This window comes from Maniola jurtina, chromosome 16, assembly GCF_905333055.1.
Source record: "Maniola jurtina chromosome 16, ilManJurt1.1, whole genome shotgun sequence".
Classification (NCBI taxonomy): Eukaryota; Metazoa; Arthropoda; class Insecta; order Lepidoptera; family Nymphalidae; genus Maniola; species Maniola jurtina.
The window spans coordinates 13,633,236-13,897,628 of NC_060044.1; the positions used below are offsets into that span (position 1 = coordinate 13,633,236).

Below are 264,393 nucleotides of genomic sequence, written 5' to 3' on the forward strand. Positions count from 1 at the left end.
TAGTTGAACACATCAAAATGATTTAAGTATGACAACTTTTTCGATTTTTGATGCTAATTGTGATTGCCTTTTACGGCATTAAGGCCTAGGGAACTGTGTTAAGCTTTAAAGTTGGTTTTCGCTAGCAGAGACCAAATTTTCGATTTGAAGGACTTTCTCTACTTATACTTTTATAAAATAACGAAGGTCTAGCACGCGCTTGCTCTTAGTCCATTAATTTTTTTTGTTTGGCACTCAATTACCCTCTGACATTTTGCTGTGGCAACTCACGATCTTCTATATTCTATACCAAAGTCCCAATAGATCTATCGAAACAATAATATTGTTCGATAGATAAATCATTTTCACCGTCACATAACAAGCGTGGTGCCATATTGGAGCTTGTCTATCGCGATCTGACGCAAATCCCTTCTCGTCCACTCATAGATGGATGTAAGATACTCAACGTCAATCAGCTCAGACCAATGAGCTGACCAAATCGGGAAACTGGATCTTTGTTGGTTGATCGCTGTGACGAGTTACTCGCCCAGGAGACGACTTGAGCCACAAGCCAGCCATAATTAATATCAAGAGGTAATTTTACTAATTGACCTACCTCAGAGGTAATACCTATACACCTTCCAATTCAGTCAGAAACCAAAGGATTGTCTAGAAAGCCACAAATGGTTGCTCCTTTAATTTTAAAAATTAGTAAGAAGTTAATAGTTTTTGATGCAAACTGTAAAGATTCAATTTTTAATGAAAGTGCCTAATATTAACATAAAAAGAAATATCTTGTGGTAAATTTTTAGCTCTGAACTGAATAAATGATTGTTTTTTTTTAATGGACTATGGCTGGTTTCGTGCTTTACAAAAACATTTTAGTGGTAGAAGTTTTAAGACTGCGAGGAGTTGGGTTGATTAGATTTTATTCTGGGCTTGGTTAGGAGTTATCTACTACAGCTAGCAACATAGAACAGCACGACCAATGAGAACACTGCACAGACATTTCCATATTATTTTCGTGACCAAAGGGTCCATTATTTTGGCAGAGGAAAGAAAATGCAGATTTTTATTTTGTTTGAGAACATTTTACACCCATAGCATCTCTCCATCGAGGGGAGAGGCCAAGTTGCAGGTTTTTTAATCGCAGTCTTCCTTAGCTATCCACAGTTCAATCGTTCGACTTTCTCTCACTCAATGTTAGCCATCGATTACGGTATGAGAAATGATAGTTTTTGCTACGTTTTTCTCTGGGTTTATTGATGATTAAAAGTCATTATGATTATGGAGTTTATTAAAAGAAGAGCTAATAACGACATATTTCTAATTAAATACGAGTATGTAACTCTCTCTTCGTCCTAGTATGTTGCCGGTATTTTGATTACTCTGATATTTTATTCCACACACATTTTTAAAACGGGTACCTAACTTTTTGTTTCTTACTCATGGACGCCAATATCCTCAATAGCTTTACAGACAGTAAATACTGTAAACTTATTATTAGATAATGTAAATTGCCTGTATAAATCTTAATAAAAATAATTATCATTCGCGTAGGTATTCCAATCTTTTATCCCTAAGTAAATAATGGTTTACGACTACTTATCGACAAATCCTAGGCTATTGATTGGCTAAAAGTTTATAACGGTTTAAAAAGATAAAATTAGGGAACATAGTTCCTGTGCTTACCTACTAGGTCAATTAGTCTAAATTTAAGTCAAATGATTTATTCTAAGTAGGTAGGTACCTACTATTGTACACTTTTTGATTGTTAATTGTTGGATTTTTAACATGATGTACCTAATGGTGATAATTAATTAATTACGTAGGTAAACGTATTCGCTCCGGTACACAATGGCCTACCGTGTTCGGCATCCTGTTCTTTGATGTTTTGTATGAAAAATACACATGTGCAATTTTCACTTAATAGTCCTATTGAGTATGCACGTGCTTTAGGCGAATGTGTATAATCATCATCATGATCACCGCCTAACCACAAAGCGTGGGTCTCCTGTCAGAGTGAGAAGGGTTTTGGCAATAGTTTACCAGCCAAGTGTGGATTGGCATACTTCACATGCCTTTGACACACAGCCTTGCAGGTTTAATCACAATGTTTTTCTTCACTGTTTAAAGAAAGTGATACTTATTCAATTGCTTAAAACGTACTTCAAAAATTTAGATGTCCCCAGATCTCCGAATAGGATGCTGACCTCTTAGCCACTAGGTTATCATAGCTTTTTTGTCTGTTAACCATACATAGTTTACTAATTATAATTATTTTTGCCGAGAGCGTTGGGCGAATGTGCACCATGCTCATTATACAAATGAAACAACAACAAACAATAATAATTGAGGTTTATTACTAGGGCTTATCAAGTGATATAACTTCTATCGTGCTCATCATGGTGAGAGCCCCCGGGTCGGCTGTACAGCAGCAACCAATGCAGGACCTTGCTCAGCGCTTGAGGGTCATGGCACTGGATTTTGTAGCAGTGCTTTGGTCTTCGGCGTGATCTGTAGCAAACAAAAATAATATATTTAAGCTGTATTAAAGTTCTTTGGTAGACAAGTTTAGTGTAAATTAAAAAATTATAACACCTCCGACAAGTGAGGGTTACAGTAATTACAAAAGAGCTGATAACTTTCAAACGGCTGAACCGATTTTCTAGGATTATAGCTAAGAACAATCTAAATTAAACAATCTAAACAAACTAAATTAAAATCGGTTCATTTGTTTAGGAGCTACGATACGACAGACAGATACACAGATAAACACGTCAAATTTATAACACCCCTCTTTTTGGGTCGGGGGTTAAAAAATGAGAAACTCAAAAAATCTAAATCAATTTTTTTTATGTAGGACAAGCATCGATGTAAGGACAAGACTAGTCTCTTATGCTACGTCTGTGACTCTACCACTGGTTCGGAAATCAGTTCCACTGAATAGAGGCGGCATGAAACTCGGAAGTTGCTCTTTTCGAATCTCAAAAATCTTAGTTACCGTTATACGTACGTGAGTTTTTTTATTCCAACATAACTTCTGACTGACTGACTAATAAATCTTTCGAAAAAAAAAAATTTTCCAAATCGGTCCAGGGGTCTTTGAGTAATCGGGGAACATACATAAAAAAAAAAAGATCCCGACGAATTGAAAACCTCCTCCTTTTTTGGAAGTCGGTTAAAAAAGAATATGGCGGTTATATGGCACTATTTCAAATGTGTTTTTATTTTTAATTTAAAGAAACGTGTTTTTAGATTTATTTTAAAAAGTGTTTTTGAATCGTCAAAATAATTTACCACTAGTTTGGAATGTCGTTCCCACCGTCGAGAAGAACCGGCAAGAAACTCGGCGGTTGCTCTTTTAATCAAAAAAATGAAAGTGTTCAATTTACTTACTGTATGTTATAGTTGGAATCGGAATGCAGTTCACACAGTAGCCTTCGCTTGCAGTTCTCGCTTATTGCAGGTAGAGCAGCCACGTCGCCTGACCGCCGGGAAAATCGGTTTGGGTAACTGGAAATTTGGTAACTGGAGTTAGGTACAACTATCTAAATACATACTAAAAAGGAAAAGCAGACTGACTGACTGATCTATCAACGCACAGCTTTCGCACAGCCCAAACTGTGCTAATGGACAGATTGATCTGTTTGGCATGTAGATACAGTAGAACGCCGATTATCCGAATTAATTGGGACCGGGGTCGATTCGGATAGTCGGACATAGACTGGTAATAAAGAAAAACGAACTGTCACACATAGAATAAACTTTATTAAATTTAACAAACTCAATTCTACAATATGTAAGTAGTGCACTAGAGTTTCAACTTGTGACAACAAAACAAAACAAAACAAAAATTACATTACATAGCTATTACGGCGAATACGTCCACTAAGATATAAAATTGATTAATTAATATTAAAATTAGTTAATGTTATGTTTAATCAATGTTTTTTCCGTTACTTCAGTTTTCTGTTGTTTCTGTTATTTTATTTTTCTGCTGTTTCTGTTATTTTATTTTTTGTTATTTCTGTCATTTTATTTTTGTAAACACTTCTTTAAATATGGTAATAATGAGATAATAAATAAATGAGAGATAAATAAATAATAATAAAAATAAGCATAAGTATAGTATACATGAATAATCCATTCATCAAGTTGATCGTAAACAAAGAAGACAAGTCACAAACTCAAAACCAGTATCTCTTTGACCGATACAAGAACAACAAACGGAGAAAACATTTTATTTGTCGCGTGCTCATACGATATTGAGCGCTTTCACAATAGTTTTCTACAATGTTTTACAATGCAAAACCATGTTTTACGATGCTTGTATTATAGAGTAGAAAGATACTTATTTTGTTCAACTAAACTTTTACAAGTGGCTTTGAAGCTACCACTGTTTCGGAATATCCTTCCCAGACTATCCTTACCAGAAAGAACTAGAAAGAAACTAGGTGGTTGCTCTTTTCAAAAATTTAACGATGTTAAAATGTAATGATGCAATTTCGCGCATCGCTGGAGCGATCTTCGATTTTAAACATAATAAATATTAGACCTCTTCAGGAGCATACTTTAAATTAAGATTTTGCATGTAGGTTTTTTAAATAAAATCGACTCTTAGTCAGGAAGAAAGTATTTTTAGCAATTCCAGGCAATCAAAGCCGGGGCAAGTGACCTGTTTAGTATTTAATACAGTGCATGGCGAAGTTTCAAGAAATAGATTTTTCTATATCAGAATATCTCTCACCAGTTTTTGTTGTAATTCGATTCTGAAAACTAAATTGAATGAGACTGATTTTGAAGGTTTGACCGCGCGGTTGCATCAGCAGTGTGGAAGGGCTCTAAACCATTTAATATGGCTTTCACACTTGTGTAACTCACGGATGCGTGTCCTTCCGCCTCGTGCTCTCTACATAACCTGCTTGTAACTCGAATAAGCACATTTAACTTTATAAACCGGGTTCTGAATATTCACAACCAGTTGGGTAATAGGTAAATACTTGAAATAGCATGGTAATAACAAAAATATAAGAAGTTACAGTGTCAGATGAATTCTTAAAAACTAGCCTCAGGATGAGTAAGGAAACTTTTAAGTAAGTACGAAACTAAATGAAAGTTAGTCAATTTTATTTCAAAGTAACTTCCGTCTAAATTATTTTTAAGTATCCTATAGCAGGTATTTTTAACCCCCGAGCCAAAAAGAGGAGTGTTATAAGTTTGACGTGTGTATCTGTCTGTGGCTTCGTATCTCCTAAACTAATGAACCGATTTTAATTTAGTTTTTTTTGTTTGAAAGGTGGGTTAATCGAGAGTATTCTTAGCTATAATCCAAGAAAATCGGTTGAGCCGTTTGAAAGTTATCAGCTCTTTTCTATTATTGTAAACTTCACTTGTCACGGGTGTTATAAATTTTTTATTTACACTTGTAATTTTTTACAAGTAAAAGGAAGTGCGATTTTTGTGTAGCAGGTAAGTGAATAAGTAAGTAATTTATAGACGTACGCGGATTCCAAAAGCACGATACAATCGATGAAATTGGATTTAGTGCAATAATAATTATCTACTCTTGAAAATAAAGCACATTAAATCAAAGGGTTTTCTTTTTAAATTAATCCTACTTATTAGCAAAGGCTAATTAAAAATTGTGGATTGAATAATATAAGTAAGTGAGAAATCTACGTCTGGAATCTGGATTTAAGACTAATCTAGAAAATCACGGTATTCGTGATTCGCGCGTACATACAATAAAAAAAAATGTTTCTGGTAGGTAGTTTCTAGTCAAAGTAAAATTCTAATGATGAGTAAGTATTAAAACAAATAAAACAGATAGTTTTTTGAAGAAGGGAATGAGTTCGCTTTTTTGTCTCGAAATCGCCACACTCTCTTCTCAGATTAATTACTTACGAAATTGAATAACCACTAGTTTTGGTTTCACTCGTGGGTAATTGGGACAGATTATATACACTCGGTCATTTAAACTTCTTTTTGTGATGGAGAATTAGATTAATGGGTACTTCTCTGATTTGGCGCAAATCGGAGAAAATAAGAGAATTTTTTAAATTGTGAAAATTGCTGAACTAAACTAAAATATAGGTGAAATCAAAAAGAATGACCGAGTTATATCAAATTGCACCCATGAATTTCAGAGATATATGCATTTGAAGTTTTCAGTTACTGAAGGTAATGAGTTCTAGTGTGCTGGTAATGATTTTGGTAGAGAAGGCGTTGATGTTTATGCGATGGTAATGAAGCAATATTTCATTTTCAAAAAAGAACGTATTTCTTCATCTCATTAATCAAGTAAACAGAATTAATAACGGGAATATTGCAAATTTTAACAAAAATATTATTCCAGACATATCATCACCTATAAATTTTACTTGAAATGTATAAAATAATCGTGCTGCGAGAGCATATTATCACGAAAACAAATGTTTGGTGATAGAACAGTATGAGCGAAAACATGATTATTTTAATTTGCATAGAAATGGCAGACCTGCGAAGAGTGTCGTATATAAACAGTTTAGTTGATGATAAAGTTAAACCAATTTTGGCACCCTGAAGTCAAAAAGAATTTGTAAAACTATATAGTTATACAAAACAATATGTTCGCAGACACATGTCAAGGAATCATTGCAACATCTTGGGAATGTTAAGAAATGCAATGAATACCGCACTATCAGCCTCATGAGTCATGTTCCAAAGATGTTTCTACTTATCAGCTCTTAAGGGATTAGAAATAAATGTGACAACTACTTCAATGAGAGTCAGTTTGGATTTAGATTTGGTGTTGGAACATGAGAAACATTATTTGCTATAAACGTACTAGTCCAAAAATATAGAGACATGCAAACTGATGTATGAATTTCCTTCATTGATTATGAGAAAGTCTTTGACCGTGTGCAACAAGTGGTACTTATTCGTCGTTTGCAGGATGTTGAACTCGTTTGCACGAAAGGGTTCTTTATATAATCCCATCCTCGTCGCCACTGAAATATACAAGAAGTAAATAACCATGGTCATTTCGATACGCCATTTTATTCGAAGACACGTCAAACCGTCGAAACAAAGGCCTAATATAATTATTGACATACACCATCGACAATTTATATTATACAAAGCTAGCCCTTGACGTCAATTATTGAGGTTTTGACGAATACATAACATCTTTTATTACTATAGGAGTAGTAAGTTCACAAGGAGCACATTCTTTTTCCTGTGGATGATTTTCTTCTAAATCCCTTGTTATCTTAAACAGTATTTCTCAATCGGCTTACTTCTTTTTATTTTTTCTATATGTTTTTTTTTAATTTTCAAGTAACTTTTTTCGCTGTACTCTTTGTTGTCTTGGAGTCAAAAATAATCCGTAGAGTTAAGCAAGGATGTCTTCCTCACCACTGTTATTTATCTTGCTTATCGACGAAGTTATGCGTCGTGTCACCAATAGTCCGAGAGGGATATCATGGAGCAGTAGGCAACTTGAAGACCTTGACTATGTGGATGACCTGGTTCTCATATCAGATCGACTTGAATACATTAAGGGGCATGAGACAGGTCTGCCCGCGAAATTCAAATTTAATTTGGTTTTTCCGCAATTTGTAAACTAATACGACAACGTAGGCTTATGATATTTTAATTGTGACAATAGCAGTAACATCCTCACAGGTTTATATAAAAATCTTTACTTGAAAGGGTCCAGGGTAGTCTGCCGATTACCACAAAGAAAACAGTGGAGATGAGGATAAGTTCTACTGCTTCAGAACCGTTTTATTTAGAATACAAACCAATTAACCGAGTGGAGGAGTTCTGTAACCTCAGTAGCATCATTTCTCCTAGCGGCGGTGCCGAGGCTGATGTCGATAACTGGATTATAAAAGCTAAAGCTCTCTCTGTTTGAATCGTTTGTAAATTCAGTCTTCTTATACAGGTGTGAAACGTGGAAATAACTATATCGCTAATCCACAGAATTCAGGTTTTCCACAATAAGTGTTTCAGTGTTATTCCCCGCATTTTCTAGGCTAACACGATCAGAAATGAGGACTTGTGGTACAAATGCCAGCAACTCAAAGAAATAGCTTTGAATGCGATCGCGATTGGCCGGGCATATTTTGCGAAGAGAGGAAGAAAACGCTGCTCAAGCAGCGTTTATTGAAACCTGTCTGCCTGACAGCCTGGCGGTCAAATAAGACCTGATCGACCAACCAACTCCTAGGAGTTGGTTGGTCGATCAGGTCTTATTAGACCTCTAGACCAACCAACTCCTAGGAGTTGGTTGGTCTAGAGGTCTGCTTCAATGGGCCTCCTCTAGAGGAGGATAACTGGATTATAAAAGCTAAAGCTCTCTCTGTTTGAATCGTTTGTAAATTCAGTCTTCTTATACAGGTGTGAAACGTGGAAATAACTATATCGCTAATCCACAGAATTCAGGTTTTCCACAATAAGTGTTTCAGTGTTATTTCCCGCATTTTCTGGCCTAACACGATCAGAAATGAGGACTTGTGGTACAAATGCCAGCAACTCAAAGAAATAGCTTTGAATGCGATTGCGATTGGCCGGGCATATTTTGCGAAGAGAGGAAGAAAACGCTGCTCAAGCGGCGTTTATTGAAACCTGTCTGCCTGACAACCTGGTGGTCAAATAAGACCTGGTCGACCAACCAACCAACTCCTAGGAGTTGGTTGGTCTAGTGGAATTCTCGTGGAACTATGTCAAAGCAGCAACCAAAGGTAGGGAGACATAGAAAATAACTGCTGCAGCCCTAATATCCAAGAAGGAATGATAGGACTCCATCATTCTTCTTTACGTTTCGCATATTTTTCTAGATCTTTCTTTAGTTCTTCGTTTTTTGTGTTTTTAGCCTGCGCTAAATTTTTTTCGCGCGTTTTTGACTATTTCTTTTCACTATGGTAGTTTCTAAAATCGATATATGATGGTTATTTTTAATATTGAAATACCACGAGGTGCAATAATTTTGAATAGTTATTTCTAAATTTCTTGGAACAATATGGGCTACTAATTCAACTGATTAGTTAAAGAATTACTGAAGATTAATATTTTGTCACGTGATTTAATGTCAAAGGATATGAAGAAAATTACACAATTTTGGTATAACAATATTTCCTGAAAAAATCATCACCTCCTTCAATTCAACATCATTACCTTCAATTTTAAAACGGAAGGTAAATTACGGTAATGATAGTAACGGTAGGGAGGTTTTGGCAGTTTTAATTTTCTAACGTCGTATTTTAAAATGCAATATATATGAACATCAAACTACAAACTTATGTTGTTATTAGTACATGAAAGAAAATAAAATTATTAAGAAAAACTAATTATTTGTCCTAAAATGATGTTGAAGGTAAAGAGTGAAAAGTCGTGCCAAACACCAGTTTTGGCACCAAAAGCGTAAATATTTTTTTTTCTACAAGTGCACGGCCACTTTCCGCAACATGCCTAGATAGACTGATTATGGCTTAGTACGGGGCAGGAGAGAACGGAAGGCAATATGTATACTAGAAGGATATTTTGGAGGTGCCATCTCAGTTGCAGGTAATGACTTTTTTTCTGTGCCAAACATTTGTTATTTTTTTATGACGTATTTAAATGATTCGTACGTGTAAAAATGCATTTTAATTGCTTCTCAGGATGTATATAATAATATGTGAAAAACTCGAGCTCGTTTAAAATCGTCTTCTTTGAAAATCATAGCGATTTTTCCTGAGACTCCTGTTTTACCCGCAGAAGGAGGTGAGTTTTTAATATCAAAAATATTATTTCTGAAGTAACCTTTGTAGTTACAATTTTGAATTTTGGGGCACCCGTAGCTGAATATACAAGAGTTCTTTTGTAATACAATTCTCATCTGTAACTTCATTCATTATTTTTTTATTTGACCTGACATGCGATTTGCGCCAAATCTGAGAATCACCGTAATAAGAGCCTTTCAAAATATCAAACATGCGAAAATAAAATAATAGTAAAAGTGCTGAAATATTTATGTGAAAGGAGTACAGTATACAGTACATGTAAACTGTCTGAAATTGCTGGGTCAACCAGGCTAGACACTTGGGATTTGTCGTGTGTGATTTCTCTTTGACGTAGATCATACAATAAGATTTTCAGAAATACCAGCATAGCGAAGCCTAGTAGCCCCAGCCACCATCATCAACCGATAGATGTTAACTGCTAGTATACGAGTACGTATCTGCCTGAATCCAAAGGCTCCCTGCGAGTCGTTTGATGTCGTCTGCCTACGAAACCCTAAAAACAGAGATCGTTGACATCGATATAAAAATCCTACATTCTCCCATTATACCAGTTTGATGGATACGTTGCACTGGGCCATTAATAATATCAATTAGTTATCATTCCGACCGGCTGCGCATTGCGTAACAGCGTGACGCGGGTTGCGTGCTCGAGCTAGTCATGTTTGAATATATCCGTCTATTCATTAAAGACGAATTAAGTACGTGGTTTTAAGGAAAAAGTGCAACGTGTGGTTGTAACGCACAATGCGTGTATGGTAGAGATAGACCATATTTCACATTGCCCATAACACATAGACAATTTCACATTATTAAAACTGACACGCCTTTTTCAACTAAGTCCGGTTTCATTTGACTGCATTATCACTTAATACCACGTAAGATCGCAATCAATTTCTAACTTGTTATTAAATAAAAGCTTTGTATGTAACATTATGGTGCGAGCTAAAACTGCATAGCGCCATCTATTGCTACATTCATAATTTATAAATGAACTAATAAAATCAATGGCATGTGGGAGGCCTTACCTATGCTTAGCGGACGTCTAACAGTTGTTGTTGATGATGATGATGAATAAAATCTTGCAGTAATGAAAGGTATGCTTATGAATGGTATGCACGTGAGATGGCCTATCTCTAACAATGGATAAATAAGGGCTAATAAAGGAGAAGAAGTTGGTTATGAAGGCTTACTGGTGATTGTTGTCCACAGTTTCCAGGGTGATGATGTTGGGAGTCAGCGCCGACAGGATGATGCCCACAGGAATCAATGCCGTGACCAGGTGCAGGAAGCTTTTCCAGGGATTTCCACTGAAAAAGATTAGATATTACGCGAACTGGGTGGGTCAGCCTAGTGAGCAGTGGCGTGCACAGAATTTAGAGACTAAGTAAACATTAGTTTAATAGTGGCGATCACAATAAATTGACAACGGTAACGTAATCCAAGATCTGATGATTAATCGCTATCCCGATCGGTAGCAAATTCTACCTACGTCCGTTTGATTGGCTGTAAACAATTGAAAACAGCGAATCAACCAATCAACGGCAGAATTTGTTGCGATTACGATAGCGATGCATTTGTCTTACACAATCAGAGGGCTGATCGTTCACTACAGGGAAAAGAGGATATACAGAACAGTTTGTCACAGAATATAGCACTTATCTAGGTACTGTAATGGTGAAATCCTCACCTGATACAATCTGAAAAAAAAAACATAGGTACCTAAGTATGATCATTTCTAATCGGAATCGGAATTGCGGCCAAGCGCAAAAACAAAGGGCAAAGAAAGCCTGGTAATAAGTAGAGATACCTACGTCTCAAGAATGTAAGCTAAGATATGCCTAGTCGTTTGTGTAAAACGGTAACATGCTTTTGATGATGATGATTACTAAACAGAGAAAGATTAGAAATCGAAACAAATCGAAACTGTTCTCGCGTTTAGTTCAATATAATTTATCCACGAAGCAAATGAAAATGCCAAAGTAAATTGTAATAAAAACACGACTGCCCTTCCAAAAAACGAAATGAATAGCAAAAATGTTCGCATTGGAAAATGGCACCATACAGTCGGTATATTGAATTTTTTTGCCAGTGTCACTATTTATTTATTTATTTATTTATTTATTATTATAAGGTACGCCCACAGCATGTTCACAAAACACTTAAAAATACAATAGTATAATAGTCTTATTCAGTGTGACACACCACTTACGGGCACACACAACTCATGCAGGTAACAAAAAACATGACCGATCGCATAATATTAGTATATAATAAATTTGGAAAAATTATATAGCTCCGAAGGATAATAAAATAAAAACAAGATAATATTAACAAATATTACCTAAAAATAATGACTGAATTTACTTATTTCTAAATATTTGTTATCAGTTTATAATTATTAACTACACAATTAAATGTGATTGAATTAACTACAAAATTAATAACTGGCCGATTAATTTCTCAAAAACAGAGACAGCCGCCGCAATACGTTTTTTAAAAGTAATCAAACCCTGCCGAAAAATGTCGACTTCCTCTTGAGCGCTGGTAAGCTCATTGTAGATACGGCTTAAGCGATTTAAGGCAGAGTTGCTACCCAAGTTAGTTTTATACACGCTAATCCTAAAAGTTTTCCTAGAAGGTGTTCTTTTAGACTTCTTTGGAATAATGAAGTAAAGAATTTGAAGTAGGTCGGGAGCATCTACTATACCATTTACAAGTTTATGCAAGAAAGACATGTCGGCAACACAGCGACGATCACTAAGAGAGAGCATGTGGAAGTGCTCAAGCCTAGCTTCATATCCAGAACGATAAGGACAGGTGCGATCTCGGTAGGCTAAAAATTTTGTAAAATTTCGCTGTACTTTCTCGATTCTTGCGACGTGAACTTTATACATAGGGTTCCATATTGACGACGCGTACTCGAGCTGACTACGTACCATTGTGTTGAAAAGTAATTTCATAGTGCTAATATTATTAAATGTACTACATTGTCGCTTAATAAAGCCGCATGTCTTGGATGATTTTTTAACTATGCTATCCACACTACTAGGGACGATATAAGAATTCTAACGATACCTCATAATATTACATACAAATCTTTCAGGCATTTAGAAGTTAATGGTGGAATAAAGAATCTCAATACATACATGAACCCCGAAATCATTACATGTTTTTTTTGGGCTGTCATGTAAAAAGGCTTTCACATTAGAATTCAGTTTTAGGAAACGTACGAGTAGTCACACGTCGCAATTCATGATAGAACAATTTATCAGGTACGCGTAATTGCAATGCAAGCTTACATAAAGCAAGAAAGCGTTGGAGCACTTAAAACCTCGTCATCACTTAAAACATATGATTAATTCTGCTCGATTGGTGAAAGGACACAGTTTGCGTGCGTTGCTGAATAATTATGGCCTCTGCCATCTCGATGGATGAGAGCTTTCCTCGGCTTCGAATGAGGAGCTAATTTATTTGATACCGTCATTGGCCATTCGGCGTAATCTATTGTAGGTAAGGCATTGGTCCCACCGCCGACGAGGAAAGACTAGCTATCGACTATTTTCTCGCTCAAGAAACGAACAAACGATGCATTGTGACAATTTGATCTATCAATGTGATTGATGTGTCAATAAAAGGGAAAAATAAAATTATGTAGGTATTAATTAGGTAGGTGTTGATCACTGACTTTTCGGACATTCTCGGATAGACCTGTCTCACCACTTGATGCTTTGTCGGCCGTCAAAACACTCGTATAATTTGCCCAGGAATCAAAATATGATTGCCTCGGCGACCCACGGTGAGGGTGATTGCTCCCCAAAATTGTGCACTACACTACCCGTCCCAGCGGCAAAGTTATTCCAACTCACTTTAGCAAATTACTAGCTTCGGCGGTCGGACTAGTGCCTTACTATTTGTTATACAAGACCCGATCTCGGGATGGTGTTGGGTCTAACTGTAGCAGCCTAATCACTAATTAGGCAGAAGCTGACAGCTGTTTTGATTTGATTTGATTTATTTATTCAACAAGTGTAAATTAAAAAATTATAACACCCCCGACAAGTGAAGGTTACAGTAACTAGAAAAGAGCTGATAACTTTCAAACGGCTGAACCGATTTTCTTGGATTAAGTATAGCTAAGAACACTCTCGATCAAGCCACCTTTCAAACAAAAAAAACTAAATTAAAATCGGTTCATTAGTTTAGGAGCTACGATGCCACAGACAGATACACAGATACACACGTCAAACTTATATAACACCCTTCTTTTTGGGCCGGAGGTTAATAAATTGTAGGTAGAATATGTATGTTGAAATAATGTCTGATGAGTACATACCTATACATTTTACCAAGTTTTATTATTCGTTGTTTCTGTTATTTTATTTTATGTTATTTCTATTATTGTATTTTTGTAAACATTTTTTTAAAATATGGTAATAATGTAATAGATAAGTAAATGAAAGTTTAAAAATAAGCCAGGATTAAAATTATTAAGTTAAGACATTTACATAGTTTTGCAACACTTTTGTTTATGTAGATTACTTTTGATCTTATAATTTTGCTTCTTACACTTTCTTTATTGTGTTATATTAAATTCAAGTCATAGGATAGTACTTGGAGGTAGATTCTAATCTACAAGAACTTATAAGGAAGGAAGTCTTAATAAAATGATTTGCATTCTTATTCGAACATGAATATTTATTGGATCACTTTTAGTGAAAGTAATTTAGGATACAGATTTATAAGTTCAAAATTTTATGAGACAGCGGCGTCCTTTATTCATATGTCAAGCTAATCCTTGATTAGGAAGGAAATAATTTGTATAGTTGAGCTCATAATTTTTAGAGCTGATTTTTCAGACGCCAAATAATCTTAAATTGATCAATAATATCTTTACCTATCCGTTTGATAGTTTTTATAGACAAGTGTAAATTAAAAATTTATAACACCCCCGACAAGTGAAGGTTACAGTAACTAGAAAAGAGCTGATAACTTTCAAACGGCCGAACCAATTTTCTTGGATTATAGCTAAGAACACTCTCGATCAACCAACTTTTCAAACAAAAAAAACTAAATTAAAATCGGTTCATTAGTTTAGGAGCTACGATGCCACAGACAGATACACAGATACACACGTCAAACTTATAACGCCCCTTTTTTTGGTCGAGGGTTAAAAAACGCTGTAAAATCTGTCATCGTTTCAAAATTTCTAGATTACACAACATCCATCTTTAGTCGCACATTCCTTATACTCTATAGTATCATCGTGACATTTAAGAGTAAGATATACAAGTGACTTGTTTCATTTCCTACAGTGGACTGGACCTACAAATCCTTTGCCTATTCACCATTGCTTTTTATTGTAAATCCATAATAGTTTACAGAGACTATATTTCTGTAAACGTAACGGGAAAAGATTTCGAATTAAGAAGGATAATAATGCAGTGGTAGATTCATTTGGACGATTCACCGTAAAAGTTCATTTGAATAAAAAATGTTTCTATTTCTATACTTTACCGTTTTTTAATTGGATTCTCCTTAGCATCCTTTTCATCGTCTTTAAAGTCCAATCCAAAATTATCATCATCACCATCTGAACTAGGTTTTTCCTTGAATGGATCACCATATGAATTAGGTTTTTCCTTAAATGGATCAGGAAGCTTGTAAAGTCCTCCTGCCGGGATCTTCATAGGAGCTTGAGCTGTGGGTTTGGCTTCTACTCCGGTGCTGTATTTCCATTCCTCATGTTTTGATGGTACTGTTTTTTCGAATTTATAAGGTGTATCGATTGGGTCCGGGTAACTGGGAGGTTTGTAGTTTAATTTGTAGAAGTCGCCTGGAGAGCTGAAAATAATTTTGAATTTCAATGATTTATGTATTGAAGATGTCTTTAATAAACATTTTTTGAACTCAAGAACTGAAATTCATATTTCACATAATCATGCGCATGTTGGTTAAAAATATCCGCAGATATAAATCCTGGAATTTCAAAAAAATATCAAGAAAAAATAAACGTTTCAAGCGGCGTAAACGTGCATTGCGCCGTACGACTTTATGAACCTTCTTATTCACTCCTCAAAGGTTGCTGGTGGAGATTACTCCGTAAGCAATAAGACCGCCTTTGCATAAGTAATTTCATGCATTTTTCTTTGGTGCTCTAAAATATCTGTCTATCTACTATCTTGTTCTGGTAAGAAATCTTTTCAACAGGAGCAGACCATTACCAGCTGTTACTTTTCCATATCAAATATTTCTAAATTGTTAGGTATATTAAGGTAACTAATTTAAAACTTACCTGAAAAATGTTGGTGGATTTTTATTTACTGGGGAAAATGATCCTATTGTTGGTTGTGTCGGCACCACAAAAGCATCTTCACTATGAAAATGTCCCAATTGAGGACTTGGCTTAAACTCTTTTCCAGCAGCTTGTAGAATTTTATTTTCTGATTCATTTTTGTTACCCTCTGGTTCACTTATATTTGATGGATTAAAAAACGTATCAATTTTCCAATTGTTAGTGTCTAATTTAGGTATTTTAGGTTTTTCTTGTTTATGTTCATTGTTATTTAGATTTGTTTCATTGTCCAAATTATCTTGCTTATTTTTTGTATCATTGGCATCATTTTTACTATCGCGAAATGAGTCAAACTCTTTTGAACTTTCTTTAGCTAAATTATTTTCCCTTAATTGATCTTTAGGTTGTTGTCCACTCGTAGATATAATCTTATCTTCTATATTTCTCTTGGCTTCTGAATTATCACTTTTATTTATATGAATGAAGTCTTGAACTGGATATAAAGTAGTGACATTCAAAGTGGTTCCGTACTCGTCATTTTGGTTTACTTCGTAACACATAACACCAGTGATCAAACAGGCCATGTATAAAATAAGTATCTGAAAAGATAAAATAGCTCTGTTTACATAATCTCTTAATTAAACTAAATGACAGGTACAAGTGTAGTGCTATCTTTTTCTGCAGGGAGTATTATGAAAAGGATAGCAATACAATGGTTCTGGCTGGTGGTGGCTAGGTAGGCTATTAACATCTTTTGTGAAAGTTTTTCTAGACTACACTGTCATTTTAAATCACTTTGAGCAAGGTTTCGGCACTAATAAGCATACTTTACTGGTTACGAAGGTGTTCTCATATTTTACTTTTACGTTTTTTACTTATGTCAAAAAGTGTAAGTTTTCCAATCGTAAATGAACTGATTAGATGTACAAGTGTAAATTAAAAATTTATAACACCCCGACAAGTGAAGGTTACAGTAATTAGAAAAGAGCTGATAACTTTCAAACGGTTGAACCAATTTTCTTGGATTATAGCTAAGAACACTCTAGATCAAACCACCTTTCAAACAAAAAAAAACCAAATTATAATCGGTTCATCAGTTTAGGAGCTACGATGCCACAGACAAATACACACATACACACGTCAAACTTATAACACTCCTCTTTTTGGGTCGGGGATTAAAAACACGTTCATTGATGAAAACGACAGTAACACCATAAAAGGTTCGATAACAGGCCCTGTATCGTGTATCAGACATTGCAGAGTTGTGAGAAAGTTGTGAAAAGGGTCAAAGGTCGAAGGTTCCAGAGGTCGCCTGTTACAATACCTTACAGTACGAATGGGTAGGTAACTACTCCCACGTCAGGACAAGCCGAGACAAGCCGACATTAATCGTGACCGTGGCATCACAATAATATGTGGCATCACATCTTCTTATTGTGCACATGTATTTAATTTTGAATGTATTGATTCCAGTAGGTAGGTACTTGCTGTCTAAAATCTTGATAGGGAACATGTTTTTTATTAATCTGTGATTAATAAAATAAAAGAATGACATAAGAGACTACAGAGTAGTGAAAGTGACTTAGGGTCCTATTGACTTAAAGCACAAGTAATCACAAAGCCACAGCCCTTTTGCAAGAAGGTTGCTAGGATCCATGACCCAAAAGCAATAAGACACAGCCCAAAATCAATCCTTTTTTCCACGCATATGAAAACACGAATAAACTTCTTTCTACGGTGTTCCCATTAGATTACAACATGGGGCTATTCAACGGGCGGACCATCAGATAATATTCCTGAAAGGCTGGCAACGCATTGGTGGTTCCTCTGGTACTGCAAATGTTCATGGGCGGTGGTAATCACTTAACATCAGGTGACCCGCGTGGTCGTTTGATCGCTATTTTTCAATTAAAAAATGTAACGAACTATTATAGAGTAATGAAGAATAATACTATTGACCCAAAAGCAAAATTAATAAGACACAGCCCTTTTGCAAAAGTGACATAACGCAAGTAATGAAGGTGGCTAGCCGCTAGGATCCTATTGACCCAAAAGCGCCGTAATAATAAACACGAGTCGCCTGCGCCTGCGCCGCGCCGGCCGCCGCGTTGCGTCACCGCGATCACTTTCACCCAAATCAGTAAGTCACTGACCGCTGCTGCTGGCGGCTGGGTTACCACTTACCACTTGACGACCTCTCTGGCTTAGCGATAAGCGCTGTGGCCTTATTAGTGGGAGGTCCCAGGTTCGATTCCCGGCAGGAGTTTGGAATTTTATCATTTCTAAATTTCTGGTCTGGTCTGGTGGAAGGCTTCGGCCGTGTCTAGTTACTACCCTACCGGCAAAGCCGTGCCGCCAAGCGATTTAGCATTCCAGTACGATGCCGTGTAGAAACCAAAGGAGTATGGGTATAACGAAAACTTCCGTACCCCTTCCATATTAGACCGTTTTCCATCTTAGACTGCATCATCACTTACCACCAGGTGAGATTGCAGCCAAGAGGTAACTTGTATCTGAATAAAAAAATGTTCAGACTTCGGAGGTCTCAAGATCGCTAGACTTTTGGATTAGATAACCTCTCACAACACTGTCTCAGGTCTGGAATGCGGAATGGCCCGTGTCTAGAAGTCATCTTCAAAATTCATTGACGCCTATCCACTTATATTTATTTTCACTTGTCGATGAGTGCAAGCAATTTCATAATGTAAATATTGAATAAGAAATTCCGGTTGGAAGTCGGTATAGTATAGACATAGTACCTATAATCTACTTCGTTCTTATATAACTTTAACTAGGCTATAGGCATTAGGTATTTATGGGATAAAAAGTTGTTAAAAAGTCTACAGTAACCAATCTCACCTGATAAGTAGTAAAAAAATGATTTGTTTTATTGAAAGGTTAAATACTCAATATATGGTCATGTACGGTCTACCCTATTGAACCTAGTCACGATTTTTAGATTCGTTGATCTATCCATTAAAACCAATAGGATTCTATTAACTATAGTGAATTATATAGATAGTTATACAATATACCTATTAAGTATCATAAGTTAAATCGTGATCATACTTTGTATACTTATCATAGATTTATTATGGCAATTAAAATGTAAGAGCTTTTTAAAATTGATAAAAGTAGGTAGATAATATTAAATTATTATCTTTTACGTTTATTGTAAGTAATAAACCTACGTATACATAGTATTTGATTTTGAGTGGTTAAAGAGGTGTTATCTAAATAACCGAGGTGCTAAAAAATAATATTTGTCTGATGTTGTGAGCTAATCTTTGGACATGTTACAAGTTTACATTACAACTTACAAATTTCTATTATTATACTGGCAGGCGAAATAAAATCTTGAAACTACCTAATCATGAAACTATCCTTAATATTTTTTTTGCGCTCTACAGTAAAATACTTATCAAAATATGTTTTTTTCCTTAATCCGGCTGGTTTTTGGGCTCATTGAATAAGCTCATTACCAAACAAAACCTCCAAAAGTGGTATTGAACTTTTAGTCCAAAATCTATGATTTCGATCAAAAATGAAGTTTCGGAAGCTTTCATTCAGTTTTTTTTATCATAGTGTAAAATTTAATTTCATGCAATTACCTACATCGTTTTCTTCCAGCTCCTCATTATTATGATCTCACTAAGTATAATGAAAGCAATGAACAGAATTTGGCGGCTCGAGACCTTTGTTATGGCTGATGTTTATTAATGTATATTTATATTTATGAAACTCGTATGTAATAAAACTAGCGACCACCGGCAGCGTTGTTTGGTCAAAATATAACTCCTCTTTACAAGTAAAACTTAAGTAACTTTACAAGGAATTTCGAATAACCCGGTCTTATTCCTAAAGCATAGTTTACACGGAGCCAACACTGGCTGCCAATAAGACTGGCAGCCAGTGCTGGCTCGGTATTGGCCTTGTGTAAACAGTTTTTCAAGCCAAGCCAGCGCTGGCTGCCAACGCTGGCGAGAATAGAGCGACCGTCTATTTTTCTAGCCAGTGACCTCCGCCCGCATACCCTTCGACCCCCGCGCCAGCGTTGCGGACCCGTGTAGACGAGTCTCGCCAGTCACTGGCGAACGTCCGTACGGTGTGTGTTCTTTGTTGTTTTTCCAAACGTGTGCACACCAGAAGAAAAAATCCGTGAATGATTGGCCGCGTCTAAACAACAAGGGCCAGGCCAACGCTGGCTTGTCTGCAGACTGGCGCCAGCATTACTGGCTTCGTGTAAACTCTACTTTACTCTACATTATTTGCACAGCCTTGGTGCATTTCAGTTTTCTAAGCTACAAGGGTTTGAACTGGACGTGGTCAGCAAATGAATCAGGATTTTTATTTTATTTATTTAAGTTTCAGAAAACATATCAGTCATTGTCTGGACTATGTGTCTGGTTACATTTTTTAGTTTCTACCAGACGAAAGGTCTAGCCAAGCCTCCATAATCATCATTCGAAATTATACACCGACATAACTGAAATGACCCGTCGATCGAATATCGGCATAATATTAATGATTATGATGATGATCTTCAAGTGGTTGCATAACGCGCCGCCAGGTGGAGAAAGCTTGAGGAATGCGATGATAGTTATAGCTTACTCACTGCTTTATTTCGTAACTAGAGGATTACTATGGATGATTGTATTCTACATGTACAATAGCGTATTATTATCGTTATTGGCTTGTTGACGGGCTATAAAAATTACGCCTTGCTGTCAACTAGGTATATCTGAGCGATCAAAGAATCGATTTGTAATAGAGCAAGATCCTAGGCCCCCAGACGTTTCTTACTTTCTGAGTAGCAAAATGTGCGAGTAGAGCTGGTAAGTATGTACTTTTAAAGTACTCTGCTAGCTTAGGCCAACCATCAATTTATAGGTATCAGGTGACAGAAGGGCTGGCTCATTTTTTGCGCAACGGATCAGCCTGGCTGTCCAACGTGGAAATGCAGCCAGTATTCTTGGCACCATTCCACGCGGGCATGATTTGTATAGTAATTAGATAAGGCTAGCTTTAAGTTTTATTGTAATATTTTCATTAAAAAAGATGTCAGTCAGAAAAAAAAAGGTATCAGGTGAGGTACGTAAAAACCGCCAGGCGCTAAATTGGCCGTCGCGGGCACAAGATATCAGATATGCGTTGGTACGAATACCTCTATCTGACATATTTTGGTACTTAATAAAGTAACGTCTGGCAGCCCTGGGATCTTGGACCATGACGAGAGAAGATTTTACAGCAATCAGCCTTGTGAAAAATCGTGAATAAAAAATCCTGACAAATATTATGATCGAATATGTACTAAAAGTGAAGGCCTCGACATAAAAGCTAATGGTAGGTACCTATAGAGTAAATTTTATATATTTTATTACTAACTGCATGTACCGAGGTTCTAGAATTAATAAGGCTAGGTACCTACCTAGAAGTGGAAACGTTTTTTTAATCCCGGACGCAAAAAAGGTGTAATTATGAGTTTATCGTGTGTATTTTCGTTTCTGTATGCGCCATCAAAGCTTCCAAGCGAATGGACCATGAATGAGGTTTTCTTTATAATAACTAGGAACCCTGTTTAATTCAGATGGTTCTTAGAGCTATTTTTGATGAAAATCTGTTCAGCTGTTTTCCAAGTCGGATCCCTGCAGATTTCAGTCATCCAGTTGTTATTTTAACATCTGCCGAGATTTGACCAAACCCCGGTTTTTAGCATTTTCCTGCGCAGATAATATCGATAGAAGGGTTGAATAAGTTTTTCGAAAACACATGAGTTTTATTTTAGATTTGTTCGAAAATAGTTATAACTAGAAGATGCCCGCGGATTCGCCCGCTTGGATTTCGGTTTTTTTAAATCCCGTAGGAACTCTTCAATTTTCCGGGATAAAAAGTAGCCTATTTCCTTCCCCGGGATGTACCCAAATCTGTACCACTTTAAAATCGGTTTAGTGGTTGGGCCGTGAAAACGTAGCAGACAGACAGACAGAAAGACAGACAGGCACACTTTCGCATTTATAATATTAGTATGGATTGTGTGCAGTCGGGGTCTTTGTACTGAATAGTCAAATTTTATTTTAAATTCTTAAGTGTAGGCTTAGTAATAAAAACAGGTAAAACAGGTAAACACTAACAAAAGTAGATAGGCTAACTAACAAAAAATGTAAGTTTTATTCCACTCACCATGGTCTCTCGCCAACACGTCACATAATGACTAGAGGCGGTGATGTCATGGTGGTGCATTTATAATATCTTGGACTTTTCCCTGCGAAACGTTTGCACCGAATTCACCGGTCTCTATTGTCTTTAAGGAGGAAATCTTAGGGCAGGTATAATGTTAAAATGTCGATGTTTTTCTTTAATAATTTCAAACGCAATTATTTACAAATCTGCTGTAAGAAGTCAAGGAGTTGGATAATATCCCTGATCTTTGGGCAATTTGCAGACCTATCTTGGATGCAGCATCAGGTCCAAACCTAACCCCGATAATTTTGTCAATTATAATTGATGGAGGTACCTATCGTTGTTTTTACTCATACCCAAATTACAATTAATGAAACATATTTTATTTTTGCCAACCAGTTACAATATAGGAACTTTTTATAGCCCTGACTCCCAAACTTGGAGGTCCGTATCATAAGAGCCTCTACCTTAATCTTTTTTTTATTCATTCAAATACAAGTTAGCCCTTGACTGCAAAGTCTCCTGGTAGTAAGGGATGCAGCAGTCTAAGATGGAAGCGGACTAACCTGGAAGGGGTATGGCAGTTTTTTATGAAACCCATTAGGTACGCCTTTGGTTTCTACACCGCAAACGCTAAATCACTTGGTAGCGCGTAGGGCACATAGGGCACATAAAGTTGCCGGTAGGATGGTAACTAGACACGGCCGAAGCCTTCCACTAGACCGGACCAGACAAACTATAAAATTCTAAAAGTCTCCGTCTCGGTTACACTAACAGAATAAAGTTTTCTGTCGCAGATTCAGAAAATCCTTTATTGATTTGAGATCTACGTCATAAAAATATTAGGTACCTACGTAGGACGCACTTTAATAAAATTTCAAATTTCTAGACAGTTGTTATGTCAGTTTATCTTTTTCTAGAAAAACATCGTGAAATTAGTTTTACTCACCGTACATCACTATTAGAGAGCAATTTTCCAGCCATAACGCATTGTTGCCGCGAACACCCTAATTATTTCCCCCTATGTAACATAACTCATCATACATATACATACAAACACATTATTATATGTTTTATTTATTGTTAGCCAACGCTAGGAAGTGTACGCTAATTACAATTTATTTAAATAACTTTTGCTCATTGTTATATTACGAAACGAAGACATTATGTTTTGCATTCGAAAATATAATATCTAAAGATATGGAACCTTTGAAGTGCGAGTTTGACTCGCACTTGACCGGTTTTTGGGGTTCAGTACCTCAAAAGGAAAAATTGTACCCTTATAGGATCACTTCTATGGATATCTACTATTGTCTGTCGTATATGTCAAGAAACCTATATAATACTCCTGTTGACCTAGAATCATGAAAGGCAGTAGGTAGATCTTATTGTACAAATAAGAGGAACAATCCAAAAACCGTGCATTTGTGGTTAAATCACAAAAATAAAAATAAAATAATTAGTATTTCCAACTTTCAAGGTAAGATTACCTACTCTACCAAGTGGGGTATCATAATATGAAAGGGCTAAACCTGTAGGTAGATTTTAAAACAGATTTTTATTTATTTTGATATGTCAAAAAAATACGACATATAGGTACGGAACCCTCGGTGCGCGAGTCTGACTCGCGCTTGGTCGGTTTTTTCGGTGGATCTCGAAATTCGCAGCTTTCACACTTGGTAGTTATTAAAAAATACTTGGTGATTCACGGACAAGAATTGTGTCGCCTTACGTAACTTAGTTCCTTTTCTTGTTGTTTAACTTAACAAGTAAGTAGGTACCTACCTTACTGAATGCAGTACAGTACTAAGTGGTACTTCTATACCTACCCAATACAGGCAACAGTGGCATTCCTGCACTGCTTTTACCAAAAAAGACAGAGTGTTTTATAAATTATTTATTTTTGTGTACTTAAGCCTACTTCTTAGGTATATTTTAGTACTTAATTATTCACTAATGTATAATTTAACGTTTAAACTATCGTGAGTGATTTCCATTATAAGCATAGATTGTTACGGCTATACTTTCGTATTTAGTCGATGTAAGCCCGATTAGTTTCAAACCCATCCGGGTTCCTTTTTCATATAAGAAGCACAGGGACTTATGTAAATCCGTGAGTAACAACCTATACTTATAATGACTAATTTAATTAACTAATTTAAGGGTTGAATCCCGAACATGCACCATAGCTTTTAAATAAATAAAAGTTTATTCAGCTCAACAAAATCACAAAAAATACAACATAAAAATACAATCCCTACAAATTATCAACTAAACTTAAAACTAGAGAACTTTTCGGAGTTATGTGCGTTTTCCTTTGAATATCTTGCTTCAACGTTGAAGGAAAATATCGCGAGAAAACATGCCGGCAGTTGTCTATAAAGTTCTTTAAGATGTTTAGCCGCACTCGGTCAGTGTGGTCGACTATGACCAAAACCATCTTCATTCTGAGACTCATACTCAGTAGGGAGCCGGCAATTGATTTCTTCTGATTTCAGTATTTGACCGTAAACCATATTCACTTCACATTTGTACCGATTTCATGATACATTTCAACTTAAACTTAATGTCAAATTCGGTGTCTACACTGGATACTTGAAGATATCTCTTCTCATCAACCTCTGGGAGGACTCCGTGGAGGAATCTCGAAGCATTTCGTCTCTTCTGCTCTTTATCACTGACGCGAAGTAGTACAACACCACTGGAAATAAAGAAAACAATATAAAATTAATAAGAATAGAGGCGAAGACGGACAGTGCAAGTAGCATCAAGCAGAACACCCAGCTCGTCACCAACCAGCGCAGCCAGAGGTTTCTTCTAGAAGAAGAGAAAGCTACTGACCTCCATCAACACAGTAGACTGAAGCCATGGTGCTGACTTCGGCAGCTGTTCCCTCCCCCCCCACAAGCTTGAGTGCTATGAGTATAGAGCCAAGGATGGGTAGCGGCAGCAGCGTCAAGTAGAATACCCAGCTCATCATCAGCCACGGAAGTATTACCCAGGGTTTCTTCTAGAAGAAGAGAAAGCTACTGACCTCCATAAACACAGTAGACTGAAGCCATGGTGCTGACTTCGGCAGCTGTTTCCTCCTCCCCACAAGCTTGAGTGCTATGAGGATAGAGCCAAAGATGGGTAGCGCCAGCAGCGTCAAGTAGAATACCCAGCTCATCACCAGCCATGGAAGTACTACCCAGGGTTTCTTCTAGAAGGAGAGAAAGCTACTGACCTCCATAAACACAGTAGACTGAAGCCATGGTGCTGACTTCGGTAGCCATGTCCTCCCCCGCCGCGTGCTGGAGGGCTATGAGGATCAAGCCGAAGACCGACAGCGCAAGCAGCGTCAAGCAGAAGACCCAGCTTGACACCAGCCAAGGCAGTATTAGCCAGGGTTTCTTCTGAAAAGTGAGAAAGAGTATGAGAATAATAAAATTACCAAGCTGTAATGGCGTTGGGCAGGTCTAGCATACCTCAGGGGCGATGGTCGTTGTTAACATGGGGGGGGGGGGGCTCACATTAAGAATGGCCTATGTCCAGCTATGGAAGTCCACAGGTTTTTAATTTCTTATGGCTTATGCATTAAAAAGTTCAAGTGTCGAATTAGACGACGATGGAAAGGTTGGACGGAAAGATGGATTACAATGTGCCTTAGTACTTAAGTACCTTCTTTAGAAAGGCATCTTCAAGGCAGTAACGCTCCACCTTAGGCAGCATTATCACTTACCATCAGGTGTCAATACACTCAAGCACAAACCTATCAAATTAATAAAAGATGGAGAAAGCATCCAATAACTACTTGGAACATGTAGTAATGATGTACACATAATGTGATCTCCTGGTTCTCAAGCAGCGAAGCAGAAAGAAGTTTAAAATTAATACTTAGTTATCAATTTTTAATGTCTTTCTGTGCTTATACGATGCAGATGTAGGTCCGTACCCCGAACACGCCATAGATCAAGAGGCAGCCAATGACCAGCTGGAACATGGCGATGCTCGCTATGATGGCGTATACGATCTTCCGGTTTTCAGCCACCGGCGCCGGCAGCATGGCTGCCGTGCCGTACACCATGCCGATCATTACTGAAGACATCTGAAAAATACAAATAAAAACATTTAAAAAAATCATTCATAGATGTTCTAAAATCACATTATCACACTAATATTATAAGGGCGAAAGTCTGTGTGCATTTATGTGTGTAGTGTAAATATTTGTTACTCTTTCACGGAAAAACTACTGAATGGATTTGGCTGAAATTCGGAACGGAGATAGATTATACCCTGGATTAACACAAGGCTACTTTTTATCCAGGAAAATCGAGGAGTTCCTAGGGGATTAGGAAAATCCACGTGGACGAAGTCGCGGGCGTCAGCTAGTACCTATTACAATACAACGTAAAGCTAGCTAATTATCTAATAAAAACTAGATAGAGTTTGTGTCTTCGAGATGTCTTCTCGCCCTCTGTGTCTGAAGAGTTTTTCTACGTGATCAACTCAAAAGTGGGGGGATCCGTAGGAGAACAGTAGGTAACCGACGTAATTCAGAAAGTTGTGAGGCTGAAGTGGTAATTGAAAAGGCTCTTATTTCGAAAAACTGATAGACGTTGGGGCCCCAAGGTACTAGAATAGCGATTTCACCTTCGAAAGAGCAGCGTTGGAAGACCCCATACACGTACTCGGTGGACAGAATAAATATAACATGAAACGAGGAGCCGCTGGATTCAGTCGGCGCAAAAACGCACCGTGGTGTATGAAGCCCCTACAAAAGATCACGTCCAGCTGTGGAGTGTGGACGTCTATCTATTGACGATTACGATACAGAATTAAGTACCTACTTAACAGATCCAGCCGATATAACCGATAGTAAGGTAATCATTAAAAGGATTCGCAATTTTCGTCACAAATCAATCAATTTCTTGAATAGATACTCCTAATATATACCTACATAATATTATTTATCCCAGACCACAATACTAATTACTAAGGGTATGATAGGATGACAAAATATGATCCACATATTTTGATCGACATCATAATGGCGGGCGTGAAGATACCTAAGTGCATGCGCCACCTACCTAGTTAGGGCATGAGTCATAATGACAATACATTTTCCAGGAAAAGTGAATGTAGGTTAGTATTTTATGTATAGTACGCGACAGGTCGAGATGGCAATCAAGATATGAGGCGGGGGGACGCCCCGCACACCCGCACGTCATTCACGCTATCCCGCATCGGGTTAGCGCGGAGGCTGTGCGCGAGTGCGGAGCGTCCCCACCCCGATTGCCATGACGACCTGTCGCGTATTATACGTTCTCTACATCATGATCAACCCATCAACAACAACCTACTGGGTGTCTCTACACGGGTCTCCTCTCAAAATGAGAAGGGTTTCTAGGCCATAGTCCGCCGTGCTAGCCCAGCGCGGATTAGCAGACTTCACACGCGCTTGAGAACAATATGGAGAACTCTCAGGTATTCTTCAAGCACTGAGGTAGATGTAGTATTATTAGTTCAATGTCTTCAAGCTCAACGTTTAGTTCTTAATACTATTTCATTTAACTTACCAAGTTAATAATAGAAATAACCTTCGAGCCGACATCTAAGCTCATACAAAAACAACATCTTGATAACGGAACACACATTTTGAATCACTAGTTTATGCCTTTTACAAATTACAAAACTTTAATTTTAATACAAAATTAAAATTGTATCTAAATACTTAGTAATTATTGTGAAATTAACTTTTCTCAAATTGCACAATATTATAAATAATTGATTATAAAGTATTAATTGTTTATTGTAAACAATAAATAATTATTGGGTAGGTAAGTAGTTCGATAAAGGGGCAACGTGAGTAACTGAGTGATTTATTAAATTCCATAGATATCGCCAACGTAGATTATCTTTATAGTATGTATTATCTTATTTGATAACGTTTTATATACCTACGTACTAGATACCATGTAGGTGGGTACTTGGTAAGTAGATACTTTGATAAAGACTTATTACTTGTACGTAGAAAATCCATAGTTACTAATGTCATAAATGCGAAAGTGTGTCTGTCTGTCTGCTAGCTTTTCATGACCCATCTGTTAAACTGATTTTCACGAGGTACAGAGATAACTTATACATCCCGATTCCCGATGAAGGAGGGTATATTATGGTAACGGATCGGATCGGATGATTTTTTGAAAAGTTGTGGGCATCATTTCTTTGGTAAGAGATAGCTCGTATCCTGGAGATGGGCATAGGCTATTATTTTTTATTCCGGCAAATTAAAGAGTTCCCACGGGATTTTTAAAAAACCGTAACTTACGCGGACATCATCAGTATTTATTAATATAAACAAAATCCTGCAATAAAAGATAGAGCAAATGTTTACATTGAGTACAAGGCATAATAATACTTAAGGCGACGTAGGTATACCGAGATCGTAAAACAGAAACTTCCATTTTGATTATTTTCTGTTGAATAAGCCTTTTCTTTTTCCCCAATTCTTTTAAGACTAAAACTATTAAGTATGAGAGCTTTTAAGGGGTCAACGCAAAATAACAACGCAAAAAGACCGTTGGCTATATGTAACTAGTCGATGCCCACGATTTCGTCCGCGTGGTTTTAGGTTTTCAAAATTCTCGTGGGGACAGTTCTTTTTCGGAACAAAAAGTAGCCTAGTAATTAATAATAATGTCACTCAGCACTCTCCAGTTCTTTTTGGGACGTGATTGAAGGAAAGAAACACACTTTTGCATTTATAATATGGATAGTACCTAATAGCACCTAACAATTCGCTTTGCTGTACAAATTACATCAGAAATTAATTAGGACAAAAAAATTAGTGAAACGAAAACTTGAAAATTTGTAGAAGTATTTTCCAACCATTGCAGGTAGCTAGAACTCCACGCTTTGTCACAACTCACAACTCTTAGGGAGGTTACCCACGGTGAGTTTTCGCAGCGATTTAGTCGCAAAAAGACGCGATTCCTGCCGCTGATCGTATACTTTCGCCCACGTAACTTTGCATCTTTACTGTCGCGATACTGACTCGATAAAGTCGACTTTATCGGTGTACCTACTTAGTATCGCCCGCCGACGCGCTCCCCGTTCTTCCTTTACACGATGTAGAGAAACGATGGTGAATCGATACTATGCGATTTTGTCACTACTGAATCCCTAATGTCGCGCGATGCTAATGCGACTAACGGCCCAAAGACGCAACGCAGACGCGCGTTAATCAAATGTGCTACTGCAAAAAGGAATCACTGAAAACCGTGGGTGACCTACTTTAGCATTTTGATAAGGTTGCAAGGTGCAAGTACTTCTATTACCTATTCATTTGCAGTTTTATCGTAAACGTAGAGATTAGAGAAGCGATTCGTTTTGCACTTTGCAGTTAGCTAGTTAGTGATAACGCGGACTCCGAACAAATCACACGCTAAAACTATTTTACGATTAACCTTTGCTTGATTAGATATTTTCAAAATAAATAAACATAGCGGCTTCTCAAAGAAATTTCATGTGTTAAAGATCAAATGAATTGATCTGAAGCTGAAGTGAAATGTGTTCTGATAACTTTTAAAAGTAAACGTTTTAAAAGTTTAGTTTAACTTTCAAAAAGGCCCAAAATCGTCAATCAAGAGCCGTAAAGGCAGTTTAAAAAATTACGCTGAAGCGTTTAAAAAGATTTCCTTGCTGTAAAAATCAAGTTCCGTGTGCTAAATACTAAGTGCTGCTGTGTGAAAAATGAATTGGGGAACAGTGAATTTGTTTTTGTCATGAAAAGTATGCAGGCTTATGCAGGAGTAATTCATAAGTGAATCATGAAAATTTCGAAGAAAATTCTATTAAGATTACTTTACATAAGCCATGTGACCTTTTTTTACAGATTAGACTAGATAGATATATTATTATCTGCCGTGGTCCGTTCCTATACGTACCTAGACAGTATTGATGGCATATTTTTTCTGGGAATTTAGACCTCAAAGAGGTTAAAATAGAAGCCATGAGTGTGCCTATGGTAAATAAATGCTGTTTTCGAGCCAGTCTGCACACTGGGACCTTAATCATTGCTTATATTTATACGGTGAGTATAACTTTTTTAATCATAATCAGGCATTTAGATGTAGGTACCTAGTAAAGATGGCTAACATTGTCGGCTCTGCCACCTATGACATGAAGAGTTAGGAGCTATTTCCTATCTTTTACAACTCGAATTTAAAATATGTTTGATCCTGTGTTATTGTTCGTTTTATCGAAAGATGATATTGCTGATAATAGGCTGATAAGGCTGTTTTTTTAGGGATCCGTAGTATATAACGTGATAATTTCTTCACGTCATTTGAAAGATAAGTTTTCTTGCCATCTATTAAAGGTAGAGTTCGCTGACTTTTAAAACGGCCGATTTTTATCGAATAACCGGCCGATTAAATGTGTTTTAGTGCTCACCAAAATCTAACCTACACCCCTTAAACGGCCGTTTTACCAAAAACTTTTTGGCTCGACCGGCTCTCAGTGAGGCAGTCAGATATAGTGACAGTTTAGTAGGTAAAGTAATTTGATACGTGAGTTAGTGACGTCATCGTGTCACAGCCTTGAATAGAAGCCACTGTTTGTTTATCTGGCGATAACGACGCGCGCGCACGGCGCACGCTGCCGTATTGTAATTTGTACCTAGGTAAGTACACAATAGTGATGTTTACCTTCCTAACTAAATAAACATAGACGAAAAAAATCGACTCGACTCTGAACGATAATAATATTTTAAAGAAAGAAAAAAGAAAAAACGAAATTCATGTCGACCGAATCTAAATAATAATCTGCTGTATCTAACAAATCTGGTCTCCATGATTGTCATAATGGCTAAAATTTCCGTTAGGTAAGTAGACCTACATGGTGCCTTTTTCGCTTCAGGAGTTATGACTAGACTGTATCACTAGTAGTAGTATGACATCACTAGTAGGTAGATACGACAAATAGGTACCTGCCTACAATTCAAGATTAGATAGCTATCTACCTAGGTACCTATAGGTACAAACAATATTTCAAGATCACATTGAAGTTAAATTGCTTTAAAGATGTTTCTAAAAATAATATTATGTTTGTCCGATACCTATCTACCTAGACAAAAATGTTCCATATGAAATTCAAGGCACGCTCTACAATGACGCTAATAAATCTATTCTAGTATGATTCTAGTGCAGAACAAGATTAAAATAGCCAACACATGATAGCGTCAGTTTAATGTAGGAAACTATTTATAAGTTTTTTTTATGTGTTTGACTTTGAAGATTCAGAAGACTTCGGCTCGGCCTTGATGCATGTGCGAATATTCAATATACTTATATTAAAGTAGGTAGGTAGGTACCTACAGTTGGTATAGGTTGACTATGAAAGAGTATTTGATAGGATAATCTCTACGTTTCGGAAAGAAAATCGAGTCACAATAGGGCGAAGCGAACGTAAGATTTTTTTATTCGCTGAAATTGCTGAGGTCGTGTCTGTGAACTCACTTGCGGGATTATTCGCTAACTTAGTGATATTAAGTGAACTTTGCCATCAAACTAATTGTGACATTGCATTGGTTGGTTCTACATTGCTGCTTTACTGAGCGATATAAAAATAATTTAACGTAGAGAACTTTCGATGGATTAAAAATAATTATGTCAAAAGAGCAGAAGGCGTGATGTCTTTCACTCAGTAAATCACTGAGTTAGCGAATCAGCCCATCTGGTGAAAAGTAATGATGCAGTAGGTAGTAGACCTTGTAATTCATCCAAGTGCAGTAGCTACAAACAGAGTCATCCGTAAAATATTGTTTTAATCTATTTTTTTTTAACTTTACATGTCTAGACAAGGGTCTTTTTGGGCAAGAACTCAACCTAGGTACTCTTTTTACAGTCTGCTATCTAATCCGTTGACTTATTGAGGTTTACATCTAAGCCATTCGATATCAACATTCGAGTCCTATAATATTACTAGCCGATGCCCGCGACTTCGCCCGCGTGGATTTAGGTTTTTCGAAATCCCGTGGGAACTCTTTGATTTTCCGGGATAAAAAGTAACCTATGTGCTAATTCAGGATATTATCTATCTCCATTCCAAATTTCAGCCAAATCCGTCCAGTAGTTTTTGCGTGAAGGAGTAACAAACATACACACACACACACACACACACACACACACACACATACAAACTTTCGCTTTTATAATATTATATAGTGTGATCTCAAACAGGCGAAATGATCAAAATTTTTATGGAATTCCAGGTGTGGTCTCTTCTGGAGCTGCTAGGCTACTCGCTGCTAGTGACGCTAGTACCAATCGGTCGCAATGGCACCATCTCCGGCCACAAATACGCTCTGTACATCACCGCGGCGGCTGTCAGCGGAGTCACCCTGCTGTGCTCCATCCTGCTCATCGTTGCGTCTCACAAGGTTACATGACATAAAGAGCTACTGAAAGCTAGGCTAGTGATACATATAGACTACTCACGCAAGTAATGCTAAGCCCAATCGTCGCAATGGCACCATCATATAGGTGTCCTTCTCATCGTGAGGGCTCACATACTTAGATCCTCGTCAAGGTCAGAATATTGTATCTTCTCTCACTTAGGGGAATTGAATATATGAATATGCTAAACTGCTAGATTTTCACTGCTAAACATAGGACCTCCACAGTAGATACATGGTTTTAAGTCGCTTCTGTCCACGACTCCCAGAAGATGGAATAAGACACTACAATCGATTCCTTTGGAAGAGGTAGCAAGAAACACAGATTGTAGCACGTGGGTATTAATCTTTTCAAGGTACAAATGTTACAATATGAGCAATAGTATCAATGTAACAAGTTATTACACTATCTTGTGGACAGTTATATACCCAGCCGACTGCTTCTATGCAAGTTTGTCTTCAGAAATTCATCAGTATTATAACTACTACTCGTAACCTCTAAAATTCCAATGTTCCAGAAGCTCGCATCTCTCACGCTGCCGTGGACGATAGTGACGGGCATCCTGACGGCGGTATTCTTCACCATGTGCCTGACCGGCATCAGCCTCATCCTGCAGGACTCGGGCGAGATGCTGGAGGTGGAAGCCATCGTCATCGTTGTGCATCTCACGAGGGCTTGTTAGTACTCACCTATTATGCTATTCAAGCGCTAACACGCATAGCTTGACACCTCCTGCTAGCTTCACACACAAGCTTCACGCTGACTGACTGATCTATCAACGCACAGCTCAAACTACTGGATCGGGCTGAAATTTATCATGCAGATAGCTATTATGACTTAGACATCCGCTAAGAAAGGATTTTTGAAAATGTAACCTCTAAGGGAGTAAAATAGGGGTTTCAAATTTGTGTAATCAACGCGAATGAACTCATTAAAAAATTAAGAGGCTGGGACGGATAGTAAAAAAAAAATTGCTTTACGAAAGTAGACTAAGGCTGAATCTATAGAGCGCACTTTGACTTTGCTCAGACTTAAGACACTGTTAAAACGAGACAGCGCACGGATAAAGTCTCATTTTAACTGAAACTTAAGTCTAAGTAAATTCAAAGTGGGCTCTATAGATTTCAACCTAAGGTACCTTATTTCATTTGGTGAACAATATTGGTCTGCTCCAGGTATATCGGTGTACTGCATAGTGGTGGTGCACAGCCGGCACAAGCAGATGATGTACGAGGACGACGAGCGCCGCTTCCAGCGCTCCGGCCGCGTGTACCAGCCCGTGCGGACCAAGGACCTGGCCTTATAGCATGCTTCATGGTGCACCTACTGTGACGAACTGAGGGCCGCTCCTTATAGCATACTACTTCATGGTGTATCTACTGTGGCGGACCAAAGACCTGGCCTTATTGCGCACTACTTCATGGTTCACCTACTGGCGGACCTAAATGGTAGCCACCAAGCTCATGACATTAATCCTTTGAAGGTTTGCTACGAAATGTTACTTTTACATCGCTCAGCAATGTAGAACGAACCAATGTCAAGTTAAATGAGTTTGGTGGCTGTCATTTAGTGACGAGTTGGCGAATGACCCGCAGGGCGCGCCAAACTTTTAAATTCGGTGTTTGCTTTTCGCGCCAATTGTGAAGTTAAAGTATACCTGATGTCCACCATAGTTGTAAATAATTGTAATAAAATGCGCGTGCCCTCTATTGTAATTTGTACCTTAGGTACCTACCTAGTTATAACTGTGTCGGAAACCATTCCACAAGTTACATTTTTCTGAACTTCAATAGGTACCTAGGTAGTAGGTAGTTCCCTAACTATCGGACGAACTCGACGAAAACTATTCAAGAACGCATAGCACGCAACCTACTCGTAACTAACGAACGGATAGACAAAAGTTAATTAAGATTTATTTAATAAGTTTGATTATGGCAGCACTCGAAGTGTTTCTTAGTAAAAATAAAGCAGTATTTATTTTTTATTTATATCGAATAGGAAAGTAGTGTAAGAAAATAAAGTATAAAACAATGTTTTATATTTTCATTTCACCCATTTCTCAATACTGAGCGAGACCTAAATGGTATACTTACCTACCAACTGCCTAGGCCCTAGACTATAGGCACGAAATCATAAAGAATAGGGACAAAAATCTTAATAGGAACTAGTTACAGTACCTAGCTAGATTAGGAACTACAGTAGTTACCTAGCTAGATTATTAACTAGCTGATGCCCGCGACTTCGTTCGCGTGGATGTGGGTTTTTTGAAATTCCCGTGGGAACTCTTTGATTTTCCGGGATAAAAAGTAGCCTATGTGCTAATCCAGGGTATAATCTATCTCCATTCTAAATTTCATCCCAATCCGTCCAGTAGTTTTTGCGTGAAGGAGTAACAAACATACACACACACACACACACACACACACACACACACATACCTACAAACTTTCTCCTTTATAATATTAGTGTGATGTAAGGTGTCCGTGTAGGTGTCTAGTAAAAATTGGCGGCAAATTAAAAAAAATAGATCGTGTAGGTATATACTTACCCGGTTCAGCAAACAGTAGTTAATAATATTATTATAATGCATAGTGTAATCATAATAAGAGAACGTGTTCCTAGTGATAACTTTATGGATAACTTGCTGTTTGGTATTTACGTAGTGTTGGCTCTAAATAAAATAATAGGTACCTATACATACGAGAGGAAAATGTGTGCTGTGAAAACCCGAACGCAACAGACAAACGTCATAGCAATCCTGCGAAGTCCAATACGTCAACGTCATTATATGTATTGCTTACCTTTTCGCTCGCATAGTTATTAGTAACTACTGCCTCTTTCTATTTTAATTTTTATTGACATTCGGTATTCGCTTCGGAAAGCGAAACTCCTATAATTCGCGTGTAGACTGTAGAGTGCAGTAACTAGATAGAGTAGAAAGTAAAAATTAAAAATATATTCTAGGTTTAGTTAATCGAAAGCGTGGGTGTGAGATTTTACTTTTACATTAAAAAATAAAGTGACCTGGTGTTGTTACAAGTTCCAGCATTATCTTTAACAATATCGGTGATAAGAAATCGGATTTTATCAAGGTAAACAATTTATAATAAGTACAGTAGGTAAATGTTTAAACCATGTGTTTTTTTGGCATATTAAAGACAGCCAGTTTTCGACTATTTCAAATGTTAATTTATTCGCTTTTAAAATAGATTATACTACTTACAACCTAGACTTATGTGCATTAGAATATGTACGAAAGTGGTACATATATGTCTGCTTGCTTGCCAACCTACTTAGTTCCTTGTTTACTTATTTAAACTAACAATCGTTAGCTACCTGCCTGTAACAAGACTTATTGAACTAACTACAACCTATGCTTTAGTTTATTTGAGATATTATTATTGCTAGCATTAAAGAGTTAAAGGGAACTCTTAAATAAGACCACTTGTCTATCTGTCTACTTAGGCCATCTAAGAAAACTCTTATTAGGAACTAGCAGCTTCGCACGGGTAGCTTAAGGGGAGTTTCTACTATACCTAACTTTCCAATGATGTTTTTCCAACTTAATTATTGCCATCATACCTTTGCTTAGATTTGTTGCTGGAGAATGGCATACTAAGGCTGAGATCTATAGCGTGCACTTTGATTTTGCTCAGATTTAAGATACATTTAAAATGAGACAGTGTTATATCTCTGGCATAAACCTATCTCGTTTTAAATGAAACTTAACAGGGCTCTCTCCGTCACTCACTTGATACAATCGTAGTTCCAATTTCATTTGAATATTAAGCAACCAAAGTCCATGAAATTTTGCAGACATATTCTAAAAACTAATATCTGTGCCTGTGGCATTTTAGATTTTTGTAAAAATATGTAGTTTTAAAATTACAGGGGCTCAGAGATTCGTATGTAAATTTTTAAAACCGCGTAACTTTGAAATTGAAACTTCTGAAAATTGTAAATCTGGAAAACCACAAACATAGATATTAGTTTCTAGAACATGTCTGCAAAATTTCATGGACTTTGGTTGCTTAATATTCAAATGAAATTGGAACTATGATTGTATGAAACGTGTGACGGAGAGAGCCCTCTTAAGTCTGAGCAAAGTCAACGTACACTATAGATTTCAGCCTAAGAGTACATAACATACGTACCTAAGCCCTAGTAAATTAATTTAGTTAAGAGACTAGTTGATCTGCCTGGCTTTGCTAGGTCAAAGGAGATCATTATTTTTGGGCCTTTTCTGAAAGTGCCGGCCAACGAAAAAAAATGGTACGGATCGTTAGAACTAGCCATTTGGAGTAATAGTTAATATGGCAGAAAAGTTGTAGGATTGCTCTGAACCAAGTTATACAAGGTCGAAGATTCATCATTTTCATACATTTTATTGATTTCTAAAAGTGCTGGGAAACATAAAATAATGTTAGATATTGCTAGAACTAATGATTTGAAGCAATTGTCATTATGACCCGAAGGCTGTGGGGCCATTATATGTCGTGTTATACAAGTTATACAAAAAATGAATATACTTTGTATAATTAATTGTAACCGATCTTATGATTTTGTTACTGTTCTGATTGTTTTATACGAATTTGAATACACGTACAATTATTTTGACTCCCACGAAGTGCTGGATCAGCTGCAATGTGGACTAAATTCGTTTATACATACCTGGATTGTATGCGGCCTTGTAATACTAGGTGATCTCATCCAGCCATCTCCCAAACTTCTGCCACCTCCGGCGAGCTCTGTGATGAATGCACCATTTGGTTTTAAGTACTGTTCACCATAGTAACTACGAGCTTGCTTCAGTCGATAGCTGCCCAAAGCAACCTGCGTCGATTCTTCTGTGAATCTAGGAAAGTCATTTAACGGAGGATGTCGACTTCCATAGCCTGGAAATGAGCTCTTCTTCTATTATAATTATTGTGTGTGATAACAAGTTCTGCTAAACTGTTTTGCGCATTGACCAGTTCATGGATTTTGTCAAGGAAATCACGTCTGTAGTACACGTTATTGTCTATCAGAACATGATGGCTGTTTAGCGATGTTACCGCGATCCTGAAATAATCGATCACGTTACTTAATGCCCGGTCACTCTGACCAATCCTGAGCAAACGAAAATCTCTTTTAAAGCAATTGTTCATCACTTCCACCATCCAGCGGCAAATGGTAACAAGCTTAGATTTATTGGTTTGGTCAGTAATTAGCTGGGTTTCATTTAAATGTTTTGTTTCTAGCATTTGTGTCACATAACCGCATGCCTCAAGAAAGAAAGGCTATCTATAAAGGGCATGTACAGACAGATACAGGCATGTACAATGTATGTATATCTTCAGAAAAGCACTAATTACTTTTTTTCAGTGAAAATCATACCCTAACCACAAGTTCCGAAACCACTAAAAGCCTTTATATTTGTTGCGATGGAACAATAATCTACACGCTGCAGCAACTTCCAATGCCCAGATTTTAAATTCATTCATCTTCATAAATGATAACTAAATGATATAGAAGATTTTTACTGGATTTTTATCTTAGTCCATGGTTTTAGAGATACCATAAACAATCTTGAGGTAATCTTTCTTTCTTGAGGAGTGCGATTATGTGGCACAAATGCCAGTAACAAAACATCAGTAAATACCCAGCTAACTACTGACCAAGCCAATAAATCTAGACTTTTTACCATTTGCTGCTGGATAATGTAAATGATTAACGACCGTTTTGGAAGAGATTTTTATTTACTCAGGGTTATTCAGGATTTGTAACCGGACATTAAGTAACATGATCGATTATTTCAGGATTTTGTCAGCATTGCTGAACGGCTATCATGTTCTGATAGACAACAACGTGCATGCACGTGATTTTCTTGACGTAATCCATGAACGGTCAATGAGCAAAACAGTTCAGCAGAACTTGTTATCACAAACAATATGTAATTATAATAGAAGGAGAGCTTTTTTCCAGGCTATGGAAGCCAGCATCCTCCGTTCAATGACTTTCCTGGATTCACAGAAGAATCGACGCAGGTTGCTTTGGGCAGCTATCGACTGAAGCAAGTCCGTAGTTACTATGGTGAACAGTACTTATAACCAAATGGTGCATTCATCACAGAGCTCGCCGGAGATATCCCAGTGGTAGAAGTTTGGGAGATGGCTGGATGAGATCACCTAGTATTACAAAGCCGCATACAATCCAGGTATGTATAAACGAATTTAGTCCACATTGCAGCTGATCCAGCACTTCGTGGGAGTCAAAATAATTGTACGCGTATTCAAATTCGTATAAAACAATCAGAACAGTAACAAAATCATAAAATCGGTTGCAATTAATTATACAAAGTATATTCATTTTTTGTATAACTTGTATAACACGACATATAATGGCCCCACAGCCTTCGGTTCATAATGACAATTGCTTCAAATCATTAGTTCTAGCAATATCTAACATTATTTTATGTTTCCCAGCACTTTTAGAAATCAATAAAATGTATGAAAATGACGAATCTTCGACCTTGTATAACTTGGTTCAGAGCAATCCTACAACTTTTCTGCCATATTAACTATTACTCCAAATGGCTAGTTCTAACGATCCGTACCATTTTTTTTCGTTGGCCGGCACTTTCAGAAAAGGCCCAAAAATGTATGAAGCCAGAATGATCTCCTTTAACTTTGGTCATAAAGTGAAAATATAAATCCTCTTTATCCATATCCTGTGAGATTTTCTAAAAATCCAGCTCCTTGTCTACAATATAAAAGGAACTTCTGTGACGCTTTCTAGGTCCAAGAGATGGACGTTGATGACTCAGACAGTTAGTGAGTCAGGATTTTTTCTTAATTTATTATACTGAATATTGGTTTGTCGTTGGTTTGTGACATCCAAATAGACACAAATCTATTGTTTACTTTAATTAAGAAAGTGCTTAGATTGAAAATACATTTAATTAAGTAGTTATATAATATGATAAAAGATGTAAGTTTGTATGTATTTGATGACATAATTTAAGAACCTTATTCAGTTAATATTTTGTTTCGTTCAAGGCGTTCAAGATTTATTTTCAATCAAATATTTATGTGTTAGTTGTTACTTGTTACTTAATAAATCAACCTTAAAGTTTAAAAAATGGAGTGTAGAAATAGAAAGATATTTATTTAAATAAACTTATTAGTGCTTTTCCTGCCGATTCCTAAGACTCTACCACTAAATCGGAATGCTCGTCCTACCAAGAAGAAACAGCAAGAAACTAGGCAGTTGCTGTTTTCAAATATGTATTCCTTTTACAAAACATATTATATTATGCTTTTATTGACTTTAACACGTAATAAGGGCTTCAACTGCATTGGTCTTTTTGCATGATTTTAAAACTAGTTCATTACAAGTCATAAAAATAATTGCACTAGTCCTTACTAAAAAAAGATTTAAAAAATGATGCTTGAAACATCCTGTACATGTGTAGCCATCCATCCAGAGCAACAATTAACAATTAATAAAGAGGAGCAGTGGCCTTGACTGGCAAGTTTTTAAAGGAACAGTGAATAAATATGTGGTACAAGTTATAAGATTCACGACATTAACGCTTATTTTTTTTTAAATTTAATGTATTCATTTTATAGAAACATACAGTACAATACATCATCATACTTTAAGTACTTCATCGTCATCATCATCAACGCATCACCGTTAATTTTTTTTGCTGTAAATTGATATTACCAGATCTACACGCACAAAAAGTTTTGCATCATTATTTCTCATACGCATGGCTGAGGTTAGCAATACTCTTCCGCGATCTATGTTTTAATTACAATCCGGGTATCTTTAAAACAGGAGTGAATAGGCATCTTCTAGGTAAACGCGTCCCACCTTAGGCCACATCGTTACTTTCCATCAGGTATGATTATGTTCAAGCTTCCCTATAGACCCTATAATGAATAAAAAAACCTAAAACTTTCGATTCTTCTGAACTTAGACCTTGGGTAGAACTTTTTGCTTTGTAGGTTTACTTTATTTCTTTGAGCTAAAGTAAATAATTTTCTAGACAATATTCAGCAAGATCAAATTGTGGTGTATCAGTCCTAGTTATCACTTTAAATACTGTCTCAAATATCTACACCCGCTATAAGTTTGAAACTTAAGACTCCAGGTATTTATAACAGTGCCAGTCTGTGGTCGGCAAAAAGTTGCGCTTTTGATTCTTTTGTCCTGCAATCAAGAAACTTGTCCTGGCTCCAACACGTTCCATATTTAAACACAACGTGTGAACCAGAGTACTTAATATATCAGTGCAATGCAAACGGACACTATTGAGTTGGTTAACAAAGTTTATTCATTTAGTGTTAAAAAAATATAGGTATAAAGTATTCCATTTCACTCTCCAGGTACCTATTCAAAATCAATTCAATCTGTTGCTCTGTTGCTGCATGATAGAAGATAAACCAGCAAACAAACACATTTTCGCATTTATATAATAATATATGGGTAGTGATATGTTTGATATAATATTATGTAGGTTGTGATTTTGGTGTGTATAAAACTTTGATAAGTTTTTTTTGCCTTTTCAGAGAGCGGGCAAGAGTTACAAGTGCCAGTAAAATGGGAGTGCCACACATCACTTCTTTCTGCTGGTGCTTCGGCCTCGAAGCCGGAACCAAGATCATTGGGTTTGCTCATTTGGTAAGATATTTACTTCCTCAGCATCGCATTCCTCTTGCTGAGAGTCTTGACCACTTTCAATTTATCACATAATATAGGGGTTTTCTCTAGCGATGGGTGATTCATTCGAATAACAATCGAATTACTCGATTGTTGTTATTATTCAATAACAATCGAATAACAATTAAACAATCGAATAACAACAGAACAATCGGAAAACAATCTATCGTTTTCGACTGGTCAATATACGTACATATTATAGTCTCACATATAGGAAAAAAGGTTTTCCTCCCAGGAGAAAGGGTATGGGTATTGTAAATTTGTTTATGAAAAGCTTATTTCTATAAGTAAAAAACTAATTAGGAACCATCTCCTTTCCAGCTAGTGTCTCTAATCATGATGATAGTATGCTCGGTGTTCGCGGAGGGCGCGCGCGGCTACGCCGGCACGGTGGAGGACGGCGAGGACCACCTGTACAGCACGTGGTACACCATCACCGTGGTGGTGGCCATCATCTCCGTGGTGCATGTGCTGCTGGCCGCCACGCTGCTCTTCGCTACCTACAAGGTGAGTTAGTGTCTCTAATCATGATGATAGTATGCTCGGTGTTCGCGGAGGGCGCGCGCGGCTACGCCGGCACGGTGGAGGACGGCGAGGACCACCTGTACAGCACGTGGTACACCATCACCGTGGTGGTGGCCATCATCTCCGTGGTGCATGTGCTGCTGGCCGCCACGCTGCTCTTCGCTACCTACAAGGTGAGTTAGTGTCTCTAATCATGATGATAGTATGCTCGGTGTTCGCGGAGGGCGCGCGCGGCTACGCCGGCACGGTGGAGGACGGCGAGGACCACCTGTACAGCACGTGGTACACCATCACCGTGGTGGTGGCCATCATCTCCGTGGTGCATGTGCTGCTGGCCGCCACGCTGCTCTTCGCTACCTACAAGGTGAGTTAGTGTCTCTAATCATGATGATAGTATGCTCGGTGTTCGCGGAGGGCGCGCGCGGCTACGCCGGCACGGTGGAGGACGGCGAGGACCACCTGTACAGCACGTGGTACACCATCACCGTGGTGGTGGCCATCATCTCCGTGGTGCATGTGCTGCTGGCCGCCACGCTGCTCTTCGCTACCTACAAGGTGAGTTAGTGTCTCTAATCATGATGATAGTATGCTCGGTGTTCGCGGAGGGCGCGCGCGGCTACGCCGGCACGGTGGAGGACGGCGAGGACCACCTGTACAGCACGTGGTACACCATCACCGTGGTGGTGGCCATCATCTCCGTGGTGCATGTGCTGCTGGCCGCCACGCTGCTCTTCGCTACCTACAAGGTGAGTTAGTGTCTCTAATCATGATGATAGTATGCTCGGTGTTCGCGGAGGGCGCGCGCGGCTACGCCGGCACGGTGGAGGACGGCGAGGACCACCTGTACAGCACGTGGTACACCATCACCGTGGTGGTGGCCATCATCTCCGTGGTGCATGTGCTGCTGGCCGCCACGCTGCTCTTCGCTACCTACAAGGTGAGTTAGTGTCTCTAATCATGATGATAGTATGCTCGGTGTTCGCGGAGGGCGCGCGCGGCTACGCCGGCACGGTGGAGGACGGCGAGGACCACCTGTACAGCACGTGGTACACCATCACCGTGGTGGTGGCCATCATCTCCGTGGTGCATGTGCTGCTGGCCGCCACGCTGCTCTTCGCTACCTACAAGGTGAGTTAGTGTCTCTAATCATGATGATAGTATGCTCGGTGTTCGCGGAGGGCGCGCGCGGCTACGCCGGCACGGTGGAGGACGGCGAGGACCACCTGTACAGCACGTGGTACACCATCACCGTGGTGGTGGCCATCATCTCCGTGGTGCATGTGCTGCTGGCCGCCACGCTGCTCTTCGCTACCTACAAGGTGAGTTAGTGTCTCTAATCATGATGATAGTATGCTCGGTGTTCGCGGAGGGCGCGCGCGGCTACGCCGGCACGGTGGAGGACGGCGAGGACCACCTGTACAGCACGTGGTACACCATCACCGTGGTGGTGGCCATCATCTCCGTGGTGCATGTGCTGCTGGCCGCCACGCTGCTCTTCGCTACCTACAAGGTGAGTTAGTGTCTCTAATCATGATGATAGTATGCTCGGTGTTCGCGGAGGGCGCGCGCGGCTACGCCGGCACGGTGGAGGACGGCGAGGACCACCTGTACAGCACGTGGTACACCATCACCGTGGTGGTGGCCATCATCTCCGTGGTGCATGTGCTGCTGGCCGCCACGCTGCTCTTCGCTACCTACAAGGTGAGTTAGTGTCTCTAATCATGATGATAGTATGCTCGGTGTTCGCGGAGGGCGCGCGCGGCTACGCCGGCACGGTGGAGGACGGCGAGGACCACCTGTACAGCACGTGGTACACCATCACCGTGGTGGTGGCCATCATCTCCGTGGTGCATGTGCTGCTGGCCGCCACGCTGCTCTTCGCTACCTACAAGGTGAGTTAGTGTCTCTAATCATGATGATAGTATGCTCGGTGTTCGCGGAGGGCGCGCGCGGCTACGCCGGCACGGTGGAGGACGGCGAGGACCACCTGTACAGCACGTGGTACACCATCACCGTGGTGGTGGCCATCATCTCCGTGGTGCATGTGCTGCTGGCCGCCACGCTGCTCTTCGCTACCTACAAGGTGAGTTAGTGTCTCTAATCATGATGATAGTATGCTCGGTGTTCGCGGAGGGCGCGCGCGGCTACGCCGGCACGGTGGAGGACGGCGAGGACCACCTGTACAGCACGTGGTACACCATCACCGTGGTGGTGGCCATCATCTCCGTGGTGCATGTGCTGCTGGCCGCCACGCTGCTCTTCGCTACCTACAAGGTGAGTTAGTGTCTCTAATCATGATGATAGTATGCTCGGTGTTCGCGGAGGGCGCGCGCGGCTACGCCGGCACGGTGGAGGACGGCGAGGACCACCTGTACAGCACGTGGTACACCATCACCGTGGTGGTGGCCATCATCTCCGTGGTGCATGTGCTGCTGGCCGCCACGCTGCTCTTCGCTACCTACAAGGTGAGTTAGTGTCTCTAATCATGATGATAGTATGCTCGGTGTTCGCGGAGGGCGCGCGCGGCTACGCCGGCACGGTGGAGGACGGCGAGGACCACCTGTACAGCACGTGGTACACCATCACCGTGGTGGTGGCCATCATCTCCGTGGTGCATGTGCTGCTGGCCGCCACGCTGCTCTTCGCTACCTACAAGGTGAGTTAGTGTCTCTAATCATGATGATAGTATGCTCGGTGTTCGCGGAGGGCGCGCGCGGCTACGCCGGCACGGTGGAGGACGGCGAGGACCACCTGTACAGCACGTGGTACACCATCACCGTGGTGGTGGCCATCATCTCCGTGGTGCATGTGCTGCTGGCCGCCACGCTGCTCTTCGCTACCTACAAGGTGAGTTAGTGTCTCTAATCATGATGATAGTATGCTCGGTGTTCGCGGAGGGCGCGCGCGGCTACGCCGGCACGGTGGAGGACGGCGAGGACCACCTGTACAGCACGTGGTACACCATCACCGTGGTGGTGGCCATCATCTCCGTGGTGCATGTGCTGCTGGCCGCCACGCTGCTCTTCGCTACCTACAAGGTGAGTTAGTGTCTCTAATCATGATGATAGTATGCTCGGTGTTCGCGGAGGGCGCGCGCGGCTACGCCGGCACGGTGGAGGACGGCGAGGACCACCTGTACAGCACGTGGTACACCATCACCGTGGTGGTGGCCATCATCTCCGTGGTGCATGTGCTGCTGGCCGCCACGCTGCTCTTCGCTACCTACAAGGTGAGTTAGTGTCTCTAATCATGATGATAGTATGCTCGGTGTTCGCGGAGGGCGCGCGCGGCTACGCCGGCACGGTGGAGGACGGCGAGGACCACCTGTACAGCACGTGGTACACCATCACCGTGGTGGTGGCCATCATCTCCGTGGTGCATGTGCTGCTGGCCGCCACGCTGCTCTTCGCTACCTACAAGGTGAGTTAGTGTCTCTAATCATGATGATAGTATGCTCGGTGTTCGCGGAGGGCGCGCGCGGCTACGCCGGCACGGTGGAGGACGGCGAGGACCACCTGTACAGCACGTGGTACACCATCACCGTGGTGGTGGCCATCATCTCCGTGGTGCATGTGCTGCTGGCCGCCACGCTGCTCTTCGCTACCTACAAGGTGAGTTAGTGTCTCTAATCATGATGATAGTATACTCGGTGTTCGCGGAGGGCGCGCGCGGCTACGCCGGCACGGTGGAGGACGGCGAGGACCACCTGTACAGCACGTGGTACACCATCACCGTGGTGGTGGCCATCATCTCCGTGGTGCATGTGCTGCTGGCCGCCACGCTGCTCTTCGCTACCTACAAGGTGAGTTAGTGTCTCTAATCATGATGATAGTATGCTCGGTGTTCGCGGAGGGCGCGCGCGGCTACGCCGGCACGGTGGAGGACGGCGAGGACCACCTGTACAGCACGTGGTACACCATCACCGTGGTGGTGGCCATCATCTCCGTGGTGCATGTGCTGCTGGCCGCCACGCTGCTCTTCGCTACCTACAAGGTGAGTTAGTGTCTCTAATCATGATGATAGTATGCTCGGTGTTCGCGGAGGGCGCGCGCGGCTACGCCGGCACGGTGGAGGACGGCGAGGACCACCTGTACAGCACGTGGTACACCATCACCGTGGTGGTGGCCATCATCTCCGTGGTGCATGTGCTGCTGGCCGCCACGCTGCTCTTCGCTACCTACAAGGTGAGTTAGTGTCTCTAATCATGATGATAGTATGCTCGGTGTTCGCGGAGGGCGCGCGCGGCTACGCCGGCACGGTGGAGGACGGCGAGGACCACCTGTACAGCACGTGGTACACCATCACCGTGGTGGTGGCCATCATCTCCGTGGTGCATGTGCTGCTGGCCGCCACGCTGCTCTTCGCTACCTACAAGGTGAGTTAGTGTCTCTAATCATGATGATAGTATGCTCGGTGTTCGCGGAGGGCGCGCGCGGCTACGCCGGCACGGTGGAGGACGGCGAGGACCACCTGTACAGCACGTGGTACACCATCACCGTGGTGGTGGCCATCATCTCCGTGGTGCATGTGCTGCTGGCCGCCACGCTGCTCTTCGCTACCTACAAGGTGAGTTAGTGTCTCTAATCATGATGATAGTATGCTCGGTGTTCGCGGAGGGCGCGCGCGGCTACGCCGGCACGGTGGAGGACGGCGAGGACCACCTGTACAGCACGTGGTACACCATCACCGTGGTGGTGGCCATCATCTCCGTGGTGCATGTGCTGCTGGCCGCCACGCTGCTCTTCGCTACCTACAAGGTGAGATAGTGCCTCTTGATCTCATTTGTTTATTGTTTCCTCGCAAATGTTTGACGACCTCTCTGGTACAACGGTCCCGGGTTCGATTTCCGGCAGGGGGTTGGAAATTTATAATTTCTAAATTTCTGGTTTGGTCTGGTAGTAGGCTCCGGCCGTGGCTAGTTACCACCCTACCGGCAAAGCCATGTCGCCAAGCGATTTAGCGTTCCGATACGATGCCATGTTGAAACCAAAGGGGTATGGGTTTAACAAAACCCCTTCAATTACTACTCGTAATATAATTACGCATAAACTATATCTTGATATCATTTTTTTTCTAGGAACAAAGATAGAACTTTGTAAACATTAAAAGAATTTGTATATAATGAACATTATATATAGATGTAGGAAATGGAATGTGCAATGATTCGAGATGAGCAAGACAGGCAGATTGTTCATTCAGAGTGCATGCATGGTTCAAGTCCCCATACTCCCCACATTCTATTAATTTACACTTGTGTTTTCCCCAGAGGAGCGCGGCCGGGCTGCGCACGTGGGTGTGGGTGATGATCGTGCTGTACGCGGCCTCGCTGCTGTACGTGCTCGTCTCCATGACCTTCGGCTTCACGGCCACCGGCTCCGACATATTCCTGGCCTTCCTGCAGGGGATCGTGTTCTTCGGTGAGTTATCTGTTAATCTGGACTTTAAAAAAAATAGGGAGCAAACGAGCAGGCGAATCACCTGATGTGATTACCGCCGCCCATGAACAATTGCAGTACCAGAGGAACCACCAATGTGCGCCCGGCCTTTCAGGAATTTGTTGGTCCGCCCCTTGAATAAATCCATACTGTACTTGCTGGACTATGGCCAAACCCTTCTCATTCTGAGAGGACACCCGTGCTCAGTAGTGAGCTGAGTCGGTGATGGGCGGTTGATGATGATGGGAGCCATACGTTTTGAGTTAAACTAGACTTTTCCACGTTGATAGTAATTGAGAGTTGAAACACTTTAGCGTTAAAGTAAAATGGCCCCTAACTGCCTTGTTTTAAAGCTCAAGTTTGTACATATATTTACAGCCGGCGCTCCAAGCGGAAACGTTGCAAAATTAAAATCAATGATACTGAATTTTTTACTTTAAATCATGAATCTTTAGATCCATTTTACTTTGACGTTATTTTGTTTCGACTCTCGATAACTATTAAATTTGGTGAGAAGTAAAATGTTATACTGAGGGTACAGATGTATAAGGCAACGTTCCCCATATTGCAGGTATCCTCGCGTACTGCATCCTTTGCGTGAACAGCTACTACATGCTGCTGAAGAGCTCCGAGGACATGGAAGCAGCCAACAAGACCGACTACTAATTTGAAGGCACTACGATATAGCGACGGGCGATTCATTCGAATAACAATCGAACTATTCGATTGTTGTTAATGAATGAATATACTTTTATTGTACACCACAATAACAATCAATTCAATTGTAATTCAATAACAATCGAAAAACAATTGACTGTTTTCATATTCGATTGTTATATAGCAAGCGAGTTTGGGACGAATGAATAGAAAATCGAATAAAATTGCGCAATTGATTAAGATTTTTGATTTATTCGTACCACACCGTGCGCTTCGCATTCTAGACTTAACAATCGTGTTTTGTGAAGACGAACAAATCTGCAATCGATTGTTTAATTGTTCGATTGTTTCATTTATTCGATTGTTTCTTTGTTCCAACAATCGCCCATCGCTACAGTACAAAAGGGAGTAGGGAGTCTTTGATAAATAAAATCAGCTTTATGTCCTTTGACATAACGTTGAAATCTGTATACTGAAAACCACAAGGCGCATGCGCAAAAGAGGAAATTATTTTAAAAGACAGGATTTATCTTTTCTCTGACTGGTTAGTTAAGGAACTCATTTATTTCCCAAGAACAATCTTAAGCTGGAGATTGACTTGTATAGTGTGTTTGTAATGTATCATCATAGCATATTGCATGCTAATAGGCAGAATTTGGCTTTATCCTTTTTGTTTTGGTAATATCTCTACTGTTTACCCATATTCGCAATATAGAAATTATAAAAACTCGATACATTACACCAAAATGTTACAAGTCAATCTCAAGTTTTATAAGAAATCTAGTGATACATGTATAAGTTAAATCGGTCAAGTGCGAGTCGGACTCGCACACAAATGGTTCCGTGCCATCGTACAAGAAATAACATTACAATAATTTGAAATGCGGCTATTTTGAAATGTCTATTACAACACAATATTATGTTGTTATAGCGGCAATAGAAATCCGTTTTACAAATGGTAAAACAGATTGAGTTTTACTTAATTTTTTGATTTCTTTTTGATAATATTGTGTATTAGGTTGGATATTTTATACGAATATTTAATTAAGTTATAGTCATAAAACATCTCTCAATACTAAAGAGCTTAAATAATAAGTGGTTGCTTTTGACAATTTGCTGTAAATGGCAAAGGGGCAAAATCATAAGATGTTATTCAGTAGGTACATACTTTAATCTGTTTTAAATTCATCTTTCTATTCAGAAAAGACGTTATTCATAATTTGACCATAAGTATGTTTTTATATGCCATTAAAACAACCATAGTTTACTATTAGAACATAAAACAGTATTATCGAAATAATATACAATTAGGGCACTATCTCACTAAGACGCCAGGAGTGGCGCAATCAACAAAATGTATTAACTATGGAGGGTACTTCACCTGGTGTCCGCTTGGTTGTGCAACCAATTTGGTGGTGACGACCGGGGTTGGGTGGCGCAACCACTAATATGAATAGAGCTATTTGGTGTCTCATTCACTCAACTACCTGACGCCCCTCCCGCACATTGCTCGAGCTTGACGATGTCATTCAAGTGCACACTGTTGATGTCAGGTGATTGATTATTATTATCTTTTACTCATTTTTGTATTTGCACCAGTAAGTTGTACAGTAATGAGAAAAACAAAAAAAAAATATTCTTATTGAAGTATGACTGATTGTCTTTGGTTGGAAAGTAGGATAACATGTTCTTTGGTAATGTCATTGCCAAATGTCCTTCGACGTCCATTTTGAAACTGACGACCGTGGTGTCTGCTCTGGTGTTTCTAGTTTGGTAGCTCAAGACAGCCGGTGGCGCGACCAGTGGCGCCGCAATAGTGTCGTAGTGAGATATTGGCCTTATTCAGCCATTACTGCCACATATTTATTGATTACCTATCTATGTTAATAATAGAATCAATAAAAAATAAGTATATAGAAATTATAATTTATAAATATGGTAATTCATTTGACAGACTCTATCTATTATTGTTAATAATTTTGTTTAAAAAAATATGGAACACTAAAAATACTTGCAATTTCTAGTTTGGCCTTGGCAGGCTTTGTAACTTGGATTTTGACCCTTATTTTGTTGTTATATAATGATGCCTTAGGCAGCTGAATGAAAATAAAATGAAATAAATGATATTTATGAATTGAATAAAATATTTGATATTTTAAAGCCAAAATTTAAATAATGGTTATACATTAAGAAATTCAGCGTTCGATGTCTATTATATTTGTTGTTGTTTAATATTAAAATAGTATATTTAAGAATTTGGATTGAATTTTTTAAGCTCATGCTGAGTTTTTTCGCGGTATTTCGATAAGTGTAGTTCGCTTTATGTAATGTAATCGTATACTATATATTCATACGATTGTAGTTTATTTCTAGTTGATCGTCGCGGCTTCGCACGGGTGGTCTAACCTATACTATAGACTAAGATACGGTTTACACATATAAACATTCATTAAGAAATTTTCTAAATGTTGATAATTCTTAATAAGGATGGTGTTATGATCCGGGAAGAAAATAAGTTTTAAGTAAATACCTAAGTGATGAAGTGATTGCCATTTAGACCCAATTGAGGAATTAAGCTCAAAATAAAGGCATTAATTATAAAAATTTTCAATATTAAGAAATTATAATAAAATTAGAATTAATTAAATACAATAAAGCCAATTTGTAGAATGTTCTTATTGAATCAAGGTGCCTTTCGGGTGCAAGATGTATAATGGATAATAATTTACACTTAAATTTTAAAATGTACTGTATACCAACTAACATGAACGTTGGGTAATATGAAATTCCCAAAAAAATGCTGTTATATTTTTATATGTGCCTATTTGGTTAACCTAAATTAACAGGTCTATAGGTAGTTTCATCCTTTTCACAATATTCCTTGTGATTAGACACTAAATATTTCATATCGAACTTTAGAAAGAGATTTCTGCCTCGTAGAGCGTCGTCTCTATCACTCTTAACTATGTGACGTTTCGTCGGGTTTTGTCGGTCTGAACGACAGAGACAATTATGCTCTATGAAACCGTTATCTCTTTCTAAAGTTTGATGTGCAATATTTTCTGCCGGGTACTGTATTATGTAGTATCCCTTGATATATTTTATACGATATAATATTTTCCCTAATAAGTGTTAATAATATGGTTTGTTTTAAACAATATTAATATCTATTTTATTGACTACGGTAGGCATTAATTTACGGTAGGCTCTAATAATATGTTTTGCTATAAAATATTAATTATTTATTAATAGGATATATATAAATATTATGAAAAAGATAAAACTCCATTTAGTATGTAGCCAGTAAATTTGATTTAGACTTTAGAGAGTTGTGCAAAACGCCAAACTATGGATGAACAAATATGGATAATTTTAGTCAATATAAAAATATTTTTTCGAATATTTAAAAATATAAATTGCCAAAAATGTTTCCACGTTTCTATATAAGAATATTATTTTTATGTACGTACTTATCTGTATTAATTCATACATTCATTTTTAAGAAAATAATATATTTTTGATTTGTCTTGCGGACTTATTGCGTAAGTGGCTTAGTACCTAATAAGATAAAAAACTCCTATTATTATCTACTCGTATGAATAATTTTAAAATTTTTGGCAGTATGGAAAACCTTAAAGCTGAATGTACATTAAGAAATTCGTTTCACGACATTAATTTCACAATCAATTATTGCACGTGTAAACGTCTAATTTCGTAATGCCATGCATTGCGAGATAAGACGTTTATACGTGCAATCGATAGTGAAATAATGTCGTGAAGTGAAACTAATTTCGTAATGTGAATTTCGCTTAAACCAAAGTTTCTCGGAACATAAAAACACCACAAAAAAACAAATACACAAACCAAAAAAAAAGTATAAACAAAAAATTTATCAAATAAGAGTCGGACTCGCACAAAACGGGTTCCGTCTCATCGTACAAGATATGAAACTACAGACATGTACTTTTTTATTTTCATGGCGGCCATCTTGAAATTTGCCATGTTGATTTTAATTACCTATATTTTGAAGTGCACATTGAAACTATCAACTCTACCTATTACGTTTCATGACATACAGCGCGCTGACAGACAGACAGACGGACAGCGGAGGCTTAGTAATAGGGTTCCGTTGGCACCCTTCGGTTATGGAATCCTAAGTCACCGAATGCACTTAGTAGTCTATAAGTAGATACATACCAATAAAGCAAACGACTGTATACCACCTACAATGAAAACAGACTTTATATTTTCTTTGAGAAGTATTTTCTGCAGATTTTTATATATAATAATATGGAGATGTACTAGTTTTTAAGGCTATAGGTACTTAGTTGTAAGCTATACTATATATGTACAATGCATTTTGTTATACTATATACAATGCATTTTAATGTCTCGTGAAATTGCGCAAATGTTTATTTTGAAGCTAAATATATTATACATGTTCCCGTTTCAAAGGTTGTTTTGTTTTAGTAACCTTTTTTAGGGCCAAAATTAATGAATAACTCAGCATTGTTAGTTTCAAAAAAGACTACAATTTCTGACAAACGGAAAACGTGGAGCGAATGCAATACATAACTTGATAAGTAGGTACTTAAATAAAGAGTGTAATTAACAAAACTCACTACAGTTCATATTATTTTTAACCCCCGACCCAAAAAGAGGGGTGTTATAAGTTTGACGTGCGTATCTGTGTATCTGTCTGTGGCATCGTAGCTCCTAAAATAATGAACCGATTTTAATTTAGTTTTTTTTTTGTTTGAAAGGTTGCTTGATCGAGTGTTCTTAGCTATAATCCAATAAAATTGGTTCAGCCGTTTGAAAGTTATCAGCTCTTTTCTAGTTACTGTAACCTTCACTTGTCGGGAGTGTTATAAATTAATTTACACTTGTGCAATGAAATAACATTGTGACTTAGGTGTCAATCATGCATCAAATATAATATTAGGTTTCTATTGCGTGCGCCACGTTTTTCGTTTTAGATCATAGAAGTACTCTCATAGCTAACTGTAATGATTTTATACTTTTTAGTCCGTACTGAAAACGTGGTGTGTTAAACATTTTTTTTTTCTTAAAAATTATTTGATCACCTAGGTCCTAGAGAAACTCTTAGTATTAGCTCTCTCCATCGCCCGCTGAATGACTCTGAGCTTTCTTATTTTGCTCCCTTAGGGGTTGAATTTTGAAAAATACTTGGCGGATGTCTACGTTATAATAGCTACCTGCATGCCAAATAGCCCGATCGGTCCAGTAGTTTGAGCTGTGCGTTGATAGATAAGTCAGTCATTTTTTCCTTTTATATATTTAGATTTATTTATACTTTTTTTTTCTCTCTCGTCTGGCTTTACAATGATTAGCCAATGTCAAGTTTGTAGTTATTTGTAACAAGTTAGTTAAACTATACAAGTATGGACCCCGTCTGTGCCGGCGCTCGCCGACATACGCACGGCACCCCCTTAGAGCGCTTTCCAGTCAGTTTTAACAAAAAAAAACACTCCAAAAAGGCAGAGCACGACCGCCAGCTAACACCAACACAGACGAAGTCCTTATTTATACTTATACAGTTATCGAAAAGCAGCGATGTATATTGTCGAAAGGTAATAAAACACTGGCATAGTTTTACACAGTTGTTTATTCATCGAAATAATGTTAGGTATTCACGATGATTCACATAACTTAGTTCCGTTCCTTCTCAATTCAATAAATATATTACAATTCTATAGTTAATGTTACGTAAGTACAATTGAATATGGTATTGTATTGGTCTTATTACAGAGGCTAAGGAAAAATACTTTTGAAAATAGGTAATTACATCAGTAAGTCATTTAAGTACATAGTTAAATCAATTCAAATAAGGCTCATATTGCAAAAAGAGCAGCGTGTGAAGATAACTTAATGTCGTGATAATAACTTACGTGTCGCTTACGCGTTTTTGCGAAAAGAAAATTATTGTTTATTCTTAATCTCCGCTGAAGTAGAGTTTCTCTTAGGACTTATCTGGCCCAAGGACCAAAAATATAGTTTGTACATTTTTTGGATCCTTAGACCAGATAAATTAATAGGTATTTTAGTGATTAAAAAAAAAAGGTATTCACAAAAATTCTTCTATTTAAAACAAAGGCATTATTTTTGGAATGTCTAGTAAGAGATAGATAACTACAAATTACTTTTAAATAACAAATTTAGTACACAAGGCAAGACAATTAGTTTCGCTTGATATTTTCGTTGCTTTAATTCGTTAATTAAGGAACATTACAATATAAGTAGTACCAGTTTAAATTTTTAAATTAACATGAAACTTGTTATTAATTTAATTAAAATAATACAGATGTGTAAAAATAAATTCGTGCGACTTTGTTAGCGTTTTAATAACTAAAGTGTTTCTAGAATAATATACTTAAAATCCTTTGGATATAAAATCAATAGAAAAATTATATATTTTAAAAATAACTAAAAATATACAAATATAATACCTACTAAACTAAAATGTACAGTTGATAAATAAAAACTTTCAGCCTGCAATGTAAGTACAATTTACTGACTTAAATATCATAAGTAACGCTTACGGATTTATTAGGTACATTATACAATAATCATAATAATTAATTAATGTCGCTTTAGGCTCCCCGCAGACTACAGATTTTTGATCAGTCGATAGTAACCATCCAGCATAGAAATTTTGGGAAGCGATTGACCTCTTTGATTGATCGAATATAAATCGCAGAAACCTTATCGAAGAAACGGGTAAGCGACACCATTTGCGCGGTGCTTTAGACCTTCTGCTGAAGTTAGATTTTTTACTCATATGTATCATGATTTCACTGTATCGGAACTTACAATGTCAACAAGGTCTTATGTCGTACAGTGCGCCTTTTACACATTTCAGCGAGAAGCTAAGCTGGTTTACCTTTTAATTAGTTAAGGAAAAATAGATTAAATATAAAACTATTGACTGATCCAAAGCGTGTGGTCTGTTGGGTTTGATTTTTAGACGTTTAATTCAAACGATAAGACATCGGACGTTTGTCCAAAGATAAGACACAATATTTGTTTTTCATAGGCATCAAACATTTACAATAGATTTCAATTTAGTACCGATTTCATTAACTACTACGAATTAAAGTCTTCACTTATCTTACAATTTTACGCTAGAGGCGCGTTTTTTGTCGCACTGCCGGGACATTAGAACGTGAGCGACAGACAAGACAGTTTGCTTACTAGTTTCGAAATTCGAATCACGATTATGTCGCACTGATTATGCTTGGCTATTTACTGTTGGGCATGTAGCTATACCTACTTCAGTTTTTCTCAGTTTGCTTAAAAGATAAACAAATCACTGTACCGCCAAAAAGCCACTAACTCAAAAAAGAAAACTTTATTAAATAAATAGGTACAATTTGAAATACATAAAGAAAGGAAAATGGGTGACTTATTACTGGAAATTGAGTCAACATTTACCTGTCTGTCCATCAAGCATCTCTAATGTCGGTAGTGAGACGAAACGCATAATTAAGGGCACTATAAGTACATTAGTTGTCTATACCTTGTTCAGGGATTCGAGCTATTATGGGGCGCTCTCTCTTGCACGATTGTATACAAGTGAAAAGGACGCACTATGATTGTGATTCGTCAGTGGATGTCAAGCTTCACGTCTCAAGTTTAAATAGTGAATGCGCCCTGCCAATGAGTTAGCGAATCACCTCGCAGGTACAACGTAAAATCAAAAACTGAGAGCCTCTGAGCCTACTGAACATTTTGGTCGCAACAATGACGTGCGGTGCCTTCCTATTAGCTCGAGTCCGTGGACAAGGTACAGCGCCAGGGGAACTTTATACAATTCTAACACAACGGCTAAACGGATAAATACTTAACTAAGGGTATTGCACGAAAAACTGGGGTTGAGTTAAATACGACTATGTCTACAATGTACATAATTACACTTAAGTAGCAGTCCTACACCGCGCGCTCACCGACACGTTCGTTCGCTCACACATCTTGAAGACACTCAGAAGCAAAGGTTTCACGTTTAAACTCCATTCATTATTATTATTTGTCAATTAAAAGTGCTCAAGTTTTAAAAGTTTCAAACATTACGATCATATCAATGGATATTTTCAAATGGACTTGAAGTTCTGACGTCTCTCATTGGTAAATTTATTCAACCAATTAAAGTATAACACCGTTTATAGGCATGAATATCGCATCTAAATTTTTCCAGACAGATCCCAGGAATTCCAAAGATCTTTACTATCAGCTTTCCTTATGTAAGGTTATTTTTAAAAATTGATTTGAGTTGTCAAAAATAATATAAAATTATTAATTTATCTAATGCAGGTAGTTTGATAAAATCGATATTTGGCTCATTCGATGTCATACAATCTGTTACTAGGAGGCCGACAAGATTGAACTTGCATAAATACGGGTGTTTCGAAGGTTTTAATTCAGTCTCCTTCCGAGATTCGGAGCGATATCGCATATTTTCGGTATTTGGATTGTGAACTGAATAATTAGATGTTGTGATAGCAATCACGCTCTAATTAAATTATTTATTTTGTCATTAGTTTGTTTAGATTAAAACTCTCGGATAACCTCTACACATTGAACCTGATGTTTTTTGTGTTGGTTTGAGAGGACATTCCAATAATTCGATAAAAATATTTAAATAATACCTGCTTTTCTGAGTGACGCCAATAATTCAGAAGTGGGATGTGTCTCACGTTGTCTTAATTTCGCTTTGGTATCTTTTTGTAAACAACCCACATTTGATTAAAATTTTTATTGAGTTTGATTTGGTGATTAAAATTTTTAGTTTTTTTTTAAGAATTTAGTCTTTTGTGAAGTGGAAAGTAATTTGCAATAAGTGGTTCAGATTTTGTATACATCGAATGAGAAGTTAGTCGTTTGGATTTATTGTTGACTTGATATTAAAACTGAGAGTTCGGCAGTTCAAGGGTAGGTTTTAATGATTTGACGGAGGGCAGGATAGCCCATGATTTGGATTTGACTTAGGGCAAGGAAGCCCGCGACTGACATGACAAGATTGATTAGAAACACGAGGACGTGTTAAATTCAGGACGGCCGAACTGTAAGGTTATTTTTAAAAATTGATTTGAGTTGTCAAAAATAATATAAAATTATTAATTTATCTAATGCAGGTAGTTTGATAAAATCGATATTTGGCTCATTCGATGTCATACAATCTGTTACTAGGAGGCCGACAAGATTGAACTTGCATAAATACGGGTGTTTCGAAGGTTTTAATTCAGTCTCCTTCCGAGATTCGGAGCGATATCGCATATTTTCGGTATTTGGATTGTGAACTGAATAATTAGATGTTGTGATAGCAATCACGCTCTAATTAAATTATTTATTTTGTCATTAGTTTGTTTAGATTAAAACTCTCGGATAACCTCTACACATTGAACCTGATGTTTTTTGTGTTGGTTTGAGAGGACATTCCAATAATTCGATAAAAATATTTAAATAATACCTGCTTTTCTGAGTGACGCCAATACTTACAATTTATTATGATTTTCTTGTAACGTTTTCAAATAATTTTCACTCAGGTCTCGAACTCTTGAATTTGGAATTACACCTAAATTCCCTTTAGACTTCTATCATCATCATAATAACATCAGTGATGATGACTCGATCTTTGAGACGTGTTTTATCAGAATGTGGGCGTGTCAAAGATCAATCTGATCTTCAAGAGCTTCTTAACTGTTCGCCTTTCTTTTTCCCTTAGATTTTTTTATCAATAGACAACTTAAATTCGCTTCAGGATATTTATCATAGTCATCATTAGTATTTAGATTCAAATTCTTTATTTGCATATGTACAATCTTCAATACTTTGTCCTTTTACATCTTCGAAAATCACTAGATCTGAATTGATTTACAAAACTTGTCTTCTGGTTGAAAGTGCAGTGATTAGAGTAATAGCTTTACTTGGTGGTGACCACATGAGAGCCACTGTAAGGCTGCTGGTTTGCACATGGCGTGACGTGTGGCGATGCTTCCCCGTGATGGAGGTCGTGGTTGGGGTGGGCGTAGAGCCCCTGCGCTGGGGGTCAGTAGAGGCGCGCGGCGTCGAGCGGCGGCGGCTCGGTGCCCACGTCGATGTCCGCGGGGCCGTCGTCGTCCACCACGCTGCCGGCACCGCTCGCCCGCTGCAGACCTCGCACCTGGAAGAGGAGGAGAAAAGGATAAGTCGGAGCTGGTAATATATGTCATCTATTCCACCCATTACCGGCAGACGATTGGGCACGGGTGCCCCCTTAGAATGAGAAGGGCTGTTTAAGATTGCTAAAGTTCACTACCGCGCTGGCCAAATGGTGATTTGCCGACTTCAATGTCAAAGTCAGTCATTTATTCAAATTAGGTACCTACTATTCTTATACTATATACTTTCTAACTGTCAAAACCTTGTCAAAACTTCACCTTTGAAAGAATTATGAAAAACTCTCAGGCTTGTGGCAGGTATGCACTTAGTATTTCCCATGATGTATTCCTAAGTACTACGTTAAATCAGATGAATTTAACACACTAGCTTATAGACTAGCAAGCAGCCTAAGATGGAGCGCGTTTGTCTAGATTCTAGAAGATGCCTAGTGACTCTTGACTTGAAGATACCTATATCAAAGGTGAAGGGAAAAACAAGTAAGAGAAGCCCGAAATCGAACCACGGCCCCCCAAATAGGAAGCCGACATCTTAACTATTAATTTTTCTTATATCTATATGTAAAAAAAAGCATGCTAATGGTCTTTGCGGCGGGTAGCATTTCTCCCAGCTATGTACCTCCAGTGAGACTGTACGGTGCAGAGCTGGTTAGGGTGCCCAAATTCACATACCTGGGTCATGTGGTTACAGCAGACATGAAAGATAACTGTGACATAGATAGGGAACGGAGGGCGTTGGCGGTTAGAGGGAATATGATAGCTCGCAGATTTGCACGTTGCTCAAAAGAAGTTAAGGTCACTTTGTTCAAGTCCTTTTGTCAGAGCTTCTACACGTGCAGTCTGTGGGTTGACTATACCCAAAAAACTATAAACGCTCTCCGAGTCCAGTATAATAACATCTTCAGAATAATGTTGGGACTGCCTCGATACTGTAGCGCGTCCGGTATGTTTGCGGAGAACCGTGTAGACGGTTTCTTCGCAATAATGCGGAAACGGATCGCCTCAATTAAAAGCAGGCTGGAGAGAAGTCCCAACATTATCCTGAAGGTGATAGCAGACAGACAGGACAGCGCTCTCAAAGCGCACTGGATGTCTGCATTAGTTAATAAGTATATTAATTATATTAACTAACATAGAATAAGTTTCCTACTAACATACATTACATTATAATTTAGTTACTAACATAGGTTAAGATGTTTACTAACATAATATTGTGGGCCTTTGTTGCTTAAATAATAAATAAATAATATAATATAAATATATCTATGAAAATATTTGGATTTACAGTTAAAATGAACAAATATGTATTTCAGTAGTATTCAAATTCCACCCCTCATTGATTTTCCAAAACTCAGTAGCTCAGTAAGTAGGTAGGTAAGGTAATAAGGCTTTTCGTTTAGACCTAGTAAGTAATGGCCCACTAATCGCTCGCCTGACTTGCATAATACCTACGTTTCCTATTAGAAATGTAGGAATCCTCATTGTTCGACGCTAAATTGCATTGCTTGGAAGGGACCCAGATTGCATCCTAATAATAATATGTGCCACAGATATTTAAAGCTACTATAGACACAGATTCTGTGGCCATACTCCTAATTGACTTCTGACCAACATTGTCGGTATACCGGAATACTAAATCGCTTGGCGGTACGTCCGCGGCCTGTGCTGGTCATATAGTAATAAATCTTTTTTTTAAATAAATCAGTTTTTGTGTGAAAGAGTAACAAACATACATAAACACACATACGCATACAAAGTTTCGCGTTTATAATATTAGTGTGACGTTTACCTGTAGCGATGTAAGGCAATTCTGGTAAATAGAATGTACCTGTAGCAGCAGGTTGTTGGACAGCAGGCGCGCCTGGTGCTCCTGCGCCTTGGCGCGCAGGCACGCGATGCTGTTGTTGCGGAAGGCCTCGGGGTCCTCGTACGGCGCCAGCTCGCGCGCCTCGGGCGACGCGCGCCCCTTGGCCGACGACGACGCCGTGGTGCTGCTGCCGGGGGAACTCTGCGCCTGAGGACAATTCGTTACTACGTTAGTATAGGGATGTTGGTAACATTTGATGTCTGGCCTCAGGCCTGCCAGTGTTACGAGTTACGACAACCTCCCTGGCCCAGTGGCGAGCGCTGTGGTCTTATTAGAGGAAGGTCCCGGGTTCGATTCCCGGCAGAGGTTTGTAATTTTATGTTTCTAAATCTCTGGTTTGGTCTGGTGGGAGCCATCCTATACCAGCAAAGCCGTGCCGCCAAGCGATGCCGTGTACAAACCAAAGGGGTATGTATGGGTTTAATAAAAACTGCCATACCCGTTCCAGGTTACCCCGTTCATCAGGTGAAATGGCAGTCAAGCGCTAACTTGTATCTGAATAAAATGAAAAATTATAAAGTAAGATTTTTTTATTTAGTCATGTAGTGGTACGTAGTATTAACACCTAACATCATCGATCATTAAAATTGAACTTTTCGCGACTTTTCCATTTACAACGCCTTTTATCACACTGATTGTGCTTGGGTTGTTGTCCAGCCTCCAGGCAAGGCAATAGCGAAGTGACTGCGTGTCGCGGGCTGCATTTAATTGCCACGTACGAGTATGCTCCTTTGCATGGAATTACTTCGCAGTGATAAATGTCCCTCGTTAGAATGCAATGCATTACATCATGCCGTGCCATTAAATGCGACTCATATTAGAATACCCTGAAATCTTGAGTTTTCCTCAACTCTCAAGAATATCTTCACTACCTACTTTGAATTTCCATTAGACTTGTAAGTAGACTCAGGTAGGTAGGAATCAGTGGTGATAGCCTAGTGGTTAAAAGACGTCGACCTTTTTCGAAAGATCGACAGGTTCAATTCCGGGCACGCAATCACTTATGGAAGACGCCGTTGACGTATCAACGGCGTCTTCCAACGTAAGCATCAGTGGCAACGAAGAGGATGATGCATCAGACATGACACCCCAATCACTAGATTTAACACCAAACATCAATGTAGAGACTAATCCAGTTGCCTCAAGTGCAATGCCGAACAGGTGAGTTCAAGTAGCCCAAGAAACCTATGAGGGCACGCCCGGACAAAGAGGTTCGAGCTCAAGGCCCAACAGACTTCAATTTCTCAAGAAGACACCACTACAATTATACTCGTATCTGTAGAATATAGATCCTTTGTATATCCTGGTTGGTTGTATATCCTGTGGTCGGAGGAAGATAGTGGATGAAGCCGGAAGCCGTTGCGGGATAAGACCATAGAAACCAGGTGCTCCGCCTCTACCCACTACAGCAGCAGACACGTGCGGGCATGTTACCTGGTTGTCGTGCGCCTCGTGGCGGTGCGGCGAGGCGGAGGGCGCGCGCTCGCCCTCTGCCTCGGAGCCCTCTCGCTCCGACCCCGACTCCTTGAGGTGCTGCGCCGCCTCTATCGACTTGCGGTGCATGCCTGGAACAACACAAACGGTATCCTTTAGCGTTTATATCCGGACTACAGTGATGGTGTCAGCGATGAAGGTACCAGAATCCTGTGCTGATAGGCGATTCATTCGAAGAACAATCGAACTATTCGATAACATTTGAACAATCGGACAGCAATCAATAGTTTTCGATTGTTCAATTATTTCATAACGCGCGGGTTTGGGACGAATTAATCGAAAATCGAATGCAATTGCGTAGTTGATTTTCTACTTATTCGTTCCAGATCATGTGCTTTGCATTCACACAGATTTAACAGTGATCGAAGAATCGAACAATCGTTTTTCGATTTTAATCGATTGTTCGATTCATTCGATGGGTGTTTTGCAACAATCGCCCATAGCTATAGGATTTTTTTAGGTCGGTATTTTCAATTTACTTATGTGCAATTTCTCAACCTATCTGTTAGTTGTAATGATTTTCGTAATCGACCATAAAACACTAAATGTCTCCATTTCAGTACATCGGTTAGATGATTTTCATTCATTGAATTTAAAAAAATACTTAATTTTTAATTTTAATAAGTAAGTAATCTGCCACACTACTGGCCCAATGTGGAGTGGTAGACTTCACACCCCTTTTAGAACATTATGGATAACTCTTACGCATGCAGGTTTCCCCACGATGTTTTCCTTTATCGTTTAAGCAAGTGATAACGATGTTTTCCTTCGCCGTGATGTTTAATTAAACAAGAGACATTTACCTAATTGTATAGAAAGCAGGTTAGAGACGCGTGCTCGGGATTCAACCGCCAACCTTCCGAATAGTAGGGTAACTATCAACTCAATCAACTCAAAACGACGCAAGAAGTTGCAACTCGCGAGACGTGAAGCAATCAGTCAGACAACGCTTTGAATAGGAGTCTATTATCCATTGTGATGTGATTCGCCTTAATGAGAGCACAGACAGACAATGCCACGCACTATTCAATAAACAGGCGTGTCATAACCGAGCCTTTTGCGCCTTTTGGGTTAGTTACTGTTACCGATGTTGTTTCAGAATTGTTTTGAAATGTTTTTGTTTGCTAAGTTTTTCGTCTCAATTTATTTTAACGGGAACAGTATTAGAAAAGACAAGGTTGAGTTGCGATTTGGCAGCAAATCCGTATTTTTAGGGTTCCGTACTTCAAAAGGAAAAATGGAACCCTTATAGGATTACTTTGTTGACTGTCCGTCCGTCCACGTCCGTCGTGCCTCTCAAGAAAATCTATGGGGTACTTCCCGTTGACCTACAATCATGAAATTTGGCAGGTAGGTAGGTCTTATAGTATAAGTAAAGGAATAAATCCGAAAACCGTGAATTTGTCGTTACATCACAGAAATTTTTTTTTTAATGTTTTCAATTTTCAAAGTAACATAACTATTATACCACGTGGGGAATCATATGAAAGAGCTTTACCTGTATATTCTAAAACAGATTTTTGTTTATCTTTATGCAGAGTTTTTGATTTATTGCGCAAAATGTCGGAAAAAATACCTTATACGGAACCCTCAGTGCGCGAGTCTGATTCGCATTTGGTCGGTTTTTAATTTAGCGAAGAAATCCAATTAGTTAAATAAGTACATAGTAAAAGATTATAGCCAAACTTTTGTCATTCTTGGAGGAGACCCGTTATCAGTACTGAGCTGATTTTGATTAACTTTGGTCGGTGAATTGACTTGATTACAGTAAAAATATCGTTATTAATTCCCCAATAAATGATTTTTTAAATTAAAGATCGAAGATTATGTAAATGATAAAAAAGCGTGGATTTGACCTGCAATTCGCTCCAGCAATGCGCAGGACTTCAATTGCTTTTATACATGGCATAATATTGTATATCAAATCTTTGAAAAGAGCAACCGCCGAGTTTCTTGCTGGTTCTTCTCGGTAGGAAAGGCATTCCGAACCAGTGGTAGATGCTTTTGACGATTCAAAAGAACTTGTAAAAGTCTAATTGAATAAAAATATTTTGAATTTGAATTTGAATTTTGAAAGTTTAACCAATATTGATTTTACATTTTCTAAATATACTGAATACAACTTGGTTTGCGAAATACAAAAGCTATAGGTAGTATCTACCATAAATTCACCCAATTGTACGTTGACTCAGGGTGTTTTTTTTAAATGATATTGCAATCTTAGATATTTAAGAGGAATTTGCAATATCCACATAAACTCAAGAGAGTTTTTCAGGATGTCAAGTGGAATTATGTACAACTATTCTTTGGTTCAAATGAAGAGTTAAAAAAAAAAGAACTTTACGATTTAGGAATTTTTTTGACGTGACAACGTCTTATAATTCGATAGAGCCGGCTGCACGCACGAAAAAACATGACTCATGCGGCGTTACCTCGCTCTGAGGCGTTCCATGTAAGGCTTGAAGTGCAAGCGAGAGCGCGGAACGAGCGACAAAGAAGCACAATCGGCCTTTTTGGCACGTTCAACTATCGTCAGTAAACCGACTTTACAGACAACCAATTTTTTTGCGAACACATCATGAATCCCAATGAAGGTATTGCATTCAGGCATTCCAACCACCAGGCCAAGACGACTTCTCAAGTAGATACACGAGTAGAAACCAACAATAAAGTATTATCAAGGGGCGCATTCTGGTTTAATATCGCGAGGAATGGCATTTTACGAGATTTTTACAGCGGGGCAGACGTCCTCACTGAATCTCTAATCAGAAGACATTATTTATGACCACGCTGCATTAGATGGAGCTGCATATAACTGTGGCTACGCTTAGAGACGGTTGCACCACAGAAAGTTAGGTAAGTATTGTAATGCTATGTATAGTTAAACTTGCCCAGCTAAAAATAAGCGAAATTGGTGGCATTACCATTAACTAAGGTTGTATCAGACCGATATAAAATATATCACACTAATATTATAAAGGCGAAAGTTTGTATGTGTGTGTGTGTGTGTGTGTGTGTGTGTATGTTTGTTACTCCTTCACGCAAAAACTACTGGACGGATTTGGCTGAAATTCGGAACGGAGATAGATAATATCCTGGATTAGCACATAGGCTACTTTTTATCCCGGAAAACCAAAGAGTTCCCACGGGATTTCAAAAAACCTAAATCCACGCGGACGAAGTCGCGGGCATCAGCTAGTAAATGTAATAAACCGAAATAATTTGAAGCTCACGATTGTTGGGAAATTGTGCTTAAAGTTTTGCTAATATTGCTACCTCTACATTAAAACAAATAAAAAATAAACACACTAAGGGTGAGATTTATAGGCGATTTCACCAACGTCGAGTACAACACGTACGTTTAATCGAGGAATAAATTGAACGTAATGCCAGTTTTTATATTGAAAACCTAGCAAAATATCAACTCTCGAATAAGACTTATTTTACGTTGGTGAAATCGTTCTTAAGTTATGTTACTGGTAAGTTCAATTAATGGTAAACTTTTAATATTACCAGTGGATAGATTAATCTTTTAATTTTAGTGTAAAGAGTAGGTATAACAACTCAAAAAGTCTTAAGAAACAGCAACGACGATATATAAGGAAAAGCTGCCAATCGACTGGCTGACTGATATATCAACGCACAGTTCATACTACTGACTGACCACGACTCAATGCAACCGAGTCGAAATATCCATAATTTTGTGGTGTACAATAAAAGTAAATTCATAATTTAAAATTATCATATTATTGTTGGTATGTGACCGTTATCACACTAATATTATAAAGGCGAAAGTTTGTGTGTGTGTGTATCTTTGTTACTCCTTCACGCAAAAACTACTTGACGGATTTGGCTGAAAGGAATGAAGATAGATAATATCCTGGATTAGCGCATAGGCTACTTTTTATCCCGGAAAAACAAAGATTTCCCACGGATTTCGAAAAACCTAAATCCACGCGGGCGAAGTCGCGGGCATCGGCTAGTCTAAATATATAAAAGGAAAAGGTGACTAACTGACTGCTCTATCGACGCACAGCTCGAACACTGGGAGGATCGGTTGGGTTGGCATGCAGATAGATATATGACGTACACTTCCGCTAAGCAAGGATTTTTGAAAACTCAACCCCTAAAAGAGTAAAATAGGGGTTTGAATTTGAGTAGTCCATGTGGATGAACTCGCGGGTATAAACTAGTTTACATTAGAACACGAAAAGTCCACTTATCTATAGGTAAGTTGGTAACTGACCAATAGATCGCCAAGGCGGGCGAAGGCGGGCGGCAGGCCAGGCGGGCGGTCATCAGGCCTTAATCGCCAGGAGGGCATTAGACCAACTTCCCCCATTACGCAGAGGTAATAAATCCACTTGATTTACTTGCGGTCACCACTACTCTGCTACAGCTGGGCTACGCTTAGGTGCTACACATATGATACCTAATTTCATACAGCTTATACCTACAGCCTATATCCGCTAGCTGACGTAAAAAGTAGGTAAACCAATAGTAGAGGTAGCTTCTCGCAGGATCACATAAGTGAAGCGTGCACGACTCTTTAGGAACGAACCTTAAGGAATTAATCTATCCTACCTAATATATTATAAAACTAGCTGTGCCCGCGACTTCGTTCGCGTGGAATCAGCGCGCTTTATATAGCCACGGACGCTCAGGCGCGAGGCGTGTAGTACGTACTCTGTACGTTAAAAATGTTCGCCGTGATTCTTTAAATTGACATAATTTTTTTATTTATGAACCGATTGACATGAAATAAACACTAAATGTTAAGTGAAGCTTACTACAATATATTAGTGAAAACCGTATCTAAATCGAATAAGCCGTTTCTGATATTAGCGTGCACAAACACACAGACAAACAGACAAAAAAAAATTAATTACAATTTCGGGTTCGGCATCGATATAATAACAACCCCTGCTACTTTTTTTTTATATATTTTCATTGTACAGACACCACTTTTCTACAATTTTATTATATGTATAGATATATGAAACTTTGGGTTTAAAATCCTTGTGCTGCACAGCCTGCTGTGATTTTTCAGGTTTCAGGTTTACATTCCAGATTTGGAGAGAAAACTTCAATTCAATTCATTTATTATTCGATTTAGGCTTGTGTAAGCTGAATGCAATAATTATTACTTAGGTAGAATCACAAATTGTACGTCTCATTACATTGGAAGCTAAAAGGCCTCCAGGGTGGTTGTTATCGAAGAAAGCTTGTCTCCATGAAGTGCTGTTCATGTTTGCTAGGAGATTATCAAAGTCCTAACTCATTTATTGTCTGATACATCAACGCCTGGTTCAAACCCTTGTAGACTCAGAAAGCTAAAATTTTTCACGGAGGTTCATTATAAGTAAAAATAATAAGGCTGCATGTTTTTGAAATTCTCACGGGTTAGGAAACGGGCTCCAATAGGAAACGATTTTAAAAAAATCTTCACGAGCAGGGCGGATCAGTTACCTAATCTATATTTAAATGTAAAGAGAAAAACTGACTGACTGACATATTTACATACATACAGTTTAAACCACTGGGTCATGGGATAATTTGCTTGTTTTCTCAATAACAAAGACCCCCACTAAGAAGGAAGTTTGAGAACCTAGGTTCATCAGATGAAGTTACAAAATGTAATATTTTTTTGCAGTTCCATGGAACAAAAACACACTATCCCAGAACAAAACTAAAGCACTACAGCACTAAAAGATAAATTAACTACTTAATACTAGGATGTGATATCAAAGGGATGCATCCATTTTGATGCGGTTTCTTCTAAACATCCTTTTAGGGGATGCTTTAGGGGTGTTGTTGCTATGTTGGGGAAGTCTTCAGACGAACAATTCGATTAAGTTTTCACCGAAGAGTACTTGCTGAGATTTTTCACTCGCGGCAATGGTAAGGCTGCTGCCACACCCGGCGAGAAATGCGAACAAAATAGTATTTGCTTTTATAATTATGGTTCAGAAAGAATTTTTAGATTTACCATTACACAAAAAACATTGTGTAAAAACCGGTTCAGCTTTCAGTCGACACAAGATGGTGTACTATATTGTAACAAATTATTGTAACTTTTTTTTTGATTTTACGACTTTCTTGCCAGCTCTTCTCAGTAGAATCTGTATTCCGAACCGATGGTAGAGTCAAAGACGTAACATAAGAGACACACACAGAGAGCTGTTGTCTTACATGAAATAAATAAGTTTTGATTTTTACACGTAAACTTGATCGTTGAAAGATTAACTTGACAGCTACTTCTAATAAAATATCTCTAGTTTCTTTTAGTATTAAAATTAATTAAAATTAAGAATTTAAGTCTAAAATAATTATAATATTGACTTCAATAAGAGATCTATCGATCTAGATTCTAGAAGAATATTATTTAATTATTTTTCTTTCTGTATATTACATATCTTTTACATGTCACTGACTGACTCATCAACACCCAAATCAAATCTTTGGACCTAGAACGCTGAAATTTTGCTCAGAGGTTCCCTAATTATAATGTAGAGTAGGCACAAAGGCAGATTTTTTGAAAATTCTATGGAATGAGGAATAAAGAGGATTTATATTTTCGTCAAGCAAAGCCGCGGGTGGTTGCTATTTATTTATATTTACTAACGACGAGTATTTTATATTTTATTTTTATTAGGTTTTTTCACAATGTAGATTTTTAAAAATAAAATACTACTGGTAATATTAAAAATACTATCGAAAAGAAAATCATAGTTTAATTAATTACTTTAATTATGGTAAAAAATATATACTTAAATTAAAAAAAAAAATATCACTTTATTGCTCTTACTTTATGAACTCATGTTGTTACTATTAAGTGTACCCAAAACATATTTTATTTTAACAATCCAAATTAGTAACTAATCGATGAATTTATTAATTCATTAAAACATTATCAAATCTATAATATTAAATCAAGGTTAAGTACCGTGGCTTAAATGAATATTTTCGAGAAACATTGATTTTAAGGCTAATAAATATTTTCGGTTAAGCCAATTATCGATTGCTATTGAACCGTGACCTATGAGGCGTGCCGTGTAACGTGGAAGGTGAGCGTTTGGTGCGCGCGTTTGGTCTCCTAGTGTGGCGGTAGCACAACGCGGTGGTGTCATTTAGAAAGATAAAAGAGTGATGTACAAAGCAAGTGTATAATAGGCAGATAATTCACTAAGATGCACTTCGCGTGCATTACGGTCCATTTGCTGTGAAGCTCGCACTTTGATGTCTGAGCGAACACTTTCGTTGGCAACGTTCTAGTGGATTGGATAATAGAATTCCTTATTGTTTTCGAATATATTTTAAATTTCACTTTTTATTAAGTGCCCCCGTAAATTAAAATCTTTTGATCGGATAGGTTAGCGAGTCGCGTAATAGGTGTGAAGATCTCTGAAAGTGCACAAATTCAGTGATTTTTAATTGATTGAACAATTTTCCCATACAATTAAAAAGTCGGACGACTAACGTCCGATTACTTAGCTGTAATTACGTGGGTGATGATGATGATTGTTAGGTCAACTTGACACTTTACACTATAGGTCCTCGACTCGACCGTAATTATTAAATTACAGGAACTATATGCATTTAGTGCAGTAAAATTAAAATAGAAGTAAAATTTTCATACGTAACTAGTCAACACCCGCGACTTGGTCTGCTAAATTCGTAATTTCAGAACCTTATATTGAAATAAAACTTAAAAAATACAGCCAATAAAATATTATTAGATATTTTAACCTTACGGACTAAATATTAAGGATTTTTCACATAATTAACTAATTAGCTTAATTTGTTTCCTTGTGATTTAATAGGTACCTACTTAAGATTTTCGTAATCTGATTTTTTTTTGTTTTCATTAATTATGGAATTATTCTTAAATTATGACAAAAATAACTGAAATAATGAAGGAACTACTTTCAAGATACGAAAGTAGGTTATAAATTGCCTTTCATTTAAAACCCCACTTGACTAAAGTCCCGCTCCATTGTGAAAATGGATCCCTCATTTCGAGATTAGTGCGCCTATTTTCATCCCTGAAATAGAAAAGGGATTTTAATTTGTGTATAGTTTTGTATATATAATATAGTTGTTATTTTGTACTAGAATTGATAAAAATTGCAAGTAGGTGTAATACCTACTGTAAGACTTCGTTCCGTATATTTTTACTTATACGGAAATTATTTAAGTACCTACTTTCTAAAATTAATTTAATCACTTAATGGCCGATCTAAAGTACCTACTTAGAATACAATAAAAATCTTTTTGTGTAAAATTTACATCACAAACACTATTTAAAAAGTAAAATATATTTAAGCTTTGGTTCCGTAAATTAAAAAATTGGTGTTATTTGTTTTGTTTTTTTATTGTTTTTTGGTTTATTGTTATGTTATTGGTTTTGTGTTTTGTTTTCCTTTTGGTTAATTTTGTATATTTGCTTTGAAGTCAAGTGGGTAAGTTATACCGAAAATTAGAGTCTTGTTTTTTGAATACAGTAAGTGATCATCATTTGTGATCAAATCATAGCCGGTCCATTACTGAGCACAGGTCTCCTTATAGTCTGCCAGTGCGGAATGGCAGACTTCACACATCTTTGAAAACATTATGGACAACTTTCAGGCATGCAGGATTCCTCATGATGTTTAAACCGAATGATATTTAATTGCTCAAAAACGCACATAACTCCAAAAACAAAAGAGGCGCGGGCCTGGGATCGAACTCTCGACCGCCCGAATAGAAAGCCGACATCTTAACCATTAGGCTATCACCTGCTATCAACTGCAAACCATGCTGGAAACTGATCCATACCAACGTACAGCAGCAGCTTAGACTTAGCAGCAGAATTGCAATATTTCCTACCTATCAGTACCTACGATACGAGTATTAGATATGGACCATTTCACAGATAGCATGTGAAATGGTCCACCTTTTCATATGTAACACTTGCTACCGTACCTTACTTACTTAAAGTAGTCTGTGAAAAATCTCACGAAATCTAAAAATTTTAATCCCTCTTTATGGTTTAAATTTTACGCGCTCACGGTCATCTACCCGAGCTACGGAGCGCGCGAGCGAGAACACTCGCATCGGTGAAAGGGAAAAACATCTAGTTCAATTAATGTACCAACGATCGTTTGCTATGATTTCAAATATATTTTCAATGTAAATTTACAGTAGTACCTATTTCACAAAGAAAAATGACAAAAACCTTTTTGGAACGTTCAGGTCAGGGTGTATCCTGAAAATCTTTATTTTTTTAAACTAAACTAACTACTATCTATTTTAATATGTGTAACGGTAAAAGGTTTCCATAACTGTGCCAACCAATTTTTTAAGTGCTATAGTTTACTAGCGACCCCTCGCGGCTTGGGTCGGCAAAAATCTTCTCTGTTCCCTATTAGGTCCTATGAAAATTTACAAAATCCAGCCTTACTCGTCCTTGTCTACATTATAAAGAAAACCTCTGTAAAGCTTTCTAGGATTGGCGTTGATGAGTTATGGACCTGGAGCCTGTGAGGGCCAGACCTTCGTTATTTTACAAAAACTGAAAGTTTCTCTGCGTCTCTCTCATAGTCCCCAACACTGCCAATGGTCATTGGTAGAGATCTCTTATCTTCTCTCTCTCTCTCTCTTATACACTTTTTGATTTATCGTGCAAAATGTCGGAAAAAATACCCGAGTCGAAACCCTCGCTGCGCGACTCTGACTCGCACTTGGCCGGTTTTTTCTTTCCTTTTCTCTTTATTGTTACAACTTTCTGGTACAAATAAAAAGTTTGAATCATGGTGGCTTTGGCAGATAACAGACACCCAAGATTTAAAAATGTCAGGAGGAGGAGGAGGTTGCCACGTTACTGGATCTGACAATACATGACGTGATTTTTTATACTAAGTATACTATTCCGAAGAAAATATAAAAAATTAGTCTTTATACTTTGACGAAAGATTTTGTACGTCTTTTTTACCTGTTCTCTCCCAAAGCTACTCGTATCATGATCCAAACTCTATAGTCGCCGATCGTTCCTGCCTGTGTTGGGGACAATGCGCAGAGAAACTTTCAGCTTTTATAAAATAACGAAGGTCTGGCCATCTAGGCTCTTAGTCCATTAGTCAGTCAGAACTTTTCTTTTTACACGACTACTCAAAAACGAGTGTAATGTCTTCAGGCATTACACCTGTATGGGGTATGTATGGATCACGCTGCGATCGACGTGAATTTTTACATGAAAAATTAAATCTCGGAAAATTAAAGAGTTCTCAAGAAATTTTTAAAAACCTCAACCCACGCGGACGAAGTCACGGGCGCCATCTAGTAAGTTCTATAGTTGTAGTACATAATAAGTGTTAAATTAAAGCTCTGTACGTACCTCAAATTGATATAACATAAACAGTATTACATAAAAACGCGACCCCCATTCTTTAAACCAAAATAAACGAATTCAAGCCCTCCCAGGTAACTCTCAGGTGAAAAACCCATACAGCTAAGTACATAATTAATATGTAAGCGTGGCAGCCCTCGTAATCAGGGCTGAGACAAAGCGGCGGCCATCTTGGAGCCGCCCCCCCCCCCCCTCCTGCCCTTCCTCCCCCCACCACTGCGCACGCCGAAGGCTGTATGCACGCCATGGCAATATGATTGTGCTCTGATTTGCTAGATTCATTTATGTATGCGCTTAAGGTGGAGACACACCAGGTGGAGGCTTTTTCTTCGTTTTTTTTTTTATGGTTAATTCTTAGGTTACATGAAAATATGGTGAACATGGTTCAAGATTTATTTTTTAAACACAACCAACCATGTCCTGACTCGTGACATACCCGTGGACTGGCCGTAATGTATCATGAGATGGTTCTAACGTCATCGCATTTTAATCTGTTTCAAGTTAGTTTCAAAACTTTAGGCCCATACAGGGCTTTGAACCCGTGTAACTTTAAAACTGGTTATTTTTATGGAAAACTGGTAAACCACTGTCATACCTAAGTACTCGTCGTCGTTTCTAAACAACGAAACTATAAGCTACAAAGCGTGCTAGGGAAACTTGTGGTTAAAGAATTTAAGAAGAAACTTAGCAATCGAAGGCTATAATATTATGTACCTACCTATGTTGTATGCATTCCATACAACTAATAACTAATAAACGCTATGATTCGCTTGATTTACAAATAGGTACATAAATGAATTCATATCTGAGGCTATAGTCGTGTGCAGTGGTTTTAAAAATTTTGATTTGGTTCTATGGTTAATTTAAACTTTTTGAGGAAATTTCACTACGTTTTGTTTGAGCCACTCAATAAATTCCAGTTTCAAAATAATACATTTTTTATTGATTAAAATTACAAATTATTATGAGCAGTCCAAATAGTTATTATGATCAACTCCCAGAGCACTACTGAGCACGAGTCTCCTCTCAGAATGAGAAGGCCGTTGTCCGCCTTGGTGGCCCAGTGCGAATTAGCAGACTTCATGCACCTTTCAGAACAGAAGAACTCTCAGGCATGCAGGTTTCCTCATGAGCAAGTGACATTTAATTGCTTAAAACGCAAATAATTCAAAAAGTTAGTGGAAAAAGTTAGTGGTGCGTGCCCGGCATCGAACCTTCGACCTCGCGAATAGAAGGCAGACGTCTTAACCATTAGGCTTTTACGGCTATCGTTTAAATAGTAATGAAATTTAAATAAGTATAAAGCAGTAGCAAGCCTGCAGCCAAAAACCTTAAGTTAACTAGACATTCAAAGTTAAAAAACCGGCTAAGTGCGAATCAGACTCGCGCACTGAGGGTTCCGTTCCTACTCGGGTATTTTTCCAACATTTTTCACGATAAATCAAAAACTATTAGGTATACATAAAAATAAATAAAAATCTGTTTTAGAATGTACAGGTTAAGTCCTTTCATATAATACCCCACTTGGTATAGTTATCTTACTTTGAAAATTGAAACACGTTTTAATTTTTTTTTTTTAATGATGTAACCACAAATTCGCGGTTTTCAGATTACTTCCTGTACTTGTGCTATAAGACCTACCTACCTGCCTTTCATGATTCTAGGTCAACGGGAAGTACCTACCCTATAGGTTTCTTGACAGACACGTCGGACGGACGGACAAACAGACAGACAGATAGACAACGAAGTGATCCTATAAGGGTTCAGTTTTTCCTTTTGAGGTACGGAACCCTAAAAATAGTAAAACTTGGTTAAATAACAAGTGTAAATTAAAAATTTTCAACACCCCCGGCACCCCCACAAATCATTTTGAAATAAATTATTATGTATATCTAGGCAACGTCCATCTTGACAGCTTGACATTTGTCAATTGACACTTGAATATTATGAACCTAAGGGTTATTTGCCCTTCTTTTCTACAAGAAAACTAGAAAATAGCTGATAATTTTTAAACGGCTGAACCAATTTTTTTGGATTATAGCTAAGAACACTCTCGATCAAGCCACCTTTCAAACAAAAAAAAGTAAATTAAAATTGGTTCATTCGTTTAGGCGCTACGATGCCACAGACAGATACACAGATACACAGATACACACGTCAAACTTATAACACCACTCTTTTTGGGTAGGGGGTTAAAAAGCATAAGTAAGTACCTATTAATATCTGTTATTGTTGACACAATATACCTACCTACCATAACCCTAAAACCATTAATTGTCTCCATTACACTTTGCCGCCACCACAAAGACACTCGCACTACACTAACACTAGACTCCACTAGAAAACAAATAAAACTTCGCTTGTAAAGAAGATCGCACATATGTACGCCTCGCACGGTTTTGCCCAAAAGACATTTTCAGGTCAAAGCACGTGAGATGAGACGAGGTGTGCAAGTTACTATACTTGTGAGATCAAGTCGGTGATGATTTGTTACATCGATATAGCTATCTGACAATAAAATGGAAGACCTTTTTACTAACCCCCGACCTAAAAAGAGGGGTGTTATAAGTTTGACGTGTGTATCTGTGTATCTGTCTGTGGCATCGTAGCTCCTAAACTAATGAACCGATTTTAATTTAGTTTTTTTTGTTTGAAAGGTGGCTTGATCGAGAGTGTTCTTAGCTATAATTCAAGAAAATCGGTTTAGTCGTTTGAAAGTTATCAGCTCTTTTCTAGTTACTGTAACCTTCACTTGTCGGGGGTGTTATAAATTTTTAATTTACATTTGTTATAAAAACAGCACAGGTCTAAAAAAACTTCTTTCACGGAAACTTGAAAACTGTAGAAAATCGTCTAATCATTAGGTATAATTATTATCGTACTTATATGAAGCATAATATAATTTTATATGCCCCTATACTTTCAATCCTATATTAGGTACGTACACAATACACATACATAATTACCTAAGTTTTATTTATTTATTCCTACCCATTTACTTATACCTAAGTTCCATTATTTATTTATTATACGTAGTATTTTATTTATTTATTCACATCTAAACCACATCTTCGTTTAAAAACTTACAAATACGGTTTCCAGAAAAGTTTCTTTAAATTTTATCGTGTGAAAAGAGTGACTGCTGAGTTTATTGCTATTGTCTATAGATACAACTTTACAAATAAGCGGTAGAATTTTGATTTGTGAAAAATGAATTTGTCTACAGTAAAATTTAATTTTATAACTAACTTAGAAGTTCGAAATTGGTTGATTACTTTCTAGAACTATTTTATCAATACAAAAGTGTATCTGTCTGTGTGTTTGTCTATCTGTCTTAACTTTTCATAGCTCATTCATATAATCAAAATACTTAAACAAAGTTTTGGTGCAGCAATACATTCTGGAGAAGCATTCGCGGGCATCAGCTAGGTAAGAATAAAGCTTAGACAGACGACAGAACCAAGGCTATTTAAGAATTTGATTGAAAATCAAAAGCAAAGATCTAGTTTTAAATAAGACTGAAAACTGTTACGTGCGGTTAATATTAATATGCGCAAATATGCGATCAACTTTAGCTACACGTAGTCTCAACCACCATATAAAGATGCAGCTCACATGTCCCGTATTACCAGCACGTAGGGTTCATTGTTATAAAACAAGCAGCTCGCGAGTCGAGAGGCTCGGAAGCTGTGAAAAATGAACATCTCTTGGAGCCGAGATTAAAAATTATACGCTTTTGTCTTGAAGCGAGTGTGTTTTCAACCAAGATGCATTTCATATAATCTTACGTTTTATACAAAAATTGTTTTTAAATAATATAGCGAAATGTTTCATATTCATAGAGTAATTTTATCTATAGAGTTGCTAAGATTGCATAAGAACATTTTATAGCGCGATGATAATATTAAAAATCCTACTTACTAAAAAAATTTAAAGAAATTCAAGTTTAATTTTTTTTTGTTTAAATTAGACCAGGTATTAAAGGTACACGTTAGGAGGACCTAGGTAGAGAGAGATCTAGGAGAGAGAGTTCTAGGTAGAGTCGACTGGTGGTCAAGTCATAACAAAGTATACACCTACAAGTAGGTAACAACTTAATAATAAAAAATAAAAAAAATTACTTAGCAAGTAATAACTTGAACATGAAACAAAAAACTTTGAATTTTGAGGCTTTAATTCTTGAAAATGGCCAGAGCTAGTATATTCGAATTATTTATTAAAAATATAAATTGTAGATTAAAAAAACATACTTACAAAAAACAAACTCATGTTTAAATTTACGTTAAAAAACGTAAGTTAAGTTAAAGATTTAAGTTTAATTGAAGTAAAAAAAATGATGTTTGCGTAACTTTAATTTTTTTTTAGGTACCCAGGTAACAACAGGTTATATCTTACTTACGTTAATTAATACGACGAAATTGCCGAAACAATTGAAAAAATAAATCATCGTTTAAGTAATAACTGTTTGTTAAAAAAGAGTACGGACCTAAATCAAAGAACCTAATCAAAATAACCGTGAATTTAGAACACAAGTGCGATTATGCGCGTGTGTGACATGTTGATTTTGTTCAAGCTAATTAGAGCGTGGCTTCGGCCGCTGTATGAGTACGAGGTATTGTACTGAGTTAGTTAGTTAGTAAGTAAGCAGATGCACTCACCGGGCGGCGGCAGTGCTGGACGCTACGGGCCGGGTCTCCCGCTCGACTCTTGAACAAAATCATCAAGTCAGAATTTGACCCACAAAATATTACTAGCCCCTAAGCTAAGTGACCCCAGTTTCAGAAACGCTATTTATTTATTTATTTTACATCTCATCGGAACGGCAGTGCCACTTACAATAGATGATTAATGATTTATTATACAAACACAAAAGAGACAAAATTCGTAAAGATAAAACAAATGACACAATAAGTAAAGGATTTTGAGGATACAATGATTAAATCAGTGAATCAGCTTTATAACTTGAAAAATAATCAAAATAAATTGGTATTCTTAACGGGTGGTTTTTTTAATATCAAATTAGTTAGTATGGACTACAAATTACGGTAGTTAGCATTTCTGAAACCTGATAAAAACTAATCGTCGATCAGATTTGAAAGTTATTTTAGACATCCGATTATTTAATTAGGTACTGGAGGGTTATCTACTGGTAAAGGGATTATATTTTATGTTGAACAAGTACGGTCCTAAGGCCTTATCCATACTATAACATTATAAATGCGAAAGTGTGTCTGTCTGTCTGCTTCGTTTTTATGGCCCAACCGCTGAACCGATTTTAATGAAATTTGATACACTTACCTACTACTTTTGGTACACGTATTTTTATCCCGGAAAATCAAAAAGTTTCTACGGGATTAAAAAAAACCAAAATCCACGCGGGTGAAACCGCGGGCATCCCCTAGATATAAAATAATTATTTTTGTCAACACTATTTTTTGTTTCGAGTTAGAAATAAACTAAAATTAGGTTAGGTTACAGGAGTTGACTTTTTTAAATTCAAAATAATATGTTTAGATAACTAGTTCGTGCCATTATCGTGATCAACGTAGCGCCGGCTCACTACAGAGCACGGACCTTCTTTAAGTACCTATGAAAACAGTTTGCCCATAGTCCACCAAGTGGCCAAGTGCGGATTGGCACAATTCACACACCTCTGAGAACGTTATGGAGAACTTTCAGGCATGCCAGGTTTTGATTTTAGGACACGATTTTTCCTTCGCCGTTAAAGCGTGATTAATTGTCACATCTTTATTTATTATTTTATTTCCACATTTTAAATTTTTCCATGAACTTCGTCTAATTTAGGAGTTATATATAGACTGCATTTTTAAGATCCTGTGGAAAAATAGAAGTATCCATAAGAAAAATTTTATACCTATTATGAAATCTGTATTTGATTGATAAACTAAAAGAATTGGTGATAGCCTAATGGTACTAGATTTCCGAAAGAAAACCGTCGGGCGAAAATTTGCATGCCTGAAATTTCACCATAGTGTTCTCAAAGGTGTATGAAGTCTAACGATCTGCACTTGGCTATCGTGGCGAGCTATGGCCTCAGAAACCCTTTCCATTCTGAGAGGATACTTTATAGTGAGACGGGCGATGGGTTGAGAGGAGATGATGAAACTGAAGTTGGTCTAATATTCCGTATTTTTCAACAGCTCACATTAACATTTCCCTTCACTATATTTTTTCCCACGTTTCGACGTTAGGGCAGGTTTAATAAACGTATTTTCTAGCTTTTTCCCCTTTGCTTTCTAAAACGGGCGAATAAGTGAATAAACGCAAACTATGTGCTTAGTGTCTAAAAGCACTCACGTCCTCGTATCTTTGCCGACTGGTAGTTGTGCGATCCGACGGTACATTACAATGCTTTTTGTCTCTCTATGATAACGCACTCACCACTCTTTCAGCAAAATAATTTATTTCTATTAAAATTAAAGTTAGAAATTTTTAAAGACAATAATTTTTCACTTAAAACGTTCAAAGCTACACTCGACGACGTTTTACGAAGCGCGCGCGTACGTGCAATTATTTTCACATTATTTTCATGTAGGAAAAGTTTTTATCTGTGCAATAAGGTTTATGGAGCATCTAGTTTTTAAAATGCCTTCTACGTCTCTTGAAGTTGCGTATAATACGCTTTTGTCATTTCCAATTGAAATGTGTTACCGAAATAATGTATGAACTATAGCTAGATACAATTAAACGTTCACAAATTACAACAGCTCTAGAACAAAACTGACATGGAACATTGTACTCACCTCATTTTAAGGAAACAAGAAACCGTAAAAAGTTAAAATCAAACTTTTACCTACCCAAAAGTGATATTAATTACCTATAGGTACGCCTTGAGTAGGTGTATTTTCAAATTATTTTTGTAAGTTGTCATTTTTAACCTCACTTACCTAGCTTCATGATCTTCGTAAAATAAGAAATTATTCTAGCAGTTACAGTAAGTACCTACTTAATAAATAAATGCATGCAAGGATTAGATGCCTAACTACCTCACGCAATGGTCTTGCACCACCTAAATCCAGTGGCTTCCTGCTATTCATTCGTGGCGTCTGCCCACCTTGTGGGGAGTCTACTAATGCTGCGCTTTCCGGTGAGAGGTCGCCATTCCAGCAACTTGGGACCCCAACGCTTATCCGTGTTTCTAATTACGTGCCCTGCCCATCGCTACTTCAGCTTCGCAACCCGCTGAGCTATGTCGGTTACTCTGGTTCTCCTATGCATCTATATCAATGTTTTGTAAATAAAAGCGGGACCTCACCAAGCAGCCACGGCGCAACATTGTAGTTCTCTGCACTTTTGGGGATGGTCTCCGTCCAATGGTCAGCGATTTTGGGCAAACTGGGAGCGGCGTAATGCATTTACTTCTACACGTAGGTACATCGATGTTGTATAGAAGCAGGCGTCACTTTGCGGAAGTCCATGATATACAAGGAACCAAAGCTTAATTTGCTATAATACGCTAAACCAGACAAATCTGTATGGTGTAACATGCAGCATGCGGTATGCACCTCCCGCCCTCCCATTCCCACTCACTTCCACTCGCGATCGAGTGGTTTTGAAAGTGTGGTGCTCCGTGGTGGTGGTGCGTATTGCTTGCTTGGTGGCTGGCTTTTCCTGCATGTTTAGCAGTGGGAGGGCAGGCGGTGCATATCGCATGCTGCGTGTTGCACCATACAGATTTGTCTGGTTTAGCGGATTATTAGCAAATTAAGCTTTTGATTCTTTGTATAAAAGGGATCCTTGCCAAGCAGCCACGGCGGAATATTGTAGTTCTCAGCACTTTTGAGGATGGTCTCCGTTCGATGGTCGGCCAGGAACTTTTGGACAATTTGGGAGAGGCATAAGCATCTACATCAGGTTGTCTAAGTACTGAGGGATCCTCACCGAGCAGCCACGGCGCCACGTTGTCGTTCTCCTTGGCACTCTTGAGGATGGTCTCCGGGAGCGGCAGCGAGTGGCGCACCATGGCGCCGTACAGCCCGTACTCCGCCATGATGGTGGACCTGCCCCAGCACTTCTCCGTTTTGCGCCATTTCGCTCGTCGGTTTTGAAACCACACCTGGAAGAATTTGGGTAAATTTAACTTTATTTATTTATTTCTATACTAGCGCTAACAGACCTGCTGGAAAGTGATGATACAGCCTAAGATGAAAACTTAAGTAATTCGTTTTTTGTATGTAGGCCTACTTTTTATGCGCTTAAGAATAACTGCCTGGTACGTTCACGAGCGACGCGACGTCTTGAATTTAGGTTAAGAAAACCGGCCAAGTGCGAGTCAGACTCGCTCACCGAGGGTTCCGTACTCGGCTATTTTTTCCGACATTTTGCACGAGAGATCAAAAACTATTATGCATAAAAATATATAAAAATCTGTTTTAGAATATACAGGCAAAGCCCTTTCATATGATGCCCCACTTGGTATAGTTAGGTAAGTATCTTACTTTGACAATTGAAACGAATTTAATATTTTTTAAATGATGTAACCACAATTTTCGGAATTATTCCTTTACTTGTGCTTGACCTACCTAACTGCCAAATTTCATGATTTTAAGTCAACGGGAAGTACTCTATCGGTTTTCTTGACAGACACGACGGACGGACGGACGGACAGACAGAAATACAACAAAGTGATCGTATAAGGGTTCCGTTTTTCCTATTGAGTTACGGAACCCTAAAAAAGTCGTGTGAACTGTTTGATTTTCCGGGAAAACAATCCTATGTCACTCTCCAGGTCTTTACTGTTATACCGTCATACCGTTACCGGAGATAACCATTGGCAGCTTTAGAGTACGGAACCCTAAACATATTACAGCAAAATAGCACCAGAAAAAAATTCGCAGTAGGTAATAGAAAACATGCACTCTAATCAGAAGTAGGAGGCACTGAGTTAAAAAAAGTAAAACTTTTTGTCGTTGCTGAAAAGTTTTCACGAACAGACGCAGTGATTGGTGGAAATGAAAGGCTGGCAGCAGCAGCGCCGAGCCCCGCAGTAACTAAGCATATAAAACAAACCAATTAGCGCACACAACGCGGCTAGATTAAATTTTCAAATTTGGAACCGCTCTACCAGAGTGAACGACGCTACGCTGTGTGTTTAGTCAGGGCTGGTGAAGCAACTCTTTTCTTTTATTGGTTCTTTTCTTTTATTGTAAGACTAAAGCTTTTATTGTAAGCTTCAATAGGTTAGAGGAGTGGACTGAAAACCGAAAGGTCGGCGGTTCAAAGCCCAGCGTTGCATTTAGTACCTACCTACTCCTAGTACAAGCTTGACGCTTAGTTGGAGGGGAAAGGAGAATATTAGTCATGGCGAATATTCTTTTTTTTTTAATAGTTCGTGTGGATTTAGATTTTAAAAATCCCGTGAGAAATCTTTGATTTCCCAGGGTAAAAAGTCTAGCCGTCACTCTCCGCAAACTACGTAAGTACCTGCCTTTAATGATTCTAGGTCAACGGGAAGTACCCTATAGGTTTTCTTGACAGACACGACAGACGGACAGACAGACAGATAGACAACAAAGTTCTATAAGGGTTCCGTTTTTCCTTTTGAGGTACGTAATCCTAAAAAAGAAACGGTATTTTGGTGCTAAAACATTACGTACCAGTGTAGGTATGAAACTGAGTAGGTACCTATTATTTAGAGCAAACCCACAAGTGTCAGCCCTAGCTCGCAGCCTGCTCGACGAAACAGTTAATTTCTAATTAAATTTGTTAATTAAACTCGATCCGCGCTCTCCGCGCAAATTAATACTCCGCCCTATTATGTTCCCAGACTCGTAACCGGTACTCAGTAGGTACCAATACCTACTGATTACCTTTGTATGTTTGTGCTATGACATAATAAGTATATTATTGAGCATATAACAGCTATAAGTATAGTACTATATCGTAAATTAAATTACTATTAACATTATCATGCCCCTGAAGCGATCTTGAAGTTTTTATACTCATCCCAAAATCGACCAACACGTCTAAAGAAATTTTCAGTTCAAAAATATTTAAAAAACCGACTTCCAAAACCACTACAAAGTAGATAAATAATTTTTGTTTCTGCTCGTGTGTCGTGTATACAGTATGTATGAAGTCGGACGAGCATAATAAAAGGAACTAGAAATCTAAGCATGAAGCTCGCCCGACTTCATACTCATAGGTAGGTATATACACGTGTAGAAACAAAAATTATTTTTCTACTTTGTACTTAGTGGTTTTGGAAGTCGGTTTTTTAATATTTTATTTTATTTCAAGTTTTTTAGAGTAAGTAGTCATTACTTGGTAACTAAAATATCAATGCACCAGCAAAACCAGGAGGCCTAACAAGATAAAGTTGAAAACTAAAACCCGACTGATCGTCTTAATAAACGCTGAAATATTAGAATAAAATTGTTTTTCTATCGCTTGGTATATTTCAATGTTGTTGTACATTTATATTCATGAGCTCAGAAAGTTCTCCTTTTTCATTTGACATCCCACTTGATACAATAGCAGAAAAAATTTTTGAAGACCCCCACTTTTTGATGTAACATCCGTTAGGTCAATTTTTTTCGTATAAAATATAGCCTATGACACCCGGACCTTTACAACGAATTAATTGACACCTCATTCATCAAAATCGGCCCAGTATTTTAGGCACTACAGTGGAACACACAGAATCTGGATGTAAACATACATAATTCATACATAGTTATTACATAAGTATTCATACATAGACATAGACTGCTAATATTATATCATAACCCTTTTGGCTTTGCCGCAGTCGGGTAAAAAGACTTTGTCGATGTCAAATTGTCAGTGTGTCGTCCCAAGGCCACAGTAGAGCCAGTAATTGTCACACAATCAGGTTACCGCCGGCCTAATCTTGGCCACAATTAGTCTGTCAGCGGCCCGCGACACGCAATCAATATCGGCGCCGACTGTCGCGGTCGGCAACTCGCCCCAGGCACTACTTACACTGTGTTCACGTTAGATACCACAGACTGGTCAAGCTTAGTGGTGTGTGTGGTAGATACTAGTGTAGACACGTATAGGGCTTTAGTAAAACAGCAGCTGGTCGATTAAAAAAAAAAAAACTAGCCAAGTGCAAGTTGGACTCGCATACGACGGGTTCCGTACCATAATTCAAAAAATTCAAAATATTTTTATTCAATTAGACTTTTACAAGTTGTTTTGAATCGTGAAAAGCATCTACCACTGGTTCGGAATGCCTTCCTACCGAGAAGAACCAGCAAGAAACTCGGCAGTCGCTCTTTTCAAAGATTTGATATACAATATTATGCCATGTATAAAAGCAATTGAAGTCCCGCACAAGAAATAACACTTTTTTTTTTTGTAAAAATCAGACATTATATTTTGAAAATATTGTCTCTACCTAGAACCGTATTCCTCTTTGCTGAAGGATCGTGTTCTCTTTCCATTAATCCTATAATAATGGTAGGAGTTCTCTTGGGATAATAATGCGGTGGGTTCCCAGATCCTTCCGCATACAACTCGATTAAGAGTACGAGACTCTTAGGGTTAATTTACAGTTATTATCAGATGCTAGTGATAATAACTGGGACCGACATCTTAACGTGCTCTCCGAGGTATGAAGGAAACGAAAAGGTCAAATTCGGACCTCTGAAGTCAGTCACCCATCCAGTTACCGACTATAGTCGATTGCGATTGTTAAGCAAAATATTGTACCTGCATTTTATTGAATAAACAAATCATTCATTCATTCTTTCATTTGTACCTTACCACAAATTCACAGTTTCCTAATTTTTCCCTTAACTTCTGCTATAAGACATCCATTTTAAGATTCTAGGTTAAAAGGAAGTAAGCTACATAAATATCAACAATGCTAACTATGGGCTTCATGATAAAGCTTAATGTCACTGAGTGGACGATGGAAAGAGATGCTTGGAGTTTCTCTTTGTGTTAAAAACAGAAAATGAGGAGATCCGTAGGAGAACCAAACTTTATTCCTAGAGGTATTCTCTTCAAGTCGAAGATAATAAGAAATAATGAGTGCTGACAGCAACGAAATGTACCTGCCACTATCTCAGTAGAGTTATCCGCACAATATCGTGTAATTGGCACTTACACGCCTGCGCGGCGTCGCACGAATTTCCTAATTAACATACAGGCACAAAGGTTCCGTGTAATTGTTAATTTGGCAGCACATTCGGCCGCTTTAATGACTCGTAGCCCCGTGCGAGGAAATTACTCCTAGCCGGCAATTTATTACTTGTATGTGACGTACTCCAGCCTAACCAGACCTTCCCGAACGACCCGCTGATAATGCCCGCACAGGTCAGAGTTGAGTGGACGCATTAGTTTAAAGGGTATTTTGTAATGTTTGCAAAACAATTTGTTGGGCGCCCATACGATTCTATACTCGTAGCGTTTGGATTTGTTAGAAAGCTAACTCCAATAACGGATGGCAATTTTGTTTTGGAAAAAGCTATGCTGGGTTTTGGAATTATGTAATTAGTTCTGAGACTAAGTTGTAATTTTTAAAGTTAATAATGAACTAATGGAATTGTGTGTTTCTCATTGAAAACACATAATTCCAAATTACAGTAGGTAATTCAATTTCAATTTTTGTAGGTTGCTACTTCTAACTACGCATAAATCAATCAATATATACAAAAAAGATTTGTTCTGACTGATATATCAACGCACAGCCTAAACCGTAAAGTAGCCGTTTATGACTTATAGGGAGGGGGATATACACTAATAAAGGAGCTTTGGAAATTCCACCCCCTAAGGGGGTTAGCTAAGGGTTGAAAGTTTGGATGAATGTTTTCAAGTTACTTATACCTTTTTGGGCTTTCAGTTAAAAATAAAGAAATACGTGTTTCAGGATTTTTGGAAACTATAAAAACTCTGCGTGATTTTTGCATGGTAATACCTAGTTAAAGACTGGAGAGGACAAAAGCTACTTTTGAACCCGGAAAAGGATAGAGTTCCCACAGGATTTTTAAAAACCAACAAGGTCAGAGTCCAAGTCTACTCGTACTAAGATAATAAAGGTAAAGCTTTGAGCTATATCAAATAGTTTTACCAATATCAAATAGTGCGGGTGTTTAAACGCAAGAGTAACACTTGTTGACAGTATCCTAATCTACCACACAAAGGGCTCGCCAACGCACGGTCAGGTGTTAGGTCCCCTGAGGGCCTTGCTCGGGGCTTCCCTCGGGGCCTCACGGTTTAGGCCCCCCATTATATCAGTAATTTGTTCTGCTAAATCGAAACACTTTGCTGATTATTACAAATCTAGTATTTTTATCTTTCATAGCAAAACAAGACACCTTTATCGATTCGTCCAGTGTGTCTAAAAATTAAACTTTTACAGGTAGGTAGGTACTTTTGAATCGTCAAGTGCATCTACCACTGGTTCGGAATGCTTTTCCTACCGAGAAGAATCAGCAAGAAACTCGGCGGTTGCTCTTTTCAAAGATCTGTCCATCGTTTGTCGGTCAAAGTCATTTTAAAATAACCTTGAGCTGAAAAATACAAGCTCTGCCAAAAAGCCAAATAAAAGTACCTAAAAAACGACACATTTAAAAATAGCGCCATACAATTTGTTTTCAGAAATCCATGTCACTGGGGATAATGTAAGAATTCTTTCAAAACCCCATATCTACATCAAAATCTGTTCAGGCATTTAAAAGTTATGGTCGAATAAAGATACTCACAGACATAGCTACTTAGGTCCTACCTACATGAATCCTGAAAATGTTGCAGTCCTTTTTTGGACTGTCGTGTGATAATTATTAGGTTTCTTAGATAGTTTTTGGCAAAAAAAAAAAAAAAAAAAATTATCGATCCCATAAAATGGGGATGGATAATTTTTGGGGATGTCTTTAAGCATATTGTCATAGATTGATATGTTATGTAGGTAGGTACGTAAAATGGGATAAACTCAAGGGATAAACGTCCCCGGGGACGAGTCACTAGTTCCCCCAAAACATCATCCATATTATCATAGTCTTACCAGCACTTCGATGATTATAATTAATATCGGCTTTTTTACGTCATCGCCTACTATACCTACAAGATTCCAAAAAACAGCAACAAAAATGGCTTTGATAATGAAGTGTTTCATCATCATCACTAACCGAAACTCGTCCACAGCTGACATAATGTCACTTGTAAGGACTTCTACACGCCACGCTCCGTGCCGCTTTCCAGCAGTTACCCACGACTCATTTGATGGCATCAATCCACCACCAAGTATTCAAGTCTTCCAAGTTCCAGAGTTTCGGTGCGAAGTCGCCGTCCCAGCACCTTGGGAGTTGTCAGTTGGGACCCAACATCTATCCGTTTTGTAATCATGTATACGCCCTACGCATTGCGACTTTAGCTTTGTTACCTGCTGAGCTATGTCGGTTACTTTGTTTCTCCTACGGATCTCCTCATTTCTGATTTGATCACGAATCGAAATTTTAAGCATAGGTTATAAGCTCTAGCCGTCGTCGCCCGCTGAATGACTCTGAACATTCTTAGAGGCCTATTAACTTAGCGACCATTTCGCGAAAACTAATGAATGCATTTAAATGAAATTTGGTACAGTGGTAGTTGATACTCTAGGTTAACATATAGAGTAGTTTAATCCCCGAAAAAAATTAGGGATTCTTAGGGATACGGGATCAATTTTTTTGTCGATTTTACTCCATACTTAACTAAAAGAACCGATTTAAAAAAAAATCTTTTGCTTTACAGAGGTTGTACTGTCAGGTTAGCTTAGGTAAGTACTAAGTACCATGTAAGTTTGGTAAAGATTTGATTAACAGTTTCGGAAATAGAAGATGGAACTCCTCAACGGGTAGCAGCAAATCGATCGCGATCGGTATAATAGCTTAGTAGGAAGTAGATGCTTAACCAAAATACCTAGCATATCATACAATACATTTTCATTTCTTCCCTATTACTTAGTAACAGCTTTAATTCCGGTAAATAAATTAGCAGATAGGTACTAGGTAGGTACGTGCCTTTTCTCAGTGCAAGTAGTACATATAATATGTCATATTTTGTCAATGGAATAGGTAAACTCCTCGTGCGAAGCCGGGGCAGCTCAACTAGTTACAAATAAATACCTACTATTATTTGTGATAAAAATAAAACGTATCTTTGCGATGCACAGATTGAAACGAAAGCAACTCACAAAATATAAATGAATCCGTTACGTGGAGGGGCCGGACTTCACGTCAGCACAAACGACGACGACGCCAGTGCGGACAGTAAGCAATTTCATTAGTTCAAGACGCCGCGTTGAGGCCGGTGACAGTTTAAATAAGGCCAGTGAGCTCACAAAGGCGTTCTTATTTACGGAGTGCATAATTTCATTTCTTCGGTCGGCTTTCAAATACTTTGAATGGAGTTTCCGAAGCGAGGAGGGCGTGCCGACCAATCAGGTGCAGGCGTTTGCTAAATTGAGCTGCGAATGCGTCTGTTGGCAATTTGGTTCCAATTTGTGGTACAATGCCGCTCCGACGGCTCGCTCGTCGTGTCGTGGCGCCTTAACAGGTTGTTATTCAATTTGGGGTGCGTCCGACACATTTTGATTAGGCAATAAGTTAAAACGCGGCTAGCGGCGGGTTAACTGGGCCCTTGATTGGGAGGTGTGGTGATAATCTAACTGCTTATTTCCTCTATGGAGACGGGCCTTTGGAGCCATTGTCATTCAATATTAATGCTAAGGTATCGATAGTAGCTTAGTGGTTAAGACGTTGGTATCTTATGAAAGGGTTCGAGGGTTCGATTCGAGCACACGACTAACTTTTCGGAGTTAGATAGGGTATGTAAGTATCTTAAACAATTGAATGGGTACTTATCACTTCCTTTAACGGTGAAGTATAACATCGTGAGGAAACCTGCATGCCTGGAACTTATCCATAGGTAATGTGATAGGTAGGTAGATCACCATCAATGTCATGATCATCATCATTTCCACGTATACCAAGTAAATTCAATATTAAGGCTCTTTTGTAGCATCTAATCTGCCTGTTTGTCTACTCTACCATCCACCTTTCTCTCTTTTCTACTATTGCTTACTTATCAAGTTGAATACTACGGGTAGGTATAGGAAATTATAAAAATATCAATTATTAATAAGCATGGAATACTTAGCAATTTCAGGTAAAAACTGTAACTTCCAAGTCTATGGACCGATTCCTTTATTACTTCTTAAGAAGATTTGTTGGAATCGCCCGATCTTGTTACGTTAATACTTGGATTAAAGTAAATGAGATCGAGGGGCGGGGGAGGAAATCAAATTCGGTTATCAAGTATGAAATCCAAGTGAAATTGATCTGATAAGGTATGATTCACATACCACTAAGACTATATATCTAAGAAAGTTTCCTCACGATGTTTTCTTTCACTGTTATAGCAAGTGATACCTATACCTAGCTATACAGCATCGCTACACGCGAGGCACACTTATTACTTTGTTTTTTTTACTGTGTTTGTTAAGTTAATGTCTTCTAATTAAAGAATAAAATAGAATACTGTATTATTCAAAAGGTTATTGTAATTTAATCACACTAATATTATAAAGGAGAAAGTTTGTATGTGTGTGTGTGTATGTTTGTTACTCCTTCACGCAAAAACTACTGGACGGATTGGGCTGAGAATGGAGATAGATTGTACCCTGGATTAGCACATAGGCTACTTTTTATCCCGGAAAAACAAAGAGTTCCCACGGGAATTTTAAAAACCTACATCCACGCGAACGAAGTCGCAGGTATCAGCTAGTACGATTATAAATAACAAACACAAGGTAGGTAGCGACACTGTGTTATTGAACAGACTTTAATTGACATACATAAATACGAAAAGTTAGAGAAGGATCAAACCCCGAACCTACCTACTTAAGTACTTATCTTATCTAATCTAATGCCTTAGTGGGCATTAATAACCAATGGGACAATAACACTATAGGTACCTATACCTAGATCTAATACCCAGTGGGAAAAAATAGGTAGATACAGATGGGTTGAGTAATAACCACTATAACAGTGGGTTAAAGAACTGTAAGAAAGTCATTAAAATAACAGACGAAATTAGAGTTTCCTGCAGTTGCAACAACAAAATGGTGATTGCCCGCGGACAGGCGGCGGCGGCGGAACCGGAAACGCGGCAAGGCTTCAATTGTACATTGATTGCAAGTCACAGTCACGTGGTCGCACTGCCTTGTGCTGACTACAACGCAGCTAAGCCTTTTTAGCTTATTTTAAGGGTTCCGTCCCTCAAAAGGACAAACAGAACCCTTATATAATGACATTGTTGTCTGTCTGTCATCTGCATCTTATACTCTACAGAGTAGTACTCTCCCCCACTCTGAGTGGCGATGGAGAGACTATGTTATCTCGGAGTTTCTTTACGTTATCAAATCAGAGATATACGTAGTGTAAGCGTCACTCACGCAAAACGTATTATTTAAATAATTTTATCGAATGATTGGAATGTCCTACCAATACCTACGTGAAAAACACAGGTGCAACACGTAGAGGTTATCCGAGAGTTTTCATCTAAATAAAAGTAATGGCAAAATTAGAGCGTGATTGCTATCGCAACATCTAATTATTGGCGTCACTCAGAAACGCAGGTATATTATTTAAATATTTTTATCGGATTATTGGAATGTCCTCTCAAAACCAACACAAAAAACACAAGTTCAATGTGTAAAGGTTATCCGAGAGTCTTAATCTAAACAAACTAATGCCAAAATAAATACTTTAATTAGAGCGTGATTGCTATCACAACATCTAATTATCCAGTTCACAATCCAAATACCGAAAATATGCGATATCGCTCCGAATCTCAGAAGGAGACTAAACTAAAACCTTCAAAACACCCGTTTTTATGCAAGTTCAGTCTTGTTCGCCTCCTAGCAACAGATTGTATGACATCGAATGAGCCAAATATCGATTTTATCAAACTACCTTCATCAGATAAATTAATAATTTTATATTATTTTTGACAACTCGAATCAATTTTTAAAATTAACCCTACATAATTATCCAGTTCACGATCCAAACACTGAAAATATGCAATAATCGTTCCGAATCTCAGCTTACAGTAAACGTCCTTAAAGAAGGAGCAAAGTAAGCGACATAGCCGAGCGGGTTGCGAAGCTGAAGTGGCAATGGGCAGGGCAATTCAAAAAACCGGTAGACGTTGGGGTCCCGACTCCCGAGGTGCTGGATGAACCTCATACCGGAAATCGCAACATTGACAGACCGCGTTGCTTTTCTAGAGATATTCCAAACTTAATTTTTGACGTTAGCTGCGTTTTAGCTACCGGCAGGTAGTTGGCAGGCTAACAATGAAGGTAGTAATGAAAATACACACGTAACGAGACTTCCGCCGCGCTCTAGAATAAACAAGACGGCATGTCGCGGGGAAATTATATGCTCCGTGTACAACTTGCCGTGCGGGACAAGCGATAGGCGTAACAGGGTAGAATAGAATAGAGAGCGGTGAAAGAGCGGTTAACATGCTTGCCTGTCTGTCTGTCTGTTAACACGTCAAATCTAACTAATCCGACAAACAAAAGGTGTACAATAGTACCTACTTTGAATAAATGATTTTGACTTTGACTTTCCCTCCTATTCGGGAGGTTGGAGGTTTGAATCTGGCCATGCACTTCTAACAAACAAACATGGACACTGACAAAACAAACAACATCCAACGAGCAATGTAGTAGGCCATGCTGGGTATATCGTTCTCATATTTGACCGTGTGCTAAACGCACTGAGGATTCCTTTAGCCACAATCCGGAAAAGAACGGAACTGATATTGTTTTCAAAGTGTCCAGGTCGAAATGGAGATGTGCAGGCCATGTCTGTAGGACCACAGATGATCGATGGACTCGTTTGAAAGTGATAAAGACTCGGCAAAAAATAAATATTTAGAAAAAAATTATTACCAATTTACCGTTTTTGACAAAAAAAAAAACTAAAATCTCAAGCAAAATTCATTCACTTGGTCTCTCTGGTGGTGAGGTGCAGTAAGAGGGAAAGGGTGACATGCACAGATAACGATTGTTTCCGCCATATTATGTGGAAACAAGATTATTTTAGGTTCCACCCGCCACCTCGATGAAGCGGGCTCTTAAACCGCCGTCCCTCATGGCTCGGCCACTCTGCCACTCGGCCACGCCGCTCGACAGCTGCGCTAAGCAGGCAACTAGCGGCCGTGAATAAGCGATTTTGGGCAATCGCCGCTGTCGGCCGGTTTGCCCAATGGCCGCATAATTGCTATAATATCGATAATTCGCCGCAGACGGCCGCCAATTGACGTCTAATCAATGGAACGCTGTTTGTTTGACGAATTAAAACGAGAGCGCCTATTGCCTGTTGCCTATTTGTGCTTGTTGTGAAATAGCTCGGTCACTGGCTTTTTTTGTCTTTTTTTATCCAGATACGAGTTAGCAACTGACTAACTCACCTGGTGGTAAGTGAAGATGCAGTCTAAGATGGAAGCGGGCTAACCTATTCTCCTTTGGTTTCTACACGGCATCGTACCGGAACGCTAAATCGATTGGCGACACTAGTAGAGTGGTAACTAGCTACGGCCGAAGGCTCCCACCAAACAAAAAACGTGCCCGAAGGGTGCCAACTTTTGAACTCATTGATTTTCCGCGATAAAAAGTAGCCTATGCGTTAATCTAGGGTAGGTATACTATCTCCATTTCAATCAGCCAAATCTGTCCGGTAGTTGTTGTGTGAAAGAGTAACACACATCCATACATACTTTTAAACTTTCGTGTTTATAATTTATAGGATTCTGTAGTAGGCATTTAATCAAAATTTTATCATTTTGATAATATCTAGTCCCTAAGCCCTAGCCCCTAAATTTAATAAATCATGCCTTTAAAACATATCCAAATATGTTCGGCACACCAAAAATTCCAAGAAAATCTCTTCACTCATTAAAAAAGAAGTAACTTTTACAACTTATATGCGCACACCACCATGAAGATGAACGCGATTAATAGTACAGTAGCGCCATCTAGTAGCGTCGTCTAGTATTTAAATAAACCCCGTTGAAGAATGGCTTTTCAATACGACGATTTTTTTATGATATTATACTAGCAACCCGCCCCGGCGGCTTCTTTTTGCGGCACGTGTCAGTCAGCCAGTTTATCCTTTTTTAGCAACCGGCTGCAGCTTCGCTCAGCGAAAATATAAAATAATGATCTTTATTTCCAATAGGTTCCGAAAGAAGTTCGATAAAACCGGCCTTATTCCTTGTCTAAAGGTTCCTTTTTAAACACACTCTGTACAAAATATTCTGGGTCCGAAGGATGGATGATGAAGAGTGAGTCAGGATTTTTTAAATATTTAGATTATTTTTAATGAAAAGCATTTTGAGAATTGAAAAACATATCATCAAATTCTCTTCAAGAGAGTAATCATACTGGCACAAAACGAAAATACGCTTATGTCAAAATACTTGATCAATATCGGCTTATATAGGGAAGTCTCCCTCGGAGTCTCAACTCCACAAATTTTTAATTGGAGAGCCAAGGATTAGACTCTCCAAATGCACACGGTCATATTCGAATATACCGGTATACCGATATACCGGTATCTATGTCCATGTTGATTTAATACCAGTATTAATATAGATTACGGTGCGGGCAGCTTTGTGAAGCGAAATTGAATCCTATTTTAAATATTGGATGATTGCTCAGGAAAATTATGAATTTATGAATAGGTAGGTACACGGGCCAGGGGCCGCGTCCACATAAAAGTAATTGCAATTTTGTATCGGTGTGGTGTGAATGGTAATTTATTATTTATAACGATTAATGTAGCTACCAATTAATATGATCTGACTGGTTTCAATTAAATTTTAAATAATTATATCAGGGAAGGTAGGTCAGGGGTTGTTTTGTGCGTTTCAATTGCCCAGCGCTATCCCATAGCTAAGTATTTCAGTGGGCATACAATCAGGGTTGCTTAAAATGGTAAAAATTAAAATCAAAAATGTATTTCATGTAGAACAACTAGTGGTTCTGAATGCAGATTCTACTGAGAAGAGCTGGAAAGAAACTTGCCAGTTGCTTCTTTTCTAGAATCTTAAAAAGTTAAGTACTCACTCGAAGTCAATGCGTCGTAGGTGGCATTGAACCGAGTTTTGCACGCTATACAATGCGGGTTTGAATATTACTTAATCACTAAAACTACAAGATAAGGCAAATGGTTATTGGCATTGGATTGTGTTAAGGTAGTATCATAATAACGCTAAGTTTTTGCTAGTGTTCTGGTTACAGCCTGTATATACATTAGTACATTCTACTTACACCATATTCTGGGTAAATGAAAGCTTGCTAGTCGGTTGCTTCCACGCAACATTTCCACAATCTTATCGCCTCGACTTAATAAGTAAGTTTTTGGTTTACACACGGTTTAAATTTTTGTACTTGGAACCATATTATAAAAGCAAATACTCCTGCCCACTAAGGATTTCTAAACTTTACGCAGATGACGTAGACAAAGTAACTTTACCCAGTCTATGACGGTAAAGACTAACTGAATAGAAAAAAAACGAAACTAACGATGAGTAAACAGATATAATTTGACAGCAAGGCGACAATCCAGCAGTTAGGAGGGAGCAAACAGACGGACGGACGGAATGCGACGCGCACACAACGCTCGAACACTTGCGCCAACATAATCAGCTTCGTTATTGTGATATTAGACCAATTCCACAACTTGTTTGTATTGCTGGTTTTGTGGCTGATTCTATGAAAATACCTCTTTTTCATCATACTGCAAATAGTGGGTTCTTAATTCATCAATCAATCAATCAGCCTGTTTGCATCTCTCGAGAGCTCGCCGCCACACCGGTCCTCCGCCTGCCTCATCCACCCACTTCCTGCTATCTTCTTAAGATCTCAATCCAGCGGGCGCGGGTACGCGGTCTCCACGCCAGAACACGTCTGCTCCAGCGGCCATCGGTTCTGCGTCAGAACCACTGCCACTTCAGCTAACAGCTTGCTAAGTAATTCGTCCCTGTCCTATTCGATTTATGGCGATGCAGGTTGCATAACCTATCCTATCGAACTATTTTGTTTATAATAATTTTTTGTTGTTGAAATGTGTAGGTATAAGTAAATCTTTGTCAATAATATTTTGTTCGTTAAATATAACAATTGTAATTGAAGGAAATATTTGACCATAATTGAACTTTTAACAGCCTTATTATGAGTGGACATTGGAGGCGCAAAATGCACATCCACGTTGCATTACTAATAATTCTATCGTTTAATAATACTTAATACACAGTTGCCTCAATAATGAGTGCATTACACGGTAAAGAGGCCTGCAATTGTCGAGTCACGGTGTTTAGTGTGCATGCAGCGAATCATTACTGCACGTCGGCCATTTTGTGCGGCCGCCATCTTGCTGTCACACCTGTCACGCGGTCAATTGAAACGGAAATGCTGCATATTGTTATGCACTAGTTGTTCTTGGGTTAGTGCTGCTTGGTATTTTCATAACAGTGGGTAAATTATTAGACTACCTTAGCCCACAACTTTGTATAGTGTAACTTTAAGCTATTAATAGGAACTCTCATAGCTTTAGTTTCAAGTTTACGTAATTAATTATGATCACCATTAGATACATCAATTGTCTTACAAATTCTGCAATTGGTTATCAAAAAGTGTACCTATATACAATGATACCTATTTTGAATAAATGCTTTGGAATTTGACTTTGACTTGGTTAAATGGTGACAATCTGCGGTTCTTTAACTCTTTATCTGTATGGAGCTAGATATAATTAGTATGTAACAGAAACCTGAATTATCGAAATGTATCGGTTGAGATTGCCTTAATCACTTTGGCCACCTTTGCATCCTAGAACAATACATTATTGTCTTCTTATTTTTTTATTCCGTTAAAAGTTTTAGCCCTTGATTGCAATCTCACCTGGTGGTAGGTAAGTAAGTGATGATTTGTTTGTACTTAGTTTGTTTGCAAATAAGTGTAATTTTTGTTTTCTGTGTGCAATAAAGTTTTCTACTAGCTACATACAAAGTTTTACATCTACGGATCAAACTTTCATTCTATTAAGTTTAAATCTTATTACAACTCCCTTAAGTGAAGCTATTAGCTACTATCTGCATGCCTATTTATAATTATCTTTACCTACCAACCTGATAGGTATGAAGAATTTTAATTCGACTATAATTTATTTACATTCGCCTCAGGTCATGTTGGTTCTTTCAAAGATGTTTGCTTAACAAAAATCTGTATGTTAATTTACACTTTGTAGTGTCTATTAAATACGTCGACACCACAAAAGCCTCTCGACCTGTCCATTACCTTTACATAAGCACATAATCGGACATCAACGACCGCCTAATAAAACAACACTAACGCCCTCCCGCGCGCTTCCTCGAACCTCTCTTACCACTAATAATTACTCATTTATTTTCTCTCAAAACCCCTCGACAGCCTGAGATGCATCCCGTGTCAATCCTTTGTACAACCGACCAACTTAACTTTTCCGATACCTCTAAAAACACACAATTTTAACACCCAATAAATAAGGTTGAAGTTTCAATTCGATTCTATTGCAGAATGACCCGGACAATTCGGTTGTTGTATAAGGTGCCTACACGCTCATTAGAGTCTTATAAATAATACGGGGTCGGTTATTGTTGGAGTGTTGCAACAATATTAAAATAATAAGGCGATAATAAGGCTCTTTGTGTACGAGTGTTTAGAATTTAATAACGTGGCAAGCTGTCGCTGGGGAATCAAGAAATGTAGGTCCCATTGTGTGTTTAGATTGTCGTGAAGTAAGCAGGATAATATAGAGTTTAACCATGTAAGCAGGTAAAATGTGACCATGTGCCATTTTATTTCAATTGCGTCTTATGTGAAACTAGTTAAATCTAGACTTTTCCGAATTAAAGGGGATCTAGATCGCCGTAGACGTATAATAAAGGCATCATCTAGTCAAATAATAATGACAAATTGGTAGTAGGTAAGTGGGAACTGCCGATGTAAGGGAAAACTTTAAACTAAGTACCTATGAAATGTTTTTGTAACATGCTAATGGTTAAAATAAACTATGGTCGAATCACTCTCTCTCTCTTGTCTCTACAGTCGGGAGTACAGAAAATCTCTAGGTAGGTACCTACATGTAAACTTGTAGACAGATTCTTGTAAAGTGAGTAAAATAAAATAGAAACTGGTGAATTATGGTTCTTTTTTTTTGCTTAAACAGAACTTACCTAATAATATAATGATTCGTTTTAAGTGATAATTATAATCGATACAGAACTATGAAACAGTGAAATGGGGTTTTTTGGATTTTAAAATTAATTATAGTATCATATTTTCAATTTCATAATTTGAAAATGTTATCAATGTTATCAAAACCAACAGGTAGGATATAATTTCAAATTCTAAACTATTTTAAATTTTTTTACACAGACACCTCAATGTTTTGTTAATTTAACACTCGAGTGCGCTCGTAGGTGGCACAGTGTGGACGCACAAAGCTGGACAAACATGTTTTTATATACGGAGTGTAATTGGCCGAGGCAGAAGTGTTTGTTTAGGCTCGAGAATATCCTCGCTATAGGTAGACGTATTTAAATACTAATTTTATAAATGCGAAAGTGTCTGTCTGCTTGTTATCTTTTTCTAGCCCATCCGCTACATAATCATCAAGGAAAGCCAATAAAATAACCGGCCAAGTGCGAGCAGACTCGCGCACCGAGGGTTCGGTGGACAGGATTTATAACAGAATATAACTTACTTAACAAATTGTTGCAAAATAACATAAATATAGATATTATGTAGGTATTTATACTTATGTGTAAACTGAGAAGACTCATCCAAGCTATAAATAATAATCGTCCAAACTTATTCCTTCTTTTCCAAATTATTCTCCTCCATAGAGCAGATATTTACGGTTGGCAATCCTCAAGCAACTGCAGACATTAGGCGCTGTAGTAAATAAACAAAACAGGCCAAGACACAAATCTCCCGGCTGGAGATTGTACTAGGAACATAACTTAGCAATCGCACAGTTGGATAATGTACTCATGTGTACGATGACGGGAGACTTGTGGGGAAAAAGGTTCAAGGTTTCAAGGTTTGTTTAGTTTTTTTGTATCCATTTAAATATCAGGTTAAGCGGTTGTTTTTCAACTGTAAGTAAAACTTTTAATGTCCCTTTGTTGGGGTTAAATGATTACTACTTATTAAATATTCTGTGGTTCAGGCCTCCTCTTTATCATGAGAGATCTATGTACATTTTTATGTTAGTTTTGCGGGGACTTAAGATGTATCATAAATATATTGTTCATCTTTACGAGAAACATTAATCGATATTATAAGAATTAATTAAATTAATTCGTAAAATTCCATTTAATTAATGACGAAAATATTAAACAAAATTAGTAGCTAAGAATAGAAAATAGAAATGTTATTTCAAACAAAAATCATGTTCTATAAAGCTATCCAAATTGGTATTACAATGGGCATCATGTGTTTTTCTCGAGTGCGTACTTATTAACATAGAGGTCGTTAGTAAGTAGTAATTTTGAAACTTTTCCTAGTTCCCGGTACAACGGCCTACTGTACGATTGTTACTCGGCGTCACAGGCAACTCGATTACCGCGCCGGGCGTTATTTACCGGCGCCCGGGGTTGCGGCTGAGCCGATATTGCCCGGAGTTTATTGAGGGCCGATTTGCGCCCGATACGGCTAAAGGGCTGACTTGCCGTGTTGGCGGACCGTGCCAATAGATAAATAGGTCTAGTCTATTTTTCCTTAAATGACTTAAAAGGTTAACAAGAAGCTTCTCATGATACGAGTGAAAAACCTAACTCTAGCCAAGCAAAGATGGGTTCCCAACGAGTCACACTCAAACGTATCACAGTGTGACTCATTGGGAAGTTTGTTGGGGGTCTCCCATCGAGTCACACTGAGTTGCAACCTTTTATACATTTAAATGCCCAACGAGTGACACTTTTACTCTGGGTGTGACTCGGTGGGAAGAAAAAAATGCTAAAGAATGACATTATTTATTTGAGTAGGTGATGAACGGCAAAAGGGCAAATCGCATCGCTTACGTGTTTCTACAAGACGGTTTCTGCAATTTGTTTATCTTTTAGCAAAGTAAGGAAAAAGCAACTACAGGGTGTAACCAGAACGCTAGCAAAAACTTAGCGTTATACTACCTTAACATAATCCATTGTCAATAATAATCATTTGCATCTTGTAGTTTAAGTGATTTAGTGTTTTTCAAAACCGCATTGTATAGCGTGCAAAACTAGGGTCAATGCCCCACCTAGGACGCGGCATTGACTTTAAGTGACCTATTTACGGAACGTTCGTTGACCTCTAGATGTTCTATTTGCAATATATTGTGAACTTAAAAAAAAACAGGTTTTTTTCGTAGTTTTTTTAAATGGTACCTATAATTATCAGTAATTATTCAGTACTATTACCTGTCTTCGTTTTTGTTGCGTTCTGGTTACACTCTGTATATTTTACAGTTTTCACATAACATCAGTTGCCGGTAAGCAATGTTCTGCGAGTAAACAGTGGTGAGTGCGTAATGGACGGGTAATAATTAATTAATTCCGCTACGTCCGTCCGTGTGTTTGTTCAAGTGCGCGGCGGAACATCGCTGGCGTGCATGTTTGTGGAGCTTGGTGCTGTAACAGCTTGTTGTTATTACGTATGTATCGTGACATGGTCATGTGCAACATTTTTTAGTATTGTTTATTTCACGGTTATGATATCATCATGCGAAGGAAGCTCGCTTTCTTTGAATATTTGCAGATAGGAGTCCAATTCTCATATGCCATCAATCAACTCACATCGGCGGTGTTCCCACTATATTACAACATGGGGTTATTCAAGGAGTGGACCAACTAATTCGTGAAAGGCCGGTTAACCGCAAGAAGAAAGAAGAAGAAAAAGGTCATCAGGAGTTGACTGGCTGGTTGACTCTTTGTGTTACAGCATAGCAATAGGTACAAAATTATAAAAATACTAGCTGATGCTATAATATGATGATGAAAAAACTTATAACTACGCGTGGATTTAGATTTTTAAAAATCCCGCGGGACCTCTTTGATTTTATAAAATAAAAAGTAGCCTACGTGTTAATCCAGGGTATAAACCTATCTCCATTCCAAATTTCAGCCAAATTGAGCCAAAGTGAAAGCGATACAATCTGACATAACTTTCGCCTTTATAATATTAGTGCGATCGTTTGGACCAACGCCATTGTATTGTATAAAATTAAAGAAAATTTTTGCACTCGCTTCGCTCGCAAACTAGTGCATTCGCCCTTGTATTGTAAAACTTATAATAAATAATACGCCCTCGCTCAAGATACTATTTGGAATCTTGATCTGATATTTTCTTGTCCGCTTTAGTATTCGCTTTTTATTCGCATTTGTAAAAAATTATTTGAATCAAAAATTTCCTCTCTATTCTAATTGAATTTCCTAATAAACGTTAATCAACAAAAGGCAAAATGAAATTAACAAATTAATTTGTACCTAATATCGACTTAATTATCAGAGCATTAGATTAGTGGCGTGAAGCTAACAATAGGAACATTAACAAATTAATCACGAATGATCACAAATCGATATGTTTGACAAACAGAGCGACTATTGTGTCGGTAATCGATTCGACACGCGAAAGGTACCTACCTCCCTATGCTAGCAACGAAAGGGTTATATTTCTACTGTTTGGAATTTAGATGTACGATGTTACATGCTTTTGTAATTAGATAGAGCCAGAATTCAGAATTGGTGGTATTACTAAAAAGATTCTATACCTACTAAGATTTTGGCGACTAGGTAATAAGTACTTAACAGATGTTAGACTAATAACTGGTGCTCTCTGAGGTACGGATAAACTTGAAATCGAATGTAGGACCCTTATATTTTTGACAGCCTCCTTGGCACAGTGGTTAGCGCTTGTAATATTATGAGAAGGAGGTCTAGGGTTCGATTCCCTGCAGGGTAATTAATGAATTTATAATTTCTAAATTGTGTCTGCACTGGTCTGGTGGGAGGCTTTGGCCTAGTGGTCTGTGGCTACTTACCCTGTCAGTAGGGTGGTAAGTTATCACCCTGCCAACAAAACTGTGCCACCAAGCGATTTAGCGTTTTGGTACAATGCCATAATATAGATGTAGGTACATAAGGGATATCATGGGTGTGATAAAACTTCTTAAAATTAATTAGTCTTTTTAGGCCGATGATTTTTGTCAGTCCTATAGCACAGACTACGGTCTATTTGGGCTGCAAATTGCAAACACCGGTTTCAGTTTTTATCTAGTGCTCTGGTGCGATCGCAGTCCAGGATAAACATTTAAACCACTTTAAACACTGAGTAGAGAATAGGTATAGTGAGCGACAGATTGATATGGCGATTACAGCCACCGCGCTAGTCCGCTGCGGGTGAGCGCAAGTGACGTGCGAGTGTGTGCTCCCACCACCTCATACCCCGATTACCATCTCAACCAGTCGCGAGGTAAGTACCTATCTTGTTTCTGTAGCTATGCATAATTTTGTGCCAGTGATATCGTCGAACCGTGTTAACAAGTAGGTACCCAACACAACATTGTATCGATTGGCGAGATCGTGACGAATCAATTGCACTCGCGCGAGCCCCTCGCGCCAGTCGCTCGCGCGAGTTAATGGGCCGCTACATCGCGATGTTTATTGCCTCACAGCCTCACACTAGCTTGTTTAAGTGATTTGATAATGTTGTACGGGAAGAGTGAACCAGAGTGAGGCCGACCCTTCAGATATGACCAACCCATCACCGGCCTACTGCTAAACACGGCTCACGCTAACAAGGGTTTAGGGCATAACTGGCCAAGTGCGGTTTGACAGACTTCACACACCTTTGAAAACATTATGGAGAACTCTCAAGCATGCAAGTTTTCTCACGATTTTTTCCTTCACCATTATTACAAGGGATATAACATTTCATTAAGTAGGTATAGCTCCGAAAAGTTAAGAGTTAGGATCGAATCTCAACCTCCCGAATAGATTTGACCACTAGGCTACCACTGCTATTGAATGAGAATACCTAACATGTAGATTTAACAAACAAACTCATTTCCTCAAAATATTTATTGACCCTATTTACTGTGTCACTAAGCGAAGCAGTTTGCAGTTCGTTGCGAGAAAGACAACTTGACGGAAATCGATAGCAAAATACATAAAGGAAAAGCTGTGCCTGTTAAAACTTATCCCGTCTTATCCCGAGTTATCCCGTCCCGCCCGGGCCCACTCAATGGCTGAAGTCTGAACGGTGAACGAAACTGCACAACTCTTTAAATTGACTTCTCGAGAATCGTTCGGTTGTTGTGAAATGTTTTGCGGACATTCGGAAAACGTTTTGATGGTTAGGTCCCCTTTCTAAGAGCTTTTTGGTACCTATCACACTAATATTATAACGGCGAAAGTTTGTTTGTGTGTGTGTGTGTGTGTGTGTGTGTGTATGTGTGTGTGTGTTCGTGTGTGTTTGTGTGTGTGTGCGTGTGTGTGTTTTGTACTCTTTCACGCAAAAACTACTGGACGGATTTTGCTGAAATTTGGAATGAAGATAGCTTATAATCGGATTAATACATAGGCTACTATTTATCCCGAAAAATTAAAGAGTTCCTACGGGATTTAAAAAATTCTATAACCACGCGAACGAAATCGCGGGCATTAGCTAGTTATAATCTAGACGTGACCAGTCATAAAGCGCACAAGCAATGTAAAACTTTATCGTTAAAAAAAAAACGGAAAATCGGATTTGTTGTTTATTATTCTCAAAAAAACGGCCCTACATTTTTACTGTTTGTAATCTACATTTAATTATGATTAGTTTTATGTTTATTTCAACTCAACAACCTTGACAGTTTACAAGTTAGGTATCACATAGAACCACTTCGCAAAGTTGATCGAAATAACATTTCTTAGTAGACCTTCTTTTAATTCAATCGGATTAATTGAAGTATCGGTCATGATTCAACAATCAACGTAATGTACTGTAATGTATTGTGTCGCAGTGGGCGGGCCGCTGCAGAGTGTATTAGAAAAGCAATAAATCCGCCGGGAATCGAATCTAGCACAATGTATGGAATGGCCTCTCCTATCACATTAGCGGACAATTGCGGACATTTTAACCGGAGATAGCGGGGGTACAAGTTACGAGATATCTTCTTAAATATTACTAGATGACGCCCGCGACTTTGTCCGCGTACTAAGGTTTCACAGTCAAAGTCAAGTCAAAATCATTTACTCAAAATAGATACTGTTGTACACCTTTTGTTTGTCTGGTTTGATAGGTTTTAAAAGGTACATGTGATTTTCCGGACAAAAATACCCCGGGATGTAGGTAACCTAACCCTGTAACAAATTTAATCAAAATCGGTTAAAATGTTGGGCCGTGAAAAGCTAGCAGACAGACAGACAGACACACTTTTGCGTTTGTAATAAGTATGGATATGGATAAAAGGAAAAATTGTGACTGCGGACTGACTGATCTATCAACGCACAGTTAAACTACTGGTTGGATCGGGCTGAAATTTGGCATGCCTATATATTATTATGGCATAGACATCTGCTAAGAAAGGGTTTTTGAAAATTCAACCCCTAAGGAGGTAAAATAGGGTTTAGGAATTTGTGTAAACTGTAGTTCATGTGGATAAGTTGCGGGCATAAGCTAGCTTACATTATTATTGAATGTTCTCTTTCTTCTTAAACACAAACTACCTCGTCTACCCATCTACGCCACCATCTCAAGTCTCAACCCAACGCCGGCCCAGGAGTTTCTTCTAAACGGGGTTCTCTCCGGGGCTAAATAGCTTTAAATGCCAAGGAAGAAAGTGTCTAAGGAACATTATCTATGCTAAAGAAACAGTGCGGCAGCCGGTACCAGAAATTAGCCACGACCATTACATAGCCTTCAATCGTACCTACCTCCTTCTTTTTGTCCTTTATCCCAAGCCATGTGGAGTCGGCACAACATGTCTTTTTCTTCCACTCACTTTTACGTCAACGCATTTTCCACCCCTTTTACACACATATCCTCTTCCACGTTTCTTTTGTTTGGTCTTCCTCTCCTGTTTTTCCTCTACGTACCACCAGAGAACATTTAGAAATTGCCTTGCCGAATTTCTCCTGGCAGGAATCGAACCCGAGAACCACTGCGCTTTATAGGTACTCATATCAAAATAGAATCGCCAGGCATGTATGTGAACTAATCCAATTCAAATATCCGTCATTAGATTACCAACAAACAAAATGGTTACAATAAAACATGGTAACAATGAGATATTACACTGACTGACCCGCCGTCGCCGCAGGGGGCCGGGAACATCGCTCGTTACTCGTACGTCGCGCGACGATCGCCGCTCGCCAATTATCGCAAATGAGCGATTTTGCAGCTCTGCGAGCGGTCTGAGCGCCGCTTGCGGTGGCTGCTGGTGGGATGAACATCGTGTTGGCAAGGGACAAGGAAGCGCATTTCATCGTCATCATCATCATCATCATCAATCAATAGACACCTTCCTGGCGCAGTGGTAAGCGCTGTGGTCTTATAAGTGGGAGGTACCGGGTTCGATTCCCGGCAGAGGTTTATAATTTCTAAATTTCGGTCTGGTCTGGTGGAAGGCTTCGGCTAGTTACCACCCTACCGGCAAAGCCGTGCCCAAACGATTTAGCGTTCCGGTACGATGCCGTAGAAACCAAAGGAGTATGGGTTTAATGAAAACTGCCATACCCCTTACCACTAATTTCTAAGACATACTGATGTCATAGAAATTAGTGGATATAATCGGGGATATAATTTTTATCTACTGCCCATGCTAGCCGGGAAGGATAGCCCGCTTCCATCACCAGGTGAAATTGCAGTGGGTGTTTTTTTTATGGTGGACATACTCGTAGGTCTCTTGTAGGTTGATATTGCCCTTTCACGCCGGTCTTCCAATTCACACATTCACACCTTGGGACCCCAACATTTATCGTCTATCTACGATTTATTAGACAATTTGATATTCCGTCTAGCCTAAAAGCTAGAGATTTTTCGACTCTGATGAGACTAGAACCTTTGGTTTAATCAATAAAGATACCTATCGAAAAATTGTAGGACCGACTTTCTATAGCAATGTTTCCTGCCAATCACAATTCACAATAATGATGTCGTCCGTCATTAAGTGACGAGCGCAGCCGCGGGGCATGCGCGTGCGCCCGGTAAGCTGCCACTAATGACCGGGATAATGGCCGGCATTATGACGTCATTACTGTATCTACGTATTACGCTAGTTTGTTTTACATTATACATGTAGGGTAGATGCGTATTGGTTTTTTATAATAATAAACTCTTCCAACAAATTGCTAAATATTGAAATTTAATTTTTTTAGTTTTAAGGGTTTTTAACATCAATTGGTTTTATCTAAAAAATATTTTAAATTGTAAAGTTTCATCTAACCTATTCTTAACATAGAATTTACCATTTGGGTGAAAAATGCAAAAAACCCGTTTTACGAACTTTGACCTTGAGTTTTTTTTTTGCAAATGTCCGATCGATGAGGACTTTTCACATTTCATTTACAATGGTGAACATTCATACTTTTCAGCTCTATGCGAATTTAGGTAACCTTGAATGTCTGATGACTGGGCTACTGATTTTAGAAGCAGTAGAATGAAATAGTTATAGTTCTAACTTTTTAAAGTTATGAGTAAGTAACAGATATTTTAATTTCTGTTTAAGCAAATTTTAATTGCAGATTAAGACTTGATATACCTACTTAAAATTGCTTACATAGGTTTTTCTCTTATTTTATTCCTACCTATTAAGTAAAACAAATTGTAGGGCCTGGCCTAATATAAAGGGTGCCTAGTGGATAAGACCGCGTGGGCCTTCTAGGCACAGGTCTTCTACTCGTGCTCAGTAATGATTCGGCGATGCGTTGCTGATGATATCGACCTTCAAAAACAATAACTAGATTATAAAACATAACACATACAAATGTGTCATGTTTTAGGTCTAAATTTGTTAATAAAAAACGTTTTAAATTTAATTTTCTATCATTATTGAGCCAGACATACGATTAAAATCTTTCTTAGCAAAAATAGGTTTTATTTGTATTGTATGAAAATATGTTACAGAATGCAAAGATAATTTTTTAGGACTGACGATAAAGTTTGTAGAAAAATCCTTGCAAGTGATTTTAATTCGTATTATATTGGAATAGAATACCTATTAGGATATATTATATATTCACCAATGTGAGGGAGGTTGTAGGACACATATTAATAGATACAAACGGGTAAGGGGAACGATAAGAAGGGGATGTTTTGTGTTATTTGATGATAGATTACTGAGTAACCTCTTGTTCTTGTAAAATTTCATGAATTTACTAAATGTACCTATCGAAAAATAGAGACATACTATACTTCCCTACTTACCTAGCGTAGCTTAATATTGTTTTTAACACTATTTTTTGGACACATGGACAAAGTTGCAGGCATTATCTACTTGGTAGTTGGTACAGAGTAAGCTTGGTTCTTGGAGAAACAGACAGAAGGATAGATGGGTAGTTAGGGAGGTACCTACTTTTTATCTAGGAAAATCAAAGGGTTCCTACGAGATATTTGAAAACCTAAATCCACGTGAATAAAGTCGCGGAATCAGCTAGTTATTCATTATATTTTATTGAAAAGGCAAACGATTGATTTGATAAATCTATATAGTTTAGAAATACAAATACAAACTCACAAAAGACAAATAAAATAAAAGAGATTCACACATTATTAATGTATAAGAACATCGTCCCATTATAGCGTTTAATGTAATTATATTTATTGTTGAGTGGTTATAAATGATGCCAAATATGCCTGCCGAAGGGTCTACGTGGACCAGGGGGAGGGAGGGAGACAGGCTTTCCTGTGTCCCTTTCTGTACAAGTGATTTGTGTGTTTGTATTCCAGAGATACAATAAAAATTGTAAGGATATATTTTTAAGGACATGTTTTTGATCTTCTTAACCTACCTATTTACAAATAGGTACTTTTTAGAGGTCCTCCTCAGTCCTCACTACAGTATAGCGTTGTGTAAGATCTGAGAATCTTGATTATGAAAATTTACACTTTAGGGTTACAGATTTGTTAACAGAATTGTGTACTTTTTGATTAATAATAGTTGGGTTCCAAACGTACCCAGGTTTGAGAAGATCCCTTGTCTAGTTATTAAGTATCTAGTTTTAAAATATTTGTGTGGTTTTTACAAACTTATGTTCATAATAAAGGAATTAACCGCGAACTGATAATAAAATCATGACACGAGTGAAAATCTACCTATTGTTTCGTACCTATATTAAGCAGTTAAGTATGTAGTTTATTTATTAATTTGAACGAAGTCCCTGACCTTCCAAACTGTGCAAACAACCAACGCGACATTGAAGTCACTAAACCAGTTCATTATTAAGCATTAGGGCGCAAGTATTTGCTCTCCAAAACGCATCCCTTTGTGTCCCAACACCCCTCGCGAGCTCATTACAACCCTTATGTCCATCTTTATAAGATCGATTATATTAGAAATGGGATAATTTATAGTTTATCTCACTTTAGTTGAAGAACTGGTGGTAGATTTAAAGGGGTAGTTTATAAAGGCTTAGGAGCGTGAGTATGAAAACCTAGATCTGACAGCCGGTAAAGTTATTTATAATTCTTAGGGCTGATTTTACAGTCGTGAAATAACTTTTGTGGAATAATCTGTGGAATGACGTATTGACAGATTTCCTATACAAAAACTGTCAAACCCTGAACATTCCTCAGATAAAAGTTATTAGACGATTAAAAAATCGGCCCTTAGAGACAAAATTTATATTAATACGTGACAAAAGATTTGTGTGGTGTTGTGTGTTGGTGGAGAGTATTGCTTGCTTTTCCCGTTGCTTTAGTAGACGGAGGGCGTGCGGTGCTTATTGTATGCTGCACGTTGTACCATACAGCTTGATCTGTTTTGGCGGAATATAGCGAATTAAAGTTTAGGTTCCTTGTACTGTATTTTAACAAGCTTTTAAAGTCCCGATCAGCTCTTTGACTATAAAATGATTACTACTCGGAGGGTGGGATAAGTCAGCCGTAATCGGATTAGGGGCCGACACACGATCGTTTGCGGTGCTTATTAAATTGTTTTTGCAAGTTTTTGTGTTTAATGTGCCGTTTTTTGACAGGCCGGCCATGTATCTTCATAAAATTAGCGTAATATGATGATGTACTGATATTATTGAATTAGTGTTGCAATTTTGTCTACTTGTATTTTAGGGTTATCTTTTAATTTTGTTTTGAAGTGCTTGATGGTGTGAAAGAGGGACATAGAATTCAATAGAAGATTGTTCAACAAGGGACTAAAACGATCCAGTTCACACGAGATTAATTCACCTCTCCTCGTCATTACGACTTACGTTTGTTGTAGCGATACATCGATAAATCACTTACTGCGCACGTACAGTCAGAGGCTTTTAACAAGACGCGGACGCCAAATAAACAGACCGATATACCTATCACCCACTGCGCAAGTTCAATATCGGACACCATTTGACGTGACACCAAGTTTATTTATTTATTTATTTGTGCATAAAAAGCAGTTTTAGGAAGTCCTCTTCACGCGGCATACTCGTAAAGTAGAACTTTACGAGCATGAGAGTGAAAAGAAATTGAAGGTCCTTGTTTATTACTTACTGGTGATTGATTGTCAGAAAGTAGGCACAGGAAAACTTATAGTCTGTCAAATTGGTTTCCTCAGATCGATTTAGCTATTCTACATACTTGCTTAGGTCGGGGAACTTTAAAGATTAGGTACGTTAGTACTTACTTGTGCTTGATTTTCAGGAAAGTTGGTAGACGAAAAACTTATAGTCTATCAAATTGGTTTCCTCAGATGGATTTACCTATCCTACATAGCTCAGGAACTTTAGATATTATGTTATTACTTACTGATGCTTGATTTTCAGGAAACTAGGTACAGAAAAAACTTGTAGTTTATCAAATTGGTTTCCTCAGATCGAATCACCTATTCTACTTAGGCCGGGGAACTTTAGAGATTGTATTTGTTATCGTGAACATGTTATTGCATCAAGATTACGCGCAGTGTAATCCTGTCCCACCCTTCCCGGCACGCAGTGGGTACTTGCAGTAAGTCGTTCGAGTGGGCAACTTGATTAAAATGCCGTATGGCGCCTCCGGCTGCCCCGCCGCAAGTTGCTATGTTTGTTTCTGTTCCACTAGATAAGTACATATATACCTATTTACTAATAGTCTCTGCTACTATGCGAAACTCTACTCTAGGCGAAACTATAAGGGGTTTTTACTACGGATCCCTAAAAAATCAGTCAAGTGCGAGTCGGAAACGAAGGCATCCATACCATTGCACAAGGAATATTTTTTTCTTAGTTTTTTTTTTTTAATTTTCATGGCAGCCGTTTTGAATTATTTATTAAGTAAGTATAAGTATTTTGTTTTCGTAGCGGCAATAGAAGTCCACATTATGTGAAAACTCTGCCTCTTACGGTTCACGAGATACAGCCCGCTAACAGATAGACAGACGGGCGGACGGACGGATAGATAGCGGAGGTTTAGTAATAGGGGCCTGTTGGTACCCTTCCAGTACGGGATCCTAAAAAGCCGCAAGATAGCTTAGTCGCTGATTGTGCTTGGACCTGTAGCTTAGACGCTGTTCTATAGCTAGATACGTACTTTCATTCAATTCTACGTATAAAAGAAGCTGCAATAGAGCCACTCGACTGACACCTCGACACTTTCGAAGTGTCACTCAAGTAGTGTCGGAGATGAAAGGGTCAGATTGTGCATATTTACCTATACATTACCTACGAGTATCTACTGCGTAATTTCTAAATAAGTTTGGCAAATCAGCCGGCTAGCAGACGCAACATTTTTTCACAATATATACTCGAGTTACCTCTGTGTTGCAAGATACATCCCGGAAAAACAATGAGTTCTCATGGGATTTTAAAAAACTTAATAAGAATCCCGCAAGATTTTTTTAAAAACTTAATTCCACGCAGAAGAAGGTGCGGGCTGATGTCAATATAAATTTTTAAAAAGCCGCAAGAAAGCCGCAAGATAGCTTTGTCGCACTGATTGTGCTTGGGTGGATTGTTCTCTGTAGGTACCTACTTTTATTAAAAATTAGATGATACCCGCGTCTTAATCCCGTGGGAACTCTCTGATTTTCCGGGATAAAAAGTTGCCTATATCAGTTTCCAGGATGCAAGCGAATTCTATACCAAATTTCATATGGGTTAATCGGTTAAATTAAACAGATGGGCCGTGAAAAGCTGGCAGACAGACAGACAGTAAGACAGACAGACAGGCGGACAGACACACTTTCGCATTTAGGTATAATATTAGTATGGATATGGATAATTATGGAAGTATGGACTACGTATAAAAGAAGCTGCAACAGAGCCACTTGACTGACACCTCGACTCCGCGTAGCTAGGTACTTAGTGTCGGAGATGAAGGGGATCAGATTATGCGTACCTACCTACTGCATAATTTCTAAGAGAATACTTAACTCGGTAAAAAATACACCCGCTACAGAGGGACCGTATAATTTATCAATAACACTAACTGATTCGTCCCGGCTTCGCACGGGTGGCTTACCTATCCCGAATGAAAATATTATGTTAGGTAAATACTACGTCATATAAAGTTTTCTCGTGAAAATGACAGTGGAAACAAATAAGCCTAGTGGTTAAGTAAGACGATTCGGGAGGTCAGGAGTTCAATTCCGGGCTCGCAGCTCTAACAAAACCAGCATGTCTGAGAGTTCTCCATAATGTTCTCAAAGGTGTGTGCGGTCAGCCAATCCACACTGGGCTACCGTGGAATGCCGTGCTCTAAGACGTCTCGTTCTGAGAGGAGACCCGTGCTCAGTAGTGGGTCGGCGATGGGTTGGTCATGATTATAATACCTACCTACTGTCTTGTGAGTAGCTCAAACAATTGCTCCCTACTACTAAGAAAAAGAAAATTATCTCGTTTAATAAAGCTCTTGGAAACAAAGCAGGTCCCCAAATTAGTTTAAATTCAACTTATTAAGTAGTAAATTCTTTTGTCTGCCTAAGCCGCCCGGGTGGGGGAGGGGGAGGGCGGGGCAATGCGAGGAATCCTCGCACGCTAATTGCTAAATTTGCCCCGCTCGACCCTAAAGGTGTGGACATACAAGACGCGGGACGGTTGGAAGTGACGCGCAGCTTGCAGTATGGCAGAATGAGACGTCGCGAGACATCAAAATCTTTAGGTATTTTATGTAGAACAACTAGTGTCTTTTATGATACATCTGTGACTCTACCATGCACCGGTTCGTTGTTCAGATTCTACTAAGAAGAGCCAGTCAGAAACTCAGCAGTCGTTCTTACTTCTTATCAAATCATAAAAGTTACAATCTAACAATAGGTACAACTACACCTTGTGGGCATATGGGTTGACAGATTTCACACAACTTTGAGAACGTTATGGAGGTTTCTTGCATGTTGCACTCGCTGCATGTAGGTTTCCTCACGATGCTTTCCTTCACCATTAAAGCATTAATTGCTTTAAACATAGCTCGGAAAAGTTAGAGGGTCGTGTCGGCTATCGAACCCCCTACCAGTCGTATAAAACGCTAATGTCTTAAGCACTAGGCTGCCCGCTTTTGCACTCTACACATAATGACTCTACATAGTCGAAATTTCATTAACTCGTAAAGACGAGTTGCTTCCTCGTTTCTAATACGCACTGTTAGAATATGGGACATAAGTCCTTCCGGCTTCCGTTTTCCTCGCTAGAGTATTGTAAACATCTTGTCATCACATATTCAAATAAATTATTTCATTTCATTGGGACCTTCAAAAGAAGAATGGATAAACACCTTCTAGGCAGGAACGCTTCGCTAAAGGTTTGCCTCATCACTTTTACTACTTGGTATAATAATCGAGCGCAAGATTTAATAATTATAGATAAAATAAACTGTAAGAGCTCCCTATCGTAAGAAATGATTTCTTCAGAACACAGTTTTTTGTAAGGCATTCTCTTGGTCTTCCTAACCCGTTGTTCACTAAAAATGCTGTCATCGCGCGTCGCTGCAGCCACGCGTTTTGTCTGCCCAAGTCCTAAAGTTCCCCCCACACTCCCTCCACCCCCCGGCCGCCCCCGCCGTCTGCACGCGGCTTATTGTCACCGTTCGTTAATGAAATTGTACGGGATTGCCAATAACCTAACTAGTGATAACTATGTGGGATATATTTAGCGATGTGTTCATTATAACTACCTGCCTACCTAAGTACCTACTGCCTAGTAGGTATACCTACTCCATATTTACACGACTAACTGTCCAAAAAGTTCAGGGTTCGTGAAGGTTCTTATTATGACCTCCTTTATCCCACCATACCTAAAGAGATGCCTAAAGAGATTTTTTAAAAGAATACTTGTGTTCCAGTGAATTTAGATTTTTATAACTCCCATGGGAACTCTTCGATTTTCCGGGATCAGATACTTAGTGAAAAAAGTAGCTTTCAGCATTTTCTCTAACTATATTTATATTTTCTCTAGGTCTTTAACGATAACCATGCCAATAATCTCGACCAATAAACCATCACACGTTCGCCTTGTTATAATATTATTTGTGTTGATTAAGGGTGTCGATCTTGGATGAATTAAACACATTATTCCAAGGCATTGATGTTATTGATAGACTGATGATACACAACAAAGACAACTTAGGTCTATAAATGTAATATAACCTGGTACCTACCACGGTATCTTTACTTATCTGTAAGTATTAAAAAACTAGATAATATCCGCGACTTCGTCTGCGTGGGCATACCTACTTAGGTTTTTTAATTAGGTACCTATCTACTACGTGGGAACTCTGATTTTCTGGGATAAAAAGTAGGCCATGTTTCAGGATATAAGTACTTAAGCTATTTCCATTCCAAACAGCCGAATCCGTCCAGTAGTTTTCGCGTGAAAGAATAACAAACATACACACACACATACTTACCTGAATAATATTAGCGTGATGGGTAGTTAGGCACCTTAGAATAGAATTGTAGGTGTCTATAGGCACTTATTAGTCAAATTTAGGCAGACAGCTAGGTATATATAGGCTGTTCGGAGCAAAGGATGCATTACCCGGCCTCTGGCCGCTTTCGGGGAGTAATTGGCGGGAAATTCGATCACTTGTGTACGGCAGCTTCCACCGCGCCCCCGCACAAGGAATATCTGGGTCTAACTACTCAAATGATATCCATTTATTATCATTTCTATTATGCCTAGGATCTATTTATCTATTTGCAATGTGTGTAAAATGTAAATATAATTTAAAATAGAGCAAGGCAGGTGCAATAAACTACTTAGGTATAGGCACGGTAATATTATCTAATACCTATGCATTCGAACCATGTTTATTATAAAAAAATTGCGACGAATGAACAAATTGCGGGCTGCAACCAATTCGTTTTTCGCTTGCAAATTGATGTACCAAAGTAGGTGTACCTATTAGGTAGGATTGTATGGTGTGTACTTAGTGTAATATTTTGACATATTTTTCTTTTTTTTTTTGTAGAACTCTACTTTTGATTGAAATAGCAAAATAAGTACTAATTTAGTTCAATAATAAAGTAATATATCTAACCTAGATAGATGTAGCTTAATCAAAACTAAGCTAAATCAAAATATAGTGCGTCCATGCGTTAGGTTTTATGCGGATGCTGTCCACAAAATAAATATTTTTGTACATACTTAAAATAGTTTCTCTCGAACTCTGGCAGTTACCTTAGTATAAGGTAGTAGGTATATATCATGGCTAGCTGATACTTACTGGGTGGAAATTCTATACTTAAATCCTTTTTAATTGGGGGGTCTGCGTTACAAAGAGAATCTTACATTTTAGACCAAGCTATTTAAGCTGCATGTTGGATAGTATGCAAAGCAGTCAATTTCTCCTTTTAATATTGGTATGGACTTTATTATATGGATAGGCTCAGAATACGTAGTACAGGTAACAGGAAGGTAGGTAAATATCTGTAGCGGAGATGTCGGTCGGTTATTGAGCACGGAGAGTGGCGGTATCCGGCGAGTAATTGGCGAGGAATATGATCGCGCGGGTTTCCTGCCTGTACCTGCGGCTTGCAAAATGTTCACGAATCTACAACTCACTACACTGTGATATCTATCCATACCTACTGACGCATATTTTGTACCTTCTAATCCATAGATACTAATAGTATATATAGTATAGTTATTATAAATGCGAAATTGCCTCTGTCTGTTAGCTTCCAAAAGGCTTGCAACTCCAGAGGAACCACCAATACCTCGTTCGTATTCCAGGAATGGGCATAGGATGTCTATTTTGGTGAATATATAGGTACCTAAGTACCAAGCGAAGTATAAGTACCTACCGAATTAACTTGAGGTTCCTTGTACCCATATCATGGACTTCCGCAAAATAACACCTGCTTCTATCCAACTAATATACTTATTTAGACTTATTTTAAATGATAAGTGAAAATTAAAAAAAAAATTAAACTAAGTATAAAATAGGTATTTTAGTTAGGGTATGGAAATGGAAACACATCAGTTTTGATTAACTTACTTAATTCCGTTACCTAGTGAAGAGAAATCAACTATCATCACTTTTTAAAGTAGATTCTATTGATCACAGTCATAATGTTATTTGTGTAGGTATTTCTAATCAAGTAAAAAAAATAACAAAGAGTACAAGAATATCGTATATCAAATAGAAAGAGCCATTCATTATACCATAAATCCGCCTCTCCGGCACAAAACAAACCACGCGTTACATACGTATGATAAATTGTGAGCCGCGCAAATAAAACAACGCGAAAAGACCAACTCCAAGACAAAACCAGTCCGCCATGCCACCGAGGGGGGCGGGGCTAATCATGCCACCCTGCCGAACAAAAAACATCAAATCTTATTAACCACTTACAAATCAAAAACAACTCTAAACCTAGGCAACAAGATTTAAATTTGAGTGGCTTCTCCTTCCAGTTACGGCATTTCGGAGTAAGTAACGAGTGGAGAAGTGGCCAATCAGCGCTCGGTTGCCATAGCTACGTGTAGTTTACACGCGTGCTCGATAGATGGCGGTAGAAGTATTCTGTTTTGTAAAAACAGAATTGAACTTGTGTTTTTTTTAGTTTGGAAAACGGTTATTGGATTTAACTGGACGGCTTAGGTACATCGTTTCGCGAGTGAATGTTAACAATTGATTTATTTCAAACTATTTTGACAGCGATTGGTGCAACTAAAAGTGAGCTTGTAGGCTTAAGAGTTTACTAAAAGTAATTAATACTTAAGTAGCTATACTTTTAAAATAACGATGTACCTACTGATACCTCAACGTTAAATTCCAACAGAACACGGAAGATAAAAAAAAATGGTAAACTTGAAGTGCATGTTTGTCTGTTATTACTGAACTCTTTCACATTCTTAATAAAGTTCTGTTTGCCTAGAATCTATTTTGGATCCCACTAGGACTCGAGAGGATTTTTCCGCCACTGTGTCACAGTGTTACTGACGGGAGTGGGGCTCAACGGGAACAACCCAAGTAAATTAGTGTTTAGGTACATTATACTTACAAACACTAGCATCCTTTTGAACTCTGTGCCAGTTTATACCAAAACTTTAGCAAAACTTTGCCAAATTATTATATTATCATAAAACAATACCTACAGAATCTTTCTTATATTCATTAATTGTGCGGTGAGCATGCGTAAGTTATAATTAACAGGATAATTGTCCAATTTGCGCCAATGCGTGATACGGTTAGATTGTATGGTAACGCATTTATGCAACGTCTCACAGAACGCTCCGAACCCCGGCATTGGGGAAACGTAATCTCCAGAAAGCCATTATACCGAAAATTCGCCGGGATCACTCATAACCGCCTGCCATAACATCCCGCGCACTTTAAACCGCCCGCTATAGATTTCATTTTGCAATGCTATCAAACGATTTTCCTCATCCGGGAAATTAAGTGGCAATACACCCTATGCGCTATTAGTTAGAGTTTATTTTGCATTGTGTCGTGGCTCGTGAGTTTGGAAATGAAATTTTCATAAATGTGGCTGCGGGGTGAGTCAGCGGGGGGTGAATGGGGCGCGAGGGGGGAAGGTAGGTAGTATTTGTGTTTCCCCGCAGTTTCCGAGGGAAGGCGGCCGATACTTGAGCTCTCGTTGTGTGTAACCGGCAAACGGAAAAATTATTAATAATAATTACGCCTCTAGTGCTGAGTAATTATAACGTATGTACCTACCTTCCTCGGAACATGGTTACAAATGTACGAAACGTTCATTTGTTAAGCCTGGTTCAAAACAATTTCCCTGCAGCTCAAACTAATCCTCGCTGGGAAGCTTAATCGCTACACAACGTTTATGAAAACTAGTTTTTCTTTAATTTATGTCAGTTTACGGCTTTCATAAAAGTTGTACTTAGCTACATTGCAATTTTGCGGGATTACCTCGCGATCCAATTTGTATTCTGCCTGCACTAGTTTAGTTTAACGCATTCCATTCTAGTTGCTTAAGTACATGATAGTATTATTATGTTATGTAGGCATTAGGTACAATTTTCTGTTTGAATAACTCTACTGTAAGTACCTACTTTTCAGTAGGTAGGTATTTACTTACCTATTAAAATAATTAACTACCACCACTGAGTTTATCTAAATCTGTTTTCCAAACCGAGTGGTAGAGCCTTGACTTATCATACCTAAGTGACATAATGGCTGCCCTATATGAATTAATAAATTTAATTTCATTAGAAGTAAGTAGATACCTATCTAGTACACCTACTTACCTACCTACTGTGAAAAACTCTAAGTACTTATAAATATTCACAAAAGCAAGACACAAAATTTGATGAAAAGCAGAATTAATTCTAACTCATTCCACTATCTAAGAGACACCAAATATCAATCGAAATCTATATAAAAAATATATAACAAGAAATGCAATTTGATAGGCTACTAAAGTTATTTGTTCTAAAAAACCGTTTGTTGTTTCCATTAAAACTGTCAATGATTGATTCGATCAGGCACAAGACATGCATTTTCTGCTTCCCTAATTATTAAAAAAAGTCGCATTGAACAGTCGGATTGTTGTGAGCTAACAATTGCTCAATAGGACGGCTTCCTTCCGCGAAATCTGGCGATTCTTTGCGGAAAGTATCGGGTTGCCGCTTTCGGGTGTCGAATTCACCTCAACAAGCAACCCACAATACGTTGACAACACCTCACCACTTTCCCAACACTATTTTGGGACAGATACTTTTACAGTGACTAATTATTATATTATTTGCAAAAATATATAAATTCACTAGGGTATCAATATCATGCCCATGACCGTTGTCTGCATAGATTTAGATTTTTTAAACCCCCAAAGGAACTCTTTCATTTTCCGGGATAAAAGGTATTCTATATCCATCTCGAGGATATAAACTAACACTGTACCAAATATTATAAGTAGATGATTCCCGTACATTCATCCATGTGGATTTAGGTCTTTTAAGGATCCCGGGAGAATTCACTGATTTCCCGATACAAAAATAGCCTAGGTTTATCTATAATCGGGATGCAAGTCATCCCTATACCAAGTGCTGTTAAAATCGCTTTTAAACGGATTAGTTTGAGCAATTTAGCAGACACACTTTCGCATTCATTATAATATTAGTAAGAATTACGTATAAGAAAAATGTCTATAAAACAAATCAGGTTAACTTACTAAATACTCTACCTATACCAATGATAGGTACTAATAAGTATTAGATATTAATACCAATGAAGATATTGAATTTCTTGACCTATTAACTAAGAAACGCGAATAAAGTCACGAGTGCTCGACAGCTAATTGGTACTTACTAAGTACCTACTCAATACTCGTTATATAAAATCATTAGGTAATTGATTGACAGATTAGGTACAAGATAACGGTATTAGGAAATTAACAGTAGTAGTTGGTAGGTACAAAATTAGATAATAAATAATGAAATTCCACATAACATTAAGTGATAAAATTGTGTTCAGTAACTTCAGTAGGTATAGGTAATCGAAGAATGTTATTATTTTGTATTGGATACTTCAATTGGTAGAATTTAGAGCTTTAAATGTAATAAAATATGTGTAGAAGTGTTAACCGTGTACTAAGGTTTGCATATTTAGTTTTTTTTAACCTATTGTGATGTATTTATGATGTGAATGGATTGTTAACTATGATATTGGTAAGTTTGAAAGGGGCGTGTATAGCCTGCAAAACTGTGTTAGATTTATTATTTTGTGTTTATCCTGTGTGTGTTACCGGGACATAAACTGTGTATATATTTAATATTTGATAATAAAGACATTTTTCAAACAAACAAACAAACTTCAATTGGTAAAAAAAATTGCCTAGCTTAAGAGCTCGTTAAAAAATAGATAGATAAAATAATTTATATTCTAAAACTCATAAGTTATAGAAATAAAGTCAGTTAAGTTAAGTTTTGCAAGTACCAGACCAAAGGAATTTAAGAGATCCTTGACCTGAAAACTTTTGTACCACCTATGTAAAACGTGTGATTGCAATGAATAAATTATGATTATGATTACGATTACTTTTTAATTTTACTTAATTTATAAGAAGATATCCTGAAAAATATGTTCACAGCTATTGTCGTCCTAGCACTAGTGATGGGTCGCGTTGCGCACAAAATATCGAGTGTCGAGTTACCGGCAATCGATGGCAATTGACGGCGTAAGGGGATAATGGGCGTTTTTGTTGTGCCTGAGATTCGAGCCGAGACTTTGTGCCCTAATCGAATAATCGAATTATGCGATTTGCTGTCGGAGTTAATTGTGCGCGCACAATGCGTCGTGCGTGTACCGTAAGACCGTAGCAGTGTGACGAAGGTACCTACGATTACCTTCGACATCAAGCAATATCAACCGATAGACGTCCACTACTGGACATGTCTCTCGTATAGATTTAGGGGCATTCTATCTAAAACTGTCTAGCTATGCACTACTCAGTTTTGGTTCGTTTTTGTTTTTTTCTTGTATTAAATTTTTGTAACTTATCTTATTTCTTTTCATTTTTGTATCTGTGTACATTTTTATACTGGGCCATTTGTTGTTTAAGATGAACTGTTTTAATGGGTGTGAACTTTTCGTTGGAGACGGTTTTGGTTTCTGTGTCTTTAGTGCGCGTTAGTTACGTCTAATGATATATTATGTGCATTTTAAAAGCAATTAAATATCACTTGCTACAACGGTGAAAGAAAAAATTGTGAGGAAACCTGCATGCTTGAGAGTTCTTCATCATATTCTCAAAAGTGAAGGAAGTTTGCCAATCCGTACCTACTCGGCCAGCGTGGTGGACTCTGACCAAACCCTACTCATTCTGACAGGACACCCTTGCCAGTGGAGAGCCGGCGTTGTGATCATGATGATATCTTAGTACTAGGCACTGACCTGTATCCTGTCCTCGGGCAGATCGGTTTTCAGCGAGAGCATTTCACGAGCGTACACGTCGGGGTAGTGCGCGTCCTTGAACGCCTTCTCCAGCTCGTCCAGCTGGTACGACGTGAAGATCGTCCGGCTGCAGGAACAGAAGACAGATGGGTACACATGGATAACATCGGCTTGTCTGAGAACCGCGTTGCCTTTTCTGGCGACAGACGATCTGGCTGATTTTATGTACAAATGCAACGGTTTCAACATGAAAATGCAGCCAGTATTATTGCCACAGCTTCTCTAACTAGGTTCATATTATGGAATTATGTCCAGCCCTACGATAGGTTCAGTCCAGCTACAGACAGATTGGTAGACACGGATAAATGGTATTGGTGAGGCTCGCCGGACTTCCAACACACTCGTGTCTCATATGTGTAGATACAAAAATTATGTTTTTACTTTGTAGTGCTTTGGAAGTCGGTTTTCGAAATATTGCAAAAAATCGAGAAGATAATAGACATGGCAATGTCACAGTTCACGACAATGAAGGAACTTCTAAACAAAATATCGAGGCTTCAACGTCGCTGGCAGGGTTCAATGTTAAATGTTGATCTTCCCAGTGTAGGCTTAACTTTGGAAAAATGTATCTTAACTAGGGTTATATAAGCGAATAAAAGGATAGTTACCTATGTCTACGTTTTTTCTTCTTTTTCTTGCCATTGTAGCCGGTGAGCCCGTCGACCGTGAAGTCTTTCGCTACTTCTAATGATGATACACCTGCAGCAAGAGGGATAGCACATTCAGTTAATTCGATTTTCAGACAACTGCAGTTATTAGATCCATATCGCAGCAAATGCTGAGTGGAGTCAATTTTGGTACCACACACCACGCATCTCATCTTATTTCGAGCTTATACAATAGGTATAAGTATTATCTTATTCTGTGGCACCGAAAAACACTTTTTCTTTCTTTCTTTCATATCTACTAATTTGATCAATGTGAAAGTTTGAAGGTTTTTGTTCCTTCACGCCACAATGACCGTTTACACAAACAATTCAGATGAATTAATAATTAACAATAGTTTAGGCGTCAAGCATACCTAGACTTTATTATTGAACTCCAAGTCTCTAGTCTCTATCCAAGACAGAGAGTATCTTATTAGGTATCGACTGGTGAGGCTCGCAGGACTTCCAACACACTCGTGTCTCGTATGCGTAGACACAAAAATTATGTTTTTACTTTGTAGTGCTTTGGAAGTCGGTTTTCGAAATGAATTTTAATTCCAATAAAAGAAGAACGCGCTATTCTCTGAAGAATAAACTGTGTTAAAAGCACTCAATAAACACGCAAGTTTACCCAAGCCAGCTATCGACATGTCCCGTAATCCTGGGCCGGTTTAGCGACACGCTGGGGATTGTCACATAATTACCGAATGTGATTGCCAAATGAATTAGTAAACAGGCGTGCGGCGGGTTAATAGAATAGATCAGCGCCGGGGCGCTGGGGGTGCTGCGCGGGGGAGGGGAGGGGTGCACTCCCTCGGGGACGCCGGGTAATTGAATTTGGCGCCAATGAATACGACAATGAATTATTAAATTTAGAGCGGTTGCCTTATGGACCCGGGGGTGTTGTGGCCAGGGGCGTAAGAATGCCTGGACAGTCTTGGAGTTTCATTCCTTGAAAATTAAACATCATGGGAAATCGGTACAATTCTGTTATACACACAATACACTCCTATCAGTTTAGTAAAGTTTCGAGCTAAACTAAACTGACTGATCCAAATCTAGTCAATACTTACCTATCAGAATGACTTTTTTGCTGAAATTCATGTTGGATGACATAAAAGTAGGGTACCTAGTAAGCTGAAAGACAATTCAGTTAGATCACACAAAAGCAGATTACTCAGTCAGCATAGAGTTAATTCAGCTGGACGACATAAAAGCAGATTTTTTCCGAAACTTCACCATAATTGCCCCATTAAAATATTGCCATCAGATTCAGCTTACATTTTTCCACTCTTTTACAGCAACAAAAATCCTTTGGTTAGTGAGCTCTCCCTAACTTATATTTTGTGATATTGCAAATTTCTAAATCTAGATCACCCAGGTAATGAATTATTGCTACCCATATTAAAGACGCTGAAGTGTGTTTGTTTCTTGGTTTGTCCTTCAATCACATTGCAACGGAGCAATCGATCGACATGATTTTTTTGCATCGATATAGTTAAAGACTTAGAGACTTGGAGAGTGATATAGACTACTTTTATCCCGGAAAATGAAAGACGGGGATTTTGAAAATCTAACTTCACCCAAACAAAGCCGTATTTACTTAACTCTAAAAGTTTGTATCATATACTTAACTCTAAACATCGACTTTGAATGATGATATTTTTTGTGCATTTTAATTGTATCCTGAAAAAAGTATATTAGTCATGGAAGCCCTACCTAAGACATGTGGGGTAAGATTTGTATAACATACATTACCTATTACTAGTAAACTTGTAAGGACTTCATGTATTCAGCGAGCAATGTATAAGGTACAGGTACTAAAGTTTGTACGGTAAGTTTCGTCGGGCCGGTGGACAGAATGCGTAGCGAATCGCAAATGGATTAGTCAGAAAGGGTGAAATGTTGCTGGTTAGTGGAAGGTCAAGCCACGTGCTGTAACATGTTTGTTTTGTTGGAGATTAGTGGATAGGCGTGAACTTGTATTTGTTCAGAACAGATAATAGAAATGTGAAGTTTCTCCATCACCCGCTGAGCGACTCTCGGCCTTCTTATGAGGCTCAAAATTCATTTCATTTATATCCATAGTAATCCATATTAAATAATAATATTATAAATGAGAAAGTGTGTCTGTTTGTCTGTCTGTCTTTTAGCTTTTCACGGGTCAATAGTTTAACCGATTTTAATGAAATTTGGCACAGGGTTAGCTTAGGTACATCTCGGACACTTACATAGTCTACTTTTTATCTCGGAACATCAAAGAGTTCCTACGGAATTTTTTAAAAACCTAAATCCACGCGGACGAAGTCGCAGGCATCCTCTAGTATATCATAAGTGGCACGTGCTGCCACTTTTCATTTTCCTTCCATAATTACTTACATTAACATACACAGGTTGGTAGATATAGCCGCAGCCAATCAACCTACGAAGCCATTTTCTTAATCAGGACGCTTCGCAGGAATATTTTATTGGTCTTGCTACAGTGTTGGCTTGGTCCCGGCTGTACGGAATAGAGCGGTAGAGGGTATACACGTACACAAGCAGATGTAGCCGCAGCCAATCAACGGGCCCGGCCAATCGATTGGCCGCCGCGCGCCGCTTGACCGGGTTTCCTTTGTCTCTGGACTGTATCAAATTAAGTGGCCTGCTTGTGTTATGGCTGTGGTTATGTGAATATTCATTACTATAAACAGGAGAGTAATAAATAATATAATAGTTGTCCTGACTGACTGACTGGTCTATCAACCACAGTTTAAACTCTAAACCATTGGTATGTTATTCTAGTGCAATTATTGCATCTATATTACCAGGGGTCGACCGTCAGTTTGCGGGAAAATAGACTAATAAGTAGGCAAGTAAGTACCTACTAAGTGTAAGGACGGGATTCACAAAGCATTTTCTACGTGATCATTTTTAGGCGTTGGGGGCGCGATATCTACCCAGAGGAGACACAGGTTCGAATCCTGCCGGTTCCGCAATTTTTAGGATTCCCTACCTCAAAAGAAAATCAGAATTCTTATAGGATCACTTTGTTGTCTGTCTGTCTGTCGTGTCTGTCAATAAAACCTATAGGGTACTTACTTCCCGTTGACCTAGAATCATCAAAGGGTACCTAAGTAGGTAAGTAGGTACTCTATGGGTTTTGATTCCCTTTTCTTGACAGATATTACGGACAGACAGACCAACAGACAACGAAGTGATCCTACAAAGGTCCCTTTTTTCCTTTTTAGATACGGAACCCTTACCTACAGTAAAAAAGATTTTTAGCACGATTTGATTTTTCTTCTATTGTCTTGTTGAGTGAACCATATTGGCCTCCCTCCCCCTATAGAGCTGATCTCGGAATTAGATGCACAATGGCGTCAATAGGTACCTAGGTAGCTGAACAGTCTCTCAGCCTTAGGTCTCATGTTTGTTGTGTTGTGACGTCACAACGCAGTAAAGTGGCAGCGCGCTCTCCACCAGAAGTAGCTTTCCTTCCACAAGAGTCATATTTTTCACTCCTCGGCTTTAGGGAGGGTCCTCCCATTCAAAATGTTCATTGTTATCCTACACACGAATTCCAACTCTAGAGTGTTAGCTTAGAGTTTATTTTACAATGTAGTAAGGAGTCCATGGAGACGCATAATATTACCTACGTGCTATTGGTTTCCGCGTTTTACGTGACGTTGGTCCGTGATATTATTTAAAACAGTTTTATCGTAGATGTTGTTTTGCAATAATAATAATTAGTTACTAAAAGATAGATGTCGCTAGTGTTTAAGCTGTGACCTCAAATTACCTACGGGACTAGTAATCTTATTACTTATGATCAGTAAATTATTTATTAAGTAATTGTTAGTACCTATAGGTACCTATCTACGCGACAACGCGGTAGAGTCAGAACTGTATACCTAAGTACCTACCTATTTTCACTTTGGAAGATGTTGTTTAATGCTCTTAAGTGCCTAAGTACATATAAAATAAAGATTTATAGCTATCTAGCACTGATTTTTAAGTTAAACTTGACTAACAGATAAAACCACCAAAACTCTAAAAATTGTAACATAAAGCGTCCAAATACAGGCAATTTCGTCGCAAATATAATAAATATGGCGTATGGAGGCACCGAGGCTTGCTGATCTCATATATTGGGCCAATCGCCGCGAGTGGCAGCGCCGGCAATTGCCAATTTCGCGAGATCAGCCTGAGATTACGTGTAGGCACCGCGTCGCGTCGCGTCGCGTCGCTGCCGCGGCCTCTTCAGCCTCGCGATCTGACGAGAGGTGTGCAAATTGGACGGAAATTACAGTCGATTTTTATTAGCTGACTAATACGGCAATCACTTGAAATACGGTAGCTACTTATGGCAAAACAAAATGCAATGTCCGTAAATTAGGTACACTTATACCTAATAATACCTACCATCTTTATGATCAACTCGTCGCCGGCTCACTACTGAGTACGGATCTCATTGCGTCATAGTCTACCACGCTGACCAAGTGCGAATTAGTAGACTTCACACACCTTTTATAACATTATTTTGCACATGTCAAAAATAAATTATTTATCTGTGATTATATTTTATCAGTGAGTGGGGTCTCCCAAAATACTCTTTGTTATTTTAAAGTGTATACCAGATACCTAATAATCATTTTAACCTATCTAACAAAAAAAAGCACGTCAAATCATTGTGACGTCACATGCCAGTATTTCATAGAAGCTCGCATAATAAGCACGTGTTTTGACGTCACCGGATTGCAAAAAATGCACATAAATCAAACTTGATTAATATACGGACGTGTTAACCACTAGGCTATCGCGGGTTAAGTAGTAAGTACGTGGTAGCTGATAATATGATCTAGATTTTTCGAAAATAGACCTGATTTATACCTATTACCTAGCTAATAAGTTAATTTGAAGTAGGTTGGGTAGAGTCGCTTTGAAATCAATTTGCATAGAGGCACCAACACAAAATTAGCTTTTTGAGGAAGGAAGGCAGGTTTCAAGGAAACGCCGCCACGAGGCGAATCCGCAATCATACAAACGGATATTTGATTACTACGCTTTGCCGATTCCCGGGGTGTACATAGGTATAGGTGTAGATACCCCATACCCTGAGTCGAGTCGTGTGCTTCGAGTGGTTTTGGGATTTGTGTGGTGCTGCGTGGTGGTGGTGCGTATTGCTTGCTTGGAGGCTGGCTTTTCCTGCATGTTTAGCAGTGGGAGGGCAGGCGGTGCATATCGCATGCTGCATGTTGCACCATACAGATTTGTATTAGAGGGTTATAGCAAATTAAGCTTTTGGTTCCTTTTAACCCATATCCCAATCTACCTCTGATAATATTTTTTTTGTTTCTATGCGACATCCTATCGGAACGCTAAATCGCTCAGCAGTACGATGGTCTCCCACCAGACCAAACCAGAGACTTAGAGATTATAAATTCCCAAATTGCACCTGCGGCGAATCGAACCCGGAACCTGCCGCTGATATTGAGACTACAGCACTCACCATTGCGTCAGAGAGGTCGTCATATTCTGTAATAGGTAATTTGCAGGAAATTACCTGCATGCGAGGGCAGGTGAGGATTTAAAATCGGCTTGAAGGAGAGCCGCAGGCATGCAATTAGTGGAGGGAGAGCATTCAGAAGCATCGCAATGAGCCAATTTAACCTACCTACGAGCAGTAATTTGACTTTTTCGTCTCTCCGAGATCTTTCTTGAAAAAAAACTAAGCTGACAACATGCCTGATGAACGTGGTTTTTGAAAGATCGTACTCTTAGATCTTAGTAGAAAATTGTTTATCTTGGGCATGTGCTTAGACACAATAGATATGACTTCGTGCAACTCTTATTAACGACTAGCCGATGCGCGCGACTTCGCCCGCGTGGATTTAGGTTTTTCGAAATCTCGTGGGAACTCTTTGATTTTCCGGGATAAATAGCCTATAGCCTATGTGCTAATCCAGGATATTATCTATCTCCATTCGAAATTTCAGCCAAATCCGTCTAGTAGTTTTTGCGTGAAGGAGTAACAAACACACACACACACACATACCTACACACAAACTTTCGCCTTTATAATATTAGTGTGATTTTTATTTTTGTTACTGGCTAGATACAGAACCGCAAAAACTTAAGTAGGCCCATATTTTTATCAGTTATCTAATAAGCTTTCAGTGGCTTATCAAGACGTACTTATGTAATAATTCAAAGCAATCTGAGACGAGGCCGCGGGCGCGTGATTAACGAGAAGACGAGGAAGGGAGGCGTCAGGCTCGGCGCACGGCGCGGGGCATCTTACTGGAGGATATTGCATTTGTTCAGCTTTGTCGATGCTTTACAGCTTACAGAATACACACCCAGACCATAGACTTAGGAGTTGTTACTTCTTATGAAGACTTGAGTTAATTTTAGGTAACTTAAATAAGTTTATTCTTAAATAGATCAATAAACTTGATGTTTATAAGATAACACCATAAAACTAAAAGCTAAAGGAAGCCTTAGAAAACCTCCATGAGCATCCTCGCCATCTTCCTTCCACCTACTATAATAGGTTATACCTATATCGATCAAAAATGTAGGTAACTGTTAGTAGGTACCTCTTACTTAGATTTTATCCCGCTATGGTCTAAATAGAATAAAATAATGATAAAAAATACCTAGAGCTATAAAGGTTTAAAAGAGGTCACAAAAGTATACGAGATAGGTACCTAATTACACGGTAAAGTTTGAATTTTGAGTTATCTATATACATAGATTGAGTTATCTACCAAACGAAAGCCCAACATTCATGAAGTTTTTTCCTCACCAATTAATAAATCCGATAGGATTAAATGGCACAATTATAACCAACCTTGTATAAGGAGGCATCTTTGGGAGCCCAATTAGACTCCATGCCGTACCAATCTCGTACCTATCTAAGTATAGACAGGTACAGTTGTACGGAAGTCTACAACGAGCCAATTCCGTGTTTGGCACAAAGACGTTTGCTTTGCCGACTCTCAGGGACGCTTTGCTATCTCGAAATGTCTGGAACGAATTCCGTGCTACTTATTTTTAAATTGTCAAAGCCTTCGTCACTTGATGCAGAAAACTTCAAAAGGTAATTAGCATTAATGAAACCTCAATAGCTCAGCGGTTAAAGGAGCGCACTGAAAACCGAAAGGTCGGCGGTTCAAACCTCTCCCGCTGCACTATTGTCGTATCTACTCTTACACAAGCTTTACCCTTAATTGGAGGGGAAAGGTTAGCTATTAATGACACGGCTAACATTCTTTAAAACAACAGAAGCAAATAGCCAATTTAATTTTATCGTCAGGCACATACTCGTACGAGCGATGTGAGATATTTTTTCATTCCGTTACAAGTATTGATCTACTGTATTGACAAATAAATAGCAAAATGACAACAAATGAATTAACTAATATAGCGCAAGACTTAAGTCACTGTTCACGACATTTAGGGAACTTCTAACAAAACGTCCAGGCTTTGACGTCACTGGCAGGCATCAAATGTTAGTAGTTAGTACATTTGATTTCACGTCACCATAGCCTAATATTTGACATATCGTCGATTCAGAACCAAACCGAGAGTTCCCTCACTCGACTGACCTAAGTGTCAGAGTCTTATTAAAAAGGCTAATTTAATTTAAGTTACCTAAGCCAATTAAGAAAAAAATTACAATCCAAATATTACTGGATCTAAGTTTTCCAGAGCATCATAGCTAATTAAGCCAATCGGGAAAAAGATTGCAATCCAAGCTTTACCTAAATGCTAGAGCGTCACAAAAAAGGAGCTAATTTGACTTCGGCATGAGCCAATTAATGAAAAAATTAGCAGATATTGAAATTAGCTGGTCGTTATTTTAACAAAAGCACGTGAATCATCAAGCAAGTGGATTTAGGTATTAGATGAGTGTTACTGGCTAACAAAAGCATTTGTTAATTTGTGGTAAACAGTTAAATAAGAATGATTGATTTAGTTACCTGAATAAAATTGTCGAACAGCTACGTATAAGTACATGAAACAAACAAAAATTATCAAATTAAAATAGTGTATTAGAAATTAGAATGTTGTAAATAGTATTTTTATTATAGCTACGTGGTACTGATTTAGCTTCTTGACCTTTTTGTAGCTAAAGTATCTACCATTTGAACTTATTAAAAATCCATCAAGAACGCAAACCATGTAAAATTGCAAGGAGATAAGTATTTATAAAGTCAAAAACGGTATAAAACTATAAATATCATGGTAGTAGAGTAGTTATCTAATGCGCTAGAATTATCATTTGTTTAGTTTTAGTCTTATCCTAAAAACACAAAGTTATTCAAGAGGCATATTAGCTTTTCCAAAAGTTCCTCCGACAAGCATATCGGTGGTCCCTCTCACTGTGCGAATACATGGACTACAATCATCACCTACTTCCCAAAAACGAAAACAAGACTTCTTCATACATTAATACTTCACTATAAAAAAATCCAATCTCTACCTAGTAAGTATGAAAACAAATCCATACTAATATTAGACAATATAAATGCGAACATGTGTCTCTATGCTAGCCTTTCAATCGATTTTGATGTTTGGTACAGTTAAATTCAGCGCACGGACAATGGAGATAGGATACTTTTATCCCGAAAAATATGAGTTCTCAAGGGATTATTTTTTAAGAATTTTTAAGAAATTTATTTTTTCTAAATATACTAAACCGTCGCGGGCATCAACTACATTTTACAGTTTCCCATATAATATATTACCCAATTTCTATGGTTAATATAAAAAATGCGCAAAGTACAACCTAACTAATAGAGCACTTATTAAAACCCTAAGTTAACCGAAGCCAAGTGAGCACAACGAAGGCACTCGCGCTTCGCAATAAAACGATAGCGCGGGATGCAGATATCACGTTTCGTTCACACGCCGCGCCGCGCCGGGCGTGAGGAAAATGGAGCAAAACCACAACGCGCTGATTGTGTCTACGAGTATATTGTGATCTCTCGGACGACAGGCTCACGCACACAACAGACGAGCCTGTCGCAAGTCTGCCGGAGCTTTGAAATTTGAAAACATCCCCAATATTTACCGTCTTATGGTCTGCGGTTCTTCTTCAAGAGTTATCCACTTTTGGTTACGTACCAACATTTTTAAGTTTCTTTGCAAGCTATCTTTTTTCTTAATTCAGATACAAGTTAGCAATGCTTAGGTATAATAAATGTAATATACCTATTATAAATTGCAATGCCCTGGCTGGGCGTCATGTAACTATATACTTATTTAGCTTTAACAGGGCTCTCTCCGTCACTCGCTTCTGCTCGCTTCATACAATCGTAGTTCCAATTTCATTTGAATATTAAGCAACCAAAGTCCATGAAATTTTGAATGAATTCTAGAAACTAATATCTGTGTCTGTGGTGTTTTAGATTTTTCTAAAAATATGTAGTTTTAAAATTACAGGGGCTCAAAGATTTGTATGAAAATTTTTAAGACCGCGTAACTTTAAAACCGAATATTTTAACAGAAATCTGGAAAACCACAAGATTCAAGATTCAAGATTCAAGATTTTTTATTTGCAGAAACATTTTTTACAGTGAGATGTTATTAAGTACATATTGTCCAGTAGAAATGTTTCACCTTACATAATGAGGCATGCAAAATTTGTACAAAGTCATTATTTAAACTATTCTTTGAATTCATTAATCTACATTAAATATATCACATGTCAAATACACAGACATAGATATTAGTTTCTAGAATATGTCTGCAAAATTTCATGGACATTGGTTGCTTAATATTCAAATGAAATTGGAACTACGATTGTATGAAACGAGTGACGGAGAGAGCCCTCTTAAGTTAACTAAAAAATGTACATGACAGCAATGAGATAAATAAATAAATAAACAAATAGGTATAATGTCTGTAAAATGTCAGTTTCTCAAATAAATTTCGAGAAAGAAGTTAATCCAGCTAGGGCAGGCAACGTTCAAAAAGCTTCGAGACGTCTTCTCGTCCGAAATTCCTCCGTGCTTGAAAACCAAAATCTTCGAACAGTGTGAGTTGTTCGAACAGTGTGTGTGTGTGTGCTAGTGATGACATAATATTGATAAACATGGTCGTTATGGGCTTCATAAGAAAGCTCACTTTAAGAGTTACTGTGCGGGAAATGGAGAAAGCTATGCTTGGAGTTTCTTTACGTGATCAAGTCAGAGATATGAGGAGAACCGTAGGAGACCGTATTATCCATAGCTGAGTAGGTTGTGAAGCTAAAGTGGCAATAGGCAGGGCACATAGTTCGAATAACCGATAGACCTTGAGGTCTCAACTCTTAAGGTGCTAGGAATCACAGCGTCGGAAAACCCAGGTAGGCGGACAGACGATATCAAACAAGGCATAGGAGGCCGTGTGGAAGTCCCTGCAAGAGACCTATGTCTGATAGATACAAGCCCAATATCTCTGCACCTTTCGTCAAAATCGGTTAAACGGAATGGGCCATGAAAAGCTTACAGACAGACAGACAGACCCAGTCTAGCATTTATAATATTAGTAGGTATAGTAAGTAAGTAGGTGCGTATGGAGTATGGAAGTATGGATTATTCAATAAAAATATTATTATGATGAATATTGAATCATTGATTAAAGGCTTTACATAAAATTAAATTAACTAGGTACGTGTTGTTTTGCGCAACCGATAGCAATATAATAGCTAGTAATTAAAACAAAGGTTATTGCCACTGACGAGTCAAGTATGTGCTCATCAGTAAATTATCTATTTGCTATGAGTGCGAGCTTATAGCGAGTTTACTTAACAATGTTAATGATGGAAATAATTACGCAGATCAGTAGGGGTGCCAACATTTTGAATTATCGAGGAAAATATCACAGCCGGCGTTCATCATCAATTTCATCAACTGAATTGAAATTCCTGGGACATGTATGAAGCGATTTCTCCTCCTCGTTTTCGAACCGTTAGGATATGGAACGCCCTTCTGGCATCAGTTTTCCCCTTCACTTTTAATATAGATACCTATTGACTTAATAGTAAAGGCATCTTCTAGGCAAGCGCTAGTCTATAAATTAAAGAAAAATCCCAACTTTAATTTCTCTTTCCGTATCCCAAGATAAACCATCTTCACAAACAACAAACAAACATAAAAATTAAAACAAATTCCTGAAAGGCCGGCAACGCATCGGTACCTCTGGTGCTGCAAGTGTTCATGGGCGGCGGTTATCACTTAACACCAGGTGACCCGCCTGTCTGCTCGTTTGAAAGCCTCCTATACATCGTATACAATATTTGTGTTAGTTTTTAGTTTTCTTGTGTTTTCTTGTTTGGTTGCAATAAAGACTTTCTGTCCATATATCTATCTGTAGGTATGGTTATCCTACAAGTAACCATTTGTTTATAATTTAAGACAATACCACTCAATTAACGTTTGAACATGTGCTGTGATCGTGATGGCTGTGTGTGGTGTGCGCTTGCGCAACACATGTGTTCTTAATTACGATCATTGTGCGTGTTATTGGTTCTAATGTAGTGTTGCATGTCGTATGACGATATCGTCTCCATGTTGTATCACGATATCGTCACGATTTAAGCTTGTTGCCTACAGAGGATCCACATTGTACCGATTCTGATGTCAACTATATTTTAGAGAATTCTCATCTTTTTTTACCAATGCAATGTAATAGGAAAGGGAGAGACAAACTTAATCGAAAATAAAGATAGATATATTTTTTTATTTAATTTTTTTTCAGAAAACTTGAGTGCGGATGATGCAAAATCATGAGGTTTGGTGGAGTATTATAGGTCTATGGTCTGGTGTTTATTAAGTGATAAGTTTATTAAGTGAAGTATAGTCAGTGTCACTCAGGAAAATGCAGGATTCTAACGATACCCTATACATCTGTACAGGCATTAAGAAGTTATAATGGAATAAAGAAACTTAGATACGCGACCACTGAAAACATAACACTCCTTGTTTTACAGCCGTGTAAAAAGATAAAATTTAAGAAGGTAGGTATACTTAAATCAAAGACAGAGTAGGTAGTAGGTACCTACCTACCTAAGCTAAGCAGGTACCAAATTGAAATATCATTGAATTATTTTGAGAAATTGTGTTCTCAAAATGATACGGTAGGCAAACTTGATCATATTATTATTCCTCTACAGAACTTGCTAGAAGATTCGAGAATGTGCAGATGGCATAAGTCCCCACTTGAAACTTTCTTCACATTTCTAAACAAATCTGTCAGCATTTTTCTAAACATAGTACGTAATTTGTAACATCTTAGGTTCACAATTACATTATTTGCGGGTGTAGGAGATTACAGTAATACGCACTCCGCTAGAGAGGGTGAGAGGGTGATAGGCGCAGAGCTGGTGGGAAACTTTGGGAAGGTTTTTGAAAAATTTCATCAATATGTTAACTAAGTATGCACAAACTACACGTCGTCGTAGTTAAATTTCACCATTTAGGTATGATTTTTTTAAATCACTTTACATAATTTCACACGGTCTACAGGATACACCGCAGGCCATATCGTCTAGGTAGTTATACTTGGCGGTTTAAGTAAACGTTGCTTTGTCATTTTCGCTCCCTGCCTATTTTTGTTGCAACACATAATTATGCCTTTAGTAGATTATGCCCATGACTTCGTTCGCGTGGCATTAGGTTTTTGAAAATACCGTGGGGACTTTTTGATTCTCCGAGATAAAATATGTCCGTCTTTGGGAAGCCGGCGATGTCAGCACTAAAATTTTGTCAAAATTAGTTAGCGGATAAAAAGGTACCTAACAGGCCGACAGATAAAGAGACACAGGTGCTGTGAAGTTTAAAACTTTCAATAAGTTCTTTTTCGTTTTTGAAAACACACCTATCTCAGCAGAACTAACTACCAATTATTTGTGCAATAGAATAAAACTTCTTTTTATGAAACAAATTAAAACATTTACCTGAATTAAATAAAAATCCATGAATGAACTGACCTGCTGAAAGGTTTAATTTTCCATTCTTTGAAAATGTAGAGGAATATTACAATCTTTTTGGGGTTATGAACTGCTTTCTCTAGATTGCCCACCAACTCTGTGGCTAGGAGGGCGGGGGCGCTAGTTGGAGGGGGCAGGGGGAATTCGCTGGGGGCTCGTTAACGCTACCGTTTTTTGAAAATGATATTGTTGTTCCCGTAATGATGTAAAAACTTGTTCCTACGACACCGATGTCCGTTTTAAAACAGATTTGTAGAGATTTTGGGAAATTCCCCGAATGTTTACCTACTTACTTAGGTATCTAATCGCTTAGGTATCTGTTTTGTCAAGTTTATGTTTTAGTGTCTGATAATATTTGCACCGAACAGTGGAACCAAAATTCCGTAGTGACAAAGTTGCGTGGAAACAACCTACTAAACTTTAAGTTGCCTTTTTTTTACTCAGATACAAGTTAACCCTTGACTGACAATCTCACCTGGTGGTAAGTGATGATGTAGTCTAAGATGGAAGCGGGCTGACCTGGAAGGAGTATGGCAGCTTTTATCAAACCCATACTCCTTTGGTTTCTACACAGCATGGAACCGGAACGCTAAATCGCTTGGCGGCACTGCTTTGCTGGTAGGATGGTAACAAGCCACGACCGAAACCTTCCACCAGAAATTATAATATTCAAAAGCCCTACCGGGAATCGAACCCGGGACCACTCAAATGAGAGCACAGCCCTTACCACTGCATTAGGGGGGTCGTCAAGATGGTGTAGTGTATGGTGTTACCTAGGTAGTAAATATTGTAACTTTTTATGATTTGAAAAGAGCAACTGCTGAGTTTATTGTTAGCTCTTCTCAGTAGAATTTTCATTCCGAACAGTGTATGAATCCCAGAGGTAGCAAAGACACTAGTTGACGTACCTACATGAAATAGGTTAATTTTTTAATTTGATTTGAAATATTTTTGCCAATAATAAAAACAAGACCCCAATTAAAGTGTTAGAAGCGACTGCGCACTTACATCCACTAAAATTTTGGCACCTACGACTAATTGAAGGCTCTTGACATCAAGTCCCCTAGCCTGTGAGTTGTGACCTGCAAGAAGGTAAAGGTGATGTTTCACTAGCGCTATAACTTATGTCTTTTGTGATACAAATAAACTCATAAGAAGTTTTAAGTTTTTTGAATACAATAACCTATGTTATTACAAGTAACTTTTGTACCTGTAGATATTCCTACAAGAACAACAGTACCTATTTTGTATGTTAACAGTAAAATCGGAATTTAAAAAACGGATTATAATAGCTAAGTATTCTGTCGTGTTTTTTGATAATAAAGTAGGTATCATTTGTAGAGTCCTACTGATAAAACTATCATCGTCATCATCGTGAACCGATAGATGCCCACCGCTGGACATAGGTCTCTCGGAGGGGCCACACGCCGCAGTTTTACGCAGCCGCTATCCAGCGGCTCCAGCGGCAAAGTCGTCAGCAGCTGTCCGCCCAGTGAAACTACTGAACAGATAAAATCTGCACTTTTTGTCAATTGCCTCTTGAATATACAGTGCACGTACCGAGTCAAGAGATTGTAATCTACAATTACTTATTGAAAAAATTTTATTTTAATATTTTCTAATTTGGCAGAAATCAACTAAGCAATTAATATCTAAATACAAGTATTACATAATAAATACAATTGACTTAAGATTTTGGCTTTTATATTAATAAACTATTACATAGTTAATATTAATATTAAATAATATATAAGTATATAATTATGATTTATCTGTGCTGAAAACACTACATTCTACAATATTCATATTGTTTCTCACGTAGGTGAGTGATTTTTTGTTCTTTTTGAAAAAAAGAACTCTCCTAAATATACTACGACTAGAAGATGCCCGCGGCTTCGCCCGCGTGGATTTCGGTTTTTTAAAATCCCGAAGGAACTCTTTAATTTTCCGGGATAAAAAGTAGCCTATGTGCTAATCCAGGATATTATCTATCTCCAAATTTCAGCCAAATCCATTCAGTAGTTATTGCGTGAAAGAGTAACAAACATACACACACACACACACACACATACAACATACTTTTGCCTTTATAATATTATAGTGTGATACTACTGCTCAAAATATTGCGATATTCAAAGGTCCTGAAGTTCTTGATGTAAAAAATAGTTAGATTTTTTCATAGAATCCAACCAATTGCCTTGTTTCATGTATCTACTGATGGAAAGTCCCCCTTAGTTTCCCTAGCGTAGTACATTCGCGGGCGAGGCCGGGGGGCGAGGCTATACAATGATTCACAAAAACTTTACTACTCGGTCAAGCTAAGTTTGCACCTCGCGTTGATTACGTCACACTGACGCTTAGGTACGGTATGCGAGCCGTACTGACGCGACAAGACGACCGCGGGGAGGTGAGCGGGGAAGTGGGAGAGGCGCCGCATTCCAGCGAGCTGCAAACTTAGCGCGACCGAGTTTTATACGCGAAGGGATAATATCCATCAATTTGCTATTCGGGGCACAGCTCGCAGATAAGAGTACTTTACAATAATACTTTTTTATGAAAATGTTAATATTTCAAACTAAATTGAATGCTAAGTGATTCAAGCACACTTTCAAATAATAATAATTCCTAAGCAATTCTATACGCTTGTAGGCTAATTAGGTAATAATACCTAGGAATTATTTTAAGGGTTCCGTTCCTGAAGGATGCCAAAAGGCAGTGTAATATCACAGGTAATAGGGTCACGTTGCACTCTGCGGAAACGGAACCCTAAAAAAGAAAGATCCACAAAGGCCGATTTAAACAAAACTGACAATCATCTAAACATTGACTGCTCACAAAACCTCCGCCTAGCATTGTTGCCACTCGCCGGAGTGGAAAAATATAATGGCCGGATAATAACATTATAGCTTTCTTGTAGGGGGAGGGGGCGCGGGAGTGGAGGGGGGTAGGCGGAGCGTCCGACGCACGTCTTACAGTAGTTCTAGGTCATCTGGGTTAGGGCAGCTACTTTATAAGACTTCAATAGGACAATACCTTAATAGCCTGGAACATATTAGCTAAAAAATTTGAATAGGCAGACCTGAAACATTGCTTTCTAGCATCCAAGGTTGTCTATCATGACTGTAATGTCTTCTCAAATATCAAAAAAAATCGTTTTAAAGAAGAGCTCATTGATGTAGTTAGGAGGAATCTCATCATCATCATCATCATCAGCCTGTGGACGTCCACTGTTGGACACAGGCCTTCCCTATAGAACGCCACCACACCCGGTCCTCAGCCTTCCTCATCCAGCCACTTCCCGCCTAGAGGAATCCACTATTAACCTAATAACTAAAGTTATTATGAAGAGACAAACTTTTGAAGACTTGTATATAATAAGATAAGATTAGCTGATGTCTAGGACTTCTTCTGCGTGGATTAAGGTTTTTAAAAATCCCGTGGGACTCTTTGATTTACTGGGATAAAAGTATATTATGTCATCAGGATGCCAGTTATTACTAAACAGATGATGCCCGCAAAATCCCGTACTTAGGAAGTGTTTGATTTCCGGGATAAAAAGTAGCTTACGAGTATGTACTTCGACGGAATGCGGCACCAAACATCAAAATCGTTTAAACGGATAGGCTGTGAAAATCTAGCAGACAGACAAATAGACACACTAATTTTGGATTTATGATATAAGTGCGGATTGCTGTTAAAGAAAATCAGAAAATTTTCCAATTGCTACGGTCACAAAAATAAATTTTCAAGGACTCAGTTGTACTAGAGAAATAGGCCTTAGTATGAGAAGGTACTCGTAAGGTCTAGAATGTTTCCACTTCATTTGCGCCCGCTTTATTCGTCAAGTGTCAACGATGTGTCTGTCCTTTATCGTTTCATTCTATTGCTCAGATTGCTTTAGATAAATAATGATAAATAATAAAAAAGGCTTTTTATTTCTCATATTCCTTAATTAGTTACATATTAGATTGGTTTTGTTAGTTATTATACATTTCCTAAGTTAGTATGGTTAGTAAGTGAACAATTTTTGTTATGGAACATGAGCCCCTTCGCGGGCAAAGGCCTCCTCCAACCCCTTCCACTTCTTCCTGTCCTTGCCAAGGTACAGCCAGTTCTTCCCTGCAGTTTGGATTGCTTTAGATACGAATGGAAAATTAAAATTCTTGTGTCGTCTAATGGGTGAAGTGAATAATTCAATCCTATCTATAATCTATCTATAAGTAAATAAGCAACGTTGTTGTTACTTGTTAAGAATTGCATGGTAAGTATTTTTTGACAAATGAACCAGCCAGCGCTTGCCAGGCCTTCGATATTTTATAAAAGCTGAAAGTGTCTCTGCGTACTGTCTCCAACACAGAGAGGAAAACTCAACGACTATGAAGTTTGGATCATGGTGGCTTTGGGAAATAACAGGTAATAGAGGTGTAAAAAAATAACTTACTTCAAAGTAAGTCTTCTTCGGAATAGTATTAGAAATCATATCATGTATTGTCAGAGTATCGTTGCAAGTTTCAATCCCCTGGCAGATACTTACCCTTAAACTTTAAAAAATTATTTAACTTTAAGGGACTCTGGCAGGGGGTTGCCACGACACTAAATATCTGACAATGCATGACATGATTTCTAGTACTATTCAGAAGAAAATATAAAAAAAATTAGACCTTATACCACTTAAGAAGTCAGCATAAAAGCAACCTTCCAAAATATTGCTAACGTTCCAGTAAAATCCATCTCGATTAACCAATTAACCACTGAAGTTAAAATCACGTTTAAATCTAATCTAAAACGCGATGCTGTGAAAACAATGACGCCTCAAAGATTTCTCTGAGGCGAGAAAATCGTTAATATGTATGCCGTCAAAGTGTGATAACCGACAACGAAGGCGAGGGTAATGAGCTGGCACTTAGGGACGGGACACTACCTATTATCATTGCTAATGGCGTGTTCCTTCAAGAAAATCTTCCTCAACCTGACAAAAGACAATCTCAACGTTATTCCCAAGGAAATAAAGTTCGTTTTCAGGCGGCCGGTTGGTTTTCCGGGTGTGATCGGCACTTAATTCATTATTCGATCAGTGGCATAGAGGGGGGTCGGGGGAAGTGGGAGGTTTAATCGTAAAATATTATTGTTAGCCTTATGTAGGTGAGGTCCCGAATTGATCGCTTCGATTGTAGGCTTTGAAGCTTTGAGCTCAGAATTAAGGCTTCATTGTCATTTACAAACACCTGCTGAAATGTTTTTCTTTGCGTCTTCCTTTCAGTCTTTACTCTTTACCTATTTAACCTCTGTTTTTTAGCCTCAAGGAAAGGGTTAGGCTTCGGAGTAAATATACCTACTTAGATATTTACTTGTCAGTATCAGTGGGTGGATTTACAAATCTAGTATGCTCATAATATTAGATAATACTTGGATATCGATTGGCTTAGTTCACAATAAAATTTCAATTTCAGAATTGGGATGGTGACTATGTCAAAAATAGGTAAAGTATTTCTTAGGAACTATCAAATGGGAATCTTCTGTAACTCATTTGAGTAATTTAAGTGCCTTTACTTGATACCAAGAATATACCTAGGTACTACCTAATTGTATTGATGTAGGAGGAATGGTGTGCCTTTAGTGTTTTTTGGTTTTTTTTTCGGTTGCATTATGACTTTTGCCGTATTTGACCATGGTACTCTTACTAGGTGGTACCCGGTACCAAATTTTGGTTAAACACGATCTCGTCTTTCTTAATTACTAGGGTACAAAATATTTATTGTACATACAGATGTATCTACCTCATTCTTTATAATCATTTTATAACTATATTATCTTGTAAAATTGAATTATTGATATTCAAAAAATACACAAAATTGTTAGGTTCTTTTAAAAATAAATCTTTGAACCCTTTTTTTACAGAAGTAGCTTCTGCTACACGTAATGTAAAATATTCTCCCTCAAAAACCCAAACTCCTGAGTGCCAAAAACAGTTTAAAAAAAACTGGCTACATGTGAAAACCTATCCGATTCAAGTCTACATAGCATTTCAGTGCTTATAGTGTAGGAAATAAAGGTGAAATGTGCCTGACAGCAGTGCAGACTAGCGCTGAGTGTTTTCTAATTGAATTCTGTAACATAGTCGGAGTGGTCGCGAATATTTGCCCAACACTCAGTAGTAATTAGTCATTTGATTACTGACTTTAGTCACAATATAATGTGGTATGACTTTACTGGATTATATTACCTACCAACTGGAGTGCAGCGAGTAATATTGGAAAACTGTAGGTGAAGACATTAGTGGATTGGAAAGTTTCACTTTTTTAAAGATATTAATAATTTATCTTTGATGAAAAATTTCACGATAAGATACGTAACGTGAGGACATCAAGAAGTGGCAACGTACTTAGGCTAAGTTCATATGGCCGCGCGGTACCGCGCGGAACTACGAACCGCGCGGCACAAGATCAATATAAACGATAATTATCGTCTACATTACCGCGCGGTACCGCACGCCAACGCGCGGCGCGCTCTGACCCGCGCGCAAGATCTAGAACCGCGCGCTGCCGCGCGGCACAAGTATTTCAAACCTGTATCGACCTGTTCAGTTGATCCGCGCGCCTTGAGACGGAAAGACACATAGATCGATGCAATGAGTACCGAAGATGACATTGTGCCTATCGATTTGCTTATCGACGAAATCGAAAAAAGAGATGCGATTTGGAATCTTAACTCTAAGGATTATTCAAATAAAATATTAAAAAGAAGGTCTTGGGAAGAACTAGTTTTAATTTTTTGCAAAAATGATGATTCCGAAGAAAAAAAGAAAAATTTGGGTAAGTTTTTTTTTAATTAGTTTTATTTATTTAAAATAAGTTTTATAAAATCATAGGTAGGTACCTATTACACCATTTTATCTTGCCAATCTAATTTACCTTCAGTAACAAAATAATTTGTGAATTTAGTTCGAATATTATCTACTTCATGGATTGCTCGTCCACTGTTAGTTGGATTCACATTAGGTAATGGCGCTGGATTGATCATATCATCCTGATTTATACCATCTCTCATCCTTACCAAGTTATGTAAAACACAAATAGCTTTGACGATATCAACAGCAAAATCTATCTTCACGTCTATTGGCCGGTGTAAGATACGCCACTTGTTACACATTATGCCAAATGTACATTCGACATACCTTCGTGCTAAAGAAAGGCGGTAGTTAAATATATTTTTTTCTTTTGACAACATTTTACCACCATAGGGTCTCATCAAATTTTTAGTCATAGCGAAAGCCTCGTCAGCTACAATTACGTATGGTAGTTTAAATGCATCGCTCTCATTATTTGTGATAGATCTAGGCTCTGGTAAGTTCAACGAATTTTCTGAGAGTTTTTTGAATAATGACGTTTCCTTGAAAACACCCGAATCACTGTCTTTTCCGTAAGCTCCAACGTCTATCCATATGAAGCAATAGTTAGCATCACATAAAGCCATTAAAACTAATGAGAAAAAGTGTTTGTAATTGTAATACATTGATCCTGATTCTGGTGGCTGTATTAAACGAACGTGTTTGCCGTCCAACGCTCCAACACAATTTGGAAAATATGCTTTATTTTCAAATTGTATAGATATTTGTGTCCAGATTTCTTTTGTTGGTGGACTCATGACCAAAGTTTTTAAATTTCTCCATAAAACTTGGCACACTTGCTTAATTATACCCGATATCGTAGACTTGCCAATTTTATAACCATATTGTAACTCTGCAAATGAAGAACCAGTTGCTAGGTACCTGTAACATAATAGTTATTTAAGATACACGTGCATAAAGTAGATCTTTACCGAATAAGTGCTACAGTGAAAACACAAGCATAGCGAGTGTTTACAGTGTGGCACGCGAGCATAAAGTGCATATGCTCACGTGCCACGATAAATATTCCATTTCTATTCCTACTCCTATTCCTCGTCAAATTCCTATTCCCATACCTATTCCTACCCCTACTTACTCCTATGCCTACTCCTATTCCTATTCCTAATTCTATGTCTATGTCTATTTCTTTTAAGTAAATCTTTACTGAATAAGTGCTACAAAGAAAACACATTCATAGCGAGTGTTTACAGTGTGGCACGTGAGCATAAAGTGCACAAAGTACAATTTGCATAAAGTAGGTCATAAGGACTCTTTATGCACCCGTATCGTACAACATTTTTCAATAGTTTTGCAATGCAAACTAATAATTAATTATTTACTTTCTAGGATCGATTTTGCAAAAAAAATGGAAAAATTTACGAGATGCCTATGTAAAAGAACTTAAGAAAACAAAACATTTGAAGTCCGGTTCCTCAGCATCAACACCATCTTCATTTGCGTATTTCCAAAGATTGTCATTTCTTAAACAAGTTGTCCAGAAACGAAAAACTGACAACAGCCTTGATGTTGCGGAAGTTACAGAGAATCCTGATTTGGATAGTGCAGTTAACAGCAGCGGCGTTCAAGCTTCAACAGAAAATGTGCTCCGGAAAAAATTCAAACTTCACCCTGCCGATGAACATTTTGCAAATCTTTTACAACAAAGCATAAATACTCGAAATAATAATGCAGCAGAAAAGAAAGATGACGATGAAGATAAATTATTTTGTCTTTCATTGGTTAGGGAAATAAAAAAAGTTCCTGAAAACCGGCGTTTAAAACTGAAAATTGAAATTTATAATTTATTAGAACGATACCAAGCTACACGAGCACAGCCACTTGAAGATTTTAACTACCCGTCTACTTCATATAGCTCACAACGACCACCCAGAAACTATCATGCTTCATTTCAAAGTTCTCAATATAGCAACCCAATGCAGTACTCTGATAGAGAATCAACACAATATGGCTATACAACTAGTTCATACACTTCACCTCCCACAAGTTCATCGCAAGTAACATCACCCCCGGGTGATGTTACTTGTGACCCGTCATACGAAGATTCTCAAGAATTAGATCTGTTCAATTAAACTAAAAGTTAATTTGCCAAGAAGCCTCGCTCATAATTTCTTATTTTTTATAATTTTTACTGTGATTATGATTAATAAACAGTTAACTTACCGCAATGTTACAATGAGTTTTTCTTTTGGTGATATGCAATATCTTACAGCATTTTCACTGGATTTTAAATCATTTTCAATGAAATCGTATAAAAAATCAAAGGTTGCAACTGACATACGGAAATAATTAAAAAATTTTTCTTCATGTAACCTCAACTCAGGGTATAAGGTGACAAACAGGCTTGAAGAAAGTCTGTCACTTAATATTGGATGCACCCAGTATCGCCTTTGTCGTCTTCTGCGACGTCTCAGTCTTCTATATAAAATCCACAAGCAAATTGCCTCCTCCACGTCCATTGTATATCAATGTTAATGCCAGACTGGCGCTCGTATATACCCTGTCATGTGAACTCTAACATCGCGCGGCGGCGCGCGGTGCCGCGCGGCCATATGAACTTAGCCTTATTGTAATTATTCGCCTAGTGATGATTAGGCGTATATTTGACATAAGGCAATTTACACTTCAATTTTATCAGTACAACGTAAGTTTTACAATGCATTTGGGACGTGCGTAGGTAGGAATAACTTAAGAAAATCCAACAGTTGAAAAATTGTTTCCTAATGAAACCGCGTTTAACATAGGATTTATTGTAGGATGTATAAAGGATGTATTAGGTAGAATCAAAATACGTACCTAATATCGTTTCTTGAAATAACTTTGTTGTAGAAGGGTATCTAAAGGCCTCTACGAGACGTAGAAGCAGCTACGAAATAATCGTAGCAGAGTTCGATTCGATATGTGTGAGGCTTGTTGAGTAAGATTGGTAAGATTTTTGGGGCAGCACTATTCGTTTGTCTGAACCTTACTAGCCTAGATTCAGCTTTTTTTGATCCTGACTATGTTCCCCTAAATTTTGTAAGGATTGTCTAAATGATTCACATAGTTATCGCGAACCAGCATCATTTTTGGCGTTCAGCATGTTGATTACCTACGAGTATAGGTTTTATTAGAAGTTTTTCAAGAGTGTTGAAATAATAAATTGTGAATTTTACGAGAAAAGATTAATGTCGAAATCCATACTTATAATATTTATTGTGTTTTGTAATGATTGTGTTGTAAAAGGGTAAAGGTCTCTCTCTACAAGACATAGAAGCAGTTCCAAAACTTGATAAGTATAGATAGTAGCGTCGGGTTCGACACGACAGGCTTGTAATGATGAGTAAGAGTTCGGGGGCAGCTGTAATCGGCACTCCAGTATTCGTTTGCCAGTTCGCCGAGTGGCTCTCTCGGCTCCGAGTCGGTGGAAACAAACTATTTGAGCACATCTGCGAATGTAATGGAATACGCAATTGTGTCGTTGTTTGCTCGCTGACGCCGAGGGCGGCGTGTTTGCACAGTGTTTTGCTTATCACAAGGTTTTTGATCGCCTGTCAACACTCAAGATCCGACTCTCGCCAGTTCAATCACTCGGAGCGAACTGATGACTCCGAATTAGTCATAAATTGATTAGGGCACACAAATTAGCATACTTTGCATAGTGAAGTGGGCTAACACACTCGTGTATATTAAGTGGTACTTATGTTATTGTCTGTTGAACCGAGTTGTAGGCTGCGAGTAAGCGATTTTTAATTTCTGTTACGAGGATCAGTCTATATTAGCTAACTTTTTTGCATATTTATCTCCTCTATACTATCTATACGTAGCTATATATAGGTATCAATTACTTATGAGTAGTTATTAGTGTAGTACATCGGTGCTCGCTTAGTAGTTCAGACGTCTGGCTCCTATGCGGGGTGTCAGAGGTTCCATTTCAGGCACGCACATCTAACTTTTCGAAGATATGAAGGTTTTAAACAATGAAATATCACTTGCTTTAACGCTGAAGGAAAACATCGTGAGGAAACCTGCATGTCTGAGATTACTCCATAATGTTCTGAAAGGTATGTGAATTCTGCCAATCTGCACTTGGTCAGCGTGGTGAACTATGGCCATACCTTGAACTATGTCGGTTACTCTGGTTCTCCTACGGTTCTCCTCATTTCTGATTTGATAACTTCAACTAATCATGGAGCTATGCAGCAGTTTCTCATGCATACGAACCGTTAAGGTGTGGAATGCCATTCTGGCGTCCGTGTTTCCTACCTCGTATAACCTAAATACCTCCAAGGCAAGAGTGTAGGTATAGGCATCTTGTAGGCAAGCGCGCTTCAACTTAGACCTCATCATTGCTTTTGACCCGACTACAGCAAAGCCAAAAGGAAGGGTTGTATTTTTTAAGCATTTCTGTCGCGCAAAAAGCTTAGCTTCTGCGCGACTAATTATTCTATTTGTTTTTCGGAACTTAATAATGTTGTGATATAAAAACAAACGGAACATTTGATACTTTGAAGTGTCGCGCGAACACTAATACATTGCTTGTTATTGTAACACGTCACACGTCGCCACTTAGCGGCGTCTGTGACACCCGACACTGCGCCAAGACGCCCTCCACACGAGCCAATCACAGGCTTATTATCTGCGTGATAAGGTCCAGAAACGTTCAGCTAGATTGTATCCACATAACAGGCGGAAAATATCCCAATGTGACGGAAAAAAATCGTTTCCTCCACGCTGAAGCATAGACTATGGAAAGATAGACAGGAAATGTTTCAAATGTTTGATAGAGGCAGGCGTTAAGTACTTAGCGGAAGTCCATGGTAGGTACGCAAGAAGTTGTTTTTTGGAGCTCCTCACACCGGAGCATCCCCAGGAGATGGATGCATGACGTGATGTCCAAAGAAAATATTAAAAAAATTTGACTTTATACTTTGACGTAAGATTTTCCAAAGCCAAACTTCATAGTCACTGATCGTTCCTCCCAGTGCTAGGGACAATACGCAGAGAATCTTTCAGCTTTTATAAAATAACGAAGGTCTGGCATTCGCTGGCTCTCTCTCTACAAATGTAGGAACTCAAGTCATTCAGTCAATTCAACGTGTGTGTAGGTTGTGAGGTCTATGAATATGTAACGCTGCGTGGAGTCAGACGGACTTTGATTGCAAATGTTGCCAGTTACACAGTTTCCCTGAATCTATGTGGAGTGGCGAATTGGAAGACTGTATATTCTAAGATCTACGTAGGATCTTATAGGACGTACTTTCAGTAACCTTTTGTTTTATTTTGATCTCCACTAATTTATGCCTGTGGCAAGCGGCTAAACTAGGACCTGTGCTATAGGACAGCATGATAGTGACAGTAAGCTAAGTAGATACTTAGTAGGTAGCTTCTCACTCCGTAAACAGATCTAGCTTCATGCATTCAGCCTTAAAACGAAACTAGTTCTGCCTCAGAATACATAATAGTTTTGTCTAGACACTAGAAGGAGCGAGATTATGACAAAAAGTATGGATCCGAGACAAAGCTGCTGACTATGACCTTCATAAGAAAGCTAAGCGGGCGATGGACAGAGCTAGGAGGATCAGAGTAACCGACATAGCTCAGAAGAGATGCAGAAATGGCAATGGGCAGGGTACATAGTTTGAATTTTGAAAAACAGATGTTTGAGGTCGCAAGGTGTTAGAATCGTAGCCTCGCATCGAAAAGCGCAGCGTTGGCACAAGACCGTGGCGTGTGGAAAGACCCTACAAGAAACTATGTCCAGCAGTGGACGTCCATCTGTTGATAATAATATTATGATGATGATGATGAAAGTCGAGCAGGAACTTATAGGTTCTTTTTTAGACTTGCATCTCGAGGAAGTACCTACCTACTTACCTACCTAAATGCTTGAGATAAGATAGGTAGGTATGATCCTTTGAAAAGCTCTACCTACCTGAAATGTTTTCTTTTTATTTCAATAACGTTGGTAGATTACTTTGATAGATTAGCCAATGGGTAATGTTGTACATGGTTGTCATTGTTTCGTATACATAAACAACTTGTTCTCCAATGAACTTAGGGTATAGGGGCAACCTCATGGTCTTGACTCCGCTCACATAAACCCATTGTTCACAGCACATAGCCAAACAGCCCTTACCCCTAATTTCCAAATTAAAAATGGCGCCCTTCTAAACAATGGCACGCAAAACGACCATCGCGTTCTTTGTTTTAAAAAACAATAAAAAACCAGACAAGTGCGAGTCGGACTCGCATACGAAGGTTCCGTACCATCGTACAAGATTTTCATTATTTTTTAGTTTGCATGGCAGCCATTTTGAAGTTTTTTTATTTGTTGTTATAGCAGCAATTTATATAGATACCATCACACTCTGTGAAAGCTCTCTAAGACTTACTTAATGAGATACAGTCTGCAGCTGACAAATATACGGACAGACGGACGGACAGCGGAGGCTTAGTAATAGGGTTCCATTGGAATCCTTCGGGTCATCATCATTGTCAACCCATTGCCAACTCGTTACTGCGCACGGGTCTCCTCTCAGAATGAGAAATGTTTGGCCATAGTCCACCACGCTGCTGGCCAAGCCTAGTGACTAGGCTATCACCGCACATTTGGCTGCGGATCCCTAAAAACGCGGCCATCATGGTAAAAACGTCAAACTCAAATCCAGTGGATCCCTGCGGCGAAAAATGGAGTTCCCGTGTACAAATGGCGGCGCAGGCAATTTTTACAAATGGCTGCCGCGCCGGGGCCCCGCAGGTGGTTGTTGTCGAACCGCTTTCAGACCCCGCTAGGGTGCAGTCCACCAAAACACGGCGGATGCACACATTCAGCAGCCCGATGCGTGCAAGCTACAACACTGTTAGGGCGAGTTTACACAAAACGTGACGTGCCAAGGACGTATCACGGCTATCACAGACAAAAAAATGGCTATGTCCGTCCCCGGAATGCTAGCTAATCTCTGACCTTTCGTTTGTAATTGGTTTAACGGTTGAGCCTTAAAAATTCCGTTGGAACTCTTTGATTTTCCGGGATAAAAAGTAGCCTGTATGTACCTTAACTACCTACTTATATCCGTGCAAAAAATCTTGCCGATACGCAAGACTGTCAGCTTTATTAAACAGACCCCAAAAATCTACGAGTTTCCTTGGAAACCATGGACAGCGCTGTCTATGAGGCTTTCCGGAAAGACGTCCTGGAAAGTTCCACCATACGTAGCAGGTTATAGTTCTGTGTAAATTTTATTCAAAAATCCGATTTAAGAAAAAATCTACCAGTTTCCTTGGCACGCAGGACAGCGCTATCTATGAAAGTTCCTACTTGCCTAGCAGGTTATAGTTCTGTGTAAATACCGCCTTATGCATTGTGAACTTGCAACTCGCTCCACGTGCACAGACTAAGCACAAAAGCGTCCGTAATTGAGTAATTCGAGACTGTCGTATCTCTCGACCTCTCTAATTTACATTTAACGGGATATTTTCAAAAACCTCACGTCCTACCTAAGCAAATCTCATTCTAACCTCGCTCTGAAAGGGTGTATTTAAATAAATATTTGAAGAAAAGGGTGCTCTATGGTGGGAAGTCCAGAGTGGATTTTCCGGTGGGGGACGAATTGGCGTATGATTTGTGATATCGGTCGGGGCCTGCGCGGTGACGTTTGACGTTTGGCGGATTCATTACTGAGACAAAGCCGGGGCAGGGGGTGTGCGGGGGTGTGCGCGGCGGGGGAGGCGGGGGGCACACGAGGGACCCCATCCCGCCCGCACCTCCTCCAGCCACTTTCCTAAATCAGCAGCGATGTGTATTGTTTAGTATTAGTTTCAAAACTTACCGTCGCTCGCCTATGTTCTAACCACATACAGTTTTACTGTGGTTCTAACTACCTACCTAAGAAATTTTTGGTGGTTTTTTAAAATTGTAAGATAGGCTTCAGCCTACGACAACAATACAAGCAATGATGTGGTCTGGGTGGTTGGTAGGAACATGCCTATTCACTCTAGCCTTAAAGCTAATTAAGTTGGTATAACTTGGCAGGTTGGATTTCGACCACATAAAATTAAGGGTGGCATCACTGGCAACTACCAACGTTTGCGGGTATCACATTAATTTAGTATACCTAGGTACATGTCTATCAGCAAATCAATAGAATTGAATTGAATTGAACAACCACAGGCGCCTATCGGTTGAAGATGATGATGACTAACTGTATAAAAGCCTTCCACCCCAATAACTCATTTGGAAAAGATAATTTCCGAAACAAACCTAAATAAAACTGAAACCACCCCTACAGTTAGTGTTCTAGTTGAATCTCTTACTAAGTAATAACACTGGACCAGATATTACTGGTCTGGTGGTTTTTATTTATTTTTATTTATTTATACGAATTATTTATAAAAACTACCATTTTTCGCCACCAGACCAGACCAGACATAGGTTAAACCAGTGTAAGTAGATGATACTATTTTAACTTTCTTAAAATTCAAAATATTTTTATTCAATTAGACTTATACAAGTAGGTACTTTTGAATCGTCAAGAGCGTCTACCACTGGTTCGGAATGCCTTTTCTACCGAGAAGAACCAGCAAGAAACTCGGCGGTTGCTTCTTATGGCTGGAATTAGGTTAAAATAAATACTGACCGGTAAGGTGCGGTTGCGAACTCTGGCTGTAGGGTGACTTGATCTGGGGGAAACCTGCGGGCGAGAAAATACATTACTTAATTAGTTAGTTATTAATTACCATAGCAGGAACTACTTATTATAGCTTAAAAACTGAAAATAACTGGTCAAGTGCGTTTTGGATTCGTACACGAAGGGTTACGTACATCGTACGAGACCTTCAATTTTTTTCCGATGTAACCATAAATTCCCGGTTTTCGGATTTTTCCGTTTACTTGTGCTGTAATGTAAAGGTACCCTTTAGGTTTTTTGACAGACACGACAGACCATAGACTTAGAATTTTTTCGCTACGTACATTCTAAGCCTATGAGACAGACGGACGGACAGACAGACGGATAGACGGAGAGACAGACAGACAGACGGACAGACGGAGAGACGGACAGTACAGAATCCTAAAAATTAGTTAATCCACGAGGTTCGTGGCTACGGGCACTTTAAACCACGACACCACCACGGTTTTTCCACTTCTTTACATTAATTAAGCGACAACAATTATTGCACTCCCAGGAATTCCAATTTAAAACTCCTTGCCGCGATTTACCCGCGCCGGCCCGGCTCCGGCCGCGACCCGGCAGCGGCCCGGCCGGGGGAGCGGGCGTCGTTTCAGCAACTTTATTGCCGACGCTACAGACAAACGAATTGCTTCTCTGTTAAAAACCACGCAGACTTGCGACAGCGACAAAAAGTTGCCATGTGAAGCGCCACAGCAAAGCATTTGCAAAACAAAAACCGGACAAGTGCGAGTTGAACTCGCGTGGAGAAGGTTCCGTACTATGAATATTAGGTAAGTATGTGCTATGTAGGTAAGTTTGTACGCACAATGTTGAGAGTTTGCCATAGGTAAATATGTACTAGGTATGTGGGTAAGTGTGGGTTACGCACAGTATTAAGAGATTTGCCATGTTATTTTAAGACCTAAGTATGGACTTCATATAGGTTTTCCTGTAAACTATAATAGGTAAAACACTATTTTCTCTATTTTTTTCTCTAGGGTTCTCTTTCTGAAGAGGAGATCCGGCTCAGTTGTGGGCCAGCAATGGGATGGTGATAATATCTGAGTTTACTTAGATTACTTATTCTACAAGATTACGATAGGTTGTAGGTAGTAGGTAGGTAAGTTGGAAATTAGAATACTTAGGTCTACTCTATACTATATGTTGAACACCATTGAGCCACAGCACTATTACAGGTACGTACCATAGTATATAAGTACCAGCTTATACTTAATATTAATCTTACTACTTTAAGATTTTCTCGTCACAATAAAGTCTAATTTATTAGTATCTTGTTGTCTCGTCTTATGTCTGATCTCTGAACGCTCTACTACAGAAATACAGACTAATTTTATTTTTGTCTCAGAGTAAAGTGAAATCCATTTTGGGAATCAGCTGAGGGTTTATCTGGCGACGCGAGATTGCCTGCGGGTCATTAAGGAACTGCTTAATAAAGGGTACACGAGCATTCCTCGCTTTATCCACTTTGCCTTGCTCTATCTACTCATTTATGCTGATATTTTAAAGATTAAAATGTCATTTAAAAGCTCTGTAAGTTTTTGTTTAGCTATCACTATTCATATTATATACTGATAATACGCAAGGAAAATGTTTGTTTCTTGGTTTATTGGTTTGTCCTTCAATCACGCTGCAACCGAGCAACATGATCGACGCGATTTATTGCATAGATAATATAGTTAAAGACATGAGGAATGACATAGACTAGTTTCTTCCCGAAAAATCAACGAATTTCCACGTGATTTTAAATTCACGCGAATAATGGCGGGGGCTTAATAAATAAAATGGATTTTGAATGGCAAATAGCTGTGCCTGAAGCCTATCTTCAAACAAGCACTCAAACAAAATCTATGAAAGTGTGTCTGTCTGTTTCCTAGCCTATCAGGGCCACCCGTTTAACAGATTTTGACGAAAGCTACGACAGATAGGTATGACTTACATCCGGACGGACATTATTAGGCTACTTTATTTCCCGGAAAGTCAAACAGTTCCCACAATTTTTTTATGAAACTCGGTACAGAGAAGCTTACATACCGGCGACAAACATAGACATACGTTTTATTCCGGAAAACTGAAAATTTTACCCGTAAGGGTTTAATAGGAGATGAAATCCGTTATTTCTATGAAATTCGGTATTTGGGTTTTTGGTTTAAAATAAAGAAATCTGTGTTTCAGAATATTTTGACAGCCTCAAGGGGGTAATATAGGAGATTACTCGAGATTTTTGGAAATTCCACCCTCTCACAGATTTTATAAAATTCCATCCGTGCGAAGATGGGGCGGGTCAGCTAGTACTTAGGTACCAACCAAATCATAACAAAAATTACATCACAAGTGAAGGTTACAGTACCTAACTAGAAAAGAGCTGATAACTTTCAAACGGCTGAACCGATTTTCTTGTAATAATTCAAATCAAACCACATTTCAAACAAGAAAAAACTAAATTAAAATCGGTTCATCAGTTTAGGAGCTACGATGCCACAGACAGATACACAGATACACTGACACACAGATACACAGATATACACGTCAAACTTATAACACCCCTCTTTTTTGGTCGGGGTTTAAAAATAAATTAAGCACACAATACACGCGTCACAAACCGCGGCCAAATAGTTTGGAGCCACAAAGGGCCAACACACAAGCGATCGCTAAAATCTAATTTTTTCTACCGCTATCAGATTCCACTGGAGAATGAGGATTAGACAAAAACTCGTACCGTGTGCCACGGACTAAAGGTAAATGGCAGACGGAGCATATTATGTTCATAAAAGTTAATCTACATACGCGGTTGAGCACCGATTAATTTGTGATATTTGCGATTAATTAATATGGATTTAACTATTGTGATCACTGAATTACCCAATGTAGGTAATACAATGAGCTAGCAGTAAGTAAGGTACCTACTCTTGCCTTAAAGTTATCTCGAGGGAAAAAAGAACCCTTAAAGGATCACTTCGTTGTCTGTCTGTCTGTCTGTCATGTCTGTAAAGACCAACCAGGGAATCAAAACCTAGGGTACCTACATCCCGTTGACCTAGAATTATGAAATTTGCCGATAGCAATGTCTTACAGCACAAATAGGTAATAGAATAATCCGAAAACTGTAAGTTTGTGGGTACATCACAAAAAAGTGCCATTTCTTGTACGATGGTACGGAACCTTTCGCGTGCGAGTCCGACTCGCACTTGGCCAAGTTGTAACTACGACTTGTTTCTCGTGTAGTCTGCGCAGGTGTAATGTAATCGCGCCCTCGGACAATCGATGGAAGACGCTTAGTGGACTATTATTTCCCCGCATCGAGTTAAGTTCTCGTACAAAGGGAATAAAGACTTCCTCAATTACGCGTTACTTGCCAGGAGTGGCGTAATGGCGGTTGTGCCTTTGTCCGGGCTCCGGAGAAGTGTTGACCGGACCGCTGCCATTGTTGTGTTGTGTTGTGTGTGGAATAACAACCTACTCGGAAGGGCTCCGATAGACGCTAGGTTTTGCTGTCAGTTTTGCCTCAGTCACTGCCTTGTTTGTCCTTCAATAATGTAATGGGTCGATGTTAGTATAGTTAAAGAAAATCACACTTTACAATAGCCTTGTTCGCAGTCAACTAGAATATTGTAGTATTGTTTGGCGTCCACATTATGCAACCCACTATTTAAGGCTAGAGCGTATCCAGAAAAGATTTATGTGGCATCTATCATACTCAGCGAAGATCGACAAAACAGTAATTTCTTATAAAAAAAGACTAACTTATTTTAAAATGATGACACTAGAACAAAGAAGAGATTTGCTAGATTTAATGTTTTTCTATAAATTACTGAGAAATAACTTAGACTGCCCTAGCTTACTAAATAAAATCAATTTCAGAGCACCTAAAAGATATCCCCGCCACGCTATTACTCCTTTTGTACCTCCACGCACCCGAACTGTCTTCGGCGCCAACTCCATCATCCCTCGGTTATGTAAATTATGTAACAAATTCAGTCAGTCACTCGATATCAACATAAATCCACCTGGTACGTTTCGAAAAATAGTTATCAGTAACTTAATCAACCAATCAAACCAATAGTGTTAAGAAACGTTCTCTGTGTACCTACTAATTAATAGCAGAAATTTCAATTTTTTCAACATTTTTTTTTTACTATTCTTACTCCTAAGTTAACTTTACTTTATTATAGTTTTAGATTTATTCAATTACCATTACACCTTGAATATTTTTTTTTATGTTTTCACTATTTCGGAAAGTTTTTAGCTACTTTTTGTATCATTTTAATAATGTAATTAATATAACTGTTCCATGTTAATTGTGTGAATGTGCATGTAGTGTTTGCTTTAAAATGATTTTACATACAACGTCATGTAATTTAACTTTATTTAATTTAAGATCATTTTTGTAAAAATCGCTAGCGAACCTTATTAATAAAAATAAAATAAAATAAAAGACCTATAGAGTGACACAGGGTACTTTTTATTCAGGAATATCAAAGAGTCTCACGGGATTTTTAAAAAACCTAAATCCGCGCCCAGTTCACATACAAAGGTCTACGCGTTACGTGAGGAGTGGGTGTAATGGTGGCTGTGTCCGGACTCTGGAGAGGTGCTGTCCGGACCTGCTACCAGTGTCGTGTTGTGTTGTGTTGTGTGTGGAATAACTACTTTGTACTCTACAAACTTAGTTGTAGAGTTGTAATCTTACAACTCTGTTGTAAGATTTTACAACAGATTAGAGTATAAATGTCTGACACCAGAGGGTCCAGAGGCGTATAATCTCTCGCTTACGCACAAAATATGACATTTCAGTTTATATTTCGCCAAACTGCAGTGTAGTTTGTTGGTACACCTAAAAAGGGTAAGAACATTCTTAAGAAAATTAAACTCTACAAAACTTACTGTCACGAAATTAAATCGCATTGCATTAAAAACAATTGCATGTTGCCCCAAACATGCTCGTTAACTAGGACTAATATTATGCTTGATCATATTATAAGCTATGAAGGTACGTAGGTATGAAAGCTCAGTCGTCAATAGGCAACTACTTAATTTATGCTTACCCTGGCCATAGATCCTTTGAACGCCACTATAACCATTAATTACACTTCATATGGGGTTAACAAGACGTCATACATTGTAAAGATATCGTGTGTGGTGTGTACATTGTCCTGGGAAAAAAATCCTCAACACTTGTCAATGACAATAGCGAGAGGATTACAAGGGGCTCCTTCACTCGCTTTTGTCATCTCTGTCAACATTAGCTTGTTTAGCCGTTTAGCCACTTTACATTATAATAAGAAGCTAATAAGCTGTTGATTTTTGTGAGGACTATACTTCCTCTGAGGAACAAAGCACATTGATTGTATTAAAAATCTACATTTTTAGGGTTCCGTACCTCAAAACGAAACCCTTATAGGACCACTTTGTTGTCGCCTGTCTGTCTGTTATGAAACCTATAGGGAACTTCCTGTTGATCAAGAATCATATGTCAGGTAGGTAGGTCTTATAGCACACGTAACATCACACGTCACAAAAAAAACATGTTAATGAAAAAATAATTAGTATTTCGACCTTTCAAATTAAGATTAATATACTCGTACCAACCAAGTGGGGTATCATATGAAATGGCTTTACCTATACATTCTAAAACAGTTTTTAATATGCATAGGTAACAATTTTTTTTTGGATTGCATTGAATAGGAGCCGACGTTTAAACCACTGGGCTATCACGGCCAGTAAAACATGTAAAAATACTGAGCCCATTTTATTAAAATCGGTCTCCTAGAACCCGGGACATGCGTGAGCCGAATTCCTCGCAAGCGAAGTCGAGGGCAACAGCTAGTAACCGTTGGCGAGGGCGCCACCGCCGCCGGAGCGGGGCGTCCTAACGAGCCGATCTTTGTCCGCCGCTGTCAGGACGCACAGAACTCCTCTAATTAACAAAAATGTTCCGGAAATTAAGGCCCGCCCTACACCAATCGATTTTTTTTTTTTGTTTTCACTAAGAAGGATGAAATATTCATTTCTTCGTGGATGGATGGTTGAGAGAGTTGCCCAAAACTTGTTGACCTGGTTCTTCCATCACCTTTCTACTATTGTACCGCAAGGTATCGTCAAGGTCTACACCTTACGTAGTCGAAATTCCACAGACATGTGCCAAGCGATTTGCCTCCTCGTTTCTGAATTGAATCGCTAGGATATGGAACGGCCTTTTGACATCTCACCGGTACCATCAAGTCAAGAGTGAATGGACAACTTTGAGGCAAGCGCACTCCACTACATCATCATTGCTCAGCTGATCTGATTGCAGCCAAGGTAGTCATAATTATATTTTTAAATATGTCTGACTTCACTGAGTTGCTTCCGGCGACATACCTACATCCTCTCCTGCCTTCTTAGTATTTGAGAGGGCTGACCCCTCCCGAAACTAAGATTTGCGATCAGGAAGGGGTCTGTTTCGACTCAGGCTTCGCTCTCTTCTACTTAATTTATCCTTGACTGCATGTTTGCTACAAATAATCATGGGGAAAAGGGCCAAGGATGAATGGAATCATTTTCGCACACCAGCCAATTGACTGCTCTTCATTTTACTAAATTACACGCGGAAAATCATGTCGATCTGTTGCTCCATTGCGGCGTGATTGAAGGAAAAACTAATCATTTTCATATTTTATAATATACCTATATGGCTACTGATTCTATTACCGTGGCGTTTAGTTAATTCTAACTTTTGCGCGCCATGCTTGGCAGGATGACCTTTGTGAATAATGTTTTTTTCATTCCATTCCATCAGCCTGTATGCGTCCACTGCTGGGCATAGGAATTTCCAAGAGCGCGCCACCAAATACGCGCTCCCCGCCAGCATCATCAGGTCATCAGTCCATCAGGCTGGAGGTCGTCCTACACTGCGCTTCCCGGTACGGTGAATAATGTTGCTTGTACCATATTCTGGCAAAATAAATGATTACGGTTACGGCAAAGTCGCAGGCAACACTAGTTAACGATCCCCTACCGAATTCCAGCGCCCCCTTAACCGACGTGAAAGAGGGCCAGTATTAATGAGTCACGATGGCTCGTCAGTCGTCAATCATCGTAATTTGTCTCTCGATAATAAAGATTTCATTGTGTAATGATTATGTGATTAATTAATACGCAATTATAGTTCGGTGAAGATGTTTTGATCGATAGATATTGACAACCGCAGGTTCAGTTTCTTGTACAGTTTATTTAGGAGAAGATTTTCTGTATAAACTCAGATCTCGGTTTTCATTTGGTTGATAGGTTGTGACTTGTGGACGTTCGAGACCTATTGGACTATATTCTGGTACTTAGGTATATCAAAAGACTCTACACCTTGTAGCTTAGCTCTACCATTCAACTTTCTACAACACAACTTTTTTTAGATTAATTATTTATTATTATTTCACTTTTAATTATTTTTATTTAGGTATTCTTAGTTTATACCTAGTCCATACCTACCTAGATATCTTTAGTTTAAAGCATTTCCCTCTCTGAGAATATTCACCTGTAGATATGCTTAGCTACCAAATTAAAGGTCTAAACCTAAAGTTAGCTATCAATGTTTCCCAAAGTATCAATTAAGTATAATAAGAAACCTTCAGCGTCTGATGATGCCTGGTCTACCAGTCACTGGAAAAACACGGGCCATACCTACTCCACACAGGTGAAGCAGGCACAAGTAGTTAGGTATTCAGTAAGTACACCTTAATTATTCCAATTGGTCTATAATTGCGGGTAGTTGGCGACGTTGCGCCGTCAGCACCGAGGCGGCCATCTTGCCCCATTGTTATTCAGCTCACGTCGCGCCGCTTGTACGCACTCGCTTGAAATGCAAACCTTCATACGTGATGTTTACGCGAATGTAGCCCTTATGGGGGGGCAATAGGGAGCCCGAGGTGCTTGAGAGGTGTCGCGGATAACCGTAAGTGTAATCTATCGCGTTAAGCCTGGTTGAGCTGGAATTCATAATCGCGTTTAGGCATGTGTCGGCTGGTTTTGTTGGAAGACCTTTGTCAGTTTAAAATTTACTTACCAAGATTTGTATTTTTTTTTATATTGCATATCCTCAATAGCTCAACGGTTAGCAGCGGACTGATATCCAAAAGGTAGGCAGTTCAAACCCCACCCGTTGCACTATTGTCGTATCTACTCCTAGCACAAGCTTAACGCTTATATGGAGGGAAAGGGGAATATTAATCATGAATCATGATATTATACATGGCTAATATACTTTAAAAAAGTAGCCTTGGGGTCCAGCTGTTCTTATAAAGTAAACAGCAACATCACTTACCTCACTAACCATAATAATATAAATGCGAAAGTGTGTTTATTGTTCGTTTATTGGTTTACAACTTCATCCGCGTGAAAGAGGTTTTTTAAAAATCCCCAGAGAATTCTTTGATTTTCCGAGATAAAAAGTTAAATTAGTGCTATCTCGAGTTGTTTGCTGTGCGTTGATAGATCAGACAGTCAGTCGGGACAAGTTTTTTTATATGCATAAACTAGCTAAGTAATGCCCGCGACTTCGTCCGCATAAACTACACCAACACCCTATTTTACCCCTTAGTTGAATTTTCAAAAAACCTTTCTTAGAAGATGTCTACGTCATAATAGCTGTATATCTGCATGCCAAACAGCTCGATCCATCGAATAGTTTAAGCTGTGCGTTAATAGATGAGTCAGTCAGTCAGCGTTTCCTGTGATACACCTACTTACTAGCTTATGCCCACGAATTCGTCCGCGTTGACTTCACAAATTTCAAACCCTTATTTTACCAACTTTGGGGTTGAATTTTCAAACATCCTTTCTTAGCAGATGTCTACGTCATCCGTCCGAACCGTCCAGTAGTTTGAGCTGTGCTTTGATAAATCAATCAGTCAGTCAGCGTTTCCTTTTACATACTCATAGCTTTTATCCTGCTGAAGTCAATTAAATTAAATTGAAAATAATAGATAACCAATAACTGAATCCACTAATGCAGGAAAAATAGAATAACAAGTGTAAATTAAAAATTTATAACACCCCCGACGATCCAAAGTATTTGAGTTTTCCAAAACATCATTTTTAAATAAATAATTATGTATTTAGGCAACGTCCATCTTGACAGCTTGACATTTGTCTATTGACATAATATTATGAACCTAACGGTTATCTAACCTTCTTTCCTACAAGAAAACTAGAAAAGAGCTGATAACTCTTAAACGGCTGAACCAATTTTTTTAGATTATAGCTAAGAACACTCTCGATCAAGGCACCTTTCAAACAAAAAAAACTAAATTAAAATCGGTTCATTCGTTTAGGCGCTACGATGCCACAGACAGATACACAGATACACAGATACACCGATACACAGATACACAGATACACAGATACACACGTCAAACTTATAACACCCCTCTTTTTGGGTCGGGGGTTAAAAACTCAAGCAGTGTGTATAATCGCACGACACGAATAGAACAACCGCCGCACCGCACACAAGCCCAATGCAATAAATTAATATCTAATCGACTCTAGGGCGGGTTAATTGAAAATGGTAGTGTCACACTAAACCCGTAATCCTGCAAGAATGCGGCGCGGCACCCGGCCGCCTGGCACAGCGTCGCCTGCTCCCTGCCAAGCGCTAGTTAACCCGTGTACTGCGGACTGGGGGACTCAATAATGATTTCTCCCAATTGCTCCAAAAAAATCGCGATTAAAAAAAATCGGTCAAGTGCGAGTCGGCTAGCACATCGCACAAGAAATCACTTTTTAGGGTTCCGTACCTCAAAAGGAAAAACGGAACCCTTATAGGATCACTTTGTTGTCTGTCTGTCCATCGTGTCTGTCAAGAAACCTATAGGGTACTTCCCGTTGACCTTGAATCATGAAATTTGGCAGGTAGGTAGTTCTTATAGCACAAGTGCAGGAATAAATCTGAAAACCGCGAATTTGTGAACATCATTTTAAAAAAATTAAAATGTGTTTCAATTTTCAAAGTAAGATAACTATACGAAGTGGGGTATCATATGAAAGGGCTTTACCTGTACATTCTAAAACATATTTTTATTTATTTTTAATATGTATACCAAATCGTTTTTGATTTATCGGTATCCCATAGGTTTTGTTTCCTCCAAATTGACATACTGACAAATAAACAGACAGACAGACAATGAAGTGATCCTATAAGGGTTCCTTTTTTTTGAGGTACGGAACCCTAAAATACACCAATCAGCTCTGTTCGGTACGCAACGAATTTCACACCAATGCAAACACAAAAATTGCTGGACAGTTTCATACTGCTTCTGACGACAGAAAGAGATGGTTAGTAAGTTGTAGATCGCATCGCTGTGTAAGCTGGATTAAACTTTATTACGCCGTAACAAGAGTAGCTATTTATTTGAACGGATTCACGGGGTGAGCCTTCGAGATCAAAATCAAAATTAAATCATTTATTCAAAGTAGGTAGAACGTCTTTTGTTCGTCTTCTTTATCTGAAAGGTACTGTTGTGATATAACCTTAAATGATAGTGTGGATTGGAAGTGGAGATTTGTATCAGCTCGACTAGCTATACTTTCTTCACTTTTTCTGTGTCTAGTGTAAAGGCAAGTGCACACTAGGGGAGTCAGGGGTCAGGGGCCGGTGGCAGCTCAGCTCTCAGCTATTTCATTACCGCGGCCCGGCTAATCCGCCAACAAAGGACCTCTTATAATTCCAGATGCACGCTAACTTGCCGGTTGGGAGGTAATTGAAATTTTATTGCCAGCGATTCCGATGCTCTAATAGATTCCAAGCCCACCCTTACATAGTTTTTTGTACCGGGTAAATTAATAAATTCATGAAGTACTTTGGAATAGCTCTCTGATTGAGACGCTTTTTTAGCAGGAAAAAGCGAATGGTGCAACATGACTTTCTCAATAAAATTCAAAAAAATTACTCCGAACTCACAAAATTCCTCTTCATCTTTAGTTTCATATCAAATAAAAAGTTTGGGCCTCATAAACGAATTGTTTAATAAGTTGAAATGTGTTCTAAGCTTCTTTTAAAATAACGACAAAATAATAATACGATGGACATATGTATTTCACAATTTTATTTTTATTATTTTAAACGAACTCTGGTACAGGTAAAAATGATAACTATCATTAATTAAATATGTACTAGAAATTCAAAAACAACATCAAATATTGTGGAGTCACAATAAAAACATCAAAAGGGCCAAAAATGGGCCCAACTCACGCGGAATACGGTAGCCCCGTGGCCCGCGGCCGCGGCCGCACGGCCTGTGCAAACAAAAATTATAGTTTCCGCGAATGTGTGCACAAAAACTTGTCAAAATACGACACGAGTGTTGGCGCCACATCAGTGAGAACCGCCGATAATTATGCTTGCTTTTCTGCCTGAGAGTCGTTTCATAGAAAATAGTTGAAGAAAATTGTAACTTTTTGAAGGGTCATCATTATCAAAGCTTTCTAATTGTATAGGATTTGGATGTATTAATTTATGTAGAACAGGTAGGTATGGTAGGTAGAACAGTAGTATACTAAAAGCAGTACTTATGTAATTTGATAAAAACTGTCCATGAAATTGATTTGATATAGAAGTTGCAGCAGATCTAAGCGTTTTAGTCAATTTTGCTCAGATTTTTAAGTTAAAAGAGTTTATTTTTCACAAAGAACAAAAGCTCGCTTACATGAGAAACTTAAACTAAACAAATACTTACCCAATTTAGTTTTAGTAGGATTTAATGTGTCAAATTTTTTGTTTAGAAAACTTAGTTCACCATAATAGTTCTTAGTTTTCTATTTCAGACTCATTTAGTGATACTTTAAGTAAAGTTTACAAAAAACTGATAATAGGAATGGATTGAGCTCTAACAAATTCTCTTAGTATTCATTCAGCTTATTTTCCTAAAGTGGTACAAGAAAAAACTGTACCAAAAAAAGAACGCATTTATACTGTGTGAAAAAAAAAAACACCGAATAATAGTTACTACACCTTCCCACTTCATCATCCGCATTTATCCTATTCAAATGATTAATCCTATTCTCGTGTAAGCGGGCGACAAGGCGCACAATCGATTCAGAAGCCGGCCCATTGTGCCCGAGGAAGTAACACTTTCTAACGGGATTATGTCTCACAATGCTTGTCACAATATTTGGGTGTAAAATTAACAAATTGTGCCCCAGCGGCGCGGGGTAGGGTTAATGTTGGAGGCAGAGAAAACGCCTCTTGCTCTTGTGTCGTGGTGCGTGATTATCGTTTATTAGCATGTCATTATTATTCTGTGATTCTTTTTTGTTGTAATTATATTATAAAAGTTATAGGTATCTACTATTTATGAGCTTTATTCCTGATTAACATAAGGAATATTTATTGTTCTTTCTCAGAGGTACCTAGTAGGTACCTACCTACCTAGTTTTTATGGCATTAATAATAATTGCAGTGACCATCACGGTCTAGTGGTTAAGTCCTCGGTTTTTTTATATGGGGGTCTTGGGTTCGATCTCGATTAACTCATTTCTAACTTTTCAGAGTAATGCTTTGACGGTGAAGGAAAACATTGTGAGGGAACCGGCACGCCTATAATTTCTCCTTAATGTTTTGCCAGCGTGGTGGACTATGACCGGCGATGGGTTGATGATGATAATGATGATATCCGTCCTTACGATATAAGCACTTATCTATGTAACTACTTCAATTTTTTTTAACCATTGGTGATTAAAAAGCGGTGATAGTCTAATGGTAAAGTCCTCAGCTTCTTATACGGGGGTTCTTGGGTTCGATTCTGATCAGGTATCTACGCACCTCAAACTTTTCAGTGCGTTAAAAAAAAAAACAAGAAGAATAAATAAATAAGAAGATTGCCTAATTGATTAAGTAAATATCACATTCTTTAACGGCGAAGGAAAACATCGTGAGGAATCCTGCATGCCTGAGATACGACAGTTCTCCATAATTTCTAGACATTTATCTATGTAGTTGGTTCAGATAGAAATAACATTTGGCAATACAAACATCAGCTTTCATTGTTGATTAATATCTGATGAGTCTGTCCGCAAGATGGCTCTGAGCTCGCTAACTGGCGCTTTATGAAGCCGAGACACACGGTACCAACTGTCCACTCCGACTTTACATCCAACTGTGTGTTTCTGGTTTACTGTGAGGTAATAGATACGTACTGCTAGAATGCGGATTGCCTTTCCGGCTTCAGTTTTCTCCGCTAGCTATAATATTGGTACCTTCAAAAGGAGAATTATTAAAATTAATAGGCACCTTCTGGGCAGGCGCGCTGCACCTTAGGCTGTATTATCTCCTGTTTGGTGTGATTGCAATCGAGGGCAAGCCTATATATTATAAGCCTTAGTTATAAAAAAAAGAGAATGAACTATTTTTTCTGTGGTGAAAGTAACCGATTTTAATTTCTTGAATGCAAAGTATTTTAGGGCTCCGCACCCGAAAGTTGCCATAGGGAACCTATTACTAAGCCTTCGCTGTCCATCTGTCTGTCTATCAACGGGCTGTAGGTATCTCATGAAACCTAATAGCTAGAGAATTGCGATTTTCAGAGTAGGTATTTGTATTAGGGCTTTAATATGTCACATGCCGCTGAAAATCCTTTCTTGGTGAGAATCTATCTAAACCTACATGCAAAATACCTATCAAGTTTCAAGACCAGTGGCTTGAGCTGTACATTGCTATGTCAGTCAGTCAGTTTATGTGTGTTTATGACTGACTAGATTGGGATATAAGTTGGAGTCGGAAGTCGGTTTCGTCTGTAGAGGCTTATTTTGCTGTATCGCGACGGCTTTGACGCTCGTTCACGCCAAGCCTCTGTCCAAATCATTGTTCAACATCACAATCAAATTCACACCTTATTACAATAAGTGCAAAGTCTAAATTCCATTAGACATTTTGTATAAAATAACAAAGTTAGTCTTCAAGCAAATTTAAATCTTATTACGAATGTTTTTGAGTCCTAAGTTGTATAATTAGCTGGTTAAAGGGCCTCAGGCAGCGAGAGTCTAGTGATGGAGAGACGCAATTATTAAAATATTTATATTTTTTCCCGTTTATTTATCGCTTACTGCACTTTCAGGGAAATACATGCCATTAATATTTATGACAAGTTTTTATTTAAGGCTTGACGGGAGGCAAAGTGTTGACATAAACCTAGTACTTATTTCAGTTGTTCTTGTATCAGCATTTTACATAGGTATGAGCATTCAAGACTTGGTGGGTGTAAGACTAAGTACACCACAGAGTAAGGATATGGATATTACATACAGAAGTTAGACGACAGGGCGATCGTGCGACAAGTAGGTACTAATTGTAATGAGCTACCCAAACTGGCCTACGTAGTTAGGGCCCTATGTTGAAGGCTTGTTGTGGTCGTCATTAATTACCACGAGATCAAAGGCATTTTTAGGACTAAGGGCCGGCGCACATATGGCAGAGCGCAGCGCAGAGCATGCCCGCGAAGTTTTCGAATCGCGTGAATTTGTGCCAGATAATGCGCGAGCACGCGCGGGACTGCGCCCGGATGCACAATTAATTTTAGATATTATTTCAATGAGGATAATGTCGATAATATTTTGACTGTGAAAAATGCTCTGTGCTGCGCTCCGCCATATTAAGTGCCCCGGCCCTAAGTATTGTGTCTCTATACTATGAAGCTATGACTACTGTGACTACTAAACAAAAGTAAAAATCTAGCAGTTTTATTGTTTTTCAAGCGAGAAATAACCAGACTTTATGTCTTATCTAATCATCAAGGTCAATCATTTTTCTCAAGACTCTTTTTACGAAGTCAAACCACGTCAAACAATAAAATGTAGACTCAGCAGTAGTAGATTTCACAAAATATTACAGCTAGAATGCAGCTAGTATAGATACCTATATCTGCAAAAACATTTATGTACTTATAAGCTATTTAGTTTTAGGTAGGCATTACAAACACTAGGTTAGGCTTAAATTGAAGTTTACATTCGCACATTGTATCTACTTACTTATAGGATAGACAGGTTAAACATATCTGTGGTTATATGCATAAAAAAGAGCATGTCTTAAAGTAGGTATTGATGACCTTACAGATCATCAATCCTTTAAGATTAAATTCACGGTACAAATAGACATTGTGACCGGAGAAATTATCGATTTTTCAATTAATTAGATCAGAAAAGCCGTAACTCGTAATATTTATTAGTTGTTTACATCACTATCCCAACACCGGGGGGGTTGAGCAGTGTTAATAGCTGGCAGTTAGGCTCCTTTGTCGAACGTGTGAAGTGAGCGCTGGGGACACGAGCTGTGCTGCGACCAGCCTAACCTGCCCCGCTTCGCCTCTCCGCGCCCGTACTATCCGGGGACTCACAGGAGATGAAGTACCGAGGGTGAGAGCTTGTGTAGATCTGGACACGCGAAGTATGAAACCTGTTTATTGCGACCTACCACGCTTCCTGCGCTGATGACTGTACAAGACTCAATATTTCTGCGTAAATCACCACGCAATTTTATTCTCTAACTATAATCAAATAAGGTATAGATTCTCGTGTATGTTTTCAGGTAGAGATGAGCGATTGTGTCGCTGGTTGTCGGTACAGTTATTGCAGAGCTGGTCTGTGCCACAGCCAGCAGCATTGCTGGCGGTAGGTATTGTTCTGGCAATTTTTCTTGGTTTTTGATATCATTTTACCGAGGCACGTGGTCTATTGGAAATAAACGCTTTTCTGTAAAATTGTAAGCGGCTTGGTTTAAATAGAGTTATGAGTTTCTTTGAAAAAATCTCTAGGTTTTTTAAATTGTTTTGGTGGCTTGCAGACTTTGTTGACATTCCTAGTAATATGACCAGCTAGTTTTTATATGAATTACTGGGATAGTTCGATTTATACCCAGGTACAAGGAAGTAGAAGAACCTAGGAACCAAGTAGATTACCTATGTACGAGCATCCACTTATCTACTACTCCTAGCTTTGCTATAAATCTGCAACACCTAAAACTTAGCAGACATCTTGCAGATAATGAGAATAAACTTAAGTATTAAAGTTTTTGCGTTTTGACTGTTTCTGTTTGTTGGCCTAAACAAAATGTATTTACATACTTACTTAAATTAAATGATTAATAATAATTTATTTGTTTTTAAAATTGGTCTTTGTACAAATTGTGCCGGAGGCCCTGAATTGAGTTTGTAAAACCTGTATCTCAGGGTCCCCAAACTTTGTACTAGGTAATACTTACCATAGTTACTTACATAGTTAAATAAACAAAATAGGTTACACCTGAGCTTACTTAGGTAGTACTTATTAGCTTAAGTATATCTTTTCTTAATTGCACCCCAAAGTGTAAAGTTTGTATGAAAGTCATTTTTCAAGTTACATCAGTATCTATGAAAATTGGTACCTATTTGGGCTTTTATAGATAGGTACTTTTGGTAAAGTGAAAATGAAGAAATATTATACAACGTTTCAGGATTTTTAGCAGTTCCACCGCTAAGGGAATAGGGGTCGGAAGTTTGTATAAAAGCCCGTTTTTTTAACATGTATTCATTTGTATTTGTGCTTTCTGGTAAAATGAAAATGACTGGAAATGATTGGAAATCTCTCATCGATTTTCAAAAATTCCACTCGATCGAAGCCGTGGCGGGTCAGCTATTTGGATAATTCTGAGCTCCAATCATCGATGGCTCAATTTATTCATCATTCAAGATTGACGAATTTATCGAAGCAGTTTGTCGCCTGGTCATGGGCATTATTCTTTTTTATAGGGTTCCGTACCTCAAGAGGAAAAACGGAAGCCCTATAGGATCACTTTGTTGTCTGTCTGTCTTTCTGTCCATCTGTCCGTTTGTCGTGTCTGTCAAGAAAACCTATAGTTTTCCGTTGACCTAAAACCATAAATTTTGCGAGGTAGGTAGGTCTTAAAGCACAAGTAAAGGAATAAACCCGAAAATCGTGTATGTGTGGTTATATTATACAAAAAAATATTAAAATGTGTTCACGAAAAAAATTAATTTCCTAGATTACATAATATAGATGGTGCTGTTGTCATTAGCTTGCTCTGTTGCACATAAAAATATCTTGTAAGATGGTACGGAACCCTTCGTATGTGAGACCGATTCGGACTTGACCAGTTTTTTTTACTGCTGCTTCCCCCGATATGATCGTCGGATACGTTATCTCAGATGTTAGATAATAATTTTGATATAAACGGTAGGTAACGTGGGCAGTATTCACGAGGAAGTAGCGTGTCACAGCTAGTATGATGATAATTAAATTTGGCGGAATTTAGGTTGTTCATTACACATGTATGAGGGTGGCAGATGAGAGGAGGCGAGGCTGCGGCTGTGTCGCGGAAGCGATAAAAAACAACCGATTGACATCCTTTGATCTTCCTCGCGCCGCCGCCCGCGCGCGGACACGCGAAAACACGCTTTATAGTGAGCGCGATAGAGTTGCGATTGGGCTGGTGGTGGAGACAAAAGGAAAACAATTACCATGTCTTTACTTAGCTTTGTGTTGGTTGAAACAGCGTCGCGGGGCCACGGCCTTGTTGCATTAGCGATAACCTACTGCCGTGTATGAGATGACAAAAATTAAATAAGTACCTAATAAATAATAATAGCGATAGCCTAGTGATTAAGACATCCGCCTCCTATTCGGGAGGTCGGGGGTTCGATACCGGATACGCACATTTAACTTTGTAGAGTTATGTGCGTTTAAAACGCATGCGTTGTGCGTTGTAAAAGTCTAATTGAATAAAAAGATTTAGAATTTTTTGAATTTGGAAACAATTAAATATCACTTGCTTACGGTGAAGGAAAACATCATGAGGAAACGTGCATGCTTGAAAGCTGTCCATAATGTTCTCAAAGATATTGTGTTCAGCCTGCCAATCCACACTTCGGCAGCGTGGCGGACTAAGGCCTAAACCATCTAACTCTGGGAGAAATGTGCTCAGTAGGAAGACGGCGATGGGTTGGTTATTACTTATGATGACGATGAAAGAATAGTATGGATTATAAATAGCTAAATTTTAGTGCACTGCAACAAGTAACAAGAAGGAAAAATAATGACGATTTATTTAAAAGGAACCAAAAGCTTATTTTGCTATAATCCGCCAAACCAAAGAAATCTGTATGGTGCAACATGCAGCATGCGACATGCACCGCCCGCCCATTTATTTAACCAACCCAATCTATGCACTAAATAGTGCATAGTTTACTACATTAACTCTTGTTATACTACTTGTAATACTTAATATGTTTTTACTTTTTAGTGTTTGTACTTATTGAAGTCGGTTTTTTTGAGTTTTTATTGTACTTGTTTCAAGTTTCAATACTCAAATTCTATCAATGTTGGTGAGATATAAAATTGGACAGTAAGCACACTGACTAAGTTCTACACCTTGACTGTCGCCTATGGGCCGCGGTCGTGGCCCGGTGACACATTGCTTGTACATCCACAAGGAGAGCAGATAGGGGGTAGTGCAAACTTCACACTTGTAATCAATATTTGGATTTTGATTTTAGGTTTTTGTGTTCCCTGAGATTGCAATATTCTAAATAGTAGAGCTTCTTCTCAGACTAGATTAAAATATTGGATCGTAGCTTTTTTTTATTCAGATACAGCTCTTAGCTCTTGAGTGTTTCACCTGGTGGCAAGTGATGATGCAGTCTGCCGGGAATCGAACCCGGGACCTGCCAATAATAAGACCACAATGCTGCGCCAAAGCAGTGATAGCCTAGTGGTTAAGAGTTAAGACATTGACGTCCTATTCGGCAGGTCGAGGGTTCGATCCCTAAGGTCATCGCATACTTACCTACCTACTTGAGAGCTCTCTATAATGTTCTCAAACGACGTGTGTGAAGTCTGGCAATACGCACTGGGTCAGCGTGGCAGACTACAGCCTTTTCATTGTAAGAGGAATCCAGTGATCAGTAGTGGGAAGCCGATGCGTTGATCATGATGATGATGATTAAATAATAGAATTAGTATTTATATTTTTCAAAACAATTTTAGTTAATTAATTTTAATGCCAAAGTCATAGACTGTCCTATTATAGCAATAAAACTTGCACAAGTTCTACTAGGTACCTACTATGTATTTACAGTAGGTATTGATAACTACAACCTACTGCAAAAATTTGCGAAAATCGGTACCTAATACCTATAGGTATACATATAGGTATTTTTGAAAAACTTACAGAAATTGACTTGCTACTACTGATGGCTTCAGCAAGTAGGTACCTACCTACTTAGTCGATATTTGGCAATAGATTCGGTAATTAATTTTTTTTCCAATGGTTTGCGAATCTTTGAGTTCATTTTGTGGAGTATAAGGTGCAAGATGAAAGCGATCGAAGTCGCAGGCCAAAACTGGTAAAAATAAAATTCTAGACGATTCCTTTTATTGTTGAAACATCAACACCGACGCAGCTGTTAATGGTTTAACTTTAAACTATAATGTTTAATGTTATGGTTAAAGAATAATGATGACACTTTACTGCGATAATCGTTATTTTACTAAAAAGCTTTTAGTGAAAACATTGTTGCTATTAAAACATTATTCCTATTAAAGTATCAGAAATTAAAGCAAAAAGATTTACTCTGTGGAAAAATGCTTCTTTGTGCGAATTTTTAATATAGTAAGTTATAATGTTCATATTGTTTTTTTTTTTTAAGTTACCTACTAGGTAGGTACTTACTATTGACGACATAAAGAAGGAATGCTCGAACCTACTTTATGTAGAAAATCTTAAGTAACAAGAATACTTTAGATTTCAATGATTAACAAAAATGAAAATAAGTTGTACCTATAGGTACAAAAAAAACACTGCCTTACCAAAACCCTAACTAAAAAGTAAAAACAACATTTGCAATTTAGGGACCTAACTCATGTCAAGAGTAGTAGTAGTAGTAATGCTTAGGTCACATTAAGGTTAACGTCAATGCCCAACAACGCCATAATTATCGTGATAATCAACGCGTTAAATCGCGTATCGTTGCGTTACAGCAAGCGATATTTTAATCGCTTAAAACGCACATAACTCTGAAAAGTAAAAGGTGGGTACTGTACGCGTCAGGTCGAGATGGCAATCGGGGTATAAAGCGGGGGACGCGCGCTATCCCGCACCGGGGGCTGTGCGGGTGTGCGGGGCGTCCACACCTACTATACATGCCCGGAATTGAACCCCAAACGCCCTGAATAGGACGTACCCACTCGTAATAGGAAAATGATATCCTATTCCCATATCAACTCCAGGAGCTGATCTAGTTTCCGATAGGTGTGGATGCACTAACGCGTTTAGCGCACAAAGCCACGCAATTACCGCCGTTATTGCCTGCGAAATTATTCTATTAGTGATGAGCGATCCCGGGCGCTTTGTACCGGGGATCGGGATGGCGGGGGCGGGGGCGGGGGCAGAGGAGCTCATTAACCGGGATTGCCTCGGTTTGCGAGCGAATAAGAAAATACCGACTCCACGCTGCATTGTGCAGGGTATAGACACACTGAGCTCTGGAATATTGCCTTACCATAGAGTAAGAATATGAAATTGCATACAGAGGTTCAACGAAGCCGCCTAGACAGGCCATTTCCCGTTAAATGCAGATGTATAGCTATGATCAGCGTACAACGGCATTCACAATGCCGTTTGGCGTTAGGCGATTGTAATCTCAATTCAATTGGCATTAGACGTTAGTTCAAGTGAGGCCACTCAGTTTTACGCGTTGATTGATAACATACGACCTTGTTGCCGCGAACTGGTAATGGAATCATGATACGAGTGAAAAACCTGACTCCAGAAGGTCCAAAGCGCTGAGCAACGCGTCGCTTACGCGTTTCTTCTCCAAGAGAGTGTCCGCGATTTGCTTATCTTACAAGTCATTTATTGATATTTTCATAATGTAGAGTAAACTTGACCAGTAGCCACTTGAGCATGAATACAAAAATAATACAAATTGAAATGTCGTTCTGGATGCAAGGCGCTAATTGCAACATAATTAGTTTTTGCTCTAATTAAGAGAAGTAGGATGCAAGATTTTCTGATTCATTTAGAATGGTTCCCACTTTATGCATTTCTCTTCCCATTTTAGTTTCTCTCATAAAAGTAATAAGTAAAGTACACAATTATTTATAGTATAAAATTTGAAATTACTTAAATACTTTAAATACACACCTACAAATGCGAAAATCTGTCTGTCTATTTGCTACGCTTTCATGGACCATCTGTTTTACTGATTTTAACATTTAATACAAAGATAGCTTTCATTGCAGGGACAGATATAGGCGAATTTTTATCCACGAAAATAAAAAGTTTCCACAGGATTTTTAAAAAAAACCACGTCATCTACGTTCTAGTAGGTATACTTAATATTAACATTTTATAGTCTAGTTTCCGGTCCTCTTACTGACAATAATTATTGTCATTGCTCAATGAACACATAGTAATTGGTCATGAACACTTTCAACATCGCTTACAATAGTGCTAATTCAGTTGTAAGTACAAAATTTATAAACTGCTTAGTTAAATTAATAGGTCTCAAAGTAGTCTTATCTCTTACACAATGTTCTTTGCTAACAAGTCTACTTTTACACTAGCCAATTTAGTTGAGGAATTTAGTATCACTTACTTTAACGGTGAAGGAAAACATCGTGAGAAAACCTGCATGCTTGAAAGATCTTATTAATGTTCTCAAAAATGTGTGGAGTAGGTAACTATGCCGCTCCGCACTTGGGCAGCGTGGTAGACCATGACCGAACCTTTCTCATTCTGAGAGGAGACCCGTCAGTACTCAGCAGTGAGCCAGTGATGGGTTGACAATGATGTAAGATTAAATGAACACCAATATGGTACCATAGGTAGTAGGCAGTGTTGCACAAGGTGTTTAGTAGTTAGTTAGGTTCCTATTGGCAAGTCGTAACGGATAATGAGCATTGAGCTATTTCAATCAGAGTAACTATTTCTTGGGTAAGCAGTGCTTTTAAGACTCTATGAGCTGCACGCCACTGGTAGTAGGTATACTGTCACATTGGAAAACATCCACTATTAATTAGAAGGGTAGTTATCGCCATGAATACCTCTAGGTTAGGGACTAGGGCGGGCACCTCACTGGCACCGCCGAAGCATTAATTTGTTAGAAATTAAGATCGCAAAGAACATGGAAACACGCAATTACCAACTTCAAAATTCGGCTCGTAATTAAGTCCTTGGCAGCAGCACTCCGCACAAGCAAACCGGCTCCCATCCCCTCGCGGACAAAACGAAACACGAACAAAAAGAAAAAAACAAATCTTTATGTATTGTCCGAATTTCTAAATGCTAATCCGGCATGAGCACCCCCGCACCCCACCCCCTTCCCCTCTCGCCCCCTATCGAGATCCTAATCACAGTCCTAATGGAGTTTTTAAGAACGCCAGTATAACTGCACAACGGCCGAAGAAAATTAAGCCATCTTGGGTTAAAAAGTCCTAAACAGGCGAGGGAGGGAGGCGAGTATAGATTTTCGGGGGTGCGTTGCGCGAAAATAAATGTTTAGGAGCGATCCGGAGGGTACAGTCGCGATAATAGCGGCGTTAACTCGCCCCGTAATGTATCTGTGTAACCTTGTTATTTGGAGATACATCCTGACATGCTCAGTATACTTAAGTAGCTAATCGTACCATGTTTTTTGGTTCAAGTTGGGCCATGACTGCTATAGATAGATCCGGGCTAACTTACTCAGACTTTCTTTAACGGTGAAGGAAAACATCGTGAGGAGAAAAATTAAAAAAAAATTCCCCATCATCATCATCATCATCACTATAATGAGCCATTGCCGGCCCATTACCGAGCACGAGCCTCTTCTCGGAATGAGAAGGGTAATCATAATAATATAGTCCACCATACTAGCCAAGTGCGGATTAGCAAAGGTGTCCTACAGAAGTCTGCCGATTCGCTCTTGGCCAGCAGCATTGACTATGGCCTAAACTCTTGAGGGCACTCATGTTCTAGTAGATAATGATGATGACAGGTCTATGAAAAGTAAGTACCTACTATCCTTTTCTGCAACGTACAATGTGAAAGAGAAAGCACCTAGTTTAGACCTGCAGAGCTTTATAGATTGTATAGGTACAAGTTAATTAGCACCAAATGTACCTAAGTTATGTTGAAAGTGTTCATGTCAATTCACTGAAATAAACAAAAATTGGCCCTGCTAGGAATCATATTCTAGACCTCCCATTTATAAGTAAGATATACCTACCTATAAGAAGGACTCGGAAAACTGGTTAATTTTTGGCCACACATTTCAAAAGCAGCATTTTCATTTCGATTCCGTCCGAATACACTCGATTTTTAACCCCCGACCCAAAAAGGGGGGTGTTATAAGTTAAACGTGTGTATCTGTGTATCTGTCTGTGGCATTGTATTTCCTAAACTAATGACCGATTTTAATTTAGTTTTTTTTATTTGAAAGGTGGCTTGATCGAGAGTGTTCTTAGCTATAATCCAAGAAAATCGGTTTAGCCATTTGAAAGTTATCAGCTCTTTTCTAGTTATTACTGTAACCTTCACTTGTCGGGGGTGTTATGAATTTTTAATTTACACTTGTATTTCGGTTTTGAACAAAGAGCAAAATAAAGCTGTCCCTCTGCGAAAAAACGGTTAATTTCGAACCGTTCCCAAGCCTTGCGTACAAGTAGGATTATGCTAGCAGCTCGACCAATATGCTAGAGTTCACCAAACTGGTCCTGCTGCATGTACATAGTTAGGTAGATAACCTACATCGAAATTCAAAAGACACTTGTTTACTTCTCCCCTACGTTATGACAAGGTTCCAATTCACACATTTAAAAACTAATTTAATTACTTAATTAGGCTCTCGAAAGACCAAGCGAATAAAAAGGTCCGCATAAATAAGAAAAGCTCAGTAAATAAAATGTTCCCTTGACGCCACGCAATATCACGAAATTATGACTCCGCCGTCATTAAGCACTCAAATTATCATAAAACGCTGAAATAACTACATAATACTCCATGAGCGTTAATAAAATCTCCATAATAAGATCATACGGCTCGAATTAAATAACTCATTGTAAATAAGCACCCAATTCATATTCAGTACCAGGGAGCATTATCATAATCGGTAGCTTCCGAGTTCCGACTTTTCCGAGAGAGAAGAGAACGGAAAACGGGGGCGCGACGTGCTCGACAGGGATGGAAAATCTTTGTATGGCAGCTCTCGAAACTGCTTGCCAAAAGTTGAGTTTTATTGGAGTCCTCGTTATGTAATAAGGCTATGATTCAGGAAATATAAAATCAATAGCAACGCAGCGTTTGTGAAACTCGTGCCAAGCGCGACCCTCACTCGGTGGGATTTATTCATCGCAAGGAGTGAAATGTTTCACTGTTTGTGAAGGAAGCGTGGGCGAGCTTTGTCTGTTTAGCCTAGATTTCTTAAAAGTGGAATTGAAAACCTCTTTCTATTTTACGCTTGCTGTAAGTGTGGCTTATGTAAATAAAATCTATGAAAATATTGTTTTTGGAACGTTTTCTTGAAGTCTTGGAGCAATGTAAAAGTTGTAATTTGGATTTCGAATATAGGTAGATTAGTTTTTTTTAATCATAGAGGTACACGCTTGACCACGATCACACCTGATGGAAAGTGATGCCTAGAAGAGAAGGTGCCTTACCTTTGATACCTTTTCACTCTTGTTTTAAAGGTTTCGAAAGAATATTCCAAACCCTGTAGCCGTACAAACCCATATTAAACAAAAATCAATGATAGCTTAGTGGTTAAAGACTTTCGCATCCTATTCGAGGGGTCCGGGGTTCGATCCTAACCATGACTTTTCAGGGTTACGTTCGTTTTAGCAATTACCTAAATATGACTTGCTGAAGTAAAACATAATGTGAAAACCTGTACCTATGCCTGAAAGTTCTTCATAATGATTTCAAAGGCGTGACGTCTGCCGATTCGCTCTTGGCAAGCATGGTGGACTGTGGCCTAAACCCTTATCATCCCGAGAAGAGACTCTTTTTCAGTAGTGGCCTGCGACGAATTTTACCAATCGTAAAGAACAATAAAAACACCCACTTTACGTTGTTTTATTTTCCAACACTAGTGGAATAAGATTTTTATTTTTCGCTGCCACACCTTCGCCAAATAAAAAACCTTAAAGGTATTTTTATGGGCAGAAGATATCCGAGCAAATACTTGAAGGAAAGTGTTAGGACTCTCGACGGAGGAAAGGAAACATAGTTTGGGGCCCTTTTATGTGTTGGTGAGAGTACAAACAGCTCGCGCTCGGGAAAGTGAAATCCGCGGGAAAACTCGCGACGCCGAGAGGTCGAGTGTCCTCTATTATTGTTACTCCACGCCCATTCAGAAACAAATCTAACTACCCTCAAAATAAAGTGTAAATTGAAATGGCGCCGAGATAGTTTCGTTTTCAGGCTAATTAGAGGCGAGGGAGGCGGCCCGGTGACGTAAATGAATTTCAGCTCTGTTGCTGCAGCATTTAAATTCTAAATTGAGTGAACTCCGTGTTGAAGCTTTAGTTTGTTGGTCTCTAAAAGAAAATGGAATTGGCATGTTTGTTGTTTTGGTTGGAAATTTTTTAGGAAGTTTTAATTAAAATTGCAAATGAGTTGAAAGTCGCTGCTTGAAAGGTTCGGAATTAAATGTTTTTACTCCTTATTGCTTATGAAAGATAAAATAGTGTGCGCGTCACCAATTAGAGTGTGATTATAACACAAACGTGGAGCTTGACGTTAAGCTGACGAAATTAATCGCTACAACCTTTGAATAGCCAAAATTAAATACTTTTACCCGAGCTGACTGGACGAAGGTTTCGGTAGCGAGCTCATTTATTGTTGTTTGGCATGTTTCCACTAATTGATTGTAGCTACTTTAGATACTTGACATGATGTCTTATTAGAGTAAAATGGAACGCTTTAACCTGAAACGTAGACTTTAAGAACACCCTGGCGTCAGTAGACATACTTAGTATTAGTGAATCACATCTCTTTAGGATGGATTATGTATAGGCAATGTATCACAGTTGACGTAATTTGGCCTGCGCTTCGGACCTTCTGGAGTTACGTTTTCACTGGTATCAATTCGCGTGAACAAGATCGTATGGCCCCCGTGTTTGTTCGGGTTATTCTCAGAAACTACTGTACCGATTTTCATACGGTTTTCACCAATAGAAAGAGGTATTATCTCATAAGGTTATCTATAATGATTTATGAACATTTTGCGAAAACAAGCTACAGGTAGGTATATAGATAAATAATTATGGCTAGCGATTTTTTCGCTTTAGTTGAAAATAAACCAGCAATATTTTATAAAAGGTCGGTGAGGCAGGGCGAGCCAGGGGGCGAGGTAGTGGTGCGAAACTAGCTATTAAGCAGGCGGCGGCTTTGTGGCGAGGTGTCGAGGCGCTCCCCATTGTGCAGCTAGCGAGCTAGCCTAGCTGCGCCTCCCCGCCCGCCCCGCGCCCCGCGCCCCGCGCCCTGCCTCACCTCGCGATACGACCAGGTAACGTTCGGAAAATGTTGCTTCAAGTAACTTGCTAACCTAGGGTGAAGTTGGGACAAACGAGTTCAATGAAAAACTGAAACCGATGTTCAGATCGTCATATTAAGTTTTATCTAAAGAAGAAATCTGATTTTTTTGGGGCTCCGTACCAAAATGATAAACGAAACCCTCCTGGTGCGATTAGTCAGCCAGTTTGTTGAAATCAATAATGCCTACCCTGGTAGCTAGACTTTGATTATTTATGTTACCTGGGCAAGTTACATACATGTAAAGACGATTGATTTCAAGCAAAGCTATTCAATCTATGCGTATGAAAGGTGCATACTTACCTAATTTTATTTGGTAGGGTGCATTTGGGAAACTTCACAGGAATTTCTATGGGATGATCTAATGCCTTCATTTCGGTTAATTACACAGGTTAATTACCCAAGTAACACAAAACTGCATTAAAAGATATCACATGAGGTCCACATCGGTACTTTAAGCATTTATGAAGACTTATTAGAGTCCACCGTTACTGTAAAAGCCTACTATTACGCTTTCTCCTGTACATTGACTTTACTAAGTACCACGAAGACACCGCTGTAATGTTGCGAGCGTTACTATCAGGTGCGCAGGTCATGTTATTCAGCTTTTAGCAAGTTTTAGTACTGTCAGCTACAATAAAGTATTTTTATGGACTCAAACTAAGCTATTTTCTGAATAAAAGCTCACAAGTGTATCTTTCAAATTTTTGCATTTTAACTGAACATATGTGAATTATTATAAAGCTATCAGTTACTCCGTGAATTCAATTAACGCTTCATGCTGCATATAGTTGAACTTTCACAGTTTTAATCAGCTGTTATACGCACTCTCATAACTGCACTTATCTAGCCCACATGATTCCTTTGGGTGGACGTATATGGTGTTAAATTACAGCAAGCAGGTATAAAGCTATTCACTTGTAACCCTTTGTCCTTACTTGGGCTGAATAATTGTACTCCCGTAGGCATTTAATCAGCTCATGGAGTTATTTAAGATCCTGAAAAGTTCTTTTTCAGCGCCTCACCGTACTTGTATATCATTTATATTATCAGCGTTATAAAAACCGGCCAAGTGCGAGTCAGACTCGCGCAACGAGGGTTCCATACTCGGGTATATTTTTCTACATTTTGCACAGTAAATCAAAAACTATTATGCATAAAAATAAATAAAAATTTGTTTCAGAATGTACAGATAAACCCCTTTTATATGACACCCAATTTGGTATAGTTATCTTTGAAAATTTAAAATACCTACTAGGTAAGTAATTATTTGTTTTAGAACACAATTTATTAAAAAGAATAAGAATTAGTGAAATACGATTGGCCAATCTTTAAGAGTTCTAAAAACGAGTTTTGGCCTATACTTTGCAATGTTTTTAAGAATCCTTTTTGCAGACTTTTTGTCATTGGCATTTATTTCGGAATAGGCAAACTGAAAAGGAAAATTGAAATGGAAAAATTGCTTAAAAATGGTATTTATTTATCTAAAATTAAAGCTTGATTAGCCATCAGAGTCTTCATGGTTTTCGAGCTGATCACTTGTGCCAGCTGCTCTGCTGCTTGTTGCTCTTGCTAAGAGCACTTGAAGTGCAAATGTCGAATAAGTCCCCTTGGGAATTATCCTGAGAAATAAAGTTATAATAAGTATTATAAACTAAAGATAAAAGAACGAAAGAAAGAAAGAAAGAAATTAATAAGTACTGACTTATTCGCTCATGTAAAAACGTTCACCACGGACCCCTAATAGCTAACCCTTGACAGATTATACAGCTGTTCATTGGGTAGAGCATTTGCGTAATGTTACCAACTATTCAGCTGTACATCAATCTATGGCTGACTTATTAGACACAAGAACTACTCGTATCAGCCTTTTGCTGATTAATATATCCCTAGCACCTTATTATAGCCCTTAAAGCATTTATTTGGCATTATTACGGTTCACATTGCTTGCCCACCATTTTCTATGTTCTAAATTACAATATTTATTATTTATTTACTATTTATTCTTATTTTGTCATGAAAATATCTATTGGATTTGAAAAAGATTTTTAATAAGTTATACGTAAAAAGCTTATCGTCAAATTCAAAGAAATTGCTGGCATTTTTATATTATTACAATCCATTTTATAATACGATTTCCAAGGAAACAGTTATATTACGAGGGCGCGTGAAAATTTTGGTCTAAAAGTATATGATATTTGACAATAAACTTGCTTTCCCTATCAAACCGGCACTAATAAGAAATACACGTTCTACTTACCGAAAATGAATTAACTTTTTACTTCCATTATAGAAATGTCACATTGTATGATAATTTGCCCACAAATAAAACGAGATAGTGTGATGTTAAAGAATATTTGGAGTAATATTTATTCACAATTTCGCCGCCCGTGCTCTTTTAACTGCATAAAAGCGTAAAAAGGGTGCTTATTAGTTGTTGTGAGCTGTATAATAGGCAATGTTAGGCCGAATGTTACCTTTGTTAATGCTTATTAAATGCTTATATAACGCAGTTAAACAGCTAGTTGCTGTTTAATTTGTGCCCAAATCAGAGTTATATCTTCTGAGAATGCTATTATTCAGATATTATTCAGCTTGTATATAGCATGTTTTGGAGCTAAAGTTTCCAACGTGGACAGTGATTCAGTTGATATGCAGCACTTTTGTGTTACTTGGGTATTACCTGTGTACACATTTTTTCTAATTAAGTTTGTCCATTTATGATTTACCTCTCTTTACACACTGAGATATTTTGAAAAACTTTTTGAGAATATCTATTATTCTGCAGAAAATCATAATAATGATGATGAAAGTTACATGATGTAAAAAAACGTTTAGATGATAAAACTAAAGTGCAGTGTCGCTCGATCGCTGAGAGCTAAGACGAGATTAACTCGACGGGATGCTGCGCTCGATTTTAAAATTCAACAGTTATTCGATATTCAAATGGAGTCGCCGTAATATGTAAGTGTTTCCGAGCGCCGGAGACCGGCAGTAGGCGCTGCTGTACCTACTGCGCGCAGATTACACTCTGTAAAACACCTAGATTTTACAATTTTTAAATTTGACAGTGACCATTTTTAACCCCCGACCCAAAAAGAGGGGTGTTATAAGTTTGACGTGTGTATCTGTGTATCTGTGTATCTGTGTATCTGTCTGTGGCATCGTAGCGCCTAAACGAATGAACCGATTTTAATTTACTTTTTTTTGTTTGAAAGGTGGCTTGATCGAGAGTGTTCTTAGCTATAATCCAAAAAAATTGGTTCAGCCGTTTAAAAGTTATCAGCTATTTTCTAGTTTTCTTGTAGAAAAGAAGGTTAGATAACCCTTAGGTTCATAATATTCAAGTGTCAATTGACGAATGTCAAGCTGTCAAGATGGACGTTGCCTAGATATACCTATTTATTTATTTGAAAATGATTTGTCGGGGGTGTTGAAAATTTTTAATTTACGCTTGTTATGTATGGATCTATATTAATCTAAACATTGCTGTAAAACGTTAATTAGACATATAATATGTTTAGCAGAGTAACTGAAAAATTAGGACCTAAACTATTTGGTCTGCTGTCTGTTGACATGTTGCTTGTATGGATACGTCCGGGCCTCCAACCATGGTATGGTCATTGTATCTCATTTAATAATGGTCTGCTTTTGACTCTTCCAGACCCTAAATTCAACGGATAGACTTTGCTGAGATGGTATACCTACTGCCAAGAAACTCAGCTATTATTTCATGGACAGCTGAATTCAAAGCTGATTGTTTCATAGTCATGGTATCTACCTTCTCTACAAGTCACTTGCTAAGTTAGTGCTTGCTCGTAGTGTCCCATTTCAGAGTCTTGTAGTTAAATCTAAATGACAATATAAAAATGACCTGAAAAACCAACCAACGAGATTCTATCTAATCCTGACTGAATATTCAAGTGAAAAGCCTTTCCAACTTGAGGTAGATGTAGGTATTTCAAAAAAGTTGGCCTCAATAGCTCAACCATAGACATACAATTTTCGCTTCGAGCTCAACCTAGTGAATTGAAATCTGAGAGATCGTGGATTCAGATTTGCCCTATTGGACAATATTTATAACTGTATACAAAAAATTGTAAAAATAGATAGATTTCAGTTCATATAACACGATGGTAAAGCTCATAGAACCCATAGCCAGTGGCCCCCGTGGCATGGCACACCTAATGGTAGGTCCAAGCGCGACAATAACTACAAACTGTACATTCATGGACCTAGGTCCTACAAAAACTACTGTTGCAATCAAAAGAACCCTCTCTAGTCCCTGCAGCATACTGGCAGCAAAAATATCACGCTTCATTTTTGACAATTATTACGAATTGTCAGATGCCTGCGACTTCGTCCGCATGGATTTAGGTTTTTAAAATTCCCTCTCCAGTTCTTTATAACTGAATCCCATACAAAAAATCACGTGAATCCGTTGTTCCTTTGCGACGTGATTGAAGGACAAACCAAGCTTAGGCTGCATGATGATGCCTAAGCTTGGTTTGTCACCACTCACCAGGTCTAATTGCAGCCAAGCGCTAGTCTATAAATAAATAAATAAAACTTCTGGAGTGAGTTTTGATAACTGGAGTGACGACTTTGGCGGGGAGGAGCGCTGCACGCCCAATAGATGAAAACGTTTAATTACGGAATTCACAAGGAAGAAAAATAGAAAGAAGATCTTCTTCACCTTATAATACTGATCCTTGCTTATACTATATTGCCTTCCTTCTATAGGTACAACTGTGCAAGAGAGAGCCCTATGTTAGCTCGACTCCCTGAACAAGGTACTTAACTTATAAGTAGTAGTAGAAACTAAAAGTAGAAAAATTAGAATTGTACAATATGCAACACTTGAATCATCGTCACCATCATCAACCTGTGGGCATCCAATGTTGGACATGGGGTTAACCTAAAGAGCACCATCACACCCGCTCCTAACCCTTCCTCATCCAGCCATTTCCCATCTGCCTCTTTATATCATGGGTCCAAGGTCGCCTCACACTACACCTATGCGCGGTCGCCACTCGAGGACTTTCCGACTCCAACGGTCATCCCCTCTATGACAGGCATGGCCTGCCCACTGCCACTTCAGCTAGCTATGGTTTGGTCTATGTCATTGACCTTGATTCACCTGCGGATCTCCTCATTTTGGATCTAATCCCTTTTAATCAATCAATCAATTTATTGTAAAACTTTGATTTTCCGGGATAAAAAGTAGCCTATCCAGGATAATATCTACCTCTATTCCAAATTTCAGCCAAATCCGTCCAGTAGTTTTTTCGTGAAGGAGTAACAAACATACACACACACACACACACACACACACACACACACACACACACACACACACACACACACACACACACACACACACACACACACACACACACACACACACACATACATACAAACTTTCGCCTTTATAATATTATTAGTGTGATTAGTGTGATAGTGTGATTAGTGTGATTTTATTTTTCGCCTTTATATTATTATTAGTAGGATTTGGGTTAGGTATATACATTGGTCTTAATCTAAGCTAATAATAAGTACAACCAAAATTGTCACATCATCGGTCCAGGTGACTAGAGGTCGTCCTACACTGCGCTTACCGGTACGCGGTCTCCACTTCGGAACACGCCTGCCCCATCGGCCGTCGGTTTTGCGACAGATTTGACCTACCCATTGCCACTTCAGCTTGCTAATCCTTTTAGCCATGCCAGTCGCTTTTGACAGCTGGATTGGGCAGCATTTTTTAAGCTACACACATTTAAAAACTAATTTAATTACTTAGTCCAGGTGACTAGAGGTCGTCCTACACTGCGCTTACCAGTACACGGTCTCCACTTCGGAACATGCCTGCCCCATCGGCCGTCGGTTTTGCGACAGATTTGACCTACCCATTGCCACTTCAGCTTGCTAATCCTTTTAGCCATGCCAGTCGCTTTTGACAGCTGGATTGGGCAGCATTTTTAAAGCTACGTCTTCGTCTAGGATGCAATATCCTAGCCAAGGACGTATGGAGCGGAAACGTGGATACTGACAGTTGTGACGTCCACAAATTAAAAGTGGCTCAGCGGGTTATCGAGCGAGCTATGTTGGGAATCACTCTCAGGTATAACGCCGGAACACTTGTATATTTATGGTAGTAATAGCGAACTGGATGTTGCTGCAGTCGGTACATGACGGGCTAATATCGCGAGCACTCGGTTCACACCTTCACGCGAATCTCCACAAGTAAGTACTTCTCATGGTCCAACTCACGAGCGGAAGCGATTTCAGCTACCTACTTTTTCTATGGCTTGATTCATCGTCTCATTCAGCAGAGGGTGGTCTGCCTAGTGGTGACTAGGCCTCACGAACCACGATGCCTTTAAAGGTTTATCATCATCATTATCAACCCATTGTTCCTCCTCCTTTCAGAAGGAGTATGATCAGTCTATCACGCTGGGTAAATGCGGATTGACATACTCCATACACCTTTGAGAACATTATGGAGAACTCTCAGGCGTATTGGTTTCTTCACAATGATGTGATATCATAACTTCGAAAAGATAGGAGTACTCCGTACTCGGGATCGAACCTCCAATCCTTCAACAAGAAGGCCGACATCTTAACAACTAGGCTGGTAGGCTATCAACGCTTAAAAGATCAGGTCAGGTGTTTTTTATTGCTATTTCTTCTACCAGCCTGTCTTGTGAATATCTCACCCTATTCTTTACAACTTACAAGGAATCAAAAGCTTAATTTGCTATGATTTGCTGAAAAAGGCAAATCTGTACAACATGGATTATAGCAAAATAAGCTTTTGACTCCTTGTATGTCATGGACTTCCTCAAAGTTACGCCTGCTCCTACACCATACCTTACTCTTTTTTTAATTCATAGACTAGCGCTTGGCTGCAATCAGACTTGCTGGTGAAGGATGATGCAATCTAAGATGGAGCGCACTTGCCTAAGTTTTAAGGGTTTATCATATTTTGACGTGACAACGTCTTATAATTCGATAGAGCCGGCTGCACGCACGAAAAAACATGACTCATGCGGCGTTACCTCGCTCTGAGGCGTTCCATGTAAGGCTTGAAGTGCAAGCGAGAGCGCGGAACGAGCGACAAAGAAGCACAATCGGCCTTCGTTGTCACGTTCAACTATCGTCAGTAAACCGACTTTACAGACAACCAATTTTTTTTATGATAAATTGTAACTTGCAAGTTTTTAATGATTCCAGATAAGTTGTGCAGTAAAGTTCCCAAGCCTTGGAGCAAGCCGGGACATACAGGTTCCACAATGAAGGGTTAACTGCACACACACGCAGCCCTCGGCCTGCGCGCGTGTGTGTGAGGGCTGTGTAAGACGCGACCCTCTCTGAAGTCGGTACTCGGTCGACTACTGCATCGTATGTAGGTACACTATTGTTTGATCATTGTATTACAGTTGTACGATACAAATACAGGGCATAACCAGAACGCTAGCAAAAACGAAGACAGTTGATAGTAGTGATAATTACTGATATAACACAAAAAATACGCGAAAAAAAAATTAATTAAAAATCCTGTATTTTAAAAAAAACCACAATATATTGCAAATAAAACATCTGACTGACGCTAGAGGTCAACGAACTTTGCGTAAATAGGCCACTCGAAGTCAATGTCGTGACATAAGTTTTTGCTAGCGTTCTGGTTAAAACCTGTATATTAAAACTGCCTCGTTCGGTCCCGGGTTTGAATAGCGGGGCCAAAAAAGTTATTGGGTTTTCTGTCAAGAAATTCTCTGTGGTAACCCAGAGTTTATCATGATCATCAAACCATCGCCGGCTCAATAGGTATACTGAACATGTCTTTCCTCTCGGAATGAGAAGGGGTTTGACCATAGTCTAGCACGCTGACCAAGTGCGGATTGGCAGACTTCATATTATATCTATGCCTTTGAGAACATCATGGAGATTTCTTAGCAGGGTCTGAGCAGGCAGGTAAATAAGTAAGTATCTACCTAACTAAGCTTGCTGTTTATTTGAAATACTTAGAATTTCTTTATTAGGATTGCGAAGTCTGCCAACCAGCACTGGGCCAGCATAGTGGACTATGGCCAAACCAGTTAGACGATTCTCATCCTGACAATAGAGCTGTACTCAGTAGTGAACCGGCGAAGGGTTGATGATGATGATCGTACTTAGGTTACAATATACCTAGATGACTATTGTAAATTATGTTTTTAATTAAGTGCATCTTCAGTGTCGGCGTGCACCTAAGTAGCATGCAATACGTACAGTCAGCACCAAAGCTAGTTTTGCACCCGCCCATAGTCGCTTGCACTGGCGGGTGCAACCCTATCTTTGTTGCTAACTGTACGTCCCCACAGAGGCGAACCAGGGTTCCGCGCTAATGTGTGACTAACTGTGGCGCATTCCGCGCCGATCGATGCGGAACCCACTGCTCGAATCAGCTGGTACAATGTGATACGCGAATTTATACTTAACATAATATAGTTATAGTAGTACTAGTTCACCCACCCGGCTTCGCTCGAGTGAAGTTTTTGAAAATCAGTGAGGCGGTGATATTTATAAAAATCCTGAAACACGTAAGTACAAGGTGCTAGCTTTGCGACCTCGCACCGGAAACCGCAGTGTTGGAAATATCTCGTCCAAGAAACACTTGTTGAAAGTTGTCTTCGTAACCTTTAAGATGAATTTAGGTTTAGGTTTAGGGAATTTAGGGAATCCACCCCGCTAACCAAGTGCTGATTCACATACCTTCGACAATATTATCATTGTGATATTAAGGATAACTCTCATATACTTAACAATAACATAAGTTCAGCTCTTCACAAGTCACAACTCTAACTCAAAATCATTTATTCAAAGTAAGTAGGTACCTACCTACCTACCTAGGTAAGTACTCCTTTTGATGGTCAGAATTGTTAGATTTGTAAGGTGATACAGTGGTGATGATTAATTACGTAAACTTAAAACTGAAGCTACGAGGGTTCCAAACGCGCCCAGATCTGAGAAGAGCCCACAACAAACTCAGCCGGGCATTCTTTTTACGATCACCACTTCACAAAATCACTTAATATAATAATAATCTCATTGATGTTAAGGCGGCAGGGTTCCGTACCAATTAACACGGTAACGTGTGACGATTGGTGCCGCATTCCGCGCAGATCGATGCGGAACCCGCCGCGTCAGCTGACAGCCGAATGTGTAATTACCGTGTGTGATGCTAAACTAGCCAACACACTAAAACAGGACAGAGCCGGCGACGAATACATTTGTATCTGTAAGCCGCTAGATGGTAATTAATTTTTAGGGTTCCGTACCCAAAAGGTAAAAACGGAGCCCTACTAATGTCACTCTGCTGTCTGTCTGTCTGTCCGCGTGTCACAGTCTCGTAGACGAAATGAGTTACACACCTGAAATATTGGTATTTGGTGTAGATCTTTAACCCAAAACCAAACATTGACCTAGAAATTCAATTAAATTATTTTTCAGGGAGGCTTTCAGGGGGAAAGTGCCGGCATGTGGGGTATCATTCTTTAGAGCTCATTGAGTAGACTATTTTTTATATTTTTTATCTTAAAAAATAAGGAAATGGGGGCCATCAAAGTTGTCAGTTTTAACTTTTAGACCATTTTTATGACGGGGACTATCTCAAAACTAAACTACATAGTTAGGAATATGAATATTTACCATATACTGTATTTTAAACAACTAATACTGAAAAAAAAAACGATTTATAAAACAGTTTGTAAGCTGTGACTAAAACAAACGAACATTTTTTGGGGTTTTCTTTCACGATTTATTACTCGGAAAAGAAATAATATTTCATACACCTAAAATATGATGTTCATAATTATATACGGAACCCTAAAAGAGCGAGACCCGACTCGCACTTGACCCGTTTGTTTCCTTTTCCTTAGGTACGGAAACCTAAAATATTACGATAAGGAAACTTTGAACTTGTTGACAGACATCTCCAATAGGTAGGTAGGTTGAGTTTTTCCTGGCTCTTCTCAGTAAAATCTACTTTCTGAACCGGTGGTAGAGTTGACATAATATCATAAGTGTACCCACAGGCTGCCTACATGATATAAATAAATTCTTTAATTTCATAGTCACACTTGTTCAAAATAGCTTAATCTAAAGCATCCTACAGGTAAACATCTCCAGATTCAAATCGAGACCCTTATCACGAGCTAGCTCCAACAACAATAGTACATAGGAGCTCGCGAATAGACGTCGTGTCGTCAACACATGTCAAACAATTCGCGACACCTTCCGAACTGGGGCAAAAACTCGCTTTGAACGGCATAAAGACAAGACATGAGGGGCTCCACTTCGCACCTCGCAGAATGCCCCTTTGTGCCCCACAATGGCCCCCGCACAAAGCCCCACAGATTTGTCAGTTTGATAATAGGTTAGCTGATATCTCAACATTCATTAGCGGTCAGCGCTTCAGTCTGTATGCCACTCTTTGTCGAGCCTTTGATTCCTTTTCAGTTTTTTTGTAGTGATGGATTTTTGTTGAAGGAAATATTTTTAGGCCTCTTTTGTTTGTGGTGATGTAAGGCCCCGTTTGTCTCTGATTTGGATGGAACAACGTTTTAATAGAAATTGATTTGTCATTTGTGAACCTGTCTTCGGTTACAGATCATGGATGCTTATGAAAAGCGAATAATTGAAATACTTAGGTAGGTAGGTACTCAGATTCCTAATATAGGTATCTGTGGTGTTCCTTGAACTATTTTGGATGTCATCATCATCATTTGAACTCATCGTCGGCTCACTACTGAACGTGGGTCTCCTTTCTGACCCGTGACGGACCCGTGGACGTTGACGATGCCAATCACATTTTAGGGTTCCGTGCCTCAAAAGGAAAAAGAACCCTTAAGGATCACTTTGTTATCTGTCTGTCCGTCTGTCGTGTCTGTCAAGAAAACCTATAGGGTACTTCCCGTTGACCTAAAATTATGAAAGACAGGTGGTCTTATAGCACAAGTAAAGAAAAAAATCCATAAACCGTGAATTCGTGGTTACATCACAAAAAAAAAGTGAAAATGTGTTCATGAACAAGTATAATAATTAGTACTTATTTTCAATTTTCAAAGTAAGATAACTATACTTAGTGGGGTCTCATACAAAAGGGCTTTACCTGTACATTCTAAAACAGATTTTTATTTGTTTTTATGTATAATAGGTAGTTTTTGATTTATCGTGCAAAATGTCCGAGTACGGAACATTCGGTGAGCGAGTCTGACTCGAACTCGGTCGGTTTTTATTGGCTGACTCTCTCTCACCTATGGCTGGAACACACAGTTGCAGTAAGAAACACATTCATTCATCTCAACCTGTCGCCGGTTCACTACAAGCAGAGGCTCCTCTATGACCGAGAATTGGGTTTAGCCATAGTCTTCCGCACTAGCCATACTTACAGTGCGGATTGACAGACTTCTGATAGGCCTGAAGGTTTCCTCACGATGTTTTTCTTAATCGCTAAAGCGAGTGCTTGACCTATACCTATTTAATTGCTTAAAACGCACGTAACTCTTAAAAGTTAGAGGTGCATACCCAGAATCGAACCTAGGTTTCCCCGACTAGGTCGACCCGACGTCTGACCACTATGCTATTCACCGCTGGTAGGTATATTTTGGACGCCTAGCCTACTTACTGTGGCAAATAGAATACCTAACTACAATAGAAAACATTCTAGGTACCTACCTACGCAATGGAATTATTCCGAAAGGTCGGCGGTTCAAACCCCACCCGTTGCACTATTGTCGTACCCACTCCTAGCAAGCTTTACGCTTAGTTGGAGGGAAAAGGGGAATGTTAGTTATGATTAAAATAGCTAATATTGTATAAAAAAATTAAAAAAAAATTAAAGTACCTACTCTAAAAAGTACGAACAGACAAATTCACCAAATTATTATTTATCTTAAAGTCACATATTTTCACTAACTAAAATTTTAGGCGATTCAAAGCCCGATTTAGGCCTAATTAGAAAGGCATTCAATATAATAAGCCTAGCGCGGAGGGTTGCGCACGCGCTTTGTTACACTGAGCTTTTTGAGTTTTGCGACTCACTGTCCACGTATCTAATAATAATATAGGTATAGGTACCTAATACTCATATTGTGTGCCTATATAACTTGATTATTTGATTTTATTGATTAGCTGTAATTTGAGCTGCGAAAACGTAGGTAAGTAGGTATATAAGCGGTAATTAGATGTTGATTTTCAGGAAAAAGGTCTCACAGCAAAAGTAGGTACCTACTAGTTGAAGGAAAAATCCGAAAATCGGTAATCTTTGTACTTATAGTAGGATGGGTTTTTTTTTACAATTATCTGTACAAACTTGCATTTTCAAATGAATAATTAATCGTCAAAACTTTTATACGAATCCTTCTAAGGCACGGAACCTTCGGTGCCAGGTCCAACTCGCACTTGGCCGTTTTTTTTAAATTAAAACATGCCTACCTACCTAAGCAGTAAGTCCTACTTAAATATAAATTAGGTACATATGTTAATCAGGCCTCAGGAGTGAGCGCGTTGAAATCTTTTAGCCTATTATTATTATATATATATTATTATTATGTCGCAATTAAATAGGTAATTTAATTGCGACACTGTTATCTTACAGGTATTTAAACAATTCATAATATTTTCCGTAAATCTGCTTTTTAAATTAAGATTTTACACAGCAGGCAAGTAGGTATAAGTATTTACCCTCTGTAAAACTCTGCGTAGGTCAAAAACATTAGCCTGTTTACATACCTACTTATCTATTTTTAAAATCAAATTAATTCCACTCGTCTCACCAGTAAGAAATTAAGGAATACATCAAAAACTGTTGTGTTTTTGGTTCGGCGAAAATTTGCAATGCCGACGGCGCATGAATCTGGAACTGATTTTCAAATCTCTTTCAGTAGGAAGATTGGTATTTTATAATAATAACAGAATGTTGTTAGGTAATAGATAGGAACCTACTTAGTATTGATCAATAAAATAATAAACTGTTTAGTTGTAAATGGATAGGAATCAAGCCTCTATTTTCAATTTACTTTTAGAGTTTTACTCAATTAAACAAAGATTTGGGCTTTATTTCATTAAACGAATTTCATTCAAGCTAAAAATAAGTTATTTTTTAATAGATAGGTATTAACTTGAAGTAATAATATTCAAAGGAAGTAGAAATAATTTAATAGTTTGGTAATAGGTAGGTAAAAACACTTTCCATGATTTAAAAAGCTTTTTTTTTTATTTACTATAGGCAAGCGCTTGACCACAATCGTACCTGATGGAAAGTGATGATATCTCTTATTTTAAAACATGATGCCTACCTAACCATTGACTTAATTCAAAAATCGATAAACTTAGCATCTATGCCTAATTAAGTGATATTTTATTTTTTAATAAGTACAATATTTAAATAACCTAGGTACAAACTTCTATGCATCTATGAATAATTTTATCAGGCCATAGAATCAATAAAGGTGGCATCTTTTATGCAACTTTATACATCGTAGGTCTGTAACAACTTAATACCTAAAGTTAATGTCCTTTTTGCAAATTGGATTGAATTTCATTTCCCTGCTTACCTACCTATCCAGGCTACTTTGTATCATAACAACGAAGTTTAGATCATTTTATCGACAAAGTAAATAAAGCCTTTTACATCAATCCTATACTGACTACTTTTACTGAAAAAAAAAAAATATCTGAATCGAATAAATTGATCGTAAGGCTTAGGGCACACTCCCGCGCTCGCCGCGCTGTGCGTGTTGCGGAAACCCGATCCGCGGCCGCCGCCGCATTGTCCGCGGCCCATTGTCTCGCACAGAGCTAATTATAATAAAGAAAAAACGCTAATTAATCACGCCGAGCTACCACAGCTCGCCTGATTCAAAACCCTTCACAAACAAGAGTACGCGAGATACCTTTGTGCGATGTGTGATTTAATATTCTTTATCTGCTTATTAAAAAGTTGGTTGCCATTATTTTGGATGTTAAAGTGCTCTGCTCAATTAAAACCAGCTTACTAAATTTCAAATACTACTGATGCAATTTAATGCGTGTTAAGAAGGTAAAATTTAGTTGGATAAACTTATTCTTATACCTACCTAAAATAATCGTGTAACAAGTGAAAAAGTTATGTTTAAAAAAGCTTATTACCTAGTCTCATAACATTGTTGTTTGTAGGCACATATTAAATCAAATCAATGTACCTAAGTACTATGTTGTATATATGTACCTATGTGCATATACCTAGAGTACAAAATTCACTTACGATTGACTTGAAATTCATGAAAATTAAAATTACTCTACACAAACGATCAATTCAATCTTACTGTTAATAAGTAGCCTGCACAAGACGACTGTATGTCTTTACATGCCTAGATAGCTTTGTGCTGCCTGACTACCAACACGTAAATTATGGTTTCAGTCATGTAAATAGATAATCTCAGCCACTATGGTGCAGAAAAGAGGTGTACCTACCAGGTGGTGGATGTAAGAGCGGAGGGCCCGGGAGGAACGCCGCGGCGACGGCGGCTTGCGCATTGAAAGCCGCAGCGTACGCCACGCGGCTGGCCACGGATGCGGGCAGTTGGAACTGTGGCGTGTACGTTCTGTGGTCTCTACTCTCTGATAAATTCAAAACTCCGTCGAAACAGCGGTCTCCGTCTCGATTTTCAAAGTACCGGTCTCTACTATCCCGGTTATCGGACAGACCCAGCAGTTCTTGTATCGCGAAGGGAGACCGTTGCGGCGCTCTTGGCGCGCTCGCGTTCGCACTCATCGCCTGCATGTTTGGTGCCCGCTGGTGTACTTCTAACTTAAGAATATTATTGCAGAATTTGCTATATTAATAACTTGCTGCGCTCCATATTTGAATAAAAATATATCACAATTTATTTGCGGTTTTTTATTGATAGAAATTTCTTCTAAAATCACTTGGTACTATTTTAAAGTTTAATTTGAAAGTTCTAAATAACACTTTTCTTACGGTTTACTGTCAATTCAACGTCAACAAATTTTAGGCCTCTGAATTTCTACATCGTTACTATTGAATTTTGAAAAGGAGAAAATTTTCCTTTTTCTTTCAAAAGACGGAAAATCGCGAAAATTATTTAGATCGCGTATTTTTGCAAAACACGGCACGAGCACTCACCGCGGCGTCAGGAGCGCATCTGCCCGCGGCGCCGCCCGTCTCTTTGTAAAAACGAGAAAACCCCCCTCGAAACACCGGCACCGGGCGCTCCACATCGAAAAATCGTAATTCACCACCCTTCTCGTACACCGAACGACCTTTTCGAACCGAGACGCGAACCGCAACGTAATGCTAAAAACGGCGCAAAAACCTTCCACGGATGCGGTCTATACGGCCTTTTAGAAGGAGCACTGCAACCCCCCATTGCGGGCGGGCGGGGCCTACTAATAGCCAATACGGATATTTTGTTACCGCACTCTATTGGCCAGATTTCTTCGCGGGAGACACGCCTACCCGACGATTTGCTGAACAAAATCTCACTGTATTACCATTCAGTAGAATATGGAATGGTGTAAAGCGTATAGATTTGATTTAATTTTGATTAATTGTAGAAATGAATAGAGCGAGTGTGGCGAGCGAGGGGGTGAGCGGCGGGCGCGTGGGGAGGGGGCCGGAGTCGCGGACCGTCGCGTTTCGTCGCGGCAGGTGGATGCGAGCAACTTCCCAGTCTGTCCTCCGCCTTATTTCGTCGAGTGAATGGCGAGCGAGTATTAATTTCCTCGTCCGCGGTTTCACACGAGTGTATAATGTCCCACTATTGATCATGTCTACCTGCCATGTAGTCCGCGCCCGAAACAAAGGCTCGCACTATGTGCCAGCCCTGTATTGACACTACCGAGTACCGACCGACCTCAAACCAGATTTCACTCAAAAAGGGGTAGGCAACTAAGATTTACATTCTCTACATGAGAAGATTTCAAGAGCTTTTATTACTTAGATAGCCTACTACTTACTATAGATACGATGATTTAAATTGATGGGCATACAAATATTTTGAGCAATATCAATCTTAGAAGAAAATTAAATTTGAGAACCTGTTGCTTATAAACAGAAATAACTAATTAATAACTTTTTTAAATTAATTCACACTTAGGTAAAGTCTATTCACTTACTACTATAATATAGGTAATGTCGCTACCTAACTTGTGTTTATTATTTAAGTAGATACCTATAGGTTATAACTATTCATATTTTATTACAATAACCATAAGATTATATTTATAGCCAATAGATTCTATTTTATTCCTAGAAATAGAAAACATTTATTTAACAAACAGTAAAAAATAATAAAATAAAAGCAAAATGATAGGTACCTAAGTGCGTCTGCGGGTGTAGCGAGTTAGCGACACTATGTTTAATAGGTAGGTAATAATAATATATTTTTAATTTCAGTTACAATTTACCTACTTACAACATGACATCTGATATAAGAATATTTTGAATGCAACGGATATTTCTATTCCTAAGTACTTAATTATAAATTGTATTCAGGTAATATAATTTTAAATATACTTAGCGCATCTTAAATTCTAGTAATGTAGTAGGTAAGTAGGTAGGTAGGTATGTAGTAATTTACGTAGGTAGGTATTTAAAGTCGCTTAAAGTTTTGGATAAAACAAAAACTCTTGAAAATATTCCTACTTTAGAAATTTTCTAAATCAACTTGCTCCAAACACTAAAAGTCATTATTTTCTAAATCTTACCTAAGTAGGTAATTGGAAGCTAAAGAGTGAGGCATGGCGGGGACTTGTTTAAGAAACCGGTCAAGTGCGAGTCGGACCTCGCTCTTTTAGGGTTCTGTAGGTAGGTAGGTAGTACATAATAATTATGAACACCATATTTTGGGTGTAAGAAATATTTCTTTTTTGAGCTAGAACATCGTTAGTAGGTAAGCCGTGAAAGGAAACCCTAAAAAGGGTTCATTTGTTTTAGTCACAGCTTACAAACTATTTTAGCTATAGGTTAATCGTTATTTTCAGTATTTGTGGTTTAAACACAGTATACCTAATATGGTACATACCTAATACATCTATCTACCGAAATTTTACATTCCTAACTACTTAGTTTATTTTTTGAGATAGCCCCCGTCACAATTTGACAGCCCCCTTTTCTTTATTTTTAAGGTAAAAATAAAAAATACCTAGGTATATTCGTACTCTACTCAATGAGCTCTAAACAAAAACAATAAAAATCGGCTCCTTTTTCATCCATGGGAGCCCCCTGAAAAATAATCTGATTTAATTTTTAATTCAATAATTGGTTTTGGTTCAACATTCTACACCAAATACCAAAATTTCAGGTTTGTACTTAATCCATTTCGTCTACGAGCTAGAGACCTGTGACACGCGGACACACAGACAGACAGACAGGCAGACAGACAGCAGAGTGAAATTAATAGGGCTCCGTTTTGACTTTTTGGGTACGGAACCCTAAAAATGAACAGTCTTTCCTTTTGATATGTCTCCGGCTGAGACACTGTTTAGTCTTACCGACCAACTGAAGTGAAGTTTGGTTTGTTAGCTTTTTCATATGCGGGGTCAGGTCACCATTCTAGCACGTTGGGACCATTGCCACTTCAGCAGCACACCTCGCTGAGCTGTGTCATGTCGGTTATTCTGGTTCTCTTACGCATCTCCTCATTTCTGATTTGAGCACGTAGAGAAACTCCGAGGACAGCTCTCTCCATCGAAACAATAACAGATCACTGATAAGTACTTAATTAGTTAAATATGAAAAAAATAAACTTTTCTCATTCAAATCTAGTTTCTCTATTCTTTCTTGCCAATAGTGTCTGAACTGTATTGGCAATTTGCATAGAAAACAGATGGTAATGAAGAAACCGCTCGATAATCCAAAGTGGGCGACAAGTTACATACCCACCTATTAGCATAATCCGTAGACACGAAGTCTGTCCGAGTCCCAAGACTTGAGGCTTGAGGTCCGGGACTCGAAGTCTGAGGCCCCAGACCGAGGCCAGAGAGCACTAGTGATGGCCCGTTTACACCGGAATATCCGATTTTTAGCGGGAACTGTTTTTTGTAGAATCCGGCAACAGTTTTCCGATACACGCGGTCATACAAGCATACGATTGTAGGATCCGGCAAAAAACAGATCCTGCTACGTATTTGTTATCAGATTTTGCTACTACAAATCGGTCCGGTCGCACTAAAAAATGCCAGATCCGATTTAGGGGTATCTAACAGTTCAATACGTTAGTGTTCATTCAGTTCACACAAGCATACGATAGCAATATACGGCAAAAACCAGAACTGCATGCTGATCCACTAACTCAGTATCCAACGATAAATGATAGCCACCGAGCTCATTTGACTTTGGTTGGCTCTACATTGCTGCTTCAATGAGTGTTATGAAAATAATTTTTCGTAAAAAAACTTCAATGGATTACAAAATATAGGTACAGTGGAACCTCTTTAACTCAAACCCCGTTAACCCGAAATCCTCGCTAAGGCAAAATAATTAATCATTCCCTTCCGTTGAGTTACAGAAACCCTATAACTCGAATTGTTTAGACGCTATAACTTGTATCGATTGTGATTTCCCTGCACTGTACCTACTATTCATACATATCACACTCTAACTCGAAGTACAAATCTTACAGAGTCTAATCCTTGAATTCTTGAAGTTCGTACAGGCTTGAATGTAATTAATATCAAATATAAGCTCTATGGCTATCATTCATCGCTGAACACTGAGTTAGCGAATCGCCCTGCCGGTAACTTGGACGGGCGGTGGACGCGGGCGGGGATCTCACCGTGCGGCGTGGCTGACGACGCTGGACGGTCGTGTGAACGCACTATCCGATTTTTGCAGGATCCGATAAAAAGTAGATCCGACAAAGTTGACGCGGTGTGAACGGGGGTGAGATTGGCGGCTCTCATTAGTAGATCAAAGTCGCGCCGAGTGCGTCTATCGGATTTGCAATTTGCGCCTCTCGCTACTAATTAATTTCACCCGTCTCGTCTGCACCAACGGAACAATTATAAAAACAGATCGTAGGTATAACCTATCCTATATTTCGTGATGCGGTATTGATTTTGCACATTAATTCCAAATAATACATTTCTGAAGATGAAATAATGAGTTAGCGGATTTTTTTATTCATTAATTTTGTCTATAAAATAAGTATTATTTTTGTTAGCCAAAACTGCTTGACAGACATAGCTATGTACCTAGCTACCTACCTACTTACCTCAGCTGCCACTCAACTGCTGCTGGGTCTACAATGGGTCTACAATTAGAATATAAGATTTTGCATGGGTTCTCACTTCTCTCTTTTCTAACTCCAAAAAGTAGTTTTCTAGAGTTACCGCTAAAAAACGTGAAAGTTTTCAAAAACTCAGTTTTATAAAAAAGAATCTTATGTTGGTACAGGTACCTACCTACCTACTTAAGTATAAGACCAAGGTTTTTAAATTGGTTTTAGTTTGCCCCTAACGTAGCAAATTTTTGTAAACGTTAGTTACCTAAGCAGGTATTTTAAATTCCCATGTTTTCTGGCAATAACTCCAAAACTACTTTTTAATACTTTGTAAGCAAGATAACAGCAGAATGTACTTACCTGAATACTTAAGTAAGTATGTGAGAACAGAAAATATTCGGAAAATTGAAAATTGGTTTTGCCAATGGGATTTTTAAACCTAAATCTATGTTAGGACGTGGGAAAAAGTTAGTTATTATTATAGTGATGCGACCTCTATGTTTATCTATAATACTTCATCTCAAAAATTAATTGATTTTATCATCATCACTCACTCATGTAAATAAATATGACTAAATTTAAAAAATCTTCCCAACGAGTCACATTCAGAGTAACAATGTGACTCGTAAGTTGCAACTAGTAACAGTGTGACTAGATGGGAGAAAAATTTCGATGGATTTCCAACGAGTCACACTGTGACGCGATTGAGTGTGACTCGTTGGGAACCCATTATAGATAAAGAATAGCATTTTGCGCAAAACCAGGATTTTTCGAAGTTACAACGGGATAGGGAACAAACAGAGTTTATATACTTATTTTTGCCGAGGCGATCGCTAGTAGGTACTTAGGACTTCATATTTTTGGAAATAAAGTTTTTAAAAAATAGTTAGGTTTAAAATGATAATTAAGTACCTGATTATATTGGACATTTGTCATCTTCCAATAAGTGTAGGTAGGTACCTACCTGTATAATACCAAAAAAAAAAAAAAAAAAAAAAAAAAAAAAAAAAAAAAAAAAAAAAAAAAAAAAAAAAAGGTACCTACCTACTTTTACATATCATAGCAAAATATCAAAGAAATTCTTATGTTTATAAAAAGAAAAAGAAAATTTCTACATAAAAAAAATTCGTGTGAACTGTGTTCGCTCCGTGTCGTGTGTAGTGTGTGTGCACAAAACACCGCACTAACAAACGGCGGAGGTCGGCCATTGCGCATTGAAGGCTCGGTAATGTGAGCCTCCTGCCTTCCTCTCTGGACCCTCAATATTATGGTGCCCAACGAATAAACACAAATCTCTGTAAGTATAGCAGGTATACCTATAGTGTATACCTAGGTCATTAAATATTTTATACTAGGGATCCGCCCTGGCTTCGAACGGATGCAACGATTTTAATGCGGGTTTTATCAATGCTAGTGATTCAAGAGGAAGGTTTATACGTATAGATACCCAGTTCAATAAATTGTTTCGTCTTAATTTGTTGAAATAATGACGATAATTGTTCAAGATGTAGGTAGTCGGAAAAAATCAAGCCGGCTGAAAGCTTTCACCCAAAAAGCGTCTAATTTTTTGGAATATAACAAAACTAGCGATCCGCCTCGGCTTCGCACGGGCACACTTCGCAATTATTACAATTGTCGTAGGAATCTCTAATTTTTTTAAATAAAATGAATTTTAAAAATCGGTTCGCTAGTTCTAGAGATTACTTCCTACAAACAAACTTACAAACTTTTCCTCTTCATACCTATTATTAGTAAGTACCTATAGATAATCACACTGATACAACATTAGCTACTATCTACATTGCACCCGTGCGAAACCGGGGCGGGTCGTTAGTTGTAACTAAGTTAGATCCATGGATCTACCTATAATGATTTAGATCATGGATTTAGATCATAATCTATGAAAGTACCTACTTTCCAAGATGCGAAATTCATAATAAACACAAGATTTGCTCGCACTGATACAACGGGAGTAGGTAAGTAATTCAAAATATTTTTATTCAATTAAACTATTACAAGTACCTACCTAAGTACTTTGGAATGCCTTTCCTACCGAGCAGATCCACTAGGAACCTCGGCGGTTACTCTTTCCAAAGATTTGATACACAATATTATTATGACATGTGCAAAATTAATTGAAGTCCCGCGCATTGCTGGAGCGAGCTGCAGGTCAAATCCACGCTCAAAAATAAAAATAAAGGCTGTATAATTTTACCCACAGATTTGCCGCATCATCAACCGCAATAAGGTAGCATCAGGACGTGGCTGCCTACAACAGTGCAAGCAATGAGCCCAGCACAACCACTCCTTTATCTATGAGCACAACAATGCCACAGCAGCGTGTGTACAGCGAGATAAAAGCCCCACTGACGAGCATGCTCCAAAGAAAACAATTTTTTCTCCTCCCCGCTTTGTTCCGTCACTCTTGACAGCTAGTGTCGTCTTGAGAGCCTCACGACACAAACGCCCTGACTATCTAGATATTAGTACCACCATTATACTCGTTACCTACTCTTTTCATAACAAAAAAATCATAAAACGAGCAATAGAGTGAACTGAGTAGAAAGTTAGTTTTTGGGTTCTTGTGGTAGTCATGACGTGTTTAGGTTTATTAGGCATTTTATGTTAAGTTGTAGGTACACATTGATTTTATTAGGTAGTCCTGATGTGTGAAATTCTTTCTATCTGAGTATTAATACACCTAATACTAGGTAATAAGTAGGTATTATATATAGAGGAAAAATTTTCAGTCAATAAACCATCGATGTATAAAACTCTGAAACTACCTAAGTACCTAGGTATCTACCTACTTACTGAAATTAGAATGCTACTTAATCCAGAAGTAGCTACTTAACAAGATATAGGTAGGTACATAGTAGGTTAGTGGGCAAGTATAGGTATCGCTGATCCTGTGGTGATAACTTCGATCAGTTGGACCGGGATCGAACCCGCGACCTATGCTGTCCAACTCCCGAACAGGACGCTGCACTGGGCACATGCCTACACATCATAATATTATTTGTTGTAGTTGATACAAATTTTACCGGAGGCCTGACAGTTACCTTGGTCAGCATATTAGTCTGGCCAATCAACGAGGTAACGCAGCCAGCGTTCTGGGCACCCTGCCTCGTTACAGTGATTTGGATGACATTTTCGTTTTATAATTTATATATTTAAGTATTTTTAGTATTTGTGAATCCTCGAATAAAGAATCTTCCTTACTTGCAGGACCACAAGTCACAATGTTCGACACAGATTTATCCGAACTCTTAGGTATTAGTATTGGCAAGACATTCCCTCGCACATTAATCTCCGTTAGTGTTATTTACGGCTCGCAAGTCGCAGCCTCAGTTAGCGGCGGCCGCTGTAATCCTCTTACTGAATACTTTATGTTGATGGTTTATTCAATTGTCGTCGATCTTTAGTTGGTTTTTGTGATTGGACTCGATGTGATTTCACTTAGGAATTAGATAAGATCAAATGGTTGCAGATAAATTCGTAGTAAAATATTTCTACTGTCAGTTATTATAGAAGCAAGTAGACATAGGTAGGTAGGTAGGTAGGTACAATGAATAAAAACTATGGATTATGAAGGTGAGTTAACAGGGCTCTCTCCGTCACTTACTCCATACAATCGTAGTTCCAATTTCATTTGAATATTAAGCAATCAAAGTCCATGAAATTTGCAGACATATTCTTAAAACTAATATCTGTGCCTGTGGTGTTTTTGATTTTTCTAAAAATATGTACCTAGTTTTAAAATTACAGGGGCTCAAAGATTTGTATTGAATTTTTAAGACCGCATAACTTTGAAACCAAATATTTTAACAGAAAGACAGTTCTACAAAATCAAAGGCATTTTAGTTTCTAAAGAACAAAATCAAAGGCATATTAGTTTCTAAAGAATTCTATTCTAGAAAATATGTCTGCATTTCATGGACTTTGGTTGCTTAATGTTCAAATGAAATTGGAACTATACGTTTGTATAGAGCGAATGACGGAGAGACCCCTCTCTCTCCGTCACTCGCTCCATAAAAATTAAATTAGATTTTAAAAATTGTGTGTGCGATGACTTTTATGGTCGTGGACCTAATTAATATTATTTTTGACTCTACTGAGCTGAGTCCCTGTGAAATAGAACCCCGGATGGGTTCGAAATTAGTTCGACTAACCTTGTGAGTAAAGCAGGGACCACCTATGTATATTTATAACTAGCGACCCATCCCGGCTTCGCACGGGTAGCTTATTATAATTTTCGTAGATAGGGATCTCTAACTTTTTTGAAAATAAAATACCTATAGCCTATGTCACTAAAGAATATGTAGCTTTCTACTTACTGGTGAAAGAATTTTCCAGTTGGTTTTGTAGTTCCAGAAATCTCTTCTCACAAACAAACTTACAAACTTTAAATCTTTATAATATCAGTAGGTATTATATGGTAGATAGGTAGGTAGATAGATGGATGATATGTTACCAAATAAAAATAGAAACTGATTCACAAAACAATATAAGCTGCAAACTATTGCTTATAGGAATTTGACATTTGCGTGTAATCTGCACGCAAAATCTCAACTTTTTCTAAGTACAAAGACCTCTACAAAAATGGAATTTTTTAAAACGTAAATCAATGCGGAATTGGAAATCGCTAGAATAAAGTTGTTTTACAATGTTTTGAGCCAATCATTTAGTAAAGTATGTCATTATTTTGGATTGATTCATCATCATTTCAGCCTATGAATTTCGCATAGACATCCGAGTAGACATCGCAAAAGATGAACCCAAAAAATGTTCGTTTGTTTTGTTCATAGCTTACAAACAGCTTTATAAATCATTGTTTTCATTATTTGTTGTTTAAATACATAAGGTAAGTACCAACTTATATGGTACACTACATACCTACTATACCGAAATTTCATATTCCTAACTAGAGTAGTTTTTGAGATAGAGCCACAAAAATGGTCTAAAATTGACAACTTTGACAGCCCCCGTTTTCTTTATTTTTTAAAATAAAAAAATTTACTGAATGAGCTCTAGACAATAATACCCCACATAGGTAAAATATTCTAGCTCTTAATGTAGGTAAGTAACCTATAGAAGCCCTACTGAAAAATGATTTAATTTAATTTGAATTTTTTCTAATTCAGTATTCAGCTTTGAGTCAATGAATACCAAATACCGAAAATTCAGATTTGTAGCTCATTTCGTTTACGAGCTACTTAGGTACTTGTACAGACTTCTGACTCGCGGAAAGACAGACGGACAGACAGATAGACAGACGTAGTTACGGGCAGACAGCAGAGTGACATTAATAAGGTTTTTATTTTTACCCTTTGGGTACGGAACCCTAAAAAGATAAACTGACTTCTAAACATGTTTTACGTTGAACTAAAGTTTAACTTAAATTAATTATTTAAGTATTTGATCTAGAAATTTGGAATTTTCGCTTTACTATGAAACCCCCACACCCACTGAGAAAGGTTTTTAACATATTCCATCCGGACGAAACCAGTGATTTATCAAGTAGATATACCTAAGTAGATAAATAATAGTATTTCAGAAATCGCCTTCATACCGGTCACACGGACCGCAGTCGCAATAATGCACACAACTAGTTAGCGGCGGGTTGCGGGTTGCAGGTTGCAGGTTGCGGGGTTGCGGGGTGGCCGCGGGTTGCGAGTCGCGCGGCCGCAATTATGCACCCTCAGGGGTTGGGGCGGACAAACGCGTTCCTTCTGGCCATCGCGGCCGGCCTAGGGTTGCCACTACACAGTTATTTTTACACGACTACCCAAAAAAGGAGTGTATCTCATGTTTCAGAGTTCATAATCATATTATGTACCTACCTATGCATTTTGTGTAAGTTTCTTTATTTACAGAAACATTTTGAACATTTGATTTTGAACAGATTTAGATGTACCTATGGGTAGGTATCGTCAGAATCTTTACATCATCCCGACACCGAGTGGCACTTACAACTTTTTGAAAAAATTTATGGTAAGAGTAAGTAGGTATGGCACTATTTTCAAATATGAATGTTTTTTACTTTTCAGTTAATTTTGGATGTTTTTAGAAATGAACTCCGTATGTAAATACTTACTTACGTATAGGTACAACATACCATACCATAAACACATAACAGGTAAAAACACTTACCTACATGGCATTTTATGTTAAGTATGACAATCATGATTGTATTCAACTTACTTAGCTAAGTAAGTATGTTGAATTCAGTCAACTTTCTCAGAAAACTTAAAATATCAACTTTTTAACTGTATCTAGGTATACCTACTAACTACTTACATCATAGAATATTAAAACTAAGTATATCGTGAACTGTAGACTAGGTATCTGATTGTGAAGTTCAATAGAGTCGACTCTGCGTCACTCTCTCCTTACAAACGTACTGTGTGTGCCTACTTACTCGTAGTTTGGTTCTCATTTGTATATTTATAACCAACCAAACTTGACCTAATTGTAGACACACTCTAGTAGAAACTACTTAACAGGTATTTATGTATGTGGTGTACCAGTTTCCGCAAACATACCTAACTAGTTTTAAAATTACATGGATTAAATGATTTGTATGTTAAAGTCTGTAACTTTCAAACTAAATATTTAAGGGAAATCTGGAAAACCACAGACATAATATAGCCGGACTTCGTAGGTACGTATCTACCAAACATTGAATTTGATTTGTTGGTAAGTATTCAAATAAGAGCCAAACTACGTTTGTATGGAGCGCACTACGAATACACCCCTCTTAAAGAGAATCAAATAAGGTACTGTAAGCCTACGTAATAGTGAAACTTCAAGGAAATGTGTTTGTTTTGCTCCGACGCGGCAGAGTGCACGTCATCTCGGAGAGAGCAATATGGATTATGGACATTAAAGGATCGTATCAAAGCATTATCAAACAGTCAAGCACCCGCATCTCGTACTGAGAGTCAAGACTAAGTATAACTCGTCGGAAAAGTAAACACAATCGGCTTTTAATGGCAAACGTTTTAAAACGATAATTACGTCTCCCGTTCCGTTTCACTTAGCGAATGAAAAGTATTATCTATTTAGAACGTTAGTAAATTGCGTAAAATGGAAAACGTGGTTTGCGTGACGTTTGCGGGCTCGGGGCAAAAAGAAAATTTTAGATTTAAAACTTCATCGTCTTCATGATCGACCCATCGTCAGGCCACTACTGAGCACAGGTCTCCTGAATGTTGGGGCCAATCTGCCACGCTGGCCAAGTGCAGATTGGCAGACTTTACCGGTGTCCGTAACAGAATGAGAATCGAACCGTTCTCATTCTGAGAGGAGACCCGTGTTCAGTAGTAGGTAGGTAGGTACCTAAGCTGACAATAAGTAGATGTTGATGATGAAACAAAAGATCTAATATCTACCAATAATAATTTTCATAGATAAGTAATAAGTAGGTACTTATGTAACATTAATAAAATACTTCTAGCATCCAGAAAGATCTTAATTATATTAATAAAAAGGCCATTTTCTCTGAATTTTATTTTGAGATCAAACTTGGTCGTTGTAAAATAATTTGTAATTTCAGTGTACAGCTACAAAATACTTTACTTTCAATTTACTATTCACTTGCAAGGTGTAATTACGCTTTCAGAACCGCATTTTCCTCAAAAAGTTCACTATTCGTGCTAATTGAATAATCCGCGTGAAAACCGCAGTATTGTATACGTATACGGTGGTGCCACAACGCACTACGGTTTTCTGCCGCAGGCGGCTGTAGCTATTAACCGCAAAACCACTTATCCCCAGGTAAGTACCTAGCTATAAGTTATTATTTTCAGGTACATGTAGAGGTCTAAAGAATAGCAGGGTAATATTTTCAGGGTTCATATAAGTGAGTTATCTCATAACTTCTTAAGGCTTGGACAGATATTTTGGATGAATGCGATATCGTAACAATCCTTACAACATCCCGAGTGACACTGGCTTTAAAATTATTAAAAAAATCAATATCACATCTAATGGTGACATTTTCATGGTTTTTATAACTTTTAGCACTTTAGTTCGTTTTTTGGCAGGGCAGTCTGGATTGTCTTTTTTTTATTTACTTGTTTGGTACAATGTTAACAGGGCTCTCTCCGTCACTCGTTTCCACTCGTTTCATACAATCGTAGTTCCAATTTAATTTGAATATTAAGCAACCAAAGTCCATGAAATTTTGCAGACATATTCTAGAAACTAATATCTGTGTCTTGGTTGGCAGTGGTTTATCTATACCTTTCATACGTTTAGGTATTACTAATACCTCCCTTTTTGTGCCTAGATGTTCGAAATTTTGTAGGAGGTAGAAGCGGAGCGATATTTGCGTCGAGTGTATTTTAGGGGATATTATGACATGTGGTGTTGCGTGGTGGTGGTTCGTATTGCTTACTTAGTGGCTGGTGTTTCCTGCAGGTTTAGCAGTAGGAGGGTGGGCGTTGTATGTCACATGCTGCATGTTGCACCATATACCTACCGAAATTGGTCTGTTTCAGCGGATTATAGCAAATTAAGCTTTTGGTTCCTGAGGGGTTTAAAATGTTGCGGATAAGACCCACCGGCGGTTATCCGTAGTGCGCGGTAGCACGGTAAGCCTATACCGCGTAGCTAGCGGTAGGTAGGCGGTAGGTCCGCTCCATTATGCCGCATACTAATGACAGGCGTTGATTAAAAAACCTAAGTTGAGGGCGGAGCCTCGCCCCCCCCCCCGCCGCCCCCCGCCGGCCCCTCACCGCGTCTCGATCATTATTGATGTGTGATTTTATTGCGGATGAGGGATATAGGATAACTAGTTGTAGGTAGGTAGTCTGCTGATGATTATTTGATGATTCATGGACTTTCTTTCATGGACTTTGGTTGCTTAATATTCAAATGAAATTGGAACTATGATTGCATGGAGCGAGTGACGGAGAGGCCCCTCTTAAGTAGATCCACGCTTCTCAATTCGTGGTCAATGGGCATCATCAGAGTAGGTATAACTATAGATTGCCACAAGCTCCTGGCCGCAAAAAACTTACAAGTTAGACGAAAGTGACTACTCTACAATTTACCCGGCAGGGGTATTTTTAGGAATTTACAATTTCTAAATAAGTAATTGTCTCTGTGATGAAGAGTATGATTTCAATAAAACCGCCATCTTCCGCCCAAGTTAGCTCGCTTCCATCTTCACTTCCAACCAGGTGAAATTGCTGTCAAGGGCTAACTTGTAATCACACTTTATAATATTAGGTAGGTATACTTAGGTACCTAAAGGCGAAAGTTTTTTTGTGTTGGGTACCTACTCTTTCACACAAAATCTACTGGATGGATTTCACTGAGATTTAGAATGGAGATAGATTATAACTTGGATTAACTACTTTAATGTACCTACCTAGGTACTTACTTTTAATTTACTGTGTACTTACATTTAATTTACTTACTTGGATAAGGCTACCAACGACGAAGTAGGCGGGAAAGTAATTTACCTACTTAATCCTTGTTGACCCCTATTGACCCTAAGGTTGCCTGGAAGAGATCGCTATTTTAGCGATTGTACCTACAAAAATCAATTTTATCATAATTAGGTACCTTTCTATTAATTTGGTGAACAATAAAGAAAACATATTTTACTTTTACTTCACTTTACTTGTAGCATTACAAGTAGCAAAAATCAATCAGTGTGGAGTGTGGGGGAGACGAGTGTGATAGACTTCACTGAAGGTCTTACTTAACGTATCGAGTGGCCTCCAGTGTAACTAGGTGCCGCTGAGACGTGAGGGCAGGCTTCAACGGGAAATGAATGGGGCTTTGTGGAGAGGAAAACCTCAGGCAAATAGGTAACTTTTGTAGATCCGTTACTGTGAAAATGATTTAGTGACAATAATATTGTTTTCGGCATAAGCAAATGTAAGTAGTTAGGTAAACTTCCTTTTATGACAAAAATATTTTGAAGATAGCACTAAGTACCTAAGTAGGTATCACACTAATATTATAAAGGAGAAAGTTTGTATGTGTGTGTGTGTGTGTGTGTGTGTGTGTGTGTGTGTGTATGTTTGTTACTCCTTCACGCAAAAACTACTAAACGGATTGGGCAGAAATTTAGAATGGAGATAGATTATACCCTGGATTAGCACATAGGCTACTTTTTAAAATCAAAGAGTTCCCACGGGAATTTTCGAAGTCGCGGGTATCAGCTACTAACAAAATAGATCATTGAAAGTTAAGTGTATCTAGAGCCACAAATAAAAAGATTTTTATTTACGATACCTACTTCAGCTTTTTTAGTGGTCACCTCAAGAAGTTCACTCTAATTATAGGTTTCCTTCCTTCCTTCCTTAATTCCTTAATTTTGACACTTAGTGCGTAGGTACAACAGAATCAGAGTGAACTAGAGTGAGGGAACTCTACGTTTGCCCCTGAATTGACGATATGTCAAATATTATGCTATGATGACGTACAATCATAGAAAACTAGGGCTACCTTAGGGCTACCCTGCGTCAAACGTACAAAACATTTGACGCCTGCCAGTGACGTCAATGCCTCGACGTTTTGTTACAAGTTCCCTAATGTCGTGAACGGTTACAGAATGGCTTTTCCTCTCTAAAATCTAAATTGAGTAAGTAGTTACTTAATTAGTGCTCTCAAATTCAATTTTAAGTTAGACCTGTCATTTACTTAGGTGTATATTTTCAGAATAGCACATCTTTCCAATATAGGTAAGCGATTAAAAAGAATCAAATTTAGAAAAACGCCAAAGGAATCGACGCCATTGTTCATTTATTATAAAGTTTTTTTGAAGTCAAATTTTAGAAACACCTTATACCTACCTACTTATAGTCCTACCCTGGTATTCATTTACTTCGTGATAAAATATTATGTGATACTTAGGTATGAGTAAACTATAAGGAATTAAATGACTGTTTAAACTTACTTTCCTATATCTCAAATAATAACAGCTGCTAGAAAACTTTTTCATACGAATGATTGATAGACGTATTATCACCAGCACTAATTAATTTATTAATTAATTTGTTAGATGGTCTGGTACATGATGTAGAGTTCGGTACATACCTCTTAGCAGGTGCTAAATTATTTTGACTAATCAAAAGTAAATACTTGTAAAAATTTATTTGAATAAAAATACTTAGTTAGGTACCTATACTTATTCTACTTATTCTATTTTATATCGAGTTACATAATAGGTGGATAACTATCTACTCGTTTTTACCAAATACGAATAATATAGGAGGGACTTTGATGTGAAATCATTAAGTATATTCTTGCTTGAGTTCACTTGTATTTGAACTTACCTTATTACATAGGTACACACACACGTTCTAACCACAAAACTATACCGCCTCATATAGCAAAATGCAGGCTTTTTCAACGCATTGAAGTTACATAACACATAAGTAAGTATAACTTCAATGCAATGAAAAAGCTGCCTTTAGCAGGCGCGGTAGATATAGTACCACCTACCTAAGCAGGGTTGCCAGCTCTCAATATGATTATTCCTTTCCAAGCCTAAAAAGGGCCAGATGTTTTCAAAAGATGTTGTTAAGTGACTTTTTTTAAATTAAAAGACTTTACTGCAATTAGACCTGCTGGCGAGTGTTGATGCAGACTAAAAACCCATTCACTCTTGACCTATACCTACCTATCTACCTAAGTATGTATCTTAAAGAGGACGGGAAAAATTGATTCCAGAAGGACCACAGTTGCTTGTCTATCGGTATTTTGTTAATAATATCAATAAATATTCGGAAATAATTTCGAAATTGTGCCCAAGAACTTATTGTCCTGGTCCCTAATTCAACTTTTTATTATCGTACAGGACCGCAAGCCATCGTCGAGGTTTGCGCCCGTACTCAGCCGAAATTCCACGGACACGTGTACCAAGCGACTTGCTTCCTCGTTTCTAATTCGAACGTTTAGGATATGCAGTTATGTACCTATCTACAGACAACGATATTTACTTTTAAATCCAAATCAGAAATTCTGAATAGCTCAGCCAATTAGGAAGCAGAACTGAAAGCTCCTACTTTCTTATTTCATCTGTAACTAGATTATTTCTGTCTTACGCTCCTCTGAAAAAAACTTTAAGCTTAGTCAGAAAGGAAGAATAGGTGATATATACTTAAATAAATAATTTATAATGAGTTTCAGTTCGAGATTACCTACATAGAATTCTGATGATAAACCTACTTAATAATATGTGAGATGAGATGCTGGGTTCAATAAATTTTGCACGCCTTGCTTGGTTGGATATATCCGATTTTACCTAATTCTTTAGACCTATGTACCTAACTCAATAAATCTTCAAATTATTTTATTGTGAATGATAGGTAGGTACCTACTTGGGTACCTATAGCTAAATCTTAAATAAGTACCTGACAATTAGCCTGACGTAGGTACCTTATCTATTAGGTAAAGCCAAAATTCCGGACATGTCGGGAGAATTTTCATCGCCTGGAAACCCTAGGAAATAGGGCCAGAGAAATACATAGGCGAGTGAGGAATGGTTGTGTCCCCCTGGCCCCTGCCCCCTGGCCCCTGGGGCCTGCGACGTCGTTACGCAATGTATGGAGCTCCTACCACATTGTAGCAAAATATACCTACCTACAGATGCAAAGAAATAATGCTAGTTTTTTCAAAGTTTTCCAAATCAGTTATAGATGACTACCCAACTACCTTTACCGTAATAATTTGTCGGCAGCTTATGAGAGATAAATATTATGTCTCTTTCTAATAATCATCATCATCATCAACAAATCATTGCCGGCTAACTACTGAACCCGTTATATCCTTAGAATGAGAAGGGTTTGGCCCTATGTAGTCCATACCACGCTGGTCCAGTGCGGATTAGCAGACTTCACACACCTTTGAGAAGATTATTCAGAACTCTCAGACACGTTGATTTCCTCACGATATTTTCTTTCACAAAGCAAGTGATATAATATTATAGCTATTTAATTGTTCAGAACGCACATAGTTCTGAAAAGTTATAGTTTATAGGGCCCAAGATTGAACCTCTTACCTCCCGAATAAATAATAAATTAATAAATTTAATTAATACAAATGAAAAAAACCGGCCAAGTGCGAGTCAGACTCGCGCACTGAGGGTTCCGTACTCGGGTTGGTATTTTTTCCAACATTTTGCACGATAAATCAAAAACTATCATCCATAAAAAATAAATAAAAATCTGTTTTAGAATGTACAGGTAAAGCCCTTTCATATGATACCCCACTTAGTATAGTTATCTTACTTTGAAAATTGAAACACATTTTTTTTTAAATGATGTAACCACAAATTCACGGTTTTCAGATTTATTCCTGTATAATATGTGCTATAAGACCTACCTACCTGCCTAATTTCATGATTCTAGGACAACGGGAAGTACCTACCCTATAGGTTTCTTGACAAACAGACAGACAACAAAGTGATCCTATAAGGGTTCCGTTTTTCCTTTTGAGGTACGGGACCCTAAAAATAACAAATAGGTAAAAAAGTATCTCAATTCTTACTTCTCTTAAACAGCTTCTAGATATTGGCCCTGCCTAAGTATTTCTGCTCCATTTTTTAACACTTGAATACTTAATTTTATTATTAAGTTTTAAGTTTAACACATTTTTATCAAACTTAATCAGTAAAAGACGAAAACCACAGATCATAAAATTATACCTAAATATCCTACCTACTTACCTAAATACGGCTGGACTCTCTGAGGTTCGGGGCCCTTTGAAAGGGACGCCGGGCGAGTTCGATACTAGTCGGTCATATTTCAACTAACCACGGTAAGGTCAGGCGTAAGATGTACTTTATAATCTAATGGATATCACTCACGATAGTTTGAACTTTAAACGCTAAGGTGTCGTTCTAATACAACGCAAACGCGCGATGATCGCAAGCTCGCGCGAATTTTACTCGTACGAACGCGCGATCAAACATACTGTTCTGGAATAGGTGTCCTAATTGGCATGAACGCGCGATGATCGCGTATTTGCGTCGAACATGCGACAGTCGCATCGCTTACTCGCGCGGTGATCGCGTAATCGCGTTGTACGAACGACGCCTATACATCACAAAATGTAACGTCGCGTCCGTCAAACGAACCGCCGCAATGGCAACTGCCTGTCGAACACAAAACCGAACTATTGATTAAAACAATCCTTGAAAACAATCAATAGTCCGCCATTTTGATTTCCACGACCTTTTCAATGCACATTGTTCCATTCGGACCAATGTTGTGGCTTATTGGGGCGCCAAGTGGCCTGCAGTTCACCGCCATTGCGGGTCCTGTTTAAACAATCGAATAAAACAATGGGGCAAGAACAATTAAATTGTTTAACGCTGAGCAGCCATGTTGGGAAAGGCTAGGCGTATTCCTACTAATCTAAATATATTAAATGAATAGTCGATTGCAAAATTTGTATAGAACAGACAAACAAACAAACAGACGAACAAGACAGCGAATTAACAAAAATGTGTTGAGCTACTCTTCAAAGTTCAGCCCGAACTTATGGACCTAGAAAGCTGACATTTTATACAGAGGGTCCATTTATAATGTAGACAAGGAATAACGTCGGATTTTCTCAAATTCCTACGGGATAGCCCAGAAAACTTCTTGGCGGCGCGTATGGCTACGCGGCCGCACTTCGAAATTCGCCCATCGCGCTTTTCCGCAAAATTGTGTGTCATGGAAAATGTATGAAGCCATTCATATACGTAATTGTTTTCACAAGTGCCTTACAATCCATACAAATTCTATTCAATTCTTAGAATAATTCGCGTGGTGAGAGCTGGCGCCTGATTCCACAAAGTTCGGTTTTTGACTTGAACCTACTTACTTATTACGATTTCATTGTACATCCAATGCACCGTGCATAATATTATGTGCATATAGTTCGTCGTTTAGATTTACGTGTTTCACTTTCAGCGATAAGATTCGAAGATTGAAGATAAGGTTTACAAATAGATATTAAATTTGTATGGTATATTAGATATAAGGTAATTTTTTAAGATGTAAGTGTGTATGTGCTACACTGTGTTCTACACTAGCGAATTGGATATACTGTAAAGCTAGACATAGGTTTGAATAAATAAATAAATAAATAAATAAATTCAGAACTAAAATCAGACTAAGTACTTACCTACGTTGAAATATAGTAAAATATTTTTCTGTCGCTTCATATAATTTACTTAATAATGTCTATATTAAAGTAGGTATGTATTAATGAATTCAAAATTTGACTCCACTCGATAAGTAGGTAGGTACGTAGCAAAAAAAGTCAGAGACCCCCACTTTTTGGATGTAACATCTAGCATATCGAATTTTGCTCATATTAAATGTAGCCCATGTCACCCGGACCATAATCACGAATCGATTGACAGTTGATTGATCAAATCAGCTTAGTAGATTAGCTGCTACGATGGAGCACACAAACATACATAAGTACTAAGTAGGTATGTAGAGTCTAAAATCATAGTTCATAATCCTTGATTTTCAAAGTTTTTCATTCAAAAGTTTCGAATTCTGAAATCCGAATAAATAAAATATCATTTATTTATTTAAACATCTTTATTAGTTAATATTATGTTAAAGAACAAAAACTGCAGGATAGACTTGAAAATTAAGTGTGACCTTATCATTAGGTACCTACTTACAGTGATCTCTTCATACAGATCTGAAACAGTCCGCTGACGAACGGACGGACAGGCAGACAGACAGCGGAGGCTTGGTACTAAGAACCTTCTCTACGGCAGCTTTGTAATGCTCAAATGTTACCGTTCAGTTGAAACGAATGCCTATCTAAGTACCTACCTACTTACTTACTGTAGTTCTCCAGATTTTAACGATTTCCAAAAAGGAGATGATTCTTAACTCGTCCCGTTTTTTTTTAACCCGAATTTTTCGAGGCTTCTGGACCGATTTGTTAACACTTAAGTATATATTTTTAATCAACAGCAAAAGTTTCCGTGGTGGTCCCATAAAAATTTCTGGATCCAACTCCTTAATTTTGTATCCAGTTTTTAATGTATAATATTCTCGTTAAAATATGTACCTACCTATTCAGTTTCAAAGTTACACGGTCTTAAGGATTTATATACAAATCTTTAAACCCCTGTTACTTTAAAATTAGTTATTTTTACGGAAATCTGGTTAACCACAGACATAATTACTAGTTTCTAGAACGTGTCTACAAAGTTCTATTGTGTTCGATTGGTAAATATTATACTTATTTAAATGAGGTCCGAACTTTGTTGGTATTGGTATGGAGTGAGCGACGGAGAGACCGCCTACGGTCTTAAATTTCTCGATAGAGAATCATATAGGTATCTCTACCTAACAAAAAATATTTGTATAATATACCTACGTTATTCAAATGCTTATCCGCATGCTCAGTACTACTAGCTATTGACGACAATGTTCTTATTGTTTGTTTAGTGCGGCCCCGAATATCTCGCAGTTTTGGGGGACAATAGCTATACATTGTAATCGCACCACAGTTTAGCTACCATACCTACAGTAGGACTGGACTTTGAGCTTGAGGTGTGCTTGAGTTTCATGATCGCGACAAACGACGCACTCGTCATTCTTCGTCTTAAAACTTTTTAATTTAGCAAGAAGTAAAATAGTTAACAGTCAATTGGACGGTAAGTCAAGTGGTAGGCACAATAATTTTATTATAGAATTGATTGTATCAGTGTTTGTATCGGTGGTATTGCAGCACCTACCCTTTGATGTAATAATACATATTTTTATGTGTATCATGTATATCCTAAAAACGTATAAAATGTTCATAACTATCCCCTCAGGTAGGCATCAAAATCAAAATTAAAGCGCCGGCCACACAGGCCGCGTATGCGTCGCGTAAGCGTAGACGTAGCGCGTACCATTGCGTTGTAATGTATGGAACTGTATGAGACATGGCATACCGCTTGCGTGGCGTAAACGTTCGCGTAGACGAAAAGCGTGCAGTTATGTCTACAGATTCACGCGCGTCACAAGCAAGTGCCACGTGTATGTGCGCGCGTGTCTATCGGCTTTAAGTTATTTCATGTAGGACAACTAGTGGCTCTTATGGTAGGTACATCTGTGTCGGCGGGTCGGAATGCAGATTGTACTGAGTAAAAAAATTTCTGGCAAGAAACTCAGCAGTCAGCAGTTGCTCTTTTAAAATCATAAAATGTCATCTCTACCGGTATGATAGAGATGACAACATCGTGATATCATGTGGACGTATTATTGAAATTAGCCAATAACAAATTAGGATTTTAGCTGCTTTGTACACTGCTGTTATAGGTAATCAAATAATTTACAGCACGCGACAGGTTGAGATGGCAACTGAGGTGGGGTCGTCCCGCACACCAACACAGCTCTCGCGCTGACCCGCTGCGAGTGAGCGCGAGTGACGTGCGTCCCTCCGTCTCATACATACATACATAGTTACTGTGGTAAAGAAGTCGGGATACGAGTAGTTAGTAGGCAGGCCCCAGCTGGAGTCGGTATTCATGAGGTAGGTACGCAGGAAGCCAGCTGAACTGTGTGATTGCTAAGCTGCGTCTGCGGTAAGGAAGTCGGGATGCGAGTAGTTGGTAGGCTGGGGTCGGTATTCATGAGGTCTCGTTATGTAGACGAGCAGAGCGGTAGTTTTGACTTTTAATTTTACATTTTTCCGCTGTTAATTACTCAATGTGCACCAACCCTAGTGGTTTCGTTAAAAAACTGACAAGAATTATAAATTATTTTATCAATAAATCGAGAAATACTTCTGGCTTTCATTATGAAATTGGAAAGACATTTTATTCTTCATTATATTTCATAGAAGTAGATCGCTGTAAGAGTTACTAATGACTAGTTAACTTATTTTTTATGATTTGAAAATAGCAACTGCTGAGTTTTCTGCTGCCGGCTCTTCTCAGTAGAATCTGTATTCCGCACCGGTGCAGTGGTGGTAGAGTCACACACGTAACATAAGAGAAACATGAAATAAGTAGATACATTTTGATTTTGATGAATTTAGTTAAAATCTGGCGTTTTTTCGAGGAAACTTTTCATTCACAATCAACAATAAACTTTTTTTATGTACCTACCTAGTTACTATTAATATAGCAATAAGAGATAGAAAACTCGAAGGTAGGTACCTACTTTATATAGGAACCTGAAGATAAATAGCACAATGTGGCTTAAAACGCCGCCCACACAGGCCGCGTATGTGTCGCGTAAGCGTAGACGTAGCGCGTAGCATTGCGGTGTAATGTATGGAACTGTATGATGCATGGCATACCGCTTGCGTGACGTAGACGTAATGCGTGCAGTTATGTCTACGGGTTCACTCGCATCACACATCACAAGCAAGTGTCACGTGTACGTGCGCGCGTGTCAATCGGCTTTGAATATATAAATAATACATTGTTCTCTGCCCTTTACTAAAAAAATTATTCCTAAGAATATGAAGCGATCCTATCATTAGGTTTCATGCACATCTCCCGCTACACAGCCCTAATAGAGAAAAACTAACAATTCAACACTTTACTTATATTCACTGACATTACTAGCCCACCCTAGCTTCGCACGGGAGGTATTTCATAAATGTTTTTCTTAGTGAAGGTATTTAAGAGCCTACAAAAACAGAAACTCCACCTAAAAACATCATAGCGTAAAAACTAGTTTTATTATCACACAGCTAATATAAAGCCGCTGTCACACCGAGAGCGCGCGGCACCAAAACGTCCGCGGTGCGTGACATCTCGTTGCACTCATTAGCGAGTTGTCCAAACTCGTTATAACTTGATATCACCCACCCCTCCGCCCGCCACCCGCCGCCCGCAACCCTCGCCCGCGATTGACTCATTCGATCTACTGACTAATTTTGCCTTCCTAGGGATGACAGAATAGTCAAAATTTTTTTTGAGGTTTGACAAAATCATAATCACACTATCACACTAATATTATGTATAAAGGTGAAAGTTTGTATGTGTGTGTGTGTGTGTGTGTATGTGTGTGTGTGTCTCTATGTGGACTACTGAACAGATTTGGAATGGAGATAGCAAATACCCTGACAATGAAAGAGTTCCTGCGGCATGAAAATTTTACATCAACGCGGACGAAGTTGCAGGTAGATATAATTAATCGCGGTTTACGATTGGAATTCGGGTGACGACAAATTCCGATCACTTCTCGTATCTTCCGCGGTAAGTAGTAGATTTTTTTTCCGGGATTATTATCCCGGGAAAAAATTCTAATCTAAAAATTCTAAATCGGAAAGCTTATCGAATCGTAATTAGTGTAAATAGATAATGTATTGTGGTCAATTTTGCTGTGCACAATCTATATGAAATAAACAAAATTCAAAAGAAAAATAAAACCGACTTCAAAAACCACAAACACTAAAAGTAAAAAATATTTTTTGTTTAGCTACACGTGGAATGTACCTAGGTATGAAGTCGAGCGAGCATTTTAAAACAAAATTAGAAATCCAAGAGTGAAGCTCGCCCGACTTCGTATCTAGGTACCTACCTACATTACACGTGTAGCTATACAAAAATTATTTTTCCTCCCCCCTCAGAGAGGACCCAGGAGTCGGTTTTATTTTTCTTTCGAATTTTTTTTATTTCACAATTTTTAGTGGCCCCACTGTACTATAATATGCTATGCCCAGTTAAAACCCTACTGTTTACTAAGCTATTATAGTTTAAACTTTAAAGGATTATTAATAAAATGTATTGTTAGTTTTCTGGTGTTTCTGTTGTTTTATTGTTTGCTGTTTCTATTTTATTTTTTAAACATTTATTTAAAATATGATAATAATGAGATAATAAATGAATGAGAAAAAAAGGTTTTGTATTTGCTAATGAATGCAAAACAAAACAGTGTCAATGGAGCGCTAGCCAGCCCTGGGGCGAGCACGTCCCGCGCGGGCCGCGGCGCGCTACGTGACATCGTGACTTTCGACCGCGCCCGGTGCGCCCCCGGCCTACCCCGCCACCACTCGCCACCCTGTACGAACCGAACGAATTATTCTATATCGTAAAATACCTATTGCCGATCATCCGTTCGCCACCGGCCCGCATACAGGCTGCTCCTCAAATCCTCAAATCCATGCTAATAGGTATTCATACTAATATCACAGAGTTAGGATAGTAGATATTACTGGTATTACTGTTTACCTACCTCCTCCTCTTGACGACCTGCGGGGCGCAGTGGTAAGCGCTATGGTTTTATTAATGGCAGGTCCCGGGTTCGATTCCCAGCAGAGGTTTGGAATTTTAAAATTTCTAAATTTCTGATCTGGTCCGGTGGGAGGCTTCGGCCACGGCTAGTTACCACTCTATCGGCCAAGCCATGCCGCCAAGCGATTAAGCGTTCCGATACGATGCCGCGTAGAAACCTAAGGGGTATGGTTTAGGTAATAAAAGCTGCCATACCCCTTCCAGGTTAGCCTGATACCAGCTTAGACTGCATCATCACTTACCACCATGTGAGATTGCAGTTCAAGGTCTAAAAAAATTTATTACAGAAGTTCGACGAAGCCGTGTAGACAGAGCACTCCTGTACCCTACGATGTTAAGTAAAAAAGAAAATTAAAGAAAATTTTCGTGCTCGCGGTTCTTTGACCAGCGGATTAGTTTTGTGATATCTAGGTATGTATAAGAAATCAAGAGTAGGCACTACGTCTTGCTCAAGATATTGTTCAGTATCTGCTTGTGATTTCCTATTCGCTTTCATTATGAGTAGGTAAACATATTTGTAGGTTCTCTATTCAGACTATACTTAGGTAGTAAGTATATCAATAGGTAAGCATCGTTTCTGAAATTATCAAGAAAAATTCGCACTTACTTCGAAACCACACTATATAGGTACAAATGGCTTAGATGCTTGTAATATAACAAAAATAAAAATAAAATCAAACTCTACTACTAGTTCAAAAACTACTATTACCTACCTATAGCTGCGCTGGCTCACAGACAGACACTCACAGACAAACGATACTATGATTGAATTTCGAGTGTTTCTTCTATGCTTCTAAGTGAATTTGAGGTGCCTCAAAATGGACATGGAAATGGAAATGGAAATGGAATGGAATGGTATGGACGTTTGTATGCGATTACGTAGGCAGCAGAGAAACGTGCTATCTACTTTTTTCCGCTGATAGAGTAGGTATAGGAAACGACTTCCTACAGACTGATACAACGTTTCCGACATTTTGGACGATCGATCAAAAACTATTTTGCATGAAAGTAAATAAAAATCTGTTTTAGAATGTATAGGTAAAGCCCTTTCATATGATACCCCACTTGGTATAGTTATCTTACATTGAAAATTGAAAATATCTAGGTATTAGAAAACAATTTTTTTAAAATATAACCACAAATTCACGGTTTTCAGATAGCCTTTACTTGTGCTATAAGACGTACCTACCTGCCAAATTCTATGATTTTAAGTCAACGGGACGTACAGGACAAGTACACATCTGTAGGTTTTCAAGACGGACACGACAAACAGACAGACCGACAGACGAACAGACGGACAGACAGATAAACAAACAAAGTGGTCCTATAAGGGTTTCGTTTTTCCTTTTGAGGTATGGAACCCTAATAACGACAACAGGTATCGGCAACACTCTGTAGCGATTGGCGATATCGGTCGGGCTCGCTCGTTAGCGGCGTGACGGTGGCGTGGCGTGGCGCTAATGGCAGATAATACCGAACGCGATGATTGAGCTCGTTGTACGTACCTCGTCGTATACAATTATAACATCACAACTTCGGGGCCCGCGGGCGATGCTGGAGACGCTATTTCCAAGTATCGATAAGTAGGTACAATAGGGATGATGACTACTAGTCAAATCAGCGACTTTTTGTCAAAAGTCAAAACGCTTGCTTAGTAGCTTGGGTAAGGAAGCTTGTATAAAATCATTAAAATTCACAGATGTGACGTCATAACATTTGACGTAATTTAACGTACTTTTTAGTTAAATCGATGATTTAACTTTTTACCCGAGTAGGTTTTGCCGATTGTAAAGAGAGGAACTCACTAAGTTTTCACGCCTCTATCTTTATGTAACCCACTATTTTACATCCTAGAAGCATCCCAACAGGATAGATTTTAATCTATGAGGTACTTATGTATCCATTCGTCCTTCTTCTTTTCAGTGAATCAGTTTTTCCCGAGCAAGATGAGGAAGTAGACTATTTAGGTACAGCCATAGGTAAGTCCTGAATATCTAAGCACCGTCTAAGGATTACACAACTTGAAAGTTTGTGCAGATAGAATCGCTACATACCTATGTAATATTTTCTTATTCGATTAATAAATAGCCAGACGATCAATAGTGTAGGTAGGTACCTATATCATAGTCGGTTTTAGAAGTTAGGGTTGTTTTAGATAAGTAGGTAAGTACATTATATTTACTTATCTAAAACAAAATTTAACATATTGGACTAAGAGGCAGCGCGTGCCAGACTTTCGTTATTTTATAAAAGCTAAAAGTTTATCTGCGTATTGTTCCCAACACAGGGAGGAATGGTCAGCGACTATGAAGTTTGGACCATGGTGGCTTTGAAAGATAGGTATCAGGTAATAAAAGTGTAAAAAATCTTATTTCAAAGTAGCTATAAAGTCCACCAAGTCAGAGGAACCGCCAATGCGTTGCCGAACTTTCAGGAATTTTTTGGTCCGCCCTTTGAATATCCCCATGTTGTAATCTAATGCTCTAATAGCTTGAAGGAAAATCGATTCAGCTCTGATTTTTAATTCCATCCGTGGACAGACGTGGATGTGTGGATACATATCTATGTGTGGAACAGATTCCGATCTGTTTTCCTTCAAGCAACCTAAGTATAATATAATTGCTTCAAACACACATAACTCGGAAAAGTTAGAGTTAACCCTTGACTAGGAGGTCAAAATCTTAACCACTGGGCTATCGTTGCTTGGAAGTACATATCTATGCTTGTAAGTACTTATAGCGAGTTTTAATGATAAGTATGCCCACTAGCCACTCGCCGCGGCTCCGCGCGGGTAGCTTGAGAGTTGAGAGGAATTACAACGTCTAGCCTGAAACGCACTTACCTGAATATTGCTCCCACTTCTAAACTTGTAAATTACAAAGGACGATTAAAAAATTAAAATACAGTTTCAAAAACCCCGTTGCAAGCTCTCAGTCTGTCCGCAAAGCAAGAGCCCCTCCGGGCACCAGTAGCTTTCACTTAAAAAATCCGCCCTCCGACGTTTCCCTCTGAGGGTTGGAAGCACTCGGCAAACTATAATCTCTTTTGCTGACGGTACATGCGACACAAAATGGCGGCGGTATTTACCCGTTTTCATATTTCGCAGACCCTCTATGTAAACATTCCAAATAAAAACGCGCCATTACTATTTGCATTCATATCTAAAGAAAACATACATGCTAAATACTGGCAAACACTATACTCTGCTGCAACCTATTTTCAACCTTAAATTTTCCGCACGTAGAATTGAATATCACTAAAATGTTCAGTTATGATGCGTGCAGTGGAAGTCTACAGAGGACTGAATGCGTGTCTTCTGTCCCTTTCTCTCGTATGGTTGCAACACTCTCCCCTGCTCTCTCAGTAAGTAAAAGGTGGGATGATTGAGACGTAACTGCCAACTGCCACTGGTCCCATTATACACCTCGAGAATAGTAAACAAGTGTAGTGATGCGCTATTACACTATCGATATAATCACGATAAGCATGTCTTAATTTGGGTAGTAATCTAAACTTATCGAACTATACCCGGCGCTGGTTTAAGCAATCTCGGTGCCCAAAGGCGAAATACTGGAGAGCCGCTCCTTGAAGATACAAATGAACATTCAAATAATTTTGCAAAACATAAGCTAAGATATCTACTATTTTTTTTTTTTTTAGTGTAACTTACCTTAATGATTCTTAGATACTCAGGGCAACGGATGTAATACAATTTTAGCGTTAGTAAAAACTATATTTTTAATAAGTTTTTATTGATATGTTGCTACACATAAAAGAAACGCAAGAGCTTACAGTCCTCACTAGCAAATTAACGTCTGGCGCGAACGGACAGGTCCTGTACGAGTATCTACCCACCCAATTACGTACTTAGTAAATAAAGAATGAATTTTAGATAACTCTATATGATTACCTATTTAGTTAAATATTTAGGACCTGGAGGCTAAAATATTCAAACAATGCGTGTTGCCAGTGATAATATAATATACGAATCCGATACATGGCCGCTCACCTCATCTCACTCTACAGGCTACGGAAAGAGCTACGAGTATGATCGAAATTTTCTTATGGCATTAAATCAGAAATAAGCAGATCCGTGGATAAATCAGAGTGACCGATACAGCTCAGCGGGCTGCAAAGCTGAAGTGGCAATAGTTTGAAGAACCGTTAGATGTTCCTAGCGATCGCAAGGTGCTGGATTAGTGATATAGCACCGAAAACGCAGCGATGCGATGGCAGACCCCGACATCAAGAAGTCATCAGTTCCAGACGAAACAGAACTGTGGTGTGTGGAACCACAAAATGTTCAGCTGTGGACGTAGGTAGAACACGATCAGATATTTGGTTAAAAACTAGATCCACAATAACGGAAGAACAAAGTTTTAATTTCCGACAAAAAACATAAGTACCTAATTCCATAGATCGTTGTATGACGCGGCTGTCTGGATATTTTTATTAAATATAATGGCAAAAGTGTATTTTTCAAAGTTTTATGGACACCCTTTCTTATTCACTTATTTTATCGATCGCAGGTGTTATCGACATCTCATACAGGCAACATCCCTACCGCTCCGGCTCGCTCACCCAACCATAACTAATAGTCGTGAATAAATCGCCGGAGTCCACACAAAGCCACATTTTTTTCCTCGCGCAGTTTCCACCAATCAGCAAGCTCTGTCAGCGACCGCCTGAACCAATCAGAGAGCGAGTTTTCAGAAAAGAATCTCAAAATTATGCCCAGCTCAATTCATCGCAAGTTTTTCACTTGAGCCCCGCCGGCCGTGGTTTCTTTGGCATGTTGATTGCAGTTGTTGTGAACTGATTTGAACTCTCCGCGGTCGTCATAAAGGTGAAAATACAGTCGAGGGAAACCCGCTTTTCCCGTAGGGTGCCGATGATTGTAATTGCGATTGCAAATGGCGTCGACACACGCACGGGTAATCAAATAATTGGATTTATCGAGGCATTTTATTGAGAGTCGTTAAATTAGTGAAAAATCATTGTACCTACCTTCTTTTTTATCCTATCTTCTTTCTTAAAAATCTAACAATGAGTTAATGCTCAATACAAAACGTAGCTTAGGTAGTTACCCACCTACATACTATGAATAACTTTGCAGTTACAATGTAAGACTTCTGAAATTATGGATAGGTAACTCAGTCACGTGAAAAAAGAAATGAAAACCAAAACAGTCTCTATCTGTGAAAGTTTCCACCTCTTCTGAACAGTCCGCGTGTGGCGTACGTAGGTATGTATTACCTACTCAGATGCATACCTACCTAGTGACCCAAATTAGGTCACAGTTCACCTATAGTATACCTAAGTAAGTACCTACCTACCCACGAAATGGGCAGCAGCTACTAAGGAACTCTACGTTTACCTATAGGTACAAATCACACCATAAATCCCCTAATCCCCTAAAGATTGTCGCAAAATCGATCATGACGAATCTAAGATCCGATCACTGTGGACAAATGATATCTGTTCCCAGTGATAATCAAGACATAACAAAGTTAATAAAGTATAGGCCAGTAACCACTAAAAAGGTAGAGCAGTTCAAACTAAAGGTTTTAACTGCTTTACCTAAACTTGACTTTACTCAGGGTGGTCCGGATGAACACTATAATGCTTTTTTTGATCTCATAAACTCTCAATTTAATTCTACCTTTAAAATTGTAGAAAAAAAACTGTTTAAAAATCTTAAATTTAGTGACTGGGCTACTGTTGGCATCTATAAAAGTAGAAATAAGTTGTTCGACTTGTATGCAGAAAAACAATATAACTACACTCCCACATTTGTTGAATATGTAAAAAATTATTCAAAATTATTCAAAAAGGTTTGCATACAAGCAAAGTCACTCTGCATAAAGCAAAAAATTATTAATTCTGATAATAAAATTAAAGCAGCTTGGGATATCATCACGGATGAAACTGGGAAACAAAAAGTGCATAACAATAAATTGGAGCTAAAAATTAATAACCGTATTATTGACTCCAATATTGAAATTGCAAATACATTTGAGAATTTTTTCCAGAACATTCCAGTCATCACTACTAGTTCCCTTAGCTCTTCACCAACAGAAACCTATGATCTTCTCAGGGCCAATGTCACTGAATGCGGTGTGTTGTTTAGGTTTGAATACGTTACTCCATATGACATTGTTAAAGTGTTCAAATCTTTACAAAGCAAAAAAACCGGAGATCTGTGGGGAATATCAGTAAAAATAATTAACAATATTATTGATATTATTGCGCCATATCTAGCCTTAATTTTTAATGAGTCTGTGGATACAGGCGCTTTTCCAGATCTCATGAAATGTAGTAAATTGATACCACTTTTTAAATCGGGTAGCAAAAATGACCCAAACAATTACAGGCCAATTTCAATTTTGCCAACACTGAGCAAGATATTTGAGAAAATCATGCTCAACCAACTGCTTCAGCATTTCAATTTTAATAAGCTACTCCATTCTGAACAGTATGGCTTCACTAAAGGTCGATCAACAACCGACGCGGCCGCAATGCTGTTAAAGCATATATTCAATGCGTGGGAGGGGTCACAGAATGCCATTGGTATTTTCTGTGATTTATCCAAGGCATTTGATTGCGTTGAGCACGAGACTCTTTTAGTTAAATTGAGCCACTATGGAATCAAAGACACTGCGCTTGGTCTCATTGCGTCCTATCTTAGTGATCGTATTCAAACAGTATGTGTGAATGATGTGAAGTCATCCGGATCAGCCTCACTAATGGGTGTTCCTCAAGGCTCTATTCTAGGTCCTTTCATGTTCTTAGTATACATAAACGATTTACCATATGTAGTCCAAAATATTTGCGATATCGTACTATTTGCTGACGATACGTCTTTGATTTTTAAAGTCGATAGAAATAAGGACAATTTTGACGATATAAATGGTGCCATATCTCAGGTAACTCACTGGTTTACTGTAAATAATCTACTTTTAAATGCAAAAAAAACTAAGTGTATTGAATTCGCACTGCCCAATACCAAGAACACAAGTAACATTAATTTAAGGATAAATAATGATATTTTGAAAATAGAAGAGACTACTACATTTTTGGGGATAACCTTAGATGCGAAGCTGCAATGGGGCACCCATATATCAACTCTTGCTGGCAAACTAAGCTCTGCTGCTTACGCGGTTAGAAAGATTCGACAATTAACTGACGTGGAGACCGCAAAGATAGTATATTTTGCTTATTTTCATAGTATTATGTCTTATGGAATCTTAATATGGGGTAGAGCGGCAGATATTGGGAGAATTTTTGTATTACAAAAAAGGGCAATACGCGCAATTTATAACTTAAAACCACGCGATTCACTTCGAGAAAAATTTAAGGAAATAGGTATCCTTACCGTAGCCTCTCAATATATTTACAACAACATAATTTTTGTAAGACAAAATATTCTTAGTTACAAGAAGGTTGGCGATCTACACAACAGGCTGACTAGACACCGTAACAGGCTTGCGACTCCTACGCTCCGTCTCAGGAAGGTCCAAAAGTCATTTGTGGGAATGGGTATAATCTTCTATAACAAAATTCCTCAGTCAATTTTGGACTTGCCTTTACACAGGTTCAAAAAATCTATTAAAAATATGCTCTTGAGAAAAGCATATTATACTATCGAAGATTATGTAAATGATAAAAAAGCGTGGATTTGAACTTCGATTCGCTCCAGCAATGCGCAGGACTTCAATTGCTTTTATACATGGCATAATATTGTATATCAAATCTTTGAAAAGAGCAACCGCCGAGTTTCTTGCTGGTTCTTCTCGGTAGGAAAGGCATTCCGAACCAGTGGTAGATGCTTTTGACGATTCGAAAGAACTTGTAAAAGTCTAATTGAATAAAAACATTTTGAATTTTGAATTTTGAATTTTTGAATCACAACTTTCTTTATATACCTACCTATTACCTAGTACCGTTAAGTATAGGTAGGTATTTGGTAGGTACACACTACACAGGTATCCCAAATAACTTAAAAAAACGAATCGAACGAGATTTGATATCGACAACTTTTATGAAAAAATCTTAATTCACACGACATTTGAGATTCCTTGTCACATTCACGAGATCCTTTATCGACATTATCCCATTATGTCCTTTGCAAGTCCTTTGTGCCACTTTGTCCATTTTGAGTGATGGCCATTGATAAATTGACCATTCTTACTGATTCTCACCTTATCAATAAACTGCTACTGTCAATAATTGATTTGCTATTGCGATCCTTAAAACTATTGAAATTATGGTCTATATTTCTGTTACTCATCAATGTTGCTCACTTTATTTTGACACCTTTTCAACTAGGTACTTAGTTGTCACAATAATAATGATTTAGCTTTTGGATCTCAACAAATATCTCATAGATAGGTAACTCGAATAGGTAGGTAGGTATACCAATACGTGACTTTTGCAAATAAATGTATCTTCTGGAACAGCATCAGCAGTGAAAAAATACTTCCCCTCCACTTGCCGCTATTTTTTAAGGTCGTCAATCCAGTGGGCTGCAGCCTGGAGGTCGTCTCACACAGCGCTTCCTGCTACGCGGTTTTACTCCAGAACACGTCTGCCCCAGCGACCATCGGTTCTGCGACAGACATGGCCTGCCCACTGCCACTTCAGTTTGCTAATGAGCTACTTTGGTGGTCATAAGGATTTCCTCGTTACCGATTTTGTCCTTCAGAGAGATCCCCAACGTAGCCCGCTCCATAGCACGCTGAGCGACTTTGAACTTGTGGACAAGGCCAACTGTCACTATCCACAGGTCACACACACGGTCAGGAATATTACGATTGGGTTACATTTTTTAAACTGTTTGTAAAGCTGAATGTAGGTAGTAGGTATCAAGTAGGTAGTCAGGTGTTCTCAACTCTCAATGAAATAATGCCGAGTCATCGAAACATTGTAGCTCAAAAAGTGACATGCTTTGTGTCGTCTGTCGGTTGACCACAATAGGTCATTGTGAGATAATGTGCGACAATATGCGACAATGCGACAAAGGTGGGCGGCATGTCAAACTGTCACAACATTTAAACACACTAACATTTCGCACGTGATCGTTTATTGAATAAAGCTTTTTTATAACCTAAAGTTTGAACTGTACCTTATCTATCTCAGTCTCTAAACGAAAGTAGGTTTACCTCCACTAGGTCTACGAATAACCCATACCTATTATTAAATCTACCTATATTCTTAGCATTAGGTTGATAGGTAGGTACATTTAGGTAATTTAATTATTATTTCGACACCTCCCACGTAAGTTGTTGTAAGCCACAAAATTGCCATTTTGCGTTTTTTACATAACAATGTCTATTTTTATCTATTTTATATGTTCAATTAAAAAAAATCCTAAAAATGTTGTTTTTTAAAGTACTTATGAGGCGTATAATGTTGTATTTTTCAAACGAGGACGACGTAAAATATCATATCGACCTTTACAACGTTTTATGTGGGGTGAAGTCGCACGTTTGCGCCTCGTATGTAACAGATACAACAGATCACGACGGACTTCAAATGAAATGTTTGTAACTCAAGACACTGATATGTCACGGTTGTGTTTGCATTTTTTTATTTCATTATCGTATTTTAGTAATTTAATAGTGATGCCAAGCTAAACTATTGTATAGATTACATACAACAATTTACGTCGTTGAGCACACCCAAAAACAGTATTGTATGATGACATACAACCGTTTACGTTGCAGAATTATAATAAATTTTGTGTTAAGTGATACATACAACATTTTACTTCGGCATTTATTTCTTAAAATTTTGTTGTATGATTACATGCTATATTTTACGTTGCTATGACATTGTTTTTTTTCTTACATACGACATTGTATACAATAAAACTATGTTAAAATTTTGTTTGATGGCGACGTAAACCTATGATAGTCAATGAAATAACTAATCGGCTCATCATACCACTAGGTTACCATATAATTAACAAAAAAATCACTACTACAATATATTATTTCAGAGCCTACCTTTCCAATAAATAGGTTGGTAGAACCTGCCAGGTGGTGGAGTCCAATTTCTTTACAGCCTATCGTCCAAAAATAACAAATATTTTTTATGATTTTAAAGCTCATGGCCAGAAAAAGGCCAGAAATGATACTGTAGTCTCCAGCAGATGCACCTACCTACTGACAGATCTCTATTGTACAAACACGTGACTTATGGATCTTTAATTTCGTTTTAAAGATACTATAGAGCGGAACAGGAACTCAAAAGTATTCACGAAAGATCTGTCTACTAAACAGGGCCTGCTGATACGACAAAAAACTGACAATACCTCATTTCAGCTAAACTTGAGCTCTTGAAATAAGTGGAGAAGTTCTATGGACAGTTATACACCACAATACAAAGACTTGTTGAAGATTTGGCTAAAGATGATCCCAGAGCTAAATTGATGGGACACTATACCCAAGATATCCCAGATGCCAGTTTATACGAGATAAGTATGGCTCTCAAACAACTCAAGGATAAAAATTCGCTCGGCGATATCAGAATCACAGTAGTATTCCTAAAAGCGGGTGGCAAACCAGTACTTAAGGTCTTTCAGCGATTTCCCAATCGCCATGATGGGATTTTCAATCCCGTCATGGCGATAATGCCGTAATAAATAATAAGTAATGGTTTATTTGTTGCAATGTGGGCACAAAAGGTTAGTGAATCTTATATTCAAATTAATCTAGTACATTGCATAACGAAATTACAAAGTTACAAACATTACTCAATAAGAGTCATAGACTCATTTCGCTGCTAAGCCATGTCTATAAACTGTTGTTATCGTAAGTCATTATGAATCGTCACAATAATAAGTTCGATGACTTTCAGCATCCCTAACAAGCTTGATTCTGAAAAAGCTTAAGCACTATAGGTCACATTCATAAGCTGCGACATGTTATGCATAATATAACTGAAGGCTATTATAATAATCTGCCTCTTTGCTAAGCGTTTGTAAACTATGAGAAAGTTTTTGATTTGGTGGAAACTGGGGCTGTATTAAGGTCGCTATTGAGATGCTGAAACAACTGCCTGTTCATACAAATGCTGAAATAGAATCCTGTACGAAAACACCATGTCAGTCGACATATAGGACCAGACTAGGCCAGTCCAATTGCAGTGACAGAGTGCACATTGAGACGTAATTCTCTGAAACTCTTTACCGCTGCTTTGGAAGACGTCCTTATCTTTAAGCTTGGATTGGAATGAACTTGACACTAACATCAAAAGAAATTCACCTTCGATTTGTCGATGACATAGTCACTATCACAGAAACTCTGGGAAACCTCATTAGGTTTCCCAGAGTTTCTACATTTACAGCTCAATGACCTTTGCAAAGTTTCACAACAGATGGGCCTGAAAATGAACATGAGTAAGACGAAAATTATGTCTGATTCTTATGTCTCGGCCCACCCAGTAATCGTTGAGGGCTCTGCACTCGAAATTATAGAAAAGTGTGAGCCTGGAACAGGTACCTGGACCAGGTAGGTAAGTGCAATTTCAAGAAACAGGTCAGCCAACGAATCCAACTCGGCGGCAGCGTACGGAAACTAAATTAGTCTTCGAACAGTGCGTGTTACCAGTGATGACATATTATGGATCCGAGATAATATGGTCACATATTATAATGGAATTCATAAGAAAGTTCAGAGTCACTAAGCGGGCAATTAGAGAGCTATATTTGAAGTTTCTCTACGTGATCGAATCTGGAATGTGGATATCGGTAGGAAAATAGGAGTAACCGGCATAAATGGGTTGCGAAGCTAAAGTGTAAATGGCCGGGGCACATAATTCGAAGGACCCATAGACGTTGAGGTCCCAAGGTGCTGGAACCTCGCACTGTAAGGCGCAGCGTTGACAGACTCCCACTAGGTGCACAGACGACATCAAACGAGTCACAAGGAGCCACTGGACTCAGGTGGTGCAAGACCGTGGCATATAGAAGTCCCTACAAGAGACCTATGTCCAGTAGTGGACATCCATTGGTTGGAAATGATGAATCGGACTACACATACTACATTTTTTTTAAATTTTAAACAACGTACACTGTTGTATTTAACACATACGATGACACTCAACCCGTTTTTTCCAGCGTAATTTGTTGTAAGTATCTTATACAACATTTTACAAAGATGAAACACGCCGTAAAATGTTGTATGAACAAAATCTCAGAAATGTGAAGTATTTCTATAAATTATCTTTCAGAATATGTTAAAGTACTGTAAACTATAACTAAATACCGAATTTCACAAAAATATATTGAAAAATGGAGCTTTAATTTCAATTTATATCTTTAAAACGCTCTACTGAAAAGTTGTAGTTTTGGGGATACAACAACTTACGTGGGAGGTGTCGATTTGTACTTAACAAGTATTATCAATAAAACAAAAAGAATAAAAAGTAAGTAAAAACAGTTCGTAATTAAAAAAAATAAAAACACGACTGTCGCAGTAAAACGAATTAAGTAAAAGTAAAATTTTCACATTTGAAATGGCGCCATACAACCAAGCAGCCACCATATTGTTTTTTTTTTTAAATAGTGTAAGTATAAGCCGTGTCAATCGAGATGTTATAAAGTTATTAACGATACATTCAAATCATTAAAATGCATATAAATTCAAAAATATACCACGAGAATTAAACTTCATTTGAAGAGGGTGCAGCCTTGGACCACTCGGAGGACAAGTTGTTCCTCCATAATATTTACCTACGACCAAATATATCCTAATCAAATTACTATACCTAATGATAACTCATCTGAGCAATAACAATCAATGACCTATCTACGCCCGAAAATAACAAATAACCTACAATCTATTAACTCAATATCGTCACCATCACCTACCTGTTGCAGATGCTCTTAGCTCAAAAAAATATCAAGACGCGATGAAATTCTCAATTGTTATATTTTTTGTCACACTTTACCCAAACTTCACACAACAACAGACAACTTTACTCAATTAAAGTTCAGAATCGTTGAACACATGGAAAAGGTGGAATACCTACAGATTGCATCTATTATTGTTGACTTGTTATTGTGTCGGCCATTGTCCGACACCCGACACTGCAGACACACATTGTGTCCGCTAATTGACACCTCAACAAATGAATTGAGAATAAAAAAATAATCTTCGTTTTGATAGATCCAATATTTCTATCAAAAATAACCAATCATTACAAACGGCCAAATTAAATTGCCAGTCTTAATTAAATCAGAAGAATTACCTGCGTAACGTTTTCAGTATTTTTTTTGACGTGACAACGTCTTATAATTCGATAGAGCCGGCTGCACGCACGAAAAAACATGACTCATGCGGCGTTACCTCGCTCTGAGGCGTTCCATGTAAGGCTTGAAGTGCAAGCGAGAGCGCGGAACGAGCGACAAAGAAGCACAATCGGCCTTCGTTGTCACGTTCAACTATCGTCAGTAAACCGACTTTACAGACAACCAATTTTTTCTTCAATGTTTAGCTCAAACGGGTTGCAAAGCTGAAGTGGCAATGGGCAGGGCACATACCTAGTTCGAAAAACCGATAGGTAAACGTTGGAGTCCCAAGGTGCTGAAATGGCGACCTCGCACCGGAAAGCGCAGTGTCGGAACACCTGGGCGGTCTTGGTCTAGACTCTAGGTGGACAGACGACATAAAACGATCACAGGGAGCCGCTGGATTCAAGCAGCCTAACATCGTGGTGTGCGGAAGTCCCTACAAGAGACCGATGTACAGCTGCAGTAGACGTCTATCGGTTGATAATGATGACGACAGACCCTAAACAAGACTATAATACGTATCTTTTATTTTTTGTGCAGATGATGTAACTGTAAGGGCCACGCCGCGCGAGCGTTCTGTATTTCACAAGAGCCATCGAATGGTAGCGCCAAGAGTAACGCAAATAAAACGTGGCAGACCAAACGCACCGTGAAAGCCTCAGAATACAAGAGTTTTATATTCGGAGGTATTTTAACTTAAAACGTGCGGAAACTTTATGTAATAAGTATTACTTATTCAATATAATGAAAATATCAATCAATCAATCAATTTATTTATTTGCTGATACAGGTATTACAGGTGTAATTATAGAAATAGTCCAGCTGTATCACGCCAAGCTGGCATGCAAATACATTAATTTTGTGTTCAAAATAGTGAATAGACAAATTAAATTGAAAATAAAACTTTCGCTTGTTTGAAATAAATGAAGTTAAACAATAAAAGGAATTTACAATTCAAAAATCTTACAAGTCTTAAAAATATTACAAGATTAAGTACATAAAAAATAAAAATAAAATAAAAACAAAAATGTCATCTTAGATATTCATCAACACTGTAAAAAATATTCTTAATTAAATATTCAAATAATTTCTTTTTAAGGCCTTGTATTTTATTTACGTTTACAAGTTCTCTTATTTCCAAAGGTAATTTATTTACAATTATCTTTACATTCTTGTTCCAAAAACAAGATCTAATGAACAGAACGTATAATAATAATAATTATTACATGTCTTTTGATCAAAATGCTTATTTTATCATGACAAACTGACACTCCACATAGTTATATTAAATTTTTTTAAGAATCCCGTAGGAAAGTTTTGAGTTTCCGGAATCAAAAATAGCCTATGTTCTGCCCTGGGACGCAAGCTATCTTTGTACCTACCTTAAAACGGTTAAACAGATAGGCCCTGAAAAGCTAGCAAACAGATAAACACACTTTTATGGTATTAGTGTGGATATGGAAATAGATAGGTAAGGAATTTCAACAAAACAAAGTGTGTTTCGTTTGTTTGCGGGTATTGTCAGTGGCATGTTTTATCTCGATCTACAAATTGTCAAGGTGTTGGGTTGCCGATACGCCCCCCGCACCCCCGGCGCGGGCACGCAACCCCACGGGGCAAATTATTATATTTAGACATTTACATAGTGGGGCTCACAATAGCCACGTCGAAATGTTTCCAGATGGAAACACACTTGCAAAATAATATATAATATTGCCATGAGAAAGGAACTTTCCTTTCCTACTCATAAACAAAATACACAAAACAGGAAACAGCGTTGATAGTAGGTGGTTAAGATTTCAGCTTCCTATTTGGAGAGATCCAGGGTTCCATAACGCACCTCTAACTTTTTGAAGTTATGTGTTTTTAGGAATCAAATATTATCTACCTACTAGCTTTAACGGTGAAAGAAAACATCGTGAGGAAACCTGCATTCCTACAAGTTAATCGTAATGTTCTCAAAGGTGTGCGTAGACTGCTAACCCACCCTTGGCCAGTTTGGTGGCCTATGACTTAAACCCTTCTCATTCTAAAAGACCATTGCGTGTATAGTCGGTTTGAATTCTACTTAAAATGCGTGGCGTTAACAATTATAAATATGTTTCTAGCTTTATTATGATTTAGCTGTTTACATAATAGCGCAGTCACAATGGCCACGTAGAATGTTTTAATTTGACAGGTTTTTGACAGTCGCGGCGATGGCGGAGCGTGATTGTGTGTTGCTTTGTGCCTTGTGTTAACGACATGCAACGGTGATAAGCAGCTGTTGCACGTAAATTGGGAATTTGGTTGTTAATAATAGTGAAGGATATTATGATGAAGGATTAGTATCTAACCGAATCGATTGAGTCGTTTAAAACTGTTTTATTTGTATAGTTTGATTATAAAGATAGATTAGACTTTTTGAAATAAAAATGTAATTTAATTAGGTATTTTATTTTATTTTGAATCTATAAATGCCACACCATGCGTATGCGATAGTGTGTTTGTCTGTCTATTTGTTAGCTTTTCACGGCCCGTCAGTTCAACGAATTTTGACGAAAGGTACAAAGCTGTACTTACAGAGCTTGATTTCTGAGGACAGACATACATAAGTTACTTTTTATCCCGAAAAATCTAAGAGTTCCCACAGGATTCCTAAAAAAACCTAAATCTCGTGGATCTATTCGGTACAGAGATAGCTTGCGCCCTGGAGACGGACGTCAATATTACCTAAATTTCAGAAAAATCATCGAGTTCCCTTGGGATTTTTAAAAACCCCAAATCCACGCGGCTTAAGTATCATCTAGTTTTACATAGATAATTTAGAATTACCTATTTTCTCATATTTGGAAAATATTGAATGTGTCTCTACGCTGCGGAACTAGCGCGCTACGCAATGCTACGAATGGTGCTACGCGTCTACAAAATTATTGAATGTGCCCCCGCTCCGTTGAATTTAAATGGATTACTTTAAAAATTAACATTTTTAATTGCATTTTTTTAGAATAGCAAGTGATAAAATCTTCTGTTACCTTCTTTCGCAACTAGCTGAGGCACGTAACTTTGTCTGCGTTATAAAATGTTTTTAAAAGTCCTATGAAAACCTGCTGTTTCTCAATATTTTATGTATGCTATGTGCCTTTTCTGAATACAAACTCTCGTTGTTTTAGAGGTCAACCTAAAAACCAAGATAAAGGTAACAAACAGGCAGGCAGACAGACACACTGTCATATTTATAATATTAGTATAAAAGTCTGTATTATGTGTGTCGTAGTAAAATCGCTTATCTCCATTTAAAAAGTCCATTATTGACAGTCATGACCCCTTTCGATAACCACATAACAGTAAGGATTTTCTTTTGAAAATACTTGGGATTTTTTATATCTGCACCTTGAATAGCATAGTTTGTATAACAAACACCAAGGGATTTTTACTGCAAACTAGGATTTCCTGTGTCGTTAAAAATTGACAAAAAACTAAACGATTAAACCCTTAATATCCTCACAACATCATCAATGCGCTTAGTACGTGTAAATTGAAATACGACCAATACAGTTAATTGAGGATCATTCAGTAATCAATAAGTAATTCGATCAACACAAAACAAACGTAAACAATCCATACAAGCTGAGTGTAAAGTTGTGCAATCCGATACTCGGCCGGCAATCGATTCATTCGAGTCGTCACTCGATTCCACGGGAAACTCGTTGTCAATAGCACAAATATGTTTTTATTGATGACAAGAATCGATAGGATTGGGGATTTCTGTTTTTGTTTCGAGAGCTGTATTGTTAGTTGGAGAATGGCTTGGTTAAAATGGATGATTTTTTATACAGTTTTGTTTTTAAAAGTGAGTAAGTAAAGCGATATTCTTAGAGACTGATATAAATAATTATACCTACTTAATAGCAAAATGGGCTACTTTGCAGAATCCCATGATATGAAAGGAACTACTTAGGTACAAGCTTGATTGGCTATGATCCGCTAAAACAGGCAGATCTGTATTTTCCTACAGCATGCAGCATGCGATATGCACCACCCGCCCTTCCACTACTAAAGACGCAGAAAAAGCAAGCAATACACACCATGAACACATAACTACACAAATCTTCTAGAACACAACATACGTACGATTCATCCGGAGCATCCTCAAGGAATGTGGGAGCACAATGCACAATTGCAAAGTGCAATGCTTTTGTGTGGTGTTGTGTATCCATTGGTGGTGTGTAGGTACTAGGTAGGTATAGTCTTGTGAAGAACTTAGTATAGAAAAGAACCTATGGAGTAAGGTCTTGGTGTGTATAGTCTAAACCATATCACGGCTACCATCATGAGGAACCTTATTATTCTTGGGAGCAGTTCTGAGTGACAGGAGCGTGTACAAAAGGGTCAATCCAGAAGAATTGAACTCAAGGACTACAGCCGCATATCATGCGGGACCCGCCGATGTGCACATATAAATAACTCTTCAATTTCACAAACACTATAATCGCCGTTCTCCTGAATTCCGTATAATCTCCAAACCCATGCCCACAATGAGCACTTCAACTACATTCTACATTCACACAAAAGCTTCTAGATAAATAAGCAACCACTCACACCCAAGTGTGACGTGACTACCGCTATTTGCTAACCTCCAACCCCTTTCATTTTTCATCGTCACGTTCTGTATTATATTTTACATATTGTACTTCTTATTTACTGGAATTACGAGTGCAAATTATTGTTTATTTAAAATGCTAAATAGAAAGCGTTTTTGGGATTACTTTTCAAAAGTATGTACTTTGTGTGTAGTATTGTGTACCCATACCTACTCAATAAATGAAGTATCAATCAAGGGATTGAATAGCATAATTTTTTAATAATATATTCTATTCCAGTTGATTTTTTTAAATAAATGATCTTCAAAAAAACTATCGAAATTGTTTCTGCCAGAAGTACCAGGTAGAGACTTATACCTACTTAACACTTCAATTCGATTTTTACCTAATCAATAACTAATTTAATATTCTAAACAAATCACACTAATCCGTCCCTCGACTTCGTTCGGGTAGAATTTCTGAAAATGATTTCTTAGTTTAGTTGGTAGGTACTTATCTTATACAGACAACCTATTTGCAAAATGACAAGATTCTAGATCCCGCGGGTTAGCTATACCTACTTTATTAATATAGGTCATTTATTTGCCTCTTTTATATATCGTATAGAAAAACAATTTATCATCATCATAATCACGATCATTGCGTCGCTGGTTCACTAATGAGTGCGGTCTCCTCTCACAATGAGAAGGGTTATAACTTATAAGGTTTGCCACTTCTGAGAGAAGACCTGTGTTTCGTAATGGGTCAGCGATGGATTTTTCACGATGATGTTCGTCGCATATTGTTCCTGTGACGTAAAATAGCCTTTATGTATAAGACCGCTATCAGAGATAAATTCAAAACAATTATTTTGGATGAAGTTCCAAACCTTTACGTCATCAGCAAATCGAATCCCTCTCGTATTAGGCACCCCTTCCCGATTCCGCCATGTTGTAAGTAAACGCATATCTTCGCTAAGCCTGTAAGCCTATAAGAGTGTAACCCAATTACAATGAACGCGATTTGAGACGTGCGTGAGGGTGTGTGATTGCCGCTGATTGCCAATCGGAGGGATGATCGAGTTACGCCGCCCTAACACCAGCTCGCTGCCCGCCCTAGCTACGTAAGCGCGCTACTTTAAACTTTGCATGTTTTATTTATTTATTTCAACACTTTATATACAAAAAAAGCAATCACATTGGACACAATAAGTATAAACAGTAGATAATAGACATGGACCATTTCACAAATAGCAATGTTGAAAAATGATTAAAAATTACATGAAAACCTTTTTCATGTATAACACTTGCTTTCTTGCTTGAAGTAGCCTGTGAATATTCACGAAGCAAAAATTACGTTTAATACCGCTTTCATTCAATTTCATAACAGTCACGACGTATGTGTTAGAAAGGGAATATAAGTACTACTTCAATTAACACATTTTTAAATGTAGCAAACAATTTATGTATTTTTAAAACAAACAACAAAAATATTAAAAAAAAAAAACATCTACACAAAAAATCACATTTTCATTTTTTGTATTCGTTTCACGAAAAGAAATAGTAAGGAATAGCCAATTTTCGTGCTTACAATGATCACAAGTACGAAAATTCATTTTCTGTGAAAATTTACCTGCGATAATTCAAAATACCTATATCAGCGCAATTCATCATAAGTAATTCCTAGTCAATGTAACAAAAGATTCTGAGTGGGAAAACCTTATCACTAAAGTGATCTCTACAGGCAACCTACCTATACCTATCAACTCGAAAACATCGTTAGCTATCCTACATCAATGCTCGAAAAACGTCTTATATTTTCACCTACGACGCGAAATTTGCGGTGATTATGTTCCAGTTAACCGACAACGAGTGTAGGAGGGCGCTTGAATATAAATTGACAACACGAACACCGCTCTCCACGACTTTCCCCTTTACATGCTAAACTGCTTTCCGTACAAGAAACTAAGTTGCCATATATTTATATGCTAAATCGGTTAACTCAAACGTTACTATGGTTTTCTTGATGATATGAGATGCATTACTAGATGATACCCGGGATTGTATGTGTGACTTTGATTTTCCAGGATAAAAAGTAGCTAAGTAAGTATAGCAGATACTCTTCAGATCTTTAACTATACCCATTACCCATGCAAAAAATCTCTTCGAGCCGTTGCTCGTTGCGACGTGATTGAAAGACAAACAAATAAACACACTTTCGCATACGTAATATATATTATAATATGGGTAGTGATTTATTGGGCTTCTTTTATATAAATTATAGCTTTAGAACCGCTCGCTCAGGTGGGATTGGTGAAAATTCTTTCTATCTTTACTTTGAATACCATAGTAAAGATAGGGCCCTCATTCCAAATCTCAAGTTTTTATATTCAGCAGGTTAGCCCTGTACGTTGTCATGTCCTGTAATGTCAGTCATTTTGTCCTTTTTTTTAACCCCCGACCCAAAAAGAGGGGTGTTATAAGTTTGACGTGTGTATCTGTGTATCTGTGTGTCTGTGTATCTGTGTATCTGTCTGTGGCATCGTAGCGCCTAAACGAATGAACCGATTTTAATTTAGTTTTTTTTGTTTGAAAGGTGGCTTGATCGAGAGTGTTCTTAGCTATAATCCAAAAAAATTGGTTCAGCCGTTTAAAAGTTATCAGCTCTTTTCTAGTTTTCTTGTAGAAAAGAAGGTTAGATAACCCTTAGGTTCATAATATTCAAGTGTCAATTGACAAATGTCAAGCTGTCAAGATGGACGTTGCCTAGATATACATAATTAATAATTATTTAATTAAAAATGATGTTTTGGAAAACTCAGATACTTTGGATCGTAGGCGCGGAATAGTACAAGAAAATCGGTTCAGCCGTTTGAAAGTTATCAGCTCTTTTCTAGTTACTGTAACCTTCACTGGTCGGGGGTATTGAAAATTTTTAATTTACACTTGTTATATAAAGAATTTTGTTTATGTATAGCAACATAAACGACACTGAAAAATACTTTAACTACTTTAAAAATTACTAAAACAAAACTAATCATGAAACTTTCAACTAGCTAATAAAAGCCACAATAACATAACTTATCCAATAGCGGCTGCAGTCTGACTAAACGACAGACTTAGCAGCAAGGCTCTCCAGCTCTCTCAGGCCGGGTGCCCGAGGGGGCCTGCGGGGCTGACGGGAGGGGGGGGGGGGGGGGGGGGAGGAGGGGTTGCACGGTTAGGTGGAGGGCCCTCGAGGGCGCGAGCACTCTTTAGGAAATCGCAAATCGTCCGATGCGACGAGTGCGATGCGCTGGCATTTGACGGAGGTAAGAAACAAATTGGAAATCTAATACTTCAATCATTTCTTTTGTTTTTTTTCCTAGCTTTTTATTATTGGTCTATGGTAGTGCGGGCATTTTGAACGGCAGTGGTAGATTCACTTGACGATTCAAAAGAACTTTCTGAAAGTGTAAATCTGAGTAAAAAGTATTCCATTCGATTCTGTTGTCATACCACGTTCGTCTCCGGTTGGTCGATTGCGGAAAAATTGCATCAATCATTATTGCAATCTCAGTTGTTGTGGGTGGCTGAATTTATGGTATTCTTGTTGCAACAATGCATTGTAGCCAATAGTGAGCGAGCGTCAACCAATCAGAGGTGATTGCGATCATCCGCTGACGGAGTAGCGAGATGTTGCCGGTCCCGTGTGCTCCGTCGTCAGCGGTGGGATGGAACTTTGTGATAACCACTGTGCTCCCCCGTGGCTAGTGATTTCCATGACGGATTTTCCTAAAAAACAGGTCGAATGGTATTGTCTTCTCAAAAAATAGGTGTAAAGTTCGTTCGTAGCTCGTTGTAGCCCCGACAGCGGGACAAGCCATTAGGTTGTCGTACCCGGATAGGACTTGCCGATTGTCCCGAGAGGGCGGCCGAGAGGCTGAGAGGCTGCCGGCCGAGCCGAGCGGCGGGCAACGGCACAAATTATCGCATTGCCTTTTTTCTTACCACTCGCCCACTTACGGCCAGTGTAAAGTCAATTAAAACTGCAGCCGTTCGCTGTAAAGTGTTACAAGTAGTTTATCATGTCATTTTTTGGTCATTTAATTCGTTGAGTACCGAACTTTTACCTTGCTTGTTACTTTTTGGTGTTGTGAAATTATTGGTCAGATTATTTACCTATGAACAATTTTTTGACAATTCTAGGACCTTTTTAACCCCCGACCCAAAAAGAGGGGTGTTATAAGTTTGACGTGTGTATCTGTGTATCTGTGTATCTGTGTATCTGTGTATCTGTGTATCTGTGTATCTGTGTATCTGTGTATCTGTGTATCTGTCTGTGGCCTCGTAGCGCCTAAACGAATGGACCGATTTTAATTTAGTTTTTTTTGTTTGAAAGGTGGCTTGATCGAGAGTGTTCTTAGCTATAATCCAAAAAAATTGGTTCAGCCGTTTGGAAGTTATCAGCTCTTTTCTGGTTTTCTTATTACTTTTATCCCAGGACCACCAGAGGTTACGTATTTTCTGACACAGGAAATATGTACGATTGAGTAGTGTTAGTAAGTACTAAGAAAGCATGCCTAGCCTACGTGCTAGCTTGCTTAGACGGCCAATTTTCAGGTATCTGATAATCAAGGTACATAAAACCATTACTTACCTCACGTAAATTCTCCAAACTGATTTTTACGTATATTTTAGGCAATATCCTTAAAAATATGTCGCCAATACTCCCAGGCACTTCCCACGTCGGCCGTATTGCTTTGCAAACGCTTTAAAGCTCCCAAAATAAGTAATTACTTAACTGCACGTAAATTCTGATGCTCCATTTTTATATATGTCCACCAGACAACTATTTTAAAACCTTTTACAAGAAGACAGACCGATCCAGAGGGCCAATCATCCCCTAAATTCAATTTTAATGCCTCTGTGGGTTTGAGCGCGAGGGCATCATTATCTACGCGCATGAGACTGAGTAAGACATGTATTAGGATATATTGACTTCTCTCTCACTCTCTTATAGTTTACTTATGTCAATTAATTATTAATATTTAAAAAAAACAGCTAAAAATAAAAAAAATTGGAGAATTCACGTGAGGTAAGTAATGTTTTTATGTACCTTGATTACCTGATACCTGAAAATTGGCCGTCTAAGCAAGCTAGCAGGTCTGTAGGCATGCGTTCTTAGTACATACTAACACTACTCAATCGTCCACATTTCGTTCGTCAGAAAATACGTGACGGCTGGTGGCCCTGGGATCTTTCACTATTGTAACAGAGGTTCATAATATTATGTCAATTGGCAAATGTCAAGCTGTCAAGATGGACGTTGCTTAGATACATAATTATTTATTAGAAAATAATGTTTTGGAAAACTCCGATACTTTGGATCGTAGGCGCGGAGTTTCTAATTTATAAAATATTATAATCACAGTTAAACGAGAAAACATCAATTCAATTATAATATCCAACCATCGAATGTATCCAACAGTCAACCAAAGGCCACGAACAATCAACCCAAACCCAAACCATAGTCAAACTATTTTTAGGGTTCAGTAGGTATCTGTAGAAAAAAAAAAGATGTAGCCTCGATTGTTTTAGTCGCGTAGGTGTGCATGGCACCATTAAATATCGTAGGAGGCGATGACCCTCCACGCGGCTGAGGTTCCCGCATCGTAGTCGCTTTGTCGCGCAGGTTTGTATGATGCATTAGACGCACCTTCTTTATATTTTATCTGCTTGAACTCAGCTTATTTATTTTGACAAAATACGTTAAAAATTCATCATCATCAGGATCAACCCATCGCCGGCTTACTACTGAGCACAAGTCTCCTCTCAGAATGAGAAGCTACCACACTGGCCAAGCACGTATTGGCACACCTCACGCACCTTTGAGGGAGCATTATGGCCAACTCTTAAGCATGCAGGTTTCCTGACGGTGTTTTCCTTCACCACTTCGTTGTCTGTCTGTGTGTCATCTTTCAAGAGAATCAAAACTTATAAATTGGGTACTTCCCGTTTACGTAGAATCATGAAAGGCAGGTAGCAATATCTTATAGGCCAAGCACTCTACTCCTGTGGCCCAAGTAAACAGAAAAATCCGACAACTGAATTGTCATTACATAAAAAAAAAACTTGTACGGAACTCTTCATGTGTGAGGCAGACTCGCACTTGACCGGTTTTTGAAAGTTATGTCAAATAAAAATTTTACATGCAATAACAAACAAAATGAAATACAAGCCACTTTATTCCTTATTTCATCGGGTGAAAGTCGATTTCAATTTAATCGTAGGTATATCTTGAAAAGCGAACTATTATACGACTACGTAAAAAGGGGACATTTTTAAAGCAACGACATGTTAGAAACAGATATTTCGTTTTGGTCGTGTTAAACTATGTGAGTCATTCAGATAATTCTTGATTTAGTGATGTTCGGTCAAAAATATTTCATGGAACGTATAATTAACATAACATTGATGTTACTTTTGAAGAGATATTAGCTGCCTTATTGGATTTATATTATTATAGAAATTGGGTTTTAGAATGGCACAAATAAACGGTAATTTATGAATAAAAGTTTAAAAAGCGTGAAATAAAAATTAAATTAAAAATTTAAAAAACCCCCGACACATAAACCTCTAAAAAGTAAAAAAATAATAGGTAAGTATGTATGGGCCCTTTAAGAATAGTATAAATAGTAAAGTTTTTATCCAAGCGTTCGTCGCGTCGGGGGACCGCTAAAATTAACAAAAACTATTCTTCCTACAACAGATGACTTTCATAGTTTATGATAGGTAGCGGTCCCCTGGCGCAACGAGCGCTTGGATAAAAACTTTACTATTTATACTATTCTTAAAGGGCCCATACATACTTACCTATTATTTTTTTACTTTTTAGAGGTTTATGTGTCGGGGGTTTTTTAAATTTTTAATTTAATTTTTATTAGTTACAGAGCAAAGTCAATATGTATTTGGATTTAATTAGTTTGTGTTGAATACTGACCTATGCCTACCTACTTTATTTTATGAGCCGTAGGGTGATTGACACTATGATATGTAGTAAAACTTAGAAGTGGAGATAGATATTGCATGATTTTATAATTGGTACATGGCAGTAGGTACCTACTTGCCTACTAGGTACCTACTTACGCAAGTTACGAAATATTTATTCCAGCTCTATACCTATTCCTTCATTGCTTATCGAACAACTGCACCAAGTTACGCTAACAAACTTAAAAATACTCAATGTGCTTAAATATTACACTGGATCATCATTTACCGCTACCATCGATGACCGCTACACAATACACAATTCGCAGTCAAAGGCTAACTTTTTATTGAATGACACATTCCCATTCATTTTCATATTTTCATTATCAACTTTCACTTTCCTTATTCAACCCTATAACCTATTGGGTACTTACCTTTTTTTGGTCTTATTTCAACGTCAAATGTCCATAACCGTTTTGCTCTGCAATTTTCAAAATAGCTATAGCGAATGGCCAACTTTCATCTCAATCTTATTGTTCAGATAACATCTGACCCCTGACGCGCACAATAGAGGATTGTCTCTACCCACTTGGGCGCTGAGCTGTTAGACATTACTGTACCCTTGCTCTGTATGTTCGACTAAAGTGAAAGGGCTGGATGATTACTTACTCTATTTAATATAAACTGTTGTTTCGTTAAAGCCAACAGTTTTCTCTAGATTATAAACATAGTCTTAAAACACAATCAACGCTTTTAACATTGTTAAACTCGGTTAAATAAATAAAATAAAATAATAAAATAAAAAAGCCTTTTATTTCTTCACAATAAAGATTATTATTAACTTAGAGTACTAACTAGATGAATTTAAGTAAATAATTTAAATATCTTAACTTTAGTAGGTACACTAATATTTTTATGAAGAACCCTTTTCAGGTCAAGGCCTCCTCCAGAGAACTCCATTTTGCTCTGTCTTTGGCTTTGAGCATCCAGTTTGGTCCCGCCCGCAGTTAAACTCGGTTATCATTGTTAAATTGATAAAACTAGACGATGTTGGTACCTAATCATAGTCTAGTCTGAAAACATGTTAATCACAAGTTTAGTCAATCGAGATCAAAAGAAAAAAGGGTATTGATTAACAATACTAAGTTATTAACTGTGTTTCCATTTTCCATAAGATGCTCAGTAAGTATTATTGTGGATTTAATTGATGAAAAGGTTCTTTTAAAAACTTTAGAATTGAATTATAAGCACTACATTACAATAGGTAGGTACCTAGACAGGTCGTAACGAAACACGTACGTATGTACGTAATTACAAAAATAAGTACCTTTCAATATAATTTTAAATTGTTGTAGAGTTGGAAAACTAACTCTGTATATAACAAATATATCATTATGATACATAGGTATATCTATTTTTGGAATACATAATGGAATTTTACTTAGTGGAAATAGGGTCAATTCACTTTTGCGGCGCTGTTTTTTTAGCAATTGTTATCGTATAACAAAGCCACGTAGCCACGTCCCTGTCACGCGGGCGTGACGTTTCACAAAATACTGTCAAATAAGCTGTCAAACAACAAAATGTAAAATGACGCTGTTGTTGAAAGAGAACACCTTTATTTGAACACATGCGGATAATGGACAGGAGTCTTCTGCTAGCGACCGATGCAGACTTTAGACAACTTTAAGTGTAACTTTTTTTTAAGTATAATGCGACTGACGGAATATTAAATCCTAATAATATTGTAAGTCTAAAAGATTGAATATTTGGATGTTTGTTACTTTTTCACACCACAATGACTAAACTGATTTGGCTGAAATGTTTACCTAACACATACTAAGTATATTTTATTCCAGAAAATCATAGACGCGGATTTCTAAAAAACCTATGTTCACGTGGATGAAATCGCAGGCATATGTACTTATTTAGTAGGAATGTAGTTTAAAACGTACAAAAACCAAAATAACACTCCTTGAAAGCCATTTAAGCTACGAAAAACATTATTATGTACGTCACAACTTGCTAGAAACTCCCTGCCAACTTAAACAAAACTATCAAAATGTTTAACCACAGGAATATACCAAGACGATAGTCGCAACTCGATGTCTGAACTCTGAACTCACACAACACAAACATACCAGCGACGGAACCTTTTTTGACAATAGTGACCGGCTCCTATCCACTTAACGTGAATGCACGGACATTGTAACGATGCTACAAATACGCGTAGACGTGCTCCTTGAACGAGCTTTTGATAATAACCATTGATGAACTGGGATTAAACAGTCGTTATTTACAATAGTTTAGATGACAATGTGTCTACTTGTATCCGTAGAGTATGAAACCATCCAACCAAGATCCAATCGACGTGCCCCAAACCGGTTTCATTAGAAAGGCATTAATGCGAAGCTTATTTTAGACAAAAAAAAACAATGCATTATATAGGCACCTTCTATTTTTAACGTAAGTACTAGTATCTATACACCGGGTGTCCGCTAGTGTAGGTACATTAAAATTATTTCAATCCAGACTTAAGTAAAAAGTTACGCAAATTGATTCTATATACATTATACAGTGTAGTTCTCATTGTAGTAGTGATTTAGTGGGCCTGGTTACGCAAGGTGAACGATTTTAAATACCCCTACAGTAAATTACCAATGTTATTCCGTCCGTCATTCAGTTAGGCTTAACTTTTAAGTTTTAATTATTATTTACTTATTTTGTAGATTATTTCATCTACAACTTTTTATATTCTTATTAGTAATAATTTATTTAATAATTAAATCAATACTGCCATTTCTATCAATAAGTAGTAACAATCACTCAATTGTATTTTTTTTAGAATTTAAAACCAATATTAAATTAAATTATTACTCAAAATTGTATTAGTTAATAAGTCAGACTAAATTGTAGTAAATAAATAATTAGGTTGATACAGTTTTAATAATATAGTATAATATAAAAAAAGTGTAAATGCATGCGTCTGTGTAAGTACTGAAATGTATATTGTAATCTTAATGTAAGTGAACAGTGTGTTCTTTTTGAGAATAAATTCTTTAAACCGATAAAAGTTTATATCCTGTTGGTTTTATTTTTTAGAAACTAAAGTAAACTTACTACATATTTTATTGGCTTAATCTAAGATTAAAGCATAAAACACACATGCCAGGTCCTTTGTTGAAAATCATACTTTTATGATAAAGAAAAAAAAAATGGTGAGTAAGGTAAGTTTTTAACGACATAAAATCTAAGTAGAGAACACTAGATATTTTTTTTGTAAAATCCGATCAAATTCAATCCAATTTACTTGGATTTATCATTAGGATAGACTTTTTGAGGCAATATTATTCGAATTCCTATTTCTACAAGTTCCCACCTAGGCGGCAAAAACTTAGGTAGGTGTAGAACTTCATGAGTTTACGAGGCTTGGTATATAAGTTTATAAGAACAGTATATACGTACGTTACAGGGTGTATTGTCCCCGGGCTTGCCCTGGAGAGGATGCCGCCACTCCGCTGATGGACTCGCGCAATCATATCCGCCTTTGTGCCGCATTAGGGCGGCCGGTACACTGCAGGACATTTTTAAAGGACCATTATTTATAAATACTAATATTAAAAATGCGAAAGTGTATCTGTCTGCTAGCTTTTCACGGCTCAACAGTTCAACCGAATCTGATGAAATTTGGTACAGGGTTAGCTTATATCCCGGGGACGGACATAGGCTACTTTTTATCCCGGAAAATCAAAGCGTTCCCACGGGATTCCCAAAAACCCATCCGCTTAACCGATTTGTATGAAAGGTACCGAGGTAGCTTGCGTCACTGTAATTGACCTAGGCAACTTTTTATCCCGGAAAATCAAACAGTTCCCACAGGATCTTTGAAAACCTAAATCCACGCGCAATACCAATAAAAGAAGGTCATGATTATCTATTTATACCTGTGATTCCTATGTATTTTGCAGTTATTAAGTATTAGTTAACGCTCGTGACTTCATTCACGTAGAAAGTTTGTTTTAACCCCGTGAAAACTCTTGGATTGTCCGGGATGAAACGTAGACTTGTCACTCTCCAGGTCTTCAACTGTACCCATGCACATGATCAAGTCAATCCATTACCCTGTTGCAGCATGACTGAAGGACAACAAACAAACAAACACACTATCACATTTATAATATTGGTACTTGGTGGTGATTTCTATTGAAATTAACGGTTTTAAACTTACATTATTACTTACTTATATGAGCAACATCTATAAAATATAAAACGAGAATAGTCTCAACCGCTTCAACTACCTATAGAAACTTCAATTTAACAAGTTAGGTACACGTAGATTTTCTTTATAAAATACGAAGAACCGATTTTTATAAATTCTATTTTAGCAAAGGCAGGACTAAAACTAATGCCTGATAGGCAGGAAAAAATAACTAAAAATAATTGGTATACACAATGTAAATGAAATTTCGTAAAACTTGATTTACGTTAGTAGTGCTTTAGTGTACGTATCTAAACACTTCGAAGACTCTATATAGGTATCTATTAAAGTTTTTCCTAATACAATAATGCTACGCGGGTGCACGATTTCCTCGCCAGCGAGTGTAAGCTATACTTTTCCGATGTTTAGAAATAGGAGTATTGTGGAAAGATTGGAGTGGATCGCTCTGTGATGTTTTCATTTCCATATTATTTTGTTTGAGCTTCGCGTCCGCCGTAACGAAGCTCCTACAGAGACGTCTCAAAACAACTTTCCCTTTGAGAGTCCCCTCATTATCCTGATGTACAAATAAATAATTTATTACAAAGGAGACATCTCGTTTCTCTTCTCGGTTTTATATAACATGATTGTTATTTTGGCCATTTTATATATTTTTTACAAAATATTTTTTCTTATAGATATTATACCGTCAATCTTTGCTTTAACGGTGAAGGAAAACACGAGGGAACGTACATGGCTGAGAGTTCTCAAAAATATATCAAAGGAATGTTAACTGTGCCACTAATTTTTCCAGTGTGATGGACTATAGCCTGTTTTCTTCAATTTCTGAAAGGAGACCCGAGTGGACTGATGATTCATTGGCATAATGATGATGACAACCAGCTGAAAAAGTGATGCCTAATAGAGGTTATAAATGCGAAAGTGTGTCTGTCTGTCTGTCTGCCTGCCTGCTAGCTTTCCACGGCGCAACCATTCAACCGATTTTGATGAAATTTGGTATGAAGTTAGCTGACATTCCGGGGACAGATAAAGATTACCTACTTTTTATCCCGGGAAATTAAAGAGTTCCTACGGCATTTAAAAAAACCTAAATCCAGGCGACAAAGTCGCGGGCATCATCTAGTACTTTATAAGTTTTACATAAATTCTACCTAAGTAATTCATAATTAATTCTCATCCAGTACCTTTCCGTCACTTTCTTAAGGTCATCAGTCCGGCAGGCTGAGACCTGAATGTCGTCAAACGCTGCGCTAAGTGTGATGTATGGTGTCTCCCTCGGGCGGCCTAGGACCAGCAAAAGAACCGATTAGGCTGATGATGGAACTTGATTTTTAAAAATGAAACACTTAATTAGTCATGCTAGTAATTTCTTCTAACAAGTTTATTAATTTCGTATAGATCAGTCTGCGTTGATGTCTTTTGTATGAAATGGCCAGTTAGGTAGTATGAAAATTAACTGTTTTAATTTTATCAACCAGTAATGTAACAACTATGTTTCTTAATATAATTTATTGAATACCTATAATTATATTTTTACATAAAAAATAAAGAAGAAAAAAATCTAATGTCTAAATTATTTTAAAAATAGGACAATATTCCTCAAATCAAGTTACACCCTATTGCTTAATCCATACTTAAGGTTATAGGTATATTATAAATTATGCGAAAGTGTGTCAGTCTGTCTGTCTGCCAGCTTTACACGGCTCAACAGTTTAACCGATTTTGATGAATAATGGTAGGTACAGAGTTAGCTTAAATCCCGGGGAAGAACATGGGCTACTTTTTGTCCCGGAAATCAAAGGATTTCCACGGAATTCTTGAAGTCCATCCATTTAACCGATTTATATGAAATTTGATACAGAGGTAGCTTGCATCCCGGAAATTGAGGTAGGCAACTTGTTATCCCGGGAACTCTTTGATTTTACGGGATAAAAAGTTGCCTTGTTTAAAAAAACCAAATCCATGCAGACGAAGTGGCGGGCATCATCTAGTTTCATATATATTTTCTACTTATTTGTACAGAATGTATGGATAAATCATCACATTTGAGGAACACAGTTTTCCTCCCTCGAGATCACGTAAATTCCGACGTCGGCAGTTCGACAATCACTCCGAGGCGAAGAGCAATAACTTTGCCCCGTTTCCCTTCAACGGATCGACAAATAAATATTTTCTGTAGATAGTTATTGTATAGTTACCCAAACGGTATTGGGAAATTTTCTCACAAGTTAAACGAAATTTGCTCAAACTATATTTACAACAATTTATTTGTTGCTACTGTAATTATAAAATTAAAAATTCGAATTATGTAAACTTACCTAAATAGCATGTATAACTTACATAATATTCTATTTTAAAATGTAAATTTTATTTTCAGTAATAAAAGGCTTATATTATATTATTATTATTATTATTATATTTACAAGCAAATATTTTTATACTGTCAGGATCCGCATCACTACATATTCACTGCCCATTTCATAAATGCGAAAGTGTGTTTGTTTGTTGGTTTATTGTTTTATTTGTTTGTCAATCACGCCGCAAAGGGGCAACGCATCAACTGTTTTTTTGCATAGATATAGTTAAAAACTTAGCTACTGGCTACTGATTTGCTAACTTAATTCCCTCAGTGTCTAATACTGAATAAAAGTCACCGATCTCATTTGACATTTATTTTCAATCCATTCAAGGTTTTCTAAGAAAAATATTTGAATATCACTCGTTTAACCAATGTCAACTCTACAAATGTGTGGCTATCATACACACTGAGTTAGCGAATCAGCCCGCTGCAGAGAGATATGTAAGGTAATTTTTATCCCAGAAAATCGAAGAGTTCCCCTGGGATTTTTAAAAACCTTAATTCACGCGGACAAAGTCACAGATATTATCATCTAGTACCTACCGTTACATAAAAAGAGAGTCTGCATATAAGAGGTTTTTATTCAGTTGGTAGGTATATGGTACCTAAGTACATAATATCAGTTCACATAATTATGAGCGTAATGCTGCGGCGGAGGGGTGGGTAGTAGGTACCTACATGCGCTAGGGAGGGCCTGATTACGGCGCTCATTATCAAGATGAAATGCTCTAGCCAACGCAACGTTCGCTAGCGAGCGAATGAATAGGCGAAAAATATATTTTGACTCGCTCCAGCAATGCGCGGGACTGTGATTATGTGAAACATTAATTTAAATAAAAAACCGACTTATAGGAGTATTACTTAGGTAAGTGTAGCAAAAGAAATCCATGGCCTGCGGCTGGCACCTAGGTTCTATTGGGTAATATTATTATCTTAATATTATCACGTGTTTCACTAGTCACTAAACTATACTCAGTATTTTATGATATCATTAGATTTGTTTAGTGAAATGGCCTAAGTTAGGCCTTGAGTTGTCGTGAACATTTCCCGGCTTATGCCATTTCGCTGCGACATACCTACATTTCACAATAGAGAGGTTCGCTATCTTTCGACAATTTACAATCTCACGAGATTGATTCTGTTAGATTAAAATCTAACGGTATTTACAATTTCACGGTGATAGATATAATAAAAAATCTTATTTTAGGACTTTCCTAAATGCAAGTTTCGCTTCATTCGATATTCGCTAGGCCCTGGCGAGACTCGCGCGCCGCGCTCCCGCTCCGCATTACTTGATAGTGCATTTTATATATTTTTACATTTGCGCACAAAACGCTCGTTACGGAATGCATTTGCTAACGAACGAGATGAGTCCGCGACGCCGTGTGACGTCACGCCACGCGCTAGCCGAAGAGCGGACGTGCAATTCGTGTTCTTCACAAGGCGCGTTGCCTTTTTTTCGTGAGGAAAATCCATTATGGATGTTACCAGCCACGGGGGCGCACAGTGGGACTCCTACCGACTAAAAACATAGGTCTTCTCGAGAGCCTTCCCAGTCTTCTCCGCCTTCCTCATCCACCCACATCCCGCTAACTTTGTTAACATCGTCAGTCCAGCGAGTCGGAGGTCGTCCCCACTGCGCTTGCCGGTACGCGGTCTCCACTCCGCCCCAGCAGCCGTCGGTACGTACTGTTACGTACTGGTACGGCCATAATCATGACAGTTTCTGGAAAATGTGAATGGAAACTTCGGGTTGTACCTAGGTGGGGCACCCATATGCCAGCTCTTCAGCTATTCAGCTCAAAAATGGCCGGGCACATGGCTAGAAGCTTTGTTTCTAGGTAACGACGCAGTTCCGCCCCATAACGATGTCCTCCCGCTAATGACTCCTCCGCGCCCCGCGCCGCCCCCGTCAGCATCGCAAAACAATGAGATTATAGTGGGAGTAGTTTTATATAGCCTCGGGAACAGCAATATCCTTTATTGCGACGCCGAGGCGAGGGGAGCGGGGGGGTGGTTTGCACCATTATGTAAATTGCGTAGGTGATAGTTCGCCGAAGGTATTTTTATATTATTCCCGCTGTATAGGCTTTCTTGCTTTGTGCATTATGTACCTGTTTATGTACCTACTGTAGATCGTCTCTTTTCAAATTTTTCTTTTTCTTTTTTAGTAAGTAGGTAAGTACGTACGTAGCTGTACAAGGCTTTCGCTTGAAAATTGTTCAGGAGGACAGATCGGTTCATTACATTAAATCTAATATTCCCAATAGATTACCTAGCGAACATACCAGCGACTATTCACTCGTCTTTTCAAGGTTGGTTGGTATCAGGAGGTATTGCTGCATGGCAGGATAAACGGATGCCAAAAGGGCATCGTAGGTCTTAGCAGCTATTACATACGTAGATTATAATTTTACTCGTTTTCAAAATATAGTAGGGGAGTTTTCACAATCATAAAATCGCAATGTAACACGTTACCAAAAAGAACTACCTACCTAAATAAAATTCGTGTTCAATGAGATGCATTCGATGCTTGATGACCCTTGGACGAATAATTTACTAGACCAGATCATCAAAAGTCTATTTAGGCAAAAAACGCTTCGTCTAACATTTTCTATCCGTAAAGTCTTTATGTCCAGAGTCGTGAGACAAAAGTGTAAAAGAAATTGGTGTAACGGCATTACTACAAGCCTATTCTTGATGGTAACAGCTCCTCTAAAGCGATTTTTATACAAAACGTAATTGAATATGAAAAATTGCTAAACCTCTAATAAAGCATTGTTCGCGCTTGGCTTTGAATAGGTTTAAAATGAAATTGGACGAATGAAAGAAATTATGCGCGATTCAGCGCCGCCAGAGGGCACGAGGGTCGAGTAACTTGCTTACGATATACTTTTTATGCTAAATAGGGGGTAAGGGAGGGTCGGAAATTGCATAAACTCAACCAAGCAACGTAAATACAAATCCCTCAAATCTTCAGTGGTTACGTCTTGTTCAAAAAATTGTTCCGAACATTCCGTGTAAGCACTCTTGGAATAAAAATATTTCTATTGCTAGGAAAGCTTTGGGGAAGGTAGCAATAAGGATTATACTAGCTGATACCCGCGATTTCGTCTGCGTGGATTTAGGTTTTTCGAAATCCCTTGGGAACTCTTTGATTTTGGGGATGGAAAGTTGCCTAATTGTGCTAATCCAGGATATTATCTATCTACATTCTTAGTTTTAGGCCAAAAATGTAGTAGTTTTTGCATGGAGGAGTAACAAACATACACACTCACACATAAACTAACTAGTTTAAAAGTTCTTTGTTTTATTGTGTCGCCCTAGTTCTATTGCTGAGCTGTGGATAGTGTAGTTGATTACATATACCTATATTTTCCAATTTTGTATGATAGATTTAAGTTTTAGTTCTAATACATAATATGTAATTGTTTATTGTCCCAAATAAATAAAAATAAAATACTAGTGGAAACCCGGCGTGTGCTACTAAGCCCTAAAAATAATGTGCCTCTTGTGGTCTAAAATGGAAACCGGAAAACGGTTTGGGGCACATCGGTTGGATGATTTCCAAGTCATATATAGACATAGTCAATATAGACATAGGTATTTAGAAACATTTTTGTGTTATTGTATATTATCTATAGGTTTCCGTAAAATAAATAATTACGTCACACAAACCCCGTGTGTGAGCTAGTGAAGGCGCGGAGGGTCGGTTTTCATGAGCGCGGGGGCGGGCGCTGATTGGATAATTCGCGGGGGCTGCCGCCGCTGCGCCAGAGCGGCGGCGTCGTTATCCAGTTATCCCGAACAAGGAGCCCTAATACTGTAAGTGGCAAGCAGGGCTGCATCTAACACTAGCTCCAATTCACCCTAACTTATTTGTACCAGAAAGTTATCACAATAAAAGGAAAAAGTGGACAGGGAAGCACTTATCTTATGGAGATCTATTATCTTAAGGAGATCTCCACCAGTAACTCTTGGCAGAGCCAGAGGTTGTAAAGGGAGTAGAATAGGTACAGCATAGACAGCAAGTATTCACGAAAAAAGCCTAGTAGATATCATGTTATATTATACCTATAGGTACCTACCTAACATACCTACATGAACTTATAGGTATACCTATTAAAATAGGTTCACAAAAACATACATACTTATCTTACTTTCTGAATTTGTTACTATAAAACTTACATCTAGCCTAATCTAAGAACAAATCATGCGCTCGTGGAATGGCATCAAAAATCTGGATGTTGCTGCCTGATTGCTGCGCTGAATTGCTGGCAGAACTTCTGTCGGGGTCCAAAAGCTCGTTCATAGATCAGCAGGGAGTATACCAGGGAAATAAGGTTTACAGTTGAAATCCTAGAGATTTTATATTCAAAAGTATACGTATTTCCATTGCTACAAATAGAAATAAACCTGTCTCTTGTAGGCTCTTTTACACGCTACGATCTTGCCCCGCCGCGGTGCTTTCAGTGCGAGATCGCTATTGTAGCACCTTGGGACCCCAATGTCGGTTGGTTTTTCACCATTGTCAATTCAGCTTCGCAACCCCTCGAGCTACTGGACATAGATCTTCCCTAATGTGCGCCACCACACCCGCTCCTCAGCCTTCCTCATCCAGCCACTTCCCAGCTCTTTTATATCGTCGGTCTACCGTGCTAGATGGTATCCAACACTACGTTCTTATACGCGATCTTCTACTCCAAGGTTGAAATCTATAGTGCGAACTTTGACTTTGCTTAGACTTAAGTTTCAGTTAAAACGAGACAGATTTACGCCAGCCAGCGATATAACGCTCTCGTGTAAAGTCAAAGTGATCTCAGCCTGACTTTTAGGCTCCAACGGCCATCGCCTCTACGACAGACATACGGATTATAGATCTGCCGACTACTATTTCAACTTGGCTAATATTAATTGTTTGGCCTGTGGGCTGTGTCAGAGACCTGGGTTTCCTGCGGATCTACTCCTTTCTAATCTTATCTCACAGGGATATTCCCTAAAATATACACAAAAATTAAATTATAAATATTATGAGCAGTAGGTATCCCTGAATCAAAACATTGGGAAGATAGGAAGCAATTTTCTCGATTGACGACCGTCCATCTAAACCAATCCACTTTCACAATGACCGTATTGTGTCCACGTTAAGGATCATTATCGCTAGCACCAACTTTACTGTTTTATTATTTGATAGAAAGATAGAATATTCCGTAGATAATTCCGGGGGAGAGTTAGAGGAAACATTACTTAGGAGCTCACGCGATTATACTAATTATGGAAGTGAATTTCACCTCTATTGCATTAGGTGGGCCAATTATATTCAAAACTCTTGTCTTCAAAACTCTAATGATCAATTACATAAGGAAATAAACCTCGTTTATTTGATAGGTATATACCTACCCACATGGAATTCTGTGTGAGGTATTTCAGACCCCGTGGCCTGGCTCTCACAAAAGCCGCGGCACATGAATGAACGCCTCTTCCATACAACGCAAGGAGAGTAGGTACCGTCAGCAAAACATTTCATGGAATATACAATTATTCATACATTCTGATTCCGATTTTTTAACAAATTATTTGAATCATTAATTTCTAGGTAGGTAAGTAGGTACTTACCCTTCAGGCTCAAAAATTTAAATCCAATATTTATACAGATTTTTTAAACATTTATTACAGTTGTTATTATCATGAAATGAGTCAATGGAAGGAATTAGTTTTACTTTAAATTGTGATGTTTTCTATTGTACCTAATAATTTTTTTACATCAGAATAACTTTCCACTTCACTTTCACTTAAATAAAAAAAAAGTTTTGCTAAATCCATTTTCGCTAGTAATCGTTTGCTATATCAATTGAAAAAGGAATTATGATCACGATTCAAGAACACTAGCGTTGATATTTTTTAACCCCCGACCCAAAAAGAGGGGTGTTAGGTATAAGTTTGACGTGTGTATCTGTGTATCTGTCTGTGGCATCGTAGCTCCTAAACTAATTAACCGATTTCAATTTAGTTTTTTTTTTGTTTTCAAGGTGGCTTGACCCTCGAGTGTTCTTAGCTATAATCCAAGAAAATCGGTTCAGCCGTTTGAAAGTTATCACCTCTTTTCTAGTCAATTGTAACCTTCACTTGTCGGGGGTGTTATAAATTTTTAATTTACACTAATTGTCGGTGGTACCTATTTCACAGAAAGTGAATTTACTCACTTATTATGATTTCAAGTGTGAAAAATCACATTCCGTGAAACGTCGCAAACGATTTTATTCTGAAAAATGATAGAGTTTCCACGGGATTTTAAAGAATCTAATTACACGCGGACGAAGTCGCGGGCATCAGCTAGTGTTACATAATATTATGAAAAGGTTTTCACGTGATTTTTCCCATGCTACCTGTGAAACGTCCACCTCTAGGCGTTATAGTAATTGTATAAGAAATAGCACAAGAACCTATCAGCCAAGAAAATAGGAAAGCATATGTAGTCAATATAAATGCATATAGGAATATTTTTCATGTATAACTTATAACTTGAGGCAACCGAGTGTGAAAGAATCTATCAGGCGACCATGTTAGCGACAATCGACACGAGCGTAGAGGAAATCTTGCAAGAATTCAGGAATAAGTCTATGAAATTCACCAGGAAGAAACGGTGCTTTTTAAACTGCACTTTACTGAATCATTTTTGAATGAGAAATTGGGAAAAATGCAGAAAATTTTGCTATAAAATTATATTCCTATCATAATTTTTTGTGGTAAAGATCTATAAAAATGTAGCAGGATGCTCCAGAAAGTAAGTACCTATTTGTGTAGGTATCTCTAGCCAATACCATAGAGACCCTTAAAAAATAACTGGTAAATTGACGATCAAAAACTTGTTTTATCAAAATGTTTATGACGTCCATCCTCGATTTATAATCAAAGCACTGATATGTAACTTTTTCTACTTAAATACTTAGTTAAAAACACCTTAGACTGTTTCTAGACTTCGTAAATTTTTTAATAAAAGTACCTTCCTACTTCCTTAATTTTTTAGGCTCCAGTTAAAACACCTTTTTCCACCTTCTTACCCAAAAAAGGAGTGTAATGTTTTCAGGTTTTAATGCTAAATGCCTGAACAAATTTTTATGTATGGTGTAATGTTTTATGTATCGCTAGAATACTTAGGACATCATCCTGAGAAAAATTAATAAGGCGACTGGATGGTGCTATTTTCAAAAGTATTTTTTTTTTTACTATTTAGCTCGTCTTTTGGCAGGGCAGTTGTGTTTTTTATTTTTTTTTACTTCAGTGGCTTGTTTATCAATAGCAGGTAACTAGTAAGACAAATTACAATTGTAAAATTTATAGCTAGTGTTTAAATTTGAATATCCTTCCACTACAAAACAAGACAGACAGAAATCCAGACTAAAATCGTCAGACGAAACCGCGGGAAGACAACTGAGAAGGATAATGATCTGTACTTATAAAGCTCTTAGTGGGGAAACACAGACGAAATGATCTCATTAGGGCACGCCCACTCAGCGCGGCTCCCATTTACCTCGTATTTACTTGTTATTTACTCCGTGTTTACCTTATTTACTTACCCGCCAGTCGCCACTCGCCACTCGCCACCCGCAAACAAGGCTGTACTCACCCGGCTTTCACCACTGCGACATTTATTTACTTATCTTTATGTTAGAGCCTTATTTACTTACCTACTTGTGATATAACCACAGTTGTAACTGAGAACTCCTCCGCTGTGTAATATATAACTACTATATAAGTGACTGCTATATAAGTAGGTAGTGATATATTACGCTTTTGAGTTTGTCCAGCATTAGGCACAATGCACACTCGCAGAGTGACGCGTCAAGACACAGCGTCTTTTTTTGATAACTTAATCCATAACAGTCCATCAGTTTTCCACACTCTTCTGGCGCATTTTCGTAAAAGCGTTTCTCAGCAGATGCCTAAGCCCTAGAAGATTTCACAGTCAATTTTAGTTTAAATTTTTTACTAAAAGTGCCTATGCTAATACAAATATCCAAGCTACTAAAATGTAAATCGAAGGTGTGTACTACAATTAATGATAAAGTTTGGATTTTACTCGCTCCAGCCAAACGCGAGTCATGGTATTTGAAAAGAGTACCTAAGTAAGTATTATATTTTAGATACTTACCTGCCTATATTCTTATTTGCCCAAAAATTACTTTGATCTGTTGCGGCGTTATGGTAGGGCCATAATTATTAACAAACAAACAACCACCCTTTCGCATTTATAATCATATACTTACCCGCGTCCGCGTGGAATTAAGTTTCTGAAAAATCTTTGCTTTTCCGAGATGAAAAGTTGCTTATGTTAATTTCCGAGACGCAAGCTATCTCTTTACCGTATAAATCGGCTAAACGGATGTCCGTCCGGTATGTACCTAAGCTAACTCTGTACCAAACATCTAAATCGGTTTACTAACTCTTAGGCAGTGAAAAGCTAGCAAACAGACAGACAGCCATACTTTCGCATTTATAATATTACCTAAGTATTGATTAAGTATTTATAAGAGTTCTGATATACCTATGTAGGTATAGCAAACCTGTACGCACAAGACACTCCAAAACCTACAAAATGCAATATTTAGATGATTTCAAGGTTCATATTATTTACCTATCTTGACACTTCCCTAGTCACTGAACTAAGACAACTTAGTCGTTGCCTGCGGTCCTCCTGGTGGTAAGTGTTCTTTGCCTGCCCCATAAACTTTTCCAACGCCACTTCAGTTATTTCGAAAGAATTGCAGGTAGATATTGCTTGTAGAATACTTATTTCATCGACACAGCAATAACTCTATAGTCCAACTATAGAGATTTTTTAGATAATAGCGTAGCTATAATATGATATCTGCTTGTATTCCCGTAAGCTCCCTTCTTATAGCTCTCGAGCCCCCTTAGGAAATGAATATTTAAAAATTCTACACCTCAAGGACCCTACATGCAAAATACCTATCGGAAATTTATAAATATGTAAAGGTACAAAGCTTTTGCATAATAGAATTTTTTCTTAAATATGGATACAGATCTACTTAGATTTTTAGGCCCTAGGTAACTAAGGAGTCTCTAGAATAAACCCATATCCATACTAATCCATACCAATATTACAAATGAGAAAGTGTGTCTCTCTATCTGTCTGCTTTTCATGGCCATTCGCTTATAACTTACAATCACTAGGATGGACATAGCCTACTGGCTACCTACTTACTTAGTAAATTAAAGAATTCCCACGGAATTCTCAAAAAATCTAATTGCATGTGGATGAAGTCGCAACTATTTGGTACAGAGAGAACTCGCATCCCGTAGGTAGGTATATGGATATAGGCTCCTTTTTATCCCGCTAAATCGAAGAGTTTCCGTGGGATTTCAAAAACTAAGTCCACGCCCATGAAGTCACGATTTTCATTTGATATTATATTTTAAGTAGGTACTTAATTGCACTGCCTACTTATTTTTGGTTATCTTTTTTAAAGACTCTAAAATCTAATTTTTTTACAATTGATTTACGTTTTAACCAATTAAATATTACTTGCGTTAAAGATGAAGGAAAGCATCGTGGGGAAACCTGCACGCCTGAGAGTTTTTCTTAATGTTCTCGAAGGTGTGTGAATTCTACCGATCCGCACTTGGTGCAGCGTGCTAGACTATGCCCAAACCCTTCTCATTCTGATTTTAACAGGAGAGCCGTGCTCAGTAGTTAGCCGGTGATGGATTAATCATAAAGTAGATTATAGGTATTTGAAAATTCATGAGTAAAACACAATAACACAGGGTTTTTGTCTCTTTTTTATTCAAAAATCGGAAGCAATGTGACATGATGGACCTATTGCTACTTGCAACAATGAAATGAAACAATTCCTTTGTTTTCTCCTATTTAGCAATTTTTGGAGATCAGAGTAATTTCGCAAATAGTAGGTACCTACCTAGCTACCCACTCACAGGCCTCCTATTGTGTGAGGACAGAGGATAGCTTTTAATAAAACCTACCCAGGCAATGATGATAACAATGAAAACTTTAAAAAGTTTCTGTTTGCAGCTTTTGAATTGAAATTTCAACTTTTCATTTTCCAGTTACATCAGTTTTTATTTTATTTGTTGTGCCGCCGCTCACGGAATTACGCACATACATAAATTAAGATATGCCTTGAGTTCTATATAGGTCTCACGTAACTCCATTTACTTACGGGCAGTTTATTTCGTGCATTAAAAACAAAAGTCGTACAATAAATACACCTAAATTAACAGAATATCTAGTAGTTAAAGTACCTTTAATGCTTATCGTCAGATAGATAGTCAGAAGTGTGTGTAGTGTAACTTTTTGAGTTAAAGCAAACAAGCACCAAACTTGTGTAAATTATTATGGACGAGAAAACCTTGAGAAAACGTTGTTATTTGATATCTCCACACAATTTTTAAAATCGGTAACCTGTGATGGCCTAGTGGTTAATAACTTTATACTTACTCTAACTTTTCGGAGTTATGTGCGTTTTAAACAACTTCTTAAATATAACTTGCTTTAATCGTAAGTAAATAAAAACATCGTGAGGAAACCTAAATGCCTGAGAGTTTTAGGACCTGCACTTTTTTATTCTAACACACATGATGACACAATTCTTGCAGATTTACGTTACTATGGTAAGTATCAAGTTTTACATAGAAAATACATAGGGTTCTGAACCACAGAGAACGATATGCTTAGAGCTTTGTGACTTTAGAGTTCTGCGTTGCGCGTTCACTGTGATCTACATTTGAGTGTGTAGAAATCCAAATCATCAAATAAATGTCTAATCTCGGACGTAGGTAGATCCTTGGCCAGTTGGCTGTGCGACTGACACTAAAGATATCCACTTAGGCTTCCACTAGACGATAGGTTTATATCAGTCAGTTCCAGTTATCATGAATATGATAATGGACTGATGCGGCAGTCAGTGGCCAGTTCGTTGATTCCGGAAAAGCTGTATCAATCATTATTACAATCTCAATCGTTGGGATTGTCTCAATCCACACTAATATTACGGAGTAAGGATATGTTATGTAATATTGTGAATCCGAAAGTGTGAACCTATGTCTATCTGTCTGCGTGCTAGCTCTACACGGCCCATCCGTTGAACCGAATTTGAAGAAAGGTACAAAGTAAGGACCTACTCTTAATATTTATTATTATGCGTAAGTAGGTACTTACTGCTTTAAATTAGGTATTGAGGTAAATGAAGTTTTTATTGGTCTGGCCATTAAGTACTTAGTACCTACCTAAACGAGATAACGCAGCCAGCGTTCTGTAGGGCACATTGCCTACTTACAGTGGCTTAGATGATATTTTTGATTTGTAATTTTTTTAATATTTCTATAATCTATATTTTTTAAATTTAATTTTAAACACTTTTAAACAAAATATGAAAACCTCGATGGGAGCCATATCGATGGGCATATTTGTGCCTTTTGGCGTGGAGACCTTGGAGCCGTGGGGCCCGGGGGCTCGAGCTCTTTTTGTGAAAATTTCGAAAAGGGTTATCCAGTCAACCCGAGAGCTGGCAGCTACCTTGGGCAAAGAATTTCAGAATCCAAAGGGGTACTTAGTATCTTGGGCACAATGCCTCGCTGCGGTGGTCTCGATGAGGCTTTAGGTTAATTTAGTTCATTTTAGTTTTAAGTTTAATTTAATTATTTTTATTTGTTTTTATTTAATTTAGATGTGATTTTATTTTAAACATTTGCATTTTTAGTGTAAATAAAACTAGGCATACCTATATCTTAAGTATACCTATGTACTTATTTACTTATAATTACTGAGTACTTACAGGGTAAGTACTTAAATAAATAAAGTAAGAAATGTTGAGATACTTATCTGTACCTAGTACCTTGAAGGCTGGGTATACTCAAACAGCACGATACGTACCTAAATCAGTTAAGAGCCTGCATTACACATAAAGAGCTAGGTACAGCGAGGCGGTAAGTACATATACATAAGTAAGCAAGATTAAAAACCAGTCCACTGCCTTCAAAGTGAGAGCCGTGCTCACTATATTATAATCCGAGCCTGCTTTCCGACCGAGGGAGGCGCCACCCCATTCGCCCTCCCTATCGCACCTACCCTAATCTTATGCATCACAGCTCGCTCACACACACTGCAAAAAGAAATCATTTATGAAAAGGTGTAGTATATCATTAACTTAAATAATTATGTAGACGCAGACGTACTATAGGTTCGCAGGGATTCGAGTCGCGGCGAAAACGCGATGGGTGTCCGTCCGAAACTATACACTATCCGCGCCGTCAGTGAGACCAGACTTAAACTAATGCGTTTAGGGAAAACCAGGCTAAGAAGGTGCGGGGAGCGGGGAGCGGGGAGCGGGTAGTGTAGTGATTACAGTCTCCATAATGGAGTGCTGTGGAATGACTCCAGCTTTAATCATTGGGGAAATATTCCAGCAGGCTCAGGACGCCCGCACACGGCGCACGGTGTACCTACATAATATCGTGTGCCAACTACCTAACTGTACATAGTACCAATGGTACCAAATCATATTTCTGACAGATCACGGCACAGCCACGTTTCTTTCACATGTAAATTACTGTGTATAAGTAGTCTCGAACGTGGATAGTTATAAATCTAAGCGTTCGTTACAAATTTCTAATAATAACCAATAGCTGTTAATAAGGAAACACACACACACGCTAGACGTTATTATGTAATCTCTATGACACCTACCTAAAATCAACCCTGTAGGTATAAAATAGTCCCGTTCAATGTAAAAATAATAACAAAAATGAACATAAGTTATTTTTAGCTTAATCAGTAAAATAAGATGACAGCTTACAAAATATTTATTAGGTACCTAAGTATATCAATTTTACTAGGTAGGTACCTACACGGTTGGGTCGTCTTATCTTGTGTGACATGGATGGTACAGACATAACCCTTGGTCTTGCAGATTCTCTAATCTACCAAACGTTATTTTTTACAGACACGACCATGCCAATTTCTTAATATTACACAGTTCTGTAAAAAATACATCTAGGTATATTCGTAAGCCGTGACTCGTGACTCGTGATTCTGACGTCGACCATCAATAAAAAGCTATGCGGATTGCAGTCAGTAAGTATTCACATTTCACACCTCCATAATTACGGCCTTACTTGTGCATTCCGTCCTGCTTCTATTGACGTTCAAAGTTTACGTAACTTTAATAGCGTGACATGCACCTAAACCTAAAGCATGACATCTAACACTACACCATTGCGTTGACGCGAAAAAAGTAGCCCGTGTGCGCGCGCTCTAAGATGCGAATTAAATATTTTCCGCATTTGGTGCCCTCCCTGGTGCGTACAGCACAGCGCGAACGGAGTCGCGGTACATAGTAATGATGCCTCGTCAAAGACTCCGCCGCAACCACCGTGTCATTATTTCGTGAGAGCTGTTTTGCGTTTAATCGGATTGTTAGTGTGTAAGTACTCGGCTAAAGGGAAATCCTATTACTTTAACATAATAGGAAAACCATAAACTGTTTTGTTTTGTCTTCAATCTTTCCTTGTGAAACAACAAGTTTAAAAACTAGTCGGACAAAGTACGGCCAAAGATCTCACCGTTTGATATAGGTAAATAGCTATATAAGTATATTTATTAAGTTCGGAAATTATTTGCAGTCGTATCAAACGCTTAACACCCGAGTTTTCCGCTCAATTCAAACTTCTATAGAAAAAGTAAAGAAATCATAGAGCTCACTTGCTTTATCGGTGAAGGGAAACATCTTGAAAACAAGTGCATGCAACAACAAGTCTGCCGATCTGCACTTGGCCAGCGCGGTGGACTAATAGCCAAACCTTTCTCATTCTGAGAGGAGACCCGTGCTGAGCCGGCGATAGGTTGACTATGATGATGATTATAATATGATACCTAATAACTGCGAAAATGTGTCTATCTGTCTGTTTGCTAGCTTTTCGGGTAGGTACCTACGCAGATAGCCTGCATCGCAGGGAAGGATGTAGGCAACTTTTTGTCCAAAAAAATCAAATAGTTCCCTCAGGATTTAAAAAAAAACATAAATCTACGTGGACAAAGTCGCGGGCGTCATCTATTGGGTACAAAGACAGTTTGTTTGATAGTTCACATCTTGGAGACCGGCAGAGGTTACTTTTAAGGTGGAAAATCAAGATTTCCCACGGGATAGAGAAAAGTAAATTCACGCGGACGAAGATGCGGGCACCATCTAGTAATAAATATACAGGGTGTAACCAGAACGCTTGCAAAATTTAGTTTAACATGTAGTTTTATTGATGTAAATGAAGTTTTTCATTTATTTGGCAGAATAATTTGAATTTGCCGCACACACGTCACAAGTGTCAAGTGTCAACTGTCAGGAGTTGTGCCAGTGTTGAAAATGAACGTTATTTTTTCCGAATGTTTTTGAATGTCATGCAATTTGGATATTGGAATCTGATTAAAGTGTGGAGTAACAGCTTTGATTGTTGTTTCTCTTTTCAGAGCAACTCAAGTTCTTTTATTTCACACAATAAAGACATTATATTGATTTAGTATTTTTCAAACCCGCATAACGTGCAAAACTCGGGTCAATGCCCCACCTACGACGCAGCATTGACTTTGAGTGACCTATTTACGGAACGTTCATTGAACTCTAGCGTCAGTCAGATGTTTTATTTGCAATATATCGTAAACTTTTACAAATGCAGGATTTAAAAAAATCGTAGTTTATTTTATGGGATCATATCAGTAATCATCAGTACTATCATCCGCCTTCGTGTTTGCTAGCGCTCTGGTTACACCCTGTACATATTATATTCATAATGTAGGTACTAGGCCTAAAGTTTGATCAAGCCACGTCCCCCCAGCATGTCGGAGTCCGCTAAACATGTACGGCATCGGAATAAACTGCATAATAACAGATTTTACAAAAGCTGCTACGTAATTACACAGTAAGTATAATGTGCCACGTCACGGCGGCGGGGGGTTGGCGGGGGTTGGCGGGGGTTGGCGGGGGTTGGCGGGGGTTGGTGGGGGGTAATGTTATGCAATTTCCACATCGCTGGTATTATCGCGAGTGACTGTTTCAGTTAAACGGTATTTAATGTTTGTAACAGCAGTTCTTATTATTTTTTTCGTTCTGTTTATTTTTAAAGCTCGTCACACATTTTTCGCAATGATAGGTACTTAATATTATATAAAACTAGCTGTTGCCCGCCACTTTGTCCGCGTCCGCAAGAACTGTCGTTTCCCGTGGGTTTTTCAAAAATTTCCTTTCATACAAACCTTGTCCTGACAATTTATAAACACAATTAAATAATGATTATCCAATTTGGTGCAGTCGTTCCGAAGTTATGCGCTTAAGTATGTAACTTACATACATTCGGCGATTCATTTTTATTTTTATAGATTTCTATTTTGTAACCAGAATACTAGCAAAAACTACTACTTTAACACAATCCAATGCCACTAACCATTTGCCTTATCTTGTAGTTTTAGAGATTTAGTATTTTTCAAACGCGCATTGTAAAGCGTGCAAAACTCGGGTCAATGCCCCTCGCGCGACGCGGCGTTGACTTTAAGTAGCCGATTTAAACGTTCGTTGACCAGCGTCAGTCAGATGTTTTATTTGCAATAAGTATATTGTGATTTTTTTTAAATATAGGATTTTTTAATTTCATTTTTTCATAATTTTTTGTGGTATCTTATCAGTAATATTCGTCTTCATTTTTGCCAGCGTTCTGGTTACACCCTGTATAGATATTATTTTCCTGCACACATAATATTTCACCTGATCACCAGTGGCGTAGCTACGTAATCAAGGGCCCTGGGGCAAATCAAAAAATGGGGCCCCACTGCTATCTAAACTGGTTAGGTTTTATCAGACAAATACTTTAAAAATGCTGAGCTACTTTACGAGTATCAACAATAAGAATTTAGGGGTTTTAGGTTATTTTTTCTCTCTCGTCTGGCAATTCCCTAGGTATAACTTTCGGATATCTCACAATTGAGTTGCCATGATTAAAGTCGGATTGCAACCTGTAGTATTTATTTTGAAAATGGGAATAAAATAGAAATTTTCAAAAGTTCAGTTCGATTGAGATTTTCTGGTTTTTCGAGGGCCCACTGAGCTGGAGGGCCCCGGGGCACACTGGGGCTGCGGGGCCCCGCCATACCCCTAGGCAGCTACGCCACTGCTAATCACCTAACCTAATCAGGGCATGCAAAATTATTTAGGGCTACACTTCGCCAAACACATTCACAACCGCTAAACCGCTTTACATTCTGACGAATAAAAATGGTTTGCCAGTTTTTGTGGGCATCAGTCAAAATAGCGAAAACTTGTCAGATAAGTTTTAACTATTTGGTGGTTATGAAACATAAGCCTTTAGTTTATTATTTGAAATTTAAAAGTCCATAGTGTATAACCACACGAGTAGATATACATATTATAACGGTCTACTGGTGTACTTATATCTTTCCGTATCGATTTAAATTGTAACGTGTTCTCTAATCGCTCTTAGATTTAATTGCGCAGTTCTCTACTCCCTGGAATGGCACTTCTACATCCTTGGATGAATAAATACTCAGGATGGTATGCTCCGAAAAGTCAAATGAAGCAGGGCTAACTGTCAGTTGATGAGTATGTGTGCGTTATGGAATGATACCATTCACATATGAAAATTTGCCTATTTTCCTATTTTTCCCTTTCACGATGATTATTATTAATAAATGAGATCTCATTAGATTAGTCTTTATTATGATAGTTACAAATCAATGGATGTTCGATGATAAAAATAATAATAATAGATTGCAACGTATTAAAATTTACCTACTCTGTTTTTACATAACTTTGAATTTTACAGTATAGGGCCTCTGGCCCTATTGAAAATCTCTGCTTAACAGGGTGCCCATCACCATATATACTATATAATCGTATCCTGACAGTTAAAAATTAAAAAGTTAAAAAGTCAAATATAAAAACACAATATATTCACTAAAAATATTTAATAATAATCCAAGTATGTACCAGTTGGCGATTTTGTTTAGCGTAGCTCGCAGGGTTAGTAGACTATTCACTGCTTTTGGTGTTATACACCGGGCAAGTTTACATCCTTATATCGTAGATCTCTTACCAAATTACACAAAGCGGCTCTTGGGTAGCGGTTTTTTTTTTCTCTAAGCCAAATTCAAAGTTATTTATTCAAAATGGGTTCATATTTTATTTGTCTTGTGTTTTCTGACATTTATGACCTTAAAAAAATATCTAAATAAAGATAAATATTCTAGCTATCCGTATAGCGTCCCATCTTTGACCACATCACGCGTGACGAGTCCTCCGTTCGTCGCTAAGGTTGTTTTGGTGGGTGCCTACTACCTATCATGGACTAACTATAACTAAATAATATTATTAATGTAGTAAGATTTTGATTACCTATTTATTTATTTCTTTATTGCACACACAAACATATACATTTACAAAAAACATAGAAGACAACATGGTACCTAGGTACCTAATTACGTAGGTACTTCATGATAAATTACGTAGGTACCTAGGTACTTCATGATAAATTTGGCATGCAGCTATTATGACCGAGACTGGTATATTAAATGTACTATAATTTAGTAATAAGTTTTGTTTTAGTTAAATTTCAATATCAATTTAAAATCTTTTAATTAACAAAACAGCCCTTTTCGCTTAATTATATTATGATTGTCATCAAAAATAAAATATAAATTTGTCTAAATATAACGAAAAAAAAATTGCTCATTTTTAGGCAAAATTACCCCATTTATTTTCTGACAACCCTAGACTTCAATTTGAAGTTGTGTAATTTGCACAGCACGATTACGATACGATTTAAAATTAAATAATTTCATTGAAGTGTCAAACAAAAAAATATAATCACTACGTTGTGTCAAATGCGTATCGGAAGGTGTTAAGTGGCCAGTTTCGTAGAATTTATGTTGAGTTTGTGTGCGTGACCGGTTGTTCTACATCCCGGCATTTTTTGTTCATCAGAAAATATCTGTCAGAAAACAATTGGCACACGTCTATGGTGCGCTCACATGGCCAAATTAAGCAACTGTTGCTCGGATCAATCTAGATTCTAGAGCAATGAGTGGAGCAAGATGGGGCAATTATTTTGCATAGCGTTTCTGAAACTTTCAGGTATTGCTAGTATTGCAATAAATAATTGTCATGTGGTCCATCTTCATGTGATCGTGAACGAAATCAAATCAAGGGTATCATATTATGTACTTAAGTAGATAAACGTGTCTGTGAATCTACTGACTCTTTTGCCAAAGGAGTGCCGGTAAGCTATTTTTGGCATGGCTTCAAAAGGGCTCTTGCCACCATAGATATTCCTGCGCTCATTGAGCCGGCAGGAATTAGTCGCGATAATGGCAAGAGACCTGATGGATTGACGCTGGTTCCCTGGGAACGGGGACGGACCGTAATATGCGACGCAGCGTGCGTTGAAACATTGGCCCTGTGTCATAATTCAAAATTCAAAATTCAAAATATTTTTATTCAATTAGACTTTTACAAGTTCTTTTGAATCGTCAAAAGCATCTACCATTGGTTCGGAATGCCTCTCCTACCGAGAAGAACCAGCAAGAAACTCAGCGGTTGCTCTTTGCAAAGATTTGATATACAATATTATGCCATGTATAAAAGCAATTGAAGTCCTGCGCATTGCTGGAGCGAATTGCAGGTCAACATTCACATAATCTTCAATAGTATAATATGCTTTTCTCAGGAGCAAATTTTTAATAGATTTTTTGAACCTGTGTAAAGGCAAGTCCAAAATTGGCTGAGGAATTTTGTTATAAAAGATTATACCCATTCCCACAAATGACTATCAGGGAGACAGCATCGAGACCGGGAGCCGCAGCAGAAATGGCTGCGCAAGCAGACAGCAGTCTCTCTTATCGAGAGTTAGGTACATTTTGGATCCGTTTATCTTGGAGGCCCTGGAACCGTGGAGACTCGCTTAAAAATTTTGACGCGACATTTCATAGCCTCACCTGGTGGCAGAAGGGCTGGCTCATTTTTTGCGCAACGGATCGTCTGGCAGTCCAGCGCGGAAATGCAGCCAGTATTCTTGGCACCATTCCACGCGAGCATGACAACTAGGTACAGTAATTAGATAATTAGATAAGTTTTATTGTGAATAAGAAAAAAAGTACCTAATGTGTTTTTGTCTCGTTTTAACTGTATAAGTACCTATGCAAAGTGAGTACGTTCTACGGAATTCAGTAATTTACATGAAACTTACACTAGTC

General features: G+C 38.2%; 6 protein-coding genes and 1 long non-coding RNA gene across 10 annotated transcripts; 4 read left to right on the plus strand and 3 right to left on the minus strand.

The window, feature by feature from the left end:
* Window positions 1-2,320: 2,320 nt before the first annotated feature.
* LOC123873466 lies at window positions 2,321-28,058 on the minus strand. Its single transcript, XM_045918311.1, has 10 exons — window positions 27,780-28,058; window positions 26,156-26,308; window positions 25,448-25,616; window positions 24,807-24,922; window positions 22,222-22,281; window positions 16,042-16,640; window positions 15,264-15,590; window positions 10,940-11,056; window positions 3,379-3,495; window positions 2,321-2,496 (listed from the first exon to the last, which is right to left on the minus strand). The coding sequence occupies exons 1-10, from the start codon at window positions 27,855-27,857 to the stop codon at window positions 2,355-2,357; spliced, it is 1,878 nt and encodes a 625-aa protein (XP_045774267.1). The 5' UTR covers window positions 27,858-28,058; the 3' UTR covers window positions 2,321-2,354.
* Window positions 28,059-29,565: 1,507 nt separating this feature from the next.
* LOC123873071 lies at window positions 29,566-34,696 on the plus strand. The gene is made up of 5 exons (XM_045917758.1): window positions 29,566-29,994; window positions 30,098-30,295; window positions 32,477-32,644; window positions 33,178-33,337; window positions 33,836-34,696. The coding sequence occupies exons 2-5, from the start codon at window positions 30,215-30,217 to the stop codon at window positions 33,964-33,966; spliced, it is 540 nt and encodes a 179-aa protein (XP_045773714.1). The 5' UTR covers window positions 29,566-29,994; window positions 30,098-30,214; the 3' UTR covers window positions 33,967-34,696.
* Window positions 34,697-35,595: 899 nt separating this feature from the next.
* LOC123873070 lies at window positions 35,596-49,822 on the plus strand. Of its 3 annotated transcripts, XM_045917757.1 has the most exons (5): window positions 35,596-35,752; window positions 41,216-41,327; window positions 41,688-41,873; window positions 47,158-47,308; window positions 47,898-49,822. In XM_045917757.1, the coding sequence occupies exons 2-5, from the start codon at window positions 41,247-41,249 to the stop codon at window positions 47,990-47,992; spliced, it is 513 nt and encodes a 170-aa protein (XP_045773713.1). In that variant the 5' UTR covers window positions 35,596-35,752; window positions 41,216-41,246; the 3' UTR covers window positions 47,993-49,822. The 3 variants fall into 3 exon arrangements, with proteins under 3 accessions (XP_045773713.1, XP_045773712.1, XP_045773711.1); XM_045917756.1 differs by lacking the exons at window positions 35,596-35,752; window positions 41,216-41,327; window positions 41,688-41,873 and adding an exon at window positions 45,521-46,075; XM_045917755.1 differs by lacking the exons at window positions 35,596-35,752; window positions 41,216-41,327; window positions 41,688-41,873 and adding an exon at window positions 46,090-46,648.
* An 8,092-nt stretch (window positions 49,823-57,914) lies between these two features.
* LOC123873066 (visual system homeobox 2-like) lies at window positions 57,915-189,374 on the minus strand. Of its 2 annotated transcripts, XM_045917749.1 has the most exons (9): window positions 188,708-189,374; window positions 147,634-147,687; window positions 127,118-127,138; window positions 119,112-119,202; window positions 118,444-118,570; window positions 79,809-79,983; window positions 61,460-61,590; window positions 59,987-60,172; window positions 57,915-58,163 (listed from the first exon to the last, which is right to left on the minus strand). In XM_045917749.1, exons 1-9 carry the CDS (start codon window positions 189,015-189,017, stop codon window positions 58,050-58,052), a joined length of 1,209 nt encoding a protein of 402 aa, XP_045773705.1. In that variant the 5' UTR covers window positions 189,018-189,374; the 3' UTR covers window positions 57,915-58,049. The 2 variants fall into 2 exon arrangements, with proteins under 2 accessions (XP_045773705.1, XP_045773706.1); XM_045917750.1 differs by lacking the exon at window positions 127,118-127,138.
* LOC123873068 lies at window positions 138,503-141,188 on the plus strand. The gene is made up of 2 exons (XM_045917752.1): window positions 138,503-138,923; window positions 140,345-141,188. The coding sequence occupies exons 1-2, from the start codon at window positions 138,740-138,742 to the stop codon at window positions 141,085-141,087; spliced, it is 927 nt and encodes a 308-aa protein (XP_045773708.1). The 5' UTR covers window positions 138,503-138,739; the 3' UTR covers window positions 141,088-141,188.
* Window positions 138,925-141,596, minus strand: LOC123873067 (protein ALP1-like). Its single transcript, XM_045917751.1, has 2 exons — window positions 141,179-141,596; window positions 138,925-139,879 (listed from the first exon to the last, which is right to left on the minus strand). Exons 1-2 carry the CDS (start codon window positions 141,472-141,474, stop codon window positions 138,991-138,993), a joined length of 1,185 nt encoding a protein of 394 aa, XP_045773707.1. The 5' UTR covers window positions 141,475-141,596; the 3' UTR covers window positions 138,925-138,990.
* A 21,064-nt stretch (window positions 189,375-210,438) lies between the features above and the next one.
* Window positions 210,439-214,146, plus strand: LOC123873075. Its single transcript, XR_006797596.1, has 3 exons — window positions 210,439-210,517; window positions 212,886-212,891; window positions 214,136-214,146. It is a non-coding gene; the product is annotated as an uncharacterized LOC123873075 (long non-coding RNA).
* Window positions 214,147-264,393: the final 50,247 nt, after the last annotated feature.

Coding starts and splice junctions, on each gene's coding strand:
- LOC123873466 (XM_045918311.1), bottom strand. CDS start 27,857: ATGTGTGTTCCGTTATCAAGATGTTGTTTTTGTATGAGCTTAGATGTC. Junction 22,282..24,806: donor ATATCTTCAAGTATCCAGTG/TAGACACCGAAT, acceptor AAGATATTATAA/ATGCACCACCATGACATCAC. Junction 15,591..16,041: donor AATCCACCAACATTTTTCAG/GTAAGTTTTAAA, acceptor AATTATTTTCAG/CTCTCCAGGCGACTTCTACA.
- LOC123873071 (XM_045917758.1), top strand. CDS start 30,215: ATGAGTGTGCCTATGGTAAATAAATGCTGTTTTCGAGCCAGTCTGCAC. Junction 30,296..32,476: donor TCATTGCTTATATTTATACG/GTGAGTATAACT, acceptor ATGGAATTCCAG/GTGTGGTCTCTTCTGGAGCT. Junction 32,645..33,177: donor TCATCGTTGCGTCTCACAAG/GTTACATGACAT, acceptor CCAATGTTCCAG/AAGCTCGCATCTCTCACGCT.
- LOC123873070 (XM_045917756.1), top strand. CDS start 45,725: ATGCTCGGTGTTCGCGGAGGGCGCGCGCGGCTACGCCGGCACGGTGGA. Junction 46,076..47,157: donor TGCTCTTCGCTACCTACAAG/GTGAGTTAGTGT, acceptor TGTTTTCCCCAG/AGGAGCGCGGCCGGGCTGCG. Junction 47,309..47,897: donor GCAGGGGATCGTGTTCTTCG/GTGAGTTATCTG, acceptor CCCATATTGCAG/GTATCCTCGCGTACTGCATC.
- LOC123873068 (XM_045917752.1), top strand. CDS start 138,740: ATGAGTACCGAAGATGACATTGTGCCTATCGATTTGCTTATCGACGAA. Junction 138,924..140,344: donor AGAAAAAAAGAAAAATTTGG/GTAAGTTTTTTT, acceptor TTTACTTTCTAG/GATCGATTTTGCAAAAAAAA.
- LOC123873067 (XM_045917751.1), bottom strand. CDS start 141,474: ATGGACGTGGAGGAGGCAATTTGCTTGTGGATTTTATATAGAAGACTG. Junction 139,880..141,178: donor AAACTCATTGTAACATTGCG/GTAAGTTAACTG, acceptor ATTATGTTACAG/GTACCTAGCAACTGGTTCTT.
- LOC123873066 (XM_045917749.1), bottom strand. CDS start 189,017: ATGCAGGCGATGAGTGCGAACGCGAGCGCGCCAAGAGCGCCGCAACGG. Junction 127,139..147,633: donor TTCGCAACCGCACCTTACCG/GTCAGTATTTAT, acceptor ACTTATACGTAG/CTGTTCGACAATTTTATTCA. Junction 79,984..118,443: donor TGCCCGAGGACAGGATACAG/GTCAGTGCCTAG, acceptor AAATTCTTCCAG/GTGTGGTTTCAAAACCGACG.